This window comes from Myodes glareolus, chromosome 20 (assembly GCF_982192425.1).
Source record: "Myodes glareolus chromosome 20, mMyoGla1.1, whole genome shotgun sequence".
In the NCBI taxonomy this organism is placed as follows: Eukaryota; Metazoa; Chordata; class Mammalia; order Rodentia; family Cricetidae; genus Myodes; species Myodes glareolus.
The window spans coordinates 54,271,116-54,559,473 of record NC_142045.1 but is presented as its reverse complement, the minus strand read 5'-3'; the positions used below and the strand labels follow the sequence as shown (position 1 = coordinate 54,559,473).

General features: G+C 43.1%; 7 protein-coding genes and 3 pseudogenes across 17 annotated transcripts; 8 read left to right on the top strand and 2 right to left on the bottom strand.

Annotated features, from left to right (window-relative positions):
- The first annotated feature begins 10,209 nt into the window (after positions 1-10,209).
- LOC125412104 (solute carrier family 2, facilitated glucose transporter member 2) lies at positions 10,210-38,701 on the top strand. The gene is made up of 11 exons (XM_087899621.1): positions 10,210-10,370; positions 15,116-15,208; positions 17,696-17,955; positions 23,221-23,345; positions 28,372-28,487; positions 29,660-29,822; positions 30,433-30,620; positions 32,114-32,218; positions 36,238-36,339; positions 37,314-37,517; positions 37,607-38,701. The coding sequence occupies exons 1-11, from the start codon at positions 10,356-10,358 to the stop codon at positions 37,805-37,807; spliced, it is 1,572 nt and encodes a 523-aa protein (XP_087755747.1). The 5' UTR covers positions 10,210-10,355; the 3' UTR covers positions 37,808-38,701.
- Positions 38,702-43,358: 4,657 nt separating this feature from the next.
- Positions 43,359-44,109, top strand: LOC148118864 (E3 ubiquitin-protein ligase RNF4 pseudogene; annotated as a pseudogene).
- Positions 44,110-119,275: 75,166 nt separating this feature from the next.
- Positions 119,276-206,355, top strand: LOC148118858 (uncharacterized). Of its 6 annotated transcripts, XM_087899617.1 has the most exons (12): positions 178,859-178,948; positions 189,786-189,991; positions 192,045-192,139; positions 193,828-193,888; positions 195,796-195,915; positions 196,078-196,168; positions 197,547-197,618; positions 198,220-198,384; positions 200,379-202,414; positions 202,961-203,008; positions 203,470-203,670; positions 206,035-206,355. In XM_087899617.1, exons 8-11 carry the CDS (start codon positions 198,382-198,384, stop codon positions 203,657-203,659), a joined length of 2,277 nt encoding a protein of 758 aa, XP_087755743.1. In that variant the 5' UTR covers positions 178,859-178,948; positions 189,786-189,991; positions 192,045-192,139; positions 193,828-193,888; positions 195,796-195,915; positions 196,078-196,168; positions 197,547-197,618; positions 198,220-198,381; the 3' UTR covers positions 203,660-203,670; positions 206,035-206,355. The 6 variants fall into 6 exon arrangements, with proteins under 6 accessions (XP_087755740.1, XP_087755743.1, XP_087755742.1 ...); XM_087899616.1 differs by lacking the exon at positions 197,547-197,618; XM_087899614.1 differs by lacking the exons at positions 178,859-178,948; positions 197,547-197,618; positions 198,220-198,384 and adding an exon at positions 119,276-119,390.
- On the top strand, positions 122,449-138,590 carry LOC148118863 (uncharacterized). Of its 3 annotated transcripts, XM_087899619.1 has the most exons (8): positions 122,449-122,493; positions 124,922-125,015; positions 128,668-128,787; positions 128,950-129,040; positions 133,261-134,648; positions 135,197-135,244; positions 135,705-135,905; positions 138,270-138,590. In XM_087899619.1, the coding sequence occupies exons 4-7, from the start codon at positions 129,011-129,013 to the stop codon at positions 135,892-135,894; spliced, it is 1,656 nt and encodes a 551-aa protein (XP_087755745.1). In that variant the 5' UTR covers positions 122,449-122,493; positions 124,922-125,015; positions 128,668-128,787; positions 128,950-129,010; the 3' UTR covers positions 135,895-135,905; positions 138,270-138,590. The 3 variants fall into 3 exon arrangements, with proteins under 3 accessions (XP_087755745.1, XP_087755746.1, XP_087755744.1); XM_087899620.1 differs by lacking the exons at positions 122,449-122,493; positions 124,922-125,015; positions 128,668-128,787 and adding an exon at positions 131,099-131,280; XM_087899618.1 differs by lacking the exons at positions 122,449-122,493; positions 124,922-125,015; positions 128,668-128,787; positions 128,950-129,040 and adding an exon at positions 132,938-133,096.
- LOC148118862 (solute carrier family 2, facilitated glucose transporter member 2-like) lies at positions 138,732-148,597 on the top strand. The gene is made up of 5 exons (XM_087899622.1): positions 138,732-142,098; positions 142,222-142,326; positions 146,125-146,226; positions 147,215-147,418; positions 147,509-148,597. The coding sequence occupies exons 3-5, from the start codon at positions 146,173-146,175 to the stop codon at positions 147,629-147,631; spliced, it is 381 nt and encodes a 126-aa protein (XP_087755748.1). The 5' UTR covers positions 138,732-142,098; positions 142,222-142,326; positions 146,125-146,172; the 3' UTR covers positions 147,632-148,597.
- Positions 153,151-153,851, top strand: LOC148118861 (E3 ubiquitin-protein ligase RNF4-like; annotated as a pseudogene).
- LOC148118860 (uncharacterized) lies at positions 167,382-178,527 on the bottom strand. The gene is made up of 4 exons (XM_087899623.1): positions 178,401-178,527; positions 172,866-173,110; positions 172,434-172,573; positions 167,382-171,617 (listed from the first exon to the last, which is right to left on the bottom strand). The coding sequence occupies exons 2-4, from the start codon at positions 172,955-172,957 to the stop codon at positions 171,493-171,495; spliced, it is 357 nt and encodes a 118-aa protein (XP_087755749.1). The 5' UTR covers positions 172,958-173,110; positions 178,401-178,527; the 3' UTR covers positions 167,382-171,492.
- On the top strand, positions 185,622-187,472 carry LOC148118859 (phosphatidylinositol N-acetylglucosaminyltransferase subunit P pseudogene; annotated as a pseudogene).
- Positions 206,356-207,148: 793 nt separating the features above from the next.
- LOC146890038 (uncharacterized) lies at positions 207,149-211,539 on the bottom strand. Of its 2 annotated transcripts, XM_087899625.1 has the most exons (5): positions 211,136-211,539; positions 208,623-208,716; positions 208,303-208,425; positions 207,998-208,041; positions 207,149-207,658 (listed from the first exon to the last, which is right to left on the bottom strand). In XM_087899625.1, the coding sequence occupies exons 2-5, from the start codon at positions 208,626-208,628 to the stop codon at positions 207,487-207,489; spliced, it is 345 nt and encodes a 114-aa protein (XP_087755751.1). In that variant the 5' UTR covers positions 208,629-208,716; positions 211,136-211,539; the 3' UTR covers positions 207,149-207,486. The 2 variants fall into 2 exon arrangements, with proteins under 2 accessions (XP_087755751.1, XP_087755750.1); XM_087899624.1 differs by having other exon boundaries at positions 208,623-211,539.
- A 171-nt stretch (positions 211,540-211,710) lies between these two features.
- Sec62 (SEC62 preprotein translocation factor) lies at positions 211,711-237,059 on the top strand. 3 transcript variants are annotated; one of them, XM_085682372.2, is made up of 10 exons: positions 211,806-211,849; positions 213,374-213,424; positions 214,282-214,365; positions 217,845-217,953; positions 218,799-218,904; positions 226,565-226,769; positions 227,197-227,289; positions 228,953-229,013; positions 231,281-231,400; positions 235,506-237,059. In XM_085682372.2, the coding sequence occupies exons 4-10, from the start codon at positions 217,923-217,925 to the stop codon at positions 235,970-235,972; spliced, it is 1,083 nt and encodes a 360-aa protein (XP_085538498.1). In that variant the 5' UTR covers positions 211,806-211,849; positions 213,374-213,424; positions 214,282-214,365; positions 217,845-217,922; the 3' UTR covers positions 235,973-237,059. The 3 variants fall into 3 exon arrangements, with proteins under 3 accessions (XP_048308628.1, XP_085538497.1, XP_085538498.1); XM_085682371.2 differs by lacking the exon at positions 214,282-214,365 and having other exon boundaries at positions 211,782-211,849; XM_048452671.3 differs by lacking the exons at positions 213,374-213,424; positions 214,282-214,365 and having other exon boundaries at positions 211,711-211,849.
- The last annotated feature ends 51,299 nt before the right edge of the window (positions 237,060-288,358 follow it).

The following is a 288,358-nucleotide window of genomic DNA, read 5'->3' as shown; positions in this document are numbered from 1 at the left end:
CAAAATAGTAATAATAATAATGATGATGAAGATAATGATAATAATAATAATAATACAGACATATACAGTTGGTCACTACTTTGGAGTGCTCAACTTTAAATGAGACATCAGTATCATACCCCATCCCCCTGAAGCTCAGGGATCATTTCCAAAGAAGGAGAAGAAAGTTGTAAGAGTCGGGGGTGGATGGCTGTGGAGAAAGAGTACCTGCTGGACATGCCAGCACTGTAGAACATATGGACCCATAACATTTGAAGCTGTGACTGTATGCACAAGACATAAAACAGATCAAGCCATGTTTGTATTTTTCTGTCCTGCCCAGTCCCCCCAGCGGTTTAGCCCCAAAGAAAAATCACACAAAGATATCTATAAGTTATAAAGCTGATTGGCTCATTAGGTCATTGTACTTATTTGCTCTCATAACTTATTTTAATCCATTATTCTGATCTATTTTAGCCATGTGGCTCAGTACCATTTTCAGTGGGGCAGATCACATCCTGCTGCTTTGGTGATCTGGGCAGGAGTGAGAGGAATCAACTTCCTCCTCCCCAGAATTCTCCTGCTCTCCTTGCATCATTTCCACTTCCTGTCTGGCTTTCCCGCCTACACCTCCTGCCTGGCCAATCAGCATTTTATTTAAAACATGATTGACAGAATACAGACAATTCTCCCGTACCACTTCCCCCTCTTAAAAAAAAAAAAAAAAGGAAAATATCCATAGTCCATATTTTGGGAATGTGGGCGTAGTATTCCAGGCTACTTCCAGCTGTTTGGAGGTGCTGATAATCGTATGGGGACCTAAAGAAAATTTAGAGTTATGATCAAGTCCTGACTGAAGCATCCTGTGAGTCTTGATCATCTCAGGAAGCAGTCTTGAACCTGTTCTGGATAAAGAACTCTGATTTCTGGGGATCTGTTCCTACCAGAGATTTTTCTGGAGGCCTTCCTTGATCAAAGCTGATTTTCCTTAACTCTGAATAAATCCACAGCCTCTCATTTTCTGTAGAAACAAAAGCAAAATCTCTTCTCCAAAGTAACATACCTTTTGACTTCAATTTTGAAGCCAAGGTATTTTCAGAATACCTATCTTGGATTAATTCAGCAGCATTTATAACCAAATATATTTTAGCAGCTGTTGCTCCTTCCTCAGCATTCAAACAATTTAAAGAGAACATAATAGCATACAGTATCAAGATTCTCTGTGTATTTTCCATCTTTATGTGGCTTTATTTTAACCTCTATTTCTTTTATTTTTACTTTTAACTTTTGGCTTTTTGAGACAGGTTCTCTGCATATCTTTGTCCTGGAACTCCCTCTGTAGACCAGGCTATCCTTGAACTCCCAGAGATCTGCCTGTCTCTGCCTCCCCAGTGCTGGGATTAAAGGTGTGTACCACCACACCCTGAATTTACAGAGGTCTGTCTGCCTCTGTATCCCAAGCCTTGGGATTAAATGTGTGTACCACCACACCCAACTACTCTCTTTCTTTCTTTTTTTTTATTTCTAAGGACTTTAAACCATTTAGAGGTTTTTTTTTCTCTGAATCTCTCTTTACTCTATATCTCTCTTTCTGACCATGTGGGTCTTTACTTTGCTAAGGAATATGGAGAAGACAACACTCAAAAGCTCCTATGGCATTTCAAGGTCCTTTCCAGGAAGCAAGCTGCAACATTGCATACATCGGGACCACCTGCTTGAAAGAGTCGGAGTTTTCCCTGGCAGGACAGCCCAGAAAGCCGGCATTTTAAAACAGTGCAGCTTTTTTCCTGCTATGGCTGAAAACTGAAATGCTTTACTCTAGTCTTTACTAAGCTTTCTCAGTTTTTTGTGGATGCAGTTATCTACGTGGGTGCCATTCTGTAGGTGGCCTGCTTGTTTGTTGGGGTTTTCTGTCCCACCCAGCCCCACAGCTATTTAGTCCCAGAGGAAAATCACACACAGATCTCTGTAAGTTATAAAGTTTATTGGCCCATTAGGTCAGGCTTCTTACTGGCTAACTTTCCCATCTTGATTAACCCATTTTTCTGATCTATGTTAGCCATGTGGCTCAGTACCTTTTCCAGTGGGGCAGATCACATCCTGCTGCTTCGGTGGTCTGAGCAGGAGTGGGAGAAATCAACTTCCTCCTCCCCAGAATTCTCCTGCTCTCCTTGCATCATTTCCACTTCCTGTCTGGCTTTCCCGCCTACACCTCCTGCCTGGCCAATCAGCATTTTATTTAAAACATGATTGACAGAATACAGACAATTCTCCCGCACCAAAGCCAGTCAAAATTTCTTTGTGGATCGGGAAAGTGTTCATAAAGTCTCACCCATAGCTGGGGGTTTTGCTGGCAGAGAAAGTCAAGTCTGTTCAGAGATGTGGACCCTAAGAGGCTACCCATTCTCCTGTAATGGTCCTACAAATTAATTAATTAACTAATTAATTAATTAATGCCATTTGGGACTAGAGAAGTGGCTCACAGCTAAGAGTAAGGGCTACTTTTGTACAGGACTCAGTCTCAGTTCCCAATACCCACACAGCAGTAAATTTAGTTCAAGTGCATCTGATGTCCCTTTCTTGCCTCCACAAATACCCAGTCAACACTGAGTGCACATACATACATGCCATCAAAACACTCATATCCGTGCAAATAAAATATATCTTTTAAACGTGTATGAAGCTGGGAGAGAAAATGGTGGCTGTGGAGATAGGGGAGGAATTGGTGGGGAAGAAATGAGGGATGGGGATTTGATTAAACAATATCATAGGCATATATGAAATTCTCAAGATCAACAATAACAAAAAAGAGACCTGAAATCTCTGCCAGGATGGTGCAAGAGAAAGCCAATGGGAGGTCAGTGTGCTTAGCTGCAGTGTAACAAGGCTCCAACCGACACACTGTCACCTGCAGTAACAAGGCACCCCTCCCCAACTACCGGAGGAGTTGTCAGAGGATGTGTGGTGGAGAGTTAAGATTTCATCATTTGTCCACCATTAATAATGGCTGTCTCTGCCACGGTGCCCTAAATATCATGCCAGGAGCTGGAAATCGCACGCTTACCCAACTTTAATGAGAAACCTCCTCTACCATGGTTTCAGTAGGAGCAGAATCAGTAACTTGGGCTTCAGTCCTCACCTGGCAATAGGGAGCAAGCCCAGTTATGACTGTGAACTTCGACATCCCCGTCTCAGCTGGTACAGCAGCTCCACTGAAGCCTAATGATGCTATCACTTCATAAGCTCTAGTGAACGCGTGGGTATCAAAACGAAAACCCCAGTATGACAGCAGGATAGAGACAGGAAACACAAGTGACACAGGGAGGGGGGCTTCTCCGTCTTCCAATCTGCTCGAAGCCCCTCACCAGCTGAGCCAAAAATTTCTGCACAGGTAACATTTGCTGTGAGGGTTGTCTACGTGGAAACAATATCCATTCTAGATAGAAACACTCTGAATTAAGAACATTAAAATCGCAGTGAGCCACGCTTCAGGCCTAAGCATGTACGACCTTTGAGTGTGGCTTTTCCCTTTTCCAGACGTAAACCTGCACCAGGAATGCCACAATAAGATGATAAACTTCATTTTCAGTAGAAGGCTTGTCTCAATCCTCTTGTGCGACCTTGTGTCCCAGGGTTCAACCTTCTCAGGTTGTATTTCTATCCAATGCAGCCCAGGAAACACTGAAAAACCAAATCCCACAGGAGCGATCTTTTCAGATTCAATTTCAGAAGACACCCAATTAGACACACGCTGATGATCAGGTACTCGTGCCCAGCACTCTCTAGAGAAGCACGCTCACCCACACCTACTATGTATTCCCCCTTCCCTGCTCTCTTTCCATTCGTGCCCATTATTAAAGCTGTCTGAAATCTCTTAATAAACACTAACGTTGCTTCATCGTGACAGTTCTGAAATTTCTGTCTGCCACGAGTCAAGAGTCCAGCTTCACCTGAGTACGGTGGTCTAGGAAGATCTCCAACCGTCACAGCGTCTGCCTGCAGTGGTGGCTGGCTCCCACTCCCGCTGCTGTGACCAGGATGCCCTCTGCTGTTACCAAGGAAAATAGAGCTGCTTTTAAGTCTAACAAAATGCACACAAGGCTTGGTCTGCCAAAAATGGAAAAGGCTAATCAAAGAAATCAGAACCGCTTACCTAAAGTGTGTTTATGGGTTGGAAGACTCAGTTTAGGAAAGCTGTCAGTCAGTTTTTGCTGTTACTACACAGGCTTAATTCAGTTCCCATCAAAATCCTTGGGCAGATATAGACAAGTTTGTTCTAAAAGTTTTGCAAAAAAGCAAAAAAACTAAACATTTTCAGGAAGAAAAACAGATCAAAAATAATAAGCCTCCAATGTCAAGATTATATATATATGAAATGAGACCTGGTGGTATTGGTGAAGAAACAGACATAGACCAATGTTATAGAACAAAAAACTCACAAATAAACCCACAAACAGAAGTCCAACTCACTTGTACAAAGCTTTGGGTTTGAACCCAGTACAAGAAAAAAAAGAAAGAAAAGAAAAATTACAAAACCTGACAAGTCGAGATGGAGCAGGAGGTGAAGGTGCCTGAGTTCCAATTTCAGGACTCCGGTGGTAGAAGGAGAGGACAGACTCCTGTAAGCCGTCCGCCGCCATGCACAGCATGTGTGCCAAAGCATGCGCCACCACCGCACAGCAAACAAATGAACGAATAAATAAATAAATAGAAAAACAGGAGCAAACAGCAACGTTTGAACACTGTAGGAGCAACTCAGGGAGGAAGCAGTGGTGCTGGGCAGTGGACAGTCACGGGGCAAGGAGTCTCAACCAAAGTTTTATATTTTATTAAAAGCAAAAGACTCAATAAATTACAGACATGAAAATAAATGTGAACCATTTAGGGGATGTGGGTTATACAGGGGGAAAAATGAGATGAAAACAAGAGCTAAAATTCTCAGATGCCATGTCCTAAAAAGAAATATTAGTAAGTTAGATTTCATCAAAATCAAAACATTTTGTTTGGAAAACTCCCATTAAGACGATGAAAGCTAAAAAGTAGAAGAAAACATTTGTCAAATATATATTCAGTAGAAGTCTGGTATGTAAAGGTGTTAACAAGCTGTCAGATCGCAAAAGAAACATATAACAAACAACAACAAAGATCCAATTAGAAAATGGAAAGAACGGGGCAAGGGATGTGGCTCAGTGGAAAAGGGTATGCAACACGCACTAAGGAAACAAATAAATGTGTTTTTAAAAACAGAAGATGACCAAAGAAAATATGCAGGTGTCAAGTAAAGGGAAAGATATCCAGCACCACTGGCCTTGGAAAATTCTCATTAGGGGCTGGAGAAATGGCTAGTGGTCAAGAGCACTGGCTTCTCTTTCAGAAGACCCGGGTTCAGTTCCTAGAACCCACATGGTGGCTCAATACTGTCTGTAACTCCAGTTCCATAGGACTAATACCATCTCTGGCCTCCCTCAAAAGTCGCCAGTCATGCACTGGGTACACAGAAATATACTGCAGGCAAAACATCTGTACCTACAAACTAATATTAAAATTAAAAAATTAAAATTTAATTAAAAGTTAAAACCAAAATGAAATATCACTATGCATACTTCAGAAAGGCTGAATTTTTCAGGAAGGCTAAAGTCAATATCAAATTTTAGTGAAGTTGTAAGAGAAAATGAAGACACACATTCATTTTTGCTGGGAAACAATCCCAAAATGTCTTAAAAAATAAAGATGTAAATATTTAACCAGTGAATAATTTACAACAGCATTTTTCTGGAGAAAATAAAAAGATGCATGTTCACACAAAGGGTATTTTCAAGTGAAGTACATAGTCGCTTCATTCTTAGCTGCCAAATACTGGGAACTTTCAGATCGACGTCAATGTCACGCCAGCTGCAGGATAGCTATACCGTGGCACACTGTGCAGGGAAAACTGCTGACACCCACGAGTGGGGTAACTCGAGGGAATTCTCCAGAGTGGAAAAAGGAAACACAACATATAATAATGATTAATTTGATATGACAACTTTCCTAGGTCATGGACATCCAGGTTTTCAGTCAGACATGTCGGGGAGGTGCCTGTGACGGCACCTTTAGGTGGGATTTGCATCTCCACTGGTCCATTCTGAGTAAAGATGAATGTTCTCTCATGTTTTAAATCACAATCAAAATGGTAGGCTCATACACCTGGAGAACAGGCGACTGCCCAGATTTAAAGTCCGGAAGTGGAAGAGGAAATGGGTCACGGTTTCAGAAGACAGGTGGGGATCCTTGTCGCCAGCGGTGAACTGTGAACTGGACCTTGGCTACTCAGATTAATAACCTGGTCATGATATACAGTCATGGCCTTACATGATCTTGTAAGGGGAACCAGGACAAAGCACACTTGGGCCCTCTGTGTTACGTCTCAGAACTGCAGGCAGACTGGTGAATGCCTCAGAATGTTTCATCTTTTACAAAGTGCAGCAAAGTATATCTGCTTCATTTTTATGGGGTCCCCGAGGGCATTCTAGGTCACTACTCAGATGATTAAACCTCTAACACCTCTAATTGTAAATGTGTCTGTCACCCCAGGGGAGCAAGAAGTCAACTGTAAATAGTGCCCATTACCCCAGGTGAGCAAGACGGCAGCTGCAAATGGGACCTGTTACCCCAGGTTAGCAAGATGGCAGCTGCAAATGGGGCCTGTTGCCCCAGGTTAGCAAGCAAGAAAGCGACCCATCACACCATCCCCAATTCTCCTAAAGTCAGTTATATACAAATACCACTCTCCTTATACAGCAAATGTTCCCTGAGGTTTGTTACTTCTCCTTCTCCCCTACCATTCATTCTGGCAGCCAGAAGCAAGCGTGAATGGGCACAGTGCTCTTGTAATTGGCGTCTCCTTCTTGTTGATGCTCCCATCCAATCCACCCTTCACACAACAGCAGGGATTATCTTTTTGGTTTGTTGTTGTTGTTGTTGTTGTTGTTGTTGTTGTTGTTGTTTTTGAGACAGGGCTTCATGTACCCTAAGTAGCTGAGACTCCCCAAGTAGCTGAGGATGACTTTGAACTCCTGATCCTCCTGCTTCTGCTCCCAGGCACAGAGATACAAGCATATGCCACCACAGCCAGAGTTTCTGAGGTGCTGGGGATCATATCCAGCCAAAGCTCTGTGCACGCCAGGCAAGCACTCCCCAGCCATCAGATGTACTCTTAAAACAAACAGTGGACCGTAGTACTCCCATGCCTCTTCTCGCGGGTGATTTCCCATTGACAATCATGTGAACTCTAGCCCTCTCCCGGGGTCTACATGGTCCTGGGCATCCATGACTGCAATGTGTCTCCCTGGTACTGTGACAGACATCAGAAGTCAGAAGACTGAGTCATGAGTAGGAAAGACAGCGTCAGAGTCAGGTCTATGTCCAGAGGAAGAGCTTCCTGCTGTCAGGATATTTGACCTCCAGGGTCTTTCTGCTGTTTGTGATGTTGGACCTTGGGAACTTGCAAACAGGTTTTCTGATGTGATTTAATTTTTAAAATCAATCCTGACTTCCACGTCAGGAAAGTGCAGTTGAACAAGAGAACCAAGGAGACCAGGAGGGGGACCTGACCTTCAGGACTGAGCTCTTCCCGTGAGCCCTTGCTCTCTTGGTTTGGTCAAGTTTGCACGCATGCCTTTTGCCATTACCTGCACCTGACTCCATCAGAGAGGAATGCAGCTTCTCCCCTCTCGTTTACAGAGAAAACAAAAACTAACTCCTCTCACTCTACTGAAAGGAAAGATAATGAAGGGGGGGAGAGGCAGGTGAGGTCATTAATTACAAATCTTGGCATTTCCTCTCTTAATTAATGATGAAACAAGAATGTGACCCAAAGAGTTTAAAAGTATAAAGCCAGGTCTGGGGAGACCGCCTAGTGGGTAAGAGCATTTTCTCTGCAAACGTAAAGACCTGAACACAATCCCTAGTACCCAGTACTGGTTGCGCCTGCCAGAAATCTCTGCACGGGCGCACAGAGACAGATGGAAACCTAGCAAGACTTCCTTGGCAGGGCAGCAGGGAGTCTCGGAATGATTATGGGCACTCGGTGCATAGACGTCATTCCGGGGCAAAGTGCAAAAAGTCATGGCTTGCTCTCCAGACTTTATCCCACAGAAGCCCGCAGTTCCTCTGTGCTTCCTGAAGCTAACTATATTCGCCGTTCACCACAAGGCCCGTCTGCGGTCTGAACTAACCCACAAAAATCAACCTGTGCAGCATGCCTCTTCCATCCTCAACCTGCAGGTAGTTTTAACCCACCCCTAGAAGCTGAGCAGTCGAGATGAGTGGCATCTTCAGTGAGGGAGGAGCAGTGTCTCTGGGCACCCGGCTGGACTCCCAGCAGCTGCTACAAGGAAGACAAACGCCTTCACTTCAAAGCAGACTTCAAAAGAAAAAAGTAGAAAAGCCTATCAGGACAGCTCTCCTTCCTGATATCAGCACGGGAGTGGTGTGTGCAGGGCCAAGTCAGTGGACAACGGTTGCCAAGGCATCTCCTCTCCGGGACAACAATGGTGCTGAGGACAGGACGCATAAGGGCCAGCACATCAAGGGGCGACGTAAGGCCTGGTGCCAAAGGGGAGCACTCTGTGAAGACTAGACCACCCAAGCCCTGGAAGGTGCTATGCAGGAACTGGCCTGGGAAGGAACAAGACTAAGGCCTTGCTATCAGCACTCGTGAGCCTTCCTTCAGAGACAATGCAGGCTGTGACCCCACTTCTGTGTGTATCCTGCCACGAGGAGGCTGCCTCCCTTCTGTGGTGTGTTAGAGAACACAACCATGCTGAGATCCACTGACATTCGGGCTTTGAATTGAATTATGTGCTTTCTAAAACCAGGTGCTTCACGTGTTTTTACCTCTCAGACATGAGGGCCTGAAGAGATGGCTCAGTGGGTAAGAACACTCGTGAAAAGAAGAGGGCCTGGGTTCAAGTCTCCAGCACACATCCAGGCAGTGTCTGTAACCCCTGTGCTGGAGGAGATCTGGGGGGATGCATGGGGCTCACTGACCAGTCAGCCTCTCCCAGACTCGGAGCGTTCAGGTTCTCTGAGCTCCGGTCTCAAATAATAAGATAGAGGGTAATAGAGGAAGACACTCAACATCAATCCCTGGCCTCTGCCCAGAGGAGTAGACACACATATAACACACACACACACACACACACACACACACACACACACACACACACACGAGGTTGGGGAGGAAGGCAAGGAGAGAGAGAGAGATGGAAATGAGAAGTGAGGAGAGGTGGGGGAAATGGCAGACAAATTAAATGCAGCTTCCTCCACACTTGGCATTCCCGCCCCTTTGCTGTTGCTTCTTCCATTCCCTCTGCTGTGCACTGGCTCCGACAGGACCTCTGTGGAACCCAGCAACCATAGCTGCCAGTCACAAGGAGAGCTAAACTAACTTTGCTCCCTCCTCCATTATGTTTGGATCAGATGTCATGGGGGATTCCTAGAAAGAAACAGACTGAAGCCATATAATCAGAGTTCATTGAGAACCCAAGGCTATCCCACTAAGTGCATTCCTTCCCCCAATATGTAGCCAAGGCTAGCCGGCAACTCCCATGTAATCCAGTGAGCCTCCAGCTCACAGCCCTCTTGTGGTGGCAGTGCTAGCATTACAGATGTGTGCCACATCTGGTTCTGCAATCATGTATTGAAATACACTGATGAATAACAACAACAGAAAGCGTGTCATCACCATCTACGGTGAACCTAGTTTGTGACAAACACATGTCGTGTTATCTCTTTTAAGCCCCTCAAAAAACAAAATGTGTGTGCTTTTATCTCTTTATCAGGTCAAAAAACAAGCAACAATACAAACCCAAGACTCAGAAAAGTCACAGTGACTCCCTTGCTTAAGGTGACCCTCAGTAAGATACTGTGATTCCAAGTCCAGCCCACACCTCTCCAAACCTCATTCGGGTGACTGATGTCTCCAGTCCTTAGCCACAGAGCCCGTCTCTACAGCACAAGCCCACAGCCCCGGTCCTCTGCAGAGCAAACTACAGTACACCCTCCACACTCCTGCCGTCATCTTCACCACAACACAGCACACCTCGACTTCTCCGAAACACCCCACGGGCTGCTCATTTGCCACACTTACCAGCCCTTAGCACGTGCCTGCCTCTGGTTTGTAAGTTCCACCTACCCTCATTTCTTTCCCGGGGAACAGGTCACCGAGGTAAAGGGCACATTGATTGGAGTAGCCTCAGTTTTCTAGCCTCACCTCGGCTTGCTCCTCCTCCTACAATGTATAACCAGGCAGAGCCGAGGACTCTGGCTGGTCAGCAACTCATCCACATTCAGTCCAGGACCTGGAATTAAGAGGACAACTTCCCACACACACAATGTCAGAAGACAAGGTAAAGCAAGCTTGGGTTCGTTTGATTTAGTGCTGAGGAGATTGGGACTCTGTTCAAGTCAGCGAGCATATAAAACTGTTGGTGACACTGGGTGCAGTGACCACAGATGCAAGCTACCTCTTAACTTGGTCAATTACTAATCCATTTGGCTGCTAAGCAAATCCGGGTTCTTATTCAGTAATCAGAGTTTTAAGGATATTAGCTGGTTTTTAATTAATCTGTATAACTTGCCCAAGTGCCACTGTATAGCCTGACACTGGAGAAGTGTGCTACTGCCCCCAAAGTGTGGGCAGGTTCACAGGACTCTAACCTTGAAGAGATCTGGAATGTTCAAAAATGCCCATGTACGAAGGCGAAAAGGGAAATCTGTTCTAAATTAAGAGGCTGAGAACGAACGGCATTGTGGCTGGTTACCTCAGACCGTGGGAAGCAGAAGGATAGATAGATAGATAGATAGTGATAGAGTGCACGCTGGAGAAGGTGGCTCTGGGCAGACCCTCAGTGACATTAGTAGTGCACTCGGTGTTGTGTTCCTGGGTCTGGCAATATCGCAATCGAACAGGAAGATGTCTTTGTCCCTAAGGAAAGTGCCTGTCCCTGTCAAGCCGTCAGAAATGAGGAGACACAAATAATCCGCAGTTTATTTTTAAATGGTTCAGTCTAAACAAGAAACTAATGTGGAGAATGTGAGACAATCACCGGTACGCAAAGGGAAGGCCATGGGGTTTTCATGTCTCTGGGATATCAACCTCTCGGAAGATAGAACCCTTTTCCAAATAAAACCTTCAAAAGGGAATGCCATTCTTGTGTGTTTTCAAGCTTCCCTATATGGCAATAGAAGCTGATGAATCTGTACCCCTGAGAAGAGTGGGACCCTTACATGCTGACCTGAGCATTTCTTCATGAATGACACCATATCCCAGCCTTGGGTGTGGATCTCATACTATGAGTGTCGCTGACACTCAGATTAAATCAACTGAGCCTCGTATTTTTTTTTATTATGGTCAAATGATGGCTCTTAGATTCTGATAGGGACTATCTCAGTTTTATTTTAGCAGTCTATGAATGAAGTAATCTCTTTCGAGTTTGAGAGTAAGTAAAGGTAACATTAGAAAGGCTTAGAGGGCAAACGTTTAAATGTCAGTTATGTATTTGCACATTGCACATTTAAAGAATGACCCTGGAATCTGGATATTGTAAGTTCTATAGCTCAGGATAAAGCTATAATAGGGAGAACTGTAAAAATGATTCGTAGATGGGCATCAAATTAGTAATTAATTAGTAACTGCAGGGATGGTATGCAGATTTAGTAACTGCGATAAGACAGCATCCCTATAACTAATGTCTAGAAGACATAGTCAAAAGCACCGTCTCAGAGCCAACCTTCAGGCTCTGGCAAATCCCCCGGTGCTCTAAATACCCAACTGACAGAACTGTCTTCAAGAACCAGGGGACTGCCTAATATCAGAATCCAGAAGATGTAAGGATTGACTGACAGGAAGAACAGAGCTTTGCAGGCTTGGGAATCTGCTGGAATTTAAAGGGATAATGAGGGGATGATGGCTCAGGGAAGTTAATGTCAGACTGAACAATCCCGCAATGTGCAGAAAATTCAGACAAGGGGCATGGTCTGTGAGCCCTCCATTTCTTCTGTTGATCAGTGAAGGTATCTGACACACATCTGTCTCTTTTTAAATTCTTTTCCGTCTGAAAGTTCTATGGTATGAAAAGTGTCTGGCCTTTCCCAAAACCGGGTGCAAAGTCCCCTTTGGCTTGGCTTTTGGCAGCGCATAGAGGCAAATCAAACATTTCCCCCTTCCTAATCAATCAGCCGGCGCTAGAAAGTCTGCTCTTTTGTTTAGCAGTGAAGTTTAAATGCTTCATACTAGGATATCTACCCAGACTAGTGAGGGTCAAGAGCGCTTAAGCCTCTCATGCCCCTCCCCACCCTGAGCATGGCTTCCCCAGTCAAGAGCGGAGATCGCCCTACCTGCTTTCCATGTTGTTTTGGATATTATTCATGATATATGAAAAGTTGATAGAAGGTTGCTTCATAGGAGCAATCTGTGAGATGATGGTGAACCAGGTAGAAAGGGATTTGCTCTGTGCCCTCTACTTAAGGAGACCACATTTCTTACCTCCATTTTTACAATAATCCGGAACTCAGCCAAGACATGCCGGTCTCACAAGCCCACCCATCACCCATTGGAGCTGAGGTACAGGGATGCTAGAGGCCATCTAGACCCCCTTTCCGTGTTTCCCGACTTTCCCACCTGCTTCTCTGTGTCAACGAATGGCATATGACTTCTTAGCCACAAAACGAATATCACATTTTGTTTCATGCGAAACTTCAACTACTTCCATATTACATTTAAAACTTTTCTTCATTTTGGCGTGTGTGTGTGTGTGTGTGTGCAAGCAAGCGTGTGTGTGTGTGTGTGTGTGTGCACGCGCGCGCACATGTGCATGCTCCTGTCTCAGCATACACGAGGTCACAGAAGACAACTTTCAGGAGTCCCAGGTATGTAACTTACAAGCTAGGCAGCACCTGCCTGTAGCTACTGAGCCATCTCACTGGCCTAGTCTATTCTTCCATGCTTATCTACAATATATTATAAATTGGACATGGGAACTAATTTCTCTAACCAAAATGTATTAAACCCCAAGTAAAAACTGACCTTGCAAACACTCCCAGCTTAGCAATCCCAGCCCATGTAGTTTCCAGGAAGGACTGGAGGATTTACCTTCGTTTGTCTTCTGTCCAAGTTCCTTCCATTTCTACCTTTCCCCAAGTGGGAATGGGGACAGTCTGCAGCATCTTTGAGAGAATAGGCCAACCCTTTAGGAACCCAAGTAGACTGAGTGAGATTCCTCTGGGTCCTCAAACTTGTCTTAGCTCTGTCTAGCTGCTCACGCCGATCCCTTCGCCAGTATCATAGGTGGTGAAGGCAGGTGGGGTTTTCTGTGCTTAGTTCTCACGAAATTTCCCTGTCGTGAGCAGAACTTCTCCAGCCTAAATATACGGCCGCACCACCTAGATGAGTTGCGGAGAATGGTATCTGCTAAAGGCCTTGGGTGGAGAGGTAGTCTTGGCTTACACAGAGGTGTCAAATCTGACATCATGAATTCCTGAAAGTGAAAGACTTGTCAGGATCTGAGAGATGCAACGTGACAAGGACATGATCTGTCACTGTGGACTGTAAAGATGCAGGAAGGGCACTTAGCCAGGGAGCACACTAGCCTCTGCGACTGAGCAGCCTCCAATTGCAGCCAGCAGGAAAGCTCAGGGTCCTACCACCGTGAGGAACTAGATTCTACCATCAACACAGTCTAAGGGGACACAGCCTGCTAGCATATTGATTATAGTCCACAGACTCTCAGAGGAGACTTTAATCCGAAAACCTACAGGATAAACTAGGTTGAATTGCTTAATAGCCACTGAGTTGGTAGGAATTTTTTATAGCATCAATAGAAAATTAATGCTAGGAATAAGTGAGATAATCCACGGAAAACAGCGACTAGGCTCGCAGGAAGCATCCTCAGCTGTGGGTTCTGAAGCTGTGTTTATGCACCATCTGAGAGGCTACATGATAGTATGGAGAGCGTGTCAGTGTCCTGGCCCCTCGCTGCTGCTTTTAATTATTTTCTTTAAACAAAAAGGAATCCTGACCCTGCCTCTAAACAAAAACAAACAACAAAAGCCAATATATTTGGTCACATTATCCTAGCGTTGCTGCCTAGCGTGTTGGATGTGTCTGGTGTGTATCATGATGTGACTGAACCTATTTGGTCATCCGTGTTGAGTGACAGCTCTTTCTGCGGCTGCTGCTCTGCGTACCCTGGGAGTCTGCACGCACGATTCCTGTCAGCTGACTGAATGAGTAGTTAATTATGAGTTAATGCTCTGAGATCTTGGGGTAGCGTCCCCACCTTGGTGAGAAAGCAGTGTAGCTTAACTCACAGCTCCACGCTCAGCCGCCTGTAAATCCTGAGAAGTAGTCTTGCCTGGATGCTGGTGCAGATGGTGACAAACAGGATGGCTCTGAGGTGAGCGCTGGGGGTTTCTGTGGAGTGGAAATGTCTGGAAAGGTCCCATCTCTTCTGGCGCTACCACGGGACTGTTCTGCACGGGAAGTTCTTTTTCCCTTCAGAACCATTCTGATGCTCAGTTCTGACTTTGAATCTTGAAAAAATATTCATGTGGGACTTAAACTCAGTTGGTGAAGCATTTGCCTACCATGACTGTGGGCTTGCCCCAGCAGCCCATAAGCAAGGTACGGTAGTGTGTGCCTGTAATTCTAGCTCTCTGGAGGTGAGGTCTCGGAGAGCAAGCATTCCACAGCAGCCTCAGCTCCAAAACAGGGAGTTCAAAATCTGCCTGGCCTTTGGTTTCTACCTCTCCTTGCTTCCCTGCTCCCCTTCCCTGTCGTGTGTGTGTGTGTGTGTGTGTGTGTGTGTGTGTGTGTGTGTGAATGCATGTGTGTGTAAGACACAAGGGGAATGTTAAATGTGAACCCTGGAAAAAGCTGTCCTGCTGTGTTTTTTCCATTCTCTTTCAGCGTTAGCAATATAAAATGGTGGACAGCTTCCACATTCTCTAAGAATAAGAGAGTCCCTGCTGAGCATGGGGGCTACCGTGAACAGTTGTAGGAGGGATAGAATGGAGCCTTCTGGAGTCCACGAAGCAGAGACGGGAGGTCAGGTGGTAGACACTGCCGCTTCCCAGCTTTGTTTCTCATCCTCAGATCACGGGAACCTTGGCTTTCGCTGTCTTCACTGCTGTGCTGGGTTCCTTCCAGTTTGGCTATGACATCGGCGTGATCAACGCACCTCAAGAGGCAAGTGAAACACACGCAGTTCTCTGGGGGCCAGTCCTGTCATTTCGTCCTGCCCAGCGTATCATATGTTCCTCACACTCTAAGATAAACTGTCCACGTGAGAGACAAGGGGTGAACCTGACCAGCCAAGTACAATGTGCATCGATTCACAGCTGATAATTTGGCCTTGACTCCGGGGTTAACAACCCTCTGAGTCAAAAAGAGCAGCGCATAACTTTTTTATCTCTGACACCGCTGTTCTCTGAGCTCAGAGAAAATGCTGACTCAGTAGCTCCTGCTCAGGAGGCGTAGGGGCGAGACTTCCTTGCAGCATTCACAGCTGTTCCCCCAGGCATAAGTGAAAAAAACGCCAGGAACAGGGGTAATAGCAGAAGGACAGTTCAGCGCAATCATAAACACCTATCTCTCTGTAGGAGGCTTTCCACAACCAGAACACCCCAACCTTTGACTCATTTCTAGGGCAGATTAGAAACTTTAGGAGTCAAACACTAAAATGATAGCTGTCTGCCCCTCTACTTGTCTCCCATAGACCTTCAGCACAAAGTAAACATGAACTCAGTAGTCAAGAGGGAGTTGGATTTTCTCTGTTGTGATGGAGAATGCACACGACACTTTTTAAGGAAACATATCAGACCATTCCCACCATTTCTGAGTGTATTCTGCGTATCTGGGCTCTGTTACGCAGGGCATCCTCAGAGAGACATCTCACTCTTTCCAGCTGCCGTGGCCCCTTAGTTAGGGGACCAGGACCCATGTGCTCCAACTCAGACTTGGGGAGACTATTCCTTGGGAAGAGGCACAATAAAAGTCTGGTGTGGGGGGGTGCTATAAATACACCTATCAGATTCCATCATTTTGTCTGCTTTTCTTACAGTTCTAAGAAAAAAGTAAGGTGCCCCAGGGTGCGAATACTGGAATGTGTGCAGCCCACAGTCCGGCAAGGACCCTTCCTCCACTCTGAGGGCTGAAAGTTGGCTTTTTATTAAGTGCACATCATCCGTAGCGTGTCAAGCCTCTCGTTCTGGCTTCCGGGGAACAATGCTGGGATGGGGGACAGGAGACCAGAGTCAGATGTTTCTCTATGAACGATGACAAAGCGCTGATTTGTTAAGCCTCCTAAGACCCAGGCCAATCTAGAAATCTTTTCCTTCTGGAAGTCCTCTTCACAACCCGACTCAATTCATCCTCTAGTGTTATCAGAGAGATTTAGACTGAGGTGGCCCCTCCTTCAAGCTAAGCCCAAGTCAGAACTGAAAACACAGACCCTGGAAGGTAAAAAATGCTAGTAGGCATTTTCTACCGATTGAAGAACATTTGAAGGTATTTTTAAATCATAACTTTTCATGAGCAAAAAAATTACACTTGCCCACTTCAGAAAACAGAAGATAAAATCACCTGCAATTAGTTCTATTCCATATAGTAAACTGCTAAGGACATTTTGCGTAATTCCTTTCCACCTTCCTCTATGCATACTATCTCTCTATAAGGCTAGACCTTGCGTAGAGGATGCCAAATCTCCTGTGGCTCAGCTTGTTTTAAAAATATGACTGTATTCATAACCAGGAAGAGCTAGCAGCTCTGGGCCAGGTCCTTGTTGGAGAGGAACTCCCCAACATCCTGGGACTGAACAGTGGCCAGTTGATGCTGAGAACGGTGTGGCAGAGGAAGGGCTGCAGGATGTGCTATCTTCATGGCACAGAAGCATCATATAAAATGTGGCTGGAAAGCTAGCGCTGAGGACTCTTCCTTCTGGGATACACTGACCTCTCTGTGGACCCACGGAAGAAGGCTTTATACCTTCCCAGTTCTAGCTAAGCTGTCTTTATCTTGAAAATTCATTGAGTCTAGACTTGACCACTTGGATCCATTTGCATTAACTGGGAGCCTGTGGCTAAATTTACAGCTCACTTGTATCAACGATATAATGCCAGATGCTAAAATTGTATGTAGTTCTAACTTTAGGTTTTACTCTGAGCTTTGCCAATAGATTTCTCCTTTTATGCTACTGTTAAATCCTTTGTGCAAGACAAACACTCATATAAAAATCTATCTTCTCTACCTGAAGAATATCTTCAGTGTAAGTAGTTGTCAACCTTTAAAACCTGGAAAGCTTTTCCTAAAAGCCAGGCTCTCTGGCAGGTATTTTAAAAACAAAGACTACCCATCGATGAGCCTTTTCTTCGCAGCCTACTCGCTCCGCTGGGCAGATGCTGCCATGCCACAAAGCCAAGCACCTGCCGTCATCGACCTACTGGCAGAAAGCGCACTTCGGGGTGCTGATCCCAGGCTCTTCACACTTCCTTCAGGCGTCTCTTCCCGCCTTGCTTCCGCTGCCTGTGGCCAGCTGTCAAGCAGTCTACCCACATCTGTCCTGTACAGCGCTCACAATTACGCTGCCCTGTTCAAACGCCTAACAAACATCTACAGGGAAATCAAAAGCTGCACGTGCAATGTGGAAGTCATGGATGTCTTTCTCTGTTCCCTCAGGTAATAATATCCCATTATCACCGGGTTTTGGGTGTTGCAGTGGATGATCGAAGAGCTGCCAGTATCCACGATGTCAACAGCACAGACACCCCACTCGTGGTCACGCCAGAATACACCACACCAGCCCCCTGGGCAGAAGAGAAGGCTGAAGGCTCTGCTCATATCATCACAATACTCTGGTCTCTGTCTGTGTCCAGCTTCGCAGTGGGTGGAATGGTCGCCTCATTCTTTGGTGGGTGGCTAGGTGACAAGCTTGGAAGGTGAGTTTTATAAATAAATATAAACACAAAAAGCTTTAATATTTAGTTACTGCTCTGATAGAGCGATACTATCTTCCCATTTGTGGGGTAGTGTTAGACCGGCTTTTCAGCTTAGAATCTGTGAGCGAGGTCACCGTTAGGTCAAATCAATAGAAAATGTTGCTGCAATCACCTGGTAAATTCTGACCCCTGTGGAAATGTTTGCAGAAAAAGTGAATTCCGTGTGTACTTTTAGAGACTTTGATCCTCTGGCTTTGTAAGTTTTAAAACCTGGGAGGGAAGTGCCAGCAAATTCTACCAGCTATCAAACATTCTTTTCATTATTAAATTAAAATGTGACACTTGTATTAGTCAAATCCTATGGGTCACCTGCATGCCCTGGCAAGTCACCACACCCTGGGCACAGGGTGTCCACTTTCTGCTGCCGCTCCGGCTATGATCTCAGAGCCCCGACCAGAAATGACTCTAATCAAGGCTTCCCAACTCCAGTTCTCGTTCCCTGGTCAGGACTAAAAACATCAGTGTCATGAGGCGGGGACTCGCTCAGCGGCTAAGAGGCAATACTGTATTTGCCGTGGACCTGGACTTGGTTCCCAGCACCCTCCACCTGTACCTCTCGTTACGGGTGACCCAGTTCACATTCAGGGCCTCCGAGAGCACCTACACTCACACTTGCACACACCCACACTGAGACACATATACACATACTCAAAACCTAAAACAAATTAAAAGGTATATCAATGGAGTCAGCTCCTTCATACACTTGATAATGGGTGTCCCAAAGTTAGGCCTTCTGATAAGTTAGAACTGCAAGTTACTTTTACAAGAATTTCCTGCTAATTGAATCCACTTATTGGGTGTTAGTTACCTTTTATTTTCACAATAGAATTAACACATGCGAAACATGGAAAACTTAGGGGAAAATGAAAGGGGAAAAGGTGGTTTGGTAATGAGTTTAATAATGCTGGACTTGATTCACTTCATCTTTCCATTTCCTAATATAAATTGTAGCTTTGGATGCATTGATTATTAAAATTCTGATACTTTCTTCTGCTAAAATTGTATAAAACACAGGAAACAGTAAAAATGTAGAAAATGACTATTCATGAAGGAAACTTCTTTTCAAGAATACAATAAAGTCCAGGTTACTGTAATCTCCTTAGTTAAGAAACCTCCTCGTTTTGTATGTGATCTCACGAGGTCTGCCTGCCTTCGACTCCCTACTCAGGAATTACTGGAATTGAAGAAATGTACTACTAAATAATTTTAAATTATTTATGTTTTAAAACATATATTAATTATACACATGAGTGAGTTTCATTATAACATTTTCATACATGTATATTATGTATTTTATCATGTTTATACCCCAATACCCTTGGTCCCATTCCTTTACACCCTCAAATCCCCTCCCTCTTACCAACCAGTGCCCCTTATGCTTTCATCTTTTTCCTTTCCTTTTTTCTCTGTTTCTTTCTTTTTCTTTCTTTGTGAACCAATGAGTTTAATTGATAACTTATACCAGCATGGAAGAGGGTGGTCTTCAGGAGCATGAGCAACTGCACAGCTGTCAGACCGCTGGGGAAAAAGTGGTCTCCTCCTTCCTGCAGGAGTTTGTCATCTATAGTCATTTACAGGTTCTTAGGGAGGGGTGAGGCCTCGTGAAGGGAGGGATGGACACTTGCTCCACCGGGACGGACTGCTGACTACCCGATCTCCTATTCTTGTCTTCTCCTTGCCTGTTAGGATACACTCTCTTGGCTCGTAACAACTGCTTAGGGTAAACTATTAGCTTTGTTCATCCTCGTTCCTCCCAAATAGAAAAAGCATTCCCTCACAGTCTGAGCAGAGGTGCCCTTTAAAGGGATCTCTGCACACAGCTCCAGGGCTAACCAGCGCTACAACACTGCCTACTCTAAGGCAGTCAGTCCATGACCTCCTTACACCCTCTCCCCACTGTGATGAATTATCCCGAGCCTAGTGACCCAAACAACACAAATTCATTTCCTTTTAGTTTTGGAGGTCAGAACTCCAGCGTTCATTATACCTGACTAATGCCAAGGAATTAGCAGGACTGATTCCGTCTGGAAGCTCTGAGAAGCGAACGCCTGCCTTGTCCTCTCCAGTTATTACTGGTGCCCTATTGCTCATGGCCGATCTTTAAAAGTCCCATAACGTTTACAAATTCAAACACATTAAAAATTCACACTTAAAATGTCAGTCCCTTTAAAAATTCAAAATCTTTTTTTAAAGTTTGAAATCAGCTCCTGTAAAAAGAAAAATTGAAATTAAGATAAATACTTCCTTACTTCAAGGGGGAAGAACCAGGGCAGAGTCACAGTCTAAGCATAACAAAGGTAAACCCCAGCTACATACATAACTCCATGTCCAGTATCTGGGACTCACTCACCATCTTCTGGGCTCCGCCAAACAATGGCTGGTTGACTTCTCTATCTCCACCCTCTGCAGTACACACAGCATACTTCTAAGCTCAGGCAGGCTCAGCTCCACTGCTGCTACTGTTCTTGGTAGTCATCCCTTGGTACTGGGATCTACAAAATGCTGGAGATTTCTACTGCAACTGGACTACACTCTCGCCAACAGCCTCTCATAGGTTCTCTTTGTACTGCCAAGCCTCCACTTTTCTGCCTGGGTGACTCTTACACTACCAAGTTCAACTGTCAGCATGAGTTACAACATTGGCCACTGCCTTAGTTAGGATTCATTTTGCTGTGAAGAGACACCATGACCACGGCAACTCTTATAAAGGAAAACATTTCATTGTGGTGGCTCACTTACAGTCCAGCGGTTCAGTCCATTATCATCATTGTGGGACATGACAGCATGCAGGCAGACATGGTACTGGAGAGGTAGCTGAGTGTCCTATATCTTGGTTTGCAAACAACAGGAAGTGGTCTATTTTGGCTTGCAGACAACAGGAAGTGGTCTGAGACACTGGGCTTGGCTTGAACATTATATGAAATCTCAAAACCTGCCTCCACAGAGACACACTTCCTCCAACAAGACCGCACCTCCTAATAATGCCACTTCCTTTGGGGGCCATTTTCCTTCAAACCACCACAGTCACCTCTGGAAGACAGTTTCTGTGTGCTCTCAGGGAACACTTCCCAGAAGACTTCACTTCAACAATGCTGGTCTCTTTTTAATCACCACCAATTTCTCAGCTTCAGCTGGCCAGCATTGAGTATCCCAACAGTTCTAGTATCTTGTTAGTCACAACTGATTCTTCAGCCCCAGCTAACCAGAATCACATAACCTTAATTCAAAATAACAAACGGCCCCAACAGAGTCTTTATCGTCCCTCTGAAACTGTACAAGCCAGCCTCCATCTTCTGGACTGTCCGCATGATTTTTATCTTTCAAGCTCCTAAGAACAGCTCACTGAATTCTCAACCTCAATGACTTTTCCAGCCTGAAGTTCCAAAGTCCTTCCACAATCCTCCCCCAAACATGGCCAGATCTGTAACAGCAGACTGGCGCCAACTTCTGTCTTTGTTAGGGTTACTATTGCTGTGAAGAAACACCATGACCAAAGAAAGTTGGGGAAGCAAGGGTTTGTTCAGCTCACACTTCCACAGTACCACCCCTCATCACAGGAAGTCAGGAAAGAAACTCAAACAGGGTAGGAACCTGGAACTGAAGCAGAGGCCATGGAGGGGTGCTGCTTACTGGCTTGTTCCTCATGGCTTGCTCAGCCTGCTTTCTTGTAGAATCTGGAAGCACCAGCCCAGGAATGGCACCACTCACAATGGGCTAGCGTTAAAAATGTCTTTACAGGCTTCCCCACAGCCTGATCTTAGGGAGGCGTTTTGTTAATTGAGGTTCCCTCCTCTCCGATGACTTTAGCTTGTGTCAACATTAAACTACGCAATACACCATTTTAGAAGGGTCTCACTCCATTGCCCACTTCTGGAAACTTCTCCTTCTCTTCTGCCCTGCTCTTATAAGGACACCTGTGATTTCACTGAGTTTATCTGAATATTCCAAGACACTCCTCCTGCCCAGGATTGCTATTGTCATTATATCCACAAAACACCTTTTGCTGGATAAGGTGACGGTTACAGAGCTTGAGATTAGGACTTGGACTCTCGGGGGACACCATTCAGCCTACACATGGCTGTCAGGCAATTGTTGCAGTGTAGACACCTAGTTTTATTCTCGAAGGAAAAAGTGTGTTTCATCTTGAAGATATTTGCTTAGAAAAAGCCCTCTTGTCACCAGAGTCCGAAACACTGTTCGGCAAAGCGACAACACAGACACAGCAAGGGGTGCACGCATCACCGTGGCACAAACACTGCCAAGCCTGTCTGCTCAGGTTCTTGTATTCGCTTTATTATTATTATGTTTTCCTTAACTTTCAAGGAAGTTGTGATTTCCACGTGGTCACTTTTATTAATAATGTTTTTATCGCTATTGCCAGTTTTTAAAAATATGCTTTAGAGTAAATGGATACGGTGGGTCACGCCTACACTTCTACTGCTCCGGAGGCTGAGACACAGGAAATGTCACAGTTTAAAGCCAGGCTAGGCCACAGAGTAAATTCTGCACCAGCCTAGACTCTGGAATGAGATCCTGTCTCAAAAATAATGTAAATCTTTAAATTTGGTTAATATTAATTCATCGATTTTACTTTGTGTGAAAAAAAGAATAATTATAATTATGACAAACTTTGGAAAAATGTTTTAATCTCCTTCCAAAAAATACCCACAAAAAGAAAGTTGACTTCAAAGCAGCAACTACAAATCTTTGCTATCAACAAAGACTAGAGACAAACCATGGGTGGCAACCACAAAATCAGTTTCCCGTCACTAAAACGCTGCCCTTTAAATCAAACAAGCTGCAGAAAAATCAAATAACTGAGTATCAGAAGTGTTGTCTTCAATCAAACGACTGAGTCAGGCATGGTGGCTAAGACTGCTTAGCACTCTGCAGCCCAGGCAAGGATAGCCGAGGCTACAGAGTGAGGTCCAGTTACCCAGGGTTAGAGAGTGAGACCCACATCTCCAAAACACAAAGCCAAATCAAAACAAGAGAATTGTCTCGATGAAAGTAAGAGACAGGTAGATTAAAATGAACAAATAGTACTCAGAGCTTATCGATGAGGAAGTAGCAGGCATGCTTCAAGAATCTTGACCTAGCTTTCCAGTAAAACTAAGAATAATGACAAAAGTCTCCCTATGGTCTGAAAATGAGTCATTTCTTCACATTTTGGTGCTGAATTGGAAACTGCTTTTACATTTTCAGGATCAAAGCCATGCTGGCAGCCAACAGTCTCTCACTGACCGGAGCTCTCTTGATGGGGTGCTCCAAACTCGGACCGTCACACATCCTCGTCATCGCCGGCAGAAGCATATCAGGACTGTACTGCGGTGAGTGAGATACACTCTAAGATTTGTAGACCAGCATGGCGTCCCGGAAGGAAGGCAATGGGGGAAGTAAGAGTGAGCTGTGCTGCTATGTGCATCCCTGGCCACTCCAGTGACGTCACCGCTACTTGTTTGAGCCCAGACAAATTATATAGCTGGTTCTCTCTTTCCTAATCTATGAAGTGATGGTGACAGTAACAGCTGCCTCTAATGCAACCGCTCTCAACCCTTTGGGGTCACCGAAGACCATCGGAAAACAGAGATATTTACATTGTGATTTTAACAGTAGGAAAGTTACAGCTATGAAGTAGCAATGATAATAGTTTTATGGTTTGGGGGTCGCCACAACATGAGGAACGGCATTAAGGGTCACAGCCCTGGGAAGGTTGGAACTGGTGAATATGTGTGAAGTTCCAACACAGCACCAGGAAGACAGTAAGTGAAGAAAATCATCAGCTGCTGCTACTCCTGTGCTAATCCAACAGCTGGAGACGCTCTCCTCAGACCCTAACCCTGTGTTCCTGCATGTGCTATGGTGTCTTTCATGGGCGGGCACGACCCCCTAGACTGATCTCTTAGACCATATTCCCTTACCCTCTTGATTCCAGACACAGCTGCTCAGAGCACTGAGACAGTGGTGTCCGCAGGGAGAGGTTATTGGACAAAGCATCTCGTGGACCCCTCCTCCCCTCAACTTCATGTCTAAGCAGCGGCACTAGGTTTTGGAGACAGGGTTTCAAACCCTCAGAGGCAGGGGCCTAAAAACCGATAGGAAAATTCAATTGCAAACAAATGGATAGATACCATACTGCTCAGTGCAATTAACCTTTCATTCTGATGGCTCTGAGCTGGCATTTTAACCAGTGTTTGTAAATTGAAATTGACCTCAAAGGCACAGACATCCATGAGGGATAGGAAAAATTGGTGAGGGTAAAACATTTCTCTATGATTATTTCTAATTTTTACCTAAAGGAAAGATTATAATTCCATGTGTCTTCAATGATCAGTTGAAGCAAAAAATATAATTTAAATATTTCTTCTCATTTTTTTTTTTCGAGACAGGGCTTCTCTGTAGCTTTGGAGCCTGTCCTGAAACTAGCTTTTGTAAACCAGGCTGGCCTTGAACTAACAGAGATCACACCTGCCTCTGCCTCCCAAGTGCTGAGATTAAAGGCATGCACCACCACAGCCTGGCTTCTTCTCATTATTTTCACTGTTAATACAAACAACTAAAAATGAGAGTCAGGTAGATATGGAACACACCATGGAGTCAGAGGGAATCAGTTGTGGCACCATCTCTATACAGATTAGTTAAGGCTCAACCTCAGCTTCTTTTATAAAAGATGAATAACAACACTGTGAAATAGGTCCTAATAATCTCTTTTGTTCCCCCCTCTGTCTCTGTCTCTGTCTCTGTCTCTCTCTCTCTCTCTCTCTCTCTCTCTCTCTCTCACACACACACACACACACACACACACACACTTTTTAACACAGTGTGGAAAACATTACTCTTTTTACAAAATTGAAAATAAATGCTATAAACATGTCATGTGACAACATAGAGCTGGCCCTCCTGAGTGACTTGTACTGTCCACGGTCATTAAAGTCATGTTTCATTGCATTCTGAGTATTAAAATTTGCCAGAAATAGAATTTAAATTCAAGTTCCTGTGACCTCAGACCTGGGAGCTTATTTCTGTCATTCTTTCCTGAAATATAGAGCAAGGGACAACTTGGTGACTTTCTCTTAGTCTAGTTACACAGGCTACAGGTAAGAGTCCCATTGAGTTTTGCAGAGGTGCAAACCCCACACTACCCATGTAATATGTGTTTACAACATCTATATAATGTGGAATATTAAATTATATATTAAAATAATTGACAAAAGTAGCTTTTGTCAAAAGACCATCTATTTCCATTTAGAAGCCCATAGTAAATCTTATTTTTTTTTTTTTTTTGGTTTTTTGAGACAGGGTTTCTCTGTAGCTTTGGTGCCTGTCCTGGAACTAGCTGTACACCAGGCTGGCCTCGAACTCACAAAGATCCGCCCGCCTCTGCCTCCCGAGTGCTGGGATTAAAGGCGTGCGCCACCACCGCCCGGCTATAAATCTTATTTTTAAATTGTTAAGAAAACACCAAACTCTGCAATTAGTGAATGTCTGGATATGCCACTGTTTACACCATACCTGATTACCTGCGTGTTTAAGAAAGCTACAGAAGGTCTAGAGTGACTGATGCTCAGTGGTTAAAACACTGACTGCTCTTTCAGAGGACCCGGATTCAACTCCTAGCACCCACAGAGCAGCTCACAAACCTTCTGCAAACTCCAGCTCCAGGGGATCTGATGTTGTCCTACGACCTCCATGGGCAATAGGCACACATGACATAAATGCAGGTTAAATACTCATACACATAAAATAAAATTAAATATACCTTAAAAAATAAAAATATAGAAAAAAAAAGCCAGAGAGATGGCACAGCAAGTAAAAGCACCTGCCATGGAGTTTAACAACCTGAGTTCAATTGAGGAGCACCACATGGAAAGTGAGAACAGACTCCCACAGCTTCCTCTCTGGCTTTTACAGGGACAGATGGACACGTGTGTGTGTGTGTGTGTGTGTGTGTGTGTGTGTGTATGTGTGTGTGTGTGTGTGCACGTGCATACACACACACACACACACACACATCCCAAATGACTAAATAAATAAATGTAATAAAAAATAAAGATATAGAAAACATAATGGCTCAGTACTTTTCAAAACATTTGTGTTTAAGTCTTTTTTTCAAATGAAATTTGTAGTCTGCTTTTTGGTAAGGTGGTCATTTTCAATTTCTCAGAAAATTAGGAAAAAACCTTCCTAAAGACCCAGCAATACCACTTTTGGGTATATACCCAAAGGATGCTCAATCGTACCACAAGGACATGTGCTCAACTGTAGTAGGAGGCTGCTTGTTTGTTCCCAGGTCCCTAGAACCGAAATAATCACACAGAAACTATATTGTTTAAAACACTGCTTGGTCAATGACTCTGGCATATTCCTAGCAAGCTCTTACATATTAAATTAACCCATTTCTATTATTTTATATTTTACCACAAGGATTGTGGCCTACTGGAAAGGTTTCAGCTGCTGGCTTGTGTCTTTCTCCTGTGGTGGCTTCATGGTGTCTCCCTCTCTGGCAGGGCTACATGGCTTCTCCTGATTTTGCCTTCTTTCTCCCAGCATTCAGTTTAGTTTTCTCTGTCTACCTTTATTCTGCACTGTGCAGCCTAAGACAGTTTCTTTATTAACCAATGGTATTTACAGCATACAGAGGGGAATGCCACATGACTCAACTACGTTAATAGCAGCATTGTTTGTCATAGCCAGAACCTGGAAACAACCTAAATGTCCCTCGACTGGAGAATGGATAAGGAAAAGGTGGTATATTTTCACAATGTAATACTACACAGCAGAAAAAAATAACAACATCTTAAAATTTGCAGACAAATGAATGGCTCTAGAAAACATCTTATTGAGTAGGTAACCCAGACCCAGAAAGACAATTATCATATGTGCTCACTCATAAGTGGTTTTTAGACATAAAGCAATGAAAACCAGCCTACAATTCACAATCCCAGAGAAACTCATTGTTCCTCATTGCTGTCTAGGTTCTCTGAGATTGTGATTTGTGGGCTGGTTTTCTTTGCTTTATGTTTAAAAACTACTTATGAGTGAGTACATATGATAATTGTCTTTCTGGGTCTGGGTTACTTCACTCAAAATGATGGTTTCTAGCTCCATTCATTTGCCTGCAAAATTCAAGATGTCATTATTTTGTTCTGCTCTGTATTACTCCATTGTGTAAATGTACCACATTTTTCTTATCCATGCAAGCTGGTACAGCCCCTTTGAATGTCAGTGTGGTGATTTCTCAGAAAATTAGGAAACAACCTTCCTCAAGACACAGCAATACTACTTTTGGGTGTATATCCAAAGGATGCTCAATCGCGCCACAAGAATATGTGTTCAACTATGAACCTAAGATTTTTGAAGCAAAGATGAAGCTAGGTTTTCCTTATTGGGACAGCTGGGCAAGATCCCTTGAGTTGCATATCCTCTTCCCTCTTCTGTGCCTCACTACCACCCAATGCAGTTAATGAGGTACCCCCATGTGATGTGGACTCAGCTAGGCATGGAACCTACACATGGCGCTCTACTCCCCTGATTCTGGGCGAGTCACTTCTCACCTCTCTTAGGAGGTGGGCTTTTCTTTGACATTCTGACTTCCTTTTTTAAAGATTTATTTATTTTATGTGCTTTGGTGTTTTACCTGCATGTATGTCTGTGTGAGGCTTCAGATCCTCTGGAACTGGAGTTACAGACAGTTGTGAGTTGCCACGTGATGTTGGAAGTCAAATCCAGGTTGCTTAAAAGAGCAACCACTGCTTTTAACCACTGAACCATCTTTCCAGCCCTGACTTTCTCTAATCCTTTAAGTCTGGATGAATACAAAAACATTTCTAAGCTATTTTCTCAAGACAACCTTAACCACTATGAAATGAGCCAGACATTAAGACCAAAGAAACTGACAAATACATAATTAAGCATTTTTCCATTAATATTTCCAACTACACCTTCATTTAATATAATGTCAACCAAGGATGACATTATTTCTGCATAAATTAATACCAACCAAAGTTTTTTGTAGCTGGGCAGTGGTGGCATATGCCTTTAATCCCAAAACTTGGTAAGCAGAGGCAGGTGGATCTCTGTGAGTTCAAGGCCTGCCTGATCTATGAAGTGAGTTCCAGAACAGTCAGAGCTGTCACACAAATAAACCCTTTTTTGAAAAACCAAAGCAAACAAAAAAGGAGGTGGAGTAGGAAGAAAAATTTGCTGTATGACCTGGGCCCATGGTTGGGGACAATGGCTCCTCCAAAATACCTGGAGAGTGACTTCCAGTAAGGATACTAACTAACTGAGTTACATACTTGTTACTGAGGTTTTCCAGGTTTCATTTTAACATGTCCATGTTTGTGTCTCACACAGGGCTAATTTCAGGACTGGTCCCTATGTACATTGGTGAAATCGCTCCAACCACTCTCCGAGGCGCCCTGGGCACTCTGCACCAACTGGCCATTGTCACAGGCATTCTTATTAGTCAGGTAAGATCTCCTCGTCCCTTACTGTAACCACCTTCCTCTCCCTGCTCATTGCAGACTACCCACCAGGGAAGGGGAGGTGCAAGGGTGGGAAAGGAGGTGGTGTGAAAAGCAGGCTTTTCAGCGCCAAGGTGAACTAGTCCCATTCCTTCCATCCTACTTGGAGCCATTGGTGGGATTGCAATACAAGTGAAAGCCCCAATGCTGTCCTAGAATTAACATTTGAATTTCATGGAAAAGCTAACTCCATATTTTTGACTGTCTGAGTTTCTTGGTTTTGAGTCAGTTATCTGGAAATTTAAATTCAATTATTACAAAGGCTCTTCTTCAGTTGGCTCTCTCTCTTTCCCTCTTACCCTCTGACCTCAGAAGGATCTTTGGAATCCCTAAGTTAAGGAAGTCTGTAAACCAGGGAAACAGGTATCATAAGCCTGATTGTCACATGTAATTGTTGTCATAAAGTGGTTGTCATTATGTAATTGTTCTATCTATGAAATGTTTAAGCTCTGCATGACCTAAGAAGGGATTTTGAAGCAAAGCTGCAGTCATGCATCTCTCTGTCTCTCTGCCTCCTTCTGTGTGTGCATGTTTGCATGTGTGTGTGTGTGTGTGCGTGTGTGTGTGTGACATACATGTCCATGTGCATTTACAATATGAGTGTGTGTAGAGGTCAGAGGTTGATGTCAGGTACCCTCCTCTGTCATTCTCCACCTTGGTTCTGACTCTCTGATAGGAAGCTCGCTGTTTGGGTAGACTGGCTGGCTGGCGAGCTCCGGGGGTTTGCTTGTTTTATGGCTGTATTCTTCCAGGGCCTTTGTTACAGACACACATCACCACACCTAGCAGCAATTCTGACAATATAATCCCATCTGATTGCTTCCAAGCACACTATGTGTTTTGCTTTTGTTATCAAATGTGTCTTTAAGAGTCGAGTTGATCTCCAGCATAAACATTCACTTGGAGAGGAGAAAGGCAAGCTCAGCTGGGTTCCTTCCTAGCAAATTGTTCCTGATTGGGTTAAGATGGGACTCGCTAATTACAGCCTCCCCTCTGTGTCAACATAAACCAACAGTCGAGGATCACTGTTAAAGAGTCAATGCATTTTCTCATGAGTTGCCAAAGAAGCCAGGCCCAAAGTCGTGTGCGTCTGACATGCTCCTTCCTTGTCTTTTCAGATAGCTGGCCTCAGCTTTATTCTGGGCAATCAGGATCGTTGGCACATCCTGCTTGGCCTGTCTGCTGTACCAGCTCTCCTTCAGTGTCTCCTGCTCTTCTTCTGTCCAGAAAGCCCCCGATACCTTTATATAAAGCTGGAAGAGGAAGTCAGGGCGAAGAAAAGTAAGTGTGTAGGGAGCTGCCTGCTTCTATCATTGAGGGATTGTCAGCTAACACAAGGTAGTATGCGTGAATGGCTGCTCATAAAATCAACACGAGGACCTTGTAGATGAAGCTGATGACTGCGCACAAGAACACACTGAACTTAGACATGGCTGCTGTGTTGTGCTTTACTTACATGTGCCTGGCATGTTGTGCATTAGCTCACATCAGGAGCTCACATGTAGCTCACTGGGCTTACCAGAGGCTCCCAGTCCACCCTTCTCAGAACTGTGCTTTAGTGATGAGGAGCATAATGTTCTCTCTCTCTCTCTCTCTCTCTCTCTCTCTCTCTCTCTCTCTTTCTCTCTCTCTCTGTCCCTCTCTTCTCTTCCCTCCTCTCTTTCTCTCTCTCTCTTTCTCTTTCTCCTACAGATGAAGTCAGATGTTCTGTTTTTCTTTCTTTAACCAAAGAACAGAATTTAATTTAAACCAAAAATAGTAAGAAGAATTGCCAGTATCTGTGCTGCCAGGTCAAAGAAAGGGGCATGCAGATATGCAGCGCCTTTGAAACCAGAAACAAAGTGTTTATTTTTGTTTAATCTGGGCTGTTTCAACCTGTTTTGGGGATCAGGCTTGAAGAGACTGAGAGGAACTGAGGATGTCACCAAAGATATTAATGAGATGAGAAAAGAAAAGGAAGAGGCAGCTACTGAGCAGAAAGTCTCTGTGATCCAGCTCTTCACGGACTCCAGCTACCGACAGCCCATCATTGTGTCTCTAATGCTACACATGGCCCAGCAGTTTTCTGGAATCAATGGGGTATGTTTAAGACCTCCTAACATTAAGAGAGCAAAGGGAGCTGAGACAGAAAGAAGCTTAGGCTTAAGTCACTAGAAGACATTTAAAAACTGACATCAAATATTAAAGTATATACTCAGTAGCAATTTATTTCCCTTGATTTGCTTCAATGGTTTTCAGAAGTTAGCTTAATATTTTAAAATGTCAGCATTCAAGAGAACTTTGGGTCTATTAAGAAGAAGGCAACAGGTCTGGCAGTTCACTGAGTTCAGAGCCCCAGCATGCATATAAAGTATAGAGATAGATGTATAGATAGATAGATGATAGACAGACAGACAGATAGATAGATTCAAGATATATATTGATAGATGATAGATAGATTGATTGATTGATAGTTAGATAGATGATAGATAGATAGATAGATAGATAGATAGATAGATAGATAGATAGATAGATAGATGTAGACAGATGATAGCTAGCTACATGATATGATAGATAGATACATAGATAGATATATAGATAGACAGACAGACAGATAGATAGTTTAGTTGCAATGGCAACTAGAACTGTTCTACACACTGGTGAAAATATAAAATTTTTATTTCTTTTTGGTAACTATTAGGCAGCATCTATGCCAAAGCTGAGTTTATAACAGACACTTAATCCAGTGATTCAAATTATGGGCATAAATATTCACATACTCCACCAAAATAATCGCTAGAGAGTATGCCTGCCAGGAGTGAAAGCACACGCCTTTATCCCAGCACTTGGGAGGCAGAGGCAGGCAGATCTTCATAAGTTTGAGGCCAGCCTGGTCTATACAGTGAGTTCTAGGTCAGCCAGGGCTACATAGAGAGATGTTGTCTCTAAAAAACAAAAACTATTCATAAATACCCTAAAAAATCAGTAGAAGAAGTAACTGAAGTATAGTAATGCAGGTATATCAGAATGCCACACAGTAGTGACAATGAAGTGTCCAAATGCACAAAGGATTCTCGTGGAGACAACGTTTAGGAAAAGAAGCCGGAACAAGAGAGTATGCATTGATACAGTAGCATCAAGTACAGGGCTTGGCAAATTCAGCTATCATTTCAGATGTTAGGTGAGCAGCTCTGGGAGGACGATGGATACAGGGATAGAGGGGCTCTGCAGAGCCGGAAACGAGTTAGTCCTCAACCCGGGCTCTCTTTACACGGTTGTAATCAGTTTTTAACACACAGGAGCTATTCACTTGGTGTACCTGTTATAAGGTTATATATTAACAAAAAGTTTAGAAATTAAACAAATAAAGGGAATGAAACAATGGAGTGAGTTCTCAGCGAAAGCCAAGAACTCTTAAGCAACCGGGAACATTAAATGCTGAAGGAAGACTTGTCTGAGGAGAGGGCTAGGTGAACCTTACGGGATTCTAGAGACCATGGGTCCACAAAAACGAAAAATAAACAGCTATATATCTTGGTTTCGGGGCCTCACGGGGAGACTCCCCTTAAGGCTGGCCTGTTCTGATTTTGCAGATATTTTACTACTCAACCAGCATTTTCCAGACAGCTGGGATCAGCCAGCCTGTGTACGCCACCATTGGCGTTGGTGCCATCAACCTGATCTTCACTGCTGTCTCTGTAAGTCACTACCCAGAGGGAGCACTCTGCCCGCTCCTTGGCTTGGCCCGGGAGTGCAGGTGGGATGGTGGCCTATGATTAAAAGCATCCACAGCTTCGTCCACGTGCCCTGTGTGTGCACAGATAAGTGAGTGGTGGGGAAAGTCCTGTGCACACACCGGTTACTGCTCTAAGATGAGGCAGGCTGAGCTGGTGAGTCACCAGCCCTTCCACTCTGGGCGGTGCCGGTAATTCTTTCATTTGGTGAATTAATAACTCACTAACAAGACTTTCCTTCTCTATGAGACTGTATTCTGTTCTTCTCTATTTAAACACCTCAGGGTCGGCTGATAGCTTGTCATTGCAACAACACTGGGCACATTCCCTAGCTTCTCCTTGCCTGGTGGAGGTGTTTCATCCTGGTATCCTGGGGAAAACACTGAACGAGCTAATAGATAACTAAGCTTGCAAACAGAATTGAACAAACTTGGCAGATTCCTGTGATGTTAGGTCACTGGGCAGAACACAAATAAATGGCTCCTGGTGATGCTTCCGATATGTGTAATGGGGGTCGGGGGAGAAATGACATAAACTATGGAATTTCATTGTGTTATCAACTCCAAAAGAGAAGTTATTTACTTTCTTAAAGCCAAGGACTAGTTTAATATTGTGACCTAGTAAGTAGTAGTACAAAGGCTTCTCAACTAATGAAATCTGCTCAAAACGAGACAAACTCCACTGATTCTTACCTTTGAATACGACATGTTCAAATGCTTTTAAGTTTTAATGTTGGTCATAATACTATACTCAGCTTATTTTGTTCACTTGTTTTTTTCTCTGTACATGGACTTTAACTATTATCTTGGGGTGGTCAATAAATTACATCCTGAATGCCCAGACCTCATTACCCAGTGCTAGATCATGGAGAGCCAAAAGAGTGTGAACTACACAGAATGCCCTGTCTATAGACTCCACTTCAGAGACAGCCCCGTGCAAGCCAAATGCTGCTTCAGTCCCTAACGGCCATTCCTGGGCCTCAGTCCAAGGGCACTCTTAGTCCTTTTGTCTCCTGCATAGTACTTTTTACAAAATGGACATATTATTAAAATACATTACTTAAAAGAGCATTTGTTATATTAAGCATCAAGTTGTTTAACCCAAATCCTGAGGAAAAAAATAACAAAAACTGTGCAGAATTTTATTTCTTCCCTCATACCCACACTCATTTGAATGGAGGAGCAGTTTAATTGATAATTATTGTAAATTATAAATATAACATGCACCTTAATTGTTTTGAATATGGAGCATTTTGAGTTCGTTCTTTTTTTTTTTTACAAAAGTCTTAAAATAGATGACTGACACAAAGGAAATCAGTTCTAATCACTTCATCAGAACGCCACAATTAAAGGAAGCATTGCAGTTTTTATGTAGGTTTCCCAAATACTAGCGGCGGTAGACATCTGTGATCCTAGCATTCAGCAGGAAAAGGAAGGTGGATCTCAAGTCCAAGTACAGCAGGGCTCCACAGCGAGACACTGCAGCAAACCAAACCATATCAAAACACAGCAAAGGACACTGGTTTTGTGTCCCTGAACTTGAAAACAATGTCCATACTGGTGCGTGCAGAAAGAATGAGCACTCGCGGCTTTGTTTCCCAGGAGCAACATAGATCATCTAACCCATTTTTCCTGAGTACTTGAGAAACAGAGACGCTCCCAATAGTACTCTGAATGATGTCCAGGCTCTATGGCTATGGCTTTCATCCATAGTGATGAGCTGATGGAGGGGTGCTTATGATCTTGAGAAAAGAACAAAACAGGAAGAAAAAATGGGGAGGTTGAGGCAGGATGGCTCTTGGAGCAAAGCAGTGGCTGCCTAGCTCCAGGAGACAGCTGGACCTGAGGGATGTACAGACTGGGGCAGAGACGAGGACGGTGATCCAGCAGATGTCCCAGTGGTTGGCCATGGTTCTCCGCTGGTCATGTGCATTGGAGTGTCATAGCTTCCAGGAGAGAATGTAACTCAATATCCAGCACACATGTTTTTAGTTTTTATTATCCAGTTAGCACTTTTCATTGACAGAAGGTGCAGATAATCCTGTGGGAATATTCCTGTTCTCTCAGACCCTGATAATGCTAGGTTAACATCATGTGTCATTCCTCCTGTTTTGAAAGAATCAAATGTATAAGAGAAGAGATGACTCAGTGGTTAAAGCACAGACTGCTTTTCCAGAGGGCCTGAGTTCAATTCCCAGCACCCACATGGCAGCTCACAATCACCTCTAACTCCAGTTCCCAGGGACATGATGCCCCCCACACCTGCAAGCACTGTAGGAATGTGGTACACAGACATAAAAGCACATATAAAGCACCACACATGTAAAATAAAATAATTTTTAAGAAACACATAGGAACGTTTTTCTTGCTTTCTTCTTAGTAATTAGATGTAGGCTCTTGGCTTGTCACCATTTCTAGAGTGATCTGAAACACTGATCTGAGGGCCTCTGAGATGAAAAGGGTTTTACTGCAGCAGAGACAAGTGCTCCACAGATGTCTGCGGGCCCAGAGCGCTGCACGCTACTGGTGCTGGTTTGCTGTTTGCTTACTCAGTCTGATGAGCACAGCCGGTTTACTCACCAAGATGGGAAACTACGGGGTGTGTGTGTGTGTATGTGTGTGTGTGTGTGTGTGTGTGTGTCCAGTGTTGACAAGATCCCATGGGCCAGACTCGTGTGTGTGTGTGTGTGTATGTGTGTCCAGTGTTGACAAGGCCCCATGGGCCAGACTCGTGTGTGTGTGTGTGTGTGTGTGTGTGTGTGTGTGTGTGTCCAGTGTTGACAAGATCCCATGGGCCAGACTCGTGTGTGTGTGTGTGTGTGTGTGTGTGTATGTGTGTCCAGTGTTGACAAGGCCCCATGGGCCAGACTCGTGTGTGTGTGTGTGTGTGTATGTTTGTCCAGTGTTGACAAGATCCCATGGGCCAGACTTGTGTGTGTGTGTGTGTGTGTCCAGTGTTGACAAGATCTCATGGGTCACATTTTAGTGTGTGTGTGTATGTGTGTGTGTACGTGTGTGTGTGTATGCAGTGTTGAGAAGATCCCATGGGTCACACTCTAGTGTGTGTGTGTGTGTGTGTGTGTGTGTGTGTGTGTGTGTGTGTCCAGTGTTGACAAGATCCCATGGGTCAGTCTCTAGTCAGAAAATGATGATCTTGATTCAAATGTCCATAGCTCAAAGACTGTTGGCAGGTCTCCTCGGTCAGGATGAAGAAGCACTCTAACATCTTGTTGTGACATCACCTCTTTCCAAATACACAGTTCACCCCCACAAAAGGTACATAAAAGCACACCCTGGATATCAGAGCTCACTGATTTGGTGCACTGACCAAATTCTCTGTACAGTGATCAAATGCACTTAGCAGCAGGTAAACCATCATAACTTGACTTAACCAAGCCCTGAGAAGTAAACCCTTGGGTAAGAATGGCCGACACCTGAACAGCTGTGCTGTCTCAGGTGTCTGAGGCACAGGGACTCTTGCAATGATTACGTCAGCAGGTGAGAGACTGGGGTCACCTTTTTCTCTGTAGCACAGCAGGATCTTCTCCTTTCTTTTGTGATGTTTGGGGTTGAATCCAGGGCCTGTGCATATGAGGAAAGTAATCTACTACTGAGCTACCACCCCAGCCCTGGTAAATGGAGATCTTTCACAGTTTCATGGCAGAGATATTCTCTTAGGAGGCACCAGGATGTACAGCCTCTCACTACTGTATTCAGAGGGATGGCCCTAGAGTGTTGGGAACACTCTGGTCTATACCAAGACTGAACTTCTCAAATCCATATGGCCAAATGAAGCCAATGTTTAATTCCCACTGTCACCCGAGACTAGCAGTGCCAGGGCACACAACTGTCATTTGTTGCATGTCTGTAAAAGGGGGCCACAGTACTGCCTTCACCCCGCTACATACATTCCAAACTCCCTAGTGGGCAAGTTGGCAAGCATGAAGACAACAGAACACTGAGCTGATGTGTAAACTCCCACAGGTACTGCTTGTGGAGAAGGCCGGGCGGCGGTCCCTGTTTCTAGCTGGAATGATTGGGATGTTTTTCTGTGCCATCTTCATGTCTGTGGGACTTGTGCTGCTGGTAAGTTTGGTACCTGGGCTGGTAGTTTTTTACCACAGGAAAACATCTCTGACTCCCAAGTTAAAGAGTTCTGCCCACAGCAAGTGCATGAGACTGACTTCCTAACTAAGGGAGAGGGGAAATGTAAAGCAAAGGGAACTATGTTCTTGGAGTGAGAGATGTAAGTACCAGGATGGCACCTGCGATTTGGGGCAGCTGCATGGGTGGCTGCCTGCTTGTGTAACCACGGGCCGTACCTGACCCCACCCCCTTCCTACCTACATGCTCATCTTGCACCTAGGGAGTCAAACCTTGTCTGGCCATCTTGGTAGGAAGACTTATGCATTCTGAATCTTCTTGCTTGTCACAGGGAAAGATTAACTATAAAACAAAACCCCAAAGCCCTAATGCAAGGGATTGGCTGGGCAGGGACTCCAAATTCAGAAGCAAGATTTGGTTGGGTTGGATCAACTTGTTTCAAACCAGAGTAACTTGAATTTGATGAAAAACAAACACACAAGGAAGAGAGTTGTGTGATGTGGAGATGCCCTTCTGTATATGTGCTGCTCTTATTGGTTAATGAATAAAGCTATTTCAGGCCAATGGCTTAGCAGAATAAAGCCAGGTGGGAAATCCAAACAGAGAGAGAAGGAGAGAGAGAGAGTAGGCAGAGTCAAAGAAACACCATGTAGCTGCCTAAGAAAAACCTTACCGGTAAGCCACTACATCGTGGCAATACACAGATTAATAAAAATGGCTTAATTTAAGATGTAAGAGCTAGCTAGAAATATGCATGAACCATTGGCCAGTGTTGGAAGTAATATAGTTTCTGTGTGATTATTCGGGTTCGGGCAGCCGGGAAATGAAGGAGGGGTCTCGGTTCACAGCTGTGCTCGCCTCTGATCTCAGCCTGAGAGAACTCAGAAGCTGCTAGACTCAAGGAGGCTACAGCCAGCAGTCACCTGCCCCACTTACGACTTTCTCTTTGTCTTCAGGATAAGTTCTCCTGGATGAGTTATGTGAGCATGACAGCCATTTTCCTCTTCGTCAGTTTCTTTGAGATTGGACCAGGTCCAATCCCTTGGTTCATGGTTGCTGAATTTTTCAGCCAAGGACCCCGCCCCACTGCTCTGGCCCTGGCTGCCTTCAGCAACTGGGTCTGCAATTTCCTTATTGCTCTCTGCTTCCAGTACATCGCGGTAAGTGCCCACACGGTGCAAGCCCCCCTCCCCCCCAGGACTGGGCAGACTGTCCAGCTGCTAACCACCGCTGTTGGCTCTCCTTGCAGGACTTCTGCGGGCCTTACGTGTTCTTCCTCTTCGCTGGGATCGTCCTGGCCTTCACCCTGTTTACATTTTTTAAAGTTCCAGAAACCAAAGGAAAGTCTTTTGAGGAAATCTCTGCAGAATTCCGGAAGAAGAGTGGTTCGGCCCCACCCGCCAAAGCGGCTGTACAAATGGAATTCCTGGGGGCTTCAGAGACCGCCTGAGGATGACGTGCAAGCCCAGGAACAGACAAGAAGGGAACCATGTGTTCCCTGTTAACCGATTCCTTCACGAGTGTACATCTACACCCAAGAGTTTTGTTTTATACCTTTTGAAGAATTTGTACAGACTCTGATCGGAAATGTCAACAAATATTACCAAAGAAAGTATTTTTTTTTTTAAACTCAGAGAATCTATTTTTTTTGACGCTAAAACTCCTAAATAAGTAAACCAAAGGGGCTGCTATTTTGATGCTCTACGGGGAAGATGGGTTTCTACCCAGCTCTGTTGGTTTTTTAAACCTGAAACGGAAGTGCTTTTGACATATCACTGCATTCTAAAGCGTGCGACTAAGAAACCTGAAGCTACTGCTGATATCAACAGAGTTAAATAAACATGGTTGAATTGGAATCCCTTAGTCACAGCGCTGCAACTAGAGGGTGGATGGCTGGAGTCTGCAAGGCTCCTGTTCAAACTGACATTTTTGTTACGGTTCCTCAGCTTCTCTCACTGCATTAGAGTTTGTGTTTTACTTAAAATTATTTTTCTGTATTTTTATATAGAATAGCTGAGTATGTTAAACTATATTTGTGCTGAAAAACTATTTTTATAGCTACCAAAATCTTCCTGTATTAAGAGAAAACAGTGTAGTTCCTTTGTTTGATGTATTTTGCAGTTAAGCACTCAAGGTTTTCCTTGCTGCAGAGCCTAGCTTAGCCACTAATATTAGCATCTAAACCATGTTATTTCCTTCTGCTTCAGTCCTTTGTGTTATGCTTTTTTAAAATTGCTGACTAGCATTTTTGTCTGAGGGGTTATAAGACACACATAATGGGTTATGAGTCAGGTGTTATGTATATCGGCTCCAAACTCTAATAAATATCAGTCTCACAGGGAAATTTGGAGTAGCATGTTGCTCTATTTGTTAATTTTTTTTAATTATGATGTCTCAAAAGGAGTTGACTTTCAGACCTAATAAAAACCCCTCTTTAATTTTTCTGGAAACACCAACTGGGCTCCCTGGCTTGCAACAGCCGTTCCCTTTCACCTTTCTCTGTCTTTACCATGCATAGGTCCTATATAAACTACTCTGTTGTTGGCACTAACATCTGCTGTGTGTAACCAGTGTGGCCAGGACATTCTAAGGGCCCTCACCTGTGTGGACAGATTGAAAATACTGTCCCTAATTACAGTTAGGGACACACAGGTCACTAAACTGTCTCTAAGCTGTTTTCCCAACAAAGTAATGCAGGAGACCAATCGTTCATGGGTGGATAGATGATGGATGGATGGATGGATGGATGAATGGATGGATGGATGGATGGGTGGACGTGTGGATGGAGGGATGTGTGTAGGTTGACAAAAAGTGCTTAATGCTTTCATTTGGGGAAGGGTCCAGTCAAGGTCTCACGCAGTCTAGGATGGCTCTTGAACTCCTGCTCCTAATCCCCAAGTGCCATGATTGCAGACATGCTACCAAACACACGCAGTGAAAAGATGCTTCTGACATGTGAAAAATATCACTAACCACATTTCTTTTCTTCATTCTGTCTCTCTCTTACTCCTTCCCTCTCCCTGCCCACATTTCTCTGTTTAAGTAAGGGTTTGTGTAGTATTCTGTGATATGGAACTCCTAGGTAGACCAGGCTACCCTCCAGCATGTGGCAATCCTCCTGCCTCTGCCTCCAGGCTATGGGATTACAGGTGAGTAGCACTATGCTTGATCCTTTCTGGTGTTCTGTTTGTTTTCTCTTGGTCAGACTTGTTCACATACAACATGCAGTCCAAACCAACAGGAAACTCTTTCTATATTTTTTCCCTCTCCTTTGGGGACAATTTGGGTGATTTCTTTTTCAACTTGAAATGTCAAGAGGCAGTCAAATGGAAGCTTCAGAAGCTCAGATTTTTGTGCTAGGCTGTGAATTCGGAACAAAAATGAAGATCTCTGTGCTGGGGCGGGGGCTCTTATGTTCTACCTCGTTCAGACGCTGGCAGCCTCTGGAGAGTTCACAGTTCCAGTAAGTGATACAGGAGCTTAATATTCTTAAATAGATGAGTGTGCTTTCTAGCAAACCGTGGTCCCTGGACCCATTCTCTGGGGGAATAAAGTAGTAAAGATTTTCAAAGAAATCCCAAAGATCACTTGTAAGTTATAACTAGTTATTTTTAAATGACCCCCAAATACTAGATATTCCAATCTTGAAGTTTTCTGTCTCATAGAATTGTAAGTGCCCTACGTTGTGCCCTGGCTAAGATGGCCATTACCTATTCACCATTGCACATGCTCAGATCCAAAGATGCTGAAGGCCTTAGATAAAGTGGAGCAACCTCCACAGATCCTAAATTACGTTTAGAGAATAATGCTGAGAAAAACATTCGAGAATGCCATTGCCAATGCAATTTAACACTATGTGAGGATGCAGAGCCATCAGTATCAATGATCGGCCTTATGCATGTGCTGAAGAAATGTTAAAGGGAAATAGAAAGTTAATAAAGCTTTATACATTGATGACCAATATACTAGTTAACATAATTTTTAAAAAATCTATTGGTCTTCAATGGTAAATCACAAAGCGGGCACCACTTACATTAATTTCCAGGAAAATTAGATGTGATTTTTGAATCTCCAGTCTCCAGGTATCATTTTTACAGTGGTGTTTTTATGCTCTGCAATCTTCACAAGTGTGATTTTCTCTCACCTTATGTGCGGTACGGCCAGACTTCGTGGTCTGGCCACGTAACTGTTGCACCTGGTTACCGTCTGCTGTCTAGGCGCGCAGGAAAGGGTTTGGTCTAAATTTCTATTCCCAGGCTTCCTGGGCACGGTCCACTTTGTCATACATTCCTAGCTGTAGTGAGACCTTGTTCACACACTGTAGGGAGCTTATGTCCAATGGCAAGTTAAGACAGACAGTGCACGACCCGTGCTCGCATGCCTTTCACGTCCCCGTCCACTGAAGGCAGGCACGACAGCAGTTCCTACCTCAGCAAAGGGTCCTGGGGATCAAGAACAAAACGACAGGACCTAGCATAGAGGGGTGACCGCACTGGTACTCAGAACTGGTGTCCACAGATTGCTGTCGAGATAAAGATTGCGGCATAGAAGGCAGCTCCAGGTGCTCTTTCAAATAAATGGAGTTCACAAATTCAAGATAATATTTATTTTCTTACATCAAGAAAAAAAATACCACAAAACAAGTCAATGATAAAATACCATGGACTTTAATTCCTAAATCTAAGTATAATACTTACAAATTAGCCTGTAAGAGTTTTTATTTTGTTTTTAAAATATATTTTTTTGTCTAAGTTATGTTAGAGGGTCTATGTGCAACATTATTTCTTTGGGTAATAGTAAATAAAAAGCAAAATATTACATATTGTGTTTAAATGTAATATATGTATATATGGATTACAGTCACTGCATAAAATCAAACCTTGTTGATAATTCCTAAAAATTATAAAATGCATCAACTAGTTCTTTACCAGCTTGTTGCACATGTAGACAATGAGAGATACATGTGCTTATGATTTTCACTAAAGCTCCACATTAGGAACATGAGGAGGAAAGAGAGCCACTCCATCTCTCTAACAGTGTGTTGATTTCTAACTTGTTGTACATTTTAAAAATTATCATAAGATGAAATTGGTCTCAAGTGAGAAATTTACATATAACTACTATTTTTGGCCACAACTACGTTTCTGAATGGTTGGTGCTGCTCTCGTTTATATGGAAAATACCCACACTAATAAAAAAGTAAAAATTATGTTGACTTACTCTGTAATTTTTTTCTCAAAATATTTTCCTTATTCTTATTTTAGGGATAAAAGTCCCAGTTTTGCTTCCACTTGGTAGTTTTTTGGTCACCAGTCAGAACAAAACTTGGCTTAAAGGCTACGAGTGGTAGAAGAGAAATGAGTTACTCCTTTTGGTGACATACACTTAATTCAGTAACTTTTTATCTGAACACGCATCATGAGCAGGGGGCCTTTTAGAGTCGTGTGAACTGTGCAGAGCCTGGAGGACCCGGCTGCTATGTGAACTGTGCAGAGTCTGGAGGACAGGGCTGCTATGTGCCGTCTGCTGCACTCTCACAATGGGACTGAAATTCCAACCAGAAGACTTCAAGGTTGTAAATAAGAACAGCCAGTGGAACCGACAGAGCTGTAAGACAGAACTTTCCGGCTTCTAGTGGATTTTACAATCCCTCAGTTTATGTTTACAGGAGCAACAGGATGCAGCTTCTCCGCATGTGTTATAGATTGCCATTCAAATCACTGTGCTCAGGGCTGACAAGACACCTCAAGAATAGAATTGCCAGCTGGGCAGTGGTGGCACACGCCTTTAATCCCAGCACTTGGAAGGCAGAGGCAGGCGGATCTCTGTGAGTTCAAGGCAAGCCTGGTCTACACGAGCTAGTTCCAGGACAGGCTCCAAAGCTACAGAGAAATGCTGTCTCGAAAAAACAAAAACAGGGCTGGAGAGATGGCTCAGCGGTTAAGAGCATTGCCTACTCTTCCAAAGGTCCTGAGTTCAATTCCCAGCAACCACATGGTGGCTCACAACCATCTGAAATGAGATCTGATGCCCTCTTCTGGCCTGCAGGCAGACACACAGACTATTGTATACATAATAAATAAATAAATTTAAAAAAAAAAAGAAAAAACAAAAACAAACAAAAAAAATAGAATTGCCCCGCGAGCTGAATATCTGAATATTTGAATTCTATTGCCAGAAGTCAGGTAAAGGTGAAAAGGGAGAACCAGCTAACAAAGTTGTGGTATGATTCCCCCCGGCATGTGCACACACATGGTTTATGTGCACAATAATTATATATAAAAGTAAGTACTGTACCCTATTCAATGGAATTCTGACATTAGCAATATTACCATCAGTGACTGAAAAACAAGTTAGAAATGCATGCACATAAACCAGCTTCTCTTCTTTGCCATCATTGTAAACTTTATTGGATTTTATCACCACTTCCATTCCACTTCCCCAAGCACCTTTTGTCTCAAAAGAATAAATTTTTAAAAATATTTTGCCTATTATTATGAATAACTGCAACAAAAATACCTATAATTTTAACTTGAAAAACCTATTGGGTCTACAAAGACAAAAGTGTTAAGCCATTTTTTTCTGGATTGTATTAATATGTATGGTTATTGCTAAATACAGCTGATGTGAAACCTAAATTCTTGACGAAATTAAATTTATCAAATCTTCAGGTGTTTTACAAATTTATCTCAGTAAGGAGGATGGGAAGTTAGGGGTGTGACCCAGTTGTTTAGTACAAGTCTGGCATACACAAGGCAAATATTACAGAAAAGAAATATGAGGGAAAGTAATGGGATTGTGTATTTTTGTGATTAACCTGCCTATTAATAGATGTATAGTTCTTGTTGCTAAAATGAAATAATATTCAGGAAGTGCGGGCCGGCCGAGCGGAAGTGGGTCTCTGTGAGGTGGTGGAGTCCTGCTTGAGTGGGTCTCCTTAGCGGCTGGTGGAGGGGGTACGTCCTTGCTCAAGCACATCCACTGTGGCGTCTGCCTGATCACACCAACTCTGAAACGTGGAAATATTGGACAGCTAATGGACTCCAAGCCACGGGATGAGCACTCAGTGGGCATGAGAGATTGAGAACATCCCACCTCCCCATAAACCTTGGTGTAGATCACTTCCTTTTCTGTGGATTGAGGACAGAGAGCACAATGAATACAATGCCCTTAGAGGAATCCTCAAAGAATGTGGCCTGGTGTAACAGTAAGTTCTAGACAAACCCAGAAGCGAACTCGGGGAACAACTTCAACCCCTGAGATTTCCTTGGAACCAGAACCCACAGAACTCGTGAATGCTGGTGCTGAAATCGTGGACCTCACCTGTGAGTCCCTGGAGCCTCTGGTTGTGGACCTCAGTCACAATGACGCTGTTGTGATTGTTGAAGAAAGGAGAAGGCCAGGAAGAAATGGGAGGAGGTTATGCCAAGACCATGCTGACAGCTGCGTGGTGAGCAGTGATGATGAGGAACTGTCTAGGACAAAGACGTGTGTGTGACTACCCACACTCCTCTAAGCGCCAAGGATGAAGGAGCTACAGGACTCAGGCCCTCGGTACTGTCAGTTGTCCAATCTGCATGGATGGATACTGAGGTTGTGCAGAATGGGCGCCTCATTGTTTCTACAGGATGTGGTCACGGCTTCTGTAGCCAGTGTCTCCGTGATTCCCTTAAGAATGCTAACACTTGCCCAACTTGTAGGAAAGAGATCAACCATAAGTGGTACCACCCCATTTATATATGAAATGTTCAGAACTGCTCAGGACAGACCAAAGGACAGACAGCCAAGCTGGGCTTTCTGTGTGGTATCTGCCTCCAGTTTCCTGAGCTCCAAAAGACTTTAAAAAATCAGTGTCTGATGTAAACTGCTCTTTTGTTTTTCAACCCCCTAGATCCTTTTGTTTTCTCTAGTTTGATGTTATGTAACAGGATCCAGGGATCCTCCCAGGTCAGCTTAGCATCTCTGCTCCTGGGTATTCTGAACCAGGAGTAGGAGAAAAGGAGTCAGGCACATTAGAGTTTGAGTATTGTGACTCCAGGCTCTTTACAGAGCTTACATGTTGGCCAAGAAGTTTCCCTGTTGGGAAAGTTTGCCCCAACCTCTTCTGGGTACAGAACCTTCCCAAGGTACCTGCCAGTTAGCTATTCTGCCTGCCACACAGTGACCTGGCCAGACACAGTCCATCCAAGGATCCCCGTACAGAAGCCGCCCCTGAAAAACCCTGCTGGTGGACTTTATTTTTCTTTGGAGAGCAGAGGTGATCTGTGATTCTAGCTGTACCTTATCATTGATGTGCAGTGTTTTCTGCAAATCCAGAGACCCTCTGCAGGGCAACCATGTTAGGCCTGTTCTTCATCTGCTCCTCAGCAATCCGGAAGACGTGGCACTGCTGGTGTCCTCAGCCCAGTGTTGCCTCCCATGGGGAGCAGTGCCCGTCGCACCCCATCTCTGTTCACCAGCTGTTCTCAGGATCCCTACCCATGCTCCAAAGGTCTTTGCCTGGCACAGAACATTCAAGGTCAGGAGGACAAGCAAGTTTTTGAGTGTCCTCTCTTTTCTGCTGTGTCCTGTGTTGTCCACAGTGCTCTCCAACCCTCAGTTTTTCAGTTCCCACCCCGATGTCTGCCCAAGCATAGATACCAGGAGGTGGTAGCAGTAACAGTGGCCTTAGCAGCTGTTCACTTCCAGGCTTTTACCCAAGCCACTGTTGCCCGTGTTTCAGAGGAGTCGCCTACTAAGCCTCCACTATCCTGGCTTTCCCACAGCCCTTGAGTAGATCGATGTTTCCAAAGCTGTTCTGCTGGCTGACTGGGCTTTGATCCTCTGGACTTTTGACTGCTTTGTAGGTTTTGATCAGCAAAGCATGGTGCCTCTTCCTCCCCATGGGACCACAGAACAATCTCTGCCCCACTCCATATGTGTGGGGTGCTCTGGTGATCTCTCGGAGGCAGTGTAGTGGTAAATTGCCCCTGGGGACACAAGGCACAGGGTGGCTCATAGGGGATAGGCCTTCAGTGCCAGCCTGCCTCCACCGCCACACTATTTCCTCAGAGGGCTTCAAGCCAAACCAATAGCCTTTTTGTGTTAAACATCTTTGAAGTAGGAAAGGGACCACTGGAGCTTTACTAACAATAAATGACTTTCAGTTTATTATTCTGATGGAGCAGGGACTCAGCACAGAACTCAATTTAAATGGAGCAGAGGGAGTGTCCTTCCTCTATGTGAAAAGAAAATAGTTTTATTCTTTACTCTGACTTTTTAAACTGTTTGACTTCCAGTTAGTTTAAATGAGAGTAGTAATTTTTTTATGTGGACTCAGAGGGTAGGAGCATTAGCTCTCATCGTTGTGATGTGTGAAGTGTGCCCTCCCCTTGGATGCCACAGCCGTTGAGTTCCCTGTGGGCCTCATGGACTTGCTCTTGTTAGTTCTAATGATAGCCAAACTTAAAGGAGCCAAAGTGACCATGCAGCCAGTTCACCAGTAAATATGGTGACACCTATTTTCTCCTTAATTCATTTTCTCCTTAAAGACAGTTTATGAAATTGATCATAAAAGTTCTATTACTTTATCCTAAGTTAAACTGAGAAAAAGGTGTCTAGTTCTAATAGAAACTGAATTAATAGGAAAAGGTTGCTATAGAATAAAATCCCTTTCCTTTTCCCTTAATGTATACAGTTTAACTCTTTCTTTGTTACATTTAAATTATGCTCATGGTTATCAACCTGTCTTGGAATGTTTTTTGAAGTTATGTTAAAATTATCTTCTCAGGTCTTGTAAGACATGCTTCACATTTTCTACTGGTAGTCATTGATTAAAAGCATAAGTCAAAATAGATCAATTAAGCCTTGTGTACTTTATTAAATATGGGTTATTAGTGGCAGGAGAAAAATATGCCAGCTGCCAAGATGCTGAGATGGAGTTGGTGAAGTCAGCTCAGCAGTAAAGTGATTGCGACCCAAGGCTGGTGAACCGAGTTTGATCCCTGGAGCCACGGAAAGGTGGAAGGGGAGAACGCGCTCCACAAAGTTGTTCTCTGACCTCTACATACACGAATTACAACTATATGTTGTAAAATTCCGGGTGATTGAGGATGGAAGATGAAGCCCCAGGACCATCCCCCAGCCCCTACCTCCCCAACACACTGATCTCCAGATACTGCACAACCATGGGCAGCCGGGTTGCTGAGCTGTCCATACGGTCAGCGCTGACTGTACAGAGAACATCTGACAACCAGTCCAGTTCAGACTTGTTCCCGAGTGACACCAGTCATTATTTTTATCTCATAATGTTATAGTTTAACTAATTCACTAATGATTAAGACAGTTTTAAAGACTGAGCAAGCCCCAGTAGCTAAGTGGCGAGTGCTCTTTAGTTAACATGCAAAGGATGTCTGCTCCCTGCTGTTAGCTGATAACACAATCTAATTAATAGCACGTGGAGAAAGTGTCCTGTCAGCGGGAGCCCAGAGGTTGTTTTCATAATATGCTGAGACGATCTCCATCGGCCCTCCTCTGTTTCATCAAATAAGTAACTGGGGCTATCCGTCTTCTGATTCCTTAATTCTAAAAGTAATTTAGTTCCTGATTCAAAGCAAGCACTTGCAGCACCTTTCTCACCAGCGCTTTCCTGAACTGGCATGTGCCATGCCACTTCAAGCACACAGCCCCATCTTATTTACTCACCTCCAGTTCTGTCCTGAAAAGCATATCCACCTCACACAAGGCCTTCTGCAAGCAGAGGCCTGGGAGAAGTCAGGGCGATGCTTCATCTCCTCCTCCTCCACTATTCATGTGCGTGTGTTCAGACATAAGCAGTGTGTGCCACATAATATACTATGTATATTTTGACATGATATATACACTTTTTCTGTATTGTCTCATTACTCCAAATTGGCAAAGAGCTGGTTTCACACTCAGGGAGACCAGCCTGGGATATCTGAAGCAATCAGCTACGGCATCGCCCAGCACCGCTGTGCTGGATGGGCTATGAAACTGGCGGTGAGGATTTCTGAGACAAGAGAGGCTCAGTGAAGCAGTAGCAATACCTGCCTGTGCCTGCTGATGGCTCTCTTCTCCCATTTGTTTGCTGATGCAGAGAAATTTTGGAAGCTGGTGCCCACTGTCAAACTTCCCTCCCATCTCTGCCACCCCCACCCCACTGACCACGATCCAGGGAAAGAGGTAATGGAACACCTGCCCTCGCTCTCAGCTTCCGAAAGGGAGAAGATATCCAAACGAGGCGAATATGGAATGACCTAGGTGGAAGGGGAGCAGCCACACATATTGTGAAGCCAGAGCTGCAGCCCAACAATTTTGCAGCTGTATAAAACTTCTGTTCTAATCGAGTCTAAACTGGATGCAAAGACGCCTCTACTAGCTGTGGCCCTGGTGGCGAGACTGCTGAATACCTGAATACTCAGTTCTTGGCCACCAGTCAGGTCCTTCGTGTGTCCTGATTCTTGGGAAAGGGGTGAGCTCTATGGATTCTGTGTATAATTTATGGAAGGGTTGAAATCTCCAGCTATAAAATGTGTTTGCTTTACATAACCTGGGGCCACTGTTGCACACAGTCCTCCCCAACCTTTTCACCTTTCTGGACTCAGCTATTATCACCATTCTAAAAACTAATTTTATTTTTCAGTGTGTGTGTCAGACAGAGTGTTTCAGTGTCCACTCAGGCTGTAAGAGGAGCTCAGACCCCTGGTGCTTGTGAACAGCCTGATGGGAGCGCTAATGTTGGGTCTTTTGGGAGAGCAATCTGCGCTCTTTGCCTCTTAACTGTCTCTCCAGGTCCTGTCATTGCTGTTTTACTATGAGGGCCCCAAGGCACTGGAAATTTAAGCAAATTGAACAAACTCGCCCAACTGGTACATAGTCAAGCAGGATTCAAACTGAAGCCCTTTGACTCTCGGGTCCCAGAACTTCCTCTGCAATCTGCTGCAGCTGGTCTTAAAAGTTTTAAGAGCAAATAAGCAAATAAAATTACTTTATTTGTTCTTGATGAGGTAGCATAAGCCAACTTCTAAGCATGTGCAAACCGTCTCTCTACCTTCTTCCTCACACTATCTTCACTCAGCGCCTCACACTCCCCTCAAGAAGCAGTGTTGATGACATTATATGTGTATTTTTGCACTTGCAGCTTTCAGGGGATGAGAAGTAGAGAAAAGCTGTTAGTCTGGGCCTGGTGAGATGGCTCAGTGGTTAAGTACTGGCTGCTCTTCCAGAAGATCAGACTTTAACCCAGCAACCACATGGTAGCTGATCAACCTTCTGAAACTCCAGTTCCAGGAGATCTGATGCCCTCTTCTGGTCTCTGTGGGCATTGCATGCACATGATGCACATCCAATCAGGCAAAACACCCAGAAGCATAAAATAAAAATATTAAGAAGCAGGTCTCAGCCTAGCAGGAGAGGCTCTGTGATGCTGTCCCTCCAATCTCTCACTTGTTTAGCTTTGCTCTTAGGGGATGCTGGTGTGACTAGTGCTGAGCTCTGCCTTGGCACCCCATCCCTTGAAAGACCTGGAGGTAGGGCGAGCGATTAAAGCCAACACACAGCTTAGCCGGATGTAGCAAGGACAGAACTCCTCATAGGAGTTAGAAAGGGCAATGCGCTGTGTCGTGTAAGATGACTCCGTGACAGCTCTCAGAGTCCACACTGAGGACCGCTCACCGCCTACGTCTCCATCCAAGGTAAACACAAATCGTAGCTTTGAGAAATGAAAACCTGCGTTCAGAACAGAGTGGAACTGTTCTGCTATGGGCCCTGGTTTCTCCCTCTGAAGTCTGGGTCTTTAGACTAGAGCAAACTTAGGCTCCAATGTAGGTCAGCTAAAATGGCCACAATGGGGAGACAGCGTACTGCTCTCTGGCCTCCACGTGCAAGGCCCATGCTCTGGGGCTGTGGAAGAGGAGCTCCCAGGACTTTCTATAGCATCTAACCTCGGCCTGCGGGCTCAGAACTCCCTACGAAGTCCCCGATCTGCCTGGCTCAGGGATCCAGTGTATAGAGATAAGAACAGGGGTCAGGAGTCATGACCTCAGTCTGCTTGAGCTCGGTACTGCTTGCAAGTGACTTAACCACTCTCTCTCCATTTCCGCCTTCGGGGACCGCTCTGAGTTACCTGAGCTAATACTTGAGGATTGCTAATTTCTGACACACGGCACTGTGTGACGTAAGAGGCGAGTCCTACTTCCTAAACAGTACATTGCTTTGTGATGGAGAAAGAAACGGTGCCGAAGTGTAGACTCGGGGTGCCCTGAGCCAGGAAAAGGCCGTCCGCATGATTCTAGAAGACGGAGTGCCAGCGCTGAGACTCAGTTATCTGCGTACATCAGGCTCTGTGACCATTTCAGACGACATTTCTCCTGCAGACTTCTGACTGCATTCATTCGGTGATCTCTGTAGACATCTGGCCCGTGTGGCACTTTTCCCCACTGGTCTATTGTAGCAGCTGTCGTAATCACACAATCCCTGACAACATCCATTATAACCACACCTACCCTCAATTCCTCTCACAACATGTCTACAAACACTGCTACACACCAGAAACAAAACAAAACTGGGCGAGTTATACACAGACTCTCAGGGTTTTTTTTTAAATTTCATTGAATTTTTGCTTTTATTCTTTGACAGTTTCATTCATATATAATGAATTTCAGTCATTTTCCCCCCTCATTCCACTCTCTGATGATCTGTCCCTCTGACCTCTTGTTTCTGCAGGTCCCCTCTTGGTTTCATGTTGTGTGTGTGTGTGTGTGTGTGTGTGTGTGAGAGAGAGAGAGAGAGAGAGAGAGAGAGAGAGAGAAAGAGAGAGAGAGAGAGAGAAACCAAGTTTCAACTTTCATCGAGCTCCTTGGAAATTTCCTTGTCTGACACATACACGCACACACCAATTCTCTAGTCTTCTGTTCAACCTCAGGGCTGTTCCAGGGCTCCTTTTCCTCCCTTTTCTTGAAAACAGGCTCAAGCCTCTCCTTTCTGGGGTGTGCCCCGAACAAAGCACCTGATCTCTCCTGGTAGTCTCACCATTATCTGCACGAAGCCTCAGAATATCACATGAGAATGTCCTCAGCCGCATCCTACACTAGTGCGAGCTGTACCTCGTCGTGAATAACGCTGCTTTGCTAGAAGGTGTCCAGTGTTTTGCAGACATGATTATTCAGTAGAGTGAGCACAGTGCTTATACCAATTAGGTTCTCAGACTTTGGGAAATCATAAGTTCTATAATGGTAAGGGTGGAGGTACCGCCTGAGGGACAGTCACTAAGGTCCATTCTACTTCAGGGCACCATGGTTCTGAGACCCAAGTTTGAGTTTGACTGGCTGATGTCAACAATGCTGACATTCATTGAGAAGTGAGGAAGATAATAAAGTTATGTCCTGGTCAAAGTTAGCCAAACTACCTGGCCCAGAATATTTATTGAAAAAAAAAAACCACAATGTACTGTAACGGTAATCTATCCTGCACTATACTCCATAGTACACAATGTACTGTAACGATAATCTATCCTGCACTGCATTCCATAGTATACAATGTACTGTAACGGTAATCTATCCTGCACCATACTCCATAGTATACAATGTACTGTAACGGTAATCTATCCTGCACTGCATTCCATAGTATATAATGGAGCACTTACTACTCTGTGTTCCATGGTATCCTATACTACACTACTTCCAATTTTCCAATGTAGAGTTCCACATAGGTCCTAGGCATTACATTAGTTTGGCTGATTTAATTTAAGCAATATTCCCTAGGAATAAGTAAACTACAGTTATATAACACAAGTTACATCTTGGATGTGAAAATAACATGCAAGAAAGAGACCTGTCCCGAGGCCAGCCCTCCCGTTACCAAACGGCTGTTCACCAATAGTGCTAAACGTCTAACTGATCCATCCCGTGCCTTGATACACTATTGACTTCTAGCAATCATTCCTGCCTCTTTTGCCAAGTTGCCTCACAAGCCAGGCATTGTTTTCTGGCATCTAAGGGCTTCATGGATTGTAAATCCATTCAAAACTCATCAAAATATATCCGCTTCCACTTAAAAATCTATTCCAACACGTGGTGCTTTTCCATTAGTCCAAAATGTCAGTAGAAAACCCACAGTGACAATCTGGTTTGGTAGCAAGCGCATTTATTTCATTTTAGCCTTGGAAATGAGCTTAACATAATGTCACGTGGTTCCTTCTGTCTTCTTGTCAATGTATCTTCAGTGCAGAAACATATTTTGAAGAATGTGTAATAAGAGGCTATTTGGGAGGTTTACACATGTGTGGAGGCCAGAGCATCTCCTCCTCCTCTCTCCACCTTATTTTTGACACTTAGTCTCTCACAAGCCCTAGTGACTACCACTTCAACTGGGCTCACTGGTCAGCAAGTCCTGACATTCACAGTTCTCTCTACCCCTGCTCAGCTTTACTGCTGGGCTGCAGATGTGCACCCACGGCACCAAGGTTTCCACACGAGGGCTGGGAAGCCTAACTCAGTTCCTCAGACTCCCACAGAAGCTGCTCTGCAGGCTTGCTGTCTCCCCACCCCAGATGGCTGGCTCTGATTATAAAGATCATAGTCTAAATCAACTCTCTCTGGGAGGTGCATGAGTGGCCGGGGTGGGTAGGCTCCAGTTTCCTACTGGGGAGCAGAGTTTAACCCGAGAATTACAGGGATGTTCACTTCCCTGTAGGGTTTAGCACAAGTTAGCATGCATGTGTCTCCATGCCAATCTGAGATCTGAAGTTTGGCTTGCTGCCACTCTCAGCAAAGTCGAGTGTACTGTTCATGTGCTTTCTTGGTGTGTTTCAGAGTTCACCTGCTGCCCAGATAACACCTGAAATCGCTCACTGTGGATTTTGCCCGGGCGATTCTGCCACTCAGTGTCTGTTATTTTGTCTTGTGAAATCATTGGATCTCACAAAGACTTTTCGGACAGTGAAACTAACGACTGTGTACCATACTCTGGGGTAGATCCACATCATTGCAGTTGTCTAAAACGTCACAACACCAAGAGCAAACCCCAACACCATCCATGGTCTTTGGGTGATGAGGGTCTGCCTATAAATTAGTTTATTGCAGCAAGCACACTGGGGAACACTGGGAATGTGGGAGGCATCCTCTCAAGTTTGCTCTGAAACTAAAATTAAATGAATAAGTAATTAATTGAAGAATAAAATCTATGGGCTGGAAGGAAGGTTCAGTAGTTAAAAGAAATTACTACTTTTGCAGAGGGCTCAAGCTTGGTTCCTAGCACCAGTATGGCAGCTAACAATCACCTGCAATTCCAGAAGAAAAAAAAAACTTCTTTAAAAGTTTATTTTTATAAAAAAATACCCCTCCATCCCTCACAAAAGGTGTTCACTTCCTTTAGATAGAGCTCCTTCTTTGGGGCACCATTTTGTGATTATCTGATTTTAATATCAATTTCTTCTTAAAGCCTGTCTATAATGGATAGCTCCTCTCTTGACTACCCAACACCCACCTGCATTCCTCCTAATGGCAAGTCCCAGCTTCAGACCAAGCCCATGGGCCTCCAGTAGCCAGCTATTACATTCTCTTAGCTACTTCCTTGTCAACTTGTTGCTCGTAAGCACATAAAGTTGCTCGCTGTGCTTTTCTGCTGCCCTTTTCCTCGGAAAGTAGACTTCCTGGCATGTAGCACACTAAGGGGGTTGCCCCTCCTGTGTCCTGTCAACTCCTAGGTAATCGCGAGCCTCCTGCTGCAGTTTGCCACCACTTCCATTTCATCCCCACAGCGTCTGAGTCTGGCATGAAATGTGCAATGGTGCACATAGCCCACTGGTTGGGGAACACAGGCTTTGCTCTATTATCCGCTGCTTCCCGTTCCAACCTCCGCTCACATATACTCTTATTTCCCGTAGCATGGACCACTTAGTCTCAATGGGACAAGGGTCAGCACCCTACCTACTCACCCTGCCTCTGGATCCACCACATGCAGCAGCTTCAATGATTTAAATTGGAGCTCCCTTATCTGGAAACATAATTCCAGATTCTCGAAATTTGACCGGTTTCTCTGAATGTGGCTGGCCCGAAGTCTTTCTGAAAAGCCATTGACTATGACACTGGGACTTGTTTCCTCTGCATATACTGGATTTTGGGGATCCAGTCTGTTTGGATACTCACCTTCCTGGACCTGGAGGGAGGGGGGAGGAACTTGAACTTCCCACAGGGCAGGAAACCCTGACTGCCCTAAGGGATGAAGAGGGAGGAGGAGAGGGAGTGGGGGGAATGGGAGGGTGTTGGGAAGAGGGGCGGAAATGGAAACTTTTATAATTTAATAAAATTACTTTCAAAAAAAATTTGAAATCCAAAGGACTTAAAACTTTCAAACTGTTTGAATGATAACATTAAGACACACATAGAAAAACATACATTTGATTTAATATGATGGGTTATAGTTAATATGTAGAAATGTTTTTAGAAAATTCATATAAGTTATTAGAAATATATGTGTGTATGATATAAAAATGAATAATAAAATATATATGAACTTGGCCTCTTCAAAAAAACAAAAAAAAAAAACAAAAAAAAAGAAAATGAACATAATTTGTATTGACTGTAGTGTAGCAATGGCTTCAAAGAGGGCACGTACGGAAGGGGCAGGAATTTGAGGACCATTCATTTGTACAGAAGATTAAAAACATTGCTTTAATAACGGGAAAAAATGGTCTAATAGACCATAATTGGAAGAAGCAACTGGTTGGGATAATGGTTCAGCAATGAATCCCTCTTTTGTTAGTAGAAAACAACATGAACTGACATTCGCAGTTTACCCAGGAAAGAAGGGGTTTACATCTCCACCATTAGAGACAATAGTCTAAGAGATTACAGTGCAACTTGACATGCACTTAATTTACTCTGCACACAAGCAAACCATATTCGAACGTTTGCCTGTCCAACACAGTTCTTAGGCTCCTAAGTGAGAGAGCACTTCATATTAGAGACCTAGAAAGACTGGGCAGAATAAAGTCACATCATAAGTCTATGATGAAATAAATTCACTTGCTGCACACACAGAGAGAGAGAGAGAAACACACACACGTTCTATCAGTTCTCTTCTCTAGAGAACCCTGACTAATGCACAGCCCAAGAGAGAGAGAGTTGTGCTGCAGCCAGCAAAGCTAAAGGGGTGGAGCCATCTAAGTCAGCCCTTTGACCGGAGACATGGAGCTATGGGATTTGGAGTTTGGGGGTTTTGGTCTTGCTTTGGTCCAGTATTTTCTCACTGTCCTCTATTTTACCATGTGTTCTGGAATGGTAATGTATAACTGTGCAATTGTATATCAGAAGTATATACACTGCCATGGTGGGCTTTGTGTACCTGTTATGTACTAGTGATAACAGAAAGAGGAACTGGTACAGTTTCCTCACTGACCTCTCTCAGTTACCTCAGTCCAGACATGGTACGTGGGACAGCTCTAAACATACTTGATAGTTTTAGATAACTGATAATGGAATAATTCTTAATGTGTGATAATAAAAGTAAAAGTAGCTTGGTACATTTCTTGAAAGTTAAACCCATGTGACCAGTACAAACAGCCTGTGACTGGAAGCCGTCAAGGTGATTGGAAATCTTAATTTTTTAACGACTAACATCAAGGCTCCACTCAGTTTTGGCTAACAAGGAATTATGCAGGCTGCTGCATTGCCATCTAACCTGAGGTTTACGTTTTCTTCTCCTGAGTTCAGAGGTGACAGGTGCACACCACTCTGCTTTCCATGTATTATCAAGTGTCACATGCCCAGTGTGTGACATTTACCTGACAGTCACTGTACAAAGACACACGTTCCGTTTCCAACACCGCGTACGGAATGTTATTAGAAGCGTTTTCTCTCAGGACACACAGCACATGAAAGGAAGTCTATGCTTACTCAGACCTTGCTTATGAGCACATGGGTCCCTGCAATTAGATCACATTTTCAGAGCCATTAGGGTTAGAAGCATAAAACCCTGGATTGTGAAGAAATGGACATAATGTGTATTTTGTCATTTAAAAATGGCATTTGAGATGAGATGTTGATTTCTTTCGAGTGTGCTAGTTTCCTCTGCTCAAAATCTGCTCAAAACTCAGTGTGTCAAACGTCAGACAAGGCTCCAGGTAGGGGACAGGCTAGGAACTAGGAACAAAGTTGGAACTAAATATACTTTTACAGTTGAAATTATTTTGAGTAATTTCTGTGATTTTTATTTTCCGCATAACACTTACTCTATGTCCGTAAGGAATTTCTTTGAGATATACCAGGCAGTGTGCTGATGTCTGAATGATATGATGAATGGCTTGGTGTCCCTGACCAAAAGTGTGAAGAGAAGGAAGTAACTGCATTGCAGAGGTAATGCTTCACTAATGGCGGGAACAACATTAACACAATAATAGAAGTCATGTTTGCTTAGACACATTAGATTTTATAGCACAGAATCATTTACTAAATATATTGACTGGGAACAAATGGTTTCAATTGTTCACAAACACAGAAGAGGTTTTGAAAAGAGAAGTATGATTTGGAAACTCACAGTGGCCCACGCTTATAATCTCATCATGTGTATATACATTGTATATTCATTAATTAAATTTCTGACTTTGGGAAGATAGTCTAAGCAATAGTTATAGGACATATTCCACTGTTCATTTGATTCTCAGAAAATCATGAATAAGATACAGATTATTACTCTGTTCCCTTTCTTCAAATTTATAATTTTATGAGTGAAATTTATTGTATAAAATAACTTATCTCTGTGTAAAGTCTTTTAGAACAACTACCCCAACCAAATGTCTATCTTTAAAAAACTTTTCTGGATATTGTACAAAATTTAGCAAAACTCTGAACTCAATCATATGACATCATCAAATTTAGCTGTTTGCATCGCCCTGAGTATTCTATGACTGCCTGGTTCCTGCAACTCAGAACCACCAGATATCTCCAGAAAGGTAAGGAGACAAATATTCTTTTATTTGCTAGGTTGAAATTTTATTTCAGATTCAATTTATGAAAATACAAATAATGATAATAAAAATTTCATTTTTCACTTCTTTTTTCTGAGGTTTGCCAATAAAGCTTTATTTTTTATTTTATTACTTAAAAAATACCAATCCAAATTCCCACTACCTCCCCTCCTCTCACTGTCTTCCCACTCCCTCTACATACCCTCCTCCCAACCCCTCCAATCCTAAGAAAGGGCAAGGCACCCTGCCCTGTGGAAAATCCAAGTCCCTCCCTACTATATCTAGGTTGAGCAAGGTATATATTCAAAGAGAATCGGATTCCCAAAAGCCAGTACATGCAGTCGAGACAAATCCCAGTGCCATTGTCATTGGCTCCTCAGTCTGCCCCAACTGTCAACCACATTCAGAGGGACTAATTTGATCCCATGCTCATTCACACCCAGTTCAGTTGGAGTTGGTGAGCTCCCATTAGCTCAGGCAAACTGTCTCAGTGGGTGAACCCCTCATGGTCTTGACCTTGCTCATACTCTCACTCCTTCCACTCTTCAACTGGACCTTGGGAGCTCAGTCCAGTGCTCCAATGTGGGTCTCTGCCTCTGTTTCTATCTGTTGTTGAAGTAAGGTTCTATGGTTATATTTAAGAAAATCATCAGTTTGACTACAGGGCAAGGCTGTTCAGGCACCCTCTCCTCTATTGCTTAGGGTCTTAGCTGGGGTCATCCTAGTGGATTCCTGGGAATTTTTCAAGAGCCGTGCTTCATGCTAACCCCAAAATGGCTCCCTCAAGCAATTTTGCTCTCATCTCTGTCCTTCCTCCATCTCGACTATCCCATTCCCTCAAGTTCTTCCCATATAAACCTTTCTTTACTTCTTACTCCCTGGCTTGCTGTGTAGCTGGGTGGCTGACTCCTAGAGTTCTCTTCCCTTACTTGTTCCTAAATATTGTTCCTCCCATATTTCTCCTTCTATTTATTTTCTCTGACTTTCAGTCTCCCATCCCTTCTCCTTCCTCACTGTTAGACGTTCAGCTCTTTAGTAGACCAATCAGGTGTTTTAAACAGGCGCAGTAACACAGCCTCACAGTTTAAAAACGCAATATAAGGGAATGCAACACATCTTTGCATTACCAAACAAATATTCCATAACCCAAACAAATGTAACACATTATAAAATAATAATCTACAACATCTGACTCAGAACATCATTTTCTCATATTGTATAGCATCAATGAATGAAAGAGAAAGTTAGGGTCCAAACCACCTGTCATTGCAGACCCACAATTATTCAATATCAGCCAAATAGGCCTTCCTTCAAATATCTTCCATTGTAATAAACCTGTTAGCATTGCATCTGCACTGAACAAACAAGAGACCCATGAAAGCTGCCCTTTATTTTTAGACACCCAACCGAACGTTCAACACATGGTGCCCTCATTCAAGGGTAGTCTTCCTCCTTCCTGTGCCTTTCTGTAAGCGTCCTTACAAACATGCTCAGCCACATCTGTCACAAGTGGAAGGATTTGAGACAAGTTAACAATGTATACTACCCATCACAGGGGGAACACTGGAAATCATCCCCATATGGTATTGCACTGTGATGGTCACATTTTAACATATGGTCATAAAGTATTTTCATTTTTCTAACAGAAAACTCCCCTCTATTTTATAGAAGGTGACTTTTTCTCAGAATTTTGAAATACAAACTTTTAGCCTCAAGGCTAAAACGAGAATTACAACCATGCAAAAGGTCAGAGATCTCTGTGTTTGCCTCTTTTGTCACAGATTTCTCTGGTCAGTTTCCTAACTGAGAATTATCCAAAAATATTTGGAGAAGGCAATCCAGTTCATCTCGAGAGCCCATCGGTTTGCTCTGATGGGGAGAACACTTACGATGCCTTTGACACACAAACTGACAAATTGTGATGGAAGAAAATGAGTGTGAAGGAGACCCTGCCCCAGTAGCAGCACGGGCCCCACAGGCAATGATGTAGAGCCCAGAAGTCCAACTGCTCCTCGTCACAATGAAGACATATAGGTAAGTATAGATGTTCTATTATCACAACTTAAAAGACTCATTTACACCTGAAAATATCCTTTATAACAAGCAGTGATTGGGAGTTTACTAAAACCACTATAAAGTAAAATATTACCCGTACATTACAGGCATTTTCCTGTTGGTAGAAACTGCCTATAAATTTTCAAGAGAAATTTGACAGTGGGTCTTCCAAAAGTTCAACAAGAAAGCTAAGAATGGGAAGAGACACACTATGACATTTGAGAATAATGGAACACTTCTTTATCTGAACACCAGAAGTGTGACTATGAATAAGGATGTGACCACTGAAGCATCTGACAGCAACATAACAGAGGTGCTTGTTCAACGAGGCATCAAGAATCTCATGGTGTAATGTGTGGTCAGACAGCATTGAGTTGTGAGATTTCCCACTAGAGGGCACTCAGTTCAGGTCTCTAAGATTAACAACAGCGTAGAATATAGGGAAGAAGAACACACACAATGACAGAATGAGCAGCCAATTTTAGAATGTGGCGCAGTATATATTACAAATGATTATTACTTTGATTGCATGCATTACAGAGGAACATTATGCATTTGGAAATCAGTAACAAAGGCTGCATAAATTAAGGTACCCCATATAATGATATCTGCATTCTCTTTAGATACAGAGGAGCCAAGAGCTAAGAAAAGACGGCCTTTCATATCTCGGTTGTTCCACAGGGGCTCTGTGCTTCACCAGGACCAATTGTGCACAGCTTTCCAGTTGCTAAGACAGGAAAACTCTTCGGAAATGATCTGCCATTTGTGAGGATGGAAATCTGCCCACAGCAGTTCTGGTAGGTCTCACATGGCCCTTCTCTGGTTGTCCGAAGGACAAAATCCTGCTTCTCCTAAATACCCCCACTCAATTCTATCCTCAAGTGGAGAAACAAGTGTGCATCAGATCATTGGCTTAAGATTAGGAAGGTAAGAGGGTGCTATTCACCAGGAGCTGTGTATTGGAGAACTTGCAGAAATCACTTCTCCGTTGTGGGAAATCTGATGGAAGTAAATAAGTAATGCCTTAACATTAAGGTGGGTTGGATACCACAGGTGATAGAAGTAAATAAGTAATGCCTTAACATTAAGGTGGGTTGGGCACCACAGATGATATAAGTAAATAAGTAATGCCTTAACATTAAGGTGGGTTGGGCACCACAGATGATGGAAGCACCAAATCCAGTTCAATGTCCTCTTCGTCCATGCCAGTTTGTGCATTGCACCTATGCACACCATTGGCCTGGTTCTCAAGGAAAAGGAAACCATGCTCTGTGCTGCGGATAGAGTGACAGGTGCTTCTCTTTCTTCCTCTCAGGACATCCTAGCCTTTATTAGTGAAAAAGGGCCAGTCACCGAAGGCATCTTCAGAACATCAGGTGATATAAGAGCATTCCGAGCCCTTAAAGAAAGACTGGATTCTGGAACAGAAGTGAACTTCAACAACGAAAGCGTCCCTGTTGTGGCATCTATCTTAAAGGTAAGGAGTGTCCTCGCGTCTGCTGCGCTCAGGAATCCTCTGAATCTGTGTGAGTAGTTGCCTTCATTGTGTTTAGTCTTGAAGGATGATAGAGTGAAAGGGTCAGGAAAAACGTGGAATGATAATAACCGATCATGACATTGCAGTCCTGTGCCGCTTCGAACCACCCACCCTGATCTCTCCTCAGGTTGAAAAGTATCCTGAGATGTTCGTCCTGGAGGACCAAAAGGAGTCCACCCCAGAGGACAGGAAGGAGTCCATCCCCAAAGACATGAAGGAGTCCACCATGGAGGACAAGGAATCAGCCCCGGAGGACAAGAAGGATGCCACCCCAGAGGACAAAAAGGAGTCTGCCATGGAGGACCAGGAGTCTGCCCCCAAGTACATGAAGGTACTCAGCTTCCAAACTTTGACTTCCATGTAGAATAGGAATTGCGAGTCTCTCATTGCCTTCCTTAGCACATACCCTAGAATCTTAAACTTTGGAGATCTGGAAAAGGTGATCGAAGACCTGATCACTTCCCTTCAGAAAAGTTGATTAAAGACTTGATCACTTCCCTTCACAATGGGGACCGCGAGTACTTGATGGCCTTCTTGAGCGCCTACCCTGCTCATACCACCATCGAGCAGGTGCTGGATGTGCTATTCAGGCGGTGAGTGCCCACTTCCTGGCTCAGAGGCCTCACATCCTCTTGTCCTTTATGGGGAGCCTCTGCCTTTCTCTGGGCCTACTTAGTTGCTAGAGTCTTGTCAGAAGCCAGCAGCATGTAGTCAGACATTACTACCTCCAGGTTGGGCCCTAGGGACTGCTGTGTCCACAGCTGAGACCCTAATGAGTGTGGGTGTCCTCTGCACCTTCAGGAAGCTCTCTATCCTTGGTCAGTTTTTCTGAAGCATGGTCAAAGCGCTTCTCCCATTGGAAAGGGGGTTCTAGAATTCCTATTGGAGCACCCGATAGAGATGGGTCTTGAGTGGAGACCCGTGGAGGATAATCCGAGGGAAGCTGTGTCCACTGAGATGTCCGGGTAGACATACTGCACAGACATATTTGAAGCACCTACAGAATGCAGGTGAACTAGTAACCTGAGAGCAGAGAGAACTTCTAGGCTCTGGACTTTGATTCTGCTCCAGGAGTCAGCAGGCCCCCCAGATGTCTTTTAGGTAGGGAACTGGGACTCCGCAGGTAACATCCTTCCTGATCTCCTCCAGGTATGCATGCTTCCGCCCCGGCTGCCAGGAGGATGAGCAAATAAAAGCGTAAGTGAGCTTTACAATCTGAGAAAGGCAGGCCTTGGCTCTGCAGGGTGGGCTCCCTGGGGTACCAAGGGTGAGGGGTGGCCAATGCTTGGAGCTCACGCTCCACGTTTCTACTACCATACAGAGGTCTAAGCATTGACTGGAGGGTGAAAAGAATTGCATGAGCACGCCCCTTGCAAGTGGGGATATGGGGAAAGCCTGTGGCCTCCGGTGGCCCTCTGAGACCCTACCCTCATCTCAGTCCATGGCATGAAGGCTCGCTCAGCTGTGCTCCATTAGAGCCTGAGCATGGGGCGCATGGAGCTCCCTGCTCCCATGGCCCTCTCAGTCCTGCTCATTGTCCTCGTATGGCTACGGGTTGGATATCCCCTCCTTTGCAGTCTCACATGCACGGAGTCTTGGGCGGGATGGCAAAGGAAAGTCCAGGCCACTAAGTGTCCTGTCTGTCCCTTTCCACCAGGGCCATCTGCACCCTCCTGGACACGTGGACGAGCCTCTTTCCCGGGGACTTTCAAACAACAAGAGGCATGTCCGCCCTGGAAAGTGTCAAGAGGTACCTAATCATCAACTCGCCCTACTCCGATGCCCTTATAAAGGTGCATGAACTCATTATGAGACTCTTGTCGGAAACATCAGAAGAGGGCGATTAAGACCAAGCCAGGTAGGTGCTTGACACTGTGAAGAGGTCTCAGGACCTGGTCTCGGGTCTCAGGAATGATTGGGGGATTGCCACACCAACTCCAGTGTCGTCTGTGTGACATGACATACGTCACTATGCCGGACGGGAGCTGCGTATCCTATGGGACTAGGCTTCTTGGAAGTCAATGGCCCGGTATAGGCCGCCCGTTGAGGCACAGACAGGTTTCTCCATTAGCTGGCTATGTAGGATATGGGCTTTGCACCATCTCTTTTATAATGACGATATTCTTTATATCTACAAGACAAGGATTATCTCTTCAGGAACAGCTCTGGGATAGGGAAGCACAGTGTGGGAATGTATAAGACTACAGCAGAACCTTTGCCATACACGGGGGTGTATGATCATGGGGCGCATGGAGCTCCCTGCTCCCATGGCCCTCTCAGACCTGCTCATTGTCCTCGTATGGCTAAGGGCTGGACATCCCCTCCTTTGCAGTCTCACATGCATGGAGTCTTGGGGGTGGGAGTGGGGGCAAAAGATAGTCTAGGTCACTAAGTGTCCTGTCTGTCCCTTTCCGGACACATGGATTGATAAGTTCCCTAAAGACTTTTCCAAGACATCAGACATGTCCATTCTGAAGAAGGTGAAGACCTATTTGATTCTTAACATGCCCTACTCAGATGTCCTTGTCTGTGTCCATGAGCTCCATACCAACTTGCAGGCAGAAATGGCAAATGATTCAGAGGATAGCGACTGAGAAAGTGCCAGGTAGGTGCTTGGCACTGCGAGGCGGTCTCAGGACCTGGTCTTGCGTCTCAGGAATGACTGGGGGATCCTTTAGAGGCTCCTCTTTGCAGGAGCAGTCACCGGACCCTAGCCTGGGCATGTGATCTTTTGGAGGATAGGATCTGGGAATCCAGGCAGACATGGTCTCTCCTATGTTTGGAAAGACTGAGAAAGAGGTCTCATCCTGGGCATGTTGTCTCCTGTCCCTCCACTGTCACTTCCCCTTCTAGAGATGCTTGCATCAGCAGCACATCTGTCTCTATCCTTAGATCCAGAGAGCTGAGGCAGAACTGCACATCCAAATCTAGAGTTCCAAGCAATGAACAATCCAGAATTAGCAAGAACCAGAGCAGCCTGAGATCAGAAAATCCAAGGTCCTGTGTCATATGTACAGCTGGAGTAGCAGTCGGGGTCACATTCCCACCTGCAGTCAAGGATACTCCAGATACTCAACCTCTTACTATGTCAGCAGACACAGTGCAACTTCATCTGGGGGTGTCCAGAGACTGGCCGGGTCTCCTTGCTTCTTTAGGCGTCCCTCATCTCTCTGCTCGGCGGATAGCACCAGCTCTATTGTTCCCCACAGAATCACCCCCTTATTTCAACCCAGCAGCATTCCCAGACCCACAGCCAGCTTCCCCTCCCCTGAGTAACAGCCTTTGTATTCTTCGGGCTATTTTCAATGCTGTGTTAAATTAAATAATGCTTTTAACTAATCGTTGTTTGTTTTTCATTGTGTAAACTGCGGTTACAGTGTTCGCTCAGCATGCTTGTACACGGCCTAGCAGGATCCCCAAGCATATCACACTAGTTCTGGGAGAGGCTCCATGGAGACAGACCATCCTGGAGAAAAGGAGGCAAAAGCCACTACTTTGACGGGGACCAGGTGAATGTCTAAGAGCTAGACATTGTGTCTCGCTGCTGTCTGCTGGGGAACTAAAGGCCAGGGTCAGGTGCTAGAGCTCAGGGTGACCAGGAGTCCTTCCGAGGGCTTTCTGCTCTAGGTGCAGCCTCCTGTGTCTGGGTAGCAGTACTCTTTGTGAAGCAGATGAGGACTAATTGTGATCTCGTGAGATCCCTGCTTCCCATGAGCACAAGGCCAGGCCCACACTCACCGTCGCCCTTTGTAAGTACACAGTTTGAAGAGACGAGTGGCCACAGTTTCCAGGAAGTTTCTTTCATGCTGTTGACAATGTTTAAACCATGCTGATCTTCTTGAAGTAATTCTCGGCTTTGCTTCAATGTTCGGGACCATCTATGAGTAACAGTGTCAAGTTATAAATAATAATATTAAAAATAATAATTATAAAGAAACATTCCTCCAGTGTTCAGGGATACAGCTTGTAGCCACCCAACTGCCACTCACCCTGCTTTTGTGGCCCCCTCCCCCATAAAATTCCATTGATGATTCTATCACCAACTGTCACACATAACTGACCTTGGGCAGCTAAGGTGCTTGTGTCCCCAGAGAGACCAACTGAGTGTGCAGGACTTAAAGGGGTCACAGATCTGTTCATTATAGCTGCCTGGGGATAAAGGGAACTCACCCACCAGTTTCAGTTCCATGCATCAGAGAGTCCACATCATAGCACAGGGGTTGAGCTTCAGTAATGTATTTATCCATAGGGTGAGGGGCATCAATTGTGCAGGACGTCTTCTGGGAGGCCCCCATCTTGACAGGGCCAGAATCAGGCTTCCTGGTGAAAGACAGCATCAGAGTGGGCCAGGCCAGCACAGCAGGAGCGGGAAACTGACTGAAGTCATGTAGTGAGTTCCAGGACAGGCTCCAAAGCTGCAGAGAAACCCTGAAGAGTTGATGTTGTCATTTCAAATCCTGGATCTGCCCCACACCCTGTGGCACTGCTTTTAGCCTCCCTCAGGCCTGGAGGAGCCCAGGTTGTAACATGAAGGAGCCTGCTTGTTGGGGTTTGTATCCTGCCCAGTTCCCCTCAGCCAGCAAGCCCCAAAGAAAATCACACAGAGGACTCCAGAAAATTATAAACTGATTAGCCATTAGGTCAGGTTTCCTATTAGCCCTTGTAATTTATATTAACTCATTGTTCTTATCTATGCTAGCCACACGGCTCAGTACCTTTCACAGCTGGGTAGGTTACATCTTGCTTCTCGGTGGTCTGGACAGGAATGGAGGAATGGGCTTCCTCCTTCCTAGCCTTCCCCTTTTCTCTTTGCTCCATCTCTATATCCTGTCTGGTTTTTCTGCCTATACTTCCTGCCTGGCCAATCAGCATTTATTTAAAGCATGATTGACAGAATACAATCATCCCACACCACTAGGTGGTGGGTCGGGCCTGGAAGCCGGGCAAGTCAGCATTCGGCATGGGCAGGACTGCTCTTTTAGCATTTTATCAGACTTACTAAACAAACCAGTTCTACACACAAACTTGCACAACGTTAAAACACTATCCCTTACTCCATGAACAACAACTGCATCTCCCTCAGAGGGGACCCGAGACCCTAGTCTTTTCATTCACAGGATTGTTCATTTTCACGTCAAACCTAAAAGTGGGTATAAGCGTTCTTCCAGAATACAAATGAAGAAACTGAGTCAAATATCTTAATAATTCTCTTGACATCAAATGCTGTTCTTTGCTAATTGTACTATCCAGAGGGTTTACATACATTGCAGTTACACTGGGAAAAATATGGTTAAGATAATGTAGTTGTTTCTCCATGCAGCATTGGAGGAGGTTTCCAAGTAATATTTTATAGTTGAAAATATGTACGTAGTATTTAATTCATTATGAAATCAAGTTGGGTCTATAAAAATTGGATCCGCGTTGTTCTTTTAAAAAAAATGATTCATTTAACTTATTTTATGTGCATTGGTGTGAAGGTATCATATCAGATCCCCTGGAACTGGAGTTATCAGCAGTTGTAAGCCGCCATGTGGGTGCTGGAAATTTAACCCATGTCTCTGGAAGAACAGCCAGTGCTCTTAACCACTGAGCCATCTTTCCAGCCCTAGCACTGGTTCTTTTATATCTAACTCTTACTAATTTTTCTCCTTTGATAGATGCATGTATAATGGCTACTCAGCCCATTCCCCCATCTCCCTCCTAACTCTGTCAACTCCCCCATCACCTCTTTACTCTTTACAAGTCTCTTTCTCAGATTTACCTCTTTGTGTTTTGTTTGTGACTCACTGAGTTTAGGAAGGGCTGTTTGTGAATATTCGATTTGAAGTAGTTCTGGGAGCCTTTTGAACTAGTCACCACGTCCTCCTGTGAATATCAAAGGGGAGACAAAGCCTGCTTTCTCCTCAGAATCTACTAGTGGCCAGTATGTCATCGGGATGGGATACCGTCTCACCAATTTTGTCCAGGCTTGGCTGATGACAGGCCCTACCTTGTGCAGGCCCAGTCAACGGAGGCAGGCGTAACCGCTGAGAGATTGACTGCATAGCTGTGTCATGCCTAGAACACGGCATTTCCCAGCCCCTTTCTCTGTCTTCTAGCTCTTACATTCGTCTGCCTTCTCTTTGAGCGCGTTTCCTGAACCTCAGACAGGACAGTACAGTATAGGTACTGTCTGTAGGAACGAGCATTCAATTTTCACGTTTTCTCAGCACCTTGGGCAGCCATGAGTCTCTGCATTCCCTACTATTTATTGCAAGCGGAAGCTTCTTTGGGTACGACTAGGACTAGCATCTGTCTATTGGGTATAATCAAAAATTATTTACAAGATGTAAAGCTCGTATTGTTGCAACAGTTCTGCAGCTGTCATATGCCACCAGATGGCAGCATCAGACATTCTTTTCAAGTTGCTCTGCCTGGTCTAACATTGCCAGGCAATGTAATACACAACCTAGTTAACAACGAAGCAACTAATACATGATGCAACACTTCACAACCCATCCTTACTGCATAGCTGTCTAGTTGCTCCCAGGAAATGAGGGCAGGCTGTCTTTTAAGGTTTCTGTGATCTCTACTGGTTCACTCTAAACCCAGACACAGGACGAATGCATTTAGTTTCAGTTTCACAAAGACAGAGAAAAGCAGAAAGCCTTTCCCTACCTGTTACAGGATTAATCATTAGGAACCCATCATTTTCAGACAGAATCAGAAACAAAATACAGCTTCTGCTAAGTCTTCCTCGGTGCCACAGGCTGGGTGGGGTTGGCAAGGAAAGTTCCCCAGCTTTCACTGAGCTGTCTGTGGTTCCTCAGCAGAGGCAGGAAGGGGTTGGAGAACTGGAAATATAGAAGTTGGTCCGCCACAAAATTTGTGAACTTGAAAGGAGAGGCAGAAAATGGTTGTTTTCATGAACTACAGAAACAGTTGACCCCTACCCCCTGCCCCATGGAGGATCCAGTGGTGGTGGTAATGCTGTTGGCACTAACAGGGGTTTTGTAGATTCTTGAAAAGCTCATGTGTCTTTTCAGGTCATCCCACCCAGACCAAGAAGGGTAGACATGGAATAGCTTCATAATACTGATGAAGCTCAACCTCAAAGCCTCATGCAGGGGTTAGGCCATAGAGGAGGATGCCAATGAACTCAAAGGCAGAAGACATATATCATAGACCTTACTGGCTATTAGGTGGACTTGGTCCCACAGACATACACCTTATGACAATGTTATGACACACACCCACTTTGGAGCTCCTTGTTCAGGGGCCACACATTCTGGAGGATCTTGGTGGCTAACAAGATCACAACTGTCATTGCTGGAGCCATGAGCTTGGCTGGTTATATTTTCATGCATGGAACCAGCAAGGACTCATACTCGTGAGTCCTTGGGCATCCACACAAATTCAGGAGCTTATTACTTATACAACATGGAACAGATAAGTTGTCAGCTCCTTAGGCCTCCAATCTACAGGAAGAAAATGACTAACAACACGAGCCAATGGCTCATTCTGCTAAGGTAGAGACAAGCTACGAAGAAAGTCTAAGATGCAGTGTCTCAGGCCAGCTTCAAAACTAACCCTGCTGGGCCCGGCGAGGCTGTTGGAGTCATGTGACTGGTATGAATCTGACTTTAGTGTGAAATGCTAAAAGATATGCTTAGATCAAAAATAGTTATTAATAGAAATCACAAACTGTGTGTACTGCAGTGGCCCCTGATTGGTCAACAGCTGCAGGAACACAGGGATAACAAGATAACAGCAGTCACCCAGGAAAGCCCATATTCCGTCTGAATTTCAGCACAGTGTGCAGTGCTGGGAGGCCTGGAAGCTGCTCTGAGGTGAGTAATGAGGCACTATAAAGAACCACGACTGATCTGCAGCAAGAAAAGACACTGCTTCGTGAGAATTCTATATCCAAATGAACTGCTGGCTCCACGCACAGGCCGCAACCAGCTGAGGGAGAGAATAGCCAGGTGCACTCTGAGCTGGCGGCGGGTAGTAGAGCGGGGGATGGAGGGAGGTTCTAAAACCAAATGTTCGTTGGGTGCCAGATGAAGGCGTGAGTCACAAAACAGTCCCACACCAGTTTGGAATTATGATTAATAAAAGGGTTATTTATTTACAGGAAAACTTACAAATCACTGTCCTAGACAACAACCCTCTGAGCAAACAGAAACAGAGTCTAGCAGCAGGAAGCAGGAGCCGGAAGCAAGAGAGCTAAGCAGGGTTATTGCTACTCTTTAAGGCAAAAAAGACCATGCCCAAGTGGGCTGGTATCTTAAAGGCTATTGGCTGAAGGAGTGGAAGGAGCTCCCGCAGCATGGGGGTATTCACGGTGACCTTTTGGGAGGTTTTGGTCCATTAAACCACATTAGTCTGGAATTAATCCACAGGTTCTCATCTTCTGTGGAAACGAAAGAAGAGCCTCTTTTCCAAAGCAATATATCCTTAGACTCATATTTTGAAGTCAAGACAACTTTAAGATATATATGTTGGTTTAGTTTAGTAGCCTGTACAATAAAATGTCTCTCTGTATTTAGCTCCTTCATAGTTAAAAAAATTTTTAAAAAACCACAATAATATACACAATCCAGACTATCTGTGTATATATAGTGTATATTTCATCTTTATGTGGCTTATTTTACTTACTCTATTACTTTTGCTACAAGTTTAATATTTATTTTATTATCTTTACTTCTTTCACCTGTGACTGTCTGTACTTTCTTATATTACAACTATCTATATTCATTTTCCTCTCTCTCTCTCTCAAACTTATGTACAAAGGGTCAAGACCATGATGGAGATACCCACTTAAACAGCTTACCTGAGCTAATGGGAGCTTACCAACTCCGGCCTGACAGTGGGGGAACCAAACTAGGCCCTCACAATGTGTGTGATAGTTGCATAGCTGGGGCAGTCTGTGGGACCACTGGTAGTGAGACCAAGATTTATCCCTACTGTCTTTTGGAGCCCATTCTTTTTGAAGGGATAGTTGCTCAGCCTAGATATAGTGGGGAGGGCCTTGGTCAAAGCAATATGCTAGATTTTGTTGACTCCTAATGGGAAGCCTTACCCTCTCTGAGAAGTGGATGGGGTGGGGGCAGTGGAGGTAGTAGAAACTGAAATTTTATGTAAAATAAGAAAAGACAGTTTTTAAATAAATAAATATTTTAAAAGAGCCCTTTTCTTTCTCTCTTTTTACTGGGAAGAGGCTTTTTCTTTCTTTTATTTTTCTTTTAATGTACCTTTTGATTTGTAGTCTTTGATTAAATTTTTCCCCATTTTTACCAGGATTTTTTTTCTTAGTTAAATATTTCCCCCCTTTACTTTAAGAAATTTTCTTTTATTTTCTTTCCTTCTCTCTTCTGTATTGGGAAGATTTCCTTTTTTACTTCCATTCCTTTTTCTCTACTTGGAAGTTTCCTTTTCTTTTAAATTTTGTTTTAGGAGCTCTTTGAAATGTTAACTTTTAGTTAACTTTTAGCCTTTTAATTTCTAAATCTGTTTCATCTGATGAAGCAGGACAGTCATCTCCAGTGTCCTGGCTTTCCTGACTCTCCCTGTCCTCTGAAACAGCGTTCCTCTCGACCTGTGAAGGAACACTTTCTTCCAGTGACTGACAGTTTCCAGCGTGTCTTCCCTTTTGCTTTCCTGCTCTACTTTAGATCCAGCTTTAAGTGACTCCTCACTCTGTAACAGCTTCAGGGCATTTGATATCAAATTAAAACAAGCCTACTGTTTCTGATAGTGTGGCTCTCCACTCTGATGAGCTGTCTCCTCAAGCTCTCTTAACTCGCTTCTGTGCCATTAGTTTCCGTTGAGCATGAGGAGTTGTCTGAAACCAATGGCAATGCTGTTGCATTAACTCAAAAAGCTCTGCAAAGCCATCTTCCCTTCAGTTTCAGTCCATTGTCTTCTCACAGGCATTTAATAACTGCATATGCTGTTGCTCCTGAGATGGGAAGTTTCCTATGGCCCTGTTGGTCCTGGAGTCCCTTTACCCTGAGGGTGTTTCCTTAAAGCTCTAGAGATGCCCGACTTCTCTGTCCTTTTTAAGTGGATCCTTTGTTCTTCTTTAAACCCCATGTTGGGCACCGAATGTCACAAACCTTGTGGCACAGATGTTGGGTTCAGGCAGGTCGGGGGAGAAGAATCAGAGACACCTTAAGCATGAATTTAGTCTTTCATGGCTGCAGAGGAATGTAGCCTGGAAGAACTGGATCACTTTCCTTCACCCATGGCATTGTTATTGTTCTTCATTTACATGTAAGCAAGCTGATTTCTGTGTGCTCAAAACAGCCTGACTAAGCATCCAAAGGGACAATGCCAAGTGCAAATTGGAGGGGGAGTAACCGTGGTTTCCATTCCCTACCAAGTTTTACATAGGCTTTGTATCCTTGGGAATCTCTCACATAAGACTCATGTAGGGTGACAATATAAACAGAAGGGGATCAGCTAAACAAAGATAGAAGAGGGCTAGGAGCTAGCACTCTGGAGCCAGGCCAGGTGTAGCCCAGCGGGGATGCTGCCACAGTATGGGGTTTTCCTCAAGGCCTATCCTTTCCAGTCTCAGTCTCTTGGCCACCTGAGCAGTGTCAGACATGAGTTCCCTCTCATAAAGTGGGCTTTAAAACCCAATCAGATAGTGGTAGGCTACTTCCTCAGTTTCTGTACCACTATTGCGCCAGCACATCTTGCAGACAGGACACCATTGTAGACTAAAGAGTTTGTAGCTGAGTTGGTGGCTGCCTTTCTCTTCTAGTAGCATGCAAAGTACCTTGCAGTACCATGAACTTTAATCAGTAGGGATGAAGTCTGGAGTTCAGCATCAGCTCAAGTTCTCTGTGTTCAGTAAAATAGTTAAGTGTTGTATTCGGCAATAGGGCCTTCCCATCAGTTTATGGAGAGCAACCAATACCTCAGGCAATGGCCTAAGCTGATTTCATTCTTGAGAAGAAAGGGGCAAAAGAAAGGCAAGGAGACTCCAAAGAGAGGGTCCCTCCTGCCAACCTCAGTTTCTCTTGTTCCATCTTGTTCCATGGGATGTGATGAACAGGATGAAATACATGTGTTTGACTGTAACTCTACTGTCAGGCTCTCCCAACTGTCTGAAGGAAAGTTCAGGAAGTTCTGAAGGAAAATGGTTCTGATGCGACTGAGCTTGGGCTGATTTCTTGCAACTGAGGACTACAGGGAGAGAGGCAAACCTCACGTCTTACCATTTCTTCCAGCCCACAAGTATGGCAGCTGGTTTAAACAGATACTGTCCTCATTGCTTTCTTGGTAACCCAGTTATGTAGGGAGGCTTTGGGAGCACTTCCTGGAAATAAAACTTAGAAGACATTTATTTCTCTATAAGCTATTAGTTTTAATGTCTACATTATCCCACTATACCCTTGATATGTCTTCTTTCTACTTAGTCTAGCCAGAGTGCTTCGTGGTCTCTGCTGAAGAACTTTACCTGTTACCCTGCTGCCCTATTGTAGCAGGCTTCCTTTTGGACCACCAACCAGCTCCTAAATCATGACATGGAAACTTCTTATTAATTATGAATGCTCAACCTTATTTTAACTCTTGTTTTAATCTGTTTCTCTTCATCTATATTATGCCTCGGTTTTTTTTTTCTTTTCTTTCCTTATCTGTGTCCTAATCTGTGTAAGAATGACTCACAGCTGTCTGGCTTCTGGCCCTGGGCATCTTCTTCTCTTTCTCCATTGCTCTCTCTTCTCTCTCATTCTTTCCTCTCTTCTTCCCCAGCCTATATTCCTCTTCCTACTTATTCTCTCTGTCCACTAGCCCTGCCTATCCCTCTCCTGCTATTGGCCATTCAGCTTTTTATCAGACAAATCAGGTACTTTAGGTAGGCAAGGTAAAACAGCAACACATCTTTACATAATCAAATAAATCCAGCATAAATAAATGAAATACACTTTTGCTGTGGGACAATGGTCTTTTATCCTGCCACTTGTATTATTTTTAATAAAATGCTGATTGGCTAGTAGCCAGACAGGAAGTATAGGCGGGGTTATGGCAACCAGGCAGGAAGTAGGGGCGTGGCAATAAGAATTATGGGAAGAGCAAAGTTTCTGTCATCAGTCATGACCCAGCCACAGAGGAAGCAAGATAGCAAGATGTGACTGCCTCGCCAAAAAAGGTACAAAGTCATGTGGCTAACACAGATAAAAATAATCAGTTAATGTAAGATGTAAGTATTAATAAGCTGAACTAATAGGTCAATCAGTTTATAATTAATGTATTAGTGTATTTATTTGGGACTAAACGGCTGCAGGACCAGGCAGGACAGAAAGCCCAGTCAAAACATCTTTACATAGTTAAAGTGATATTCTACAACATAAATAAATGTAACACATTTTTGCCTAGTTAAAATGATATCCACAATACCCTATAATGCCCGGTGGTCACAGTTGTTGGAGGAGTTAGAAGACCCATAAAGGTTCACTCCCTGATGGATAGCTCTTCCACTTCCTCTTGTCAAGCCTTCTGCTTCACATTTACCACACGCCTCCACTCCTCAGGACCTTAGCCTGGAATATTCATTTTTTAATTGATTTTTTTATTGAGCTCTACATTTTCTCTGCTCCCCTCCCTGTCTCTCCCCTCCCCCTTCAACCCTCTCCCACGGTCTCCATGCTTCCAATTTACTTAGGAGATCTTGTCTTTTTCTAATTCCCTTGAGGATTAGATCTATGTATGTCTCTCTTAGGGTCCCCATTGTTGTCTTGGTTCTCTGAGATTGTGGTTTGTAGGCTGGCTTTCTTTGCTTTATGTTTAAAAACCACTTATGAGTGAGTACATATGATAAATGTCTTTCTGGGTCTGGGTTACTTCACTCAAAATGATGATTTTTAGCTCTATCCATTTGCCTGCAAATTTTAAGATGTCATTATTTTTTTCTGCTGTGTAGGACTCCATTGTGTAAATGTGCCACATTTTCCTTATCCATTCTTTGGTTGACGGACATTTTTTTTCCAGGTTCTGGCTATGACAAACAATGCTGCTATGAACATAGCTGAGCACATGTCCTTGTGATATAACTGAGTATATTTCCAAAAGTGATATTTCTAGATCTTGAGGAAGGTTGTTTCCTGGAATCTTCTTTAATGATAACACTTCTGTGTTCACTGTCCTGCCAGATGAATGTCTGCACAGCAAAGCCTTTGATGGAGAGACGAATCCTCAGTCTCTAACCATGCTTTGCCCAAGGTCAGCATCTTAACGAACAGAGTGAGAATAAACACAGTGCACCTTCTTGCTCTAATCACATTGCCTCTAACTCAACACCCACAGCCACAACTACTGCCACGAGGAGAGATAGTTTGGAGAATTGATCACTGGTTTCTTAAGTGCTTCTGCCTGGCAATGATATACATCACTTCTGTGAACACTTCATTGATCAAAGCAGGTCATAAGGTCAAGTAAATTCATAAGGAAATGGATAGCTATAGGCACTGGTATACAGTAAAAGTTAGGATTGCAGCCTCCTACCCAGGAAGCTGACCTAAGTTGTAAGGTAAGACTAGGGAGAAGTCCTGATAATTGTACAATTGCTGGCTTGAGTTCCCACCTCCTGACAAAGCACATGGATTTCTTGCTCTGCTGCTGTCTACTGGCATATTTATCTTGGCAATTCTAAGTACTGGGTTTTACTGGATATATTTCTATGAGCATGAGCTTTGGGGTTAAAACAATCTGCTTACCCAAGCCGGCTGGGCATCTATTCATTGCTTTCACGTGAATGGATGTCATTCCTTTGTCACACATAAAACATGTTTGTGTCAATGCTCCTGTTCATTTGCCTTGGAATAAAGTTCTCAGAGTCAGAGCATAATGTGCAACAACAACTAGTCATGATAAAGTGAACATATGTGTGTGATGGCTCTTCTTGGTTGTCAGCTTGACTGCATTTGGAATTAACTAAAACTCAAGTGACTGGATACATCTGTAAAACGTTTTTTTTTTATTAATTAGATCATTTGAAGTGGGAAGACCCACTTCTAATCTGGATCTTTAAGGTTGGAAGATACATCTTTAATCCAGATATTTTGAGGTGGGAAGATATTTGAGGTGGGACCACACCTGTTGCTGGCAGTCTATCTAACAGTCATGGAATAAGGAAGTCTACTTTCTCTGCCTGCTTGCTCTTGCTCTCACCAACGAGTCCATTCCTTTACTGGCATTGGAACCTACTTCATCAGGATTCTGGTATATATTGAAGACCTGCTGATACAGCTAGCCTCACGGGCTGAACAACGACTGGGTTCTTGGACCTTCTATTGGTAGACAGCCATTGTTGCACTAGCCAGACCATAGCCTATGAGCCATTCTAATAAGTACCTTTCATAGATAAGTAGATAGATAGATAGATAGATAGATAGATAGATAGATAGATAGATAGATAGAGATAGAGAGATAGATAGGTGGGTGGGTGGGTGGATGGGTGGATGGGTGGGCAGGTAGATGAATGGACAGACAGATAATTCATGGATCTTGCCATCAAGGAAGTATCTTACAGCTGAGAAAGCAAGTTGTAAATCTTCTAAGACTGCCTATATTCATGGCTCCATGAATTTTAATTATAGTATCAGTAGTCAGGAAACAAAAGAATTTTGGAAGCAAAATTATCATGCATTGACAGTATGTGTGGTGGTTTGTAAGAAAATGGTCTCCAATGGCCATGGCACTATTGGGAGGTGTGGCTTTGTTGAAGTACGTGTGGCCTTATTGGCAAAAGTGTGTCACTGTGGGGCAGACTTCAAGGTCTCTTTTGCTCAAGCTTCACTCAGTGTGATCCTCAGTTCACTTCCTGTTCCTGCTGCCTCAGCTCCAGTACTGTGTCTTACTGCATGCCTCCATGTCCCACCATGATGATAATGGACTGAACCTCTGAAACTGCCACCTCAATGAAATGCTTTCCTCTATAAGAGTTGTAGCTATGGTGTCTCTGCACCGTAATAGAAACCCTAACTGAGACACTTTGTATATATGAAATGGAATTTTATTCAGCCACAAAGAAAAATGAAATCATGGTGTTTTTAGGAAAATACATGGAACTGTAAATTAAGCAAAATAAGCCATATGCAGAAAGATAAATGAACAGGGCAATGGATCTCCCGGGACTGGAATTTCACTTGGTTGTGGCTGGCTGTCTTGTGGGAATGGAATCCAAGTCCTCTGGAAGAGTAGCCAATGCTCTTAACCACCAAGTCATCTCTCTATGATGCTTTAAACTTCCATTGTGGTTCAAACTGACCAACATAGATGTACAAAGAAGATCTGCTACTGATGATGGAGCCAAGTCTTTGAGGGTTTGAGAATTATTTTCTCAACCAATTTCTCACACAAATCCTTCCTTTGACATCTCAAGTCATAGACCTTCATTCGTTCTTTTCAGTGTGTACAGCGTGGGGGTAGTGGCCGTGTGTGGAGGTCAGAGGGCAACTGGCAGGAGTGGGCTCTCTCCTTTCACCATGGGAGTCCTGGGGACTGAGCCCAGGTCCCCAGGCTTGGTGGCAAGCGCCTTGACTTCCTGACCCATCTTGCTGGCTCCATTTGTTTATTCTTCTGCCTCATTTACCAAATAAAGGGAAGAATTACCTTCTCTTGGTGATTTTCTCTTTTAATTTACTTTTTTAAAGGTCAAACTTGTCAAATTTCAAATGTCTCCTTCTCAGAGAGAGGCTGCATTCTGTTTCTGTACCTGTGAAGCCAGACACATGTGTCCTCAGAAAACATTTCAGGCCTGCTTACTAGATGGCTTGATGTTTATAGAGTCTGGGAGAGGTCCAGGGCATTTCAGGCATCTCAGCTGACTCTTGGCAGGAAACCTGGCTATGAGCTCCAGGCTCCAGAGGAGGCCAGCAGCCTGGTCCTTTTTATGGCAACTGGCTTCTCACCAGGCAAAGGGGGCCGAGATTTTTTTCTGCTGAATAGCTGAGAGAGCTGGCCCTAGTGTCCGCAGAAGAGACTGCTATTTTCAATGCATCATTTAATCTTAACCTCATAACTTAAATTTTCTGTTTGGGGGTAGTACAGAAAGTGCATAAAATATTAAATTGCAGGGTAGATTTGTGACTTATACATAGGTAAACATTGTAAAAACAGTCATTCTTTAATATGATACTCATGTGAAATGTGTGTGCATATTCTACAGCACTGGAAATTGAACTCAGAGCCTCTCACAAGCTACACAGCATGCTGTCACTGAACTGTACCCCCAGTCCAAAGAGAAAAGGGTTTTCTTTTAGTAATTTTTGATTAAAAATTTTGTATACTACTGGTCTATGAACTGACTGTCTAGAAAGAATTTGTATGTACTTCTCCAAAAAATAACTATAGAAAGCTTCTTTAGGAAAACCCAATTTGAAACAACTTCAAACAGCCATAGATTTGAGTTTTGGTACTAATTAAGCTATATCAGATAAAATGTATAAGTATATACTGAAATTTTGAACATAAATCAGTTAGTCATCTTTGAAGAATGTTAGTGAACCAACTAATTGAAAGTTGGGCTTTTCTCTATGTTGGAGAGGATATTTGCGTAGCTCACATCTCCTGACATTCCTTACTAGAAACATCATCAACAGCTTATATGCCAATGGCCCTGGAAGATAGGGCTTCCAAGAAGTAACTGGGATGTGATAAGGTCTTAAGAAGCAGAAACCTGAGCACATACAGCCCTCACTTTGACTATGTGATGGCACCTGCTGTCAGTGATATAACCAGCTCCTAAATATCACACCATCTGGGCTTAGAACTACTGATGGCATAGGAGAAGTTTGAAGTAGTAAAAAATGATAAGTATTTTTTTTGCTAATAAACTTCTTCGCTGATGCAAATAATCCCAATGAGACCAAATCAAACTAAATTAAAAGATATCCAGGTTCAATCATATGTCTGTGCTCTCAGGTGGTCCCAGGAAGACATGGGGAGTAGGGCTTTCACGACCACTGGAGAAGAAAAGGGGAGACCATGCAAAATGCAGAGACCACGTGTTCATTCTCTGGGGGACAGTTTAAACTCCTGGGGGAGTGGCCTTGGCCCTTCCTGGAAAGGGGTCACCATTTAGTGAGCTTTCCTGACCCTCCCTGGGGAGGGGGGGTCACCATTTGACGGGCTTTCTCGGATCTGGAGTTTGGACTGCAGCAACGCCCGGGGAGAGAGCGTATGCCAGGAGCTTGGGTAAAGCCCCCAGGCAAACAATACAGACTTTTGTATAAAGGGGTGTTAGGGAGCTGAGGTGTTGCATCCAACCAAACAAATAATAGAATTTCTATCCCCCAAAATAAGTTTCTCTGCCAATGCAGTAGACCAGAACAAGCAGAACTGAAAAAGTGTAATAATAGGTTTACTTGAGCAAAGCAACTCCTGGGCGAGTCCTTCAGCCCCAGAGATCGGGGTCAGAAAAACAGCACCCACAAACAAAAGCAGGGAGACTTTATAGGTTGTAGGTGAGGGGTGATGACATGTCTGCCACAAGCTGGATTTCTGCCAAAGTATGGTCAAAAGCTGAGTGCTTAGGCGGGGACTAAGGCGGCTGGCAACTTCGGGGGAGAAAGCTTCAGTAGCCACCAAGAATGTGGAACTAGGCTTTTTGGTTCTTTTCCTGTTTTTGTTTTTGTTTTTAAATTTTGAAAAGAGGCAGAATTTGGAGGGGGTGCTGTGGGACAAGGGTCTGTTCCCTGTCACTTGTATTTTAAAGAAATGCTGATTGGCCGGCAGCCAGGTAGGAAGTAGAGGCAGGGCAATCAGAATTCTGGGAAGAGGGAAGTTTCAGTCTACAGTTATCACCCAGACACAGAGGAAGTCAGACACAGAACAAGAAAGATATGACTGTCTCACTGAAAAAAGTACCAAGCCACGTGGCTAACACAGACAAGAATTATGGGCTAATATAAGTTAAGTGTTAATAAGAAGCCTGAGCTAATAGGTCAATCAGTTTATAATTAATGTAGGCCTCTATGTGTTTATTTGGGACTGAATGACTGCAGGACTGGGTGGGACAAACATCTCAGTCAATGGGGGTAAGAGGATTGGGGGGGGAGGAATGGGGCTTCTCAGACAGTGCAGGGATTAGCTAGAAGTTCCATTCAAACTGTAAAGTTGATGCTATGAAGGATTTACTAATAAATTCCCTTAGAAAATATTAAGTTACATAACATAGAATTTAGTTGAAGAAGCACTGCCTCTGTATGACTGTAACCTAAGTAGTGTACTGGCCAGGCTTTAAAAACTGTTAAGACAGACAATTCTGTACCATCATTGAATGTTGACAGAGGTTTCACGATGACAATCATGATTCCCCTGTGTCTGTGTGACCACTGCAGACTGAATCTTTCCTCTTCCCAGAATTCTCCTGTTCTCATTGCCCCACCTCTACTTCTTGCCTGGTTGCCCCACCTATACTTTCCTGCCTGTCTACTGGCCAATTAGCATTTTATTAAACAAGTCCAAGAAACACATCTTTACAGGGTAAAACCATTGACCCACAGCAATTCAAGTTTAGGCTTACTGAGAAAGTTCCAGTTAATGTTTATGTACCTAGGTGGACCTCCAATCAGACTCCATTCCCAAAACAAAAAGAGACAACCCTGACTTACAACCAGCCATCAGGCCCACTCCCATTTGGAAGACTACACCTCAAAGGGGCAGCTCAAGGGGCAGCGCAGGGTGACAACCACCATTAAGTCCTGGTGTGCCATTAAATCCCCTGTGCTCTCATCAGGAGACATGTACGTCTGCCAGGTGGGAAAGCTGTCCCTGGGAACAACTATTAGAAAAGAGCAACCCTGGTGTTCTTAATTACACTGGCAACATCTTAGCTGTGTAATTCTCCCATCTGCCCAAGTGGCCAGACTTGCTGTCTCCTGTCTTGGTTTAAATTGTTCCAAGTGTAGCCTGGGGCCCAGACTCGAAAGAGATTTGGGGATGACAGTGTATGTGGACTATGCAAGCTTGAAGTGTATATAGGTGAGTGAAATCTACTCAAACCCAGACCCTCTTTGTGCGTTAGCCAGAGCTGGACAGGTGCTATATTAAGAAGATTTTCCTTTACTAACCTTAAAGTGTGCTGAGCGATTTCTCCCTGGGAAGGCTTATCGTGGGAGAATTGTCTGTATTCTGTCAATCATATTTTAATAAAACGCTGATTGGCCAGGCAGGAAGTATAGGCGGGAAAACCAGACAGGAAGTAGAGGTGATGCAATGAGAACAGGAGAATTCTGGGAAGCAGGAAGGTTCCTCTGCCACTCCTGCGCAGACCACGGAAGAGGCAGCATGTAACTTGCCCAGCTGAGAAAGGTACAGAGCCATGTGGCTAATGTAGATAAGGATAATGGGTAACATAAGTTATAAGAGCTAATAAGAAGCCTGACCTAATGGGCCAATCAGTTTATAACCTTATGGAGTCTTGTGTGTGATTTTCCTTGGGGTATGCTGGCTGTGGGGTACTGGGTGGGATGGAAACCCCAACAAGTCAGCCCTCATGTTACAGCTTATTAGTTCTAGAAGGTAAGGAATGGATCACTTTTCTTTATACATCATCCAGCCTAGAAAGATTTGTCACAGCAGCAGGAAGGGGTGAGGACAGAGATCAATCCTCATTGGACTCTACAAAGGGGAACCCACAGCGGTTCCTCTTTCCCCACACACGGGTACTGAAGACTAAACCATCAATGTCAGGCAGATCCCAAATGAAGTAAGACTTCAAACATCCCAACCCAGATCAGATCAAGCACTAAATCTGCTGACCAGGCTTGGGGAGAGGTAGAGGCCTGTAGAATGTGTTCAGCACACCCAGGGAAAATCAGACCGCAGCAGACTCAAGGAGAAAGGTGGTTTGTTTTTTTAGCTGTGTTCCAAGGAAAACGAGAAGGAGAACCAAGAGTGTAAAAGAATCACAGGAAATATAAACCAAGTGACCAGATGCAAATTACAGACTTTTTTGGATTTTCATCTAAACCAACCAACTTTATTTAAAAAGGAAAGACAGGTGGCCGGAGAGATGGCGCAGTGGTTAAGAGCACTTGCTGCTCTTGCAGAGGACCCAAGTTCAGTTCCTAGGACCCACACTGGGTAGCTCATAACCAACTGTAACCCCAACTCTAAGGATACAGAACCCTTATCTGGCCTCTACAGGCACCCCAATTTCCCACATACATAGCATACATTCATAGTCATGTACACATACATATAAAAACAAATAAAATAGTCATTTAAAATTAAAACAAATAAAAATTGTGAAACAGGATGATTTAAACACTGACTGGACACTGAGAGAGAGATTTAAGTTGGGCATGGGTTATGGTAATGTGGGGCTTTTTGTAGGTGTGTATCACACTTTTTTGGTTTGGTGGTTTGTTTTTATTCTTTTGAAATAGGAGTTTCTCTGTGTAGCCCTGGCCACCCTGAAAGGCACTATTCCAAATCTGGGGAGGTGTTCCCATCAATGCTAAGAAGGAAGCACATGGAGTCAGGAGTGGCAGCAGCTAACAGCCCTCCCTGAGGATCCCCACAGCTCTCTCCGGCCTGCCCGAGGTCTCCTTCATCTTTCTCTTCCTTCTTGGAGACCACCACTGCACACAGGCCTTTGCTCTGCACTTCACTTATCAAGTTCTTTTTCTTTTTTCTTTTTGTTTGTTTGTTTATTGAGACAGGATTTTTCTGTTGCTTTGAAGCCTGTCCTGGAACTCATGCTGTAGACCACACTGGCCTCGAATTCACAGAGATCCACCTGCCTCTGATTCCTAAGTGCTCGAATTAAAAGTGTGTGCCACGACTGCCAGACTAGTGTATCACACTTTCAAGAGACTTGGTCTGAAGTATCTGCATGAAATATTATCTTGGCTGGCATTTACGTCTGTATGATACAATGGGGTTGCAGACAGTCAGATTTATAAATGAGACAAGAGCATGCCAGAGTTTCTGGCTGATGTGGCAATGTGATTTTATAAAATCACATAGATTATCATATATTGTATTATATAGCATACATATCAGATATCATTTATACTTAATCACAATAATATATTATTATATGATATAAATTACATATTATGTTACTATAAAGATATTGTTAAATATATATTTACAAATATATATACAAATTATATATTTTATATATTATATATGTAAAAGGAGTTGACTGGCTTCTTTAGTAAGTGTGGCGGGGTGTATGTGCAGAGGTGCACTAACGTGCTCCTGTGAAGATCAGAGATTGTCTTTACAACTCTTCTGTGACTTTCGACCTTATTTTTAAGACATAACTTCTCACTGAAGCTGGAATCCCCATTTGGGCTAGATTGGCAGGTTGTTGAGTCCCTGAGATCAGCCTATCTCTGCCCCCACAGTGCTGGGGTTACAGGGGCCACCACTGTACCTGGCTTTTCCAGAGGTGCTGGGGATCCATACTCAGGTCCTCATGACTGCACAGCATCCCTTCACCCCCGAGAAGTTCTCTACTGAGGACACACACCCCAGCTTCATGTAGGAGACACAAGGTCCTTGTACCCACAGATGCTCTAGGGAAACCAGGAATGGTAAACATGCAGGGTGTCTCTCCTAATCATCATCGTTAGGATTTCTGCCGTTGCTGTGGGGAGACACCATGATGACAGTAACTCCTACAAAGGAAAACTTTTAATTGGTGCTTGCTTACAGGTTCAAAGGTTTAGTCCATCGTCACCATGGCGTGAAACAGGGCATCATATAGGCACACATGGTGCTGGAGAAGGAACCAAGTTCTACATCTGGATCAGCAGGCAGGAAGAAGAGAGACAGACCCTGGGACCGACTTGAACGTTTGAAACCTCAAAGCCCACCCCCCAGTGACACACTTCCTTCAATAAGGTCACAGCGCCTGATAGTGTCACTCCCTGGTGACCAAGCATTCAAACACATGAGTCTATGGGAACCATTCCGATTCAAGCCACCTCACGGGTTTTCCTCCCAGAAGGCTGGCAGTGAGTGTGGTTAGTAGCTGTGACCTCTGAGCTCTCTGGCTCCCCTAGACTCATGTTTATCTCAGTCACCATCTTCCCCAGGCTCTTTCCTTGAGCATTAGTTCTCAGTCAGTCTGTGGAATCCATCTTTGTGGAAGAGGTCACATGTACTTTACAAAGGGTTTCAGTGTAATCATTTTTATACATCATCTTTATTTGTAATCCTAAAATTTACTGGACATATGGTAGGTGCTTGTGCTTGCTGAATGAATATTTGTGCATACACTGTCCTAGGATTTGGTGGGGAAGGATATTCCAGTCAGAACATAGATCAGACACTGATTATCACCTTGTCATGGTTATGGGAGCTATTATTCCTTTGGTATCTTAATATTGCCGATTAAGCTTTCCAGTACCTTATGCTCTGAGGGCTTTGGCTACTACAGCAAAGCACCGTGAACCAGTGACATAAACGGAAGCTTGTTGTATCTGTCCTAGGAGCTTGCAGTCAGGTTCAAGGCTGTATCAGGGTTATTTTCTTCTGTGGCCTGCATAGTGCTACAATGTACCCTGTGAGACTGCAGCTGTAGAGGTTGCCAGCAGTCTGCAGTGTCCGTGGTGGACAGGCATGTCCTTTCTTCATAGCCAGGGGGCGCTCTCTGCTGTCCGCATGTCTGTTTCCAAATTTCCTTTGGATAGACACCAGTCATTACAGCCCACTCTAAGAAACTTTCTGTCTTAGTTTAATTTCTTTTTTTTTTTCTGTTTCTTTTATTCTTTTTTTTTCTTTTTGGTTTTTTCAAGACAGGGTTTCTCTGTGTAATAGTCCTTGCTGTCCTGGAACTCCCTTTGTAGACCAGGCTGGCCTCAGACTCACAGAGATCTGTCTCCAGAGTGCTGAGATTAAATGCATGTGCCACCACCATCCAGCTGCACCACCACCACCCAGCTCCTAGTTTAATTTCTATTGCTATGATAAACTACTCTGACAAAAGGCGACTTAGGGGAGAAAGGGTTGTATTTGTCTCATAATCCCAGGTTACAATCCATCACTGAGGACATCAAGGCAGCAGGAACCTGAAGCATTTGGACACATCACATCATACCCACAGCCAGGAGCAAACAGAATGTGTGCAGACGTGCCTGCTTATGTTCAGGTCAAGTTCTCTCGCTTTATGTAGTTCAGATCCTCTGTCTGGGCAATGGTGCTCAAGTGGGTCATGACCCCTTTGGGGGATTGAACAGCTCTTTCACAGGGCCACCTAAGACCACCAGAAAACACAGATATTTGCATTATAGTTTGTAAGAGTAGCAAGATTACAGTTACGAAGTCGCAGCGAAAATAAGTTTATGGTTGGGGTCAGCACAATACAAGGAAGTATATTAAAGGGTTCCAGCATTAGGACTGATCTAGGGAATGGTGCTCCCTACTGTGGGCTGAGTTGTCCCACATCAATTGACTTTAATTAAGACAATCCCCCCAGGCATGCTCCCAGGTCAACCCAATGTAGACAACGCCTCACTGAGACTCTCTTGCCAGTTAAGCTGAGACTGTTCCAAGTTGACAGAGCTAAACATCACAATATTCTTAACTACATCAATTCTATCAGCAGGCTATCTTCTAGAAAAGCCAAAAGGCCAAGATACTGGGTATTAGTATTTCAACACACAATTGGGGGAGGGGCACAATTCAGACACAACCCTGACTTCCTGAGCTTTAGAGCAGTAACATTCGCTTGGAATTCCTGCTTTTCAAACAAGTTCCTGGGTTACAAAGGTTTCAAATCTCCTCCTTTGCCAGTGACCTCCAAAATAATCCATCCCTCCTGCTCCTGGGCCTTTCTCAGCACTGCTGGGATTAATGTCACCTGTTCTGGCTTTAGGTGGCCTAGTTTGTGGCTGGGAAGACGGCTCTCAACTCTTTCTTCTCTCGAAGCCTACTCCTAACAGTTGACGGCGCTCTTCCTCAAGCGTATCCAGCCTTTACTGTGCCAGTCTTCCAGGCCATTGTGTTCTGTGGTGCTCACCCCTCCCGGGAACACTAAATATGGTTCCAGAACCTAGAGAGATGACACGGTGATGAGGATTTAGCCTGCATTGACCTCAACCTCCTCTCTAGCCCCAGTTCAGTTTCTCTTCTCTCCTTCAAGGCACAGCATAATTCTTATTCCAAAGTAAACCACCCTCTAACTGGTCCTATGTTTATCACGTTTTTCTCTGAGATTCTTTGAGATTTGAAGAACTGTAATTATTAAAGTTTATTGTCCTGTTTTTCTGAGGAGCTGAGGGGGCTCCCATTCAAATGAGCATGTTGATAGCCTCAATAGTAGTCAGTATTTCTCACAGTTTATCTGTAAAACAGTTGCTCACTGACCCTCAGAATGTGAGAATTATGCTCACACTATCCGCATCCATATTGTTTTGGAGTCTGAGACTGGCCAAGAAAAGAGCTAGTTGTATTCTTCCAGATATGTAAAGTAGACTTCTGACGAGTTTGGGGTAAATTAGACAAAGCATCCAATAAACATGAACTATAATTGCTACTATTATTATATTAAATCCAGGTGGCCCACTCTCTGGCAAAGGAACAAGGATAACTCCTTTGACCTTAGCGGTCTTTGTTCATGAACAAAGAATTTCCTCTTTCTAAACTCAGATTCACATGTTTAAGTCAATATCAGCATATGGAAAACTTGCGGATGCTTCTTCCGAGGGCTAGAACAGGTTTGCACAGTTTCTTCATCATGGAAGACGAAGGCGGATCATTCAGTGGCTGCATTTCTTAGTCTCCCTGTCTTGAAGCTTCAACGGTTCAACACAATATAACCAGCTCATCAATTTCAACAAACACAGCTAAGCATCTCTTTGGAACTATCTCTTAGAAACGTGACTGGAAGGACAGAAGGCTTCTTCTCTGATGGACAGCCATGTCTTGGGCAGCCATGTCCTCAGGTAGCAGCAAGGTCAGAGCTCTAGCTCCATGGTAGAAAGCCTGTTGCCATGGTTTCAGTGACAGGAAATGATGGTTGATCTTTATTGTCAACATGATCGAATTTAGAATCACCATGACAACACATCTTTGGGTGTGTCTACAAGGTTTAATTGAAGAGGGAATGTGGGGTCCCTATATGCACCATAACTGGCAGCAAAATACTTCACAGAGAGGCAAGAAGAAAAGCTCAGTTCAGCTCAACTTAGCCAGACTGGATCAAACTTCTGGACTCTGACATCAGACAGTTTATTTTAGACATATTTAAGCTAATGTAATTTTGGAAAAACATTTCCTGGTAACAACTATTGCAATCCCACGTGAGCAACAAACTTTAAGCCGTAGCTGCAGCTCATCTGTTTTGCAAAGTACATATGACTTCTTCCATGGATATGGGATCAATAGCTTAAGGGCCTGGGATCTGGTGTGGTCTCTGACAGAGACAGCATAGCAGTCAGCAATCTATAAAGTACATGTGACACCTCCCCTAAGGATGGGATCTATTGACTGAGAAACAATTCTGGGGGATTTGGGTCCGGTCTGGCTGTACAGACAGCAAAGGACTTCAGGTCCTTAACCACATGCACTCCCCGCCTTCCGGGTGAAAGCAGGTGTTTCCTCCATTGCGGAGACAACCTACATAATTAACATCTCTGGTTTCTCCAAGGAATGTTTGCTTATCTGTGAGCCCCGGTGCCTTTACTAGGGAAGACCTGCCTTAAATGCAGGTGACCCCAGTTCATGAGTTTGGGTCTTGGGCAGCTCACAAAGGAAAAAGCAAGCCGAGCACCGCATTTCTCTCCCTCTGGCTCCTGACTGTGGATGGAATCATATCGCACTCTGCTGCCACGACCTCCCTACCTTGATGAACTACATTACCTAAGACCATGGTCAAAGTAAACCTCTCCTTCCTGAAGATGCTTCTGGCAAGGGTTTTGTCACAGCAATGAGATAAGTAAGTGACCAATATCCAGGAGTAGAGGCAACAATGGGAAACATAAGACGTCCCCCATGGCTCTTTGAAAGGGCAACAAGAGGTAACCAAGAGATGGAGAAGCTAACGATATGAAAAGCACAAAGCTCTCATTTTTCAAAAGAGAAATTATTTATTTTTCCACCGTGCGTAAGGAACACCTAGTTCTCACAGAACATCAGCAGACACACTGGTCACTGTGTGTTTCTGATTTCGGTTACCGAGGAGCCTCCTAGGGCTTTGAGGACTGAGGGAAGTCCCACGCCCAGTTCATCACTGCAGTGACAGCTCAGGCTTGCCTTCCCCTCTGAGGAGCACGGGTTTGTGGCACCGAGGGTAGCGCAAAGCACATGACCCTGGTCAGCGTTTGTTCCCACTGATCAAGGGACGTCCTGTTTAGCTCAAAGCTGGGAATACTTTATGTCTTTCCTAATCCTAGCTGCAATTTTTTTGTTCTGAAAAGGGGAAGGAATACCCAGAAAAGATGTGTATGGAAGGTGGCTGAGATGTTTGTTCTAGGCTGGTGGAGCAGGATGCAGGAAGCGGATGCTGAACCTGCCAAGTGCCAGGCTGCTGTTCTAAAGCGCTTCCCAGGTCCTGTTTCCAAGATTTGATCTCCATCATTTCCTGAGTTTTGACTCAAAACCACAAAGAAGCAGCTCTAAAGTCTCCAGTCTAAAAAAAAAAATCCATTTTCTTTTTCGGAAAACTGCATCACATTTTAGTGTGTGCATGCATGTGTACATGTGTGTCCATGCATTTGTACATGTATGTGCATGCCTCTGTGTGTGTGTTTATTTGTGAACAATGGCTGGGAGTCAGTTCTCTCCTTCCACCCTGTGTTTCTCAGGGGTCAAATGCGGGTGGTCAGACTTGGCAGCAAGTTCCTTTAACCACTAAGTCATCTTCCCAGGCTCTGAACATAATTCTGATATGAAGTGCAATAGGTAACACAGGAGACAGCATATGGCTCCTCTCCCCAGATTCGTAACTTCAGTTCCTGGAACTAAATTTAAAAACATAATTTCTTTGGTCATCCAAATATCTTTATGAGTATCTTTAAAACTGCCTGTGTAAGACACGTGTAAGCCAAACTCCGCTTTCTTTCCCAGACAGTATTATTGTACATTTATCTCAGCAACCATTTTGTCACTGCAGTCTGAATAAATATGGCCACCACAGGCCCATAGGGAGTGGCCCTATTAGGAGGTGTGGCCTTGTTAGAGGAAATATATCACTGAGAGTGAGCTTTGAGCTTTCAGAAGTCCAAGCCAGGCCCAGTGGCTCACTCTCTTTCCTGTTGCTTAAGCATCCAGTTGTGGAACCTAAGCCATCTCTCTAGCACCATGTCTGTCTGCCTGCTGCGTGCTTCCACCAAGATGATAATGGACTAAACCTCTGAACTGTAAGCCAGCTGCAGTTAAATATTTTCTTTATAAGAGTTTCTGTGGTCATGGTGTCTATTCACAATGAAACCATAATTAAGACAGTCACTGTGGTGCTGTGTGACTTTAAGTTGTCTGGTACCCTGGGCAACTACTTGGAGATTCAAGAGAACATAGGCCCTGTTCTTCTGGGCACAAATGTACTTCAGGCAGGAAGATTATCTTCAACAACAAAACTATCATAGTGAAACAAGGCGAAGAGCGTGGTGGCTTCAGTTCAGGCTTGGTCCCACAGCGACAGCCCTTGCTGAGGTGCGAGCCCAAACTCCGGTTCTCGTTACAACTTCCAGTACCTGTCTGGCTTTCTGAAGAGAAATTTGGGGTAAAAAAAAAAAAATGTGATCTATGTACATACTTCCAAAAAACCATAGGCCTAGAAGGGCATCACAGCTGCTTTCTGTGACTGTATGGTGCCAGGTACTTCATCACCCATTGTCCAAACCTGCCACTTGTGCACAAGAGTGGCCATCATGTGAACCTTGGATTTGTGGAGACTGCTATGGGAAAGTAAGTTCATTGCTGCACTGGTAGCCAGGGTACCACTCTGGTGGGGATGCTGGTAGCAGGGATGCTTATAGGGTGGTGGGCAGAAGTACACGGGAGATTTCTTTCCCTTCTTATTTTGTCTATGAACCTAAAACAATAGCTTCTTAATATTAATTCCTCATTTGAGATTCAAATAACAAATCTAACAGCAGGCCATTTATTAACACAAAACTTCAAACATACCGTTCATAGCACCATACAATGTGTTCTTGAACCAAGTTCAAGAAAAATCACAGCTAATTTTCACTCACAGCCTATCCACAAGGTTCACCAAATGTTCCCAGTGTGGACAATAAACAGACAGTGGCCCAACATGGAATCCTTCAGGGTCTTGTACCCCAGAGTCACTCTAGGGTTTCTGGATTACTCCTTTGGGTGTTTGTAAACACTGAGAGTTGGGAAGCACTAGAAAATGAGGCCGTGGGCCGAGCTCTGTGTACAATCATTCACCGCCTTAAGCCAGCCCACGGCCAGTACTTAAACTTTCCCATCAACTCTACTTGGTGCACTACATTCAGACTATAAATGGACAACTCCTTTAGACTCATCCCTCATAACTCCCCTCAGAATTCTATCATTTGGACAGAAAATCTCCTGATGGGCTCAAAGGGGACCAACAACCTTCCAAAGCAGGCAGAGTTCTGTCACAGATTTAGATACTGGTACCTGTGGGGGCCATACTTGATATGTCTGAAAGACCAGTGACTGCCTCCTCTGTACCCCTAGGTTGCTGGTGAGAAGATTCTTCTGTGTCCAGTGTTATATCTGCCTTCATCTCGGGCAGAGCAGCATCTCTCTGGGATGAACTGTTTCCAGCCTGGAGGCATGTCAGGAGCAGGCAGGTCCTCTGGGTCAACTTGTCCAGGACTGTGAATCCACGTAGGTCATCTGTAGAGGTCAATTGACCCTGTCACACAGGTCTCCAGTGATAGTCAAAGTGTCCCTCTGTCGTCCAGCTTCTTCCAGATCTACTGACACCTCAAGCAACACACTTTGCAGCAGGAAACTGGAAGTTGCTTTCTATCTGATATATTTCTTTTGTTAAATGGAGACACGATTACAGAAGGAAAGGATAAAATATGTATCTAGTAGAATATAATGTTCATACTAAGTACTCAACTTACTAACTTACGATTTTTGAATTTTGATTGATTACTTTTCAGTTAAAACTTTACATCCCTGATCGTGCAATTATACATAAATATAAAGAACTATAAAATGACAAAAGGGTCAACATACTTCCCTCATACCTAACTTCCCTTTTTTTCCCTTTTTACTGTTATCATGGTGGGGGGGCTGTTTCTTTATGAGTCTTTTATACACAAAGCTCCTTTCCTTTGTGAAGGAAGAAACAAACCTGACTTCCTCTTTTTATTTTCTGGAGCTTGCTGCAGCTCATGGTTGTGAGAGACAACAAAGACGACCAGAGTTTTCAGGTTCTGCGTCTTCATTTTCTTCCTCGGTGAAACTGTTCAGCCCAGACCCACAGTCTAAATATCATCATGACTTTAAAATGCCACGATCTGTGTGAAAAGATACTTCAAGCTCTCACAAATCACACAGGAAAAAAGTAAATATTCACACACAAAAATACAGCTGGGCCCTTTATTTCAACCATATAGAATTAGCTCAAAATGAATCATGGCTATAAATAGGAACTAAAACTATGAAATTACTAGAAGACATAGAGGAAATGGTTTAAGACATTAGATTTGGAAATGATATTTTATGTAACTTCAAAAGCAAGACAAAAATAATAAGATTAAATAAATTGGGCTACATTAAAAATTAAACCTTTAATATAGCAAAGGACACAATCAGCAGAGTAAGAATGCTTCCCATGGGATGACAGAAAATATTTGAAAATTGTATCTCTGACAGGATATTGTTAATCCAGCTTCCAATTCAACGACCACAACCAGGCAAGACAGTTGGAAGATATATTTCACAGAGAAACTGTGAAACTCAACAAGTCAATGACTTGTTGTTTGACAGCAGTAATCACGAGGGCAATGTAAACCCGCGGCGCCGTGAGATGCCTCTCACAGGCAGGACAGACCAGGAACCACTGTTGTTGAAGAAAAGCTTAGGCTCTGGCAGGAATGCAGAGGAACTGGAGCTGTAGGCCTCGTTGTAGGAGATAAAAAGAGGCTACAGCTGCTGTGGAAAGTATGGCAGGTCCTCAAGAATTAAAAATAGAATTCTCATACGATCCAGCAATTCCACCCCTGAGTGGTCTGAAAAGCAAGGAGTCACAAAACATTCGTGCCTCCATGTCTCTGTTATCTCAACATGCACTTAGAGAAAAAGAAAGGATATTTAAGATAGTCCTCAGTCTGACTACAGGGCAAGGCCAGTTTGGGCACCCTTTCCTGTACTGCTTAGGGTCTTAGCTGGGGTCATCCTTGTGGATTCCTGAGAAATTCTCTAGAGCCAGGTTTCTGCTAACCCTATAATGGCTCCCTCAGTCAAGATATCTCTTTCCTTGCTCTCATCTCTGTCCATCCTCCATCTCGACTATCCTATTCTCTCAAGTTCTCCTTAACCCTCCCCCTTCTCCCCTCCTCTTCCATCCTCCCTTCTCCCCTCACTCCTATGTTCCCAATTTTGTCAGGTGATCTTGTCTATTTCCCCTTTCCAGGTGGATCTATGTGTGTTTTTCTTAAAGTTCACCTTGTTACTTAGCTTCTCTAGGATCATGAACTATAGGCTCAATATCCTTTGTTTATGGCTAGTCATATGTACTTATGAGTGAGTACATACCATATTCATCTTTTGGGTCTGAATGGCCTCACTCAGGATGGTGCTTTCATAGAACCTTCATCCAGCAACTGATGGAAACAGAGGCAGAGACCCACATCGGAGCACTGGATTGAGCTCCCAAAGTCCAGTTGAAGAGTGGGAGGAGTAAGAATATGAGCAAAAAGGTCAAGACCATGATGGGTCCACCCACTAAAACAGTTTACCTGAGCTAATGGGAGCTCACCAAAACCAGCTGAACTGGGAAGGAACAAGCATAGGAACAAACTAGTCCCTCTGAATGTGGCTGACAGTTGCATGGTTGGGCAGACTGTGGGGCCACTGGCAGTGGCACCAGGATTTATCCCTACAGCTTGTTCTGGTTTTTTGAGAACCTGTTCTCTTTCGATGGATACCTTGCTCAGCCTAGATATAGTAGAAAGGGCTTTGGACCTTCCACAAAGCAATGTGCCTTACCCTCTCTGAAGAGTGGATGGGGGTAGGGTAGGGGTGTGTGTGTGGAAGGAATGGGAGGAGGGGAGGGAGTGGGAACTTGGATTGGTATGTAAAATGAAAAAAGACAGTTTTCTTTTTTAAAAAAAAAAATTTAAACATCCAAGTTCTGAGAAAAAAGAAAAAAGAAAGGAAGCGAGGGAGAAAGGAAGGGTGAATTAGAAAATGTGGTGTACGTACATATGGAACTCAGCCTTTAAAAGGAAGCAAATCTGATGTGTGCTCAAGTGTGGATGAACCTTGAGGACCCTGGCCTGAAAGCCCTGCACAGTCACAAGAGCAAAGACACTGCAAGCTTCTGCGTCTCTGCACTATCCAGATCAGTCCGAGTCCCAGAGACAGAAAGGGAAACAGCAGTTGCCTGAGGCAGGAAAGGGGTTCATGGATGTGGGGTTTCAGTTTGCAAGATTAAAAACAGTGCCAACTATCTACTGCAATGTAAATTAATGTGCTTTCTACTGAGCTACACACTTAAAAATGGGAAAGACACCAAATTTCAAGATATTTCATTGTAATAAAACAAAACAAATTGAGTCCATGCCCTGTGGCATTCACCAGTGTCCCGTCATGTACACACAATGCTGGCATCTGAGGTTGACCTGAAACAGGACACAGGGCCAGCTGGGAGTCAGAGGGCTCACAGCAGGAGTGACGATCCTGGGGCCCCTGAGGCCTCTTCAGTGACCCACCATGCCAGAAATACAATCCCTGCCTGCACCATTTAGGACTCGGGTCAGGAGTTCTCACTGTTTCTTTCATAAAGGCTGCTGGGGCTGTGTGTGCAAACGGGGTAAGGTCCACAAACTGCAGACTCCCGTTAACAACGAGAAGATTTTAAGTAAAAAAAAAAAAAAAATACTGTCTTCCATATCATTAAGCCATTTCTGTAAGTATAGTCTGACCACTGAAAAGAAATTGACCTATTTAGCTGGACTAAATATCTGTTGATGATAGGTCCTTTGTCACAGTGCATACTAATCAGTGTCCAGAAACCAATCTTTAACAGCTTGCTTTGTACAACCACTGAAGCTGGTCATCCCATAGCTTTATTTTGGGCGTTGGGTCCTGGAACTTTTGCTAATAGCAGGCACCTAAGGTAATTCCAGCTTAACTTGGCCAGTGTTCTAATGGTGGTAAAAATATGTATCACATCAGTCACAATGACACTGAGAACGAAGCTTGCTCTGCAGAGCCACAAAGCCCTGGCAGCCACAGTCCTCTTTTCCCCACTCATTCTTTGCTGGAAATCATTTTTGTTATTTAGAAAAGTGAAAGGATTTTTTCTTTTGGAAACAAATTCTGTTACAGTTAATATCCATACAATAGAATATGTTTGTTCAACCCCAGAAGTCAAGATTATGGATCTAGAAATCATATTGAGTGAGGTAACCCAAACCCGAAAGACAAATATCATATATACTCACTCATAAGTGGCTTTTAGATATAAAGTTAAAAAAAAAAGAGCCCACAATTCACAATTCCAGAGAACCTAGACAACAATGAGGACCTTAAGAGAGACATACATGGATCTAATGTGCATGGGAAGTAGAAAAAGACAAGCTCTCCTGAGCAAATTGGGAGCCATGGGGACCATGGGAGAGGGTAGAAGGAGAGGGGAGAGGAAGGCAGGGGGGCAGAGAAAAAATGTAGAGCTCAATAAATAAATAAATAAAGGCTCTTTGTTTCCACGTACAGGAAAAAAATTCAAATTTGCTAAAAAGGTATTTTATATTATGATTTTGTTTAACCAATAAATCAACTGAAATGCATATTATTTTGTATTTATGGATTCACCAATAAACCACCTTAAATGCATATTATTTTGTATTTATGGAGTGCCTCTTCAAGAATCTTCAGTATTTTACAGACCTTCTACCTCACAGATCTCTGCAGTAGCCCTGTGAAGTTCACTGAAGAACCAGGGTCTTAAACTTTCACCACTGAACTCCCAGTCAGACACCTCATAAAAAGGAGTTGATGAAAATTACCTTTAAAGATACTGTCAGATTGGCAGTGGTAATCTCAGCACTTGAAACAGAAGCAGGCGGATCTCGGTGATTTCGAGGCCAATCTGTTCTACAGAGCAAGTGTCAGGACAGTTAGGGTTGCTGCACAGAGAAACCCTGTCTAGAAAAAAAAAGAAGGAAAGAAAGAGAGAGAGAGAGAAGGAACGGAAAGAAAAAGAGAGAGAGGGGGGAGGGGGAGAGAGAGAGAGAGAAAGAGAGAGAGACCGCCAAAAGACCTGCTGGTAAATTTCAGTGGTTGAATGCCAATTTAGCATGTTTTGTGAGATCCTGCGTTGAATCCCCAGCACCATACCGTTTTTTGTTTTTGTTTTTGTTTTTTGATATAGTGCTGACACGTTAAACCCAGTAGCTACCAACATAAAGAAACTGAGCTGGAACTTCTCTGGCTAGATTCCACAATTCCATAATGTGCTGTCCAGGCTGCCGGGGGAGAAACGGGACAGTGCCAACTGGCCAGGCAAGGTACGCCCTCTGGTACAGTAGTAGCAGGAAGACGAGGGGCAGCACACCACTCTATGGCAGGGCTTGGGGCCTACACCACTGCAGGGAATTCATACCTGGCACTGTAAGCCTGAGCAAAAGTCCCCAGCTGGGAGGCCTGGGTCGCAGCAGGATCTACTATTGTTTTGCTAAATGAACTGTAACATGAGAGGGCTGGGCCACTTGTTTGTGTTTTCCGTCCTGTCCGGGGGAGGGGGGGGGCCCAGCTGTTTAGCCCCAGAGAAAAATCACACTGAGATCTCTATAAGTTATAAAGCTGATTGGCCCGTTAGGTCAGGCTTCTAATTAGCTAACTCTCACATCTTGATTAACCGATTTTTCTGATCTATGTTAGCCATGTGGCTCGCTACCTTTTTCAGTGGGGCATCTCACATCCTGCTGCTTGGGTGATCTGGGCAGGAGTGGCGGAGGGAGCTTCCTCCTCCCTAGCCTTCTCCTATTCTCATTGCTCCGCCTTTACTTCCTGTCTGGTTGACCCGCCTATACTTCCTGCTTGGCCAATCAGCGTTTTATTAAAATACATGATTGACAGAATACAGACAATTCTCCCACACCAATGAACAGTGTCATTCTACCTCCTGAATAGTTGTTGATACCCACAGATAAGTGCTGCTCTCAGCCTAGGTCAGCACTTGTGTTCTATAATGGATTATGGGTAATTTAGAGACCCGTAGTTGGTCAACACGTTGAGATTAGGTAACCCTTGAGTGCCCAACCCTAAACAGGACTTCTGTGACATTCTCTCCAAGGCTCAAGGAACATTTCAAAACAGGAGGGAAGAAAGGACATCGAGACAATATGAGAATATGCTGAAGGTAAGGGCGCTGTGAAATGTGACTTCAGGACACGACATGACATGGCTGTCAGAGCTCACAACAGCAGTGGCCACCCGTAACCATCACTCAACATCCCAGTGCATGCGGGAGACATTAATGAGGCCATGGGCCTGCTTGAGTTGAAGCCAACCTGGGCCATAGTGGTGAAACTGCCTTTAAAAAAAAAAAAAGCATTATTTAAAATTAAGTGATATTTTAAAGCACATTACTATGTAAAAACTATTTTTGTACTTTTATTACTACAAGCCCATGACTTTCTCTGTGATTTTTTTAGTGGGGGCTATTAAGAAAAGTAAGACAATTTAAAATTAAGGGGGTTAAAGACGAGATAATGAAGACCTCTTGTGTTTATTGTCTTTCTTACCTTACCATTTCCAAGTTGCTCATTCTGTAGGAGCGAGGGATAAAATAAGGTCTGGAGATGTAGCTCAGTAGTAGACTGCTTGTCTAGCACACGTGATGCTTTGAGATTGGTCCCTAGAACACACATGTGCACACATACATGCACATATGTGCAAGCTCAGCATAAATATATGAACACTACACACACGCACGTGTACACACAGGAACAAAATCAGTGGAGCTGCCATTATAACCATAATGATTAGTCATGTGCATAAGCTAAGGCGTGCTCACTGTTTCTGCCTCAGTCATCTCCGTGAGCAAGCGCTCTATAAGTGCTCCAGTCCACACAAGGCTATGCCAAATGTGGCCGTATACTTATAGCTAGAATCATGGTAAAATAACAATAACAGCTTTATGACTACTTATTGCTACAATATTTTTAAAAACCATAATCTCGCTGGGCGGTGGTGGCGCACACCTTTAATCCCAGCACTTACAAGACAGAGGCAAGCAGATCTCTGTGAATTCGAGGTCAACCTGGTCTACAAGAGAGAGTTCCAGAATAGGCTCCAAAGCTACAGAGAAACCCTGTCTCGAAAAACAAATCATAATCTCATTGAGCTGAAGGTTTTAACCATTGAAGGTTTTATTTATTTGCCACTGCAGTTCACAGGAGAGTGGGGTCTAAAATGAGGGAGACTAAAGTCTCCTGTAATTACCAACCTTTCTCAGAGCACCACACAGTTTCTTCTCTGAGGTAAGAAGAATCACGTGATTAAGGTGTTCAATCACAAGGACTAGCCCATGTGACAAAACCATGTTTTTCCACAGAGGCTCATGAATAACAACATCTAAAGTAAACTCACTCCTGTCCACTACACCTGGGAGGAGCACAAAACACATCCCAAGAGCAACGCTGTGTTTGAAGAAACTGAGGTCACAAGACTCTTGCCTTGCTTTCTCACAGGCACTCAGAATTCTTGCACCCCAAGAATGGAGTCCAAGACTGTGTCCCAACAATTCAGGGTTTAAGTGTATTTCCTGGTTTTCTTAGATCATGAAATAATCACCATCTGCATTTCATCAAAGAAGGAAAAACACAGATGAAAAAAGAGAACTCAATGGTGTTAATGAAAATCAACTTCAAACGCATGTGGGCATCAGAGGTGACAATACCAATGGCTCCCTAAGACCCTCAGAGTCTGAAGTTTTCAGCACGTCTACAGGAGGACACTGATGCAAAAATTTTAATTGTAATCAATATTGAAAGCCAACTGTATTTTTATATGGCAATGGTATTAGTGAAATAGCAGCCTTTCCTTCTGGGGTTTGAAGGTTACTATTCCATAAAGACAGGGTAACAACTCCAGTCGTTGAAAAAGGCTAGGGGTAGGGGAAAGACTGACTTTGAACTTATGTTTCTTTTTCTCAGTTACTTAGCTGAGACATTTGTCATTAAGCCTAGACTTGCTGGAGAGACACTGAGTAACTTAGCTCCAGATATCCCTTGGTTAACAAGTCAGGGCCACCACTACAGAATCCCAAAGTTGCACTTACTCCTGAACGAGGCTAAAGGAAGGTGCCTGGCAGCCAAGGGTGTTCTGAAGTACTAGGTGGGCAGGGGAGAGTTTCCTTAACGAAACAGGACATACTTTACAATGTTATGCCCTCTTCCTATAGAGTGCCAACTCTCTCACCTAGAGCGTGAAGGGTTTTTCTGACTGCACATGACAACAGAAATAGTTGTTGGATCTAAGAAGTTCATCCTTTAGAGGCTTAAAATGAAATCATATGGCTCTATAGAAAATAGTTTCTTTTCCCACTTGAAAGAGAAATTTTCCCACTCGAAGCCTGTTGGGAATACAAAAGAGAAACCATTGTGTTATGCATCCTTAGACATTTTCCATTCTATAAAACTGAACAGTGGTATAGGATGAATGCCCACAAAGCATCTTAAGGGCTAAGGAAGGATTATGCTAAAGGCTAAACCCTGAGACAGGTTTATGTTCCCTGCATTGCACTTTCCTTGGACTTAACATCTTTTAGCCTATCTGCAGAGGATGTCAGAGTGCTGAGTTGCTGTTGGGAAACAGAATTAAGCAACTTAGCTGAGTTTGTATTTAAGGCAAGGTCTTCTTCCAGTAAGACATTTCAGAAGGGGCTCTCAGTCAGGGCAGCCACTGACCACCTGAGAAGCTGCTGCAGCAGAGGGGCAGAGGCCCTGGTGGTCCTCACACGGGCGGCGCCAAAACCAATCTGTAGAGAGGACGTAAGTACACAAATCTTGCGGGTCTAGCTACTGAGTCATTCAACCTGGCTATGCTTAGCAAAATATTGCCCACAAAAAGGACATTTTATCACAGAGATTGGTTAACTTTATAAATTTCATTGGGAATGTACTAGCAGTATGACAGCTCATAATCAATGATTTAACTGAAGTTGCCCAAAAGTAAAGGCTCTATTCCATTTCTGCCAGATAAACACTGCCTGGCTTTGTTTGGTTGACCGAAAGCATATGTGGAAGGGCGTGTTTTCATAGATCAGTTCAAAACTGACTTTGAAGTGTAAGCATTTTGTCATCTCCAAATAGATAATCTCTTTACGTTGCTGCTATGCATTTTCTATCCATTTCTGTTTTGTTAGCATCTAGCGTGTGCAATAGCGAGTTGCATCAACATTTCCACACATGGAATGTACTCTGAGCGCATTCACCCCGGCACCCTTGCTCCTTCTCCTCCCACTCCTTTGAACCCTCCTTCCCAAACAATGCCCATTCTACTTCTGTGTCTTGGGTGTGTGACACAGGACTTAATTAGTGTGTTTACAGGCACATGGAGGAGGGGTTATCTGTGAGTGTGGGTAACTTACCAGAGGCTGTACTGCTGAAGAAAATGCCTTTTCCTCTGCCACTGTCACTGATTGTAGATACTTGGGGAGATGTTTTGTGTCATTGAGACAATGTTGTACTATGTGTTCTAGGATAGTCTTGAACTCATGACCTTCCTGCCTCTGTCCCCTGTCAGGGATTTCAAGTATGCACCACCACACCCAGCTTTATATTGCTTTAATGGCCTCCATTACTATAACTAATTACACTTTAAAAGTAATGTTGTGTGAAGCATAAACTATCAGATTAGAAATTTTCAAATTGGAAAAATCAATGATAACCATGAAAAAAATCTATGTCACTATTTCTTTAATCATTCTCTAACTAAAATATCTAATATTCAAGTCAATTGTATTAGTACTTCTCCAATTTCACGTTAGCATACATACGAGCTCACATATGCTGGACTTTGCTTCACAACACCTAAATTGTGTTGACGCCAAGCAGAAAATATATAATTTCTACTTGCTTAGTGAGGATAAAGTTTTATCTTTTTATTTTAATAATCATGAGTGTTTATTTCACTTGACATTTCAAGAAGACAAGGACGTTCCCAATGTCAACGAGCTTTCTTGAACAAAAGGAAGCCAAAGAGAAGGGTAGCATGCGTGTAGCCGTCGATCCTCAGCAACACTTCCCAGGGTGTACGAGGTGAGATGCAGTCAGGAAAACACTAAGGCACACGCTCAGCACAGGGGAAATCCACTGAAGAGTCGTGCTGAGCGTTTCAGACAGACTGTCGTTGTGGGGGGGGTTGCTCGTTATTATCATTAGTTTTTCCTTATTCTGTGCTAGGACATCAAAGAAAAGATTTATTGTTTTTAAAACAAAAATAAATCACACTTAAGTCTAGTTGCTTTTTAAAGTAAACTGTTAGTGATATAATTCAAACGAGCTGGAAATAACTTTCTAGGGGCTTGAGAGATGGCCATCAGTGATGTAATGCTGCTGAAGCTGGAGGACCTCAGTTTAGACCCCTGGGACTCATGTATGACACCGTGAACTGGTACATGCCTGTAATTCCAGCACTAGCAGTACACGCCTGTAATCCCACACTAATAGCAAAGACATAAGGATCCCTGAAGCTCACTGATAGCCATGTTGGCTTCAGTGAAATACCTTGTCTCAAAAAATAAACTGAAGAGCAACCTAGAAAGGCAACATCCAACATCTGCTCTGACATTGCAAATGAGACTTTGGGGGATTGCCCAAGAAGCCAGTTGTCTCTGTCATCTACTGCACATTTTAGAAGCTGCTTGATTACACTTCCTGACTACTCAGTTAATATTGTGTCCCTTCTCAGGCCCTCAAAAGGGTTAAAGATTAGATAGTCATAGTTACTTTCCTCTCATGACTTAGCCAAGCTATTTCTAATATGAGAATAAGACTTCTTAGAATAGAATAATTATTGAAACATTTAGCATATGTTTCTTGTTTAATATTGTTTATGCTGGTTGTAATTATAATTTTTATACTTGATATCTGTTCTTATTGTATATAGTATTGCATTGGGTTTGGAACTCTCTTATTTAGACCAAAGGGGGAGGGGATGGGTAACCTCCTTTAGCCCATGGCCTTTGAGAGACTGAACCAGGTTGGGAGTGGGTTTGGGTATCAAAAGCCCATGGGTCTGCCCATTCTCTCCCTTCCTGCTCGCCACCCCTGGATGCTGGTTTCTATTCCTGTTCCCCGTTGTGATCTGTGAGTTCCCCTTTAATAAAGAACCCCTTATACCCTGTTTGAAGCTAGTGTGGGATTCCTTTATTCGCATTTCCCTCCTTCTGACTCGTTCCCCGTCAATGGTGTCTCTTCACAGCAATAAAAACCTAACTGAAATCCTGTGGGAGCCAACTAAAGATCAAAGCAGAAGGAAGAATGGAGTATTAATTTCTTCATCTCACTCTTCATGCTTCAAAAAGCTCACAGCTCCAGCCCAGGGGTCTCTCCTGTACTGACAGCTACACTTTCCCCAAGTCCTGGAATCTTGGAAATCAGTTCCGCCCCACATCCTTTCAGACCGAGGTCTGAGAAGGCTACCATCTTGACTGTTTTTCGTGACCCTCCCAACACCCGTGCAAGTGTGTGCCACTTGGATAGTGCTGGAACCTGCCTCAGACTACAGGTAGAAAGTCAAACTCAGGTGTAGATAACAAATAGTTTATTGAGTCATGGAACTGGAAGATGCCGACATCTAGCTTCAAATAGCTCAAGTCCTCAAAGCTCTCAGAACTAAAGGAGACTGACAGTCAGACTGTCACTTTCATTATAGGATCATAAGTCTGTGTGCCCCTAGTTTCAGCACAGACAGAAGAGGCAGCAAGAGGCTGATGGTAGACAGCAAACCACAGGCGACTTCAATGGCACTGAGGACCTGAAACATGGAAACACCAACTTCCTGCTTCATGTGGGACCTGATGAAGACAAGAAAAAAATGGTGTGAAGGACAGACGGTCTTGCCGGCTAGAGAGGGGAGAAATGAGGAAGAGAATGGACAGGACCAGCCTGGGAGGAGAGCTGCAGCAGTAGGAGGGGAAGGAGCAGAAAATTAAGTAAAGATCTTTCTTGTGACTAGCGCTGCAGGCCTCGTGGCTAACTGGAAGGAACAGGACCACGGCCCTGACAATAGGTGCTGATACTCATTTCTTGTCCAAGAGGTCACAGATCTGGCAAGACAGGTAACTAAAGGTGGTAACAATCTCTCTCACACACATTCTGGTCACTGCCCAACTAGGGCTTCATGAAGCCACAGTTTTAGACCAGAGGCCACCAAAGTGACAAGAACACCGAAGCACTATACAACAGGTGTTTTGGCCTGTCAGTGATACTGTAGTCAAATACCTGAGTCTGGGTGACTGATAGGTAGTGGAATTTATCTCTCACAATTGGAAAGTTGGGAAGCCTGAAACAAAGGTTCCCATGGCTTTAAGATCTCACACGGTTCTTTCTTTGCTTCTAACCACTGCAGTGTAAACATGGTGGAGGGTCCTGCCACTGAATCCACCGCCACAGTGTAACCTTGGTTCAGGGTCCTGCCACTGAATCCACCACCACAGTGTAACCGTGGTTCAGGGTCCTGCCTCTGAATCCACCACCACAGTGTAACCGTGGTTCAGGGTCCTGCCACTGAATACACCACCACAGTGTAACCGTGGTTCAGGGTCCTGCTACTGAAGCCACCACCACAGTGTAACCTTGGTTCAGAAGCCACCGCCACAGTGTAACAAATGGAACTTTTTTGCGGTGTCCTTACAAGGATGGGCAGAGAGTAAAAGGGGCTAAACTCTTTCCCAGAGACCTTCTGAGGGCATAAAGCCCATCTGTGATGACAGAGCTCTCATGGCCAGGTTGTGAGGGTGACAATCAACATACCTTCACTTTTCTCATTTGTGAAATAAAAGCCTGTAACACCTCTAGCCATTAATATTCGATGCTATATTTACTCACGTACAAACTTGTATAAGTGCATTTGTGTATTTATGTATGAAAAAGAGGCAGGGGCATGAGTCTTGGTGCTACTGTGACATAGTCTGACATAGTTTGCATGTGCTAAACCATGCACATCTTACAGGGAACCCAGCCCGTGGCTTTCAGCCTACAAACACTTCCTGCATTGTTTAGAAAATTAAAAGCCAAAAACTCAACAAAGAACAGCAGAAAAATATAACAAACACTTCTCTGTGTCTATGGCTGTTATTGCTTCTAAGTCCAATTCTCAGATTATGATTCTCAAAAGACAACAAGACTCATAGGAACTCACAGAGACTGGAGCAGGCCCAAGACCTGCCAGGTTCAAGCCAAGCGGGGTACCAGCATGAGAAGGGGAAATAGACTCAGGCTCCCACTCATAACCAAGAAACTATCTGCAATTGATACCTGTTGGCAAAAAGAAAGTCAGTTTCCTCAAATGAAGCCTCACTGGGTATATGAGCCACAATCTAGGGCAGGACCCATGGCCAAGAGTCAACACAACACAAACTCAGTGGTATTGGGGGAAGGGGACTTCTTGTTTCATTTTGCTTTTTTTGTTTTCTTTTTTGTGTTTTTTATAATGAGTTTTATTTTCTTTTTTGTGTTTCTTGGTTTGTTTGGTTTTTGTCTCTTTTTAAAAAAGAGAAAGAGAGAAAGAAAGAAAGAACATGAGTTAGGTTGATATGGAGGCAGGGAGAATCTGGAAGGAATTGGGGGAAGGAGAACTATGATAAAAATATTGCATAAAAAGTTTTTTTCAATTAAGGATTTTGATAACTGGAGGGGGCACAACCAACCAGCAGCTACTTGGTCCATGTGGGCTTAAACTGTCAGAGGACACAGCTGCTCCTCCTCCCTCAGACTTGTTGGTTTGGGTGGGCACAATCAACCAGAAACCTGCCCAGTGACTCTGGCGCGTGGTGGACAGACCACATCATACCAAGGGCCACCCGAGGTTTCTAGGCCCAGACACGGGAGAGAGGAAAGGTAACAACTCTGTGCCCATGCCTTAAGACTTGAGCAATCAGGACTCAACCAAGCACCTCCTGTGACCCACCCAAGAGCACTGCCGCCAGGCTGTTGAGTACCATTGTGGTGCAAGAGTAAAGAATGAGAAGGCAAGAGAGGGAGAGGCAGAATGGCTCGAGGTGAGGTTGGTGAGGAACGGGCTGTTGTGAATGACATGCAGGTCTTCTGAGTCCAGGGGATGTCCGGTCCTGGGGTATGGCCAAGGGCCAGGTCTTGGTCCAGTGGCTTGGAGCAGCCGATGGGGCCCTGTGTTGATATCTGTGGCTCCTGTAACTACTGGGGCCTATGGTCTGAGCCGCCACCTAGGCCCTGCTAGGGTCACACTGCCCTGGTAGCCATGCCAATATGGGTAGCCTGCAGAGTCACCTGGGACCATGGTGACATCCTGGCCCAGGCTGCTGCCAAAAATCATGTCTAGGTCCATGATCCAGCTGTGGCCAGGGCCCGTACTGATGTCCTTAGCCCATGTTGCCTCCAAGAGTCACAAAATGCCTGGGATCTGGGCTGCAGCCTGTTACCATGCTGGTGTCTGAAGAATGTGCCGCTGCTGAGGCCAGGCCTATTGGAGTGACCAGTGCTGTCAGCTGGGGCCATGGTATTATCCAGATCAGGACTGTGGCCAACAGTCATGTCTGGGTCCCTGACCCTGCCCCAGTCAAAGTCTGTGTGAATGTCTATAACCCCTGAGACCATTAAATACCAAACCAATGCTGGGGGTCTGGGCTGCCACCTGGGGCCACAAGTCTGGGTCCATGATTCTGCTGCAGAACCATGTGATGATGTCCCTTGCCTGTGTCAGAACAAGGCCTCATGGGAGCAATGCTGCACTAAGGCATCCCTGCCCTTCCCTGGTCCTGGGGTAGCTGGCCCCACACCTGTCTGGATAATACAGCAGGAGAAGAGGCCCTACCCACTCAGGAGAGACCTGGCCCCTGTGCTCAGAAAGATGACCCCATCTCTCACCTCATGTGTGGACCTCACCTCGACAGCACAGTAGAGCTGACCCTGTTATGAGGGGCACAGTTGAGCCAGCTCTGACGCTATGACCCCACCCCCACCACCTCATATGTCCCCTGCAGCTGTTGGGAGAGAGGACCCTGCCCCTTGCCTGGACATAGCAGTAGAGCTGGCCCTGGCGATGTGAGTGTGGGTGAACCTGGTCTGAGGATCTGAGAGCAGGAGAACTGGCCCCCTCCTTGCTGCAGGCTGTGCTGGGTGAGCAGAGGCAGTGTTGGGGAGCTCACCTGGGTGAGAACCATGAGGAAAAGCTGGGGGACAAACCAATCCAACTACTACCACCCATGCCCAGAACCAGGGCTATGAACTGGCCCACCCCAACATCCACCGAATCTATGTACTGTTGGAGAATGTGAAGGGGCCAAACCTACAGATCCAAAACTTCAGGATCTCCATGTCATAGGACAACAACAGGATGTCCAGGAGGAGCCCCAGTGAGAGCCCAGTATTGGTGGTGTAGCAGAAGCCAGAGGCCTTGAGCCAGACCAATGCACACTTACAGGTAAAGACGAATGGACTGAAAGGTAAACTGTGTGACTCCAGGGACCACACTGCAGCTTCCATGACAAGGTTCTACTACTTTTATTTTGTAACATGGGGGGGGCTGTTTGTTATTTGGGTTTTCTGTTCCTCCCCGTCCCCCACCAATTTAGTCCCAGAGAAAATAACTCAGAGGACTACGTAAGGTATAAAGCTGATTGGCCCGTGAGGTCAGGCTACTTATTAGCTAACTCTTACATCTTGATTAACCCATTTTTCTGATCTATTTTAGCCATGTGGCTCAGTACCTTTTTCAGTGGGGCAGCTCACATCCTGCTGCTTCGGTGATCTGGGCAGGAGTGGGAGGAATCAGCTTCCTCCTTCCCAGAATTCTCCTGCTCTCCTTGCATCATTTCCACTTCCTGTCTGGTTTCCCACCTACACCTCCTGCCTGGCCAATCAGCGTTTCTTCAAAACATGATTGACAGAATACAGACAATTCTCCCGCACCATTATTTCATTTTATTGTTTGTTTATTTTTGTTTGGTTTGGGTTTTTGGTTTTTCTCTTAAGTTAGGTTTTGATGGGGGGTGCTGCAAGGGCAGAGGATGGATTCAAGGGAACAGGGAGAGAAGTAGGATCATGATGTGAAATCCACAGCGTCAATAAAGTGAAAAATAAGGAATTAATTTAAAAACAACAAAAATAAACTAATATTTCCAGCATATGTGCCCCCAGGGAGGGCAGGCTGAGTGAGCTAAAGGGGACCCAAGGAGTCAAGATAAGTGAGTCTTTTCCCCAGGAGGCTGGTCCACTTAATTCATGCTCACCTCTGGAGCGCTGATTTCCCAGATGACCAATACGGATGGGTTTATCTGTTCCTATTGAGAGTGGCCTGCTCCATTTTAACTCATTTCTCCAGCTTGGAACATTTTGACCCAGGGTTAGGACACCACAGTGCCAGGCCTGGCAGGAAGCCTTGTCCTCCATTCCGGAGGTTGAGTCTGGGCTGCCGGCTCATATGGACGTGTGCTCAACACCTGAGACCTGCAGTCCCCATGGTGAGCACACCTTGGCTGACAGAGGAGTCTTCTGATCGTCAGTGACACTGACTGCTGATCTGCACATAAAGTTTTAGCCAAAAAAATATCAGGACATATAGTCATGAGGCTCAGAAAATACACACACAGTCAAAATCTGTACTCCATCCTTGCCCTGCCGAGCCTTCTGGACAAAAGTGACATGCATTCTTTCTTAAGCTTCCGGCCTCTCTGCTGCAATGCCTGACACAAGGCACTTGTGAGAGTTATTTCATCTCCTTTTTGGTCATTCAGAGTACAAGATAGGGGCATGAGAGTCACTGACTTGCCCTCTGATGGGAATGAAGGCGTGTGTGGTTGGGGGAGCCACTGACTTGTCCTCTGATGGGAATGAAGGAGTTTGTGGTTGGGGGAAGGGAGAAGTAGCATGCATCAGGATGAACAGTCAAGTCTCAAAAGGGAGGGGAGTATAGGCGAACTTTTCTGTCCCACTAGCCAGTTCCCAATAACCACACAGAGACTTCTCATTTATTATAAGTGCTCAGTTTATAGCTTAGGCTTGCTACTAATTTGCTCTTACATCTTAAATTAAGTCATATTTTTATCTACGTCCTACCACTTGGTGGTACCTCTCTTCAGCATAGCATATTCATTTTGCTTCTCCCAGCGCCTCCTGTGACCCCTCCCTTCTTCCTCCCAGCATTCTCTCTGTCTGGCTCTCCCACCTAACCTCTTTTTACCTAGCTATTGGTCAGTCAACTTTTTATTAAATCAAATGAGAGAAAAACATCTTCACAGTGTACAAAAGGATTATTCCATAGCAAGGGAGGAGAAAGACAAGGAGAGAGACAGAAAGCACAGGAGAGAGACAGAGAGACATGGATCTCATGATACCCTTGAGGAGCATGACTCCATGACCTAAGGACTTCCCATTAGCTCCATGTCTTCAGGTCCACAGTATCTTCTCATGCTATTGCCCTAGAGAACAAGCCTTTAACATGTGGACCCATGGAGGAAATTCAACCTCCAAACCACAGCATTCTTTATTATGATTATGGTAATTATTAATAGGGTCTCACTAATTAGCTCTGGCTACAACTTACTATGTAAACCAGGCTGGGCATCAGATATCTTCCTTCCTCTGCCTCCTACATCCTGGGATCAAGGTACAAACCACCACACCAGACTGGCAGCATGTTTCAGTAAATGAGAAATGATTTGGTGGGTAGACATGCTTGTAGTGCAAGTATAGGACCTGAATCTAAATCCCAAGAACCCACATAAAACCAGGTTGTGTCGTGAAGCTTCTGCAATCCCAGCATCCCTTTAGAAGGATGAGAAGCAGAGGCAGCAGGCCAGCCTGCTTAGCGCATGCAGCAGAAAGCTGCAAGAAGACTCTCTGTCTCAAACACGGGCAGAGCACAGGCTGTGACACCCTAGATGACTGTCTTCTGACCTCCGCACATTTGCCGTGGTGTCTATGCTCCGGCAATCACACACGAAGAAGTATACACGTGTTATAAATACATATTGTACATACACAAATATAAAAATTTAATAAAATTTGAAAGGAAATATGCTCTTACTACGAATGAATATTAATGTCTTTTTCTTCTTCAGAACTTTTTCTTTCCCATTATTCTATCTGTGCTAATAAGTAGCTCAGTTGGGGTCGGTCTGCTTATTAATTGTTGTTGTATACATACATACATACATACATATATACACACACATATATATATTTCAAAATGCCCAATACCACCTGCTCAGTCTCTATAATGTTACGTGTATGCATGTCTTCAGGGCTGAGATTTGGTGTTGGACAATAGCTGCTGTGCTCTTCCCCGAGGAAGGTTATTTCTCCAGCTCTCAGCAGTTCTTAGCTGCCTACAGTTCTCTGTTGGATTAGGGCATGAAGGGCTTTCCCCTGTCCACATTTCCGTATCTATTGCTGTCCTGGCTCAGCTCATGTTTGGGCAGCCATGTTGGTGAGGTTATATGGGTGTTGCTTCTGGCATTCCTGGGGGAAGTCTCACAGCAAACTCCTCCAGCTCTTGCCATATTTCCCCCTTTCCTAATGATCCCTGAGCTCTAGGTTTGGGATTTGTACTGCAGATCTCTCCTTGGGGACTGGGCTCTATTTTGTTGGTTGTGGTTTTCTGTAATGGTCCCCATCTGTTGCAAAGAGAGTTCCTTGATGAAGGATGAGGATGACACTTGTTGTGGGTCTAAGGACAAACATTTAGAATGTAGTTGTGGACTCTGCTGGTTTAGTAAAGAGATAGTTGTAGATTCTTCTCCAAGATTCACGACTTCACTAGCCCTGGACAGGTGGCTAGGTTTCCAGTGCCAGTCATGATTTCCCTCTTGTTGAGTGAGTCTTAAGTCCAGTTAGAGAGCCGCTGGTTACAGTCAAGACATGTGTGCTGATATTGCACTGTTAGGGTTATTGTGCAGTGCTGGTCATGGTGGTTCACAAGCATCATAGCTGAGTAGGACTGATGGTTGCTTCTCTCCTTTGGAAGTTTACACTTAAATTAGACAAGCAATCATTTCTTTTGATGAATTCATTGATTAATATGTTAAATTATATGGAATTTTAAAAAGCATATTCTGAACTCTCAGTGTTTATTTTATTACTAAAAAACCAAAAGTCAAGGTAACAAGTATATATAAAGGCACTTTAGCAATTCCTGATCTGTTCTGGTAGCAATGTGAATAGATCCCTGCTTGTGACTACCGTATCCTGAGTACACCATTCTTCAAACTGTTAATTCCGAGGAAGAAGCTATACAGGTGAGAAACTCTGTCATTTACCCAGTGCAAGAATCAAGATCCCAAGTCCCTTTCCTTAAGACGTGCAAGAAACTATTGGGCTAGAAAAATGGGTCAGCAGTAAAGAACACTTTGTGCTCTTGCGGAGGATTTGAGTTTTGATTCTCAATACCACTGCATGGCTCATAATTGTCTATAACTCCAGATCCAGGGAACCTGATACCCCTTGGAGCCTCCAAGGAACCTGCATTCACTCCCATACACAAATACATAATTAGAAGAAAAATCGTCAAAGACTTAGATGATAGAAACTACTATTTCACGTCTCTGTTTTCCCTGAGGTATAACATTTCAAATGTAATGAGTTTTAATTTGCCAGGGGAGGTGGAAAATACACACAACTAATACGCAGTTAATGTATGGGCCAACTATAAAAACAGATGTACCAACCTTACATGCATTCAAGAATATAAGACTCAGAGCTGGAGAGATGTTCTTCAAGAGGACTCATGTTCAATTTCCAGCATCCACATGGTGGCCCACAACCATCTGTAACTCCAGGTTCAGAGACTCCAAAGCCCTCTTCTGGCCTTCACAGGTTCCAGGTACACTCATGGTACAAAGACATGCATGCAGGCAAAACGCCCATACACATAAAAATAAAGTCTTAAAAAAAGAATAAAAAACATTGTGTACTTTAGCAGTTTCCTAGATAGACCCTGGAGGGAAATACATGAATAACTAAAAACTTAATTGGAGGGTAGATTACTAATTGGTAACTATAATAGCCTACAGCAAATTATTTAGGTAACTAGACAAAACCCACCCCCTGTTTTCTGCCTTCTTCCTCTTTACTCCTGATTGAACATCAGCAATAGGGCAGAAGTCACAAAATCACGTAAGGACAATGGACATGTGAAGACCTGACTTTACAAACTCCATTTTAAAGAAGGGGTTCGTCTTAAGCCATATAATGAGTGGGGGCCGATCTCAACTCCAGAAATGTGCTTCCATAGCAGAATTTGAACAGATACCCTGAAAATAGCCAGTTAAGGAACTAGGGAGCAGGGCCACAAAATTTAATGAGGTCCAGATGTACCTAGGTGGCATCTGTCCTTGAAGATACCTTGTCAGTTATTAAAAGTCCTTTGTTAAGTTTTTGCGACCCAAAACTGACCAATGGTTTCAGAAATTACCTCACCCTATGCCCTCCTTACCCAATCCCAAGACACAGGACATGAACTCCCCTGATTATGGCCTTTTCTCTTTAAAAGCCCCTCCCAGGCTCAGAACTGCACTTTCTCACCCACTGTGCTGGCATGCTGGAGGTATGGTCCAAACTCGAGCTTGAATATTAAAAACCCATCTGGTTCCATGGAGTTGGTCTTTGGGGGGATGTTGGGAATAACAGAAGGTGACAGTGTTACTTGCCACATGGTGTTCAGGTCTAGATGTCCTGTTTTTCTTGGTTCCCACAACTCCTAAGGACTCTGTTCCAGTTGGTCATCTCCCATCCGCCTCCTCTTACTACTGTAGGTGTTTGGTTTGCTTAGAAAACAAGGTCTACAATCTACTAACCTATGAGGATCAGTTGGTCTTTCTTTTCAAAGAAGGTTTTGTGATTTAGGACTTCCAAAACTTGCCTCTCCTCTTAAGTTTCTGGGTAGGAAGCAGGCTGAGTTGGGGCAGGGGTGGGGGGCTCCACAGATCTCTGTCCTCAGGTAAGTTTGCTCTTTGGGAAGTCAAGCAAAATCAACTGGTTTCTAGACCAGTTGTAAAACCAGGGATTTTACACAGTGAAATGTTTTGTTTTGTTTTGTTCTCAAACCTGGGGGAACCTCTTTAAAAAGTTCTCTCTAATTTCCATAAAGAGTTACACAGACTGCAGAGCCTTGGGCAATAGTGAAAGAATTATTTCTGTCTTCTAAGAAAAACACTGACTAAAGTGCCAGAGGACATTTTCATTTCTCATTCTCCCACCAACACTCATTTAGCTGAGCCAGATGGCAAGTAGGAAGTGGAAAGAAGTATCAGAAATGCATGGTCATGAACGTGTATATGACAAGAGGATGCAAGTGTGCTCTAAGATGCCAGTGATTCCTAGGAGAGAAGAAAGGTAGATGGGAATGATCACTCTAAGAGAGAAATTGTGACATTGGGAATAGAGGAACGGACACATGGCAGAAGGGGGAAAGCCTCACTTAATTTTGCAGGCTGCCTTTAAACTTCCAGATCTGATTAGATGCACTGGAGACGTCAGGAGAATATCCACACTATGAGGAGGATATCTACTGACCACTGCTGGCTAACAAGGTCACAGGGCCTGAGTATTTCTCTGCCTGGGGTCAATTTTCTTATCTTTGTGGGCTAAAGAGCAACCTCAAAAGTGTGAGAAGCAAATTTCCAATCTGGGCTTCCTGGTAGCTGGATCACAGCTTCTTGGGAAGTTTCCTGAAGCCAGCATTGCTGTCTTGAACTCACTCACTCCCCTGTCTGTGTTCTTCCCATATCATCTGGCAGTCATCTAAGCAGGCCCAGGCTATTCCTCCAACCTCTACTCAGTTTTGAAAGCATCCAGTTCCTTTAATTTCATCTCTTTCATGTTAAATGCCTGTGCAGGTTACTCTTTTTTTACTAACCTTGACTAACATAGAATAAAAACATAAAAATCAATAGAATCCTATACATAAATGAAAATATCATCAAATTTTTAAAGATATTAAAATCAACAAAACAAAACAAAGATTTGATTCTTCAAAAAAATCGACAACCTAGACAAGCCCTTATCCAAACTAACCAAAGCACAGAGAAAGACTATCCAAATTAACAAAGTCAGAAACGAAAAGGAAGACAAAACAACAGACTGTAGGGAAATTCAGAGAATCATTAGGTTGACTTCAAAAACTTATACTCCATGAAATTAAAAAATCAATAAGAAATGGACAACTCTCTTGACAGGTACCACATACCAAAATTAAATCAATGATACAAACAAATCTAAAGATTAAAGAAATAGATACCTTTAAAGAAATAGATACAGTCATTAAAAGTCTCCCCCACAAAAAAGCCCAGGGCCAGATGGTTTCAGCACAAAAGTCTATCAGAACTTCAAAGAAGAGCTAATATCAATACTCATCAGATTGTTCTGTACAATAAAAATGAATGTAATATTGCCAAATTCTTTTTATGAGGCCACAGTTACCCTGATATCCAAACCAAACAAAGAAGCAACAAGGAAAGAGAATTACAGACCAATCTCCCTCACAAACATTGATGAAAAATACTCAATAAAATACTGGCAAATTGAATCTAAGAACACATGAAAAAAATTCATCCACCATGATCAAGTAGGCTTCATTCCAGAGATGCAGGGATAATTCAACGTATGAAAATCTGTCAATATAATCCACCATATAAACAAACTGAAAGAAAAAAACCGCATGATCATTTCATTAGATGCCTAAAAAGCCTTCAAAAAAAAAACCAACACCCTTCCTGATAAAGGTCATGTAAAGATCAGAGATACAAGGAACATACCTAAACATAATAAAGACAATATACACCAAGACAAGAGTCAACATCAAAATAAATGAAGAGAAACTCAACATGATTCTACTAAAATCAGGAACAAGACAAAGCTGTCCACTCTCTCCATATCTATTCAATATAGTACTTAAACTTCTATTTAGAGCAATAAGACAACAGAAGATCAATGGGGATACAAATTGAAAAGAAGTCAAACTCTCACTATTTGTTGATGATATGATAGTATACATAAGCGACCCCAAAAATTCTACCAAAGAACTCCTACAGCTGATAAACACTTTCAGTAATGTGTCAGAATACAAGACTATCTAAAACAAAATTAGTATCCCTCCCTTATACAAATGTTAAATGAACTGAGAAAAAATAAGAGATATATTTCCCTTTATAATAGCCACAAACAATATAAAATATCTTATGGTAACTCTAATCAAACAAGTGAAAGACCTATCTAACAAGAACTTTAAGTCTTTGGAGAATGAAACTGAAGAAGATATCAGAAAATGGAAAGATCTCACATGTTCATGGATAGGTAGGATCAACATAGTAAAAGTAGCAGTCTTACCAAAAGCAATTTACAGATGCAATGCAATCCCAATCAAAATCCAAACATAATTCTTTATAAACTCGAGAAAACAACATTCAACTTCATATGAAACACCAAAAAATCCAGGATTGCAAAAATAATCCTATATAATAAAGGAACTCCTTGAGGTATCACCATCCCTGACTTCAAGCTCTACTCTAGAGTTACAGTAATGAAAATAGGTAGGCACTGGCAGAAAAACAGACACATGACCAATGGAATCAAACTGAAGACCTTGACATTAATCCACAGACATATGAACACCTGATTTTTGACAAAGAAGCCAAAATTGTACAATGGAAAAAAGAAAGCATCTTCAACAGATGGTGCTGGCATAACTGGATATCAACATGTAGAAGAATGCAGATACATCCATATCTATCGCCCTGCACAAAAGTCAGGTCCAAGTGGACCAACGACCTCAACATAAATCCAGTTACACTGAACCTGATAGAAGAGAAAGTGAGAAGTAGCCCTGAACCAGTAGCACAGACACTGAGGGTGACAATAAATGGGACCTCCTGAAATTGAGAAACTTCTGAAAGACAAAGGACACAGTCACTAAGACAAAATAGCAGCCTGCAGAATGGGAAAAGATCTTCACCAACTCCACATCTGACAGAGGACTAATCTCCAAAATGTATATAAAAAAGGCTCAAGAAATGAGACTTCAAAATACCAAATAATCCCATAATTAAAAAATGGGGTACATAACTAAAAAGAATCTTTAACAGAAAAATCTCAAATGGTCGAAAGACATTTAAGGAATTTCTCAACATCCTTAGTCGTCAGGGAAATGCAAATGAAAATGGCTTTGAGATACCATCTTACACCAGTCAGAATAGTTAAGATCAAAAACATTGATGACAGCTTAAGTCATCAGGAGTGGATGTGGAGTAGGGGAACATACCTCCACTGCTGGTGGGAGTGCAAATGTATACAGCCACTTTGGAAATCAGTATGGTGATTTATCAGAAAATTGGAAATCAATCTACTTCAACACGTAGCGTTACCACTCTTGGGCATATACCCAAAGGATGCTCAATCATACCACAAGGACACTTGCTCAACTGTGTTCATAGCAGATAATAGCCAGAACCTGGAAACAACCTAGATGCCCCTCAACTGAAGAATGGATAAAGAAAATGTGCTACATTTACACAATGGAGTACTACTCAGCACCCCTCAGCAGCTCCAGGATCCTGAATCTAGACCTAGTCCTTGGTCATAGACCAGACCCAGCAACCTTGCTGAAGTTGGGTAGCTAGTTGGCATTTCACATCAGCCCATTCCTTCCAACCCTCATCTTTCTGGATCTGCCATTGGGGATCTTCCAAGCCCCCAAACCATTTGGACTCTCTCTTCCACCTCCTCACCTGTACCTTTTCCACAATGGTGCCCAACCACCCAGCACCAGGGCTCTTGGTTGGGGCACAGATGGCACATGGTTGAATAGTGTGCAACCCAGTCATAAGGGATGGCATGGAGCTGTTTCTTTTCTTTTCTTTTCTTTTCTTTTCTTTTCTTTTCTTTTCTTTTCTTTTCTTTTCTTCTGTGCCCAGGCCTTGGTACATGGTACAAAAGTCTGGGGGAACCATCTGTGTTCATTGCTGATTCAGGCTTCAATGGGGCCAATGGCATCTGGTTGATTGTGGTTTCTACAGACCCAAAATTGACTGGGGGGGGGAGTCTGTGTCCACCAACAATTCAGCAAGCATTAAATTTTTAATCGACTTCCTTTATCCAATTTCCCTCAATTAGCTTTTACAGCTCCTTCATACAAATCCTGTGCATCTTCAGACACTTTTCCTTGGGTGTTTGTGTATCTTGTGCTGTTAAAGATTATGCCTTCCCCAGAGAAGCTGGGTAACAGGAAGAACCCTAAGAGGGATGCATGGATTGCCCTGGGAAAGGGAAATAGATAAGAGTTCCTGGGTAAACTGGGGACTGGGGGGAGGCAGAGAGGAGGGGATGGGGATAAGAACATGAGGGAACTGGATGGTCAAGTTGGAGGAGGATGGAGGGGACAATGAAAGAGATAACTTGATAGAGGGAGCCATTATGGGGTTAGGGAGAAACTTGGTGCTAGGAGAATTCCCAGGAATCCACAAGGATGACCCCAGCTAAGGCTTCTAGCAATAGTGAAAAGGGTTCCTGAACCAGACTTCTGTAATCAGAGTGGTGACCACCCTCATTGTTACCATAGAACCTTCGTACAGTAACTGATAGAAGCAGAATGCAGAGATTCACAGTCAGCACTAGGCTCAGCTCCTGGAGTCCAGTCAAGGAGAGGGAGGAGGGAATAGATGAACAAGGAGTCAAGATCATGGTGGGGAAATCCACAGAGATCTGAGCTAGTGGGAGCTCACGGACCTATACAGACAGCTGGGGAGCCTGCATGGGACCAAACTAGGCCCTCTGAGTGTGGATGACAGCTGTGTGGCTTGTTCTGTTTGTGGAGCCCCTGGCAGTGTGACCAGGATTCATCCCTGGTGTATGAACTGGCTTTTGGAGCCCATTCCCTGTGGTGGGATAACTTGCTCAGCCATTATGCAGAGAGGGACTTGGTCTTGCCTCAACTTGATATGCCAAGTTTAGTTGGCTCCCTATGGAGAGGCCTTACCTTCTCTGGGGAGTAGGTGGAGGGGGGTGGGAGGACAGGAGGGAGGGGAAACTATAATTGGTATGTAAAATGAATAAAAATATTTTAAATCAAAACAATAAAACAATTACTATTTCACTGAAGAGAAAAAAAATTTGTGTATTTCTGAATCTTTGCAAAAATGTGTTTATTACAGTTTTTCAATGGCCCATTTTATCGTGTTTTTGTTTTCTTTTTTTTTTTTTGGTTTTTATGTGACAGAGTTTCTGTGTAGCCTTGGCTGTCCTAGACCTCATTATGTAGACTAGGCTGACTTTGAACTCAGAGAACTGCCTGTCTCTGCGTCCTGATAGCTGGGACTATAGGTATGTACCTTTATTTTTGTTAAGAATTCAAAGAATCAAATTAAATTTTTAGACAAAATTAGGCTTATGATAATTTATATTAAATTTGTTTTGACAGCAGTACTAATGCACTAATTTTTGAGCAACATATTTCAAATTTTTTGTTTGGTTTGCTTCTCTGTTGTTTTTATGAACCATTCTGACCAACAGCAAGATGGGGAGAAAAGGGCTTATTTGGCTTACAAGTTACAGTCCCTCATGAAGGAAAACCATGGCAGGACTCAAGGAAACACACATAGGCAGGAACTGAAGCAGAGAAAGACTTTGACTTACTGACTTGCTCAGGTTGCTTACTCACTTGCTTGCCACGCGTGCATGTGTGTGTGTGTGTGTGTGTGTGTGAGAGAGAGAGAGAGAGAGAGAGAGAGAGAGAGAGAGAGAGAGATAGGTGGGGGGGCGGAGAAAGGAGAGGGAGAGGGAGGACCGTGCCACCCCCTCCAACTGCAAACAGCTCTTTCATACATCCACATCTGTCAAGGCATTTAAGAAACTTCACGACTTGCTTCATGTATTTATCTGTTCTCCCTAAAAGATAAGTTCCACGAGGGCAGGGATAGCCAACCCTGCGTCACCATTATATCCCTCATTGCCTAGGAAAACACTGGCCACAATCCCTTAACAAAAACTGAATGAATCTTTTTCTTTTTAGTATTGTTTTCATTGAGCTATACATTTTTTCCTACTCCCTTTCTCCCCTATCTCCTTCTACCCTTCCCCTGCCCCCACACTCAGGAGAGCTTCTCCTTTTCCCCTTCCTAAGTGAATCCTTGTATGTCTCTCTTAGGGTCCTCTTTGTTGTCTGACACATCTCTTTTTCTTAAAAAAATGTCTCAGAAAAGTCTCTTATATTGTTGCTTTAGGAAAAAATATATAAGAAAGTCAGTGCTACTCATCTGGAAGAGAAATAGCAGTTGGACAAGAAATGGCTCTGACGAAGTCTGCACTACCATCATTGATGACGTAACAGATACTGAGCCAGTGTATGTGAGTCATAAGTAGAAGAGGGGACCCAGAACTGCAACTCTTAGGTTATATGAACAAATATTGGCCATTATACAATGTTCTGTGCAAAATACACAGCAATGGGGGTAGTCAACAAGAGTGGAAAAGACAGTATGGTGCACAGAAGGTAGTGAAGGACAACTGGGAGGCTGTCACAGTAATTGTTCACTGAGTAACCAAGACCTGATGAAGACAGTGATGGGAAGGGAAGAATTCCAAACATCTCAGTCGTACAATCACAAGACCAGTGAATGACTAACAGTAGGGCCTGGCTGGCATACTTTCAAGGTTTCTAGCATGACTGAGTGGATGATGTAGTGACCAAAATTACAGTTATATAATGAAGGGGAAAGGTGCTGCTGGGGCATGAAGATTTCTAGTTCAACACCCAGTGCAGATAGACATCTGGAAGAAACCTGGAAATACATATCCAGGCAGGATTTCAACATTGAGCTGAGAGTGTAGCTGAAATTCCCCAGAACATGCAAACAGGAGAATCAAAAATGATTAAGGAGGAGGAAATTTCTACAAGTTGAATATTCTTTATCCCAAATCCTCATCATCATAATTGTATCAAATTTCAGATTTTTATGGGGAAACCGAAGCTTTGTATATACATGAGCTGTATTGGTTTCAAATACATGTGATAGATATAACTAGAAATTAATGTTACACACTATTTCTAGTGGCCTGCAACTCATTTAAGTCAGACATGCTCTTTCCTACTTGTAGCATCATTTCAATATTCAGAATGTTTAAGGTTTTGAAGCATATTGGATGTTTGAACTAAGAATGACCAGTTGAAACTGCAGGGTCATCTTGGCACACAAAACCCAGTGTATCTGCCTTGTAGGACTAGGAAGCAGGAAGGGCAGAAAGGTCTGGGACAAGGACCTTTGTGTCATTTCCCTACCCCTTGTCATCTCACGAGATATCTGCCTAACGTGGAGAAATTTTAAAACCAAACAACTTAGGTGTTTCATAAGGGCAGACAGGTAAGAGGTAGGTAGGCGAGAAGCCCTTTCTTCAGACTACTACTGAAAAATGAGTATTCAGTGTTCAAACTTTTGTTTTCTGATTTTGCCCTATCATCATATTCTTGTATTCTTCCTTATCTCGTGTAAATTGATCCTTTTAATGCTTTTTAAAAAGCTGACTACCAGTCGGAAGTTAGTGGTGCACAACTTCAATCCCACCATCAGGAGTAAGAGGGAGGTGGATCTTGTGAGTTTGAGGCCAGCCTGGTCTACAGGAGCTAGTTCCAGGACAGGCTTCAAAACTAGAGAAACATTGTCTTGGGAGAAGGGGTTACTGGCTACCACTGCAACGGAAACACAAGTATCACTTTTGAGAGAGTACACTGTTGCTTGCAAATGTCTATGTACAGAGATTTGGTTAGGAAAAAAGGGAGAAGGGCAAGTTAAAGACGTATCATAAAGGTCAAGATGGAGAATATGTGAACAACCAATATTGTCAAATACCAAATAAATGCTAGCTGAAAGAAGACATTGGACTTGAGAAATGAAATATTCTGGATGGGAGAGAGAAAGAAAAAACCAACTGTGGTCTAGTGTGCATAACAAGGAGAACATGAGGCTAATAAATTAAATCTCTTCTGAAGGTAATAGAACCATAGTTTGAGAAGGAGCTCATAATGGTTAGTTTGGGGATTGTACTTGGCTGAATCTAGAGTCAACTGAAAGGCAAGCCACTGGACACATCTATAAGGGATTTTCTTCATCGGGATATCTGAAAAGGGAAGAACTACCCTAAATGTTAGTGGTAGATATTTGTGGCAACCTCAAGAAAGGAGGTAGAAAGAAGCTTTTGCTTTTGCCTGCTTTCCTTCACTACCACTGGGAAGCTCATCTGCCCTGCTGCTGCTGCTTCCTGCTGCTTCCTGCTGCTGCTGCTGCTGCTGCTGCTGCTGCTGCTGCTGCTGCTGCTGCTGCAGCTGCTGCTTCCTGCTGCTGAATTCCTTCACTGTTACTAGGGTGCAAATGCCTCCAGATCCTAACATGTCCCAAACACCAAGACAGCTCTAGGAACCCTCCAGGTTTTCAGCACTAGACCGGGGTGCTCAGCTACCCAGCTTCATGGGCTGAGCCACTACCCGGGCTCTCATCTTCTCCAGAGTGAGACATTCACTGTTGGACAACCAAAACAGTATTGTGTAACCTGATGGAACAAATTCCCTTTTAATATATATTTTATATATTGAATTAAATATAACATATAACATATATATATATATATATATATATATAGAGAGAGAGAGAGAGAGAGAGAGAGAGAGAGAGAGAGATCCCTGATCAACACAAGCATAACCTAACCCTTTACATTTGGAAAGAAGTCAATCTCTACTAAATGAAATAGTGTTTTCATGTACAGATCAACTGACCTATAGAAACAATCCAGTGCCTTCCAAATAAAACAGCACAGAACAGAATCATCATTGGGTAGGAAGGACTAGACAAATCAAAAATACATTTTATGTTCTATGTTGTGGGCTAATTAGTGAGAAGTCATTAATTTTCCTGCTCCCTGACAGCACAGATCCAAATTACAGATCTCAGTGGGAAGGAAAAGAAATGACTGCCTTCAGAGTAGAATCGAACTGTTAAAAAATAAAATAAGAGACCTTTAACAATCTTACTTTACAAAAGGATCAGGCACCAGTTGCTGCAATTCACCTTAATTACATATCAATCATTATATTAGACATATGAAATAGAGACGTCGAGAATTTTGAAATAATGTGTTTACAGTGTAAAAGTGAAAAAGCAGACCACCATATTGTATGATGCTTGGGGCCAGAGAAAATGGGTAAAGTCAAAATACACGCATCAGGTGTACACATAAAGTGGGAACAAAGGACTACAGAAAATTAAAATGGTTAACAGACCTGAGTGGTAGAATTCAACTTTATTGTCTTTATCTCGTCTGTATTCCCCCAACTTTCTACAGCTACAGCGGTCTGAAATTCCCACAGTGTCATGGGAACTTGTATCTAAGAGCTTATCAATTTGAGCACTTCTCTCTGGTCTAGAAGGCTCTAAAATAACAAGGCACCTAGTAAATAAACGGCGGACTTGAAGTGGCCTGCAGTCTCCTTCATCCCAACTCAGCCTTGCTCTTTCCATCTTAACTGCCCTGGACTCTTCCTGCCTTCTGGATTCTGAAGAAGACTTCTGAGCAGGCCCCTGGGGGAGGGGAACACACCCCAAGTTTTGGGAGGTCAGTGGTGGAACCAACCCCTCACACTGAGAAAGCACTGGGGACTGAGGGCCCCAACCACGCTTCTGTAAAAGCACTTCTAGCTGACTCCGCCTTCGTCGTTCATCTTCTCCGTGGAACCTCCGGAGACTGAGAGAGGCGCGAAGGGGCTCGCTGGGACAGGAAGCGCCTACCACAGGGGACTCCGTGCGACCCCGAGGTCCAGTGTCCTCCGGAACCGCCTCGCCCCGGCGCCGGGGACTCCGAGGGCGGGGGCCCGGGACCCTGCCAGGCGACTCGGACGCCCAGGCGGGGCTGAGAGCCCAGGCTCGTCGCAGCCTGCCGTCCCCGGACCCACTCCGCCACTGCCTCCGCCGCCTCGGGCGAGCACGGAGCCCGCAGCCGCCGGAGCCTCCCGCAGCCCGGAGCCCGCGGCGGACTACGTACCGGGCCGCGAGCCGCCGCGCTCTCGCGAGCTTTACGCCGCCTCCTTGCTGTCCAGGCTCCGGGTCAGAAGGAACCAGGCGGGAGCGGCCGAGAATACAAGCGGCAGGAGAAGCGGATCCAGGTAGCTCGGCGGAGCCGTGAATCGGGGACCTGGGCGCCCCGGGAGGCGGAGGGAGCGGGGAAGACTTCCGAGCGGGCGGGCGGCAGCAGGATGTCTCGGCGGGGTTGCGGCGCGGGGACGGGCCTGCGGCGGGGCAGTGCTGGCGGCCGCTCGGCCGCGGGGTCTGCGGAGCGGCGGGGAAGGAAGGGAGGGAGGAGGAGCGAAGCTCGGAACACCGCGCCCGGCCCCGCGTTCCTGCGGCGGCAGCTGCGGTCCCTTGCCTCCCGTCCCTTCCCCGTTTTTCCTGGTGCTGCCGAAATGAAGGCCACGGTGGCTGGGGTGGGAGGCGGCGGAGGCGGACCCGAGGGCCGAGCCGCTGCTTTGCGCTCCCGGTCCCCTGCCCCCGGCCCGGCCTGCGGGCTCCCGGTGCAGACGTTAGGTGGCGTTGGCCCTCCCCTGCCTCTCAGGAGTTCTTTTAACCGCACAGCCTACTTGAGGCTAGAAGGCTTTCCTCCAGGCGATGCGGTGTAAACAAACCCAGCCCGGTCGGTGCTGCGATGAGCTGGTGGCACCTTTCCTGTGCCAGCTCTGCAACCTCCTCCCTGCACACCATCCCCCTCAGCCTGTAGGGATGGACGTCATCTGTGCATCTCTTCCCCGCACTTCCCTCCCAGTTGTGTGTTCTTTGTTGGTAAGGGGTAAATATCGATGTGACCAGCTCCTCACGAGCTCACCCAGAAACCCAAAGGCATAATAAGTTGATGGCATGTGCTAAATTGTTAATAAACCAGTCCCAAGTTGCCTCACTCTGTCTTTCTGTTCCTAGCTCAAGATGGCTTTTTCTTTTTTCATTTTATATCTACTTGGAAAGTTTTACTGATTAATTAACCCACGGGTCTTTTGAACTATATAAGTTAAAGTTTAAACCTTTTAAAAATACTCTGGGAGAGATACTAACACTCAGCAAGTTTCGAATTTGGCTGGCGTAACAGTAATTTTGAACAGGGTACAGAAGGGAATTAGAGACATATTCCAACTTCACATAGGTCTTTACACCATAGTGTCAAGACAACAGCAGTTTCTAATTATGCTATTCCTAGGCTTTTGAAATTTATTATTACGGTTTAAGGTGGATAGTTACTGTATTACAGTTTGTATTGAAGTTGTTGTGGTTGTACCTCCTTGTCCTGCCTATATTTGCCCCTGGCAGTACAAATTTGTGCTTTTTTGCTCCTTAATACACATTATTAAGAAAAGAACAAAGTCATAAATTGCTCTGACAATGGCGACGGTGAATTTTCCACCATTTTTACTATTTAATCCTACTGATCCATGAGCATGGGTGAACTTTCTATCTTCTGATATCTTTTTTAGAGTCTTAAATTTTTTTTATCATATAAGTCTTTCATTTGTTTGGTTCGAATTACCCCAAGATACTTTGTATTATTTATGACTATTGGGAAAGGTGTTGTTTTCCCCACCTTCTTTCTCAGTCCATTTATTATTTGTATATAAGAGGGCTACTGGTTTTTATGAATTAATTTGTATCTGGCTGCTTTGCTGAAAGTGCTTATCAGCTATAGGATCCTTTGACTTTTTCCTTTCCTGTTTTCATCCCCCTTGGTCTCCTCCAGTTGTTGTATTTCTTTAGCTGAAACTTAAGTACTATGTCGAGTAAGTGTTGAGAGAATGCATAGCCTTGTCTTGGTCCTGATTTTAGTGGCATTGCTCTTAGTTTCTCTCCATTTGAGCAAATGTTGGCCGGGGGCTTGCTGGGAAGTGCCTTTATTAGGCAGTGGTTACATGCTTGGCTTTGCTGTGTGTGGGCAGCCATGCTGGACGAGCAGCAGAAGCAGCAGCCCTGCTAGGTCTGTGCCCTTCTGCAACTTCTTATTGAGGATTTTTTTTGGTAGGTGAGTGAGAAAGTTTTTTTCCACAGAGTAAATTGAAATCTAAAGACACAAACTAATGATATAGAGACAATTCTAAATTGCTATAATATTACTTTATAGTTAATCACATTACTATTTTGAGCAGAAGTTTTAATATGTGGGCATCTATAATCTAATAAAATTTTGGTGTTCCCATAAAAATTATATATTTCCCATTAAATATTGAGTGGCTATATAAGCAAAATAGAATATATCTTCAATAATAATTTTTCAAGACATTCTGAAGTAAAAGAACATTCTTCTCCTTACTTGAGTAACTCCTTAACCTGCTGCTTTTAAATTCCCCTTGGTATTTACAGGTAGTAATCATTAAAGATTCATTTCAAATTCTTGTTTATTTATACATTACCAAACAGATATAAATAACATTGGGGGGGCAGTTGGAGCAGTTTCACAATTGCATTCAAGTATCTGCTTCTGAACAAGACTAGGCCAAATGAGGAGATCTTGACATTTGCTGTGTAGGATGCCCATGAGCTAGAATTAATTGGGTATCACAAGGAAACCCAATCAAGCAAGAGAGAGTGTAGGTGCCCCAGAAGTCGGGAACACAGTTTCCCTTGTTGACATTTCTTCAATAAACTATGTTCCCTTTGACTCTTGTGTTAGAGGCATAACATTGAGAATGAGTCGTAATTACTGTCACTGAGACTTCATAGAGACTCTGCGGGTAAGTCTCAAAGCAGTAACGTCACTTGTGTTAGTTCAAATGACAGTTTTGACTGCTTTTCAGAGAATGATTGGCATTTTTTCTTTTGTGGAATTCCTCATACTCTTTTGTATGCTTGTCCTACTTGATTGTATTTTTTTCCATAGTCTTACTGATGATAATTTCATTTATGAGTTGCCAGTTCATATCTTCCTTGCTCATTTTATTTGGGTCTTGATATAGTTGCTTTTTTAAAAAGTTTGTGTCTTTGTAATTCATGGGAGTTGTAATTCTAGAACTGTCACTTTTCCCACAGACTTTTAAAGAAACAGTTTTTTCATCGGGCTCTGAAAGTAATGGAAATGAAGTGTGATAAAGACATAAAAAAAGAAAAAGAAGAAGGAAAATTTCTGAAAGTGGGAAAGAAGAAGATAAAAAGAACAAGAAAGAAAATTCAAAAGAAGAAAGGGCAACAAAGGAAAAAGAGAAAAAGAAAGATGGTGAAAAGGAAGAGTCCAAAAAGGTAAGCTTCCTGAAGTTAAATTAAAACTTTAAAAGTCACTGTGGGGGCTGGAGGGATGGCGCACTGTTGTTCAGGGGACCCACAGTCAGTTTCCAACACCCACGTGGAGGCTCATAACCTCTGTTAACTCCAGTTCCGGGGATGTCTCTCTCTCTCTTTTTAATTTTTTATTTTATTTTATTGATATTTATTGAGCTCTTTATTTTTCTCTGATCCCCTCCCTGGCTCTCCCCTCCTCCTTCAATCCTCCCCAAGGTCCCTACCCTCCCAATTTACTCAGGAGATCTTGTCTTTTTATACTTTCTACTTTGCATGTAGATCTATTTAAGTCTCTCTTAGTGTCCGCATTGTTGTCTAAGTTCTCTGGGATTGTGGTTTGTATGCTGGCTTTCTTTTCTTTATGTTTACAAACCACCTATGAGTGAGTACATGTGATAATTGTCTTTCTGTGTCTGAGTTTCCTCACTCAAAACAATGTTTTGTAGATCCATCCATTTTCCTGCAAAATTCAAGATGTTATTTTTTTCTGCCGTATAGTACTCCATTGTGTAAATGTACCACATTTTCCTTATCCATTCTTTGATCGAGGGATATTTAGGTTGTTTCCAGGTTCTGGCTATGACAAATTAAACTGCTATGAACGTAGTTGAGCACATGTCCTTGTGGCACGATTGAGCATCTTTTGGTTATACACCCAAAAGTGGTATTGCTGGGTCTTGAGGAAGGTTGTTTCCCAATTTTCTGAGAAATCGCCACACTGACATCCAAAGGGGTTGTACCAGCTTGCGTTCCCACCAGCAATGCAGAAGTGTTCCCTTTCCCCACAACCTCTCCAGCATAAGTTGTCATCAGTGTTTTTGATCTTGGCCATTCTTAGAGGTGTAAGATGTAATCTCAGAGTTGTTTTGATTTGCATTTCTCTGATGACTAAGGATGTTGAACATTTCCTTAAGTGTCTTTCAGCCATTTAAGATTCCTCTGTTGGGAGATCTCTGGTTTAGGTCTGTACTCCGTTTATTTATTGGATTATGTGATCTTTTGGTGTCTAATTTCTTGAGTTCTTTGTATATAAGACCTCTGTCTGATGTGGGCTTAGTGAAGATCTTTTTTTCATTCTGTAAGCTGTTGTTTTGTCTTGTTGGCCGTGTCCTTTGCTTTACAGAAGCTTTTCAGTTTCAGGAGGTCCCGTTTATTGTTTCTCTCAGTGTCTCTGCTGTAACATGAGGGGGCTGGCTTGTTGGGGTTTCTGTCCCGCCTGGTACCCCACAACCGGCAAATCCCAAAGAGAAATCACACACAGGACTCCTTAACATTATAAACTGATTGGCCCATTAGGTCAGGCTTCTTATTAGTTCTTATGACTTATCTTAACCCATTATTCTAATCTATTTTAGCCATACAGCTCCGTACCTTTCTCAGCTGGGCAAGTTACATGTTGCCTCTTCAGTGGTCTGTGCAGGAGTGGCTGAGAGAGAGCTTCTGCTTCCAGAATACTCCCAGTCTCTTTGCTCCACCCCTACTTCCTGTCTGGCTTTCCCGCCTATACTGCCTGCCTGGCGTATCAGCATTTTATTAAAATATGATTGACAGAATACAGATAATTCTCCCGCACCACTCTGCTGCTGGGATTCTAAATGGAAGTCGTTCCCTGTGCCTGTGCATCCAATTGTACTTCCCACTTTCTCTTCTATAAGGTTCAGTGTGTCTGGCTTTATGTTGAGGTCTTTAATCCATTTGGACTTGAGTTTTGTGCATGGTGATAGATAGGGGTCTATTTTCATTCTTCCACATGTTGATATCCCGTTATAGCAGCACTACATGTTAAATATGCTTTTTTCCCATTTGATATTTTTTACTTCTTTCTCAAATATCAGATGTTCAAAGATGTGTGGATTGATATCCAGGTCCTCTGTTCAGTTCCATTGGTCCTCCTTTCTGTTCTTATGCCAATACCAGGCTGTGTTCAATACTGTAACTCTGTAGCAGAGTATAAAGTCAGGGATTGTGATGCCTCCAGAAGTTCTTTTATTCTGCAGGATTGTTTTGGCTCTCCTGGGATTTTTGCTTTTCCAAATGAGGTTGAGTACCGTTCTTTCGAGGTCTTTGAAGAATTTTGCTGGGATTTTGCTGAGCATTGCGATGAATCTGTTTCTGGCTCTCTTAAAAGCTCTGCATGCACGTGTTTTAGACAAAATGCAGGGAAAACATCCACACACAAATTAAAAAAGTAAAAATCATTTGTACATGTGATCTTTAATTGTCCTATGATCATAAAGCTTTTACAGCCACATGAAGTAACTGTTGGGCTATCTGTAAATACTGATCTCAAGGATTTTTATTAGTGTTGCAATCATCAGATTTCTCCCTTCATTAATGTTGCATTGTTTGCTGTCTGAAGCATTTATTCTATTCACCTGTCTGTTCATAGGAGGAAACTTCAGGAACTCCAAAAAAAGAAGGAAACTAAGAAAAAAGTCAAACTTGAGCCACATGATGATCAAGTTTTTCTGGATGGAGATGAGGTGAGATTAGAATATTGGATTTGAGTATGATAGAATTCCAGTTTTTCCTAGAAAAATCTTAGAAATATATTTGATACCATCACTACGAAAAGAAATAATTTAGAAAAATCTAATACTTAATTTAAGTACATGAAAGTCACTTTCAAAAAATTCACTTTTCTAAGCTAGTTTTATAAGATGTTAGAGTCAGATTTGACTGGATATGAGTGATGTGAAACCCGAAATTACGATCGCTTAGTATAGAACACATGCTGGACTCTTTCTCATTAGTGTAGTCTAGGGGTGAGCAGCACAGGCATGGAGCTCCATGGCGGGCCTGAGATCCTCCTTTCTTTTTCCCTGTGTTAGAATCTTCTGGCCAGGGTGCCTCGTGATCCATAAAGACCATCAACCCTAAAACTACATCCACAGAGAAAAGGAAGGAGAGGCATGTTTATTCCTTTCCAGGAAACCTTCTTATGAATGCACACTTGGATTTACTGATCACCTGAAATAAGGTCTTCAAAATGCACTTTTTATACTGAGGGTTTAATTTGCCCAGTCAGAACACAGAATTTCTGTTATCATAAAGAGAAGCAGGAGAATGGTTCATGGGAATCACCTACTGGTTTCTGGCTCTTCAGCAGTGTTTCATCAGACACAGCTCTTGGAGCCCTGAAATTTTCAACATTGCTAATGCTTTGTTCAAGGGCATAGTTCCATTCTATCTTTTGTAGTGAGATTTATGCGATGATGGCCTTGCATGGAGGCTGTTATGGTAGTCACTTAACTACTACAAAAATAATAACTATGTCTTAGCCACCAAACTGATGTGAATTTCAAGACATATTCTTTCTTAATTCACTGATACCAATTATCAAATATGTAAAAAGCAGTGGTTCCTAGGGCTCTCTGTTTAAATTCTGCATTGGGAAGAGCTTAGATATCTTGAGTTAAGCGTTGAGTACATCCGTGTGTTCCAGATGCTTCACAGACACTGGGATTGGTATAGTAAAATATAGTGCAATTCTCTGTAAAGAATTTTAGAGTTCCCTAAAGACATAGGCACCTACACATCTTTCTGTATTCTGTATAATGTAGTAAGCATTGTCGGTTACCAGTTAGGTAGGAGACGGTAGACACCTGCCATAAGTCTTCAGAACCAACTGGCAGATTGCCCATTGTACCAGGAAGGAATTGTAGGTCTGTCCAGGAGGAAGCAGGCTGAACAAAAGCTGAACCCTTGTCATCTTGAAAAGGTTAGTTTGTGTGCACACATACCCCCACACTCAAGAAACACCATGTCTCTGAACTTTTAAAATTGGAAAATGTCTCTTTTTAAAATATAGGGTTTTATTTAGTGATGAGTAGCCAAACTAATGTTTGTGAATCTAATTCCCAGGGAATATGGAAACAGTGTAATAAGGGTTGAGTTGAAATCCCAAGTGTTAGAAATATAAACAGATCAGAATAAAAGCCATAAAAAGTTTTTTCAAAATAGAACTCGGAAATGGAAGAATGCTGTACTTTACAGAAACTGAGAGCTCAAACTGAGAGCCTTTTAATGATTGAGTGTAGTTCTGATCTTGAAAGGAAAAAGTTCTTCTGGTGTTAGGTGTTGGGGTGCCTTCGAGGAGCTGCAGTGTGGAGTACACTTGACTGCAGTGTGACCGCAGAACTTTTAAGCACTGAGGTTTCTTGATTCTTCTAGGTTTATGTGTGGATCTATGACCCAGTTCACATGAAAACATTTGTCATAGGATTAATTCTTGGTAAGTAGGCATATATAAGTAGCTTTTCAGTGTAATCTAGAGTTTAGAGGGCAAAGTGTAGCACCCCAAAGGTAAATATTTCTAAATTTAATACAGAGTAAGAACTGTTTAAGAAGATACTTTACAGAAAATTAGAATATAAGTAATAAACTAAAACTGTTAGCAACAACTAAAACAAATATTTTTTAGAGATTAACATTGTAGAGCAGCCTGGTTAAATAGAGACAGGTCTAGCCACACCTAAGAGGAAACACAGGACCAGTCTTTGTGAGTAAGACTTCATTTTAACAGTGAAGTAGCGAGGACTGAGGTTACAGTTACTGTAATAAGGGACTGAGTGATGGAGCGCATGAGCCTGTGGGCACATTTCATGTTGGTACCACAACACCCTTCATGAAACTATGAAGTTCAGACTCCGCACTGGGAACTCTTTTTCAAAATCTTTGACAGGGGAAATTACATTTTAAAAAGTAACTTAATCCCTTCTGGACAAGCTTGCCTACCCAATTTCTAAGCATTTATTCCTCTGTTAGTAAAGAATAACATGAGACAGGCATGAAGTGTGCAGACGATGATTCTATACTCCTGCATAGGGATCCATCCCCTCCTTAGCCCTATTGGCAGCTACGTTATGGAAGTCAGAAGTTTAAACAGGGTCAGTAGAGCTGCCTTCCTTCTCGAGGCTCTAGGAGAGAAGTCATTCCCACACCTGTTTCATTTTCTAGAAGTTGTCTACATTCTTCTTGGTTTGTGGCCCATACCCCATCTTCTGACACAACTTTCACATCTCCTTGTCTGCTTCTGGTCACCCTCTCATGGTGGTATTTGTTAGTTACTCTCTAGAAGATCCAGGGCAACTTCCTCGCTGCTAGTCCTTAACTTAATCCTATTGATAAAGACTCTTTTGCAGCAGAACTCAGCATAGTTGCAGGCTGTAGCAACTGCAAAGTCTTTAAAGAATCATTATCATTGGGCTGGAGAGATGGCTCAGAGGTTAAGAGCACTGACTGCTCTTCCAGAGGTCCTGAGTTCAATTCCCAGCAACCATCTGTAATGAGATCTGGTTCCCTCTTCTGGCCTGCAAGTATACATGCAAGCAGAACACTGTATATGTAATAAATAAATCTTTAAAAAAAAAAAAAGAATCATTATCATAGCGAGTCAGAGCCAGCAGGAATCTCTGTGGGTTTGAGGCCAGCCTGGTCTACAGAGTGCATTCCAGGACAGCCAGAGCTACACAGAGAAACTCTGTCTTGAGAACAAACCCAAAAACCCATCAGCACACCCATTTAACATTTCCCAGTGACGTTGCAAAGTTGCCAGTTTTTTCCAAGCAATATGTAAATTTAGGGCAGCATTAGTCAAAATACCAGGTCAATTCATTAAAAAGGTAAAAATTTGAGTTTAAATGAACAGAAAACTAAAGCTCCTCTTATATAATTAGATCAGCTCTGGGAAAGATGCCCAAATGAGTGCAATATTTAGAATAGTTGAAGATTTTTGCAATAAACACTAGGATGGGATTAGCCAGTGAGAGAGCACTTCATATCAGAGACCTAGAAAAATTGGGTATATCATAAATCTATGATGAAATAAATTCACTTGCTACGCACACAGAAACACACACACGTTCTATCAGTTCTGTTCTCTAGAGAACCCTGACTAATGCACAGCCCAAGAGAGAGAGTTGTGCTGCAGCCAGCAAAGCTAAAGGGGTGGAGCCTTCTAAGTCAGCCCTTTGACAGTAGACACAGGGCTATGGGATTTGAAATTTGGGGGTTTTGGTCCAATATTTCCTCACTGTCCTCTTTTATTTTACCATGTGTTCTGGAATGGTAATGTATAACTGTGCAATTGTATATCAGAAGTATGTAGTTGATTTTTTTGTTATTATTTTACAGGGGGATTACAGTTAAGAGAGTCCTGTGAGATTGTTCAGACTGAAAGACTAGGGGGACTGTTGGAGTTGGACAAAATGCATTTTTCATTCTGATATGTTGGCCAGAAGCCAACAGGAACAGGTATGGAATATGTATCTGAATGAGAATGACTCTCATAGGCACAAATATTTGAATAGTTGACCCTCCCTCCAGTTCATAGAACTATGTGGGAAGGATTGGGAGGTGTGGCATTGTTGGAAGAGGCGTGACTGTTAGCTCTCTTTCTGCCTCATGTGTTTCAAGATGTGAGCTCTCAACTGTTGCTCCCGCATCATGCCTGTTTCCTGCTGCCGTGCTCCCTGCCATGACGATCATGGACTCATCCTCTGAAACTGTAAGTCCCGTTTAGAGCTTTCTTCTGGAAGTTGTCTTGGGCATAGTGTCTCCTCACAGCCATAGAAAAGTAAAAAAGATGGGATAACAATAAGATGCAGTCTCGTTCTTTTTTTTGATACAGTGTTTCTCTGTATCTTTGGGTCCTGTCCTGGACTCGCTTCCTAGACCAGGCTGGCCTTGAACTCACAGAGATCCCCACCTGTCTCTGCTATCCCAGTGCTGGGATTAAAGACATGCACCACCACAGCCCGGCTGCAATCTTATTCTTATGTACACCATAAAACCAAATAAGCTATCTAAAAAGTGTCAAATACTATTACGGTAACAAGATGACATGCATTGATTCTTTCAAAAAGTTTTATGGACTTTTGTATCTGTTACTCTAAACTTTCTATGTGCTTAAAAGAAAAATGAGTATTAGATTTAAAAAATATACAGTGTCGGGGCTGGAGAAATGGCTCAGCAGTTAGGAGCATTTACTGCTCTTCCAAAGGTCCTGAGTTCAATTCCCAGCAACCACATGGTGGCTCACAGCCATTTGTAATGAGGTCTGGTGCCCTCTTCTGGCCTGTAGGCATACATGCAGACAGAATATTGTATACATAATAAATAAATAAACAGTTAAAAAAAAAGAATGCCAGATTATAAATACACACATACACACAATGTCACAAAATTCAAATGTTACAAAATTCAGAGAACTTATTTCTTCAATAACGAAAATATACTTTGAATATGACTTGAATTTTGAATAATGTGTTCTCTGCATTAACCAGCAGGCAATTTAAACTGTCCAAAAAATCTATATCTTGCTCGATTTGTTTTATTTCATCATAATTTGTTGTAAGAAGCTGGTCGGCGCTAGCTTGGAGGCTTGGTCCCTCTGTTTCCAAAGACAGCCCCAAGCTACTCTTCCACAATGTTGCTCAGAACCTCCTAAGAAAATGGCTTCTTGAATCTAGCTCTCTGAGACACTTAGATTAGCTTTGAATGAAATGAAATTCCTCCTCCCAAAAGCACATTCTTGATTGCTTCTAGATACCACAGGAAGGAAGGGGTTTTAAACTCACATAGTCTCCTTGAGTGGGATGCGAGCTGCTCACGTGTCTGAGTCGGTGTAGAGTTTGGTGAACGTGAGTGTAAATGCTTGGCTCCCCAGTCAGGGCCAAGGAGTCAGAAGACAGGAATAAATAAAGGTTCATGAATGTTTCTAAGGAAAAGATCACATCAGATTTTCACCACAGAAACGTTCCTTTAAGTTCTGAACTAGCACCTGAGCATACGGGTAAAACTGATGCAGCCACACCGTGGGGCTGGGTGCGGGAGCAGAAGCGTCCAGAAAGCATGAGGAACTGAAGAAAAAGAGGCCTTCCTTTCCCACAGTAACCACTGCGGTCAAACCCACAGACTGAAGCAGACTCTTCAGGCCCAATTCTGCGTGCCAACACTTCCTCGGTGAGCTTAGAGAGTTTGCTTGCTGGACAAGATTTTTAAGACAGGACAAAGGCTACAAATCCATCACAATTTCAAGCCCCTTTGCCCCTCTTAACAGCTGGAGCAGTGAGGGACTCCCATGGTCACAGGAGTGGTGTGCAGTGTCTTGTACTGGATCTGCAGACGCTTTGACGCCTCTGTTCTCTTTCTGGGAACTTCACACAGTGACTGTGTGAAGATTCCTGGGCTACCCTGATCCAGAAAACTCTAGATGGGATGGCCTGCCTCTTTCTGAGACCCAACACAATGAGTGCCTGGGAGTTCACCAGGTAAACATAGTCTCATGAGTGACTCCCGTGAGCGTGGCCTAAGGAACCCTCAGTGGAGCCAGGCTGAAAGTGATGCCTCGTGGAAGTGTGAACAGTAATCTGACAGTAACAGTAACAATAATTTCCTTAGTCACTCCACTGTTGAGTGGTTTGTTATGCGGAATTGACAACCAGTCCACTAACATCCCCGAGCCTCCCTGTTCTCACCTGTAAAACGAGGAAGAGAACTGCTTCCTCTGAGACATGGTCAGTTCGGTTCTGAAGTCAGCAAGGTTCTTCTGACCTCCCTGCAGTGCACAGCAAGGTCCTGGTGCTCAGCTCTGCTGCACACAAGCAGAGCAGGGTCTGAACCATGGGCAAGTGAGGCCCATGGGCAAGTGAGGCCCGGTGCCTGACGCTGGGGGCAAAGTGAGGAGCACCCCGCAGCATGAATTAGACAGCATGGTCACAGGAATGGCATTCAGGGAGAGGGATGGTAAGTTTGCCACAGGGGGTTGCCTTCAATTCCAGGCGGGGATGGGGCCTGTCAGCATCCCTGTGTGAGGATGTTGATGAGGCAACATCGTCCAACAATGTGGGGCGGCCTGGGAATACTCTTGAGCCTTGCAAGGAGCCACAGGGCTGCACCAGCTGAAGCCCCACTGCCCCCTCCTCTAGGGATGTGCCGCTGCCTCGTCAGTAAAGGAGAGCTGCCCCGTGCTCTGCCTGCTAAGCACCAATGATTACTTTGAGCCCTTGTAATTTAAGTACAGAAATAAATGTTCATGTAAATTGTCCAATGTTGAACACAAATAGACTACAAATTCATATGATACTGCTGTTTTGTATAAATTCGTGTATATATTTGAGATATTAACAGTGATGGCACTTCTTTTTTAGCATTTTTTTAAGTTTAAGGTTTATTTAGTTTTACATGTTTTTTAAAGATTTATTTACCTATTATGGATATGTATTCAGCCTGCATGTATGTCTGCATGCCGGACCAGAAGAGGGCATCAGATCTCATTCCGGACGGGTGTGAGGAACCATGGGGTTGGTGGGAACTGAACTCACGACCTATGGAAGGGCAGCCAGTGCACTTAACCGCTGAGAAATCTCGCCTACCCACACCTCAGACTTGTACTTAAAAACATCCCACTGCACTTTCCACTGGCATTCTCGCCGGCTGTGTCCCTTTCCTCCACACGGGGGCAGCAGTGAAGCTCAGCAGTCACTGGGGAAGATGGGAAGTGGGGAGGAGCTGCTGAAGGCGCCAGGCCTCCTGGCTGGATCTTTCCCCAGTGTCTTTCCCTGTACCGCTTCCCTTGCTGGCAAACTTTCACAATAAAAGAGGAGACATCGGCGATGCCTAGGTGCAGAGACCTGAAGGAGTCTGTAACATAAATCAAAAAAAAAAAAAAAATTTTTTTTTTTCAAAAAAGGACACGCTTATAATTAACTATACAAGTACCTCACTCATGACCCTGGTTGTGGTGCATGCTTTCATTCCCAGTACTCAGGAAACAGAAACAGGTGGATCTCTGAGATTTCCAGGCCAGCCTGGTCTACAAAGTGAGTTCCAGGACAGCCATGGCTATCCAAAGAAATCCTGTCTCAAAACAAAACAATACAATACAAAGCAAAAGAGAATGATTTTTTTTTTAAAAAAAAATCTTGCTAAAAAACTAAAGTCCCACTCGAGATCCTCATTAAAAACCCAACACGCAGGTGATGTGTGCTCATATTTCACAGAGAACACACACAAAGTAGCCTAGAAGCAAGGCAACATGGCGAGGGTTTAAGGTGTGCTAGGGCAATTAGGATTGGGTTTAGAATTTCAGATGCAGGTCAACAATAGGAGGTCAGATTGGAAAGCCGAGGTGCTGCCTGTACCCAGACATCCCTAGGAGCAGTGGAATGGGAAGCACCTTTGTATCTTTCTGTGTCAAGTAGTGCACGTGGGAGGAGGGAGGGGGCCTAAGAGGCTTTTGGGGAAGGCCTGTGTGAGGAGAGGACTCGGGCATGAGGACCCCAGGAGTGACCTCACTTCCTTAACTGTGACATAACAATGCAGAAACCTGCAACCAGGCAGCCAGCTGATTAGAGACAGCCGAGAAGGCTCACTTGTCTTTAGACAAGCTTGACTAGTAGTCATGCCTTCGTGCTTCCTGTGGTGTTGTTATTGTGGGAGTCGTGGGAACTCCGACGATGACACCAATGGGAGGAGGAGGAGAGCTAGAGGCCCTAGAGGTTCCTGGAGATCGTGGCTCCAGCGCCTCTGGCCATTCGGCAGCCATGAAAGGAGAAGACAGGTGAGGCAGGGCAGCCAGAGCCAGGTAACCACTCTGAAATCTCAGTTTTCTCAAACTTGGTGTTTGGCAGAGTGAAAGGGTCAGGAAAACGTGGAATGATAATAACTAATCATGACATTGTAGTCCTGTGCCAGTTTGAACCACCCACCCTGATCTCTCCTCAGGTTGCAGAGGAGCAGGAGGAGTCAGCCCCCAGGGGCCTTACTGAGTCCGCCCCCAGGGACCAGAAGGAGTCCATCGCCTGGGACCTGATGGGCTCCTCCCTGGAGGCTCAGCTGGAGTCGCTCCCCGGCGTCCCTATGGGCGACTCCCCGAAGGACCAGCCAGTGCCAGTCCCTGGGGACCCGATGGGCTCCTCCACAGACGACCAGCAGGAGTCTGTTCCCAGGGACGTGATGGGTACCTCCCCGGAGGCCCAGAGGGAGTTATTCCCCGGACACCCGATGGGCTCCACTCCCCAGGACCAGGACCGGGACCCGATGGGCTCCACTCCCGAGGACCAGGACCGGGACCCGATGGGCTCCACTCCCGAGGACCAGGACCGGGACCCGATGGCCTCCACTCCCGAGGACCAGGACCGGGACCAGATGGGCTCCACTCCCGAGGACCAGGACCGGGATCCGATGGGCTCCACTCCCGAGGACCAGCACCGGGACCCGATGGGCTCCACTCCCGAGGACCAGGACCGGGACCCAATGGCCGCCGCCTCAGAGGACCAGCCCGGGTCCTTGCTTGAGGACCCCATGGGCTCCAGCCCCGAAGACCCGGAGGCCCTGAGGGAGACCGTCCCCGGGGACCTGATTGGCTCCTCCCTGGAGGCCAGTCAGGAGTCCATCCCCGGGGACCCAATGGGCTCCACTCCCGAGGACCAGGACCGGGATCCGATGGGCTCCACTCCCGAGGACCAGCACCGGGACCCGATGGGCTCCACTCCCGAGGACCAGGACCGGGATCCGATGGGCTCCACTCCCGAGGACCAGCACCGGGACCCGATGGGCTCCACTCCCGAGGACCAGGACCGGGATCCGATGGGCTCCACTCCCGAGGACCAGGACCGGGACCCAATGGCCGCCGCCTCAGAGGACCAGCCCTGGTCCTTGCTTGAGGACCCCATGGGCTCCAGCCCGGAAGACCCGGAGGCCCTGAGGGAGACCGTCCCCGGGGACCTGATTGGCTCCTCCCTGGAGGCCAGTCAGGAGTCCATCCCCGGGGACCTGACAGGCTCTGCCTCTGAGGACCTGGAGGACCAGGGGGAGGTCATTCCCGGGCACCCGCACCCCATGGACTGCACCCTGGAGGTCCAGCCGGAGTCAGTACCCGGGGACCTGACTGAGTCCTTCCCTGGGGACCCAGTGGACTCCGTCCCGCAGGACCAGCTGGAGGACCAGAGGGACTCAGTCCCAATGTCCTTAAACTTCGGGGATTTGGGGAAGGCAATAGAACAGCTCATCGCCTCCCTTCGCCGTGGGGACCGGGAGTGCCTGATGGCCTTCTTGAGCGCCTACCCTGCTCATACCACCATGGAGCAGGTGCTGGATGTGCTCTTCAGGCGGTGAGTGCCCACTTCCCGGCTCAGAGGCCTCACATCCTCTTGTCCTTTATGGGAAGCCTCTGCCTTTCTCTGGGCCTACTTAGTTGCTAGAGTCTTGTCAGAAGCCAGCAGCATGTAGTCAGACATTACTACCTCCAGGTTGGGCCCTAGGGACTGCTGTGTCCACAGCTGAGACCCTAATGAGTGTGGGTGTCCTTCAGGAAGCTCTCTATCCTTGGCCAGTTTTCCTGAAGCATGGTCAAAGCGCTTCTCCCATTGGAAAGGGGGTTCTAGAATTCATATTGGGGCACCCGATAGAGATGGGTCTTGAGTGGAGACCCGTGGAGGATAATCCGAGGGAAGCTGTGTCCACTGAGATGTCCGGGTAGACATGCCGTACAGACATATTTGAAGCACCTACAGAATGCAGGTGAACTAGTAACCTGAGAGCAGAGAGAACTTCTAGGCTCTGGACTTTGATTCTGCTCCAGGAGTCAGCAGGCCCCCCAGATGTCTTCTAGGTAGGGAACTGGGACTCCACAGGTAACATCCTTCCTGATCTCCTCCAGGTATGCATGCTTCCACCCCGGCTGCCAGGAGGATGAGCAAATAAAGGCGTAAGTGAGCTTTACAATCTAAGAAAGGCGGGCCTTGGCTCTGCAGGGTGGGCTCCCTGGGGTACCAAGGGTGAGGGGTGGCCAATGCTTGGAGCTCACGCTCCACGTTTCTACTACCATACTGAGGTCTAAGCATTGACTGGGGGGTGAAAAGAATTGCATGAGCACGGCCCTTGCAAGTGGGGATATGGGGAAAGCCTGTGGCCTCCGGTGGCCCTCTGAGACCCTACCCTCATCTCAGTCCATGGCATGAAGGCTCGCTCAGCTGTGCTCCATTAGAGCCTGAGCATGGGGCGCATGGAGCTCCCTGCTCCCATGGCCCTCTCAGTCCTGCTCATTGTCCTCGTATGGCTACGGGTTGGATATCCCCTCCTTTGCAGTCTCACATGCACGGAGTCTTGGGCGGGATGGCAAAGGAAAGTCCAGGCCACTAAGTGTCCTGTCTGTCCCTTTCCACCAGGGCCATCTGCACCCTCCTGGACACGTGGACGAGCCTCTTTCCCGGGGACTTTCAAACACCAAGAGGCCTGTCCGCCCTGGAAAGTGTCAAGAGGTACCTAATTATCAACTCGCCCTACTCCGATGCCCTTATAAAGGTGCATGAACTCATTATGAGACTCTTGTCGGAAACATCAGAAGAGGGCGATTAAGACCAAGCCAGGTAGGTGCTTGACACTGTGAAGAGGTCTCAGGACCTGGTCTCGGGTCTCAGGAATGATTGGGGGATTGCCACACCAACTCCAGTGTCGTCTGTGTGACATGACATACGTCACTATGACGGACGGGAGCTGCGTATCCTATGGGACTAGGCTTCTTGGAGGTCAATGGCAGACGGCCCGGTATAGGCCACCCGTTGAGGCATAGACGGGTTTCTCCATTAGCTGGCTATGTAGGATATGGGCTTTGCACCATCTCTTTTATAATGACGAAATTCTTTATATCTACAAGACAAGGATTATCTCTTCAGGAACAGCTCTGGGATAGGGAAGCACAGTGTGGGAATGTATAAGACTACAGCAGAACCCTTGCCATACACTGGGGTGTATGATGAGCAAGGGAATAGATGGGTTAATGTTGATGAACAAAGAGTGGTATAATATACTTTGAACTTTATGGATACGCTTGCTAGATCCCGACCCCGCATGGTGTCTGCTGCATAAGAAGGTACAAGAAAGTATATTTGGCAGGTGCAGAGAGCCGTCAGGCATATTTGGTCACTAGATGAGATAAAGAAAGGGTGAGAAAGAGGAGCTTGGGGAAGGCCATGAAAGCGATAATGAAACAGAAACTTTCTATTCTTAGATAAGATGAGACCACTTGTCTGAGGTTTACGTTCCCAGGGACAAAGGATGTGTTATGTCAAACACCTGTTCCTGATAATATGCTTTTCTTAGAAATCGCTCATGTAACTAAAAGAAGCTTTCATACTTGCCGCGCCAGCACGGCAACTGTAGTTGTTCTGAGCGAGGGACGTCGGGATTAACGCACAGCACTACTTCAGGTTCTGCACACAAGCCTTTATTCCACTTTTTCACACGGCATATATAGCCCTCAGCAGGGGAGGCGGAGCCAGCAAAAGCAGGAAGCTCATCATCCCAACTCACATATCTTAGGGGCAAACAGCCTTAGAAACATTGCTGAAAACGACAGATTGTTCCTGTCCTTGTTCCTGTTTCCAACCAACCAACCACAAGAGTACAAAACAGATCCAGTGGGGGTGCGAAGGCCTGTCCTCAAGGGACCCAGCAATTCCCCCCTTTTTACTTTAAAAGCATGAGAGCCCCTGTCTTAGGACTCCCCCAGATAGGTACTCTAACCTCTCTATGGGAGGTCTTAACCCCTGTCTTAGGCGAGCTTTCTATACCAGGACAGTTGCCCATCATAGGGATCCCTCATGACTTCTGCAGCCAGACTTGGGGCGCTTCCTGATTACCCGAAGACAACCCGAGCAACACTTGTTGAGTGACAGTGTACTGTACGTGGGATTGCCACATAAAGCGGCAGAGAATCCAAAAACAGATAACCCCAATATCAGCAATATCAGCGCAGTGAGAGCATTGCAGACAATTGCTGGACCCAGCCCCCAAACTGGACTATGGCATTCCACTGACTGGATCCAGACACAGCAGGAACCCGTGTGCTATTCATATTAACAATATGATGAGCTGTCTGCAGGGTAAAATTCAAAAAGGAGGAATTCCAAGGGCCATCCAAACACGCATTCAACTGTTCAAACATATCAGAAGCATTTACAACATTAGCAGGTGTAACGTACAAGACACTTGTTGCAGGAGCCAAAGGGAATCTACCTGTTCTTGCAAAAGCGCAGTTTGTTGATTTAAATTTAAAAGTCCAAGTCCCATATGAGAGTCCAGAGCACTCCGTGCCTGCAGGGACTCGCTAACCCTTCCAGACAGCTGATCCACAGTCTCTGCGGTCACAGCTGTCTGGGAAACGGCAACCCCAGCAAGCATAGCCGCAGTGGCAGCGACAGCAACAGCAGCAACAATTGCAGCTGTTATCCAAAGTCTTGCCGCTGTCCATGAAGGATGATCTCCTGACCGTTCTTGAGACACCAGCCCCGGCAGAGGAATCACAGCAGGCACTCAAATGATCAAGGCTCCATCAGAACCATCCCAGCAGTTACTCAGCTTGCAGATCCTGGAAGAACAATTAAGACTATCGCCCTCCAAAGTGCCATTCCACAATACAAAGAAAAACGGGGCAAAAACACAAGCAGAGGATCAAACAGTCATATTGCGTCCAGCAGTATAACAAATCAGGCTTTTGAGTGATACATTCTCCCCACATAACTGTGGGGTAGAGATTAAAATCTCTATCAGCATCCCAACACCGAGGAGCAGGCTTGGGACCATAGGTCTATGTTATATTTGTTTTCAAATCCTCTTTCAGGATGGGATGCGGTATGAGTATGATTATTAGTTATGCAATACTAACTGGCGTTAAAATGTGGGGGGTTTTTCACCAGACTCCCCATCACCTATGATTCTGTTGTTGTTACCAGAGTCATCACCCGAAACCGAAGGAGCGTTCCCATCTTCGTCCTGACCGCAATTGGTTTGTCACCTCTTAGAGGAGCACCACATACAGCCGCCCTCACCTTTGCCAACAAGGGGGCTGGTTCCATTCATCTTTGTGTTTAAGCATCCTTACAACAACCCATCCTAGGCTCTGATCCCTATCTTGTGTATGGGTCTCTGATGGGGAAGTGAAGTGGCTGCTCCTTGCTCTCTCTTGCTCCCAGCTGCGTGTGTGTGCTCCCTGGATCTCGGTTGTGTGAGTTTTCTGTGTTTGTGAAATTATTAAATATATTATTTATCTGTGAGCTGGTCTGGTTAATTCTAACTGCCGATTGACCACGCCCTTCACTTGGTGCCCAACGTGGGACTTTTTAGAGCTCTTTAAGACTCTGGCCAGTGGGGGCCAGGCTGCATTCATTTGGGCACAGACCCAGCTGCTATGCACGGGTCCCGTGCGCCGAACTCAGGAATCCAAAGGCCAGTGCCATCTGCCCTCCCTCAGCACTTGCCACTGGAGACTAGCGGCAAGCGGCAAGCGATAATGACACAGAGACTTTCTATTCTTAGATAAGATGAGACCACTTTCTGCTAGTAAGAAACACACAGGATTGTGAGCTGATGAGGAAATAAACCTCTTCTCTGTCACCAGAAAACTCTCTCTCTCTCTCTCTCTCTCTCTCTCTCTCTCTCTCTCTCTCTCTTTGTTTCTCTCTCCTTCTCTCTTTGTTTCCCTCTCTCTCTCTCTCTCTCACACACACACACATACACACACACACCCATGCATACACGCGCGCGCGCACACATACATACATACACAGGCGCACACACATATTCACGCACGCACACACCCCCACACATTTGCACAAACGCACCTGCGTCCCACTCCACCCCACGCCCGGCCAGGACACCTCCCCAACCTCCTATTTCTTCACCATTCTTCATCTTGCTGCATTGGAAATTTGGTTCACAGGGCTGCATTTTCAGTACTCCAAGATGCACTATAATTGTAGCTTTTCCTAATACCACCGTCAAATGCCAGGTTTCAAAAGAGCATCAATGTTAGATAAGCTTTGTCAACGCACACAGGATTCTGAGGGAAGGGAATGTTTATTTGTCATTAATCTTCCTGATATGACCGTCATAATGTTGTAGGTCTGATAAAGCACTGAGCCTGATTGACAGCATTTCCAGGAGTTCACAATTTCACGGCTAAGGTTCCGATCGAGGTAATACAGTTATTAACTTAATATAAAAGAAGCTTTAAAAAGATTATAAAAAGCTATCTGCCCTTGCTACAGACAGTATTACTAACTCAGACTTAGACACACACAGGAGTGAAGGCCAGCACTAATGTCAACAGGGAGATCAGGAGGGCGTGCCACTATTGTCATTAGCAATACTAATGACATATTTGGTCATTAGCGTACTAGCATGAGTAAGGCAGCTTGTCAGGCACAGGAAGGCAAGCATGGCTGCAGTCGCTGAGGGAAGCTGATGGAGGCAGCAGGGTCACCGTGCGCTCTAGGCTCCCTCCCTCAGTCGTCCTCTCCTCCACAGGGCAGCAGCAGAGTTTTCTTATAGTCTCCAGATGTGTCGCCCTGGAACCAGACACAGCTCACTGACTCACAAACGCCACAGGAAATAAGAGATCAGGAGCTATCTGGGCACGGATTGTGTTGCTATGACTTTTCTCCCAACCGGGAACTTCTCATGACTCCCACAACAGGAATGCTACGCAGGGAATTTTCTATCAACGTTGCTTACTTTAACTTTCTAATTTGACCCCTCAAGAGCTGTTCTCTTGATGACTGTGAAGTATGTTCTTCCATCTAGAAAGAGAGGGCAAGGAAACTTTTCCAAGTATATGAAGCTCATCATGCTTTCCAAACAGACTCCCAGTTTCTCTCAGGCTAACAAAGACGAAGGTACAGGCCCACCTGGGTGCTAGAGCTTTGCCTCAGACACAAGCACACAACATGCTTTCCTCAAGCTGGCCTCAGCCCCAAGTATGTGTGAAATACTAGTGTCTTAAGTGTGCGAACTCTCTAGAGCCCTTCAGTCCAAGCACGCACGCACACATACGCACACGCACACACACACACACACACACACACACACACACACCACATACATTAAAGACAAAGCTTTGCTAAACCGAGACCCTGCTCTTCACATGGGCCACAGGAACTTTAATGCCGCCACAGGGAAGCCTGTCAAAAGACCTGTGGCCAAACTCCAAGGTCAGACTTGCTTCCCTTTTACAGTGATGGCTGTGTTGCCTTAGTCCCTTGCTGCAGATATGACCTGACACCAGAGAAAAGGTGAGGAGAGAGAAGTGTTGACAGAGACAGTGGATACCGATGAACACAGAAGGACATGTTGTAGCCATGGGCAAAGCCTTGGCTCTGTTGGACCATGGTCAGGCCTGACATCCAACTCTCCCTTTGTCCTCTCTCAGAACCCCTAGCTCTAACCCTATAAGCACAGGAAATGGAGGGTATGTGAGGTAAAGTGAGCTGAGAAAGAAAGAAATTTAGGCTTAAGTCACCAGAAGACATTTGTAAAAACTGACATCAAATATTCAAATATATACTCGGTAGTAATTTATTTCCCTTGATTTGCTTCAATGATTTTTAGAAGTTAGCTTAATATTTTAAAATGTCAGCATTCAAGAGAACTTTGGGTCTACTAAGAAGAAGGAAATAGGTCTGGCAGATCATTGAGTTCAGAGACCCAGCATGCATATAAAGAATAGAGATAGATGTATAGATAGATGATAGACAGACAGACAGACAGACAGATAGATTCAAGTTATATATTGATAGATAGATGATAGATAGATTATAGATAGATGATAGATAGATAGATAGATAGATAAAAGATAGATAGATGGATAGATGATAGACAGACAGACAGACAGACAGACAGACAGATAGTAGTTTAGTTGCAATGACAACTAGAACTGTTCTACACACTGATGAAAATATAAAACTTTTATTTCTTTTTGGTAACTGTTAGGCAGCATCTATGCCAAAGCGGAATTTATAACAGACACTTGATCCAGTGATTCAAATTCTGGGCATAAATATTCACATACTCCACCAAAATAATCGCTAGAGAGTATGCCTGCCAGGAGTGGTGGCGCACACCTTTATTCCAGCACCTGGGAGGCAGAGGCAGACAGATCTTCGTAAGTTTGAGGCTAGCTGGTCTATACAGTGAGTTCTAGGTCAGCCAGGGCTACATAGAGAGATGTTGTCTCAAAAAAAAACAAAAACAAAAAGTATATACCCAGCAACACCATTCATAAATATTCTAAAAATCAGTAGAAGTAACTGAAGTATAGTAATGCAGGTATATCAGAATGCCACACAGTAGTGACAATGAAGTGTCCAAATGCACAGGGCAACAAGGATTCTCGTGGAGACAACGTTTAGGAAAAGAAGCCGGAACAAGAGAATATGCATGATACAGTAACATCAAGTACAGGGCTTGGCAAATTCAGCTATCATATCAGATGTTAGGTGAGCAGCTCTGGGAGGACGATGCATACAGGGATAGAGGGGTTCTGCAGAGCCGGAAACGAGTTAGTCCTTAACCCGGGCTCTCTTTACACGGTTGTAATCAGTTTTTAACACACAGGAGCTATTCACTTGGTGTACCTGTTATAAGGTTATATATTAACAAAAAGTTTAGAAAATAAACAAATAAAGGGAATGAAGCAATGGAGTGAGTTCTCAGCGAAAGCCAAGAACTCTTAAGCAACCGGGAACTTTAAATGCTGAAGGAAGACTTGTCTGAGGAGAGGGCTAGGTAAACCTTACGGGATTCTAGGGACCATGGATCCACAAAAACTAAAAATAAACAGCTATATATTTTGGTTCTGGGGCCTCATGGGGAATCTCCCCTTACGGCTGGCCTGTTCTGATCTTGCAGATATTTTATTACTCAACCAGCATTTTCCAGACAGCTGGGATCAGCCAGCCTGTGTACGCCACCATTGGCATTGGTGCCATCAACCTGATCTTCACTGCTGTCTCTGTAAGTCACTACCCAGAGGAGCACTCTGCCCGCTCCTTGGCCCGGGAGTGCAGGTGGGATGGTGGCCTATGATTAAAAGCATCCGCAGCTTCGTCCACGTGCCCTGTGTGTGCACAGATAAGTGAGTGGTGGAGAAAGTCCTGTGCACACACCGGCTACTGCTCTAAGATGAGGCGGGCTGAGCTGGTGAGTCACCGGCCCTTCCACTCTGGGCGGTGCCGGTAATTCTTTCATTTGGTGAATTAATAACTCACTGGCAAGACTTTCCTTCTCTACGAGACTGCATTCTGTTCTTCTCTATTTAAACACCTCAGGGTCGGCTGATAGCTTGTCATTGCAGCAACACTGGGCACATTCCCCAGCTTCTCCTTGCCTGGTGGAGGTGTTTCATCCTGGTATCCTAGGGAAAACACTGAACGAGCTAATAGATAGCTAAGCTTGCAAACAGAATTGAACAAACTTGGCAGATTCCTGTGATGTTAGGTCCCTGGGCAGAACACAAATAAACGGCTCCTGGTGATGCTTCCGATATGTGTAATGGGAGTCTGGGTAGAAATGACATAAAATATGGAATTTCATTGTGTTATCAACTCCAAAAGAGAAGTTATTTACTTTCTTAAAGCCAAGGACTAGTTTAATATTGTGACCTAGTAAGTAGTAGTACAAAGGCTTCTCAACTAATGAAATCTGCTCAAAACGAGACAAACTCCACTGATTCTTACCTTTGAATACGACATGTTCAAATGCTTTTAAGTTTTAATGCTGGTCATAATACTATACTCAGCTTATTTTGTTCACTTGTTTTTTCCTCTGTACATGGACTTTAACTATTATCTTGGGGTGGTCAATAAATTACATCCTGAATCCCCAGACCTCATTACCCAGTGCTAGATCATGGAGAGGCAAAAGAGTGTGAACTACACAGAATGCCCTGTCTACAGACTCCACTTCAGAGACAGCCCCGTGCAAGCCAAAGGCTGCTTCAGTCCCTAACGGCCATTCCTGGGCCTCAATCCAAGGCACTCTTAGTCCTTCTGTCTCCTGAAAATGGTACTTTTTACAAAATGGACATATTATTAAAATTCATTACTTAAAAGAGCATTTGCCATATTAAGCATCAAGTTGTTTAACCCAAATCCTGAGGAAAAAAATAACAAAAACTGTGCAGAATTTTATTTCTTCCCTCATACCCAAACTAATTTGAATGGAGGAGCAGTTTAATTGATAATTATTGTAAATTATAAATATAACTTGCACCTTAATTGTTTTGAATATGGAGCGTTTTGAGTTTGTTCTTTTTTTTAACAAAAGTCTTAAAATAGATGACTGACACAAAGGAAATCAGTTCTAATCACTTCATCAGAACGCCACAATTAAAGAAAGCATTGCAGTTTTTATGTAGGTCTCCCAAATACTAACGGTGGCAGACATCTGTGATCCTAGCATTCAGCAGGAAAAGGAAGGTGGATCTCAAGTCCAAGTACAGCAAGGCTCCACAGCGAGACACTGCAGCAAACCAAACCATATCAAAACACAGCAAAGGACACTGGTTTTGTGTCCCTGAACTTGAAAACAATGTCCATACTGATGCGTGCAGAAAGAATGAGCACTCGTGGCTTTGTTTCCCAGGAACAACATAGATCATCTAACCCATTTTTCCTGAGTACTTGAGAAACAGAGACGCTCCCAATAGTACTCTGAATGATGTCCAGGCTCTATGGCTATGGCTTTCATCCATAGTGATAAGCTGATGGAGGGGTGCTTATGAGCTTGAGAAAAGAACAAAACAGGAAGAAAAAATGGGGAGGTTGAGGCAGGATGGCTCTTGGAGCAAAGCAGTGGCTGCCTAGCTCCAGCAAGACAGACGGGCCTGAGGGATGTACAGACTGGGGCAGAGACGAGGACGGTGATCCAGCAGATGTCCCAGTGGTTGGCCATGGTTCTCCGCTGGTCATGTGCATTGGAGTGCCATAGCTTCCGGGGGAGAATGTAACTCAATATCCAGCACACATGTTTTTAGTTTTTATTATCCAGTTAGCACTTTTCATTGGCAGAAGGTGCGGATAATCCTGTGGGAATGTTCCTGTTCTCTCAGACCCTGATAATGCTAGGTTAGCATCATGTATCATTCCTCCTGCTTTGAAAGAATCAAATGTATAAGAGAAGAGATGGCTCAGTGGTTAAAGCACAGACTGCTTTTCCAGAGGGCCTGAGTTCAATTCCCAGCACCCACATGGCAGCTCACAATCACCTCTAACTCCAGTTCCCAGGGATATGATGCCCCCCACACCTGTAAGCACTGTAGGAATGTGGTACACAGACATAAAAGCACATATAAAGCACCACACATGTAAAATAAAACAATTTTTAAGAAACACATAGGAACATTTTTCTTGCTTTCTTCTTAGTAATTAGATGTAGGCTCTTGGCTTGTCACCATTTCTAGAGTGATCTAAAACACTGATCTGAGGGCCTCTGAGATGAAAAGGGCTTTTACTGCAGGCAGAGACAAGTGCTCCACAGATGTCTGCGGGCCCAGAGCGCTGCATGCTACTGGTGCTGGTTTGCTGTTGGCTTACTCAGCTGGATGAGCACAGCCGGTTTACTCACCAAGATGGGAAACTGTGTGTGTGTGTGTGTGTGTGTGTGTGTGTATGTATGTGTCCAGTGTTGACAAGATCCCATGGACCAGAATCGTGTGTATGTGTATGTGTGTCTGTGTGTGTGTCTGTGTGTGTGTGTGTGTGTGTGTGTGTGCAGTGTTGACAAGATCCCATGGGTTATACTCTAGTGTATGTGTATGTGTATGTGTGTATGCAGTGTTGACAAGATCCCAAGGGTCACACTCGTGTGTGTGTGTAGTGTTGACAAGATCCTATGGGTCAGACTCGTGTGTGTGTGTGTGTGTGTGTGTGTGTGTGTATGTGTGCAGTGTTGACAAGATCCCATGGGTCAGACTAGTCAGAAAATGATGATCCATATGAGGTCCATAGCTCAAAGACTGTTGGCAGGTCTCCTCGGTCAGGATGAAGAAGCACTCTAACGTCTTGCTGTGACGTCACCTCTTTCCAAATACACAGTTCACCCCCACAAAAGGTACATACAAGCACACCCTGGATATACAGAGCTCACTGATTTGGTGCACTGACCAAATTCTCTGTACAGTGATCAAATGCACTTAGCAGCAGGTAAACTGTCATAACTTGACTTAACCAAGCCCTGAGAGGTTGGGTAAGAATGGCCGACACCTGAGACAGCTGTGCTGTCTCAGGTGTCTGAGGCACAGGGACTCTTGCAATGATTATGTCAGCAGGTGAGAGACTGGGTCACCTTTTTCTCTGTAGCACAGCAGGATCTTCTCCTTTCTTTTGTGATGTTTGGGGTTGAGTCCAGGGCCTGTGCATATGAGGAAAGTAATCTACTACTGAGCTACCACCCCAGCCCTGGTAAATGGAGATCTTTCACAGTTTCATGGCAGAGATATTCTCTTAGGAGGCACCGGGATGTACAGCCTCTCACTACTGTATTCAGAGGGATGGCCCTAGAGTGTTGGGAACACTCTGGTCTATACCAAGACTGAACTTCTCAAATCCATATGGCCAAATGAAACCAATGTTTAATTCCCACTGTCACCCGAGACTAGCAGTGCCAGGGCACACAACTGTCATCTGTTGCATGTCTGTAAAAGGGGGCCACAGTACTGCCTTCACCCCACTACATACATTCCAAACTCCCTAGTGGGCAAGTGGGCAAGCATGAAGACAGCAGAACACTGAGCCGATGTGTAAACTCCCACAGGTACTGCTTGTAGAGAAGGCCGGGCAGCGGTCCCTGTTTCTAGCTGGAATGATTGGGATGTTTTTCTGTGCCATCTTCATGTCTGTGGGACTTGTGCTGCTGGTAAGTGTGGTACCTGGGCTGGTAGTTTTTTTTGTTGTTTTTTTTTTTTTTTACCACAGGAAAACATCTCTGGCTCCCAAGTTAAAGAGTTCCGCCCACAGCAAGTGCATGAGACTGACTTCCTAACTAAGGGAGAGGGGAAATGTAAAGCAAAGGGAACTATGTTCTTGGAGTGAGAGATGTAAGTACCAGGATGGCACCTGCGATTTGGGGCAGCTGCATGGGTGGCTGCCTGCTTGTGTAACCACAGGCCGTACCTGACCCCACCCCCTTCCTACCTACATGCTCATCTTGCACCTAGGGAGCCAAACCTTGTCTGGCCATCTTGGTAGGAAGACTTAAGCATTCTGGGTCTTCTTGCTTGTCACAGGGAAAGATTAACTATAAAACAAAACCCCAAAAGCCCTAATGCAAGGGATTGGCTGGGCAGGGACTCCAAATTCAGAAGCAAGATTTGGTTAGGTTGGATCAACTTGTTTCAAACCAGAGTAACTTGAATTTGAGGAAAAACAAACACACAAGGAAGAGAGTTGTGTGATGTGGAGATGCCCTTCCGTATATGTGCTGCTCTTATTGGTTAATGAACAAAGCTATTTCAGGCCAATGGCTTAGCAGAATAAAGCCAGGTGGGAAATCCAAACAGAGATAGAGGGAGAGAGAGAGAGAGTAGGCAGAGTCAAAGAAACACCATGTAGCTGCCTAAGAAAAACCTTACCGGTAGTTAAGCAATGCACAGATTAATAAAAATGGCTTAATTTAAGATGTAAGAGCTAGCTAGAAATATGCATGAACCATTGGCCAGTGTTGGAAGTAATATAGTTTCTGTGTGATTATTCGGGTTCGGGCAGCCGGGAAATGAAGGAGGGGTCTCGGTTCACAGCTGTGCTCGCCTCTGATCTCAGCCTGAGAGAACTCAGAAGCTGCTAGACTCAAGGAGGCTACAGCCAGCAGTCACCTGCCCCACTTACGACTTTCTCTTTGTCTTCAGGATAAGTTCTCCTGGATGAGTTATATGAGCATGACAGCCATTTTCCTCTTCGTCAGTTTCTTTGAGATTGGACCAGGTCCAATCCCTTGGTTCATGGTTGCTGAATTTTTCAGCCAAGGACCCCGCCCCACTGCTCTGGCCCTGGCTGCCTTCAGCAACTGGGTCTGCAATTTCCTCATTGCTCTCTGCTTCCAGTACATCGCGGTAAGTGCCCACACGGTGCAAGCCTTTCCCCCACCCCAGGACCGGGCAGACTGTCCAGCAGCTAACCACCACTGTTTGCTCTCCTTGCAGGACTTCTGCGGGCCTTATGTGTTCTTCCTCTTCGCTGGGATCGTCCTGGCCTTCACCTTGTTTACATTTTTTAAAGTTCCAGAAACCAAAGGAAATCTCTGCAGAATTCCGGAAGAAGAGTAGTTCGGCCCCACCCGCCAAAGCGGCTGTACAAATGGAATTCCTGGGGGCTTCAGAGACCGCCTGAGGATGACGTGCAAGCCCAGGAACAGACAAGAAGGGAACCATGTGTTCCCTGTTAACCGATTCCTTCACGAGTGTACATCTACACCCAAGAGTTTTGTTTTATACCTTTTGAAGAATTTGTACAGACTCTGATCGGAAATGTCAACAAATATTACCAAAGAAAGTATTTTTTTAAACTCAGAGAATCTATTTTTTTTTTTTGACGCTAAAACTCCTAAATAAGTAAACCAAAGGGGCTGCTATTTTGATGCTCTACGGGGAAGACGGGTTTCTACCCAGCTCTGTTGGTTTTTTAAACCTGAAACGGAAGTGCTTTTGACATATCACTGCATTCTAAAGCGCGTGACTAAGAAACCTGAAGCTACAGCTGATATCAACAGAGTTAAATAAACATGGTTAAATTGGAATTTCCTTAGTCACACCGCTGCAGCTAGAGGGTGGATGGCTGGAGTCCTGCAAGGCTCCTGTTCAAACTGACATTTTTGTTACAGTTCCTCAGCTTCTCTCACTGCATTAGAGTTTGTGTTTTACTTAAAATTATTTTTCTGTATTTTTATATAGAATAGTTGAGTATGTTAAACTATATTTGTGCTGAAAAACTATTTTTATAGCTACCAAAATCTTCCTGTATTAAGAGAAAACAGTGTAGTTCCTTTGTTTGATGTATTTTGCAGTTAAGCACTCAAGGGTTTCCTTGCTGCAGAGCCTAGCTTAGCCACTAATACTAGCATCTAAACCATGTTGTTTCTCTCTGCTTCAGTCCTTTGTGCTATGCTTTTTTTTTTTAATTGCTGACTAGCATCTTTGTCTGAGGGGTTATAAGACACACATAATGGGTTATGAGTCAGGTGTTATGTATATCGGCTCCAAACTCTAATAAATAATATCAGTCTCACAGGGAAATTTGGAGTAGCATGTTGCTCTATTTGTTAATTTATTTTTAAATTATGATGTCTCAAAAGGAATTGACTTTCAGACCTAATAAAAACCCCTCTTTAATTTTTCTGGAAACACCAACTGGGCTCCCTGGCTTGTAACAGCCATTCCCTTTCACCTTTCTCTGTCTTTACCATGAATAGGTCCTATATAAACTACTCTGTTGTTGGCACTAACATCTGCTGTGTGTAACCAGTGTGGCCAAGACATTCTAAGGACCCTCACCTGTGTGGGCAGATTGAAAATACTGTCCCTAATTAGAGTTAGGGACACACAGGTCACTAAACTGTCTCTGAGCTGTTTTCCCAACAAAGTAATGCAGGAGACCAATCGTTCATGGATGGATGATGGATGGATGGATGGATGAATGGATGGACGGACGGACGGACAGGTGGATGGAGCGATGTGTGTATGTTGACAAAAAGCACTTAATGCTTTCATTTGGGGAAGGGTCCAGTCAAGGTCTCATGCAATCTAAGATGGCTCTTGAACTCCTGCTCCTAATCCCTAAGTGCCATGATTGCAGACATGCTACCAAACGCACGCAGTGAAAAGAAGCTTCTGACATGTGAGAAAGATCACTGACCACATTTCTTTTCTTCATTCTCTCCCTCTCTTACTCCTTCCCTCTCCCTGCCCACATTTCTCTGTTTAAGTAAAGGTCTGTGTAGTATTCTGCGATATGGAACTCCTATGTAGACCAGGCTATTCTCCAGCTTGTGGCAATCCTCCTGCCTCTGCCTCCAGGCTATGGGATTACAGGTGAGTAGCACTATGCTTAATCCTTTCTGGTGTTCTGTTTGTTTTCTCTTGGTCAGACTTATTCATGTATAACATGCAGTCCAAACCAACAGGAAACTCTTTCTATATTTTTTTCCCTCTCCTTTGGGGACAATTTGGGTGATTTCTTTTTCAACTTGAAATGTCAAGAGGCAGTCAAAAGGAAGCTTCAGAAGCTCAGATTTTTGTGCTAGGCTGTGAATTCAGAACAAAAATGAAGATCTCTGTGCTGAGGCGGGGGCTCTTATTTTCTACCTCGTTCAGACGCTGGCAGCCTCTGGAGAGTTCACAGTTCCAGTAAGTGATACAGGAGCTTAATATTCTTAAATAGATGAGTGTGCTTTCTAGCAAACCGTGGTCCCTGGACCCATTCTCTGGGGGAATAAAGTAGTAAAGATTTTCAAAGAAATCCCAAAGATCACTTGTAAGTTATAACTAGTTATTTTTAAATAACCCCAAATTCTAGATATTCCAATATTGAAGTTTTCTTTCTCATTGAATTGTAAGTGCCCTACGTTGTGCCCTAGCTAAGATGGGCATTACCCATTCACCATTGCACATGATCAGATCAAAAGATGCTGAAGGCCTTAGATAAAGTGGAGCATCCGCCACAGACCCTAAATTATGTTTAGAGAATAACGCTGAGAAAAACATTCGAGAATGCTCATTGCCAATGCAATTTAATACTATGTGAGGGTGCAGAATCATCAGTATCAATGATCATTCTTAAGCATGTGCTGAAGAAATGTTAAAGGGAAATAGAAAGTTAATAAAGCGTTATACATTGATGACCAATATACTAGTTAACATAATTTTTTTTAAAAAAATCAATCGGTTTTCAATGGTAAATCACAAAGCGGGCACCACTTACATTAATTTCCAGGAAAATTAGATGTGATTTTGAACCTCCAGTCTCCAGGTATCATTTTTACAGTGGTGTTTTCATGCTCTGCAATCTTCACAAATGTGATTTTCTCTCACCTTATGTGCGGTACGGCCAGACTTCGTGGTCTGGCCACGTAACTGTTGCACCTGGTTACTGTCTGCTGTCTAGGCGCGCAGGAAAGGGTTTGGTCTAAATTTCTATTCCCAGGCTTCCTGGGCACGGTCCACTCTGTCATACATTCCTAGCTGTAGTGAGACCTTGTTCACACACTGTAGGGAGCTTATGTCCAATGGCAAGTTAAGACAGACAGTGCACGACCCGTGCTCGCATGCCTTTCACGTCCCCGTCCACTGAAGGCAGGCACGACAGCAGTTCCTACCTCAGCAAAGGGTCCTGGGGATCAAGAACAAAACGACAGGACCTAGCATAGAGGGTGACCGCACTGGTACTCAGAACTGGTGTCCACAGATTGCTGTCGAGATAAAGATTGCGGCATAGAAGGCAGCTCCAGGTGCTCTTTCAAATAAATGGAGTTCACAAGTTCAAGATAATATTTATTTTCTTACATCAAGGAAAAAAATACCACAAAACAAGTCAACAATAAAATACCATGGACTTTAATTCCTAAATCTAAGTATAATACTTCCAAGTTAGCCTGTAAGAGTTTTTATTTTGTTTTTAAAATATATTTTTTGTCTAAGTTATGTTAGAGGGTCTATGTGCAACATTATTTCTTTGGGTAATAGTAAATACAAAGTAAAATACTACATATTGTGTTTAAATGTCATATATATATACATATATATATATATATGGATTGCAGTCACTGCATAAAATCAAACCTTGTTGATAATTCCTAAAAATTATAAAATGCATCAACTATTTCTTTGCCAGCTTGTTGCACATGTAGACAATGTGAGATCCATGTGCTTATGATTTTCACTAAAGCTCTGCAATGAGAATATGAGGAGGAAAGAGAGCCACTCCATCTCTCTAACAGTGTGTTGATTTCTAACTTGTTGTACATTTTTAAAATTATCATAAGATGAAATTGGTCTTTAGTGAGAAATTTACAGATAACTACTATTTTTGGCCACAACTACGTTTCTGAATGGTTGGTGCTGCTCTCGTTTATATGGAAAATACCCACACTAATAAAAAAGTAAAAATTATATTGGTTTACTCTGTATTTTTTTCTCAAAATATTTTCCTTATTCTTATTTTAGGGATAAAAGCCCCAGTTTTGCTTCCACCTGGTAGTTCTTTAGTCATCAGTCAGAACAAAACTTGTCTTAAAGGCTACGAGTGGTGGAGGAGAAATGAGTGACTCCTTTTGTTGACATACACTTAATTCAGTAACTTTTTCTCTGAACACGCATCATGAGCAGGGTGCCTTTTAGAGTCGTGTGAACTGTGCAGAGCCTGGAGGACCCGGCTGCTAGTGAACTGTGCAGAGTCTGGAGGACAGGGCTGCTATGTGCCGTCAGCTGCACTCTCACAATGGGACTGAAATTCCAACCAGAAGACTTCAAGGTTGTAAATAAGAACAGCCAGTGGAACCGACAGAGCTGTAAGACAGAACTTTCCGGCTTCTAGTGGATTTTACAATCCCTCAGTTTATGTATACAGGAGCAACAGGATGCAGCTTCTCAGCACATGTTATAGATTGCCATTCAAATCACTGTGCTCAGGGCTGACAAGACACCTCAAGAATAGAATTGCCAGCTGGGCGGTGGTGGCGCACACCTTTGATCCCAGCACTTGGGAGGCAGAGGCAGGCGGATCTCTGTGAGTTCAAGGCCAGCCTGGTCTAGAAGAGCTAGTTCCAGGACAGGTTCCAAAGCCTCAGAGAAATGCTGTCTCGAAAAAAAAAACAAAAAAAACAAACATACAAACAAAAAATAATAGAATTGCCCCATGAACCAAATATCTGAATATCTGAATTCTATTGTCAGAGGTCAGTTGAAGGTGAAAAGGGAGAGCCAGCTAACAAAGTTGTGGTATGATTCCCCCCCATGTGCACATGGTTTATGTGCACAATAATTATATATAAAAGTAAGTACTGTATCCTATTCAATGGAATTCTGACATTAGCAATATAACCATCAGTGACTGAAAAACAAACGAGAAATGCATGCACATAAATCAGCTTTACTTCTGATCTGTTTCTGTATATTTGCTGTCATTGTAAACTTTATTGAATTTTATCACCACCTTCATTCCATTTCCCCAAGCATCTTTTGTCTCAAAAGAGTAAATTTTTAAAACTATTTTGCATATTATTATGAATAACTGCAACAAAAATACCTATAATTTTAACTTAAAAAAACCTATTGTGTCTACAAAGACAAAAGTGTTAAGCCATTTTTTTCTGGATTGTGTTAGTATGTATGGTTATTGCAAAATACAGCTGATATGAAACCTAAATTCTTGACAAAATTAAATTTATCAAATCTTCAGCTGTTTTACAAATTTATCTCAATATGGGGAATTAGGGGTGTGACCCAGTTGTTTAGTACAAGTCTGGCATACACAAGGCATGAACAAGGCAAGTATTACAGAAAAGAAATATGAGGGAAAGGAATGAGATTGTGTATTCTTGTGATTAACCTGCCTATTAATAGATGTATAGTTCTTATTGCTAAAATGAAATAGTATTCGGGAAGTGCGGGCCAGGGCCGGCAGAGCGGAAGTGGGTCTCTGTGAGGTGGTGGAGTCCTGCTTGAGTGGGTCTCCTTAGCGGCTGGTGGAGGGGGTACATCCTTGCTCAAGCGCATCCACTGTGGCGTCTGCCTGATCACACCAACTCCGAAACGTGGAAATATTGGACAGCTAATTGACTCCAAGCCACGGGATGAGCACTCAGTGGGCATGAGAGATTGAGAACATCCCACCTCCCCATAAACCTTGGTGTAGATCACTTCCTTTTCTGTGGATTGAAGCCAGAGAGCACAATGAATACAATGGCCTTAGAGGAATCCTCAAAGAAAGTGGCCTGGTGGAACAGTAAGTTCTACACAAACCCAGAAGCGAACTCGGGGAACAACTTCAACCCCTGAGATTTCCTGGAACCAGAACCCACAGAACTCGTGAATGCTGGTGATGAAATCGTGGACCTCACCTGTGAGTCCCTGGAGCCTCTGGTTGTGGACCTCAGTCACAATGACGCTGTTGTGATTGTTGAAGAAAGGAGAAGGCCAGGAAGAAATGGGAGGAGGTTATGCCAAGACCATGCTGACAGCTGCGTGGTGAGCAGTGATGATGAGGAACTGTCTAGGACAAAGACGTGTGTGTGACTACCCACACTCCTCTAAGCGCCAAGGATGAAGGAGCTACAGGACTCAGGCCCTCGGTACTGTCAGTTGTCCAATCTGCATTGATGGATACTGAGGTTGTGCAGAATGGGCGCCTCATTGTTTCTACAGGATGTGGCCACGGCTTCTGTAGCCAGTGCCTCCGTGATTCCCTTAAGAATGCTAACACTTGCCCAACTTGTAGGAAAGAGATCAACCATAAGTGGTACCACCCCATTTATATATGAAATGTTCAGAACTGCTCAGGACAGACCAAAGGACAGACAGCCAAGCTGGGCTTTCTGTGTGGTATCTGCCTCCAGTTTCCTGAGCTCAAAAAGACTTTAAAAAATCAGTGTCTGATGTAAACTGCTCTTTTGTTTTTCAACCCCTTAGGCCCTTTTGTTTTCTCCAGTTTGATGTTATGTAACAGGATCCAGGGATCCTCCCAGGTCAGCTTAGCATCTCTGCTCCTGGGTATTCTGAACCAGGAGTAGGAGAAAAGGAGTCAGGCACATTGGAGTTTGAGTATTGTGGCTCCAGCCTCTTCACAGAGCTTAGATGTTGGCCAAGAAGTTTCCCTGTTGGGAAAGTTTGCCCCAACCTCTTGTGGGTACAGAGCCTTCCCAAGGTACCTGCCAGTTAGCTATTCTGCCTGCCACACAGTGGCCTGGCCAGACACAGTCCATCCAAGGATCCCAGTACAGAAGCCGCCCCTGAAAAGCCCTGCTGGTGGACTTTATTTTTCTTTGGAGAGCAGAGGTGATCTGTGATTCTAGCTGTACCTTATCATTGCTGTGCAGTGTTTTCTGCAAATCCAGAGACCCTCTGCAGGGCAGCCATGTTAGGCCCGTTCTTCACCTGCTCCTTAGCAATCCGGAAGACGTGGCACTGCTGGTGTCCTCAGCCCAGTGTTGCCTCCCATGGGGAGCAGTGCCCATTGCACCCCATCTTTGTTCACCAGCTGTTCCCAGGATCCCTACCCATGCTCCAAAGGTCTTTGCCTGGCACAGAACATTCAAGGCCAGGAGGACAAGCAGGTTTTTGAGTGTCCTCTCTTTTCTGCTGTGTCCTGTGTTGTCCACAGTGCTCTCCAACCCTCAGTTTTTCAGTTCCCACCCCTGATGTCTGCCCAAGCATAGATACCAGGAGGTGGTAGCAGTAACAGTGGCCTTAGCAGCTGTTCACTTCCAGGCTTTTACCCAAGTCACTGTTGCCCGTGTTTCAGAGGAGTCGCCTACTAAGCCTCCACTACCCTGGCTTTCCCACAGTCCTTGAGTAGATCGATATTTCCAAAGCTGTTCTTCTGGCTGACTGGGCTTTGATCCTCTGGACTTTTGACTGCTTTGTAGGTTTTGATCAGCAAAGCATGGTGCCTCTTCCTCCCCATGGGACCACAGAACAATCTCTGCCCCACTCCATATGTGTGGGGTGCTCTGGTGATCTCTCGGAGGCAGTGTAGTGGTAAATTGCCCCTGGGGATACAAGGCACAGGGTGGCTTGTAGAGGATAGGCCTTCAGTGTCAGCCTGCCTCCACCGCCACACTATTTCCTCAGAGGGCTTCAAGCCAAACCAATAGCCTTTTTTGTGTTAAACATCTTTGAAGTAGGAAAGGGACCACTGGAGCTTTACTAACAATAAATGACTTTCAGTTTATTATTCTGATGGAGCAGGGACTCAGCACAGAACTCACTTTAAATGGAGCAGAGGGTGTGTCCTTCCTCTATGTGAAAAGAAAATAGTTTTATTCTTTACTCTGACTTTTTAAACTGTTTGACTTCCAGTTAGTTTGAATGAGAGTAGTAATTTTTTTATGTGGACTCAGAGGGTAGGAGCATTAGCTCTCATCATTGTGATGTGTGGAGTGTGCCCTCCCCTTGGATGCCACAGCCACTGAGTTCCCTGTGGGCCTCATGGACTTGCTCTTGTTAGTTCTAATGATAGCCAGACTTAAAGGAGCCAAGTTGACCATGCAGCCAGTTCACCAGTAAATATGGTGACACCTATTTTCTCCTTAATTCATTTTCCCCTTAAAGACAGTTTATGAAGTTGATAATAAAAGTTCTATTACTTCATTCTAAATTAAACTGAGAAAAAGGTGTTTAGTTCTAACAGAAACTGAATTAATAGGAAATGGTTGCTATAGAATAAAATCCCTTTCCTTTTCTCTTAATGTATATAGTTTAACTCTTTCTTTGTTACATTTAAATTATGCTCATGGTTATCAGCCTGTTTGGAATGTTTTTTGAAGTTATGATATAATTATCTTCTCAGGTCTTGTAAGACATGCTTCACATTTTCTACTGGTAGTCATTGATTAAAAGCATAAGTCAAAATAGATCAATTAAGCCTTGTGTGTGTACTTTATTAAATATGGGTTATTAGTGGCAGGAGAAAAATATGCCAGCTGCCAAGATGCTGAGATGGAGTTGGTGAAGTCAGCTCAGCGGTAAAGTGATTGCTACCCAAGGCTGGTGAACCGAGTTTGATCCCTGGAGCCACGGAAAGGTGGAAGGGGAGAACGCGCTCCACAAAGTTGTTCTCTGACCTCTACATACACGAATTACAACTATATGTTGTAAAATTCCGGGTGATTGAGGATGGAAGATGAAGCCCCGGGACCATCCCCCTAACCCCTACCTCCCCAACACACTGATCTCCAGATACTGCACAACCACGGGCAGCCGGGTTGCTGAGCTGTCCGCACGGTCAGCGCTGACTGTACAGAGAACATCTGACAACCAGTCCAGTTCAGACTTGTTCCCGAGTGACACCAGTCATCATTTTTATCTCATAATGTTATAGTTTAACTAATTCACTAATGATTAAGACAGTTTTAAAGACTGAGCAAGCCCCAGTAGCTAAATGGCGAGTGCTCTTTAGTTAACATGCAAAGGATGTCTGCTCCCTGCTGTTAGCTGATAACATGATCTAATTAATAGCACATGGAGAAAGTGTCCTGTCAGCGGGAGCCCAGAGGTTGTTTTCCTAATACGCTGAGACAAGCTCCATCGGCCCTCCTCTGTTTCATCAAATAAGTAACTGGGGCTATCCATCTTCCGATTCCTTAATTCTAAAGGTAATTTAGTTCCTAATTCAAAGCAAGCACTTGCAGCACCTTTCTCACCAGCGCTTTCCTGAACTGGCATGTGCCATGCCACTTCAAGCACACAGCCCCATCTTATTTGCTCACCTCCAGTTCTGTCCTGAAAAGCATATCCACCTTACACAAGACCTTCGGCAAGCAGAGGCCTGGGAGAAGTCAGGGCGATGCTTCGTCTTCTCCTCCACTATTCATGTGCATGTGTTCAGACATATGCAGTGCGTGCCACACAATATACGATGTATATTTTGACATGATATATAAATTTTTTCTGTATTGTCTCGTTACTCCAAATTGGCAAAGAGCTGGTTTCACACCCAGGGAGACCAGCCTGGGATATCTGAAGCAATCAGCTACGGCATCGCCCAGCACCGCTGGGCTGGATGGGCTATGAAACTGGCAGTGAGGATTTCTGAGACAAGAGAGGCTCAGTGAAGCAGCAGCAATACCTGCCTGTGCCTGCTGACGGCTCTCTTCTCCCATTTGTTTGCTGATGCAGAGAAATTTTGGAAGCTGGTGCCCACTGTCAAACTTCCCTCCCATCTCTGCCACCTCCACCCCACTGACCACGATCCAGGGAAAGAGGTAATGGAGCACCTGCCCTCGCTCTCAGCTTCCTAAAGGGAGAAGATATCCAAACGAGGCGAATATGGAATGATCTAGGTGGAAGGGGAGCAGCTGCACATATTGTGAAGCCAAAGCTGCAGCCCAACAATTCTGCAGCTGTATAAAACTTCTGTTCTAATCGAGTCTAAACTGGATGCAAAGACGCCTCTACTAGCTGTGGCCCTGGTGGCGAGACTGCTGAATACCTGAATACTCAGTTCTTGGCCACCAGTCAGGTCCTTCGTGTGTCCTGATTCTTGGGAAAGGGGTGAGCTCTATGGGTTCTATGTATAATTTATGGAAGGGTTGAAATCTCCAGCTATAAAATGTGTTTGCTTTACATAAGCCGGGGCCACTGTTGCACACGGTCCTCCCCAACCTTTTCACCTTTCTGGACTCAGCTATTATCACCATTCTAAAAACTAATTTTATTTTTCAGTGTGTGTGTCAGAGAGAGTGTTTCAGTGTCCACACAGGCTGTAAGAGGAGCTCAGACCCCTGGTGCTTGTGAACAGCCTGATGGGAGCGCTAATGTTGGGTCTTTTGGGAGAGCAACCTGCGCTCTTTGCCTCTTAACTGTCTCTCCAGGTTCTGTCATCGCTGTTTTACTATGAGGGCCCCAAGGCACTGGAAACTTAAGCAAATTGAATAAACTCGCCCAACTGGTACATAGTCGAGCAGGATTCAAACTGAAGCCCTTCGACTCTCGGGTCCCCGAGCTTCCCCTGCAATCTGCTGCAGCTGGTCTTAAAAGTTTTAAGAGCAAATAAGCAAATAAAATTACTTTATTTGTTCTTGATGAGGTAGCATAAGCCAACTTCTAAGCATGTGCAAACCGTCTCTCTCCCTTCTTCCCCACACTATCTTCACTCAGCGCCTCACACTCCCCTCAGGAAGCAGCGTTGATGACATTATATGTGTATTTTTGCACTTGCAGCTTTCAGTGGATGAGAAGTAGAGAGAAGCTGTTAGTCTGGTCCTGGTGAGATGGCTCAGTGATTAAGTACTGGCTGCTCTTCCAGATCAGACTTTAACCCAGCAGCCACATGGTAGCTCATCAACCTTCCTAAACTCCAGTTCCAGGAGATCTGACGCCCTCTTCTGGCCTCTGTGGGCACTGCATGTACATGATGCACACACAATCAGGCAAAACACCCAGACGCATAAAATAAAAATAGTAAGAAGCAGGTCTCAGCCTAGCAGGAGAGGCTCTGTGATGCTGTCCCTCCAATCTCTCACTTGTTTAGCTTTGCTCTTAGGGGATGCTGGTGTGACTAGTGCTGAGCTCTGCCTTGGCACCCCATCCCTTGAAAGACCTGGAGGTAGGGAGAGCGATTAAAGTCAACACACAGCTTAGCCGGATGTAGCAAGGACAGAACTCCTCATAGGAGTTAGAAAGGGCAATGCGCTGTGTCGTGTAAGATGACTCCGTGACAGCTCTCAAAGTCCGTACTGAGGACTGCTCACCGCCTACGTCTCCATCCAAGGTAAACACAAATCGTAGCTTTGAGAAATGAAAACCTGCGTTCAGAACAGAGTAGAGCTGTTCTGCTATGGGCCCTGGTTTCTCCCTCTGAAGTCTGGGTCTTTAGACTAGGGCAAACTTGGGCTCCAATGTAGGTCAGCTAAAATGGCCACAATGGGGAGACAGCGTACCACTCTCTGGCCTCCACGTGCAAGGCCCATGCTCTTGAGGTGTGGAAGAGGAGCTCCCAGGACTTTCTATAGCATCTAACCTCGGCCTGCGGGCTCAGAACTCCCTACGAAGTCCCCGATCTGCCTGGCTCAGGGATCCAGTGTGTAGAGATAAGAACAGGGGTCAGGAGTCATGACCTCAGTCTGCTTGAGCTCGGTACTGCTTGCAAGTGACTTAACCACTCTCTCTCCATTTCCGCCTTCGGGGACCGCTCTGAGTTACCTGAGCTAATACTTGAGGATTGCTAATTTCTGACACACGGCACTGTGTGACGTAAGAGGCGAGTCCTACTTCCTAAACAGTACATTGCTTTGTGATAGAGAAAGAAACGGTGCCGAAGTGTAGACTCGGGGTGCCCTGAGCCAGGAAAAGGCCGTCCGCATGATTCTAGAAGACGGAGTGCCAGCGCTGAGACTCAGTTTTCTGCGTACATCAGGCTCTGTGACCATTTCAGACGACATTTCTCCTGCAGACTTCTGACTGCATTCATTCGGTGATCTCTGTAGACATCTGGCCCGTGTGGCACTTTTCCCCGCTGGTCTATTGTAGCAGCTGTCGTAATCACACAATCCCTGACAACATCCATTATAACCACACCTACCCTCAATTCCTCTCACAACATGTCTACAAACACTGCTACACACCAGAAACAAAACAAAACTGGGCGAGTTATACACAGACTCTCAGGGTTTTTTTTTTTAATTTCATTGAATATTTGCTTTTATTCTTTGACAGTTTCATTCATATATAATGAATTTCAGTCATTTTCCCCCCTCATTCCACTCTCTGATGACCTGTCCCTTTGACCTCTTGTTTCTGCAGGTCCCCTCTTGGTTTAATGGTGTGTGTGTGTGTGTGTGTGTGTGAGAGAGAGAGAGAGAGAGAGAGAGAGAGAGAGAGAGAGAGAGAGAGAGAGAGAGAGAAAGAAAGAAAGAAAGAGAGAGAGAGAGAGAAACTCATAAAGCTTCAACTTCCATCGAGCTCCTTGGAAATTTCCTTGTCTGACACATACACGCACACACCAATTCTCTAGTCTTCTGTTCAACCTCAGGGCTGTTCCAGGGCTCCTTTTCCTCCCTTTTCTTGAAAATGGGTTCCAGCCTCTCCTTTCTGGGGTGTGCCCCGAACAAAGCACCTGATCTCTCCTGGTAGTCTCACCATTATCTGCACGAAGCCTCAGAATATCACATGAGAATGTCCTCAGCCGCGTCCTACACTAGTGCGAGCTGTACCTCGTCGTGAATAACGCTGCTTTGCTAGAAGGTGTCCAGTGTTTTCCAGACATGATTATTCAGTAGAGTGAGCACAGTGCTTGTACCAGTTAGGTTCTCAGACTTTGGGAAATCGTGAGTTCTATAATGGTAAGGGTGGAGGCACCGCCTGAGGGACAGTCGCTAAGGTCCATTCTACTTCAGGGCACCATGGTTCTGAGACCCAGGTTTGAGTTTGACTGGCTGATGTCAACAATGCTGACTTTCATTGAGAAGTGAGGAAGATAATAAAGTTATGTCCTGGTCAAAGTTAGTCAAACTACCTGGCCCAAAATATTTATTGAAAAAAAAAAACACAATGTACTGTAACGGTAATCTATCCTGCACTATACTCCATAGTACACAATGTACTGTAACGGTAATCTATCCTGCACTATACTCCATAGTATACAATGTACTGTAACGGTAATCTATCCTGCACTATACTCCATAGTATACAATGTACTGTAACGGTAATCTATCCTGCACTATACTCCATAGTATACAATGTACTGTAATGCTAATCTATCCTGCACTATACTCCATAGTACACAATGTACTGTAACGGTAATCTATCCTGCACTATACTCCATAGTATACAATGTACTGTAACGGTAATCTATCCTGCACTATACTCCATAGTATACAATGTACTGTAACGGTAATCTATCCTGCACTATACTCCATAGTATACAATGTACTGTAACGGTAATCTATCCTGCACTATACTCCATAGTATACAATGTACTGTAACGGTAATCTATCCTGCACTATACTCCATAGTATACAATGTACTGTAACGGTAATCTATCCTGCACTGTATTCCATAGTATATAATGGAGAACTTACTACTCTGTGTTCCATGGTATCCTATACTACACTACTTCCAACTTTCCAACGCAGATTTCCACATAGGTCCTAGACATTACATTAGTTTGGCTGATTTAATTTAAGCAATATTCCCTACAGTTATATAACACAGGTTACATCTTGGATGTGAAAATAACACGCAAGAAAGAGACCTGTCCCGAGGCCAGCCCTCCCGTTACCAAACGGCTGTTCACCAATAGCGCTAAGTGTCTAACTGATCCATCCCTTGCCTTGATACACTATTGACTTCTAGCAATCATTCCTGCCTCTTCCGCCAAGTTGCCTCACAAGCAGGCATTGTTTTCTGGCATCTAAGGGCTTCATGGATTGTAAATCCATTCAAAACTCATCAAAACATATCCGCTTCCACTTAAAAATCTATTCCAACGTGTGGTGCTTTTCCATTAGTCCAAAATGTCAGTAGAAAACCCACAGTGACAATCTTGCTTGGTAGCAAGCACATTTATTTCATTTTAGCCTCGGACAGTGAAACTAACAACTGAGTACCATACTCTGGGGTAGATCCACATCATTGCAGTTGTCTAAAACGTCACAACACCAAGAGCGAACCCCAACACCATCCACGGTCTTTGGGTGATGAGGGTCTGTCTATAAATTAGTTTATTGCAGCAAGCACACTGGGGAACACTGGGAATGTGGGAGGCATCCTCTCAAGTTTGCTCTGAAACTAAAATTAAATGAATAAGTAATTAATTGAAGAATAAAATCTATGGGCTGGAGGGAAGGTTCAGTAGTTAAAAGAAATTACTACTTTTGCAGAGGGCTCAAGCTTGGTTTCTAGCACCAGTATGGCAGCTAACAATCACCTGCAACTCCAGAAAAAGAAAAAAACTTCTTTAAAAGTTTATTTTTATAAAAAAATACCCCTCCATCCCTCACAAAAGGTGTTCACTTCCTTTAGATAGAGCTTCTTCTTTGGGGCACCATTTTGTGATTATCTGATTTTAATATCAGTTTCTTCTTAAAGCCTGTCTATAATGGATAGCTCCTCTCTTGACTACCCAACACCCACCTGCATTCCTCCTAATGGCAAGTCCCAGCTTCAGACCGAGCCCATGGGCCTCCAGTAGCCAGCTATTACATTCTCTTAGCTACTTCCTTGTCAACTTGTTACTCGTAAGCACATAAAGTTGCTCGCTGTGCTTTTCTGCTGCCCTTTTCCTCGGAAAGTAGACTTCCTGGCCTGTAGCACACTAAGGCGGCTGCCCCAGCCATGTCCTGCCAACTCCTAGGTAATCGTGAGGCTCCTGCTGCAGTTTGTCACCACTTCTGTTTCATCCCCACAGCGTCTGAGTCTGGCATGAAATGTGCAATGGTGCACATAGCCCACTGGTTAGGGAACACAGACTTTGCTCTATCATCCGCTGCTTCCCGTTCCAACCTCCGCTCACATATACTCTTATTTCCCATAGCATGGACCGCTTAGTCTCGATGGGAGTAGGGTCAGCATCCTACCTACTCACCCTGCCTCTGGATCCACCACACGCAACACCTTCAATGATTTAAATCGAAGCCCCCTTATCTGAAAACATAATTCTTGAAAATGGACATAATTTGTATTGACTGTAGTGTAGCAATGGCTTCAAAGAGGGCACGTATGGAAGGGGCAGGGATTTCAGGACCATTCATTTGTACAGAAGATTAAAAACATTGCTTTAATAATGGAAAAAAAGGTCTAATAGACCATAATTGGAAGAAGCGACTGGTTGGGATAATGGTTCAGCAATGAATCCCTCTTTTGTTAGTAGAAAACAACATGAACTGACATTCGCAGTTTACCCAGGAAAGAAGGGGTTTACATCTCCATCATTAGAGACAATAGTCTAAGAGATTACAGTGCAACTTGACATGCACTTAATTTATTCTACACACAAGCAAACCGTATTTGAACGTTTGCCTGTCCAACACAGTTCTTAGGCTCCTAAGTGAGAGAGCACTTCATATCAGAAACCTAGAAAGACTGGGCAGAATAAAGTCACATCATAAATCTATGATGAAATAAATTCACTTGCTGCACACACACACACACGCACACACACAGAAACACACACATGTTCTATCAATTCTCTTCTCTAGAGAACCCTGACTAATGCACAGCCCAAGAGAGAGAGAGTTGTGCTGCAGCCAACAAAGCTAAAGGGGTGGGGCCGTCTAAGTCAGCCCTTTGACAGTAGACACAGAGCTATGGGATTTGGAGTTTGGGGGTTTTGGTCCAATATTTCCTCACTGTCCTCTATTATTTTACCATGTGTTCTGGAATGGTAATGTATAACTGTGCAATTGTATATCAGAAGTATATACACTGCCATGGTGGGCTTTGTGTACCTGTTATGTACTAGTGATAACAGAAAGGGTAACTGGTACAGTTTCCTCACTGACCTCTCTCAGTTACCTCAGTCCAGACATGGTACGTGGGACAGCTCTAGAAATACTTGATAGTTTTAGATAACTGATAATGGAATAATTCTTAATGTGTGATAATAAAAGTAAAAGTAGCTTGGTACATTTTGTGAAAGTTAAATCCATGTGACCAGTACAAACAGCCTGTGACTAGAAGTTGTCAAGGTGATAGGAAATCTTAATTTTTTAACGACTAACATCAAGGCTCCACTCAGTTTCGGCTAACAAGGAATTATGCAGGCTGCTGCATTGCCGTCTAACCTGAGGTTTACGTTTTCTTCTCCTGAGTTCAGAGATGACAGGCGCACACCTCTGTGCTCTCCATGTATTATCAAGTGCCACATGCCCAGTGTGTGACATTTACCTGACAGTCACTATACAAAGACACACGTTCCGTTTCCACCACCACATGCAGGGTGTTATTAGAAGCGTTTTCTCTCAGGACACACAGCACGTGAAAGGAAGTCTATGCTTAATCAGACCTTGCTTATGAGCACATGGGTCCCTGCAATTAGATCACGTTTTCAGAGCCATTAGGGTTAGAAGCATAAAACCCTGGATTGAGAAGAAATGGACATACTGTGTATTTTGTCATTTAAAAATGGTGTTTGAGATGAGATGTTGATTTCTTTCGAGTGTGCTAGTTTCCTCTGCTCAAAATCTGCTCAAAACTCAGTGTGTCAAACGTCAGACAAGGCTTCAGCTAGGGGACAGGCTGGGAACAAGGAACTAAGTTGGAACTAAATATACTTTTACAGTTGAAAGTATTTTGAGTAATTTCTGTGATTTTTATTTTCCGCATAACACTTACTCTATGTCCGTAAGGAATTTCTTTGAGATATACCAGGCAGTGTGCTGACATCTGGACGATATGATGAATGGCTTGGTGTCCCTGACTACGAGTGTGAAGAGAAGGAAGTAGCTGCAGTGCAGAGGTAATGCTTCACTAATGGCGGGAACAACATTTAACACAATAATAGAAGTCATGTTTGCTTAGACACACTAGATTTTATAGCACAGAATCATTTACTAAATATATTGACTGGGAACAAATGGTTTCAATTGTTCACAAACACAGAAGACATTTTGAAAAGAGAAGTATGATTTGGGGACTCACAGTGGCCCATGCTTATAATCTCATCATGTGTATGTACATTGTATATTCATTAATTAAATTTCTCCATTTATTTCTGACTTTGGGGAGATATTCTAAGCAATATTTATAGAACATATTCTGCTTTTAATTTGATTCTCAGAAAATCATGAATAAGATACAGAGTATTACTCTGTTCCCTTTCTTCATATTTATAATTTTATGAGTGAAATTTATTGTTTTAAAATAACTTATCTCTGTGTGCAGTCTTTCACTACCCCAACCAAATGTCTATCTTTAAATAAACTTTTCTGGATATTGTACAAAATTGAGCAAAACTCTGAACTCAACCATATGACATCATCAAATTTAGCTGTTTGCATCACCCTGAGTATTCTACACCTGCCTGGTTCCTGCAACTCAGAACTGCCAGATGTCTCCAGAAAGGTAAGGAGACAAAGATTTTTTTATTTGCTAGGTAGAAATTTTATTTCAAATTCAATTTAGGAAAATACAAATATTGATAATAAAAATTTCATTTTTCACTTCTTTTTTCTGAGGTTTGCCAATAAAGCTTTATTTTTTATTTTATTATTTAAAAAAATACCAATCCAAATTCCCACTACCTCCCCTCCTTCCACTACCCTCCCACTCCTTCCACACATCCTCCTCTCAACCACTCCAATCCTAAGAGAGGGCAAGACACCCTGTCCTGTGGAAAGTCCAAGTCCCTCCCTACAACATCTAGGCTGAGCAAGGTATACATCCAAAGAGAATAGGATCCCAAAAAGCCAGTAGATGCAGTAGAGACAAAACCCAGTGCCATTGTCATTGACTCCTCAGTCTGCCCCAACTTTCACCCACATTCAGAGGGACTAGTTTGATCCCATGCTCATTCACACCCAGTTCAGTTGAAATTGGTGAGCTCCCATTAGCTCAGGCAAATTGTCTCAGTGGGTGAACCCCTCATGGTCTTGACATCCTTGCTCATACTCTCCCTCCTTCCACTCTTCAACTAAACCTTGGGAGATCAGTCCAGTGCTCCGATGTGGGTCTCTGCCTCTGTTTCTATCTGTTGTTGGACTAAGGTTCTGTGGTGATATTTAAGATAATCATCAGTCTGACTACAGGGCAAGGCTGTTCAGGCACCCTCTCCTCTATTGCTTAGGGTCTCAGCTGGGGTCATCCTAGTGGATTCCTGGGATTTTTTTTTAGAGCAAGGTTTCTTGCTAACCCCCAAATGGCTCCCTCAAGCAAGATATTTCTTTCATTGTTCTCATATCTGTCCTTCCTCCATCTCGACTATCCCATTCCCTCAAGTTCTCCCCATATAAACCTTTCTTTACATCTTACTCCCTGGCTTGCTGTGTAGCTGGGTGGCTGACTCCTAGAGTTCTCTTCCCTTACTTGTTCCTAGATATTGCTCCTCCTATATTTCTCCTTCTATTTATTTTCTCTGACTTCCAGTCTCCCATCCCTTCTCCTTCCTCACTGTTGGACGTTCAGCTCTTTAGTAGACCAATCAGGTGTTTTAAACAGGCGCATAACACAGCCTCACAGTTTAAAAACGCAATATAAAGGAACGAAACACATCTTTGCATTACCAAACAGATGTTCTATAACCTAAACAAATGTAACACATTATAAAATAATAATCTACAACATCTGACTCAGAACATCATTTCCTCATATTGTATAGCATCAATGGATGGAAGATAAAGTTAGGGTCCAAACAACCTGTCATTGCAGACCCAAAATTATTCAATATCAGCCAAATAGGCCTTCCTTCAAATATCTCCCATTGTAATAAACCTGTTAGCATTGCATCTGCACTGAACAAACAAGAGACCCATGAAAGTTGTCCTTTATTTTTAGACACCCAATCTTAACACATGGTGCCCTCATTCAAGGGTAGTCTTCCTCCTTCCTGTGCCTTTCTGTAAGCGTCCTTACAAACATGCTCAGCCACATCTGTCACAAGTGGAAGGATTTGAGACAAGTTAACAATATATACTACCCATCACAGGGGGGAACACTGGAAATCATCCCCATATGGTATTGCACTGTGATGGTCACATTTTAACATACGGTCATAAAGTATTTTCATTTTTCTAACAGAAAACTCCCCTCTATTTTATAGAAGGTGACTTTTTCTCAGAATTTTGAAGTACAAACTTTTAGCCTCAAGGCTAAAATGAGAATTACAACCATGCAAAAGGTCAGAGATCTCTGTGTTTGCCTCTTATGTCACAGATTTCTCTGGTCAGTTTCCTAACTGAGAATTATCCAAAAATATTTGGAGAAGGCCATCCAGTTCATCTCGAGAGCCCATCGGTTTGCTCTGATGGGGAGAACACTTACGATGCGTTTGACACACAAACTGACAAATTGTGATGGAAGAAAATGAGTGTGAAGGAGACCCCACCCCAGTGGCAGCACGGGCCCCACAGGCAATGATGTAGAGCCCAGAAGTCCAACTGCTCCTCGTCACAATGAAGAAATATAGGTAAGTATAGATGTTCTATTATCACAACTTAAAAGATTCATTTACACCTGAAAATATCCTTTACAACAAGCAGTGATTGGGAGTTTACTAAAACCACTATAAAGTAAAATATTACCCGTACATTACAGGCATTTTCCTGCTGGTAGAAACTGCCTATAAATTTTCAAGAGAAATTTGACAGTGGGTCTTCCAAAAGTTCAACAAGAAAGCTAAGAATGGAAAGAGACACACTATGACATTTGAGAATAATGGAACACTTCTTTATCTGAACACCAGAAGTGTGACTATGAATAAGGATGTGACCACTGAAGCATCTGACAGCAACATAACAGAGGTGCTTGTTCAACGAGGCATCAAGAATCTCATGGTGTAATGTGTGGTCAGACAGCATTGAGTTGTGAGATTTCCCACTAGAGGGCACTCAGTTCAAGTCTCTAAGATTAACAACAGCGTAGAATATAGGGAAGAAGAACATACACAATGACAGAATGAGCAGCCAATTTTAGAATGTGGCGCAATATATATTACAAATGATTATTACTTTGATTGCATGCATTACACAGGAACATTATGCATTTGGAAATCTGTAACAAAGGCTGCATAAGTTAAAGTACCCCATATAATTATATCTGCATTCTCTTTAGATGCAGAGGAGCCAAGAGCTAAGAAAAGACGGCCTTTCATATCTCTGTTGTTCCACAGGGGCTCTGTGCTTCACCAGGACCAATTGTGCGCAGCTTTCCAGTTGCTAAGACAGGAAAATTCTTGGGAAATGATCTGCCATTTGTGAGGATGGAAATCTGCCCACAGCAGTTCTGGTAGGTCTCACATGGCCCTTCTCTGGTTGTCCGAAGGACAAAATCCTGCTTCTCCTAAATACCCCCACTCAATTCTATCCTCAAGTGGAGAAACAAGTGTGCATCAAATCATTGGCTTAAGATTAGGAAGGTAAGAGGGTGCTATTCACCAGGAGCTGTGTATTGGAGAACTTGCAGAAATCACTTATCCGTTGTGGAAAATCTGATGGAAGTAAATAAGTAATGCCTTAACATTAAGGTGGGTTGGGTACCACAGGGTGATGTAAGTAAATAAGTAATGCCTTAACATTAAGGTGGGTTGGGCACCACAGGTGATGTAAGTAAATAAGTAATGCCTTAACATTAAGGTGGGTTGGGCACCACAGGTGATGGAAGCACCAAATCCAGTTCAATGTCCTCTTCGTCCATGACAGTTTGTGCACTGCACCTATGCACACCATTGGTCTGGTTCTCAAGAAGAAGGAAACCATGCTCTGTGCTGTGGATAGAGTGACAGGTGCTTCCCTTTCTTCCTCTCAGGACATCCTAGCCTTTATTAGTGAAAAAGGGCCAGTCACCGAAGGCATCTTCAGAGCATCAGGTGATATAAGAGCATTCCAAGCCCTTAAAGAAAGACTGGATTCTGGAACAGAAGTGAACTTCAACAACGAAAGCGTCCCTGTTGTGGCATCTATCTTAAAGGTAAGGAGTGTCCTCGCGTCTGCTACGCTCAGGAATCCTCTGAATCTGTGTGAGTAGTTGCCTTCATTGTGTTTAGTCTTGAAGGATGATAGAGTGAAAGGGTCAGGAAAACTTGGAATGATAATAACCAATTATGACATTGCAGTCCTGTGCCGGTTCGAACCACCCACCCTGATCTCTCCTCAGGTTGAAAAGTATCCTGAGATGTTCGTCCTGGAGGACCAAAAGGAGTCCACCCCAGAGGACAGGAAGGAGTCCATCCCCAAAGACATGAAGGAGTCCACCATGGAGGACAAGGAATCAGCCCCGGAGGACAAGAAGGATGCCACCCCGGAGGACAAAAAGGAGTCTGCCATGGAGGACCAGGAGTCTGCCCCGAGTACATGAATGTATTCAGCTTCAAAACTTTGACTTCCATGTAGAATGGGAATTGCGAGTCTCTCATTGCCTTCCTTAGCACATACCCTAGAATCTTAAACTTTGGAGATCTGGAAAAGGTGATCGAAGACCTGATCACTTCCCTTCAGAAAAGTTGATTAAAGACCTGATCACTTCCCTTCACAATGGGGACCGCGAGTGCCTGATGGCCTTCTTGAGCGCCTACCCTGCTCATACCACCATGGAGCAGGTGCTGGATGTGCTCTTCAGGCGGTGAGTGCCCACTTCCCGGCTCAGAGGCCTCACATCCTCCTGTCCTTTATGGGAAGCCTCTGCCTTTCTCTGGGCCTACTTCGTTGCTAGAGTCTTGTCAGGAGCCAGCAGCATGTAGCAGACATTACTACCTCTAGGTTGGGCCCTAGGGACTGCTGTGTCCACAGCTGAGACCCTAATGAGTGTGGGTGTCCTTCAGGAAGCTCTCTATCCTTGGCCAGTTTTCCTGAAGCATGGTCAAAGCGCTTCTCCCATTGGAAAGGGGGTTCTAGAATTCATATTGGAGCACCCGATAGAGATGGGTCTTGAGTGGAGACCCGTGGAGGATAATCCGAGGGAAGCTGTGTCCACTGAGATGTCTGGGTAGACATGCCTCACAGACATATTTGAAGCACCTACAGAATGCAGGTGAACTAGTAACCTGAGAGCAGAGAGAACTTCTAGGCTCTGGACTTTGATTCTGCTCCAGGAGTCAGCAGGCCCCCCAGATGTCTTCTAGGTAGGGAACTGGGACTCCACAGGTAACATCCTTCCTGATCTCCTCCAGGTATGCATGCTTCCACCCCGGCTGCCAGGAGGATGAGCAAATAAAGGCGTAAGTGAGCTTTACAATCTGAGAAAGGCGGGCCTTGGCTCTGCAGGGTGGGCTCCCTGGGGTACCAAGGGTGAGGGGTGGCCAATGCTTGGAGCTCACGTTCCACGTTTCTACTACCATACTGAGGTCTAAGCATTGACCGGAGGGTGAAAAGAATTGCATGAGCACGGTCCTTGCAATTGGGGATATGGGGAAAGCCTGTGGCCTCCGGTGGCCCTCTGAGACCCTACCCTCATCTCAGTCCATGGCATGAAGGCTCGCTCAGCTGTGCTCCATTAGAGCCTGAGCATGGGGCGCATGGAGCTCCCTGCTCCCATGGCCCTCTCAGTCCTGCTCATTGTCCTCGTATGGCTACGGGTTGGATATCCCCTCCTTTGCAGTCTCACATGCACGGAGTCTTGGGCGGGATGGCAAAGGAAAGTCCAGGCCACTAAGTGTCCTGTCTGTCCCTTTCCACCAGGGCCATCTGCACCCTCCTGGACACGTGGACGAGCGTCTTCCCCGGAAACTTTGCTACACCAAAAGGCATGTCAGTCCTGAAAAGGGTAAAGAGGTACCTCATCATTCACTGTCCCTACTCCGATACCCTGATACATGTATATGAGCTCCTTGTGAGACTGGTGTCGGAAACTTCAGAAGAGGGCGATTAAGAACAAGCCAGGTAGGTGCTTGACACTGTGAAGAGGTCTCAGGACCTGGTCTCGGGTTTCAGGAATGATTGTGGGATTGCCACACCAACTCCAGTGTCGTCTGTGTGACATGACATATGTCACTATGCCGGATGGGAGCTGCGTATCCTATGGGACTAGGCTTCTTGGAGATCAATGGCAGATGGCCCGGTATAGGCCGCCCGTTGAGGCATACACGGGTTTCTCCATTAGTTGGCTATGTAGGATATGAGCTTTGCACCATCTCTTTTATAATAATGACATTCTTTATATCTGCAAGACAAGGATTATCTCTTCAGGAACAGCTCTGGGATAGGGAAGCACAGTGTGGGAATGTATAAGACTACAGCAGAACCCTTGCCATACACGGGGGTGTATGATCATGGGGCGCATGGAGCTCCCTGCTCCCATGGCCCTCTCAGTCCTGCTCATTGTCCTCGTATGGCTACGGGTTGGATATCCCCTCCTTTGCAGTCTCACATGCACGGAGTCTTGGGGGTGGGGGTGGGGGCAAAAGAAAGTCTAGGTCACTAAGTGTCCTGTCTGTCCCTTTCCGGACACATGGATTGATAAGTTCCCTAAAGACTTTTCCAAGGCATCAGACATGTCCATTCTGAAGAGGTTGAAGACCTATTTGATTCTTAACATGCCCTACTCAGATGTCCTTGTCTGTGTCCATGAGCTCCATACCAACTTGCAGGCAGAACTGGCAAGTGATTCAGAGGATAGCGACTGAGAAAGTGCCAGGTAGATGCTGGGCACTGTGAGGCGGTCTCAGGACCTGGTCTTGCGTCTCAGGAATGACTGGGGGATCCTTTAGAGGCTCCTCTTTGCAGGAGCAGTCACCGGACCCTAGCCTGGGCATGTGATCTTTTGGAGGATAGGATCTGGGAATCCAGGCAGACATGGTCTCTCCTATGTTTGGAAAGACTGAGAAAGAGGTCTCATCCTGGGCATGTTGTCTCCTGTCCCTCCACTGTCACTTCCCCTTCTAGAGATGCTTGCATCAGCAGCACATCTGTCTCCATCCTTAGATCCAGAGAGCTGAGGCAGAACTGCACATCCAAATCTAGAGTTCCAAGCAATGAACAATCCAGAATTAGCAAGAACCAGAGCAGCCTGAGGTCAGAAAATCCAACGTAAGGTCCTGTGTCACATGTACAGCTGGAGTAGCAGTCGGGGTCACATTCCCACCTGCAGTCAAGGATACTCCAGATACTCAACCTCTTACTATGTCAGCAGACACAGTGCAACTTCACCTGGGGGGGTCCAGAGATTGGCCGGGCCTACTTGCTTCTTTAGGCGTCCCTCATCTCTCTGCTCGGCAGACAGCACCAGCTCTATTGTTCCCCACAGAATCACCCCCTTATTTCAACCCAGCAGCATTCCAAGACCCACAGCCAGCTTCCCCTCTCCTGAGTAACAGCCTTTGTATTCTTCGAGCTATTTTCAATGCTGTGTTAAATTAAATATTGCTTTTAACTAATCGTTGTTTGTTTTTCATTGTGTAAACTGCGGTTACAGTGTTCGCTCAGCATGCTTGTACACGGCCTAGCAGGATCCCCAAGCATATCACACTAGTTCTGGGAGAGGCTCCATGGAGACAGACCATCTTGGAGAAAGGGAGGCAAAAGCCACTGCTTTGACGGGGACCAGGTGAATATCTGAGAGCTAGACATTGTGTCTCGCTGCTGTCTGCTGGGGAACTAAAGGCCAGGGTCAGGTGCTAGATCTCAGGCTGAGCAAGAGTCCTTCCGAGGGCTTTCTGCTCTAGGTGCAGCCTCCTGTGTCTGGGTAGCAGTAATCTTTGTGAAGCAGATGAGGACTAATTGTGATCTCGTGAGATCCTTGCTTCCCATGAGCACAAGGCCAGGCCCACACTCACCGTCGCCCATAGTAAGTACACAGTTTGAAGAGACGAGTGGCCACAGTTTCCAGGAAGGTTCTTTCATGCTGTTGACGATGTTTAAACCATGCTGATATTCTTGAAGTAATACTCGGCTTTTCTTCAGTGTTCGGGACCATCTATGAGTAACAATGTCAAGTTATAAATAATAGTATTAATAATAATAATTATAAAGAAACATTCCTCCAGTGTTCAGGGATACAGCTTGTAGCCACCCAACTGCCACTCACCCTGCTTTTGTGGCCCCCTCTCCCATAAAATTCCATTGATGATTCTATCACCAACTGTCACACATAACTGACCTTGGGCAGCTAAGGTGCTTGTGTCCCCAGAGAGACCAACTGAGTGCGCAGGACTTAAAGGGGTCACAGATCTGTTCATTATAGCTGCCTGGGGATAAAGGGAACTCACCCACCAGTCTCAGTTCCATGCATCAGAGAGTCCACATCATTGCACAGGGATTGAGCTTCAGTAATGTATTTATCCATAGGGTGAGGGGGCATCAATTGTGCAGGACGTCTTCTGGGAGGCCCCCATCTTGACAGGGCCAGAATCAGGATTCCAGGTAAAAGACAGCATCAGAGTGGGCCAGTCCAGCACAGCAGGAGGGGAAACTGACTGAAGTCATGTAGTGAGTTCCAGGACAGGCTCCAAAGCTGCAGAGAAACCCTGAAGAGTTGATGTTGTCATTTCAAATCCTGGATCTGCCCCACACCCTGTTCCACTGCTTTTAGCCTCCCTCAGGCCTGGAGGAGCCCAGGTTGTAACATGAAGGAGCCTGCTTGTTGGGGTTTGTATCCTGCCCAGTTCCCCTCAGCCAGCAAGCCCCAAAGAAAATCACACAGAGGACTCCAGAAGATTATAAACTGATTGGCCCATTAGGTCAGGCTTCCTAGTAGCCCTTGTAATTTATATTAACTCATTGTTCTTATCTATGCTAGCCACACGGCTCAGTACCTTTCACAGCTGGGCAGGTTATATCTTGCTTCTTGGTGGTCTGGACAGGAATGGAGGAATGGGCTTCCTCCTTCCTAGCCTTCCCCTTTTCTCTTTGCTCCATTTCTACATCCTGTCTGGTTTTCCCGCCTATACTTCCTGCCTGGCCAATCAGCATTTATTTAAAACATGATTGACAGAATACAGACAATTATCTCACACCACTAGGTGGTGGGTCCGGCCTGGAAGCCGGGCAAGTCAGCATTCAGCAAGGGCAGGACTGCTCTTTTAGCATTTTCTCAGACTTACTAAACAAACCAGTTCTACACACAAACTTGCACAACGTTAAAACACTATCCCTTACTCCATGAACAACAACTGCATCTCCCTCAGAGGGGACCCGAGACCCTAGTCTTTTCATTCACAGGGTCGTTCATTTTCACGTCAACCCTAAAAGTGGGTATAAGCATTCTTTCAGAATACAAATGAAGAAACTGAGTCAAATATCTTAATAATTCTCTTGACATCAAATGCTATCCTTTGCTAATTGTACCATCCAGAGGATTTACATACATTGCAGTTACACTGGCAAAAATGTGGTTAAGATAATGTAATTGTTGCTCCATGCAGCATTGGAGGAGGTTTCCAAGTAATATTTTATAGTTGAAAATATGTACATAGTATTTAATTCATTATGAAATCAAGTTGGGTCCATAAAAATTGGATCCACGTTGTTTCTTTTTTAAAAAATGATTCATTTAACTTATTTTATGTGCATTGGTGTGAAGGTATCATATCAGATCCCCTGGAACTGGAGTTATCAGCAGTTGTAAGCCGCCATGTGGGTGCTGGAAATTTAACCCATGTCTCTGGAAGAACAGCCAGTGCTCTTAACCACTGAGCCATCTTTCCAGCCCTAGCACTGGTTCTTTTATATCTAACTCTTACTAATTTTTCTCCTTTGATAGATGCATATGTAATGGCTACTCAGTCCATTTCCCCATCTCCCTCCTAACTCTGTCAACTCCCCCATCACCTCTTTACTCTTTACAAGTCTCTTTCTCAGATTTACCTCTTTGTGTTTTGTTTGTGACCCACTGAGTTTAGGAAGGGCTGTTTGTGAATATTCGATTTGAAGTAGTTCTGGGAGCCTTTTGAACTAGTCACCACATCCTCCTGTGAATATCAAAGGGGAGACAAAGCCTGCTTTCTCCTCAGAATCTACTAGTGGCCAGTATGTCATCGGGATGGGATACCGTCTCACCAATTTTGTCCAGGCTTGGCTGATGACAGGCCCTACCTTGTGCAGGCCCAGTCAACGGAGGCAGGCGTAACCGCTGAGAGATTGACTGCATAGCTGTGTCATGCCTAGAACATGGCATTTCCCAGCCCCTTTCTCTGTCTTCTAGCTCTCACATTCGTCTGCCTTCTCTTTGAGCGCGTTTCCTGAACCTCAGACAGGACAGTATAGTAGAGGTACTGTCTGTAGGAACGAGCATTCAATTTTCACGTTTTCTCAGCACCTTGAGCAGCCATGAGTCTCTGCATTCACTACTATTTATTGCAAGCGGAAGCTTCTTTGGGTACGACTAGGACTAGCATCTGTCTATTGCGTATAATCAAACATTATTTACAAGATGTAAAGCTCGTATTGTTGCAACAGTTCTGCAGCTGTCATATGCCACCAGATGGCAGCATCAGACATTCTTTTCAAGTTGCTCTGCCTGGTCTAACATTGCCAGGCAATGTGATACACAACCTAGTTAACAACGAAGCAACTAATACATGATGCAACACTTCACAACCCATTCTTACTGCACAGCTGTCTAGTTGCTCCCAGGAAATGAGGGCAGGCTGTCTTTTAAGGTTTCTGTGATCTCTACTGTCTCACTCTCAACCCAGATACAGGACGAATACATTTAGTTTCAATTTCACAAAGATAGAGAAAAGCAGAAAGCCTTTCCCTAGCTGTTACAGGATTAATCATTAGGAACCCATCATTTTCAGACAGAATCAGAAACAAAATATACCTTCTGCTAAGTCTTCCTCAGTGCCACAGGCTGGGTGGGGTTGGCAAGGAAAGTTCCCCAGCTTTCACTGAGAAGTCTGTGGTTCCTCAGCAGAGGCAGAAAGGGGTTGGAGAACTGGAAATATAGAAGTTGGTCGGCCACAAAATTTGTGAACTTGAAAGGAGAGGCAGAAAATGGTTGCTTTCATGAACTACAGTAACAGTTGACCCCTACCCCCTGCCCCATGGAGGATCCAGTGGTGGTGGTGATGCTGTTGGCACTAACATGGGTTTTGTAGATTCTTGAAAATCTCATGTGTCTTTTCAGGTCACCCCACCCAGACCAAGAAGGGTGGACATGGAATAGCTTCATAATACTGATGAAGCTCAACCTCAAAGCCTCATGCAGGGGTTAGGCCATAGAGGAGGATGCCAATGAACTCAAAGGCAGAAGACATATATCATAGACCTTACTGGCTGTTAGGAGGACTTGGTCCCACAGACATACACCTTATGACAACCTTATGACACAAACCCACTTTGGAGCTCCTTGTTCAGGGGCCACACATTCTGGAGGACCTTGGTGGCTAACAAGATCACAACTGTCATTGCTGGAGCCATGAGTTTGGCTGGTTATATTTTCATGCATGGAACCAGCAAGGACTCAATGAGCCCATACTCGTGAGTCCTTGGGCATCCACCCAAATTCAGGAGCTTATTACTTATCCAACACGGAACAGATAAGTTGTCAGCTCCTTAGGCCTCCAGTCCACAGGAAGAAAATGACTAACAGCACACACCATGGCTCATTCTGCTAGGGTAGAGACAAGCTACGAAGGAACTCTATGATGCAGTGTCTCGGGCCACCTTCAAAACTAACCCTGCTGGGCCCGGCGAGGCTGTTGGAGTCATGTGACTGGTATGAATCTGACTTTAGTGTGAAATGCTAAAAGATACGCTTAGATCAAAAATAGTTATTAATAGAAATCACAAACTGTGTGTACTGCAGTGACCCCTGATTGGTCAACAGCCGCAGCAGCACAGGGATAACAAGATGACAGCAGTCACCCAGGAAAGCCCATACTCCGTCTGAATTTCCGCACAGTGTGCAGTGGTGGGAGGCCTGGAAGCTGCTCTGAGGTGAGTAATGAGACAATATAAAGAACCGTGACCGATCTGCAGCAAGAAAAGACACTGCTTCGTGAGAATTCTATATCCAAATGACCTGCTGGCTCAACGCACAGGTATCAACCAGCTGCGGGAGAGAATAGCCAGGTGCACTCTGAGCTGGCGGCGGGTAGTACAGCGGGGGGGGGGGGGGGGGGTGATGGAGGAGGTTCTAAAACCAAACATTCATTGGGTGCCAGATGAAGGCGTGAGTCACTGGAGACATCAGGAGACTATCCACACTATGAGGAGGCTATCTACCGACCACTGCTGGCTAACAAAGTCATAGGGCCTGAGTATTTCTCTGCCTGGGGCCCATTTTCTTATCTTTGTGGGCTAAAGAGCAACCTCAAAAGTGTGAGAAGCAAATTTCCAATCTGGGCTTCCTGGTAGCTGGATCACAGCTTCTTGGGGAGTTTCCTGAAGCCAGCATTGCTGTCTTGAACTCACTCACTCCCCTGTCTGTGTTCTTCCCATAGCATCTGGCAGTCATCTAAGCAGGCCCAGGCTATTCCTCCAACCTCTACTCAGTTTGGAAAGCATCCAGTTCCTTTAATTTCATCTCTTTCATGTCAAATACCTCTGCAGGTTACTCTTTTTTTTTTTACTAACCTTGACTAACATAGAATAAAAACCTAAAAATCAATAGAATCCTATACATAAATGAAAATATCATCAAATTTTTAAAGATATTAAAATCAACAAAACAAAACGATTTGATTCTTCAAAAAATCAACAACCTAGACAAGCCCTTATCCAAAGTAACCAAAGAACAGAGAAAGTCATTAATTTTGACTTAAAATTAAAGTTCTCTTATTTTAAAGTCATTAAAGTTCTCTTATTTTATTTTTTTAACCCTTCGATTCTACTCGGAAGGCAGTCATTTCTTTTCCTTCCCACTGAGATCTGTAATTTGGATTTGTGCTGTCAGGGAGCAGGAAAATTAATGACTTCTCACTAATTAGCCCACAACTTAGAACATAAAATGTGTTTTTGATTTGTCTAGTCCTTCCTACCCAATGTTGATTCTGTTCTGTGCTGTTTTATTTGGAAAGCACTGGATTGTTTCTATAGGTCAGTTGATCTGTACATGAAAACACTATTTCATTTAGTAGAGATTGACTTCTTTCCAAATGTAAAGGGTTAGGTTATGCTTGTGTTGATCAGGGATCTCTAGATAAATATATATATATATATATATATATATATATATATATATATATATGTGTGTGTGTGTGTGTGTGTGTGTGTGTGTGTGTGTGTGTGTTATATGTTATATTTAATTCAATATATAAAATATATATTAAAAGGGAATTTATTCCATCAGGTGGCATAATACTATTTGGGTTGTCCAACAATAACTGTCTCACTCTGGAGAAGATGAGAGCCCGGGTAGTGGCTCAGCCCATGAAGCTGGGTAGCTGAGCACCCCGGTCTAGTGCTGAAAACCTGGAGGATTCCTAGAGCTGTCTTGGTGTTTGGTACATGTTAGGATCTGGAGGCATTTGCACCCTAGTGACAAGGAATTCAGCAGCAGGAAGGAGCAGCAGCAGCAGGAAGCAGCAGGAAGCAGCAGCAGCAGGGCAGATGAGCTTCCCAGTGGTAGTGAAGGAAAGCAGGCAAAAGCAAAAGCTTCTTTCTACCTCCTTTCTTGAGGTTGCCACAAATATCTACCACTAACATTTAGGGTGGGTCTTCCCTTTTTAGATATCCCGATGAAGAAAATCCCTTATAGATGTGTCCAGTGGCTTGCCTTTCAGTTGACTCCAGATTCAGCCAAGTACAATCCCCAAACTAACCATTATGAGCTCCTTCTCAAACTATGGTTCTATTACCTTCAGAAGAGATTTAATTTATTAGCCTCATGTTCTCCTTGTTATGCACACTAGACCACAGTTGGTTTTTTCTTTCTCTCTCCCATCCAGAATATTTCATTTCTCAAGTCCAATGTCTTCTTTCAGCTAGCATTTATTTGGTATTTGACAATACCTCCGAGTCACCTAGGAGGGTCCCGGGCCCCCGCCCTCGGAGTCCCCGCCGCCGGTCCAGACCGTACCGGAGGACACTGGACCGCGGGGTCGCATGGAGTCCCCTGTGGCAGGCGACTCGGACGCCCAGGCGGGGCTGAGAGCCCAGGCTCGTCGCAGCCTGCCGTCCCCGGACCCACTCCGCCACTGCCTCCGCAGCCCCGGGCGAGCACGGAGCCCGCAGCCGTCGGAGCCTCCCGCAGCCCGGAGCCCGCGGCGGGCTACGAACCGGGCCGCGAGCCGCCGCGCTCTCGCGAGCTTTACGCCGCCTCCTCGCCGTCCAGGCTCCAGGTCAGAAGGAACCGGGCGGAGCGGCCGACGTGGCGGGACGCAGGCGACACGAGAAGCGGATCCAGGTAGCTCGGAGGAGCCATGAATCGGGGACACGTGCTCCCTGGGAGGCGGAGGGAGCGGGGAAGACTTCCGAGCTGGCGGGCGGCGGCAGGATGTCTCGGCGGGGTCGCGGCGCCGGGACGGGTCTGCGGCGGGGCGGTGCTGGGGGCCGCTCGGCCGTGGTGTCTGCGGAGCGGCGGGGAAGGAAGGGAGGGAGGAGGAGCGAAGCTCGGAACCCCGCTCCCGGTCCCGCGTTCCTGCGGCGGCAGCGGCGGTCCCTTGCCTCCCGTCCCTTCCCCGTTCATCCTGGCGCTGCCGAAATGAAGGCCACGGTGGCTGGGGTGGGAGGCGGCGGAGGCGGACCCGAGGGCCGAGCCGCTGCTTTGCGCTCCTGGTCCCCGGTCCCTGCCCGGCCTGCGGGCTCCCGGTGCAGACGTTAGGTGGCGTCGGCCCTCCCCTGCCTGTCAGGAGTTCTTTTAACGGCACAGCCTACTTGAGGCTCGCCGGCTTTCCTCCAGGGGACGCGGTATAAACAAACCCAGCCCGGTCGGTGCTGTTGGCCCCTTTCCTGTGCCAGCTGGGCAGCCTCCTCCCTACACATCGTCCCCCTCAGCCCGTAGGGATGGACGTCATCTGTGCATCTCTTCCCCGCACTTCCCTCCCAGTTGTGAGTTCTTTGTTGAACATCCATATGGGGTAAATAAAGGCGTAATAAGTTGATGGCATGTGCTAAATTGTTAATAAACCAGTCCCAAGTTGCCTCACTATTGTCTTTCTGTTCCTCACTCAAGATAGCTTTTTTCTTTTTTCATTTTATATCTACTTGAAAAGTTTTATTGATTAATTAACCCACGGGTCTTGGGTATGTTATGTACTATGTAAGTTAAACTACTATGTAAGTTAAAGTTTAAACCTTTTAAAAATACTGTGGGAAAGATACTAACACTCAGCAAGTTTCGAATTTGGCTGGCGTAACAGTAATTTTGAACAGGGTACAGAAGGGAATTAGAGACATATTCCAACTTCACATAGGTCTTTACACCAAAGTGTCAAGACAACAGCAGTTTCTAATTATGCTATTCCTAGGCTTTTGAAATTTATTATTACGGTTTAACGTGGATAGTTACTGTATTACAGTTTGTATTGAAGTTGTTGTGGTTGTACCTCCTTGTACTGCCTATATTTACCCCTGGCAGTACAAATTTATACTTTTTTGCTCCTTAATACACATTATTTTACAGTTTTATCTGCTCTTCAATATTGTCATAAAGGTAATAATGTACTTTTTAAATGGCTGCTCATATTTCAGTTATGAACTTTTAGGTTAAACAGGAAAGTAGGTGAAGAAACTTTATAGCCCTCTATGGTGGGGGCCACTCAGACATCAAATGCTTGTTTGTACGCCAGCTCTACTAGTTAGCAAGGGCTTGGAAGTTTTGCTTTTTTTTTTTTTAACTTCAACTTCTGCTTTTGCAGGGATTGCTTATCTTAAGAAAACTCTTTGTAGAGTTGATATGAAAATATTAAGTAAATGAATGACTTATTAAAAGTTATTTAAAATGCTTGGTATGTAACCTCTTTCTTGCCCTCCTTCACCAGAATAAAGAAATTGGGTTAGGTTATATTGATTTTTGTTTATCACTCCTTAATAAACTTAAAAATAATTAACAACCACCTATTTGGTAAATTAACCATTAGGCTGTAAATTATATGAAATATGGCTACTTAGTTTGTTTGAGACTCTAGTTATTAAAAGTCAGCTTGGTATTATGAAATTAAAATTTTTTCCTATTCTCTACATTAATTTCTATATGGCAGTATAGAATGTTTGTGGAAGATCTTACAGTACTATCGTTATACAACCCAATAATTTTTTAATGCTTGTCTTTTGGTTATGTGTGGTCATGTGCGCAAGGGTCCAGGTACCAGTGGAGGCCAGAGAGGGGTGTCAGCTCCTGTGGAGCTAGAGTTACAGGCTTCCTGACAGCGGGTGCTAGCACCCAAGTTGATGTCTTCTGGAAAAGCAGTGCGTGCTTAACCACTGAGGCGTTTCTTTAGCCTCTTCCAAGTGTCCAAGGAGGGCATTCCTCAGTTCTTTTATTCTTGTCAAGAATCAAAACCTCTCATATTGGCATTACTTGAGATTAAAAGATCGAGTGTAATGACCAAATTCAGAGTTTGTTACAGGAAAAAGCATTTACACACTAACTGTGGAGTTTCCTGTTGTTACTTGATGGTTTTGTTTAGAAATGATTTTTAAATAGATTTATTGATCTTGAATTACAATGACTTCGTTGGGAGGGGAGGGATGTTTGATACAAACACTTAGGTTGAGAGTTTTGTTTTGTTTTATTTTTGTAGCCAATTCATTTTCTTTTTTCATGACAGAACAACTTTAAAATCTGGTGCCCCATCAGAGTTGGAAGCACGGGAACTGTATTCACATTTCTTTCTTGGACTCAGATCAGGTTGCTTAAACTGTGAAGTGAGCTTGTGTGTTAATTGACGTTGTGTTGTGGAATTTGAACAACTGAGATTCTCTAATGAAAGTGATGTCAAGCCAAACTAATGAAATATTTAAAAACAAAACGGAAAGTAATTATTTTTAGGAAATACAGTGACTTTATAGATGAACAAGGCACTAGAAGCATTGATTTAGATTTCTGGTATCATGAGGTTTAAAAATGGAAAAGGATCTGATAGAACTTATTCAGAATTCTCTGTCCTCAATTTAGTCTCAGGAGATGAGATGGCTCGGGGGCAAAGGTATGTACCTGATGGCTTGAGTTTGATCCCACAAGGTAGCAAGAGAAAACTGATCTCTAGAATTGTCCTGACTTCTACTAGGGATGGATGACAACAGTTATGATGGAGCAGCGATGGGGGATACTCTCAGCCTTCCCGAAGCCGATACCAGTCAACCATAGATTGGCAGTGTTTCCTCGGTTTTTTACAACCAATAAGACTCTGGGGCTTCCCTACCTTCCTAGAGATGATTTATAAGCTTAGCCGAAGGATTCCAGTCCTGGATTGTGTCCTTCATCTCCTACTTCAAAGAATGTGTGGGGGTGGGAATGTTTGGAGCAGCCCTATGCTGTGGAATAGTGTTTCTCCTCTGAATGGTCTGCGGACTCAAATCCCAAAGCCATAGGGACAAAGTGGTTATTGCACAAGCGCTGGCTGCCCTGGAACAGGGGCCTCTACTGATGTGTGGTTATCTATGTTAAAGCAGTAAGGTTTATGCCAACCAGCTCCTGCACCCCTAGGACAGTGGTCCATTGCACAGGGTGGAGTGCTTGGCTTAGCTAGCCCTGAAGGTTGTCGAGCTGAAGAGCATCGCACAGAGAATGGCCCTCTCTGAGAGATATGTCGCCCTGCATAAGGGTTTCCTGCCGTATATTCCCTTTCCCAGAAAAATGGCAGAGGGCAGGCCGGATAAGTTCCAGGTGTCATGAACCTAGGGGCAGATTCCGTACAAGCCCATTATAATGTTTCAACTTTGGGAAGTGCGACCTCTATCTTTGCCTTCTGAGGAAGTTGCCTTTCTGCAAAGAAGCAAAAAAGGGGGAGATGTGGAGGACCGCAACCACATACTCCATTACAAGATGGTGCTGGCATCTAGTTTCACCATCAGGTGAACAAGATAACGCACATGTGCTTGGTAACTTCCCACTGCTGTTCCTGCCTACTCCCGAGGCATCATCTGGGATAATGGGCAGCGGACCAATCCAAGAGTGACATGTCCGAAGCGAGGACTGTTTCCTATATAAGGGATGGGTTCCCTCATTCTGGGTCTCCGCTTTGGAAGCTTATGCTCTCTCTCTTTCAAGACGCATTAAAGCTTTTCTGCAGAAGGATCCTAAGTGTCCCACGTCGTTCTTGCGGGCGAGATGATAGCGCGGGACAACTCTGGAAAAAGTCAAGCTTGCTTGCTGTTTTCAGTGATTGCTAATATCATATTCCTTTTAAAAATCATACAGCTGCACTGTCTTCGCAGGCTCTTCTTGAAGATTCAGGATGAAGTACGCACCCCTTGGTGACACACACATTTTTCGTTTAGTTATTTTTCTTTGTAAAGAAACTTGTGGTAAAGAATTTATATCTCCAAAAGCAAACCAAATTACCTTCCTCTTTCTGTTTAATATTTAAAGAGTATACTTACTAATCTGTATTAGCTAAATTTTGGTTATGGTACCAAAGTTTAACATCTGAGTATTTGAGATTTTAGATTATATGTTTGCATGGGAGGTACATACAACACTTAATGATGACAATGCTTAATAACCCTTAAGTGTCCACCATCTACCAGGTGTAGTGGTGCATGCTTATAATCCCCTATTGGAGAGCTGGGGACAGAAATACCAAGAATTCAAGGATATTCTTGCCTACAAAGTGAGTTGGAGGCCAACCTGGACTACTTGAGATTCATTCTTATAGAAAAAAAAAGGGGGGAAAGAATGATAATATTATTTACATGAGGGCCTGCTTGTTGGGGTTTCTGTCCTGCCCAGTTCCCACAGCTGTTTAACCTTCCAAAAAATGACACAGAGAGTCTGCATTAGTTATTAACGGATTGGCCCATTCGCTCCAGGCTTCTTATTATCTCTTATAACTTACATTAGCCCATTATTCTGGTATATGTTAGCCACATGGCTCGGTACCTTTTTCAGTGTGGCAGGTCACATTTTCCTTCTTCCATGCCTGGGCAGGACTGGGAAGGAATGGGCTTCCTCCTTCCCAGAATTTTCCTGTTCTCATTGACCCGCCTGCACTTCTTGTCTGGTTATCCTGCCTAAACTTCCTGCCAGGCTACTGGCCAATCAGCGTTTATTTAAAAATATAATTGACAGAATATAGACAATTGTCCCACACCAATTTTTCATCTAAGAACCCTCTTTAAAAACTGTTAAAGTTAATGATTATCAAATACTTCTTAAATTTCTTAGTTACTGAATGACTGGAGATGAGTAATGAACATTTCAGAAACAAGTTTTATTTGGGAAGTAGGACTGAACTAACAGTGATGCAGTTTATATTTACTGTCTTGTGCAGTGATTTGTCTGATGAGAATTTCAAAATACAAACTTCCCGCTCTGCTTCCAGTTGTGTGTATGTGTATCCACATGCACGGGTGTGCATGAGTAGTATGAAAAGTTAAGAGCTAAAGGAACTGGCACATAGCAAAGTGAAAAGCCTATCTGAGGTCAGAAAACAGCAGTACAGAGTAAAGCTCGAAATGGAGCGCTCAGGTCCCTTACTCTCCATCCTTGCAGCGTATCTCCTCCAGCAAGTTCATGATGCATGTACTGGAGCAGAAGTTAATGTGTGTCACCTGCCAATATTACTACTAAGGATATTAACTCTGTGAGCCTAAATATCTCATCAGGAGAGCAGCTAGTATTAATTCACATACTGTGGTCATTTAGGAACATTTACATTTACATTGTTATATGAAAAGTTCTAAAAGATCCTGAGGCTGAAGAGATGGCTTTGGTTACCTTGCTGCTCTTGCACAGGAGCCCAGTTTGTTTCCCAGCACCCACGTGACAGATTATGATCCTCTGCCACTCCAGTTCCAGAGGATCTGGTACCCTTTTCTGACCTGTGAGGACACCAAGTGTACCCATACAGTACACTTACATAGTGCAGGACACTCGACATACACATAAGAAAAAAAACCCTTAAAAAAAAGAGAGAGAGAGATCTGGAATTTGGAAGAATGACCTAGAGACAAACTCACTTTGAATTGCTCGTTATTCCTATTCATGTCCAGTTGTTTGTGTTCTTTCTGCACTAAAATAAAGGGCTGGACCTAAGATGGTGTCAGCCACTTCTGATATAACCGTAAAGTCCTCATTATGACCAGTTCTCATGGGTTCCTGTTCAGCTGTAGAGGAAACCACAGTAAAACTTGTCCAGTTTCATTTCTAAAGCAACTAAGTAAAGTCTGAGGGGAAATACCGGATCGAGAAATTCTATGCTAGCATTTTAGGTATTTTGTCTTATTTTACATGTATGGGTGTTTGTATTCTGTGTGTACCTGGTACCTGTGGAAGTGAGAAAAGGATATCAGATTCCTCGGGGACTAGAGTTACAGGTGGTTATCAGCTGACATGTGGTTGCTGGGAACTTAACCCTAGTCCTCCACAAGAGAAGCAAGGACTCTAAACTGCTGTGTCGTCTCTCCTGTCCCTATGGCGTATTGTTTTAATATATATTTTATGCATAAACTCTTTCATTTCTGTGAAACGTTGTATCACCAACCCACAATCTAGTATCTTAATATTTTCTTTACTCTTAAACCCATGGAGCAGCATAGTCAGTAAAATGTCAATAAACAACAATTGTACTTACCATATAATACCAATACAAAACAAAAGATAACTACGTAATCGGGTTTATGATTCTATCGATGCAAAACCTCAAATACAGATTGTAGCATTAAGACAAGCTTTCATCTTATAACTGAGAAGATGTAAAGGATTTTTAAATTACTTTAAATTTCCCTTATTCTGGCTATAATTATTTCATAATAAAGAAAATTTCCTCTAGAAAAAAAAACCAGTGATACCAGATTTGATAAATAACTAGTATTGATGGGCAGGCTCTTGGGCAATAAAAACTTTTACTTTAGCCCACTATGCTTGCACTAACCGACAGGACTCCTCTGATCCCCAGCTTTTTCCTAGTGGTTTTTAATTTTTTATTTTTTCTTCCACCCCCCACTGCGGCTCTCTGGGCGTTGCCTGCGCAGAGGACTGAGTGCAGAGGAGCTGAGAGATTGTCTAAAGCCATAGGGAAAATGGTGGAAAATTCACCGTCGCCATTGCCAGAGCGATTTATGGCTTTGTTCTTTTCTTAAGCTCTCAGTTTGGCTTCCTACTTTACCTTGTATGGGCTTTCATTCCTGAATCTTGGTTAAACTCCTTAGACTTAACTTACTGGCCTCAAAAATACTGGGTCGTCGCACTGCCTGTCTACCTCCTCATTGCTGTTGTGATTGGTTATGTCCTCTTATTTGGTATTAACGTGATGAGTACCTCTCCACTCAACTCCATTCATACCATCACAGATAACTATGCCAAAAACCAACAGTGGAAGAACTACCAAGAAGATGCCATCCCAGCATTAAGAGATGTTCCCATTAGTGAAGTAAACACAATGTTCTTCCTTGAAGCTCGAGAACTTAACACCCACAACTGAGCTGTGTGTAAACATCCTAATGCCAGATATTTACAAGTTTGGGGGCGAATAATTTTGGGCATAATTATATTGACTGTCCTTTTAATACCCAATGTTGGCATGTAAAAACATGAAAGTTGATTTCTTAGCTTGAGTTCAATTGATGTAAATATTTCCAATTGCATTATTAATTGACAGAATAAATAAAATGCCACTTATACTACAGAAAAAACTATTACTTTAGAAAGAGTAGAAGGATCACAGTGTTCTTTTATTCTTATTTTACTTTTGGTAAATATGAGTTTTAGATTTCAGGCCATAGAAATATTAAAGTACAATATAAACCTTTGCGCAGGTAAACTGTTAAATAATTTGACCAATTACCTAATTCAAATTAGGTAATTTGAATCTGATTGGAATTCCCAGACACTTCTTTCTAGCTGACTCCAATGTACTTTTCTAAATTAGTCTCCAGTCATACACATTTTAATGGATATTAATTTAGTATTTCACTTTCCAGTGGCCTGAACATAACATGTTATGGTAGAAATGATCTTTATAGCTATGCATTTCTGAAGGGATCTTTGCATATTATACGCACCCTTTCATTAGCTGTTAATAAAATGCTACCATTCAAAAAAAATAATTCTCTTTGCTTTTATTTGTTTGCCACATTTCCTCTCTGATCTGGTCTTTGTGTGGTGCTGACTTGCCTCTTTCCCTGCTTGATTCTCTTTTCGCTCAGGTCCCCTACCCCACATTAACCTTTGTTATCTGTGGTTCTCTGGCTCCAAACTCACAAGAGATCCTCCTGCTTCTGCCTCCCAAGTGCTGGGATTAAAGGCCTGAGCCACCATCCCCCGGTGATTTCAGTGTTTTTTCATGGCTGAGTAACATTCCATTGTGTAAATGTACCACATTTTCTTTTTCCATTCATTCATTACTGAGCATCAAGATTATTTACAATTTCTGGTTGTAGAGCAGCAATAAACATGATTGAGCAAGTGTCTCTGTAGTAGAATGAAACCTCCTTTAGGTTTATGTCCAAGAGTGGTGTAGCTGAATCTTGAGGCAGATTGATTCCCATCTTCCTGAAGAATTGCCACACTGATTTATTTCCTTAGTGGCTGTGCAAGTCTGCACTCGTACCAACAATGAAACTGTGTCCCTTGCTCTACACCCTTGCCAGCATGAACTGTCAATTGTGTTATTAATCTTGGCCATTGTGTTTGGTGTAAGATGAAATTTCCAAGTAGTTTTGATTTGCATTTCCCTGATGCCTAAGGATGTTGAACTTTTCCTTAAGTGCTTTTTAGCCATTTGGGTTTCTTGTTTTGAGAAATCTGTTTAGATCTGTACCCCATTTTTAACTGGGTTGTTTGATTTCTTGATGTTTACTTTTTTGAGTTCTTTATATATTTTGATTATTAGCCCTCTGTGGGATGTGTAGTTGCTGAAAAGACTTTTCTCCATTCTGAAGCTTGCTGCTTTGTCCAGATGACATTATCTTTTGTTGTGCAGAAGCTTCTCAGGTTCATGAGGTCCCGTTATTGATTTTAGTGCCAGTGCTGTGTTCTGTTGAGAAAATAGTCTCCTGAGCCAGCGAGTTCAAGGCTATTCCCACTTTCTCTGATTCAGTATATCTGACCTTATGTTGAGGTCTTTGATCCATTTGGAGTTGAGTTTTATGTAGGGTGATAAGTATGGGTCTGTTTGGGTCCTTGTACATGCTAACATTCAATTTGACCAGAACCATCTATTCAAGATGCTTTCTTTTTTCCAGTGTGTACTTCTGACTTCTATATCAAACGTTAGGTGTCCGTCGATATATGGATTTACGTCTGGGTCTTCAATTTGAGTGTATTAACAGATATGTCTGTTTTTATACCAATGCCATGCTGTTTTCATTCCAATAGGATTATTTTGCCTATCCTGTTTTGTGTGTGTGTGTGTTTCCATATGAAGCTGAAAATTTTCCTTTCAATATCTGTGAAGAATTGTGTTGGAGCTTTGATGGGGATTGTATTGGATCTGTAGAATACTTTGGTAGGATGGCCATTTTTACTATTTAATCCTACTGATCCATGAGCATGGGTGAACTTTCTATCTTCTGATATCTTTTTTAGTGTCTTAAATTTTTTTTATCATATAAGTCTTTCATTTGTTTGGTTCGAATTACCCCAAGATACTTTGTATTATTTATGACTATTGGGAAAGGTGTTGTTTTCCCCACCTTCTTTCTCAGTCCATTTGTTATTTGTATATAAGAGGGCTACTGGTTTTTATGAATTAATTTGTATCTGGCTGCTTTGCTGAAAGTGCTTATCAGCTGTAGGAGTTCCCTGGTGGACTTTTAAGGGTCACTTACTTACACTGTTATATCATCTGCAAATAAGGATCCTTTGACTTTTTCCTTTCCTGTTTTCATCCCCCTTGGTCTCCTCCAGTTGTTGTATTTCTTTAGCTGAAACTTAAGTACTATGTCGAGTAAGTGTTGAGAGAGTGCATAGCCTTGTCTTGGTCCTGATTTTAGTGGCATTGCTCTTAGTCTCTCTCCATTTGAGCAAATGTTGGCCGGGGGCTTGCTGGGAAGTGCCTTTATTAGGCAGTGGTTACATGCTTGGCTTTGCTGTGTGTGGGCAGCCATGCTGGACGAGCAGCAGAAGCAGCAGCCCTGCTAGGTCTGTGCCCTTCTGCAACTTCTTATTGAGGATTTTTTTTTTTTGGTGTGACTGAGAAAGTTTTTTCCACAGAGTAAATTGAAATCTAAAGACACAAACTGATGACGTAGAGACAATTCTAAATTGCTGTAATATTACTTTATAGTTAATCACATTACTATTTTGAGCAGAAGTTTTAATATGTGGGCATCTATAATCTAATAAAATTTTGATGTTCCCATAAAAATTATATATTTCCCATTAAATGTTGATTGGTAATATAAGGAAAATTAGAATATATCTTCTATTATAATTTTTTAAGACATTCTGAAGTAAAAGAACATTCTTTTCCTTACTCAAGTAACTCACTAACCTGCTGCTTTTAATTCCCCCTTGCATTTAGAAGTAGTAATCATTAAAGATTCATTTCAAATTCTTGTTTATTTGTACATTACCAAACAGATATAAATAACATTTATGGGAGGCCAAATGAGGAGATCTTGACATTTGCTGTGTAGGATGCCCATGAGCTAGAATTAATTGGGTATCACAAGGAAACCCAGTCAAACAAGAGAGAGTGTAGGTGCCCCAGAAGTCGGGAACACAGTTTCCCATGTTGACATTTCTTCAATAAACTATGTTCCCTTTGACTCTTGTGTTAGAGACATAACATTGAGAATGAGTCGTAATTACTGTCACTGAGACTTCATAGAGACTCTGCGGGTAAGTCTCAAAGCAGTAACGTCACTTGTGTTAGTTCAAATGACAGTTTTGACTGCTTTTCAGAGAATGATTGGCTTTTTTTCTTTTGTGGAATTCCTCATACTCTTTTGTATGCTTGTCCTACTTGACTGTATTTTTTCCATAGTCTTACTGTTGATAATTTCATTTATGAGTTGCCAGTTCATATCTTCCTTTGCTCATTTTATTTGGGTCTTGATATATTTGCTTTTTTAAAAAGTTTGTGTCTTTGTAGTTCATGGGAGTTGTAATTCTAGATCTGTCACTATTCCCGCAGACTATTAAAGAAACAGTTTTTCATTGGGCCCCGAAAGTAATGGAAATGAAGTATGATAAAGACATAAAAAAAGAAAAAGAAGAAGGAAAATTTCTGAAAGTGGGAAAGAAGAAGATAAAAAGAGCAAGAAAGAAAATTTAAAAGAAGAAAGGGCAACAAAGGAAAAAGAGAAAAAGAAAGATGGTGAAAAGGAAGAGTCCAAAAAGGTAAGCTTCCTGAAGTTAAATTAAAACTTTAAAAGTCACTGTGGGGGCTGGAGGGATGGCACAGAGGCCTTTCTTCAGGGGACCTACAGTCAGTTTCCAACACCCATGTGGAGGCTCATAACCTCTGTTAACTCCAGTTCCGGGGATGTCTCTGGCTCTCTTTTTCATTTTATTTTTTTATTTTATTTTATTGATATTTATTGAGCTCTTTATTTTTCTCTGATCCCCTCCTTGTCTCTCGCCTCCTCCTTCAATCCTCCCCCAAGGTCCCCATTCTCCCAATTTACTCAGGAGATCTTGTCTTTTTCTACTTTCTACTTTGCATGTAGATCTATTTAAGTCTCTCTTAGTGTCCGCATTGTTGTCTAAGTTCCCTGGGATTGTGGTTTGTAGGCTGGCTTTCTTTTCTTTATGTTTACAAACCACCTATGAGTGAGTACATGTGATAATTGACTTTCTGTGTCTGGGTTTCCTCACTCAAAACAATGTTTTGTAGCTCCATCCATTTTCCTGCACAATTCTAGCTGTCGTTATTTTTTTCTGCTCTGCAGTACTCCATTGTGTAAATGTACCACATTTTCCTTATCCATTCTTCAATCGAGGGATATTTAGGTTTTTTCCAGGTTCTGGCTATGACAAACAAAGCTGCTATGAACATAGTTGAGCACATGTCCTTGTGGCACGATTGAGTATCCTTTGGATATATACCCAAAAGTGGTATTGCTGGGTCTTGAGGAAGGTTGCTTCCCAATTTTCTGAGAAATTGCCACACTGGCATTCAAAGGGGTTGTACCAGCTTGCATTCCCACCAGCAATGCAGAAGTGTTCCCTTTCCCCACAATCTCTCCAGCATAAGTTGTCATCAGTGTTTTTGATAGTGGTCATTCTTAGAGGTGTAAGATGTAATCTCAGAGTTGTTTTGATTTGCATTTCTCTGATGACTAAGGATGTTGAACATTTCCTTAAGTGTCTTTTAGCCATTTTAGATTCCTCTGTTGGGAGATCTCTGGTTTAGGTCTGTACTCCATTTTTTTATTGGATTATGTGAATCTTGGGTGTCTAATTTGTTGAGTTCTTTGTATATATTTTGGAGATCAGACCTCTTATCTCTGTGGGCTTAGTGAAGATCTTTTTCCATTGTGAGGGCTGTCGTTTTGTCTTGTTGGCCATGTCCTTTGCTTTACAGAAGCTTTTCAGTTTCAGGTGATCCCGTTTATTAATTGTTTCTCTCAGTGTCTGTGCTGCTGGGGTTCTATTTAGGAAGTCGTTCCCTATGCCAGTGCGTCCAATTGTACTTCCCACTTTCTCTTCTGTAAGGTTCAGTGTGTCTGGCTTTATGTTGAGGTCTTTAATCCATTTGGACTTGAGTTTTGTGCATGGTGAGAGGTATGGGTCTATTTTCATTCGTCTACATGTTGATATCCAGTTATGCCAGCACTACTTGTTAAATATGCTTTTTATTCCATTTGATAATTTTTTGCTTCTTTATCAAAGATCGGGTGTTCAAAGATGTGTGGATTGATGTCTGGGTCCTCTGTTCGGTTCCATTGGTCCTCCTTTCTGTTCTTATGCCAATACCAGGCTGTGTTCAGTACTGTAACTCTGTAGCAGAGTTTAAAGTCAGGGATTGTGATGCCTCCAGAAGTTCTTTTATTCTGCAGGATTGTTTTGGCTATCCTGGGATTTTTGCTTTTCCAAATGAGGTTGAGTACCGTTCTTTCGAGGTCTTTGAAGAATTTTGCTGGGATTTTGCTGGGCATTGCGTTGAATCTGTTTCTGGCTCTCTTAAAAGCTCTGCATGCACATGTTTTAGACAAAATGCAGGGAAAACATCAACACACAAATTAAAAAAGTAAAAATCATTTGTTCTTGTGATCCTTAATTGGCCTATGATCATAAAGCTTTTACAGCCACATGAGGTAAGTGTTGGGCTATCTGTAAATACTGATCTCAAGGATTTTTATTAGTGTTGAAATCATCAGATTTCTCCCTTTATTAATGTTACAGTGTTTGCTGTCTGAAGCATTTATTCTATTTACCTGTCTGTTCATAGGAGGAAACTTCAGGAACTCCAAAAAAAAGAAGGAAACTAAGAAAAAATTCAAACTTGAGCCACATGATGATCAAGTTTTTCTGGATGGAGATGAGGTGAGATTAGAATATTGGATTTGAGTATGATAGAATTCCAGTTTTTCCTAGTAAAATCTTAGAAATATATTTGATACCATCATTATGAAAAGAAATAATTTAGAAAAATCTAATATTTAATTTAAGTACATGAAAGTCATTTTCAAAAAAATCACTATTCTAAGCTAGTTTTATAAGATGTTAGAATCAGATTTGACTGGATATGAGTGATGTGAAACTCAAAATTACGATCGCTTAGTATAGAACACATGCTGGACTCTTTCTCATTAGTGTAGTCTAGGGGTGAGCAGCACAGGCATGGAGCTCCATGGCGGGCCTGAGATCCTCCTTTTTCCCTGTGTTAGAATCTTCTGGCCAAGGTGCCTCGTTATCCATAAAGACCATCAACCCTAAAACTACATCCACAGAGAAAAAGAAGGAGAAGCACGTTTATTCCTTTCCAGGAAACCATCTTATGAATGCACACTTGGATTTACTGATCACCTGAAATAAGGTCTTCAAAATGCACTTTTTATACTGAGGGTTTAATTTGCCCAGTCAGAACGCAGAATTTCTGTTATCATAGAGAGAAGCAGGAGAATGATTCATGGGAATCGCCTACTGGTTTCTGGCTCTTCAGCAGTGTTTCATCAGACACAGCTCTTGGAGCCCTGAAATTTTCAACATTGCTAATGCTTTGTTCAAGGGCATAGTTCCATTCTATCTTTTGTAGTGAGATTTATGCGATGATGTCCTTGCTTGGAGGCTGTTAAGGTAGTCACTTAACTACTACAAAAATAATAACTATGTCTTAGCCGCCAAACTGATGTGAATTTCAAGACATATTCTTTCTTAATTCACTGATACCAATTATCAAATATGTAAAAAGCAGTGTTTCCTAGGGCTCTCTGTTTAAATTCTGCATTGGGAAGAGCTTAGATATCTTGAGTTAAGCGTTGAGTACATCCGTGTGTGCCAGATGCTTCACAGACACTGGAATTGGTATAGTAAAATATAGTGCAATTCTCTGTAAAGAATTTCAGAGTCCGATAAAAACATAGGCACCTACACATCTTTCTGTATTCTGTATAATGTAGTAAGCATTGCCAGTTACCAGTTAGGTAGGAGACGGTAGACACCTGCCGTAAGTCTTCAGAACCAACTGGCAGATTGCCCATTGTACCAGGAAGGAATTGTAGGTCTGTCCGGGAGGAAGCAGGCTGAACAAAAGCTGAACCCTTGTCATCTTGAAAAGGTTAGTTTGTGTGCACACATACCCACACACTCATGAAACACCATGTCTCTGGATTTTTTTAAAATTGGAAAATGTCTCTTTTTAACATATAGAGTTTTATTTAGTGGTGAGTAGCCAAATTAATGTTTGTGAATCTAATTCCCAGGGAATATGGAAACAGTGTAATAAGGGTTGAGTTGAAATCCCAAGTGTTAGTAATATAAATGGATCCAAATACAAGCAATAAAAAGATTTTTCAAAATAGAACTCGGAAATGGAAGAATGCTGTACTTTACAGAAACTGAGAGCTCAAACTGAGAGCCTTTTAATGATTGAGTGTAGTTCTGATCTTGAAAGGAAAACGTTCTTCGGGTGTTAGGTGTTGGGGTGCCTTCGAGGAGCTGCAGTGTGGAGTACACTTGACTACAGTGTGACCGCAGAACTTTTAAGCACTGAGGTTTCTTGACTCTTCTAGGTTTATGTGTGGATCTATGACCCAGTTCACATGAAAACATTTGTCATAGGATTAATTCTTGGTAAGTAGGCAGATATAAGTAGCTTTTCAGTGTAATCTAGAGTTTAGAGGGCAAAGTGTAGCACCCCAAAGGTAAATATTTCTAAATTTAATACAGAGTAAGAACTGTTTAAGAAGATACTTTACAGAAAATTAGAATATAAGTAATAAACTAAAATTGTTAGCAACAACTAAAACAAATATTTTTAAGAGATTAACATTGTAGAGCAGCCTGGTTAAAAAGAGACAGGTCTAGCCACACCTAAGAGGAAACACAGGACCAGTCTTTGTGAGTAAGACTTCATTTTAACAGTGAAGTAGCGAGGACTGAGGTTACAGTTACTGTAATAGGGGACTGAGTGATGGAGCGCATGAGCCTGTGGGCACATTTCATGTTGGTACCACAACACCCTTCATGAAACTATGAAGTTCAGACTCCGCACTGGGAACTCTTTTTCAAAATCTTTGACAGGGGAAATTACATTTTAAAAAGTAACTTAATCCCTTCTGGACAAGCTTGCCTACCCAATTTCTAAACATTTATTCCTCTGTTAGTAAAGAATAACATGAGACAGGCATGAGGTGTGCAGACGATTATTCTATACTCCTGCATAGGGATCCATCCCCTCCTTAGCCCTATTGGCAGCTAAGTTATGGAAGTCAGAAGTTTAAACAGGGTCAGTAGAGCTGCCTTCCTTCTCGAGGCTCTAGGAGAGAAGTCATTCCTACACCTGTTTCATTTTCTAGAAGTTGTCTACATTCTTCTTGGTTTGTGGCCCATACCCCATCTTCTGACACAACTTTCACATCTCCTTGTCTGCTTCTGGTCACCCTCTCATGGTGGTATTTGTTAGTTACTCTCTAGAAGATCCAGGGCAACTTCCTCGCTGCTAGTCCTTAACTTAATCCTATTGATAAAGACTCTTTTGCAGCAGAACTCAGCATAGTTGCAGGCTGTAGCAACTGCAAAGTCTTTAAAGAATCATTATCATTGGGCTGGAGAGATGGCTCAGAGGTTAAGAGCACTGACTGCTCTTCCAGAGGTCCTGAGTTCAGTTCCCAGCAACCATCTGTAATGAGATCTGGTTCCCTCTTCTGGCCTGCAAGTATACATGCAAGCAGAACACTGTATATGTAATAAATAAATCTTAAAAAAAAAAAAAAAAGAATCATTATCATAGCGAGTCAGAGCCAGGAGGAATCTCTGTGGGTTTGAGGCCAGCCTGGTCTACAGAGTGCATTCCAGGACAGCCAGAGCTACACAGAGAAACTCTGTCTTGAGAACAAAACCAAAAACCCATCAGCACACCCATTTAACATTTCCCAGTGATGTTGCAAAGTTGCCAGTTTTTTCCAAGCAATATGTAAATTTAGGGAAGCATTAGTCAAAATACCAGGTCAATTCGTTAAAAAGGTAAAACTTTTAGTTTAAATGAACAGAAAACTAAAGCTCCTCTTATATAATTAGATCAGCTCTGGGAAAGATGCCCAAATGAGTGCAATATTTAGAATAGTTGAAGATTTTTTGCAATAAACACTAGGATGGGATTAGCCAGTGAGAGAGTACGTTATATCAGAGACCTAGAAAAATTGGGTATATCATAAATCTATGATGAAATAAATTCACTTGCTACGCACAGAGAAACACACACACGTTCTATCAGTTCTGTTCTCTAGAGAACCCTGACTAATGCACAGCCCAAGAGAGAGAGAGTTGTGCTGCAGCCAGCAAAGCTAAAGGGGTGGAGCCTTCTAAGTCAGCCCTTTGACAGTAGACACAGAGCTATGGGATTTGGAGTTTGGGGGTTTTGGTCCAATATTTCCTCACTGTCCTCTATTATTTTACCATGTGTTCTGGAATGGTAATGTATAACTGTGCAATTGTATATCAGAAGTATGTAGTTGATTTTATTTATTATTATTTTACAGGGGGATTACAGTTAAGAGAGTCCTGTGAGATTGTTCAGACTGAAAGACTCGGGGGACTGTTGGAGTTGGACAAAATGCATTTTTCATTCTGATATGTTGGCCAGAAGCCAACAGGAACAGGTATGGAATATGTATCTGAATGAGAATGACTCTCATAGGCACAAATATTTGAATAGTTGACCCTCCCTCCAGTTCGTAGAACTATGTGGGAAGGATTGGGAGGTGTGGCATTGTTGGAAGAGGCGTGACTGTTAGCTCTCTTTCTGCCTCATGTGTTTCAAGATGTGAGCTCTCAACTGTTGCTCCCGCATCATGCCTGTTTCCTGCTGCCGTGCTCCCTGCCATGACGATCATGGACTCATCCTCTGAAACTGTAAGTCCCGTTTAGAGCTTTCTTCTGGAAGTTGTCTTGGGCATAGTGTCTCCTCACAGCCATAGAAAAGTAAAAAAGATGGGATAACAATAAGATGCAGTCTCGTTCTTTTTTTTGACACAGTGTTTCTCTGTATCTTTGGGTCCTGTCCTGGACTCGCTTCCTAGACCAGGCTGGCCTTGAACTCACAGAGATCCCCACCTGTCTCTGCTATCCCAGTGCTGGGATTAAAGACATGCGCCACCACAGCCTGGCTGCAATCCTATTCTTATGTACACCATAAAACCAAATAAGCTATCTAAAAAGTGTCAAATACTATTATGGTAACAAGATGACATGCATTGATTCTTTCAAAAAGTTTTATAGACTTTTGTATCTGTTACTCTAAACTTTCTATGTGCTTAAAAGAAAAATGAGTATTAGATTTAAAAAATATACAGTGTCGGGCTGGAGAAATGGCTCAGCAGTTAGGAGCATTTACTGCTCTTCCAAAGGTCCTGAGTTCAATTCCCAGCAACCACATGGTGGCTCACAGCCATTTGTAATGAGGTCTGGTGCCCTCTTCTGGCCTGTAGGCATACATGCAGAAAGAATATTGTATACATAATAAATAAATAGTTAAAAAAAGAATGCCAGATTATAAATACACACACACACACACACACACAATGTCTCTAGTTACAAAATTCAGACAACTTATTTCTTCAATAATGAAAATATACTTTGAATATGACTTGAATTTTGAATAATGTGTTCTCTGCATTAACCAGCAGGCAATTTAAACTGTCCAAAAAAATCTATGTCTTGCTCGATTTGTTTTATTTCATCATAATTTGTTGTAAGAAGCTGGTCGGCGCTAGCTTGGAGGCTTGGTCCCTCTGTTTCCAAAGACAGCCCCAAGCTACTCTTCCACAATGTTGCTCAGAACCTCCTAAGAAAATGGCTTCTTGAATCTAGCTCTCTGAGACACTTAGATTAGCTTTGAATGAAATGAAATTCCTCCTCCCAAAAGCACATTCTTGATTGCTTCTAGATACCACAGGAAGGAAGGGGTTTTAAACTCACATAGTGTCCTTGAGTGGGATGCGAGCTGCTCACGTGTCTGAGTCGGTGTAGAGTTTGGTGAACGTGAGTGTAAATGCTTGGCTCCCCAGTCAGGGCCAAGGAGTCAGAAGACAGGAATAAATAAAGGTTCATGAATGTTTCTAAGGAAAAGATCACATCAGATTTTCACCACAGAAACGTTCCTTTAAGTTCTGAACTAGCACCTGAGCATACGGGTAAAACTGATGCAGTCACACCGTGGGGCTGGGTGCGGGAGCAGAAGCGTCCAGAAAGCATGAGGAACTGAAGAAAAAGAGGCCTTCCTTTCCCACAGTAACCACTGCGGTCAAACCCACAGACTGAAGCAGACTCTTCAGGCCCAATTCTGCGTGCCAACACTTCCTCGGTGAGCTTAGAGAGTTTGCTTGCTGGACAAGATTTTTAAGACAGGACAAAGGCTACAAATCCATCACAGTTTCAAGCCCCTTTGCCCCTCTTAACAGCTGGAGCAGTGAGGGACTCCCATGGTCACAGGAGTGGTGTGCAGTGTCCTGTACTGGATCTGCAGACGCTTTGACGCCTCTGTTCTCTTTCTGGGAACTTCACACAGTGACTGTGTGAAGATTCCTGGGCTACCCTGATCCAGAAAACTCTAGACGGGATGGCCTGCCTCTTTCTGAGACCCAACACAATGAGTGCCTGGGAGTTCACCAGGTAAACATAGTCTCATGAGTGACTCCCGTGAGCGTGGCCTAAGGAACCCTCAGTGGAGCCAGGCTGAAAGTGATGCCTCGTGGAAGTGTGAACAGTAATCTGACAGTAACAGTAACAATAATTTCCTTAGTCACTCCACTGTTGAGTGGTTTGTTATGCGGAATTGACAACCAGTTCACTAACATCCCCGAGCCTCCCTGTTCTCACCTGTAAAACGAGGAAGAGAACTGCTTCCTCTGAGACATGGTCAGTTCGGTTCTGAAGTCAACGAGGTTCTTCTGCCCTCCCTGCAGTGCACAGCAAGGTCCTGGTGCTCAGCTCTGCTGCACGCAAGCAGAGCAGGGTCTGAACCATGGGCAAGTGAGGCCCGGTGCCTGACGCTGGGGGCAAAGTGAGGAGCACCCCGCAGCATGAATTAGACAGCATGGTCACAGGAACGGCTTTCAGGGAGAGGGATGGTAAGTTTGCCACAGGGGGTTGCCTTCAATTCCAGACGGGGATGGGGTCTGTCAGCATCCCTGTGTGAGGATGTTGATGGGGCAACATCATCCAACAATGTGGGGCGGCCTGGGAATACTCTTGAGCCTTGCAAGGAGCCACAGGGCTGCACCAGCTGAAGCCCCACTGCCCCCTCCTCTAGGGATGTGCCGCTGCCTCGTCAGTAAAGGAGAGCTGCCCCGTGCTCTGCGAGCTGCCCCGTGCTCTGCCTGCTAAGCATGAATGATTACTTTGAGCCCTTGTAATTTAAGTACAGAAATAAATGTTCATGTAAATTGTCCAATATTGAACACAAATAGACTACAAATTCATATGATACTGCTGGTTTGTATAAATTCGTGTATATATTTGAGATATTAACAGTGATGGCACTTCTTTTTAGCATTTTTTTGAAGTTTAAGGTTTATTTAGTTTTACATGTTTTTTAAAGATTTATTTACCTATTATGGATATGTATTCAGCCTGCATGTATGTCTGCATGCCGGACCAGAAGAGGGCATCAGATCTCATTCCGGACGGGTGTGAGGAACCATGGGGTTGGTGGGAACTGAACTCACGACCTATGGAAGGGCAGCCAGTGCACTTAACCGCTGAGAAATCTCGCCTACCCACACCTCAGACTTGTACTTAAAAACATCCCACTGCACTTTCCACTGGCATTCTCGCCGGCTGTGTCCCTTTCCTCCACACGGGGGCAGCAGTGAAGCTCAGCAGTCACTGGGGAAGATGGGAAGTGGGGAGGAGCTGCTGAAGGCTCCAGGCCTCCTGGCTGGATCTTTTCCCAGTGTCTTTCCCTGTACCGCTTCCCTTGCTGGCAAACTTTCACAATAAAAGAGGAGACATCGGCGATGCCTAGGTGCAGAGACCTGAAGGAGTCTGTAACATAAATCAAAAAAAAAATTTTTTTTTTTCAAAAAAGGACACGCTTATAATTAACTATACAAGTGCCTCACTCATGACCCTGGTTGTGGTGCATGCTTTCATTCCCAGTACTCAGGAAACAGAAACAGGTGGATCTCTGTGATTTCCAGGCCAGCCTGGTCTACAAAGTGAGTTCCAGGACAGCCATGGCTATCCAAAGAAATCCTGTCTCAAAACAAAACAATACAATACAAAGCAAAAGAGAATGATTTTTTTTAAAAAAAAAAAATCTTGCTAAAAAACTAAAGTCCCACTCGAGATCCTCATTAAAAACCCAACACGCAGGTGATGTGTGCTCATATTTCACAGAGAACACACACAAAGTAGCCTAGAAGCAAGGCAACATGGCGAGGGTTTAAGGTGTGCTAGGGCAATTAGGATTGGGTTTAGAATTTCAGATGCAGGTCAACAATAGGAGGTCAGATTGGAAAGCCGAGGTGCTGCCTGTACCCAGACATCCCTAGGAGCAGTGGAATGGGAAGCACCTTTGTATCTTTCTGTGTCAAGTAGTGCACGTGGGAGGAGGGAGGGGGCCTAAGAGGCTTTTGGGGAAGGCCTGTGTGAGGAGAGGACTCGGGCATGAGGACCCCAGGAGTGACCTCACTTCCTTAACTGTGACATAACAATGCAGAAACCTGCAACCAGGCAGCCAGCTGATTAGAGACAGCCGAGAAGGCTCACTTGTCTTTAGACAAGCTTGACTAGTAGTCATGCCTTCGTGCTTCCTGTGGTGTTGTTATTGTGGGAGTCGTGGGAACTCCGACGATGACACCAATGGGAGGAGGAGGAGAGCTAGAGGCCCTAGAGGTTCCTGGAGATCGTGGCTCCAGCGCCTCTGGCCATTCGGCAGCCATGAAAGGAGAAGACAGGTGAGGCAGGGCAGCCAGAGCCAGGTAACCACTCTGAAATCTCAGTTTTCTCAAACTTGGTGTTTGGCAGAGTGAAAGGGTCAGGAAAACGTGGAATGATAATAACTAATCATGACATTGTAGTCCTGTGCCAGTTTGAACCACCCACCCTGATCTCTCCTCAGGTTGCAGAGGAGCAGGAGGAGTCAGCCCCCAGGGGCCTTACTGAGTCCGCCCCCAGGGACCAGAAGGAGTCCATCGCCTGGGACCTGATGGGCTCCTCCCTGGAGGCTCAGCTGGAGTCGCTCCCCGGCGTCCCTATGGGCGACTCCCCGAAGGACCAGCCAGTGCCAGTCCCTGGGGACCCGATGGGCTCCTCCACAGACGACCAGCAGGAGTCTGTTCCCAGGGACGTGATGGGTACCTCCCCGGAGGCCCAGAGGGAGTTATTCCCCGGACACCCGATGGGCTCCACTCCCCAGGACCAGGACCGGGACCCGATGGGCTCCACTCCCGAGGACCAGGACCGGGACCCGATGGGCTCCACTCCCGAGGACCAGGACCGGGACCCGATGGCCTCCACTCCCGAGGACCAGGACCGGGACCAGATGGGCTCCACTCCCGAGGACCAGGACCGGGATCCGATGGGCTCCACTCCCGAGGACCAGCACCGGGACCCGATGGGCTCCACTCCCGAGGACCAGGACCGGGACCCAATGGCCGCCGCCTCAGAGGACCAGCCCGGGTCCTTGCTTGAGGACCCCATGGGCTCCAGCCCCGAAGACCCGGAGGCCCTGAGGGAGACCGTCCCCGGGGACCTGATTGGCTCCTCCCTGGAGGCCAGTCAGGAGTCCATCCCCGGGGACCCAATGGGCTCCACTCCCGAGGACCAGGACCGGGATCCGATGGGCTCCACTCCCGAGGACCAGCACCGGGACCCGATGGGCTCCACTCCCGAGGACCAGGACCGGGATCCGATGGGCTCCACTCCCGAGGACCAGCACCGGGACCCGATGGGCTCCACTCCCGAGGACCAGGACCGGGATCCGATGGGCTCCACTCCCGAGGACCAGGACCGGGACCCGATGGGCTCCACTCCCGAGGACCAGCACCGGGACCCGATGGACTCCACTCCCGAGGACCAGGACCGGGATCCGATGGGCTCCACTGCCGAGGACCAGCACCGGGACCCGATGGGCTCCACTCCCGAGGACCAGCACCGGGACACGATGGGCTCCACTCCCGAGGACCAGGACCGGGATCCGATGGGCTCCACTCCCGAGGACCAGCACCGGGACCCGATGGGCTCCACTCCCGAGGACCAGCACCGGGACCCGATGGACTCCACTCCCGAGGACCAGGACCGGGATCCGATGGGCTCCACTGCCGAGGACCAGCACCGGGACCCGATGGGCTCCACTCCCGAGGACCAGGACCGGGACCCGATGGGCTCCACTCCCGAGGACCAGGACCGGGACCCGATGGGCTCCACTCCCGAGGACCAGCACCGGGACCCGATGGGCTCCACTCCCGAGGACCAGGACCGGGATCCGATGGGCTCCACTCCCGAGGACCAGCACCGGGACCCGATGGGCTCCACTCCCGAGGACCAGGACCGGGATCCGATGGGCTCCACTCCCGAGGACCAGCACCGGGACCCGATGGGCTCCACTCCCGAGGACCAGCACCGGGACCCGATGGGCTCCACTCCCGAGGACCAGGACCGGGACCCAATGGCCGCCGCCTCAGAGGACCAGCCCGGGTCCTTGCTTGAGGACCCCATGGGCTCCAGCCCCGAAGACCCGGAGGCCCTGAGGGAGACCGTCCCCGGGGACCTGATTGGCTCCTCCCTGGAGGCCAGTCAGGAGTCCATCCCCGGGGACCTGACAGGCTCTGCCTCTGAGGACCTGGAGGACCAGGGGGAGGTCATTCCCGGGCACCCGCACCCCATGGACTGCACCCTGGAGGTCCAGCCGGAGTCAGTACCCGGGGACCTGACTGAGTCCTTCCCTGGGGACCCAGTGGACTCCGTCCCGCAGGACCAGCTGGAGGACCAGAGGGACTCAGTCCCAATGTCCTTAAACTTCGGGGATTTGGGGAAGGCAATAGAACAGCTCATCGCCTCCCTTCGCCGTGGGGACCGGGAGTGCCTGATGGCCTTCTTGAGCGCCTACCCTGCTCATACCACCATGGAGCAGGTGCTGGATGTGCTCTTCAGGCGGTGAGTGCCCACTTCCCGGCTCAGAGGCCTCACATCCTCTTGTCCTTTATGGGAAGCCTCTGCCTTTCTCTGGGCCTACTTAGTTGCTAGAGTCTTGTCAGAAGCCAGCAGCATGTAGTCAGACATTACTACTTCCAGGTTGGGCCCTAGGGACTGCTGTGTCCACAGCTGAGACCCTAATGAGTGTGGGTGTCCTTCAGGAAGCTCTATCCTTGGCCAGTTTTCCTGAAGCATGGTCAAAGCGCTTCTCCCATTGGAAAGGGGGTTCTAGAATTCATATTGGAGCACCCGATAGAGATGGGTCTTGAGTGGAGACCCGTGGAGGATAATCCGAGGGAAGCTGTGTCCACTGAGATGTCCGGGTAGACATACTGCACAGACATATTTGAAGCACCTACAGAATGCAGGTGAACTAGTAACCTGAGAGCAGAGAGAACTTCTAGGCTCTGGACTTTGATTCTGCTCCAGCAGTCAGCAGGCCCCCCAGATGTCTTTTAGGTAGGGAACTGGGACTCCACAGGTAACATCCTTCCTGATCTCCTCCAGGTATGCATGCTTCCACCCCGGCTGCCAGGAGGATGAGCAAATAAAGGCGTAAGTGAGCTTTACAATCTGAGAAAGGCGGGCCTTGGCTCTGCAGGGTGGGCTCCCTGGGGTACCAAGGGTGAGGGGTGGCCAATGCTTGGAGCTCACGCTCCACATTTCTACTACCATACTGAGGTCTAAGCATTGACTGGGGGGTGAAAAGAATTGCATGAGCACGGCCCTTGCAATTGGGGATATGGGGAAAGCCTGTGGCCTCCGGTGGCCCTCTGAGACCCTACCCTCATCTCAGTCCATGGCATGAAGGCTCGCTCAGCTGTGCTCCATTAGAGCCTGAGCATGGGGGCGCATGGAGCTCCCTGCTCCCATGGCCCTCTCAGTCCTGCTCATTGTCCTCGTATGTCTACGGGTTGGATATCCCCTCCTTTGCAGTCTCACATGCACGGAGTCTTGGGCGGGATGGCAAAGGAAAGTCCAGGCCACTAAGTGTCCTGTCTGTCCCTTTCCACCAGGGCCATCTGCACCCTCCTGGACACGTGGACGAGCCTCTTTCCCGGGGACTTTCAAACAACAAGAGGCATGTCCGCCCTGGAAAGTGTCAAAAGATACCTAATCATCAACTCGCCCTACTCCGATGCCCTTATAAAGGTGCATGAACTCATTATGAGACTCTTGTCGGAAACATCAGAAGAGGGCGATTAAGACCAAGCCAGGTAGGTGCTTGACACTGTGAAGAGGTCTCAGGACCTGGTCTCGGGTCTCAGGAATGATTGGGGGATTGCCACACCAACTCCAGTGTCGTCTGTGTGACATGACATACGTCACTATGCCGGACGGGAGCTGCGTATCCTATGGGACTAGGCTTCTTGGAGGTCAATGGCAGAAGGCCCGGTATAGGCCACCCGTTGAGGCATAGACGGGTTTCTCCATTAGCTGGCTATGTAGGATATGGGCTTTGCACCATCTCTTTTATAATGACGATATTCTTTATATCTACAAGACAAGGATTATCTCTTCAGGAACAGCTCTGGGATAGGGAAGCACAGTGTGGGAATGTATAAGACTACAGCAGAACCCTTGCCATACACTGGGGTGTATGATGAGCAAGGGAATAGATGGGTTAATGTTGATGAACATAGAGTGGTATAATATACTTTGAACTTTATGGATAGGCTTGCTAGATCCCGACCCCGCATGGTGTCTGCTGCATAAGAAGGTACAAGAAAGTATATTTGGCAGGCGCAGAGAGCCGTCAGGCATATTTGGTCACTAGATGAGATAAAGAAAGGGTTAGAAAGAGGAGCTTGGGGAAGGCCATGAAAGCGATAATGAAACAGAAACTTTCTATTCTTAGATAAGATGAGACCACTTGTCTGAGGTTTACGTTCCCAGGGACAAAGGATGTGTTATGTCAAACACCTGTTCCTGATAATATGCTTTTCTTAGAAATCGCTCATGTAACTAAAAGAAGCTTTCATACTTGCCGCGCCAGCACGGCAACTGTAGTTGTTCTGAGCGAGGGACGTCGGGATTAACGCACAGCACTACTTCAGGTTCTGCACACAAGCCTTTATTCCACTTTTTCACACGGCATATATAGCCCTCAGCAGGGGAGGCGGAGCCAGCAAAAGCAGGAAGCTCATCATCCCAACTCACATATCTTAGGGGCAAACAGCCTTAGAAACATTGCTGAAAACGACAGATTGTTCCTGTCCTTGTTCCTGTTTCCAACCAACCAACCACAAGAGTACAAAACAGATCCAGTGGGGGTGCGAAGGCCTGTCCTCAAGGGACCCAGCAATTCCCCCCTTTTTACTTTAAAAGCATGAGAGCCCCTGTCTTAGGACTCCCCCAGATAGGTACTCTAACCTCTCTATGGGAGGTCTTAACCCCTGTCTTAGGCGAGCTTTCTATACCAGGACAGTTGCCCATCATAGGGATCCCTCATGACTTCTGCAGCCAGACTTGGGGCGCTTCCTGATTACCCGAAGACAACCCGAGCAACACTTGTTGAGTGACAGTGTACTGTACGTGGGATTGCCACATAAAGCGGCAGAGAATCCAAAAACAGATAACCCCAATATCAGCAATATCAGCGCAGTGAGAGCATTGCAGACAATTGCTGGACCCAGCCCCCAAACTGGACTATGGCATTCCACTGACTGGATCCAGACACAGCAGGAACCCGTGTGCTATTCATATTAACAATATGATGAGCTGTCTGCAGGGTAAAATTCAAAAAGGAGGAATTCCAAGGGCCATCCAAACACGCATTCAACTGTTCAAACATATCAGAAGCATTTACAACATTAGCAGGTGTAACGTACAAGACACTTGTTGCAGGAGCCAAAGGGAATCTACCTGTTCTTGCAAAAGCGCAGTTTGTTGATTTAAATTTAAAAGTCCAAGTCCCATATGAGAGTCCAGAGCACTCCGTGCCTGCAGGGACTCGCTAACCCTTCCAGACAGCTGATCCACAGTCTCTGCGGTCACAGCTGTCTGGGAAACGGCAACCCCAGCAAGCATAGCCGCAGTGGCAGCGACAGCAATAGCAGCAACAATTGCAGCTGTTATCCAAAGTCTTGCCGCTGTCTATAAAGGATGATCTCCTGACCGTTCTTGAGACACCAGCCCTGGCAGAGGAATCACAGCAGGCACTCAAATGATCAAGGCTCCATCAGAACCATCCCAGCAGTTACTCAGCTTGCAGATCCTGGAAGAACAATTAAGACTATCGCCCTCCAAAGTGCCATTCCACAATACAAAGAAAAACGGGGCAAAAACACAAGCAGAGGATCAAACAGTCATATTGCGTCCAGCAGTATAACAAATCAGGCTCTTGAGTGATACATTCTCCCCACATAACTGTGGGGTAGAGATTAAAACCTCTATCAGCATCCCAACACCGAGGAGCAGGATTGGGACCATAGGTCTATGTTATATTTGTTTTCAAATCCTCTTTCAGGATGGGATGCGGTATGAGTATGATTATTAGTTATGCAATACTAACTGGCGTTAAAATGTGGGGGGTTTTTCACCAGACTCCCCATCACCTATGATTCTGTTGTTGTTACCAGAGTCATCACCCGAAACCGAAGGAGCGTTCCCATCTTCGTCCTGACCGCAATTGGTTTGTCACCTCTTAGAGGAGCACCACATACAGCCGCCCTCACCTTTGCCAACAAGGGGGCTGGTTCCATTCATCTTGGTGTTTAAGCATCCTTACAAGAACCCATCCTAGGCTCTGATCCCTAATTTGTGTATGGGTCTCTGATGGGGAAGCGAAGTGGCTGCTCCTTGCTCTCTCTTGCTCCCAGCTGCGTGTGTGTGCTCCCTGGATCTCGGTTGTGTGAGTTTTCTGTGTTTGTGAAATTATTAAATATATTATTTATCTGTGAGCTGGTCTGGTTAATTCTAAGTGCCGATTGACCAACGTGGGACTTTTTAGAGCTCTTTAAGACTCTGGCCAGTGGGGGCCAGGCTGCATTCATTTGGGCACAGACCCAGCTGCTATGCACGGCCAGCTGCTACGTGCCCCGTGCACCGAACTCAGGAATCCAAAGGCCAGTGCCATCTGCCCTCCCTCAGCACTTGCCACTGGAGACTAGCGGCAAGCGGCAAGTGATAATGACACAGAGACTTTCTATTCTTAGATAAGATGAGACCACTTTCTGCTAGTAAGAAACACACAGGATTGTGAGCTGATGAGGAAATAAACCTCTTCTCTCTTTGTCACCAGAAAACTCTCTCTCTCTCTCTCTCTCTCTCTCTCTCTCTTTCTCTCTCCTTCTCTGTTTCCCTCTCTCTCTCTCTCACACACACACACACATACACACACACACCCATGCATACACGCGCGCGCGCACACACACACACACCCCACACACGCATATGCATGCGCACACATACATACATACACAGGCACACACACATATTCACGCACGCACACACCCCCACACATTTGCACAAACGCACCTGCGTCCCACTCCACCCCACGCCCGGCCAGGACACCTCCCCAACCTCCTATTTCTTCACCATTCTTCATCTTGCTGCATTGGAAATTTGGTTCACAGGGCTGCATTTTCAGTACTCCAAGATGCACTATAATTGTAGCTTTTCCTAATACCACCGTCAAATGCCAGGTTTCAAAAGAGCATCAATGTTAGATAAGCTTTGTCAACGCACACAGAATTCTGAGGGAAGGGAATGTTTATTTGTCATTAATCTTCCTGATATGACCGTCATAATGTTGTAGGTCTGATAAAGCACTGAGCCTGATTGACAGCATTTCCAGGAGTTCACAATTTCACGGCTAAGGTTCCGATCGAGGTAATACAGTTATTAACTTAATATAAAAGAAGCTTTAAAAAGATTATAAAAAGCTATCTGCCCTTGCTACAGACAGTATTACTAACTCAGACTTAGACACACACAGGAGTGAAGGCCAGCACTAATGTCAACAGGGAGATCAGGAGGGCGTGCCACTATTGTCATTAGCAATACTAATGACACATTTGGTCATTAGCGTACTAGCATGAGTAAGGCAGCTTGTCAGGCACAGGAAGGCAAGCATGGCTGCAGTCGCTGAGGGAAGCTGATGGAGGCAGCAGGGTCACCGTGCGCTCTAGGCTCCCTCCCTCAGTCGTCCTCTCCTCCACAGGGCAGCAGCAGAGTTTTCTTATAGTCTCCAGATGTGTCGCCCTGGAACCAGACACAGCTCACTGACTCACAAACGCCACAGGAAATAAGAGATCAGGAGCTATCTGGGCACGGATTGTGTTGCTATGACTTTTCTCCCAACCGGGAACTTCTCATGACTCCCACAACAGGAATGCTACGCAGGGCATTTCCTATCAACATTGCTTACTTTAGCTTTCTAATTTGACCCCTCAAGAGCTGTTCTCTTGATGACTGTGAAGTATGTTCTTCCATTTAGAAAGAGAGGGCAAGGAAACTTTTCCAAGTATATGAAGCTCATCATGCTTTCCAAACAGACTCCCAGTTTCTCTCAGGCTAACAAAGGTGAAGGTACAGGCCTACCTGGGTGCTAGGGCTTTGCCTTGGTCCCTTGCTGCAGATATGACCTGACACCAGAGAAAAGGTGAGGAGAGAGAAGTGTTGACAGAGACAGTGGATACCGATGAACACAGAAGGACATGTTGTAGCCGGGCAAAGCCTTGGCTCTGTTGGACCATGGTCAGGCCTGACATCCAACTCTCCCTTTGTCCTCTCTCAGAACCCCTAGCTCTAACCCTATAAGCACAGGAACTGGAGGGTTCTTTCCCCCGTTTCCTGCATGCCGCCCACTGTCTGGCTCTGAGTTTCTAATGTGACACGAAGCTCACCTTGATCATAGAATACAGAGAAGCGGCGAAGCTCTTCCTAAACTCCTTCCTGATGTTTAACGGATCAATCTCGCTCCTCGACACCACGACTCTGATGAGGGTGTGACCGTCTGTCCCAGCACCCTTTAGAGGAGAAAGAACACAGGCATTGAGTCTTCACATACAGCATCAAATGCCCCTGGTCTGAGTCACTTCAGTCTAGCGGTTTAGTAGGGAGAGGCAACCCGTTTGAAGATGTGAATTCCCAGGTTGTTGTCTAAGGCATAATCAGACAGAGAAAGGCACATTGGTTAGACAGATGGTTCACGGGGTCCACTCACCTTCATCGCATAGTAGAGGGTCTCTGCAAGGTAGGCTGGTGTGCTCCGAATAGACTTCACCAGGACAACACATAATACGGCTGTCAGATGCTATCTGCCATGAGAAGACTGATGTAATCACGGTGCCAACACTGTCTCCTGTGCTCTCTCAGCCCTGTCTCCAAGTGTAGAGTGAGATGTGCTGCAGAGGAGCTCATCGGCAAGCTGCTAGGGTTCCCTCACCAAATACTTTTTTAGGCACTGGTCTGGTTTTCCACAGAGGTCTATGTGGGCACAGAAAAACACTGGACCAGAGGCTCAAGTCTTTTCTGGGCCCCTTTGTTAACATGCCACAGCCTTCGACACTGATATGTTATGTAAGTAATTGGAAGTTTCTGTTCCAGATGTTCAATCAAATGGTCCAAGACTACTATCACCTCTGGAAGCACTGTGTCCTCTCCTAATCCTCCAAACTAAAACTCACAATTCACATAAGCAGCCTGCATGAATCCATTACAGTCCAGATGCCGGGCCAGACTGTCAGGGAAGCATCCTCCTCCCTCGCAGCACATACAGCGGATGCAGTTAAGGCTGTGGAGACCACAGTCTCAGCAAAGGACACATGGCATATAGAAGCTTTAGCGGATAAAAATCCAACAATCCTTCAGCTCTGAGGTTTCTTAATTCTTCCTTTTCAAAGATTAAGGAAAATAGCTTTTGAGGGATACTGAGAAGGAGATGGGACAGTGGTTGTTTGGGGGTCACATAACTTAGGGTTGTCAAGTGCTCAAATAATATGACTTCCGTGTGTGTCTTCATCATGAAAGAGCCAAGTGTTCAACTTATTGGCGGTGTGTTCATGTAAAAGGTGACTTTTAAGAGGGGGCTTTGCATAATGTTTGCTCATTTTCCACAAAACAAAAAGCCAGAATGAGCTCCACGTCAGATGCTTAGGACACGCAGACAAATGACAGACAGGCCGCCTTCAGACCATGTGAAACCAGGACCTGAACCCTCAGGATTTGGGGAATGGATAAAAACCCACAGTCACCTACAAACTCACTCTCCTAGTAATTCTGAGCACTTAATGAAAGATCCAAATGATTTAACCTGAAAACAACCACCACCCCATCTCCACCACCCCATCACGTCGAAGGTACACATTATTTTTCTAGCCAGATGGTAATTTCTCAGTCTGCATGCAAAGCTGTGAGGACAGTATTCAAAGGAAGTCTAAAACTACACAGGAATCAAAGGCAAGCCATACTAGCAAGCTCTTTGGTAACATTCCCAGCATCAGAGGGCCATCGTACTATTTTCCAGAGACAAATAATGTCCATATTCCCAAATATTGTTTATAAATGTCCTTTATATCTAAAAGAGGCTATGATATAGATATGAATAATTTTCATTGGTATAAATTTTGCTCTGCTGCTGAATTCCTTGTTACTAGGGTGCAAATGCCTGCAGATCCTAACATGTCCCAAACACCAAGACAGCTCTAGGAACCCTCCAGGTTTTCAGCACTAGACCGGGGTGCTCAGCTACCCAGCCTCATGGACTGAGCCACTACCCGGGCTCTCATCTTCTCCAGAGTGAGACAGTCATTGTTGGACAACCCAAACAGTATTGTGTAACCTGATGTAACAAATTTCCTTTTAATGTATATTTTATCTATTAAATCAAATACATATATGTGTGTATGTATATATATATATGTGTGTACACACACACACACACATATATATTTCTCTAGAGATCCCTGACCAACACAAGCCCAAAAGGAGTTTCCGTTCCTTGCAATATATAGTACTAACCTAACCCTTTGCATTTGGTAAGCACTCAGTCTCTATTAAATGAAATAGTGCTTTCATGTACAGATCAACTGACCTATAGAAACAATCCAGTGCCTTCCAAATAAAACAGCACAGAACAGAATCATCACTGGAAAAAAAGGACTATGCAAATCAAAACATATTTTATGTTCTAAGTTGTGGGTTAATTGGTGAGAAGTCATTAAATTTTCTTGTCCCTGACAGCACATACCCAAATTACTCATCACAGTGGGAAGGAAAAGAAATGACTGCCTTCAGAGTAGAATCGAAGGGTTAAAAAATAAGAGACCTTTAACTATCTTACTTTACAAAAGGATCAGGCACCAAGCTGCCGCAATTCACCTTAATTACATATCAATCATTATATTAGACATATGAAATCGAGACTTCAAAGATTTTCAAATAATGTGTTTACAGTGTATGTTATTGTATGATGCTTGGGGTCAGAGAAAATTGGTAAAGTCAACATACACGCATCAGGTGTACACATAAAGTGGGAATAAACGACTACAGAAAATTAAAATGGTTAACAGACCTGAGTGGTAGAATTCAACTTTATTTTCTTTATCTCGTCTGTATTCCCCCAACTTTCTACAGCTACAGCGGTCTGAAATTCCCATGTCATGGGAACCTGTATCTAAGCGCTTATCAATTTGAGCACTTCTCTCTGGTCTAGAAGGCTCTAAAATAACAAGGTACCTAGTAAATAAACGGCGGACTTGAAGTGGCCTGCAGTCTCCTTCATCCCAACTCAGCCTTGCTCTTTCCATCTTAACTGCCCTGGGCTCTTCCTGCCTTCTGGATTCTGAAGAAGAATTCTGAGCAGGCCCCTGAGGGAGGGGAACACACCCCAAGTTTTGGGAGGGCAGTGGTGGAATCAACCCCTCACACTGAGAAAGCGCTGGGGACTGAGGGCCCCAACCAGGCATCGCTAAATGCGCTTCTAGCTGACTCCGCCTTCGTCGTTCATCTTCTCCGTGGAACCTCAGGGAACTGATAGAGGCCCGAGGCTCGCTCCGGCAGGAAGCGCCTGCCACAGGGGACTCCGTGCGACCCCGCGGTCCAGTGTCCTCCGGAACGGCCTCGCCCCGGCGCCGGGAACTCCAAGGGCGGGCGCCCGGGAACCTGCTAGGTGACTCGGACGCCCAGGCAGGGCTGAGATCCGAGGCTCGTCGCAGCCTGCCGTCCCCGGACCTACTCCGCCACTGCCTCCGCCGCCCAAGCGAGAACCGAGCCGGCAGCCGGCGGAGCCTCCCGCAGCCCGGAGCCCAAGGCGGTTGACGTAACGGGCCGCAAGCCGCCGCGCTCTCGCGAGATTTACGCTGCCTCCTCCCCGTCCTGGATCCACGTCAGAAGGAATCGGGCGGAGCGGCCAACATGGCGGAACGCAGGCGACACAAGAAGCGAATCCAGGTAGCTCGTCGGAGCCGTTAATTGGGGACCTGGGCGCCCCGGGAGGTGGAGAGAGCGGGAAAGACGTCCGAGCCGTCTGGCCGCTGCAGGATGTTTCGGCAGGGTCGCGGCGCCGTGACGGGCCTGCGGCGGGGCGGTGCTGGCGGCCGCGGGGTCTGCGGAGCGGCGGGGAAGGAAGGGAGGGAGGAGGAACGGCGCTCGGAACCCCGCGCCCCGCCCCGCGTTCATGCGGCGGCAACGGCGGGCCCGGCCTGTGAGGCGAGGCCGGCCTTCTCAGGATAGCAGACGCGGGGCTCAGGGGTGCGGGGCCTCCCGTCCCTTCTCCGTTCTTCCCGGCGCTGCCGAAATGAAGGCCACGGTGGCTCGGGTGGGAGGCGGCGGAGGCGGACCCGAAGGCCGAGCCGCTGCTTTGTGCTCCCGGTCCCCTGCACCCTGCCTGGTCTGCGGGCTCCCGGTGCAGACGTTAGGTGGCGTCGGCCCTCCCCTCCCTCTCAGGAGTTCTTTTAACCGCACAGCCTACTTGACGCTCGCTGGCCGGCTTTCCTCCAGGCGACGCGGTGTAAACAAACCCAGCCCGGTCGGTGCTGTGATGAGCTGGTGGCACCTTTCCTGTGCCAGCTCGGCAGCCTCCTCCCTGCACACCATCCCCCTCAGCCCATAGGGATGGACGTCATCTGTGCATCTCTTCCCCGCACTTCTCTCCCAGTTGTGCGTTCTTTGTTGAACATCCATATGGGTTAAATATCGATGTAACGAGCGCCTCACGAGCTCACCCAAAAACCCAAAGGCGTAATAAGTTGATGGCATGTGCTAAATTGTTAATAAACCAGTCCCAAGTTGCCTCACTCTTGTCTTTCTGTTCCTCGCTCAAGATGGCTTTTTCTTTTTTCATTTTATATCTATTTGGAAAGTTTTATTGATTAATTAACCCACGAGTCTTTTGAACTATGTAAGTTAAAGTTTAAACCTTTTAAAAATACTGTGGGAAAGACATTAACACTCAGCAAGTTTGGAATTTGGCTGGCGTAACAGTAATTTTGAACAGGGTACAGAAGGGAATTAGAGACATATTCCAACTTCACATAGGTCTTTACACCAAAGTGTCTAGACAACAGCAGTTTCTAATTATGTTATTCCTAGGCTTTTGAAATTTAGTATTAGGGTTTAAGGTGGATAGTTACTGTATTACAGTTTGTATTGAAGTTGTGGTTGTACCTCCTTGTACTGCCTATATTTACCCCTGGCAATACAAATTTGTACTTTTTTGCTCCTTAATACACATTATTTTACAGTTTTATCTGCTCTTCAATATTGTCATAAAGGTAATAATGTACTTTTTAAATGGCTTCTCGTATTTCAGTTATGAACTTTTAGGTTAAACAGGAAAGTAGGTGAAGAAACTTTATAGCCTTCTAATGTAGGGGCCACTCAGGCACCATATGCTTGTTTGTAAGCCAGCTCCACTAGTTAGCAAGGGCTTGAAAGTTTTGCTTTTTTTTTTAACTTCAACTTCTGCTTTTGCAGGGATTGCTTATCTTAAGAAAACTCTTTGTAGAGTTGATATGAAAACATTAAGTAAGTGAATGACTTATTAAAAGTTATTAAAAATGCTTGGCACATAACCTCTTTCTTGCCCCCCTTCACCAGAGTAAAGAAATTGGGTTAGGTTATATTTATTTTTGTTTATCACTCCTTAATAAACTTAAAAATAATATACAGCCACCTATTTGATAAATTAACCATTAGGCTGTAAATTATATGAAATATGGCTATTTAGTTTGTTTGAGATTCTAGTTATTAAAAGTCAGCTTGGTATTGTGAAATTATTTTTTTTTCCTATCCTCTACATTAATTTCTATCTGGCAGTATAGAATGTTTGTGGAAGATCTTACAGTACTATTATTATACAGCCCAATAATTTTTTTTAATGCTTATCGTTTGATTATGTGTCGTTATGTGCACAATGGTCCAGGTGCCAGTGGAGGCCAGAGAGGGGTGTCAGCTACTGTGAAGCTAGAGTTACAGGCTTCCTGACAGCAGGTACTAGCATCCAAGCTGATGTCTTCTGGAAAAGCTGTGCGTGCTTAACCACTGAGGCGTTTCTTCAGCCTCTTCCAACTGCCCAAGGAGGGCATTCCTCAGTTCTTTTATTCTTGTCAAGAATCAAAATCTCTCATATTGGCATTACTTGAGATTAAAAGATCGAGTGTAATGACTAAATTCAGAGTTGTTACAGCAAAAAGCATTTACACACTAACTGTTGATTTTCCTGTTGTTACTTGATGGTTTTGTTTAGAAATGATTTTTGAATAGATTTATTGATCTTGAATTACAGTGACTTCGTTGGGAGGGGAGGGATGTTTGTTACAAACACTTAGGTTGAGAGTTTTGTTTTGTTTTATTTTTGTAGCCAATTTATTTTCTTTTTTCAGGACAGAACAACTTTAAAATCTGGTGCCCCATCAGAGTTGGAAGCACGGGAACTGTATTCACATTTCTTTCTTGACTCAGATCAGGTCACTTAAACTGTGAAGTGAGCTTATGTGTTAATTGACGTTGTGTTGTAGAATTTGAACAACTGAGATTCTCTAATGAAAGTGATGTCAAGCCACACTAATGAAATATTTAAAAACAAAAGTAATTTCCATTAAAAAACGGAAAGTAATTATTTTTAGGAAATACAGTGACGTTATAGATAAGAAGGTAGTAGAAGCATTGATTTAGAATACTTGTATCTTGAGGTTTAAAAATGGAAAAGGATCTGATAGAACTTATTCGGAATTCTCTGTCCTCAATTTAGTCTCAGGAGATGAGTTGGTTCAGGGGCAGAGGCATGTGCCTGATGGCTTGAGTTTGATCCCACAAGGTGGCAAGAGAAAACTGATCTCTAGAATTGTCCTGACTTCTACTTGCTCATGCGCTCTCGCGCTCTCTCTCTCTCTCTTTCTTTCTCTCTCTTTCTCTCTTTCTATTTCATGCTTTCATGTGAGCTTACTGATCTCACCCTCATATTACTGACAAACTGATGTCCAGTGAGGTTGTTTGACTTTAACTAGGATTGCCTTTTAAGTTAGTAAAATTAGATTTAGACTAATCATCTAATTCCCATCTTATCATTGACTAAATAAGTTTTGAAATACCTTAATCCCAAATTATTTTACATACACATGCTCAATTTTGTGTATACCTGTATATCTTACTGGAGATTATGTGCACCTTTTTGCACCTGAGGACAGTAAAGGGCATCAGATCTGGAACTGGAGTTACAGGCTGTGGTGGCCACCCAGGACAAGTGCTTTGAAGAATGCTAGTGTGTGTCTTAACCACGGGGCTATCTCTCCAGTCCCCCAAATTCTAAATATAAAATATTTTGTCAAAGATTTAGTGTCACTTATTCCTGCTCAGAGAATCATTCCATCTAGTATTCCGCTTGTATACAGAAACTAGCTCAACTTTTAAATCTTCAGATGACTTCTGTATCTTAGAACTTGTATAACCTCCGTAAATTATTTTTGTTCTGCCCATCTGTTTCCCTGGCATTAAAATCCTGACTTACCATGGATTTATAGGCCTCGTTTCAGGAAAGAGAAGAAAAATGTTTGGAACTATTCAGCCTGACTCCTGGTCTGACTTCTTAGGACCTTCTGAAGGAAAAGAAAGAACCTATGAATCCAATCCTCATTCTGCAACTTCATCCTCTCCCCAACTCCAACATACAGGGTTAATAAAGAATTTTTGCAGAATATAGCAATCCTGTTGCCACAGGAACTATAAAAGAAACAAATTGGAGAGGGTACTGCTATTGTTAGCTCCCAGAGCTCTATGACTTTAAGCAAATAATTTATTTAAGATTCCCTCTAGTTTTCAGAATATCTTCTATTAACCTGTTTGCATTTTCATAATAGAAATTGCTGATGCCACTCTCTTATAGCAGTCTTTCTGATACTAAGCCCCCAGCAGGTGCTCCAAATAATACATTTTCATGAAGAGCTGTCTGCAGTAACGAGTATGAGTTACTGATACTTTAGGAGAGTACTAGTAGGCAATTGAATTCTGTGTGCACTTGAAAAAGTTCTTCTGATTCTTTTTCTGATTACTTTTCCTGATTCTTTCTGTCCATTGTTGTTGAGTAGTGCCTTTACCAAGGAAAACACAGAGTTGTGGGGAAAGTTGATTAACTTCATTGTTAAAGTGAGATTTAAAGACTTTTGCAGATACTTAACAGTGTCTGACTTTCTATTTCATAGTCAGCTTTACTGGGTTTTTATGTCTTGATATTTAACCAGTCAGGAAAATAATACATTAATCTGTGCTAATGGTTTAATTGAAGGTTTGTATACCATGCCCAAAGTCCTGATTGGTCTCTAGAATCACCTTTTTAATGCATTTCCTGTTATTGAAAAATTAAAAAAAATACTTTGAGCATATTCACTAAGTCCTCCCAGATCCCTTCCTACATCCCTATCCACCCAACTTTGTGTTTCTGTTTTACTGATCAACATAGAAATCTGATATTTAGTATCTACTTATTTTATTTACTCTTCACCATTAATCCTATGCACTCTACATTTGAAATATTTCAAATAAGTATATTTCCTTCTGATTCTTAGACTAGTATCACGTCACATTATTTGCCTGTTACCATAGTCTCCTAACTACTTTTCATGTTTCTCTCCTATTCATTTTGCCTGCAATCATAAAAAACCTTATTTGTTACTTTCCTATTTGTGTTCTGTTGAAAAACATAGTGACCTTCTGCTCCATATGGAATAAAGTTAAAATTTCTCAGCTTGCCTTAAGGACTCCGTTTTCTTTCTATACAAATTTTACTTTCTAGTACATTATCACTGTTCTCATTCAAGTCTTTGCTCATTTTCAGCTTCATTGTTTATGCTGTTTATTCAATTTACTCAGGGCTTGTCTTTCAAAATCAAGTTCTCTGTAAGACCCTGTGCACTGATAATTTCACTTCTACTTTATATATTTTCAAAACATTTTTATTATCATTCCTTTGGGAATACAGCAAGTGGTGTTCGGGGCATTTATGTAACAAAGCACAGATATCCTGCTGTCCTAATATATAGTGTAGCATCCAAAGATTATAGGCTAAACACTCGGGAAGTACGTATTTGATTGAATGAATGCCTTGCATTCACTGAGACCTAGTTATTTAATTGGGCTTCCTTCCTTTGATTTCAAATCAAGTACATCTTGATAACAAGTTACCAGTTAAGTGGATAAACTTTTAAGTTAGCAGCAGGTGCAATGAATGAGGAAAAATGTTTTATAGATGTTGGTGGTGTTATAAATTGTATTGGTTGAACTTTTAATTTTTATTACCACGAATAATTATATGGTGGTAGCTGAGTTAGCATAGAAAATTTGGGAATAGATACAGAATATAGTTATAGGAAAATATACATTAGTTTTTCCAAAACTGTTCTGTGTTACTGCACTACCGTTAGTAGGAATATCCCTTTCTATATTTCTCTTTTTGCCTGTCTTACAGGTGAAGAGAAAGTCCCAGACATCATCTGTGTCCTGGGGGAAAGGAAGGGACTCAGTGCCAGTCATCAGCACTGCAGTTCTTCTGGTCGCTGCCTTGAGAATTTTCACAAACTCACCCATTGATCAAGACACATAGCTTTGACTGTGTTATGACATTATTTATGGCACCTGTTTCTACTTACTGTGCCATGTAGGCTGTAATTATCCTATCTGCATCTTATCTTTTACATGATTGCTTTGTGAGTATTAGAAGAAGCCATCCAAAATGGAAGAAAACTATATAAAATAGTTACTATACTGGAAAAACAGCCTAATGATCTGTAATTGAGGCAAACATGGGACGGTTTGTATTTAGAAAATGTTGTGAAGAGTGTTCAGTTTTGCTTTTGAATGTTACCAGATCTGCTTCACAGATGTGTAAATTACTCTGTAGAGCTTGAATTTCTCACGTACATAAGTGCACTAAATTAATATTCCTATGTTGCAGGAAGTTGGTGAGCCGTCAAAAGAAGAGAAGGCCGTAGCCAAGTATCTTCGATTCAATTGTCCAACAAAGTCCACCAATATGATGGGTCATCGAGTTGATTATTTTATTGGTAGGATTACATCTCTAAAGTCTCACTATTATACAAATGCTATGAAGTTCCCTGAACTAGGCTATGTAAAGTTATGAAAGAGCTTGCATGTATGATTATTAAAGCTGGGCGATGGGCATATGGCTTTTGATAATCTTCGTTTTTCCTTTATGATTGAAAAGAAAAATGATAAAGTGCTTTATAATTAGTTTTGTTGGAAATTTTAAAAATAAGATTTATTTTCAGTGTTTGTGTGAAGTACCACCTTTTGTTCAGATAGTATGATTACATGGAACTAGCTAATGCATTGTTCATATATATCCATTCAACCTCATAAGCTAATATCATCTATAATATCGCCCAATCTTATAAATAGTGATTGTATTTTTCTGGTTTCTCAGTTACACTTGTATTTTTTTCTTTTTCTTTTTTTTTCTTTTTTTTTATGTTTTTGAGGCAGGGTTTCTCTGTAGCTTTGAAATCTGTCCTGAAACTAACTCTGTAACCCAGGCTAGCCTCAAACTCACAGAGATCCGCCTGCCTCTGTCTCCGGAGTGATGGGATTAAAGGCATGCACCACCACCACCTGTCTTTAATTTCTTTATACAGAAAGAATTCCTTCTTTGTTACAAACCAATCCCCATTAATTTGTCTTCCTTTGAATAATCTTATTTGCCAACATTGCTGTGGAGATGCTTATTAATATATTTCATGGGTTGGCCTTATAAAAAACACTAATGGTAGTAGTCATTAGACTTAATATTCTATTCTGTTTTGTTTTTCTTTTCAGAATGTTGCGTTTGTAAAACGATTTTATTAGACATATTTATGTATACTGAATTTTAAATATCAAATTTCTTCTGTAGCTTCAAAAGCAGTGGATTGCCTCTTGGATTCAAAGTGGGCAAAGGCCAAGAAAGGAGAGGAAGCTTTATTTACAACCAGGGAGTCTGTGGTTGACTACTGCAACAGGTAATGTTTCTTGATAAAGCATGACAGTTAATGATGTCAGCTATTTCCATAGTGCTGAAGCCTCTTAACTCCCGTTGTTACTCACTGTAATGAGCTTTAAATGTGACCGGGATTTTATCGGTGGAAATATAGTTGTTCTTAGACTGACAATATTTTAAAATGTATGTAATTTATAGTTATGTTCTTTTACTGTTGCATATTTGCCAGGGCTTCTAGATGAAAAAAAATCAAGAAAAAAAGGTTAAACATGTCTAGATTCAACAAGTTCTGTGTAGAAAATGGTCAGAGAGGGTTTTTCCTGGATCTTTTCCAGGGTTGGCCATTAACTCTGTCATCCTTAGCTTTTAGTGGCTTTACTCTTGAATAAGCCAAGCTTGTTCGCTGTTTTCAGTGGTTGCTAATATCATATTCCTTTTAAAAACCATACAGCTGCACTGTCCTCGCAGGATAAAGTACGCACCCCTTGGTGACGCACACATTTTTTGTTTAGTTACTTTTCTTTGTAAAGAAACTTGTAGTAAAAAATTTATATCTCCAAAAGCAAATCAAATTGCCTTCCTCTTTCTGTTTAATATTTAAAGAGTATACTTACTAATGTGTATTAGCTCAATTTTGGTTTATGGTACCAAAGTTTAACATCTGAGTATTTGAGATTTTAGATTATATGTTTGCATGGGAGGTACACACAGCACTTAATGATAACAGTGCTTAATAACCCTTAAGTGTCGGGCTGGAGAGATGGCTCAGAGGTTAAGAGCACTGCCTGCTCTTCCAAAGGTCCTGAGTTCAATTCCCAGCAACCACATGGTGGCTCACAACCATCTGTAATGAGGTCTGGTGCCCTCTTCTGGCCTTCAGGCATACATGCAGACAGAATATTGTATACATAATAAATAAATATTAAAAAAAATAACCCTTAAGTGTCCACCATCTACCAGGTGTAGTGGTGCATGCTTATAATCCCCCATTGGAGAGCTGGGGGCAGAAATATCCAGAATTAAAGGTTATTTTTGCTTACAAAGTGAGTTGGAGGCCAAGCTGGACTACTTGAGATTCTATCTTTTTTTTTTTAAAAAAAAAAAAAAGGAAAGAAAGATAATGTTATTCATCTGAAAACTCTCTTTTAAAAACTGTTAAAGTTAATAAGTATCAAATACTTCTTAAATTTCTTAGTTACTGAATGACTGGAGATGAGTAATGAGCATTTCAGAAACAAGTTTTATTTGGGAAGTAGGACTCAACTAACAGTGATGCGGTTTATATTTCCTGTCTTGTGCAGTGATTTGTCTGATGAGAATTTCAAAATACAAACTTCCTGCTCTGCTTCCAGTTGTGTGTATGTGTATCCGCATGCACGGGTGTGCATGAGTAGTATGAAAAGTTAAGAGCTGCAGGAACTGGCACATAGCAGAGTGAAAAGCCTATCTGAGGTCAGAAAACAGCAGTACAGAGTAAAGCTCGAAATGGAGCGCTCAGGTCCCTTACTCTCCATCCTTGCAGCGTATCTCCTCCAGCAAGTTCATGATGCATGTACTGGAGCAGAAGTTAATGTGTGTCACCTGCCAATATTACTACTAAGGATATTAACTCTGTGAGCCTAAATATCTCATCAGGAGAGCAGCTAGTATTAATTCACATACTGTGGTCATTTAGGAACATTTACATTTACATTGTTATATGAAAAGTTCTAAAAGATCCTGAGGCTGAAGAGATGGCTTTGGTTACCTTGCTGCTCTTGCACAGGAGCCCAGTTTGTTTCCCAGCACCCACGTGACAGATTATGATCCTCTGCCACTCCAGTTCCAGAGGATCTGGTACCCTTTTCTGACCTGTGAGGACACCAAGTGTACCCATACAGTACACTTACATAGTGCAGGACACTCGACATACACATGAAAAAAAATCCTTATAAAGGAGAGAGAGAGAGATCTGGAACTTGGGAGAACGACCCAGAGACAAACTCACTTTGAATTGCTCGTTATTCCTATTCATGTCCAGTTGTTTGTGTTCTTTCTGCACTAAAATAAAGGGCTGGACCTAAGATGGTAACAGCCACTTCTGATATAACCGTAAAGTCCTCATTATGACCAGTTCTCATGGGTTCCTGTTCAGCTGTAGAGGAAACCACAGTAAAACTTGTCCAGTTTCATTTCTAAAGCAACTAAGTAAAGTCTGAGGGGAAATAATAGATCGAGAAATTCTATGCTAGCATTTTAGATATGTTGTCTTATTTTACATGTATGGGTGTTTGTGTTCTGTGTGTACCTGCTACCTGTGGAAGTTAGAAAAGGATATCAGATTCCTCTGGGACTAGAGTTATAGGTGGTTATCAGCTGACATGTGGTTGCTGGGAACTTAACCCTAGTCCTCCACAAGAGTAGCAAGGACTCTAAACTGTTGTGTCATCTCTCCTGTCCCTATGGCGTATTTTTTTTTGTATATGTTTTATACATAATCTCTTTAGCCTAATTTCAGTGAGACATTGTATCACCAACACACAATCTAGTATCTTAATATTTTTTTTTACTCTTAAACCCATGGAGTAGCAAAGTCAGTAAAATGCCAATAAACAACAATTGTGCTTACCATATAATACCAATACAAAACAAAAGATGACTATGAAATTGTATTTATGATTCTATCAATGCAAAACCTCAAATACAGAATGTAGCATTAAGACAACCTTTCATCTTATAACTGAGAAGATGTAAAGAATTTTTAAATTTCTTTAAATTCCCTTATTCTTGTTATAATTCCTTCACAATTAAGAAAACTTCCTCTAGAAAAGAAAAAATGATACCAGATTTGATAAATAAATAGTATTAATAAACAGGCTCTTGAGCAATAAAAACTATCACATAAGAAAGAGTAGAAGGGTCACAGGGTTCTTTTATTCCTTTTTTACTTTTGCTAAATATGAGTTTTAGATTTCAGGCCATAGAAATATTAAAGTACAATATAAACCTTTGCGCAGGTAAACTGTTAAATAATTTGACCAGTGTCTAGGTAATTCGAATCTGATTGGAATTTCCAGATGTTTCTTTCTAGCTGACTCCAATGTACTTTTCTAAATTAAGTCTCCAGTCATACACATTTTAATGGATATTAATTTAGTATTTCACTTTCCAGTGGCCTGAACATACTGTTATGATAGAAATAATCTTTATAGTACTGGGTTTCTGAAGGGATGTTTACATATTATACACTCCCTTTCTTCATTAGCTGTTAATAGAATGCTACCATTCAAAAAAAATATTCTCTTTGCTCCTATTTGTTTTCCACATTTCCTCTCTGATCTGGTCTTTGTGTGGTGCTGACTTGCCTCTTTCCCTGCTTGATTCTCTTTTCGCTCAGGTCTCCTAACCCACATTAACCTTTGTTATCTGTGGTTCTCTGACTCCAGACTCACAAGAGATCCTCCTGCTTCTGCCTCCCAAGTGCTGGGGGATTAAAGGCCTGAGCCACCATCCCCTGGTGATTTTAGTGTTTTTTCATGGCTGAGTAACATTCCATTGTGTAAATGTACCACATTTTCTTTTTCCATTCATTCATTACTGAACATCAAGATTATTTACAATTTCTGGTTTTAGAGCAGCAATAAACATGATTGAACAAGTGTTTCTGTAATAGAATGAAACCTCCTTTAAGTTTACTTCCAAGAGTGGTGTAGCTGAATCTTGCGAATTGCCACACTGATTTATTTCCTTAGTGGCTGTGCAAGTCTGCACTCGTACCAACAATGAAACTGTGTCCCTTGCTCTACACCCTTGCCATCATGAACTGTCAATTGTGTTATTAATCTTGGCCATTGTGTTTGGTGTAAGATGAAATCTCCAAATTGTTTTGATTTGCATTTCCCTGATGACTAAGGATTTTGAACTTTTCTTTAAGTGCTTCTTAGCCATTTGGGTTTCTTGTTTTGAGAAATCTGTTTAGATCTGTACCCCATTTTTAACTGGGTTGTTTGATTTCTTGATGTTTAGTTTTTTGAGTTCTTTATATATTTTGGTTATTAGCCCTCTGTGGGATGTGTAGTTGCTGAAAAGTCTTTTCTCCATTCTGAAGCTTGCTGCTTTGTCCAGATGACGTTATCTTTTGTTGTGCAGAAGCTTCTCAGGTTCATGAGGTCCCATTATTGATTTTAGTGCCAGTGCTGTGTTCTGTTGTGAAAATAGTCTCCTGAGCCAGCGAGTTCAAGGCTATTCCCACTTTCTCTGATTCAGTGTATCTGACCTTATGTTGAGGTCTTTGATCCATTTGGAGTTGAGTTTTATGTAGGGTGATAAGTATGGGTCTGTTTGGGTCCTTGTACATGCTACCGTCCAATTTGACCAGAACCATCTATTCAAGATGCTTTCTTTTTCCCAATGTGTTTTTCTGACTTATATATTAAAAATTAGATGTCCATAGCTATATGGATTCATGTCTGGGTCTTCAATTTGGGTTTATTAACAGACATGTCTGTTTTTATGCCAATGCCATGCTGTTTTCATTCCCGTAGTTTACAGTACAATCTGTGGTCAGGGAAGATGAGACCTCCAGAAGTTCTATTACTAGTCAGGATCGTTTTGCCTATCCTGTTTTTTTTTTGTTTGTTTGTTTCCATATGATGCTGAAATTTTTCTTTTCAAGATGTGTGAAAAATTGTGTTAGAGTTTTGATGGGGATTGCATTGAATCTGTAGATTGCTTTTGTAGGATGGCCATTTTTACTATTTAGTCCTACTGAGCCATGAGCATGGGTGATCTTTCTATCTTCTGATATCTTTTTAAGCTTCTTAAATTTTTTTTATCTCATAAATCTTTTGTTTGTTTGGTTCGAGTTACCCCAAGATACTTTGTATTATTTATGACTATTGTGAAAGATGTTGTTTCCCAACTTCTTTCTCAGTCCATTTGTTATTTGTGTATAAGAGGGCTGCTGATTTTTATGAGTTAATTTTATATTCGACTACTTTCCTAAATGTGCTTATCAGCTGTAGGAGTTCCCTGGTGGTCTTTTTAGGGTCACTTACTTACACTGTTATATCATCTGCAAACAAGGATTTTTTGACTTTTTCCTTTCCTGTTTTCATCCGCCTTGGTCTCCTCCAGTTGTTGTATTTCTTTAGCTGAAACTTAAGTACTATGTCGAGTAAGTGTTGAGAGAGTGCATAGCCTTGTCTTGGTCCTGATTTTAGTGGCATTGCTCTTAGTCTCTCTCCATTTGAGCAAATGTTGGCCGAGGGCTTGCTGGGAAGTGCCTTTATTAGGCAGTGGTTACATGCTTGGCTTTGCTGTGTGTGGGCAGCCATGCTGGACGAGCAGCAGAAGCAGCAGCCCTGCTAGGTCTGTGCCCTTCTGCAACTTCTTATTGAGGATTTTTTTTTTTGGTAAGTGACTGAGAAAGTTTTTTCCACAGAGTAAATTGAAATCTAAAGACACAAACTAATGATGTAGAGACAATTCTAAATTGCTGTAATATTACTTTATAGTTAATCAAATTACTATTTTGAGCAGAAGTTTTAATATGTGGGTATCTATAATAAAATTTTGGTTTTCCCATTAAAATTATATATTTCCAATTAAATATTGAGTGGTAATATAAACTAAATTAGAATATATCTTCTATACTAATTTTTCAAAACATTCTGAAGTAAAAGAACATTCTTCTTTATATTCAATTAACTCACTAGACTACTGCTTTTAAATTCCCCTTTGTATTTACAAGTAGTAATCATTAAAGATTCATTTCAAATTCTTGTTTATTTATACATTACCAAGCAGATATAACTAACATTTATGGGAGGCAGTTGGAACAGTTTCACAATTGCATTCAAGTATCTGCTTCTGAACAAGACTAGGCCAAATGAGGAGATCTTGACATTTGCTGTGTAGGATGCCCAGGAGTTAGATTTAATTGGGTAGCTCATAAAAACCCAACCAAGCAAGAAAGAGTATAGATACCCCAGACGTCACAACCTAATGACCAGAACAAAGTAGTCACCTGGACAGAAAGGGCACTATACTAAACAAGGGATATTGAACATGCTGGGTTGTACACCAGGGAAGCATAAGTTGCAGGATGAATAGTCACCATTAGGGATGGAGGACTAGTGATATAGCTTCTAGATTGTACTGTGGCCATTGTATACCATATTTCCAAGGCAAGAATGAAGAATAATATCAGGAACTATGAAATCAGAGCATGAACTTTAAAAAGATGATGTATAACTAACAATGGAAAGAACCACATGGTTTCTTGGGTAGGATAATAATGTTAGGAAGAACAAAAAAAGATTGGCTTAGTATGGGATCAGCTAAGCTTCTGAAATTGTTAGATAAATTCATGGTTTAAGTCTAGGGAAGGAGCAAACTTATAAATAATCCAGTAAGTTAGTAGATAAGTGCTATTGACAAGATAGCAGGGAGTGAAAGGTATAACACGAATTATAATTGGTCTTAATGATAAAAACTCAGACTCAGCTAAGGGGGAAAGCTGTAGGATCTCTAAGCAGAGAGGCCAGCCACTAGAGTTACTTCTACCAGTGCTCAGATAGAATGGGCTATCCATCCTGTCTGTGTGAATCCTCTAACTGCAAGCTCAGACTGAATCCTCAGACTGCATCTGAGCTCCTGTCTCCCACCTAATATTTCTCTCTCAGCCCAGCCATTATCACTCCTGTCTCTACCTCCCTAGTGCTGGAATTAAAGGATCACCTTTGTGTGAGCTCTGTTTCTCTTTCAGACAGATTAAATCTCGTGTAGACGAGGCTGGCCTTAAACTCACAGAAATCCATCTGCCTCTGTCTCCTGAGTGCTGAGATTAAAGGTGTGTGCCACCACTCATTGGCCTCTGTGGCTAACTAGTGGCTTAGCTCTGTACTCTGATATTTAGGCAAGCTTTATTTACAAACAAAATACCACTACAGAAAGGGAATAAAATGGGCATATGTATTTTAAGTCAGTTAGGTTGTAATTCAGAGGAACCTTGAAAGGAGTCCAAGTGAAACCAGAGCTCATGCCTTTTGGAGGAAGGATATTTCACATGATGGGAACAGTCTTTGAAACGGCTGACCTGGGAATGCAGTGTTTGCCTCATACACTGCACAGTGTTTAGATTCTTCGTGTGAGAATCCTTGTCAACGTGCAGGACTGTCATCTTAGTAAATGTAATTAGATACTTTATCACAGCATTAGCTTTAGTGATGAAGTACATGTCGAGAAACAGCCTTCCATAAGACAGCTGGAAAGACTTGAGCAGTACGAAGCAGTCGTGAACACAGTTTCCTGTGTTGACATTTCTTCAATAAACTATTTTCCCTTTGACTCTTGTGTTAGAGACATAAATTGAGAATGAGTCGTAATTGCTGTCACTGAGACTGTCATAGAGACTGTGCAGGTAAGTCTCAAAGCAGTAACGTCCCTTATATTAGTTCAAGTGACAGTTTTGACTGCTTTTCAGAGTCTGATTGACTTTTTTCCTTTGTGGAATTCCTCATACTCTTTTGTATGCTTGTTCTACTTCACTGTATTTTTTCGTAGTAATTTCTTTTATGAGTTGTCAGTTCTTATCTTCCTTTGCTCCTTTTATTTGGGTCTTGATATTTTTGTTTTTTTAATAAGTTTATGTTTTGTAATTCATGGGAATTGTAATTCTAGAACTGTCACTTTTCCCACAGACTTTTAAAGAAACAGTTTTTTCATCGGGCCCTGAAAGTAATGAAAATGAAGTATGATAAAGACATAAAAAAAGAAAAAGATAAAGGAAAATCTGAAAGTGGGAAAGAAGAAGATAAAAAGAGCAAAAAAGAAAATATAAAAGAAGAAAAGACAAAAAAGGAAAAAGAGAAAAAGAAAGATGGTGAAAAGGAAGAGTCTAAAAAGGTAACTTTTCTGAGTCAAATTAAAACTTTAAAAGTCACTGTGGGGACTGGAGGGATGGGACAGAGGCCGTTTTTCTGGGGACCCACAGTCAGTTTCCAACACCCACGTGGAGGCTCATAACCTCTGTTAACTCCAGTTTCGAGGATGTCTTCTGGCTCTCTTAAAAGCTCTGCATGCACATGTTTTAGACAAAATGCAGGAAAAGCATCCATACACAAATTTAAAAAGTAAAAATCATTTGTACATGTGAACTTTAATTGGCCTATGATCATAAAGCTTTTACAGCCACATGCGGTAACTGTTGGGCTATCTGTAAATACTGATCTCAAGGATTTTTATTAATGTTAAAATCGTCAGATTTCTCCCTTCATTAATGTTACAGTGTTGCTGTCTGAAGCATTTATTCTATTCACCTGTCTGTTCATAGGAAGAAACTCCAGGAACTCCAAAAAAGAAGGAAACTAAGAAAAAATTCAAACTTGAGCCACATGATGATCAAATTTTTATGGATGGAAATGAGGTGAGATTAGAATATTGGATTTGAGTATGATAGAATTCCAGTTTTTCCTAGAAAAATCTTAGAAATATATTTGATACCGTCACTATGAAAAGAAATAATTTGGAAAAATCTAATACTTAATTTAAGTACATGAAAGTCACTTTCTAAGCTAGTTTCTAAGCTAGTTTTGTAAGATGTTAGAGTCAGATTTGACTGGGTATGAGTGATGTGAAACCCGAAATTACGATCGCTTAGTATAGAACACATGCTGGACTCTTTCTCGTTAGTGTAGTCTAGGGGTGAGCAGCACAGGCATGGAGCTCCATGGCGGGCCTGAGATCCTCCTTTCTTTTTCCCTGTGTTAGAATCTTCTGGCCAAGGTGCCGCATGATGCATGAAGACCATCAACCCTCAAACTACATCCACAGAGAAAAGGAAGGAAAGGCACGTTTATTCCTTTCCAGGAAACCATCTTATGAATGCACACTTGGATTTACTGATCACCTGAAATAAAGTCTTCAAAATGCACTTTTTATACTGAGGGTTTAATTTGCCCAGTCAGAACACAGAATTTCTGTTATCATAGAAGCGGGAGAATGGTTCATGGGAATCACCTACTGGTTTCTGGCTCTTCAACAGTGAGACACAGCTCTTGAGAGACCTGAAATTTTCAACATTGCTAATGCTTTGTTCAAGGGCATAGTTCCATTCTATCTTTTGTAGTGAGATTTATGCGGTGATGGCCTTGCATGAAAGCTGTTATGGTAGTCACTTAACTACTACAAAAATAGTAACTATGTCTTAGCAGCTGAACTGATAAGAATTTCATATTTCAAAGGACATATTCTTTCTTAATTCGCTAATGCCGATTATCAAATATGTAAAAAGTAGTGGCTCCTAGGGCTCTCTGTTTAAATTCTGCATTGGGAAGAGCTTAGATATCCTGAGTTAAGCATTGAGTACATCAGTGTGTGCCGGATGCTTCACAGATGCTGGAAATGGTATAGTAAAATATAGTGCAATTCTCCGTAAAGAATTTTAGAGTCCGCTAAAGACATAGGCACCTACACATCTTTCTGTATTCTGTATAATGTAGTAAGCATTGCCGGTTACCAGTTAGGTAGGAGACGGTAGACACCTGCCGTAAGTCTTCAGAACCAACTGGCAGATTGCCCATTGTACCAGGAAGGAATTGTAGGTCTGTCCGGGAGGAAGCAGGCTGAACAAAAGCTGAACCCTTGTCATCTTGAAAAGGTTAGTTTGTGTGCACACATACCCACACACTAAAATTCGATAATGTCTCTTTTTAAAATATAGCAGTTTAGGGTTTTATTTAGTTTTGAGTAACAAAACTAATGTTTGTGAATCTAATTCCCAGAGAATATGTAAACAGTGTAATAAAGGTTGAGTTGAAATCTCGAGTGTTAGAAATATAAATAAATCAGAAGAAAAAACAATAAAAAGTTTTTTCAAAATAGAACTCGGAAATGGAAGAATGCTGTACTTTACTAACTAAGTGCTCAAACTAAGAGCCTTTTAATGATTGAGTATAGTTCTGATCTGAAAGAAAAAAGGTTTTCGGGTGTTCCGAGGTTGGGGTGCCTTCAAGGAGCTAGTGTGGAGTACACTTGACTACAATGTGACCGTAGAACTTTTAAGCACTGAGGTTTCTTGATTCTTCTAGGTTTATGTGTGGATCTATGACCCAGTTCACATTAAAACATTTGTCATGGGATTAATTCTTGGTAAGTAGGCGGATATAAGTAGCTTTTCAGTGTAATCTAGAGTTTAGAGGGCAAAATGTAGCACCTCAAAGGTAAATAATTCTAAATTTAATACAGAGTAAGAACTGTTTAAGAAGATACTTTACAGAAAATTAGAATATAAGTAATAAACTAAAACTGTTAGCAACAACTAAAACAAATATTTTTTAGAGATTTACATTGTAGAGCAGCCTGGTTAAATAGAGACAGGTGTAGCCACACCTAAGAGGAAACACAGGACCAGTCTTTGTGAGTAAGACTTCATTTTAACAGTGAAGTAGCTAGGACTGAGGTTACAAAAGGTATCAGTGAAAGTGCGAGGGGAGGGAGGACACACTCCAACAGTTCGACAAATATTTTAAATTGTAGGTGTAAATACCTTGACCCTGTAAGTCTTGCATTTTGTGCCTTTGTTTACTATTTTTATCTACATACTTTAGACTACATTTAAAGAAAACAGTCTAGCAGTTAACATTCAAATTTTAAATGTCTGTGTCTTTTGGTCTACCAATTACATTGAAAGAAATTCACTGTGGTGCTTTTTGGTGGTGTTGGGTTTTGTTTTTGTTGCAGTGCCTGGGATCTAACCCAGGGCTTTTTATACATGCTAGGCCAGCACTTCGCCACTGAGCTACATTCCCCAGCCTAGAACTCATTCTGTTATGTAACTCTATTCATGCAATATACATGTGCAAGTATATTTGCAGTATTGTCTCTCTTACCATGTAAAACTGAGAGTAGTTCAAGGTTCTCAGTAGAAGAACGAAATGATGGCATTGTAATAGAATTTCATGAAGCTTTTAAAGATTGAAAAGAGAAAACCCCCAAAGAGAGAATTACCTAAATTCATTTATTTATAAAAGTTTATTTGTAACTAATTTTTATTGTACGTAAGCAGTCTCTGGAAATAGAAAATAAGCTTACTAGTGTTTACTGCTGGAAGGTGGGACAAAAACTGAATGATTTAATCTTTACTATAGCCTTTTACTCATTTTTTATATGGGTGTTAAACTTGTACATGTATTTTTTTAAAGTTTAGGGGCAAGATGGGGTTGAAAAAAAATAAATAGCAAAAACAGATACTAGTTAAAATATGATTGGACAATAGAATGCTATAGGATCCCATTTAGAGGAACTTACTGTAAGAACTGAAACTTAATTAAACTCCAAAAAATAGTCTGTTTAGTGCTTGCAATGTGGTAGTCACTTTGTCATTAATTCCTCTGATGTCTCATTCTAATAAGAACAGATACATTTTTTTAAATATTATGTGTGAAATATTCTGTCTGCGTGTATGCCTGAAGGCCAGAGGAGGACACCAGACTCATTACAGATGGTTGTGAGCCATCATGTGGTTGCTGGGAATTAAACTCAGGACCTTTGGAAGAGCAGGCAATGCTCTTAACCTCTGAGCCATCTCTCCAGCCCCATAAGAACAGATATTTATCAAATACAAGGTAAAATAGCTTTGAGAGGGTTACCTAGCTTACACATGATAGAGCAGGAATTGGAATTCTCTTCTTAATGGTAAAGACCTAGTAACCAGGCTACTCATTTCCTAACAGTTTTCCCTTGGGTACTACTATAATTCCAAAAAATAAATAAATAAATAAAACTAGAGGTTCTTGTATATAGTTTCTCTACCCACTCTGCCCCCCCCACACACACACTTTTTTTTTTTTTTTTTTTTTTGAGAGTCTGAATCTGATTCCCCTGGGAAGGAATCTTCAGAATTTTGAGAGTCGGGTATTGTTTTGTTGTTGTTGGGTTTTTGTTTTGTTTTTCAAGACGGGGTCTCTACATAGCCCTGGCTGTCCTGGAACTCGCTGTGTAGGCCAGGCTGACCTCGAATTCACAGACATCTGCCTGCATCTGCCACCTGAGGACTGAGATTAAAGGTTTGCACCACCACCCCACCATCTAGCTGTTTGTTTTGTTTTTTTTTAGCTTCCTTTCTCGTAATATTAAAAAAAACTTCAAAGTGACAATAGTTTTAATTTATATGCAATAATTTTTATAATTAATGTAATATGGACTTTGTTCCGTATGTTAACCTAGTTTAAGAACAATATAAAGTGAAATTGCTGATAGTTCATTTTTATGCAAATGGTACTTTTTTGCTTCAAGTATTCATCAGTTTTCCCCCCAAGAAAAGAATGTTTTCACTGTTATTTGTAACCAAGCCATTAAGATATTTGTTTTAAAACTTTTAACTTTTTTGTATGTAACTTTGTCATTTCTTATTTCAGTTATTGCAGTAATAGCAGCCACCCTCTTCCCTCTCTGGCCAGCAGAAATGAGAGTAGGTGTCTATTACCTCAGTGTAGGTGCAGGCTGTTTTGTGGCCAGCATTCTTCTCCTTGCTATTGGTAAGTGTTTAATAATGCTGATCTGGGTATAGGTAGGTGTTGAGCACTTAGACTTTAACCTGGAGTGGAGCTCCAATGAAGTTTAATAGCAAAATTAGTACTGGTTAAGTCCAGAAGTGTGACCCTCCTTTCTAGGTCAGATCTCAGAGCTCAAACATGATTACATTACCTCTGATCTGGGATTTGCTCTATCTTTTCAAAATTTAATCTTTTATTAATACTGCATTTGATTAATGAACACAATTCTATAAAGTCTAAAGTACAATTTACATATTTATATGTGTGTGTATGGATTTAGGGAATGATTAAATCAAGTTAAAATAGCCATTGTCTTGTTTAGCTATCGTTTTTTATGGTGAGACATTTGAAATTTACTCTTATTTATTTTGAAATATATATTACTATAGTTTAATCTGCATGTAGTTATGTCTTAAAATTTGCTATAATGAAGATTTATTTTTGCAGTGATGAATCAGTAGATATTTGAGGTAAGGTAAATGGAGTTTATATTACATATTTAAGTTCAATTCATGTATTCAGTTAAGTGGTTCTAAACAATTTGTTTGCCACTTTAAGGGCAATTACAACTTTTCACATGGGTACCAAAATTAATTCTAGATAAATTAAGGTACTGAATTACTAAAAACCAAATAGGAAATAAAAGTGAATGTTTTTTTAAAATTCACAATTATTGAGATCTTTTATGCCTTTTTTAAAAGACAGAATCTCATTATGTAGCCCTGGCTGGCCTAAACTCACTATATAGACCAGGCCAGCCTCAAACTCACAGAAATTTACCTGTCTCTGCCTTTCCAAGTGCTAGAATTAAAAGCATGTGCCACCTCTCCCAGCCAAGAGTAGTCTTCTTTTATAGAAAAATAAATCACTGACAGTATTGATCTAGTTCCTCCTGTTGAAAAGATAAAACACTAACCTAGATGCATAGTTAATTTCATTTCTGTGTAGCATGATTACTATAGCCCTAAACAGTTTTCTCTGTTCACACTTTCCCTGTCACCAGGGTATCCTGAGTTGGTGAGATCACCCACATGAACCCAGGATTTCATCTACTAATTTTTAGTCTACCGTGGTGACAGGACCCTCTCCCCCCAACACACACACACATTTCATCTATGTTCCCTGACTGAGTCCCTTTCCACCTAACTTTCATTTTTTTTCCTTCTTCTAGCTTAGTCACCTTGAGAAAAATCGCTTGCTGCTTCTGCAGAAAGCTCAGCACAATTGTAGGCCACGAAATAATAATCAGTCGTATTAAACAGGTAACTAGTGTCAGTGTGATGCCTATATCAAGGAGAAAAGCCACAGACTTTGAACTCACATTTAGATACAGTAAATCAATCTTACAATTTGACCTGACTGTCAAACCAGTGAAATTACAGAAATTCCTTGCAGTTTTTGAGCAAAGGGTTAACTCTACTGACTAGATTTATTCTAGTTGCAATATTTTAATTAAGCCATAGTCACTATAATTTATGTTAGCTTGTTTTGACCTTTAAAATGTTTCTTGAATTTGGAAAATATTTTTCCAAGTTCCTGTATATATAAATATGTAGTTTACATCAGATAGTCTTGCAAGTTAAAGTTAGAAACAAACCGTTATACATGTAAATACAAATGTTAAGACAAGGTCTTGTATCTTGAGGCCAAGCTATCATCAGAATTGCTCTATAGCAGAGAGTGACCTTGAATTTATCACCCCCTGTTTCTGCGTCCCAGATGCTGCCATTATGGGCATTCATCACCATACCTGGTTTTATGTGGTACTAGGAATTAAACCCAGGGGCTCGTCCTGCGTGCTAGGCCAGCATTCCATCAACTGAGCTAATTCCACCCTCTGAATTTTTCTTTGAAATAGTTTTAGTCTATGGCCCACTTACAAATCCAGTGGTATAGAATTGTTCAAAAGTCTTTTGGTGTTTTTCAATTTCCATGGTTAAATCACCACTTAAGTAAGACTGACATTTTTCTAAAATGTAGAGCTTTTACTACAAGAAATGGTAGGATGGTATATGTCGTACTTTTTCTGTGGTTCATTTATTTATTGCCATATAAAACTGGAATGTTAGAATTCTTCTGTGTGTAGTTTACATGTCATAAGAAGTTCAGTTTTATAATCTTTCTATAATGCTATTTCTTGCATTTGATAAAATATTTTACCTGTCTTACAACTCTGTTAATGAACTAAAACATCGCAGTTGTATTTGAAGGAAAGAATGTGTTGCCTCTTTAAAAGTTGCACGTTATGTTTTTGTTTGTTTGTTTTTGTTTTTCGAGACAGGGTTTCTCAGTGGAGCTGTGGAGCCTGTCCTAGCATAGCACTGGCTCTGTAGACCAGGCTGGTCTCAAATTCACGGAGATCTGCCTGCCCTCCCAAGTAGTGGGACTAAAGGCATGCATCACCATCATTATAGCCTCACATGTACTTGCCTTCTTTGTGTCATAAGTAATTCTTATCTGCAGTATTATTTGATTCATTTTTATTCTCATGAAATAAAAATACTACTTTATAAGAAAAATTATTTATAAATACTGCCCTATAAATTAAGGCATATATAAAAACCATTCTTTTGATTTATCCAAAGCACAATTATGAAAAAAACATGGATCAACTATTTTGTTAGCTTTCTTTGAAATAGTTATTTTTAATTTTAAAGAGAATGAAACAAAACTTTTTACCCTAGTACATTTGTATAATCCTTGTGACCTTTTAAAAAAAGAAAGAAGCCAAGTGTGGTCCTCACATTCAAGACAAGAGGCAGGCGGGTCTGAGTTTGAGGCCAGCTTGATCTACAGAGCAAGTTCCGGGAAAGCCAGGCTACAGAGAGAAAACCTGTTTTGGGTAATAAAAGAGAAAAAAGAAAAATCACTAATCTGTACATCATTGGTAAATAATAGAAAACCATTTGAAATATTGAGGTGTCTGATAATAATACACCTGATAATCTCAGCCAAGCATGATTACAAAACACTGTGATCTGAGCTACTTGGAAGACTGAGACAGAAGATCGGGGCCATCTTGAATTACATAGCAAATCACAGGCTCTGGACAATGTAACCTATCTCAGAATTTAAAAGGGTTGAAGGTATAGTTTTATGTTGCTTCACTGATAAACATTTTACACTGCCCGGGATTCAAGCTCAAGTACCAACCAAAACGACAAAAAAAGTTTCTTCATACACCATGCGTTTGAGCAGTCTTGCTATGTTAGCATTATGGTTTCCTGGGGTTTCTTTGGTTGTTTGTTTCTTGTAGTTTTGAGATAGAATCATGATATGTATCCCAGACCTGGTCTCCAAATGCTAGGATTACAGGCCTGCACCCTATTCCTAGCTTATATTTTAGGTATGTAAAATTCTTCTTAGTATTGAGGGAGTTGACACTTAAACATAATTGGCCTAATTAATATAACAAGAATTCAGTGATAGAAATTTTCTAATACCTGAATTCTTCTTCCAAGGCTAAACTATCTTGTAGACAAGTTAGCACATGCTTTAGCTTCACAACATATGTAAAGGCCCACTGACTTGCTCACACATATTTTAAAATCAGAAATAATAATATTTATGTATATGGACTTGTTCAGCATTATATTTGCTTTTCTAACATATTGTATGTTGAATGTAGTTTTAGTATTTTTTTAATCAAGATAAGTACATAAGCACCAGGAAGTAAGGCATTTTCTTTTTACCAGTTGGTTTTTGACAGATTTTTTCATGACTTACTCTTTTGTTTGCACTCGCTATGATCTCATGAGTGCTTCAACTTCCAACTGACTACTGTTGTTTCCTGAAGTAGATCACAAAATGCATGAATCATAAGTGTGTGTCCCTGAAACAGCATCCATATTTGAAAAAAAATAAAATTTTTTAGTGTGTCATTACATTTGTGCCCTAAGTTGAGAGCAGAATACTCTGTTCTTACAATATTCTCATCTGCTAAGCTATTCTGATTTTAAATTTTCATCTCTCTGTGGTGCATAAATGTGCAAATAAAGCTAATTATTGTCCCAGTTTCTTTTTCACAAATTTTTATTGCCGTTGATTCAGTGCTTAATTTATTCAGGCGAAACTTTTCTCCCCACAGCTCGCTGTATTCTGTTCCTCATCATTTGGCTGTTGACTGGAGGAAGGCACCACTTTTGGTTCTTGCCAAACCTAACTGCTGATGTGGGCTTCATTGACTCCTTCAGGCCTCTGTACACACATGAATACAAAGGACCAAAAGCAGACTTAAAGAAAGAGGAGAGATCAGAAACCAAAAAGCAACAGAAGTCCGACAGTGAGGAAAAGTCAGACAGTGAGAAAAAGGAAGATGAAGATGGGAAGGTAGCACCAGGGAATCATGGAACAGAAGGCTCGGGCGGAGAGCGGCACTCAGACACGGACAGTGACAGGAGGGAAGATGACCGGTCCCAGCACAGTAGTGGGAACGGGAATGATTTTGAGATGATCACGAAAGAGGAACTGGAACAGCAGACAGATGGAGATTGTGATGAAGAAGATGATGACAAAGATGGAGAAATGCACAAATCTGCACATGAAAAATTATAATCTGACGAATTTGAGGACTGAATAAGTGCAGCAAGTTGGGTTTTCTACCTTGGGTGATCATAATGTACACATGGCATTTGCAGCATTCTTTAAATCCATTTTCTGAAATGTATTTGACATTCAGTTAGAGTCAGCCTTTTGTTCTGTAGAGCATTGGTACTATTGGCACAGTCTACAGCCATTACTAATGTATCCATCTGATAATTTTACAGGAAGTAGGCCTCATTTTGATAGTCATCAAAGAGATATTGTCCACAGTGACATTTAGATTAAGGGCATTTTTGATAGTTGTATGGCTTTTTACTGTTAGACTAATGGAAATCACTAAAGAAACTGCAGCATTTCAAATTATGCATAAGTATATAGCCATTTTGCAGTTTCTTTACAATGAAATGCATAAACTCATTGTTCTTGGTAACTATGCTTTTGTTTTTCTTCATAAATTATACCAGAAAATTCCTTTTTAAGATTTTGAGTTAACAGGGATCAAGAACATTTTGTGGAAACAAACCAGCTAGTAACAGTGTAGCCAGCGATACTTTTAATTTAGCTACAAATTCTCCTTTTCCAACTTAGGAAATCCAAACTGAATTGTGCATTCAATCCAGAGAAAGGTGGTCATCTCCAACACAGTGAAGAGCACTGATTAGAAGATGAGGGCTCTTCCTTCCTCCCATCTCCTTGTCATAAAATGTATTCTGTACATAATTTACAAATAAAACATTTTATTTTAATTGTTACTTATTATTTAGACATTTCTCAACACTTAAATTTGTAAAACAACAACCATGTAAGGGTATGTTTTTAGAGTTTCAGTAACCCACAGAACATCTGATCTTTCTACAGCAGCTTCAGTCGTGTGCCAACATTCCATGTATTTTAGTAGGAGTAAAAATGATCCTTATTTTAAATAAGAACAGATTTAAAGTAGCTGTTTGTACGCCTTAATGTTCATTTTGATTTATTTTAAATCTTTACATTTAGAAATGGGGACTATGTTATCAGACCAGGAGGCACTGCTGTGAAAGACAATTTGCTGTTCTAAAATACCAATTAAAAATAAAGAATATAAAGAAAACATAGAAAACCATTGGACTCTAATTGCTTCAAAGTAGTTCTGCCATTTCATTTTTTTTTTTTTACACACTTTAGTTACAGACCTTTTAAAACACTTGTTTACTTTCAAGCATTCATTCCTTGGAGCTACAATCTCACACACTGATAGTGAACACTAATTAAGTCCTTTCCTTCAATCACGGTGACTTTGTTACAGTTAGTAAGTGGTGGATTATGTAAGGTCTTCATCTTTAGGCTGTTTTCCCTGAGTGTTTGACTAAAGGTGACCTTTAATTGTGAGAAAGTGTACTCTGTACTCTGAAATCTTAGGAACTATGACTTGATCATTTCCTTAGTCTTCCCTATGTGTGGATGGAAGTGTGGCTGCAGTCCTTCAAGAGGTTCCTCAAAGCACTGCAGTTGTTGTAGTGCCTGGGTATTTTTCATCCATGTTTGCAGAGCCCTTCTGCTTCACTTCTACAATAAAGAAAAGGGTAGCCACAGCTTATGGGCCTACTAGTTTCAGTAGATTGGTACTTTTGGGGGACTATGAAAATGGAGCTAGAATGTTTTACAACAATAAAACTGCTTTGTTAACCTCTACTCCTATGGTACTCAGGCACTCAATATTTATGTGCGAGTTCGTTATAACATTTGTTTTGTGTCTAGTCTAAAAAGTGAGGAATGCTATAGCTTAAAGTCCACCCATTGATGTGTGTGAGTTTCTACAGGACTTATAAACATTTGATGACCTTTGGGGAGGATAGTCTTATTGTAGTTAAATATGAGCTAGAAACTTCAGCTTATTGTATGCCTCAAGGTTGAACAATTTAAACAAATATAAAAATCAAAATGCTTCCTCTGTTGTCTTCAGAAGTCTTGGTTGGCTAACTAATTATCCTTGTGTCCAAGCATGGAGAATTGTTTACAATAGCCAATGGAGTGGTGGTTTTTAACAGTGATTTCATATGCTGTTGTAAGTAGAAGCACAAAGCTTTTGAGTAATGTGGGATTTATTGTGGAGTGTGTACACTGGCCTAAGCAGGACTGGACCAGCAAGGGCCTGCGTCCAGATGGAAGAATGGTGCATTGTGAATATTCTCAAAATTAAGGTATTATTATCTAGGGTGCTTTACCTTTCCCTCCTATTGAATTCTTTAATTTTTAAGTTATAAGGCCTTCTAGAGAATGTTAATAATCTCAATGAATACTACTCAGAAAGTAATAAATTTTAATATATTACATTGAAATATGCAGTAGTGGTGGATTTTGGTGTTTTTTCCCTCTTTCTGGTTTTTTATTGTACCAATTGCTTCTGGCTAGAAAAAAATATCATTTATAAGTTTTCTTTTTAAGACTGAGGAATTAGAAAACCATGTGTACAGTTGTTTTTCTTTATGGTTATATTTTGTGAAGTCTGGAATTCAGGATTAGCAAATCCTGGACCCTATGTGTAAGGGAAGTATGGGGTTTCTACAGGCCTCTGTTAATACCGTCTCATCAACAGGAAACTTGTTTTAGCTGTCTCTGTTTAGAAGACATGTTAATACATGTTAGTGACTCCTAAACATTGAATTCCTGACCAATAGAATATTAACTTCTGCCCAAACATATTTTCTCCATAACTCACATCGTTGTATTTTTGCCCTTCAGGAACATGAGATGACATTTTAACACTACCTTTGGTGATCATTTTAAACAAAATCACCAACAAAAAGCACAAAAGTGAAAAACATTAAATTGCAAAAAAAGTAGTGCAAGATCTAGAAAAAGGCAGCCCTGTCCAGTTGCCTCTTCCCTCTGAAATAGGATTTATTGATGAATCATGCTCCAACACTGAGTAATGTTTTAAATATTTACTCTGCCTGGAAGTAGTTTCTAATTATATCATCAGTAAACTGCTTCTCTATTTCAGCAGTGTTTCAGGTCTATTCACTGATCAGTAATACTGAGCTTTCACATGTCAGAATCTGCTAAGGCACACCCATGAATGAAAGCCCAATTCTGCCAGCATGGAGCTCTACGCAGTGCTGGGCAAAGATTTGCTAGATATGCTGGGTGTCTCTTACCTGCCCAGATCCTCTTTGGTTCTGCCCACTGAGGGAGACCTGAATGGAGGAGCAGTCAACTCTTGTTTCTTCTGGCCAAAATCAATATGGGGAGGAAAGGGTTCGTTGCACCTTACATTATAAGTCCATCACTGAGGGAAGCCAGATTAGGAACCGATGGAGACATAGAGGAGTACTGCTTAATGGCATCTCTCTGTGACTTGCTCAGTCTGCTGCTTGCTGTATTGTTTGTTGTTTTGGGTTTGTTTTTTTTTTTCTGGGGGATTTTTGTTTTATTGTTTTTGGTTTTTGAGACAGGGTTTCTCTGTGTAATAGCCTTGACTATCCTTTAACTTGGCTTTATAGATCAGGCTGGCCTCGAACTCACAGAAATCCGCCTGCCTCTGCCTCCCCAGTACTGGGATTAAAGGTGTAGGCTACCACCACCTGGCTTTGGTCTGCTTTTTTTAAAAATTGTTTTGAGATTATAATTACAGTTTAAATCATGTTTTGAGACTATAATTACATAATTTCCCCTTCCCTTTATGCCAAACCCTCCTCTATATTCCTCCTTATTCTTTTTCCAAATTTCTGACTTCTATTTTTATTAATTTTTGTTTTATAAATACATTCCCAAATATATAAGTAAAACCTGCTGAGTCTGTATAACGTTACCTGTATGTATGTTTTCAGGGCTGACCATCACTTGGTATTGAATAACCGATTGATGTGTACTTAGAGAAGACCATTTCTCCTGTCTGAGCATACCTGTAGTTCTTTGTGTAGGGTTGAGGCCTCATGGAATTTCTCTGTTCCATGTTAGCATGTCTGCTGTCCTTATTCAACTCATGTTTAGGCAGTCGTGTTGGTGGCTTAATGGGTGCAGTTTCTGACCTTAATAGGAGACACAGCAAACTTTGAGATCCGCTGGCCCTTACTGTACATGAATAAAACAGACAGATACTGAAATTCATCCTGAAGATCAGAAAAGCAAAGCAACTCAGCCACTAGAGAGCTCTTATCTCTATGAAATCTTCAGACTGAAAGAGAGTTCCTGTCTCATCCCTCTAGTGCTGGGATTAAAGGTGTGCACTACCACGGTCTGGCCTCTATGGCTGACTAGTGTGCTGTTTTGTGTTTTGCTCTTCAGGCAAGCTTTATTAAAATAAAAATGAAATACCAATTTTGTCTAAAAAAAAGGCTATAATAGAAAAAATCGTGCAATAAGAACAATAACTATATATAATATGTACAGGCAATAAATACATTAACAATGTCTGTTGTGGGACAATGGTCTGTACCCTGTCACTTCTATTTTAATAAAATGCTGATTGGCCACTAGCCAGACAGGAAGTATAGGACGAGGTGGCGAGAACAGGAGAATTCTGGGAAGAGGGAAGTCATAGTCTACAGTTGTCACCTAGATGCAGAGGAAGCAAGATGAGAACACCTCACTGATAAAGGTACCAAGCCACATGGCAAACACAGACAAGAATTATGGGCTCATTTAAGAATTAATAAGAAGCCTAAGCTAATAGACCAACCAGTTTATAATTAATGTAGACCTCTGTGTGTTTCTTTGAGACTGAATGGCTGTGGGACCAGGCAGGACAAAAAACTCTATAAACAAATGTCTAGTCCATTTGCATTTGACAAATTCAGAGAAAATTTATCTGTCCTGTCTTGGTGAGTCCAAAGTCTTGTACCTAATTTACTTTCTATCATTAATAGCTTTCTGCATCTGGTAAACAAGGAAAACTATAACTATCTAGTCTTCAACTCCCTCAGAGACCCAAGAAGTCAATAATAGTAATTGAGTAAGCAGAAAGTGCAAGTAAGTGACTTCAAACAAATGTGAGAAATGACAGAAACAGCTGTCTACCTGGGCAGTCACCCAAAATTTCTCTGCAATGTTGGGGCATCCAATCTTTGGCCTACAGGCCTAGCATATCTGACAGATTTTTCCATGAAGCAGGATATACTGAGGGGCTATTCCTCCTGTCTTGACAATGTTTGACAATCACTTTCTTTTGTGTCCTGCTTGTCCAGTTAAGCTAGTATACTGTCAGCAGTCAAGGCAAGGGGATTTTCTTGCCCAGTGGCTTACTTTTACAACAAAGAAAGTAAACTCCATATGGAGTTTCTTCCATATCCATTATCATCTCTGAAGTAGATTGGTGCTGCCAGGAGGAGACATGTCTCATTGTCATAAAAAAAAAACCCATGTTATTAAAAAACCTTAAATGACATATTCTATAGATCACTGAAATGTTTGAAGATGACCTATCTAAAATATCTTTGATTGACCTTGAAAATATTCATAATGACTAAGTTTGATTATAATAGGTGATTTAACTACTAACCTACATTTTCTTATTATCCTAAACAGTTGGAAATAATAATTTTCAAAGACTAGAAATTTGCATTACATTGTTAAATAAGTTATATAGGTACAATAACTTGAACAAGAGTAGAAATGTATGTACATTATGTTCTAACATAATTTCAAATTTATATCAATATAAAAATTTGTATACAATATACAAAAGTCCAATCCAGAGTAAAACATTTAAAACTAGTAGTTGCTTTTAAAAAGTTGATTTAATAATCTATATTTTTATCCTATCTGTATTTCCTTTTTCAAAACAAGAACTCTGAATCTAATCTCCCTTATTCAACTTTCTTCCTGACCATAAAAATAACAACTTGTAACCAATCCCTGTAAACAATGACAAATATTCATAACTGAATGAGAGACCCAAAACCACCCACCCTACCTCTTGGAAGCTGTGTTTTAAATTTATTTCCTGCTATCTGGGGGCAATGACGTTTTTAAGGGATCCTGAAAATAAAAACTCTTCTACCCAAAAAAAATAAAAAAAAATAACCAGAGTCAACAACCACTGGTCATTAATATCACTTAATATCAATGGACTCAATTCACCTATAAAAAGGCACAGACTTAGAGATTGGATACAAAAACAGGATCCAACATTCTGCTGTTTACAAGAAACACACCTCAACCACAAAGACAGGTACCTACTCAGGGTAAAGGTTGGGAAAAGGTTTTCCAAGCAAATGGACCTAAGAAACAAGTGGGTGTGGCCATTCTAATATCTAACAAAATCGACTTCAAACTAAAATCAATCAGAAGAGATGGAAATGGACATTTCATACTCATAACAGGAACAATCCATCAGGAAGAAGTCTCAATCCTGAATATCTATGCCCCTAATATAAAGGCACCCACTTATGTAAAAGAAACACTTCTAGAACTCAAGGCAGTCATCAAACCACACACACTAATAGTAGGAGACTTCAACACACCTCTCTCAGCAATGGACAGGTCAATCAGACAGAAACCTAACAGAGAAAATAAGAGAATTATTGGAGGTATTGAATCAAATGGACTTAACAGACATCTATAGAACATTCCACCCAAATAGGAAAGAATATACCTTCTTCTCTGCAGCCCATGGAACCTTCTCGAAAATTGACCACATACTCGGTAACAAAGCAAACTTCCACAGATACAAAAAAAATATTAGTAACCACCTGTGTCTTGTCAGACCACCATGGATTAAAGTTAGAATTCAACAACAATGTTACCCCCCAGGAAGCCAACAAACTCATGGAAGTTGAACAGTCAACTACTAAATCACCCCTGGGTCAAAGAAGAAATAAAGAAAGAAATTAAAGTCTTCCTTGAATTTAATGAAAATAAAGACACAACATACTCAAACCTATGGGACACAATGAAAGCAGTGCTAAGAGGAACGTTTATAGCACTAAGTGCCCAATTAAAACGGAGAAAGCACACATTGGAAACTTAACAGCACACTTGAAAGCTCTAGAAAAAAAAACTGATTCACCCAGGAGGAGTAGAAGACTGGAAATAATCAAACTGAGGGCTGAAATCAACAAAATAGAAACACAGAAAACAATCCAAAGAATCAATGAAGCAAAAAGCTAGTTCTTGGAGAAAACAAGATTGACAAACCCCTCTCCAAACTAATCAAACGGCAGAGAGAGAACACGCAAATTAATAAGATCAGAAATGAAAAGGGGGACATAACCACAGACACAGAGGAAATTTAGAGAATCATTAGATCTTACTACAAAAGCTTGTATGCCACAAAATTGGAAAATGTAAAAGAAATGGACTTTTTTTAGATAAGTACCATATACCAAAATTGAACCAAGACCAGGTGAACAATCTAAATAGACCTGTCAGTTGTGAAGAATTAGAAGCTGTTATCAAAAAATCTCCCTACCAAAAAAAGCCCCGGACCAGATGGTTTCAATGCAGAATTCTACCAGAACTTCCAGGAAGAGCTAATACCTACACTCCTTAATGTATTTCACAATATAGAAACAGAAGAATCATTGCCAAACTCTTTTTATGAAGCTACAGTTACCCTGATACCAAAACCACACAAAGACACAACCAAGAAAGAGAATTACAGGCCAAACTCACTCATGAACATTGACGCAAAAATTCTCAATAAAATACTTGCAATCCGAATCCAAGAACACATTAGAAAAATTATCCATTATGATCAAGTGGGCTTCATCCCAGAGATGCAGGGCTGGTTCAACATACGCAAATCTATCAATGTAATCCATCATATAAATAAACTGAAAAAAAACCATATGATCATTTCACTGGATGCTGAAAAAGCATTTGACAAAATTCAACACCCCTTTATGATAAAGGTGTTGGAGAAATTGGGTATACGAGGATCATACCTAAATATAATAAAAGCAATATATAGCAAACCGACAGCTAACATCAAATTGAATGGAGAGAAACTCAAAGCCTTTCCACTAAAATCAGGAACACGACAAGGCTGTCCACTCTCTACATACCTCTTCAATATAGTGCTTGAAGTTCTAGCAATAGCAATAAGACAACATAAGGGGATCAAGGGGATTCGAATTGGAAAGGATGAAGTTAAACTTTCGTTATTTGCAGACTATATGATAGTGTACATAAGCGACCCCAAAAACTCTACCAAAGAACTGCTACAGCTGAAAAACACCTTTAGTAATGTGGCAGGATACAAGATCAACTCCAAAAAATCGGTTGCCCTCCTATACACAAAGGATAAAGAAGCAGAGAGGGAAATCAGAGAAACATCACCTTTCACGATAGCCACAAATAGCATAAAATATCTTGGGGTAACTCTAACCAAGGAAGTGAAAGACCTATTTGACAAGAACTTTAAGTCTTTGAAGAAAGAAACTGAGGTGGTTACCAGAAAATGGAAAGACCTCCCCTGCCCTTGGATTGGGAGAATCAACATAGTAAAAATGGCAATTCTACCAAAAGCAATCTATAGATTCAATGCAATCCCCATCAAAATCCCATCATACTTCTTCACAGACCTTGAGAGAACAATAATCAAGTTTATATGGTAAAACAAAAAACCCAGGATAGCCAAAACAATCTTATACAATAAATGGACTTCTGGAGGCATTACCATCCCTGACTTCAAACTCTATTACAGAGCAACAGTATTGAAAACACCTTGGTATTGGCATAAGAACAGAGAAGTCGACCCATGGAATCGAATAGAAGACCCGGATATTAACCCATAAACCTATGAACACCTGATTTTCGACAAGGGAGCTAAAAGTATACAATGGAAGAAGGAAAGCATCTTTAAGAAATGGTGCTGGCATAACTGGATGTCAACCTGTAGAAGAATGAAAGTAGATCCATATCTATCACCATGCACAAAACTCAAGTCCAAATGGATTAAAGACATCAACATTAATCCTACCACTTTGAACCTGATAGAAGAGAAAGTGGGAAGTAGTCTACAAGATATAGGCACAGGAGACCACTTCCTCAGTAGAACCCCAGTAGCGCAGACAATAAGAGAAGCAATGAATAAATGGGACCTCCTGAAACTGAGAAGCTTCTGTAAAGCAAAGGACACTGTCAGTAAGACAAAAATGCTACCTTCCAACTAGGAGAAGATCTTCACCAACCCCTCATCAGACAAAGGTCTGATTTCCAAAATATACAAAGAACTCAAGAAACTAGACACTAAAACTCTAATTAACCCAATTAAAAAAATGGGGTACTGAACTGAACAGAGAATTCACAACAGAAGAACTTCGAATGGCCAAAAGGCACTTAAGGTCATGCTCTACCTCCTTAGCGATCAGGGAAATGCAAATCAAAACAACTTTGAGATACCATCTTAAACCTGTCAGAATAGCCAAACTCAAAAACACCAATGATAGCCTATGCTGGAGAGGATGTGGAGTGAGGGAACACTCATCCATTGTTGGTGGGAATGCAAACTTGTGCAGCCACTGTGGAAATCAGTGTGGCGGTTTCTCAGAAAACTGGGAGTCAACCTACCTCAGGACCCAGCAATTCCACTCTTGGGAATATACTCAAGAGAGGCCCTATCATACTACAAAAGCATTTGTTCAACTATGTTCATAGCAGCACTATTTGTAATAGCCAGAACATGGAAACAACCTAGGTGCCCCTCAATAGAAGAATGGTTAAAAAAGGTGTGGAACATATACACATTAGAGTTTTACTCAGCGGTTAAAAAACAATGACATCTTGAATTTTGCATGCAAATGGCTGGAAATAGAAAACGCTTTACTGAGTGAGGTAACCCAGACCCAAAAAGAGGAATATGGTATGTACTCACTCATAAGTGGATTCTAGCCATAGTTAAAGGTCTTTGAGCCTATAATTCGTGATCCTAGAAAAGCTAAATAAGAAGGTGAACCTGAAGAAAATCATATGGTTATCCTCCTGGATATTGGAAGTAGACAAGATTGCCAGGCAAACTTGGGTGCACGGGGGGAGGGGGTGGAGTGGAGGGTGGAAGTAAGGGGAGATGGTTAGAGAGAAGGGAGATGGGGAGGATTGGGGGTGGCTTGGGGAAATGGGAGGGGGTGAGGGAGGAAGGATGGATATGGGAGCAGGGAAATATATATCTCAACTAAGGGAGCCATTTTAGGGTTTGCAAGAGACTTGATTCTAGAGGGGTTCCCAGGCCCAAGGAGAGGTCCCCAGATTGTTCCCTGGGCAGCAGAGAAGAGGGTGCCTGAACTGGCCTTGGCCCATAACCATACTGATGAATATTTTGCATATCACCATAGAACCTTCATCTGGCGATGGGTGGAGACAGAGACAGAGACACATATTGGAACACTGGACTTAACTCCCTAGGTCCAAATGAGAAACAGAAGGAGGGAGAGCGTGATCAAGAAAGGCAGGACCAGAGGGAACCTTCATCTGATGATAGATGGAGATAGAGACGGAGACCCACATTGGAGCACTGGACTGAGCCCCCAAGGTCCAAATGAGGAGCAGAAGGAGGGAGACCATGGAAAAGGAAATCAGGACCGTGAGGGGTACGTTCACCCTCTGATGCAAGGGGACTGATCGAATGAGAGCTCACCAAGGCCAGCTGGACTGGGACTGAATGAGCATGTGATCAAACCGGAGTCTCTGAATGTGGCTGACATGGGGGCTGACTGAGAAGCCATTGACAATGGCACAGGGTCTTGTTTTGTCTGCATGTACTGATTTTTTGGGATCCTAGTCTGGTTGGTTGCTCACCTTCCTAGACCTGGAGGGAGATGGGAGGAACTTGAACTTCCCACAGGGCAGGAAACCCTGACTGCTCTTAGGACTGGAGAGGGAGGAGAAGAGGGAGTGGGGAGGAGGAGGAGAGGGAGTGGGGGGAATGGGAGGGTATGAGGAGGAGGGGAGGAAGTGGAAATTTTTATAAACAAATAAATAAATTTGAAAAAAATAAAATAAAAAAATAAAAATTTGGGTTACTTGTCAAGTCCTGAAAGAGATAGCTGTATCACTTGTTGTCCAGTTTCTGCATAGTGGGAAAATGTAGGGCTTATCTCAGTTCCTGGCTAGAGTAGTCTGTTAGGCTGGATTATCTCAGCTAACCACCTCGAAATTATTCTGATCAGTTTGTACTCCAAAGCTGATCTTTAGGTGTGTTTTCGGCTTAGTGGTATTATCATAGTCCTGGAGGAATTGTCATTGTGGGGCCACATTATCATTTTTAAGACTTCAAAGGTCAATGTTTGGTGTGCTCATGGTTCACTGCAGAAAACTGATAAAGATTCAAACCCAAAATCACATACAGGAAGGTAAATGAAATCTTTTTTTAAAATTAGTACTCTATATGACCGTTAATATTTAATACATACTAATATGTATATATTAAGTTTACAAATCTTGCACCTTAAGAAAAACTGTTAAAGAGTCAATATAAAACCAAAGGATTATGAGATTAGGGACAATGAAGTAGTCCTTATATTTGTTTTTCTTCTGTTCCATGTCAGGTGGCTGTTCTGACATGAGACAGAGATTTTGGATTTCACATTAATAAGCATACTTGGGTTTAGAGAAGGAGAGAGCCACACTCCAAATCCAAAGCAAGATTTAATTTTTTAATTGGACTAGGACTACAAAAAGGCCATTTGCATTATATGTCTGTAGAGAATAGCAGAAACAAACATTTAAGACAATTAAGAAATTTTATCCTGTTGGAAATGTGATTTACAAATAGGCCAATTAACTCTTTCTTGAGACTTTTTTTTTCTGGATGATTTGTTCTTTTTCTTCAGGTGTTTCATTTGTCCAGTGGTCCTCAGATTTCTTAGCTGGATACCTTTATTCTCCTGAAAAGACAGAAACAAAACCCTTCCCCAACCCTAATTTTGGGGAAGATTCTCTTTTACCAAGTTATAGCTGATAAAATGAAAAACATTCGTTAGTTTTATAGGTTAGTTTAGACTAAACGGCTATGCTATTTGATGAACTGTCTCTTGTTAAAATCACATCTTTATTAATTTTGATGATTCCATAGCTTTTCTTCTCCTGTGGAAACAAAAGCAAACCTTTCCCAATGCAACACATGTCCCAGTTTCCATCCTGAGGTCATTACATCTTAAAAGTATACCAACTGAATTAATTCCGTAGTTTTTTTCTACTATCCAGTGTCTCTCTGCAGATGCTGTTCCTTTCTCATTAACATTTAGAAAGTCCAAAGTTAATGAGTTATGCTATCTATTTCTGGGGGTATTTATCCTCTCTTTATGTTTATTTAACATATCCCTTTGAATTCGTTTTGGTCTTTCTATAACTGCCTGACCTGTAGGATTGTGTGGTATACCTGTAATATGCTTTATATTATAATAAGCAAATGTTTATTTATTCATTTTGAGAGAGGCATATGCTACAGCATTGTCTGTCTTTATTTGTACAGGTATAACCATGATGGCCTTAACTTCTAGCAAATGTTAATTACCAAATCAGCATTTTCTGAACTCAAAACAGTTGTCCATTGAAAACCTGAATAAGTGTCAATACTGTAGTGTGCATATGTTAGTTTTCTAAACTGTACAAAACAGAATACACCCATCAGCCAGATTTCATTTCTTTGAGTACCCTTTGGTTTACTTCCTGCAGGTAGTGGTGTTTAGTTGTATAAAGAACAAATAGGACATTTCCTTATAATTCCTGTGGCTTGTTGCCAAATGATGGAAAAGTCTTTTTTTAACCTTTGGTATTGACATATCTTTTATGAAATTTTGAGACCTCCAGCATATTTCTAATCAGTAATTGATAAATTTCTGCATTACCTTGTGTTAGAGGACCTGGTAGACGTGTATAGGATTGAATGTGTGTTATATATATGGGAAGATTCCTATTCCTGAATGTATCTTGTAACTGAATAAATAATAAAGTCAATTCTGTATCATCTGGCATAAATTCAGTGGTTTCTATATGCAAAACAACTCTGCATATTGAAAATCAGTAACTATGTTGACAGGTTCTTTAAAATCCCTTAGTAACATGAGAATAGCATATAATTCTGACTTTTGGACAGAATTAGAAGGGCTTTGATCACGTTACCTAAATTTTCTGATTTGTAACCTGCCTTTCCTGATTTATTTGCATCAGTGTAGAATGTAGAGACTCCGGTTATTGGTGTGTCCCATTTAATGCAAGGAATGATTCAATGAGTTCTCTTTATAAGATTAATTCTCTTGCTTTTGGAATATTTGTTGTTAATCTTCCCAAAACATTACTACAGGCTCTTTTCTATAATTTATTTCTTTCCCATAATTTGTCAATTTCATTATTATTAAGATGTACTATACTTTCTGATGGTACCTACTAATTAATTCTCAATTTTTCTTTTAGAATTAACTCAGAGACCTTTTCCATACAAGCTTTTAGTTTTTTACTCGATTTATGTGGTAAAAGGATCTGTTGTAAGATAATAACTTCCATCTGCATTTGAATTTCTATACGGGAATGTTTGGAGGGTGATATGACCAAATGCAGTTATGATTCAGATCCACACAATCTACATGTGTGTTCTGTAATTTCTCTTCTATCAAAGCCAATTCTCTCTCAGCTTCAGCTGATAATTCCCTGGGACTATTTAAATCCTTGTCACCATCTAAGGTATTGTTTAAATGAATCAGTTCATCAGGTTTTATCCCAGTAAAGCACCAGAGATGAGAAATATCTCCTAGCAATCTTTGAAAGTCATTAAAAGTCTGCCATCGATCTCTATTAATTTGTACCTTTTGAGGTACACATATTTTATAGCCTAAATAATTAATATAATCACCTCTTTGCGTTTTTTCGGGAACAATTTGTAATTCCCAACAAGTCAAAATTGTCTTTACTTCTTCAAATATCCTTTCTAAAGTATTGGCATTTGAATCAGATAGCAAAATGTCATCCATGAAATGGTAAACTATAGATTGAGGAAATTGTTTACATATCATTTTCAATGGATGACTTGTAAAATATTGGCATAGGGTGGGACTATTTACCATTCTGCATGGGAAAATCATCCATTAATATCTCTTAGCATTTTGAGAATTATGATAAGCAGGCACCATGACAGCAATTTTTTCTCTGTCTTTTTCTTGTAAAGGTATAGCGAAGAAACAATCTTTTAAATCAATAACTATAAGAGGCCATCATTTAGGCAACAGAGAAGGAAAAGGCTGTAGAGGACGCATTGGCTGAATCACCTTATTAACAACAACTCTTAGATCTGTCACCATTCTCCATTTCTCATATTTCTTTTTAACAATGAATGAAGGAGCTTATCAGCTGTATGAATTCCCTTATAGAATTTTGAGGGTCATTTATGTATACTATCATATCATCTGCAAATGGCAAAAGTTTGACTTCTTCCTTTCCAGTTTGTATCCTTTGATCTCCTTTTGTTGTCTTATTACTCTAGCTAGAAACTAAAGTACTATGTTAAATAGATAAGGAGAGGGTGAACAGGCTTGTCTTATTCCTGATTTTAGTGGAATTTCTTTGAGTTTCTCTCCATTTAAGTTGATGTTGGCTGTTGGCTTGCTGTACATTGCTTTTATTATGTTTAGGTATGTTCTTTGTATTCCTGCTCTCTCCAAGACCTTTATCATAAAGGACTGTTGGATTTTTTTTCAAATGCTTTTTCAGCATCTAATGGGATGATCATATGGATTTTTCTTTCAGGTTATTTATATGGTGGATGACATTGATAGCTTTTCATATATTGAACTATCCCTGCATCTCTGGAATGAAGCCAATTTGATCATGGTGGATGATTTTTTTGATGTGTTCTTGGATACCATTTTATTATTTTTGCATCAGTGTTCATCAAGGAGATAGGTCTAATTCTCTTACTTGCATCTTTGTATGGTTTGGGTATCAGGGTAACTGTCACCTTGTAAAAAGAGTTTGTCAATGTCTTTTCTGTTTCTATTCTGTAGAATAATTTGAGGAGTATTGGCATTAGCACTTCTTTGAAATTCTGGTAGAATTCTGCGATGAAACCATCTTGCCCTGGGCTTGCTTTGGTTGGGAGACTTTTGATGCCTGCTACTACTTTCTTAGGGGTTAGAAGGTTATTTAAATTGTTTGTCTGTTCTTGATTTAATTTTGGTATGTGGTATCTATCTAGAAAATTGTCCATATCCTTTAATTTTTCCAATTTTGTGGAGTTTAGGTTTTTGAAGCATGACCTGATGAACCTCTGGATTTTCTCTGTATCTATTAATATATCCTCCTTTTCCTTTCTGATTTTGTTAATTTGCATACTCTATCTTACTCTGCCTTTTGGTTAGTTTGGATAATAGTTTGTCTATCTCGATTTTCTCAAAGAACCAACTCTTGTCTCTTTGATTCTTTGTATTGCTTTCTCTGTTTCTATTTTATTGATTTCAGCCCTCAATGTGATTATTTCCTGGCATCTACTCCTCCTGGGTAAGTTTGCTTCTTCTTGTTCTAGAGCTTTCAAACATGCTATTAAGTCACTAGTGTGGGATTTTTCCAAGTTCTTTGTGTAGGCACTTAGTGCTATGAACTTTCCTCTTTAACTGCTTTCAAAGTGTACCATAAGTTTGGGTATGTTGTGCATTCATTTTCATTGAATTCTAGGAAGTCTTTAATTTCTTTAGTTCTTCATTGACCCAGGGATGATTCAGTTGAGCATTGTTCAATCTCCATGAATTTGTCAGATTTTTGTAGTTAGTGTTGTTGAACTTTAAGCCATGGTGATCTAATAAGATACAGGGGTTAGTCCAATTTTTTTGTATCTGTTAAGGTTTGCTTTGTGACCAAATAAGTAGTCAGTTATAGAGAATGTTCCATGAAGTGATGAGAAGAAGGTATATTCTTTTATGTTTGGGTGAAGTGTTCTGTGGATGTCTATTAAATCCATTTGAATCATTACATCTACTAGTTTTCTTGTTTCTCTGCTAAGTTTCTGACTGGCAGACCTGTCCATTGGTGAGAGTGGGGTGTTGAAGTTGCCTACTCTTAGTATGTGGGGTTTGATGTGCGATTTAAGCTTCAGTAATATTTCTTTTACACATGTGGGTGCTCTTGTATTTGGGGCATAGATGTTCAGAATTGAGACTCCATCTTGATGGATTTTTCCTGTGATGAGTACAAAGTATCCTGCTTGATTGATTTTAGTTTAAAGTCTATTTTTTTAGATTCTAGGATAGCTACACCTGCTTGTTTCTAAGGTCCACTTGATTGAAAAATCTTTTCCAACCCTTTACTCTGAGGTAATGTTTATCTTTGAGGTTGAGGTGTTTTTCTTTTATGCAGCAGAAGGATGGATCCTGTTTTCATCTGCTGTTTTCATTCTGTGTTAACCTGTGTCTTTTTATAGGTGAGTTGAGTTGAGTCCATTGATATTAAGAGATATTAATGACCAGTGATTGTTCATTCCTGTTATTTTTTGGTGGCAGTGTTTGTGTGTTTTACTTCTTTGGGGTTTGCTAGTATGAGGTGTGAGATTACTTGTTGCCTACTTTCTCATGGGTGCAACTAACTTCTTTGGGTTGAAGTTTTCCTTCTAATACCTTCTATAATGCTGGATTTGTGGATAGGTAATGTTTAAATTTGATTTGTCATGGAATGCCTTGTTTTCTCTATCTATGATGATTGAAAACTTTACTAGGTATAGTAGTCTGGCTTGCATCCGTGATCTCTTAGTGTCTGCAGCACATCTAACCAGGACCTTCTCACCTTCAGAGTTTCCATTGAGAAGTCAGGTGTAGTTCTGATGGGTCTGTCTTTATATGTTACTTGGCCTTTTTCCTTCGCAACTCTTAATATTCTTTCTTTCTTTTGTATGTTTAGTGTTTTGATTGTTATATGGCGAGGGGACTTTCTTTTCTGGACTAGTCTCTTTGGTGTTCTGTAAGCTTCTTGTACCTTCATAGGCATATCATTCTTTAGGTTGGAAAAGTTTTCTTCTATGACTTTGTTGAATATATTTTCTGTGCTTGGAGTTGGACTTCTTCTATCCCTATTATTCTTGAGTTTGGACTTTTCATGGTGTCCCAGATTTCCTGCATATTTTTGTTAAAGATTTATTGGGTTTAACATTTTCTTAGACCAATGATTCTAATTCTTCTATCGTATCTTTGACTCCTGAGATTCTCTCTTCCTTCTCTTGTAATCTCTTGGTTATGCTTGCAGCTGTAGTTCTTGTTCATTTACCCAGATTTTCCATTTCCAGAATTCCCTCAATTTGTGTTTTCTTTATTGCCTCTATTTCAATTTTCAAGTCTTGAACTGTTTGCTTCACCTGTTTTGTTGGGTTTTTTTCTTGGTTTCCTTGGGTCTCTTTAAGAGATTTTTTTTTATTTCTTCCAATTTTTTGGTTTTTTTCTCCATTCCTTTAAGGCATTTTTTTCAATTCCTCTTTAAGGGTTTCTATCGTCTTCATAAAATTATATTTAAGGTCTTTTTCTTCTGCTTTTTCTGGTTTAGGATGTCCAGGTCTTCCTGTTATAGGATCAGTAGGTTCTGGTGGTGGCATTTGATCTTTATATTGTTGGATATGTTCTTACTCTGCCATCTGCCCATCTCTTCCTCCAATGGGTGCAGGTGGGGCCTATGGTTTGGTCAGTCTTCCTCTGTGTGCAGGTGGGTCTGTGTCTCTCCTGGATGCTGATAAAGCCGCAGCTCCTGTCTGGGCACAGATGTGGCGGAGAATGGTAGCCTTGTTCCATTTTCAAACTGTCTAGCATATGGGTCTCATACAGAGACCCAAATCTCTCGTTTATAATGGTTTTTCCCAGTTTTTAATGTGGGGAGAAAACTCTGTTTTAACTAATTCCTGTCTTAAAGAATTCCCAATTGTCTTACCGAATCTGCCTCTGATGTTGATGAAGATCTGAGGCTTTTTGCTTCTGTGTAGAACAGTAAAAGCCTAACTGGATTTCAAGACAGCTGCCTAATTTGGCAGAAGCCTAAGAAGGGGATTCAGGGAGAGGCTGCCAGGAGAGGAAAAAAGAAAAACTTAGCCAGTAGGGCAATGACTCTGGCCTTTTGTAGCTCTGGCCTATGCCAGTGACTGTAAAACCACAGGCAAACGGCTTTTGTGTGAATTTGTACTCCAAACATTTGGGGCAAAATGTAGCATGAATAATAAAAACTCAAAGACAGATGTTGGGGTTCAACCTGAAGATCAGAAAAGCAAAGCAGCCAAGCCCCTAGATAGCGCTTACCTCTATGAAGTCTTCAGACTGAAAGATTCAGGCCTCTAGTGTGGCTGCTAGTGTGGCTGCTGGGATTAAATGTGTGCCACCACTGCCTGGCCTGTATGGTTGACTAGTGTGTCTGTTTTACATTCTGATCTTTAGGCAAGCTTTATTTATTAAAATACAAATGAAATGTCACTACATCTTCCCACCCCTCTTCTGCAGGGATCCTTGGGCCTTCAGCCCTAGGAGTTTTGTTGTATATATCATTTTGAAACTGAGCTCCACAATTGGTATTTTGATTGCTTATGATTTTCTGTAAAGATCTCTGTCACAAAGAGGAGTTTTCTTCTCTGTGGGTATAACAACAAATATTTAGAATGCAGTTAGGGATTGTGCTCATTTATAAAGTGGCTATTAGCATCCAGGCACACCTTGGCCCTGCCCCTTGAGGACCTGGCAGAGTGTGTCAGCCCTTCATGCATGGCAGACAGTACCCTATCCCTTTAAAGACAAAACTATGCCTACTTCTCTCTCTCTCTTTTCTCTCTCTCTCTCTCTCTCTCTGTCCCCCTCCCCTTCCCCACTCCGTTTTATCTCAATAGAACTTCCCACTTAAACTCTGTCTACACAGTGTGTGTTCCTCATCCTCCATGTGCTCTGTCCGCCCTGTGGCCCCTAAGCCCACCAAGGTCCCTCTCTTGTCGAATTATTACAGTGGCAGCTGTAGGTTCTCTCCAAAGACCCATAGTTTTTCTAGCCCTGGCTTAGTTAGCTAACTTTCTGGTACCTGACTTTATTTCCCTCTTCTTGAGGGGATCTTATGTTCAGCTAGAGAGTTGTTGGTTACCGCCAAGATATGTTCGCCACTACACCATCAGGGTTATGCCACCCATGCTGACGTTGTTACTCACAGGCACCATAGCTGGGTATGACTGTTGATTGCTTCCCTCCATTGGAAGCTTTCTGGTACTGTAAAAGATAGTACTCAGGCATTCCGGTCAGTTCCAGCTCAGGGACCTCTGGGCCCTGTGTCGGAAATACAGTGTTTTCATCACTAGGGCCTTACCTTCCACCTCTGCTGGGACAACTCAGGGTGATGGAAACAGCCTGTAATGTTTGGGAGTCTCTTGGATGGTCATGCCCAATAGCTTAAAGGAAGACTTTTCATACCTGATGTCTTTTTGTTAGATTATCTTCATCTCTTGTGAGCATTGCCAGCCCAGATGGGAAATTTTCATTTAAATTATATATGTTTATTTATACACTGACTTAAGTGTATTGTGAATATTTTTAGGTAGATAGTTAATAGCATGATTCTTTATGACTTTTTCAGAATCTTTATTGTTGTCTTTACCCTCTTTTTTCCCTGTATTTACCAGCCTGCTTTGTGACAGGTTGTGGGACCACCAGCGCAGGTATGGTACCCCTACAGGGAAATGGACCATCCCCATTAATCATCAATAAGGAAATCACCACAGGCTAGCCTAGGGGTCAGACTGTTGAGGACATTTTTCTCAGTCCCCTCCTCCCGAATGAGTATGGCTTGTGTTAAGTTGCCATAACACTAGCTAGCACAATGTACAAATTAAGAACCAGGAGGCAACAAGCCTGGTTTGCTCCTGGAACTACAAGCTGTTCAAGTTTAGCTAGACGAGTTTGTACCACAGGAAAGATGGCTGCATTGGTCCTTAGTCTGAAATGGAATATGTCTTCCCAGTGAGAAACCACTGTGCTGCACGCATGGGGTTAAAGGCAAAGCTCTTCAGTGTGTTTGTCTGGCTGGAGCTAATGCCCAAGGAAGAGCCAGCCTCAAATAGAAGAGTTTACTAGCTTACATAACCATAGGCTTATGCATTTTATACATGCTGTCATCCTTAAATCTCTGTTAGGTCCCATCCCTGTCACACTTGGAACAATTTAAACAGACAGGAGACTAGAGTCTGACCACTTGGGCAGATGGAGATTAGCACAGCAGATACTGACAGAATTGTTTCTTAAATTCATCCGTGTTTTCTTTCTTTTCAAAATGACTCAGAGTCATTTTGCCTACCTGGAAGAATTATGTTTGATAAGAGCACAGGGTACTTAATGGCAGAAGAGGACTCCATGGCTGGTTGTGAGTCAGGTCTGTCTTTGTGTCTTTGCTGTGGGAACAGAGCCTAAGAGCTGATGAGTCCTGGTGAACAAATAACTTACATTGCACAATCCTAAATCGGGCTTCTCTCTAACAGGCCTGTCTGGTTAGCAAACTCTTCTATTTGGGGTGTTTTGGAGGCAGTGCTCCTTTAAGTTCCACTTGGGTGACTTAATGTCTCCTAAGCAAATGTATTAGTAAATCCTTTATAACATGACTTTTACTACTTTGGAGAGCACACCCTCACTCTGCGGCAACTCTAACTCCGAGACTGGGTGTCCAGCCAAGCCTCTCACCTCCTTGGGCTTCTTGAGTTCCAAGGACCTGTGGACCAGAAGATGACAGGAGCAATGTTGCCTCCCCATGAATGAAGCTTACCCAGAAATAAAAGCAACACAAAGCAAGCAGAGCCAAGGAGAAGATGAGGAAGACACAATACACAGGAATGTGGCCTCCAGCTCTAACTGCCCTGAGCTACCCCTGAGCTTTTCAGTCAGCAAGCCAAAGAATGATTCGCTTTTGCATAAGCTACTTTGAGTGAAATTTCTGGCTGGAACTGAAAGATGACTTGCACACTCAGTAATAAGTACCAACAGTAAAAAAGGATTCAGTCAAATTTGCATCTTAAACCACACGTGATTATCCTGAAAATTCAGCTGCTCGGGGGCAAGAAGTTTTTGTTTTGTCCTATTTAATTTTGGTTTTAGACAAGGTTTTGCTATCTAGCTATGGCCCTTAACTAGCAACTCTGTCAGTCTCAAAATGCTAGGATTACAGGCATGAAAGGAATCTTGGAAAGAAAATTCTAATTTTAGTAATCATTAAATTCCCCCCAAAAACTTGTTTACTCTTAGTTTTACACATTCTAACTACAATATCTATTCTAGATTTTTAAATTTTTTAATATTATAACAGAAAATACTTATAAAACTAAACAGGAAACTTAGCCGCCCCCTCCACAGACAACAACTCATGTGTTTTGAAATGTCTATATGTATGGCACATGTGCCTGTGTTTTCACAAAGGTGGGATGAGATCATACCATTGGTACCTTACTCTTAGAGTACTGAGAAATTAATGATCTGGAAAATAGTATGTAGGAAACCAGAACCACCAGCTTCAAGCTTTGAATTACGTACTCAACCCTGGAATAAGTACATGCCAAACAAAGACCATTGCTGTGTTAAAATATGTGTCCTGATTGGCATAAAAGGGTAGAAAGGCATATTTTATGATTAACTCTTTAACACACATATTTTATTGTAACATGCTGCAAAGAAAACATAAAGATGTATAATAGGCATGTTCTTTTCCATCTGAAGACAAGAGCAATTGTGTAGAAAGTGATCTACATCTCTAGAGTCCAGACATCTGGTACACTTCACAACTGTAGACAGCTGTTCACTGTGGGCAAAGGCAACAGCATCTCCATTTCTACTCTCTAGTTTCAAATACTCTGCAGAGTTTACAAAATTGAAAGTATTCATTTCTAAATTGGTATTTTAGTAAGCATGCAGTACAATGACAATGATTTTCTTTACAACAGTTTCATACATATGTACTATTGTACTTGGCTCATAATCTCCCTCCCATCAACTTCCCTTTTTACTTTTGGTGTATTTGTCTAGAAGCTTGTCAAGTTGTTGTTTTATTTTTCCCTTTCAAGAAACCAACTTTGTTTATCTTATTTTTTTATATTGTTCTTTTAGTCTCTCGTTGATTTAATCTGTGCCCAGGTATTTATTGTGTCTATCTACTGCTCTTGGTTTTGGATGGTTTTTGTTTTTCTACAATCTTCAGGTACATCCTCAGGGTGTTTCGATCTGATTTGTTAATGTAAGTATAAACTTTTTTCCACGACCTGCCTTGGTTGTATTTCAAAGGTTCTAGTAAGTTGTACTTTCAGAATTTTCATTTCATTTTAGGAATTTTTTTAACTTCCTTGGTGATTTGTTCAACGATCCACTAGTCATGTGAAAGTAAATTGTTCAGTCATTAAGTATTTATGTAATTTCTGTTGAGATTGATTTCTAAATTTATCCAACTATTCTTTTATAAAGTACAAGAAATTATTTTGATTCTTTTCTATTTGTTAAAATTTGTTTTATGGTCTAGTCTAGAGACAGTTCCATGTGCGACTGAGAGAAATATGTAGCCCTATATCTGTAGAATGAGATACTCTATAGATGCCTATGAACTCCATTTGATCTGTGGTGCAGTTTGACTTTGAAGTTTCTTGTTGATCTTTAATTTGGATGACTTATATAAATATAAGAGTGAGTATTAAAACCACCTACTATTACTATATCAATCCCTATCAGCCCCTTATGTCTATTAGTATTGGTTTTTTGAAATGGGAAGATCCAACATTAGGTACATATATACTTAAATGGTTACACCTTCTTGATAGGTTATCCATTCATTAATATGTAATAGCCTTCTTTATTTATTCTAATTTTAGTTTGACATCTATTTTATCCAGACACAAGAATTGCTCTCCTAGCTGTTTCCCTTTCCTTTGCTTGATGCACTGACTTTCATTCTGTGAGCCTTGAGTTCTGTGTGTCTTTGTCAGCTGTATGTGTTTTGTGTTTCTTGGAGATAGTATAGGCATTTGGATCTTATTTTTAGTCTAGTTAGCTAGTCTGTGTTTTAATTAGACAATTAAAATTGTTTTTCTTTAAGGTTATTATTGAGAGAGTTTTGCTGATTCCTGTGATTTTGTTGGTTGTTTTTCTGGTTGATTGGATAATATCTTCTTTTTTGCTATAATTGGGTTTGCTGGTTTATTGTATTGGATACAACTGATTCTTTCTAATTCTCTATCATTTGATTTAGGAGATTTAGTCCTATTAGGAGATTCATTCTTCCCAGTGTTCTCATGACTGAGACTACCTTCTTCGTGCTTCAAGTTCCTTTGAGCGTCTTTGTGATGATGACTGCAGACCATGTCTGCTGCAATCTGTGCTTGTCTTGAAATGTCTTTATTTCTCTTCCCGTTTTAAAAGCTAGCTTCACTGGTTTTAGCATCTTGGATGGAAACTATTTACTTTTAGTATTTAAAATATATATATATATCCATGCTTTTGTGGCTTTTGGTATGTTTGCTGAGAAATTTGATGTTATTTTGCTGTTCTTGCCTTTGTGAATGCAGTGGGTCTTTCCTTAGGGCTTTCTATATTTCTTTAATGTTGCTTTACAGACTCAGCATAGTCACTATAATGGGTTCGTGTCTGTTTGAGATTCCGAATGTCTATTGTATTTGAATATCCACTTATTTCCATGATTTGGTGGAATTTTCTGCTATTGTTTCATTGATTAGACTTGCTATGCTGGTAAGTTTGCTCGTGTGTGCACATATGTATATGCACAAATACCGTTATGGGGATGTTCATGTATGGTGGTACACATGGTTGAGTATGTGTATGTGTGTATGAAAATGCATATGTGAAGGCCTCAGGTGCCACCCACTCATATTTCCTTTAAGACAGGGTCTCTTACTCGCCTAGAACTTGCCAACAGCTGGCTAGCCAAAGCTGCAAGAATCCCTGTATTTCTCCTCCAGCCGACTGCTTAGCTGTGTCTATGAAGGGTGTCTGAGAGAGGGACTGCCTAGATCAGATTAGCCTATGGACATGTCTGGGGCAGGGATCTCTTGATTGCTAGTTGATCCAGGAGGGCCAAGTCCACTGTAGACAGTCCTGTTCCTAGACAGCTCGTTCTAAACTGCGGAAGAAAACTAGCAGAGAAGCTAGAAAGATGGCTTTAGTGGTTGAGCGCTTACTGCACTTCCAGAGGACCAGAATTTGGTTCTCATCACCCATATAGCAGCTCACAACTGTCTTTAAATCTAGTTCCAGGAGATCCAGTATCCTCTTTTGGCCTCTGTGGGCACCAGACACACATGTGATACACATACCTATATTCAGGCAAACGTTCACACTCATAAAATAAAAATGAATCTTAGAAAGACTGATGCTAAAAGCTGAAGATAAGGCAACTAGCAAGTCCCAGCATCCTTCACAGCTCCTGCTATGTTCTTGGCTCTGAACTGAGCTGCTTGGTTGATGTGCAGAATAGCACATGGGTCAGTCTTGAGCCCCTGCTCTAATTCCCATCAGTGATGGACTCTGACTTCTCCTCTCCTAAGTTGCTTTTGGTAATGGTATTTGTCAGAGTTACAGAGAAGAAGCTAGAAGTTTAACACTGGGATTGCACGGGCACACTGGCATGCCCAGCCTTTTTATAAGAGTTCTAGGATCAAACTCCTACTCATGCTTACAAGGGAAGCACTTCACCACCTGAGCTATCTCCCCATCATGCACGCATGAACACTTGTGTGAGCCAGTACTACAAATGTCAGGCCACAGCTACATACATGAATAATTTCTTGATAGCAGAGAACCAGTTTCTGCCAGTTGGGAACTCACATTCCTACCCCTTTGCCAGATCATATTCTTATTCCACCTTGCACACCCTGAGAGATGTGATTGACAGGTACTAAGTCCTGCATGGCTTGGTCCTGGAAACCTGGCTGGGGTGAGATGGGAATGAAGAAACAGAAAAGCAGGATCAGCCGGGCTGTACGGCTTACTCCGATGGAGGTACTACTATGAAACCCAGAAACTCAGGCATTGATTATGTACAGCACAAGGAGAGGAGTCAACTAGTCTCAGTGGCAGGTCTCTGGAAGAGCAGTCTCAGCTTCCTCCTGAGCAGGAAGCTAGTCTGTACTATTTATACACTGGCCTGAGCTAATGACATTCATTGGTCAATAATACTTGAACCCAAGGACGGATTTGTCATTTCCATAGATCTGATGCGTTCATGTTATTGATATGGATGTGCCCTGTTAACAATACACATTCACTCAGGCTTCATCCACGCCCCACAGACAGAGATGAAGGAATGCCAGTTAGACTTCCAATACAACCCACAGGTTGGTATTTCAGGGTACAGGCACAGCTCTGCAACACCAAGGCAGAAAGCATCCCGAAAGTGATTCCAGGCCACCAGCCCTTCCTGCCTTCACTCAGCCAACACCGATTGAGCCTCTATCATGATCTGAACAATAAAGTTAGAAACACGAGCTCTTTGTAGTCTCTAAACCCAGGCAACAACCCAGGAAGGAGTAAAGAGGCAGCATCAGCCTCATGGGACAGGAAAACAGGAAGAGATTCTCTTTTGCCCTAAAAACTGTCATCAACCCCTGTTATTGTTAAGGACGTGGTAAGTGAAGTGCAGAGCAAAGGCCTGTGTGCAGTGGTGGTCTCTGAGAAGGAAGAGAAAGATGAAGGAGACCTCGGGCAGGCCGGAGAGAGCTGTGGGAATCCTCAGGGAGGGCTGTTAGCTGCTGCCACTTCTGACTCCATGTGCTTCCTTCTTAGCATTGATGGGAACACCTCCCCAAATTTGGAATAGTGCCTTCCAGGAGTTTTACAAACCCAAATGAAAGATACCTGTGATTTGTTAGAATAGAAAACAAAGGCACAAGAGAGAAACTCAAATGAGCCTCTTGGCTTCAGATCTTCCAGCATACAGTCCCAACATCTGGGACAATATCAGATAAATTATGTTTGTCTATTAAATATCTGCTGTTTTATCACCATTAAAGTTAAGCCTGTGTGAAATGAAATTATAATTTCAGAAGCGATAACTGTTTACCCTCCTCCTGCCACATTAGAAAAAAAGGGACGCTCTGTGCTGCTGAGAACTGAGAACAATCCTGTTTCCTTCCCGTTGGCTGTTTTTCTTTCCATGATACAATTCTGTAATTACAGAATTTTTTAAAGTGTCCAGCAGATGTTTACTATAGACCTCAGTGCTTCCAGTGGACAACATGAGTTTCTCCCAATAGGCAAAGAGAACCAGAAACCCACAGGGAAAAGGGCTGGCTATAATGTATACAACTCATTTTCTGTTCTATTTTGATGTTCTGGTGCTAGCACAGCTTAATTGATTAATTTATTTCTTAATTAATTTTTTAAATATTTTTATGGTTTATTTAACTTTATGTACATTGGTGTGAAGGTGTCAGATCCCCCAGAACTGAATTTTCAGACAGTTGTGAGCTGCCATGTGGGTGCTGGGAATTGAACCTGGGTCCTCTGGAAGAGCAGTTAGTGCTCTAAACCGCTGAGCCATCTCTCCAGCCCCTTCTTAATTAATTTTTAACTGACTAATATTTGTATAGTACTGGCTTTATCTTGTTAAAATTAAAAGTTAAACATTTGAAACACCATCCTGATTCTAATTTTCCACTATAATCGTTGTACTACATGACACATATACTGCCTATTTTTAATAAGCTTTTTAAAATTATTTATTTATTTGAAGAGGGGTGTGCATATGTGTATGATGGTCACAGGACAACTTCTGTTCTCTCCTACGTGGGATGCAGGGAATGAGGTTGGATCTCCAGGCTTGTCTGCAAGCACCTCTATCCACAGAACCATCTCCCTGACCCCGAATAAACTCTTAGAATAGGTTCAGCAGATTTAGAAAAACATGCACAATGAGCTTCAACGAGTTATCACAAACACATCAGTCCACTCCATGCCCCCCCCCAGTCTACTGCCTGTCCCCTCCCCACCACACCAACTTTTGAGAATATGAATTAGGTTCGCCTCGGATTGAACGCAGTGCAGCTGGGACAGCCTTTGTGCACCTTTGCTGTCATTTTGTTTGGTTTTTGTGGGGCCAGAGCCTGAGCCCAGCGGCTTGTCCACGCTGTGCTCTGAGCAGCATCCCCCTCTTTTCTCCCTCCCTCCCCCGTGAGATTGGACTGGGAACTTGGGGTGCCTGTCAAGTGCTCTACTGCTGAACTGCTCCCCCCAGCCCTTTTGCACACTTCTGACTTTCAACATTGTCAGCATGTCAGCCTTTCCTTCATTATCTCGGTACAAATGATTATCACTTCCTGGATGAGAGAGAACTGTACAGATGGGTATGAGAGTCCTCACAGCCTGGGACTCCACTTAAACCTCCATTTTCCTTATCTTCCCGCTCCATGTGAGTGCGCAGAGCCACCATTGTCTACTGAGGGTGTGTTTCTGCCTGCAAGAATACTTTCCAGAAAACTCTAACCATTGTACCTCAGCCCTGTGAGGAATGTGTCTCTGCTTGTCACTGAATTCAACCAGGCCTTGCTGAACCCTCTGTGTGCATTCTGGGCTGTGTGAGTGCTGCTAAGCAGAAGGAAGCTCAGATTAAAAGCAGCAATAAGTCCACTACACAGGTTACTCAAGGACACACTCTAATTAGAAATAATAAGAGAGCCAGGTGGTGGTGCACTCCTTTAATCCCAACACTCTGGAGGCAGAGGTAGGCGGATCTCTGTAAATTTGAGGCCAGCTTGGTCTACAGAGCTCGTTCCAGAACAGCTAGGGCTGTTACACAGAGAAACCTTGTTTTGAAAAGACCAACAGAAGAAGGAGGAGGAGGAGGAGGAGGAAGAGGAGGAGGAGAATGGTCAGAGAGATTCGAAGTAGTTTAAGAATTTTTAAAGCCAGCAGAAGCTTCACTGTTTTCTGGGATCAGAAAAACTTTGAGGGGGTGGCTATAGAGGACAAGGCAATCAACAAGATGATCTGTGGACGTAATCTAGGTTACAGTTATATCCTTATAAAACCTATAGAGTGAGGGTGTAGAGACACGTGTGTGATCCCAACATTTAAGAGACTGAGCTAAGAGGATCGTGAATTCAAGGGCAGTCTGCGCTACATCTGACCTGCTTCAAAAACAAACAAGCCTATAAATCAGGCATCTGTAGACAATGTTGAATGTATAGTTTGGCTTGATCAGAGGGAATACTGTGGCTGGGGCTGAAAGCCAAGTGGAAATCAAATAGGAGAACTCAAATGTCAAGATGAGGAAGGAAATCTGCACCCATCCTTTCAGCTGCTAAAACATGTTAGATGTCTTCCAACAGCTAAGTCCACCTACCTTGCTGCTTAGTGAAGTACCAGTTTTCATTATTCTTTTGAATAATGTTCTTTTTCTTTTTCCATTTTCAAGGGTGTGATGTGCACGTGTTTATAGGCATGTTTGTATGTCATCACCTGTGCACACAGGTGTGTATGCACATAGGTGCACATGCATGTAGAGACCTTATTCTTTGAGGTAGCGTCTCATAGTCAAACCCAAAGCTTGTGGATATGACTAATCTTGGTGGTGACTTGCTCTGGGGATCAGCTGCCTCTGCTTCTCAGAGTTGGAAGTGTAAGCAGGTCAGCATGGCTCATCTGGCACCTACATGAGCTCTAGGGATCTGAACTCTGGTCCTCATGCTTGTGTGACAGGTTAACCACTGGCCCACATCCCCACTCCTCTGTAATTTAACTATAATCTGGATTCTGAACCCGACATTCTCTCGAAAATATTCCTGTCAAGATACCGTGTACCTCACTGCACTTTGTTTCTAACAACGAAACCCATTCTGTCTAGAGGAAGAAGGGAGGGGATTCATGTAGAGAGGCACTGAATTATTCCCAAGACTGAATGGCAGTCTAGGAAAGTGAACATAGAAAATAGAACAGAAGAAAGAAGTCTCTGGTATCCTAAGATTCTGCTCCCAGATCAGACAGACCATCAGGTCTTCATGACACTGAATATGCAACAAGCTTTCTTTGTCAAACTATCTTTGGACCTCCAGCCTGCAAACAATAACCCAGAGACTTCTTACTAATTATGAGATCTTAGCCTTAGCTTAGGCTTTTTCTCCAACTAACTCTTATAACTTATTTAACCAATATTTTTTTAATCTACATTCTACCACGTGGCTTGGTTACCTCTTCTAGTGTGGCACTTGCTCCTAGGCTATCAGTGGCATCGCCCACCTACTTTCTCCTCCCAGTTTCTCTGTCTAGAAGTCCTGCCTATTCTCTCCTGCCGAGCTATTGGCCATTTCACCCTTTATTAAACCAATCAGAAGACACCTTAAGCAGAGACATATCTTTACAGGGCAAACAAATATTCTGCAACAATTGAACCCTCCCAGAGCATGTCAGCATAAGGTGACCTGGCTGCCTGAACTCTTGCAAAAGAGTCAAGATCCTCAGCGAGGGGAATCATCTGTTTGAACTTTAGTTATGATCTACCTCTCTCCCTGGAGCCAAGAGGAAGAGCAAGCAAGGGCTTCTCTTGATGATTAGATTTGATTGTTAGCTTTATACAACCTAGAATTGCCGAGAAAGAAGACGGTCTAAAGTAGGTTGGCCAGTGGGTATGTCTGTGGGAGAATTGCCCTGATTCCCATTTGTGTCGGGAGACCCGGAAAAAGCTGAATGGTCCTGTAGCACCTGTGCCACTAAAAGATGGTACGTGAGCTGGGAACTAAGCTGGAGACTTAAAAACACATAAACTTAAAAAAAACATGGACACACACACACACAGAGGGGAGGGGGCATCCTTGATACAAGAATGCCAAACCTTATTGTGCTCAGGGGCAGCTTATATAGAGATTCTTAGCCACACCCAACTCTTGGGATCTTTCAGCTGCAGACTCATCAGGCTCAGAGCAGGTGCAGGCAAGGTCTTGTGCTCAGAGCAGCTGCAGACACAGATGTTTTGCTCAGTTCACTCCAGCAGGCAAAGGGTCTAAGGCAGGCAAAGAAAATCAAGGGGTCAGGGGTCTGCAGCTCCCAGCAGAGTCCTAACTGAAAGTGGTTTGGGATCCTAGACTGTCCAAGAGTAGATGAAGCTGGTAGGGAACTGAACATGTGTACATTCATTTGTCTGTGCTCTTGACAGTGGATGTAACAAACTGCTCCAAGTTTGTGCCTTGACTTCCCAGAAATGAGGGCCTGTTTCCTGGAATTGTAAGCTAAAGAAAGCCTCTCTCTCCTAAAGTTGATTTTCATCTGTGTTTTATCACAGAAATAGAAATGCAGTTAGAACAGCCCCACGAATAGACAATATTTGGTATAATCTCTCCCATCTTCTAGGCCACGTAGTCTCTCTCTACGTCTCGGTCTCTCTACGTCGCTCTTCAGCACCGGCTACTGAACCCGTCACTTCCTCAGCTCCAGGGAGATGGCTTTTTCCTGATTCTTCTTGGCCTTTCCACTTCTCCATTCCCTTCTTAAGTATCAGGGCTCCTCAAATTCCTGTATTGGTCCATCCTCACCTCACAAACTCCTCAGGTAGCTGGATTCACTTCATCAGCCTCCAAAATGAGCTTTAATCTTCTGCCCCAGTCTTTACTCTGATCATAGGCGTAAATCACAGGGTCCCTCAGTGACAGCATGTTCCAAATAAAATTTTAATCTCAGTTCCTTAAAGCTTCTCAAATGACAACTGGCCCCGTGAGAAACACAGTAATTTTCAGCTCCCAATTACGTAGACTACCAATTTTATTCCTGCTACTTCAGAACCATTCATTCCTTTACTTAAGAGATACTTAATGTCACATGGCTCATGTTGCTTCCTAATTCGATGAATGCTTTATTGTCTAATGAGGAGGGTGACAGTGTGAAGAGTTGAGGTAGAGGGGATGCCTAAAAAGATAAAGGATGCAAAGATGGAGAGAGATGGAGACAGAATAAGAACATAATGAGGAAGAATTCCAGGTTTCTGGGCCAACCAACCAGAGAAGCCAGAGGAAAACTGGGACTTTAGAAGAACATCTGGTTCGAAAGGTGGATGAAGATTCTTCAGTTTTGAACATGCCCTATTTGAAATGGAACATCTGGATTGAAATGCCTAGTGAACTGTGTTATAATAATGACAGGGGAGGAAAAACGAGAGATTTGGAGGCCACAGTTTTGTAGTCATTCGTTCAGCTGTCTGTCAGTAGACAAGATCATGACAGTGGGTGAGACTGACAACCAGGATCAGACAGGACACAAAGACCCATGAGCCGAGGCTGATCTCCGGAACGATTATTATATCAGAATTGGCAAAGGAGGTCCCCAGTGAAAGGCTGTGAGGAGCAGCTCCTGAGGGTAGGGGCCAAACAAGGAATGTAGAAGACCAGGATAAGGTAATAAATAGTGCGGTGCAGTCAGATGCAACAGAAAGTGTGCCCGCCTTTGCTGTAATGGAGGTGTCATCTAAACAGCGCGCGAATACGTATCCGAGAGTAGCCGAGAACGGCACCAGGAATACCTGTTCCGTAGTAAACCCTGAGCATGTCCAAGGAGCTTGAGACAAGGGCGAGTTGTTAAGTAAAATGTGGAGGATTGCATAATTATAATTTGATTCAACAATCTCTCTCTACAAAGATTGACGACAAGGGTGTTGAGGCTCAGTAGCGAAAGTGTTATGCGTCAGCTGTTGGAAGGTGTCTGGTTCCATTTGAAGTCTGGTCATTTCCACAGCTGCCTGCAGCACTTGGGTACAGCGGGGTCAGGAATGGGGTGAGGTGAGTGCAGTCTTCAAACTGTCTGAAGCTGGGTCCTCAGATTTGGCTGCAGCACCAAGGCATAATCCACAAAAGACAAGTTTGGTAAGGTGGCTGTATTAGTTAGTTACTTCCCTCCTTGTGTTGCAAAACGCCTGACAAACATACAATCTTCTGTGGAGTTGTAGGAACAGCAGCGTGAGGCAGCTGGTCACATCACATCTGCAGTCAGAGAGCAGAGAACAGAATGGTGGCACTCAGCTCACTTCCCTTCGTTCCTCCAGGACCCCGGCCTGTGGGACAGTGCACGCACACAGTGACGGGGTCAGGGAACCCACACACAAGCATGCCAAGACGTTTGCATCCGAGGTTCTTTCAAGTCGACCATTGGTATTAACTATCACAGTGGGCTTCGTTCACATCAGAACTGCTCTGCAGAAAGACACTCTTAGGAATGGAAACCCAAGCCATGACCTGGGAGAAAATATTTGCCAAGTGCCATCTGATAAAGGGCTTGTTTCCAAAATAGACAAAGAACCCTCTCAACTGGACAGTACAAAAAAATAAACATCTCAGCAAACAGGACACAGAGAGCAGAATAAGCACAGCAAAGATGTCCCCGCTGCGTCACACGGGAAGCAAAAGTCAGCTCTGTTCGTTATCAGCGTTAGCTTTGTATGGCATAATGAAATGTCTACCACAGTTAACTTACAAAAGGCAAAGGGTTATTTTAATTCAGGGTTCTGGAGATCACAGTTCATAGTCAAATGACCCTGTCATTCTGAGAGGATGGCCACTTTGTGTAGGAGTGCACCACCATGCCCAGCTTTTTACATGGGTGATTGGGATCTAGAGTCAAGTCCTTGTCCTTGCGTATCAGGTACTTTGCCAACTGAGCCATCTTCCTCGACCCATTTTCAATAGTTTTGAAAAACAGTTTAGAGAATCACATGATTATAGCACCTGAGTGCTGCTATTGTAGAATGGCATATAATGGAAAGTTCTTCAATGAAGCTAACTTAAGATGAGGGTCTGGTGCTGCCCATAATCACATGGAAACAAAAGAAGCTTCAGAAATTGAGGCTGCATTGCTGGCCCTAGGAGAGCTGGCCTTGCCTCTCACTGGACACTGCAGCATGAGAGTGGCCTGGCCTGTAGTGTTGTTCTGTTTGGGATCTAACAAATAAAGCTTGACTGAAGATCAGAGTGCAGAGCTAAGCCCCTAGCTAGCCACAGAGGCCAAGGCAATGGTGGCACACACCTTTAATCCCAGGACTCAGAAGACAGCAGTAGACAGATCTCTGTGAGTTCAAGGCCACCCTGATCTGCACATGATTTAATCTGTCTGAAAGAAAAACAGAGCTCACACAAAGGTGATCCCAGCACTTGGGATCCTGCGCCTTTAATCCAAGCACTTGGGAGGTGGAGATGGAGTAATATGGCTGGGCGGAGAGAGGATTGTAAGGCGGGACGAGACAGGAGCTCAGATGCAGTCTGAGGATTCAGTCAGAGGAGCAGTCTGAGGTTTCATAGACAACATTCAGTCTGAGGATTCATAGAGACAGGATTGCCCATTTGCTCTGAGGTAGAGGTAAGAGCTAGTAGCTGACTATTCTGCTTTTCTGATCTTCAGCATTAACCCCTAGATTTGACTATGGGCTTTTATGATTAAGAACAATTAGAATTTGTGCTACACTGACCCTCACAGGAGAACTGACCTCTGCCTGGGAGAGGTGCTCCCACCCCACCACAGGCAAGGGAGAACTGACCCTGACAGCATGGATGGAGGGGAGCTGGCTCTGCCCCTTGCCTGAGTGGTGCAGCCCCAGTGGCCTGGACTGATCAGCTCAGCTACCACCTCAGTACTGAGTATGTGACTCCATTGTCCTAGGAAAAGGAAATGGACGATCTTGATACCGTGCTATTCACCCGTGGCTCCCTATTACGGATGACAGCTACGGTTGGGTCAAGGGAGCCCGGCAGCATCAATTGTCCATGGCCAGACCTAGAAGGTCAGTTTGAGTTGTCTGGGTCTGATGTCTCCATGCCATGAGGTACACAAGGACAATCGATCGCTCAGTGCCCTTCCCTGTGGCACTTCGGACATGGTCTGGGGGGACTGATATGAGGATTAGGACACATTCATGTCTAATGCCCATTTTCTTCACATTAGAAACACGGACCTGGTGGCCCTTGAGCCCTGGGAGGCACAGGCAGGACGGTTAGGCTAACATTTGGTGTTGACAGAGGTTTCTGTCCTGTCTGGTCCCGCAGCCGTTCACTCCCAAAGAAACATACAGAGGCCTACATTAATTTATAAACGGGTTGGCCTATTACCTCAGGCTTTCTTATTAACTGACTCTTACATTGTACCTTAACCCATTATTCTTGTCTGTGTTAGCCTCGTGGCTTAGTACCTTGGCGAGGCATTCTCATCTTGCTTCCTCTGTATCTTGGTGATGACTGCAGACTGAGTCTTTCCTCTTCCCAGAATTCTCCTGTTCTTGTCACTGCACCTATACTTCCTGCCTAGCTACTGGAAAATCAGCATTTTATTAAAATAATGTAAGTGACAAATCTTTACAAGGTGCAAGACCATTGTCCCACAGCAATTTGACATTTCTATCTACCGTTCTTATCATTCCTTCCATGGTATACCTTAAAAGCCAGCTCTAATAAGGCTTCTGCCTGTGGGGTCAAGGGGCTTTTCTCCAAATGCTTAAATTTAAACCTAATGTCAGGGAAGCTCTGGGAAAAGAAATGGGTCATGAGAAGCTGTTTGCCCTCTTGGGTCTCTGTATCTAAATTAGTGTATTGCAAGAGAGCCTTTGTGAGGCGGTCCAAGAATTGAAATGGATTTTCATTCTTATCTTGAATGACATCTAAGAGTTTATCACAGTTTACTGGCTTGAGGGAAGCCTTGCAGACACCCACTAGGAGGCAAGTCATAAACAAATCTCTAGCTAAAATACCACCTGGGGTCTTATAGTCCCAGTATGGATCCACTCGGGAGGCCTCCACCCCAGTAGGTGTGCTGCATTGCTCGGGTGCACTTCCTCTGCATGTACTCTGGCCTACTCCCAAACTTACCTGCACTCCTCAGGAAGTAGGTTATTAGTAAGGATCATAAAAAATATCCTGAAAGGTGAGACTGCAAGATTGGGTAGTGTATTTTATGAAAGAGGTAGAATTAGACTTGTAAAAACCCAGTTTCTCGTCTATGTGAGAGAGTTCTGAGAGCTGGAAAGGAGTGAGCACTTTAACCAGCCCATCCATACACCAGCCACCTCTCAAGCCAGTACACCAGTGAAATTACCGGGTGTGAGAACAGATCACAAGACACACAACAGAACCCACTTTAAGAGTTTAATTGGGGAGAGAAAGACATGTGTGCAGGCCTGGGGAGCCTGGTGCAGGAAGAGAGCCTGGAGTAACCTTGTCCAGCTTTTAAAGGCTTCCTAGTGCGTGTGCTCACATAGATCACGTCGGCCTTGAGGACCCTGGGTGACTAGGTAACTTGTCTGAACGCTTGATGGCACATGTGTGGCACTTGGGGCACATGTGGCACTTGGGGTGGCTAGACATTTTTCCAGAGCACTGGATGATAGAAATGATTACAATTAGGTCTACTTCAAAAACCTATCCTGTACAAAATTGGAAAATCTAAAAGAAATGGACAACTTTCTTGATAGGTACCATATACCAAATTAAATCAATACTGGATAAACAATGTAACAAACCTAAAATTCCTAAGGAAATAGATACAGTCATTAAAAGTCTCCCAACCAAAAGCAACCTGGGGCCAGATGGTTTCAGTGCCGAAGTCTACCAGAATTTCAAAGAAGAGCTAATACCAATACTCCTCAAATTGTTCTGCACAATAGAAGCAGAAAGAACATTGTCAAATTCTTTTTATGAGGCCACAGTTACCCTGATACCTGAAAAGTTTCTGCACCCCTTAAGCATCTCTGCCAATGCAGTAGTCTGAATCTGTCCAAATCGACCCAAATTAGAAAAAGCCCAGGTTTAATGGATAGAAATGCTCTCAATGACTTTCCAGCCCCCCAGAGAGGAGACAAGACCTATAAGTCTTTGAAGAAAGAAATTGGGGAAGAGATCAGAAATTGGGTTGGTAGGATTAAATACTAAAAATGACAATCCTACCAAAAGTAATCCACAATTCAGTGCAATCCCCATCAAAATTCCAACACAATTCTTGACAGACCTCAAAAGAACAATGTTCAACTTCATATGGAAAAACACAAAACCCAGAAAAGCTAAAATAATCCTGTACAATAAAGGAACAAAAAATAGAACTATGGTAGTAAAAATAGTTAGATATTGGCATAAAAACAGACACAAAGATCAATGAAATCAAATCGAAAACCCTGACATAAATCCATACGCCTGATTTTTGACAAGGAAGCCAAAAATATACAATGGAAAAAGAAAGTATCTTCAACAAATGATGCTGGCATAACTGGATGTTGACATGTAGGAGAATGCAAATGGATCCATATCTATTGCCCTGCACAAAAGTCAGGTCCAAGTGGATCAAAGATCGCAACATAAATTTAGTTACACTGAAGCTGATAGAAGAGAAAGTGGGAAGTAGCCTTGTACACATTGGCACAAGATACTACTTCCTGAATATAATACTCTTAGCACAGACACCTAGATTGACAATAAATGGAACCTCCTAAAACTGAAAAGCTTCTGTATGGCAAAGGACCCTGTCAATTAGACAAAATAACAGCCTACAGAATGGTAAAAGATCTTCACCAACCCTACATCTAACAGAGGATTGATAGCCAAAATATATAAAGAATTCAATAAATTAGACATTAAAATACCAAATAATCCCACTAAAAATGGTGTACACATGTAAACAGAGATTTCTCAACAGAAGACTCTAGAATGGTCAAGATATACTTAAAGAAGTGTTCAACATCCTTATCTATCAGGGAAATGCAAATCAAAATGATTCTGAGATATCATCTTATACTTGTCAGAATGGCCAAAATCAAAAAAGCTAATGAGAGCCTATGTTGGAGAGGATGTGGAGGAAGGGGGACACGCCTCTGCTGCTGGTGGGAGTGCAAACTTATACAGCCACTTTGGAAGTCAGTGTGGCGGTTTCTTAGAAAATTGAAAATCGATCTACCTCAAGACCCAGCAATACTACTCTTGGGCATATTCCCAAAGGATGTTCAGCCATACCACAAGGACATTTGCTCAACTATGTTCATAACAGCATTACTCATAATAGTCAGAACCTGGAAACAACCTAGATGCCCCTCACCCGAAAAATGGATAAACAAAATGTGGCACATTTGCACAATGAAGAACTACTCAGTGGTAAAAAAACAATGACATCTTGACATTTGCAGGCAAATGGATGGAACTAGAAAAAATCATCCTGAGTGAGGTAACACAACCCCAGAAAGACAAACATGGTATGTACTCCCTCGTAAGTCATTATCAGAGGGAGAGCAAAGGATAATCAGGCTACAGTCATCAGCCTCAGAGGAGTTAGGTAACATTGAGGACCCTAAGAGGGATGCATGGATCTCCCCAGGAAGAGAAAAAAGATGAAATATCCTGGGTAAAGTGGGGTGGGGGAGAGTAAGGGGGAAGGAATGGGGGAGGGGAACATGAAGGATCAGGATGGTTGAGTTTGGGGTGGGACAGAGGGGGAAATATCTTGAAGGAGATATCTTGATAGAGAGGGCCACAGCTTTATAAATAATAGAGATCTGTGTGGTTGATTTTCTCTGGGGCCTGCCGGCTGGGGGAACCAAGCAGGACAGAAAACACAAACAAGCAGGGCCCCCTCATGTTACAGAATGGCACCCACGTGGATAACTGCATCCACAGAAAGCCTGAGAAAGCTTGGGAAAGACCAGAGTAAAGCATTTTGGTTTTCAGCCATAGCAGGAAAAAAGCTGCGCTGTTTTAAAATGCCGGCTTTCTGGGCCATCCGGCCGGGGAAAACTCTGACTCTTTCAAGCAGGCCGTCCTGACTATGGAAACACTGTTGCAGCTTGCTTCCTGGCAAGGACCTTGAAACACCTTAATAGCTTTTGAGTGTTGTCTTCTCCATATTCCTTAGCAAATTAAAGACCCATGTGGTCAGAAAAAGAGAGATATACAGTAAGGAGAGATTCAAAGAATAAGAAAACCTCTAAATGGTTTACAGTGTGTTAAAAATATATGCAGGCTTGGAAAAAAAAGGTTTAAAGCCTTAAAATAAAAAATAAAGAAAGAGAGTAGTTGGGTGTGGTGGTACACACCTTTAATCCCAGCACTGGGGAGGCAGAGACAGACAGATCTCTGGGAGTTCAAGGATAGCCTGGTCTACAGAGGGAGACCCAGGACAAAGATATGCAGAGAACCTGTCTCAAAAAGCCAAAAGTTAAAAGTAAAAATAAAAGAAATAGAGGTTAAAATAAAGCCACGTAAAGATAGAAAATACACAGAGAATCCTGATACTGCATGCTAATATGCTCTCTTTGAATTGTTTAAATGCTGAGGAAGGAGCAACAGCTGCTAAAAGATATTTGCTTATAAATGCTGCAGAATTAATCCAAGATAGGTATTTTGAAAAAGGTATGCTGCTTTGGAGAAGAGATTTTGCTTTTGTTTCCACAGAAAATGAGAGACTGTGGATTTATTCAGAGTTAAGAAAAATCTTTGACCAAGGGAGACCACCTGAACAATCTCCGGTAGGAACAGATGGCCCAGATGTCTGAGTTCTTCATCCAGAACAGGTTCAAGACTGCTGCCTGAGATGATCAAGACTTGATTATAACCCTAAATTTTCTTTAGGTCCCCATAAGATTATCAGTGCCCCCAACCAGCTGGAAGTAGCCTGAAATACTACACCCACATTCCCCCAAAATGGACTATGGATATTTTCCTTTGTTTTTTTAAAAAAGAGAGGGAAGTGGTGTGGGAGAATTGTCTGTAATCTGCCAATCATGTTTTAAATAAACGCTGATTGGCCAGGCAGGAGGTGTAGGCGGGAAAACCAGACAGGAAGTGGAAATGATGCAAGGATTGCAGGAGAATTCTGGGGAGGAGGAAGTTGATTCCTCCCACTCCTGCCCAGACCACCGAAGCAGCAGGATGTAAGCTGCCCCACTGAAAAAGGTACTGAACCACATGGCTAACATAGATCAGAAAAATGGGTTAATCAAGATGAGAGAGTTAGCTAATAAGTAGCCTGACCTAAAGGGCCAATCAGCTTTATAACTTACAGAGATTCCAGTGTGATTTTTCTCTGGCACTAAATAGCTGGGGGGCCGGACGGGACAGAAAACCCCCAACAAGCAGGCCCCCTCATGTTATACCTGGTGTCAGGAAAACTCCCAGGAACCCACAAGGATGACCCCAGCTGAGACTCCTAGCAACAGTGGAGAGGGGGCCTGAGCTGACCTTTCCCTGCTATTAGATTGGTGACTCCCCTAATTGTCATCATAGAGCCTTCGGACAGTACTGATGGAAGCAGATGCAGAGATCCACAGGTAGGCACTGAGCCGAGCCTGGGAGTACAGGTGAAGAGAGGGAGGTGGGATTCCATGAGCATGGAGGGACTTGAGATCAATTACAGGCCAGAGAAAGCTGGCCTCAACTTGTGGGCACTCATCGACTCTGGACACAGAGCTAGGGAGCTGGCATGGGGCCAACGGAGGCCCTCTGCATCTGGGTGACAGCTGTGCAGCTTGGTCTTTCATTGGGCCCTAGCGGTGGGACCAGGACCTGTCCCTGATGCATGAACGGGCTCTTTGAAACCTGTTTCTTGTTCATTCTTGATGCATGGGGGCGTAGCTTGGTTTCTGCCCCAACTTGATAGGCCATGCTTTGTTGATTCCCAAGGGAGACCTTACCCCATCTGAATGGAGACAGAAGAGGAGTGGTTGGGGAGGGGGAAAGAAGAGAGGTGATGGGAGGGCATGGGAGGAGAGGAGGGAGGGGAAGATTGTGGTTGGTATGTGAAATAAAATAAAGGAGAAATTACGTTATTAAAAAAAAAAGGAAATTGAGAATGACAGAATAGGGCCAGAAAATGCAAACTGTCAAGATGAGAGCACTGGGAGGGGCTGCCGAGGCTGGGAGGGGCTGCCGAGGCTGGGAGGGGCTGCCGAGGCTGGGAGGGGCTACCAAGGCTGGGAGGGGCTGGCCCAGGGCATACATCATTTACCTGCTCATGTGAGTCAGTGCACCCAGCAAATATAACTGCCTGGCAACCCTAGGGTTTAGTTGTTTGAAGCACAGATATGACTGCAGTCTGCAGTTACATTTAATAATGATGCTACTTAAATTGTATCTAGAACTTCCGGAAACATCCAAATCCCTTGTGATATCATTATTCACAGGCACCTTGCATCCATTCTGTTTACAAAGAAAGTGCCAACTTATAGAAGGAAAGAGTGGGGATTTGGATTCAGAGAGCCCTAGATGAAAAACTCTGCCTCACCCACCTCTGTCTGGAAAGTACTTTGCCTGGGAAGGGTCGGGGTCCTTCACACACAGCAATCTAGGCTGTGATTTTTGGCTTTAGCTTGGACCACCTGACTACTCTTAAAATTATCCAAAGTCTGGGCCTGATGCTCCAGCTTTGCACGAGTCTTAGAGACATGTGTGTGTGTGTGTGTGTGTGTGTGTGTGTGTGTGTGCATGTGTGTGTATCTGTGTGGGGGGGTGTATCTCTGTGTATGCATGTGTGTGTATCTGTGGGAAAGTGTGTGTATCTGTGTGTGTGCATGTGTGTGTATCTGTGGGGGGTGTATGTATCTGTGTGTGTGTGCATGTGTGTGTATCTGTGGGGGGTGTATCTGTGTGTGTATCTGTGGGGGGTGTATCTGTGTGTGTGTGCATGTGTGTATATCTGTGGGGGTGTGTATCTATGTGTGTGCATATGTATGTATCTGTGGGAGGGTGTGTGTATCTGTGTGTGTGCATGTGTGTGTATCTGTGGGGTGTGTGTGTGTCTGTGTGTGTGCATGTGTGTGTATCTGTGGGGGTGTATCTGTGTGCATGTGTGTGTATCTGTGGGGGGTGCATCTGTGTGTGTGCATGTGTGTGTATCTGTGTGTGTGGGATGCATATTTATGTGTGTATATCTGTGGAGGTATGTGTATCTGTGTGTGCATGTGTATGTATCTGTGTGTGTGTGTGTATCTGTGGGGGTATGTGTATCTGTGTGTGCATGTGTGTGTATCTGTGGGGGGTGCATATCTATGTGTGTGTATCTGTGGGAGGGTGTGTGTGTATCTCTGTGTGTGTATCTGTATGAGTGTGTATCTGTGTGTGTGCATGTGTGTGTATCTGTGGGGGTATGTGTATCTGTGTGTGCATGTGTGTGTATCTGTGGGGGGTGCATATCTATGTGTGTGTATCTGTGGGAGGGTGTGTGTGTATCTCTGTGTGTGTATCTGTATGAGTGTGTATCTGTGTGTGTGCATGTGTGTGCATCTGTGGGGGGGTGTCTGTGTGTGTGTATCTATGGGGTGTGTGTGTATGTACCTATGTGTGTGCATGTGTGTGTATCTATGGGGTGTGTGTGTATGTATCTATGTAGTGCATGTGTTTATCTGTGGGGTGTGTGTGTATCTGTGGTGTGTGTATGTGTCTGTGGTGTGTGTATGTGTCTGTGATGTGTGTATGTGTGTGTGTATGTGTGCACGCGCTCACTGAAATGGGTGAGGCTCAAGTTTCTTCCACATCCTCTCCAATCCTTCTTGTTTCCACAGTCTTCATTACAAGCACCCCCAGTCAGGGTTGATTTCCACTCTTTGTAGCTAAGATGATCATGGATAATCTCAAAATAACTGAACCCTAAACCTTGCAGATAACACCTCCCCTCACCTTTGTTTGCAACACTTCAACTTTGGGGAAGGATTAAATTTATTCTTCGACAGTTTCATGCACACACACACACACACACACACACACACACACACACACTGCAATCTGGTCACACATGCCTCCCATTCTCTTACCCCTTAAACTAACCCTCCCTTCTCCCAACAATTTCCCCTCCATTTTTGTGACTTTTTGTTTTTGAACTCACTTCATTTTGTAGCAAGGGTAACTTACATGAATGTAGCTATGAACTATGTACTGGAGCATGGGCAGTCTCCAGAATTCTATCACTAAACACCCTGACCCCTCTCTGCAGCAGCCATCAACAGCCTCTACTTCCCCAGGAAGGAACAGGATACCAGAAGCCCTAACTTGTTTTTCTAAGTCTAGAAACTCCTTTTGGGCATGAGGATAGAACAACAAGAAGTCAATATTGTGTAACCACAGAAGGCACAAGCCTACAAACCATAGGAACTGTCCACACTGATTGTATCTGGATCCTGCCTGCAAATCTTAGCACCTGGAGTCCACACCCAAATCTAGTCACAGGCCTCAGGTTAGTAATATATCCTGGAGAGTCTGAAACCCAGACTGTCGTGAGCTGATGGGTAGGCAAATGCCCAGCTCTTCTCTGCAAGAAAAAATGTTCAAAAATAGTTTTATCTCTTCGTTAAATTGAGAAATTTCATATACCATAAAAGTTATTTCAAAGTTTTATTTCAATGTTTTAATACATACTCACACCATTATATGACTATTATCATTCTGAACAAGCCAACAACCTCTGCCATCTGCCCACAGGCCCTGCTGCTGTACTTTGGATGGGTTAGGCTATGCTAGAAATTTCACATAAGCAGAATCATGTACTGTGTGGCATCTGTGATTGACTTACTTCCCTTACTGTGATGTCTTCTGCCTCATTTATTGTATCGTGTATCAGTAATCCCTTCCTTTGTACCACTGAGTCACATTTCAAGATGTGGATAATTCATGACTTGTTTGGCCATTACCTCATGGACATTTAGAGTTTCCCACTTTTGGTAACTCTGAGTAATGTTGCCACGAACATTCATATTCAAGTTTTTGTGCGAGCACACTTCTCCAGCTCTTTCAGGTATGTATAACTAGGAGTGAGACTGCTGGGCCACAGGGTAGGTCTACGTTTAGTTTTCTGAGAGTGGGAAACTGTAACATGAACGGGGCCTGCTTGTTGGGGTTTTCTGTCCTGCCCAATTCCCACAACTGTTTAGTCCCAAAGAAAATCACACAGAGATCTCTATAAGTTAGAAAGCTGATTGGCCCATTAGCTCAGTCTTCTTATTTGCTCTTGTAGCTTATATTAACTCACTATTCTGATCTATGTTAGCCATGTGGCTCAGTACCTTTTTCAGTGGGGCAGATCACATCCTGCTGCTTCGGTGGTCTGGGCAGGAGTGAGAGGAATCAGCTTCCTCCTTCCCAGAATTCTCCTATTCTCATTGCATCACCTCAACTTCATGTCTGGCTTTCCCACCTATACTCCCTACCTGGCCAATCAGCACTTATTTAAAACATGACTGCCAGAATATAGACAATTCTCCCTCACCGCTTCCCCCTCTTTAAAAAAAAAAAAAAGGAAAATATCCATAGTCCATTTTTTGGGAATGTGGGTGTAGTATTCCAGGCTACTTCCAGCTGGTTGGGGGGCACTGATAATCTTATGGGGACCTAAAGAAAATTTAAAGTTATGATCAAGTCCTGACTGAAGTATCCTGTGAGTCTTGATCTCTCAGGCAGCAGTCTTGAACCTGTTCTGGATGAAGAACTCAGCCATCTGGGCCGTATATTCCTGCTGGAGATTTTTCAGGTGGTCTTCCTTGATCAAAGCTGATTTTTCTTAACTCTGAATAAATCCAGAGCCTCTCGTTTTCTGTGGAAAAAAAAAGCAAAATCTCTTCTGCAAAGTAATATACCTTTTGACTTCAATTTTGAAGTCAAGGTATCAAAATACCTATCTTGGATTAATTCTGCAGCATTTATAAGCAAATATCTTTTAGCAGCTGTTGCTCCTTCCTCAGCATTCAAACATTTTAAAGAGAGCATAATAGCAAACAGTATCAAGATTCTCTGTATATTTTCCATCTTTATGCAGCTTTATTTTAACCTCTAGTTCTTTTATTTTTACTTTTAACTTTTGGCTTTTTGAGACAGGTTCTCTGTACATCTTTGTCCTGGAATTCCCTCTGTAAACCAGGGTATTCTTGAACTCACAGAGATCTGACTGTCTCTGCCTCCCCAGTGCTGGGATTAAAGGTGTGTACCACCACACCCAACTACTCTCTTTCTTTCTTTTTTATTTTAAGGCATCAAGCCTGGATATATTGTTAACACACTGTAAACCATTTAGAGGTTTTTTTACTCTTTGAATCTCTCTTTACTGTATATCTCTCTTTTTCTGACCACATGGGTCTTTAATTTGCTAAGGAAAATGGAGAAGACAACACTCAAAATCTCTTAAGGCGTTTTTTAAGGTCCTTGACAGGAAGCAAGCTGCAACAGTGTTTCCATAAACAACGTTGAAAAGCTCCTATGGCCTTTCAAGGTCCTTGCCAGGAAGCAAACTGCCACAGTGTGTCCATAGTCGGACTGACTGCTTAAAAGAGTCAGAGTTTTCTCTGGCAGAACAGCCCAGAAAGCCAACATTTTAAAACAGCGCAGCTTTTTTCCTGCTACGGCTGGAAACCGAAATGCTTTACTCTAGTCTTTCCCAAGCTTTCTCAGGCTTTCTGTGGATGCAGTTATCCACGTTGGGCACCATTCTGTAACATGAGGGGCTGTGCATTTTTTTATTACTGCCAGAAATGACTAAGAGTTCAAGTTCCTCTATGTTTTCACCAACACTTAACATTATATTTTTTTCTTTTCTCTTCCTTTTTAGACAAGGTCTTCCTATGTAGTCCTGGCTGGTCTGAAACTCATTGAAATCCATCTATCTCTGCCCCATAAGTGCTGGGATTAAAACTGTGTGATATCACACCCAGAAGCACCATCTTTTTGGAAATCATTTTTTTATTATACAGTAGGTGTGAAATAATTTCTGGTTGTGGTTTTGAGTTGCACTTCTTTAAGGACGAATGATACTAAATGTGTGAGTCTTGAATGTACTGCCCATTTATATTATCTCCTTTGGAAAACAGAACAACCATGCAAATCTTCACCCACTGTTGTGTGAGGGTGCTTAGTACTGCATGCAAGCAGCTCGTTGTTTTGAGACAAGTGCACTGCTCCACCTCCGGGTTCACAAGTGGGTTACACTCAGTTTGGTCACACTGGTAGCTTGCTTGACGACATGTGTTCTTTTCATTTCATTATCTGCATTGGTTTTCTAAGACTATTGTAACAAAGCACCAGCAGTGCAGAGCCTAAACCATAAAGTTCCACAGCCTCTGTCTGAAGCCTGAGATCTGAATCAGTAGTGTGGGTCCTCCTGGGAGCTTGAGGGGCTTCTGTTTCATGCCTTTCTTTTATTCTAATTATTTTCGGGTAATGTGTGGCATTCCTTGCTCAGTAGAAGAATTAGCCCACTCTTGGCCTTCCTCTCCTCTTAGTTTTCCTCTGAATGAATATCTGAACCCTAACTTCCTTTTTCAGGATGACACAATTGCACTGAATCCTACTTCAGTATCATCTCTTCCTAATTAAATACATCTGCAATGACATTCTTTCCAAATAGGGTCTCATCTGAGGCCCTGGGGGCTGAATATCAGCATATGAGTTGGAGCGAAGGATTCTTATGAAAGCCGATAATCTCTCCTGGCCTCTTCCTGACACCATCTTGATGCTTCTGGGGTCACTGTTTGATATGCTACATGCCCTCAACTCCTTATTGTAGAGCCTGCTTATGGAGATATTAAAGTTAAAGCAAATAAAGGGGGAATGTATGGGGAAAGGGCCAAAAAAGAAACCCACCCTGGTCCTGAAACCAGAGCTAGTGAAAGAAACCCAGCCTGGATCTGAGACCTGAGCCAGGGAAAGAAACACTTTTAGCCCTGAACCCAGAACCTGAGAAACATTCCCTGACTCTGAAAAGAGGACCCAAGAAACACACTTTGTCCCTAGAATCAGAGCCAGTGAAAGAAATATGCCCTGGACCTAAAATTAGGGCCAAAAGGCTAAAAAGAACCAGTGAAAAAAACAGTTTGGCCCTGAAATCAGTTATCTTTGCCCCCTGAGCAACTAAACTAAGTAATCCCTAAGCAGAAAAACTTCTCCCTGGGAAAGATATACCTCTTCAGAGCTGTCCTATTGTGACTCTGCCCCTCCAGAGCTGTCCTATTGTGGTTCTAGGTATAGCCTGGCTTCCTGATAAGTCAGGATATCTTTATAGCTTCAGAGCTGAACACTCTCACACACAATCAACATCTCCTTCTGACAGGTTGGGAGTTTTCAGTAACCCTCATTTTAATTTAAAGTACCAGAGATTTTGACTAGAAGTTCTAAATCATGGGCCTTTCCCAAAGAATTGGTTATGATGGTAATTCCAGGAATAGAATTTCATTCAGTAAAGTTTTGCAGTTTATACTGTAACAAGATCAGAGACCTTAGCAGGCCCCAGACATTAGTACAACTGACTCCATGATGGAAGTACTATTCAGGCCATAAAACTCAACACATAGACGACACTACCAATCAAGACAAAAACAAAGATTTAATCCATCAAAATCCATAGTTCTGAGAAAGTCTCTAAATCTACTAACATTGATTTTTGGCTTCTGTAGTTCCAATTCTAATTAACTGTTCTTGGTAACTGTACGTCCAGCCAGGACATTGTTTTTGTGCATAAAAACTCACCCTGAGAAAGGCTCAGGGCTACAATGAGACTACCCAGTGTAGTCTCTGGCAAGCTGGCTTAAAGCCGTGTCTGAGCAGTCGTTTCTGGTGGATACCTCACAACTATCTAGTGAATTTTCAAGGCATAAGAATAATTACAGATGACGTAGTACTTCAGGAGGAAAAGTCTGGGGCAAACTTAAGATTGAATATGAATCCTCACCACACAAATTAGATTCTTGTATCCACAAACACACCAAACTTCCCTAGGTCTTAGCCCAGGATCTACTATCCACAGTGCTCTTGCTATCTTTCAGTTAAAATTCAGATGTGTTTTCTTCTATTAGGTTATTCCCAAGTTAGTCTAACCAATGGGAAGCCCAAGAGTGATGTGGGAGCTGTACCTCACTGGTACAGATGGCACCTCACTGGCACAGCCGTATCAGATGGCAACAATGGCAAAAGTCTTTGTTTAAAAAAAAAGATATTTATTTATTTATTATGTATACAGTATTCTGTCAGTGTATATGCCTGAAGGACAGAAGAGGGCACCAGACCCCATTACAGATGGTTGTGAGCCACCATGAGGTTGCTGGGAATTGAACTCAGGACCTTTGGAAGAGCAGGCAATGCTCCTAACTTCTGAGCCATCTCTCCAGCCCTGGCAAAAGTCTTAAAGCCAGCACAGCTGCTTGACAGAGCCTCCAACCTAGTGGGTAGCAGCCGAGCTTCATGGGAGCAGATCGGTTCTAGGAACATGGAGGCCTTGAACTGACAGGACTTGTTGACTACATACGCGGTAGAGGAAAAGGGTGCTGTCGTGAGTGCAGTCTGAGTGAGCCACTGACCGAAAACCTTGGCAGAGTCTCAAGACCTTGAATTTGTATCAATATGCAAAAATCCACACCAATGTAAAATATTTGAGACTAGTGGTTGTTTAAAAATAGACTCAACAATCCACCCTTTTATCCCACCATTCTACATTCCCCTTTTCCCCTTTAGAAAGAGATCCCTGAATCTAAATGCCTTCCTTTAGCTTTCTCCCTAACCATGACCAGTAACAATTAGTAACCAACCCCTATAAATGTATGTACAGTCTGTTCTAACAAAAATAATCTCAACTTTGTATCACTATACAAAAAATCCAAGTCAATGTGAAATATTTAAAACTAGTAGTGTCTTTTTGGGTTTAAAAGCAGATTCAATAATCTACACTTATATCCTATCATATCTATATCCACACCCCTTTTTTTCAAAACAAGAACTCTGAATCTAATCTCCTTTATTCAACTTTCTTCCTTACTGTAAACAATAACAACTTGTTATTATTGTCACCTAAACAATGACAAGCATTCATAACCCATTGAACAACCAAAAATCACCCACTCTACCTCTTGAGAATGTGGGTATAATATCCTTAAATTTATTTTCTGTCGTCTGGGTGTGGCTGCATTTTTAGGGGATCCTGAAAAGAAAATTTGGGTTAATTGTCAAGCCCTGGGAGAGATAGTTGTATCACTTGTTGTCCAGTCTCCGTGTACTGGGAAAGTGCAGGGCTTAGCTCAAGTCTGTTAGACTGGAGCATCTCAGTCAGCCACCTCGAAATTGTCCTGAGCAGCTTGTAGTCCCAAGCCTGACTTTAGGTGGTGTTTTTCAGCTTCATGGTGTTGTCATAGCCCTGGAGAAATCATCACTGTGGGTTGTCATTCTCCTTTCCGAGACTTCAGAGGTTACTGTTAGGCATAGTCTTGGTTCACTGCAGAAAACTTAACTATTTTAACTGTCACATGCAGCAGATCTTAAAGAGGTTAGAGGATCAATATTTGCTATTTACAGCCAGGTACAAAAACTTACTTCTTAGTTACCTAGTTACCCAAACCTGAAATCATGTACAGGAAGTTAGATGAAGCCTTTTTCTAGACATAGTACTCTATATGACCATTAATATCATGATAAAAACTTTAAAATAAATATATTTTAATCTTACAAATCATTAGATAATATTTATGGCTCAAGAAAAGCTTCACACACACACACACACACACACACACACACACACACAACACACACCTGCAACCATCTTCCATGCATCCAAGACCACCAGAGCCTTGGCCCAGACTGGCCCTGGACAGATAAGCATCTGGATTCCAGTTGGAGGAATCAGCTCTCTAGACCCTTGCCCTGGGAGAAACATCCTGTTGCCCCACACCCACCCACCAAGCCACAGAGACACCTAGCAGCCTCCACACCTGCTCTCATCTGCCACCACATCTGTGACCACTGGATACTTGGACCAAACTGTACCTGGACAAAGCCTTGGCCCAGACTGTCCCTGAAGAGGAGGCTAAGAGGCTTATCAGCACAGACCGACCTGCACCCAGAGGAAGAGTGACCACCTAAGCCACGGGACCCACCTTCACTGATTGAAGGAAGAGTGACCCCTGAAACACAGGCGCCACCTGCACCCCCTGGTGGAAGAGATGGGTAGATGGCAGTCTAAGAACATACCTAACAGCATAAAGATCAACATGCCACCACCAGAACCTAGTGATCCTACAATAGGAAGACCTAAACATTCTAACCCAGAAGAAGCAGAATAAAACGACATTCAGTGTAGTTTCTGGGGATGACAGAGACCCTTAAAGAGGCAATAAAAAGTTCCCTTAAAAAATGGAGGAAAAGACAAACAAAAAAGTGGAAGAAATCAATAAATCTCTTAAAGAAACCCAAGAAAAAACAATCAAACAGGTGAAGCAAACAGCTCGAACAATTCAAGACTTGAAAACTGAAATAAAGGCAATAAAGAAAACACAAATCAAGGGTATTCTGGAACTGGAAAACCTGAGTAAACAGGAACTACAGGTGCAAGCATGACCAACGGTTTACAAGAGATGGAAGGAAGAATTTCAGGAGTTAAAGATACGATAGGAGAATTAGATTAATTGGTCAAAGAAAATGTTAAATCCAAAAAATCCTTAACATAAAATACCGAGGAAATCTGGAACACCGTGGAAAGACCAAACCTAAAAATAATAGGAATAGAAGAAGAAGGGCGGGGCATTTAATCCCAGAACTTGGAAGGCAGAGGCAGGCATATCTCTGTTAGTTTGAGGCCAGCCTAGTCTACAAGAGCTAGTTCCAGGACAGGTTCAAAGCTACAGAGAAACCCTGTCTCGAAAAAAAGGAGAAATCTAGCTCAAAGGGACAAAATTATATTTAACAAAATCATAGAAGAAAATTTTTCCAACCTAAAGAAGAGTATGCCTCTGAAGGTACAAGAAACTTACAGAACACTTGTCATGTAATAAACACTAAATATACATAATAAAGAAATAATATTATTAGGAGCTGCAAAGGAAAAAGGCCAAGTAGCATATAAAGACAGACCCATCAGAATTACACCTGACTTCTCAATGGAAACTCTGAAAGTCAGAAGTTCCTTATCAGATGTGCTACAGAAACTAAGAGATCATGGATGCAAGCCCAGACTACTGTACTTAGCAAAGCTTTCAACTACCATAGACAGAGAAAATAAGGTACTCATGACAAACTAAATTTAAACATTACCTATCCACAAATCCAGCATTATAGAAGGTACTAGAAGGAAAACTCCAACCCAAAGAAGTTAGCTGCACCCATAAGAAAATAGGCAACAAGTAACCTCTCACCTTATACTAGCAAACCCCAAAGAAGGGAAACACACAAGCACTGCCACCAAAAAATAATAGGAATAAACAATCACTGGTCATTAATATCTCTTAATATCGATGGACTCAATTCACCTTTAAAAAAAAGCCACAGGTTAACACAGAATGGATGTGAAAACAGGATCTATTCTTCTGCTGCATATAAGAAACACACCTCAACCTCAAAGACAGACATTGCCTCAGTAAAGGGTTGGGAAAATATTTTCTAATCAAGTGGACCTAAGAAACAAACAGGTATAGCTATCGTAATATCTAACAAAATAGACGTCAAATTAAAGTCAACAAAAGAGATGAGGAAGGACATTTCATACTCATCACAGGAAAAATTCATCAAGACAAAGTCTCAATCCTAAACATCTATGTTCCAAATACAAGAGTGTCCACATGTGTAAAAGAAACATTACTGAAGCTTAAATCGCACATCAAACTCAACATACTAAGAGTAGGAGACTTCAACACCCCACTCTCACCAATGGACAGGTCTGAAACGCCTTTAACCAATTCTGTCCAGTCTTTATGGATAATTATTACAAACTGAACATGAGTTTAACATTTGCTTCACAGAAGGTGAATGCCTGCCATATGAGACTGTTGTTTCTGTGGATCTCCTTAAATCTAACATTGGCACAGGAGTCCAGTTATTTACAGAAGAATCTCTGCCATTTGGCAATTCCTGTAAGGTTACTGGATATATTAAGGGTGATTGTCTGAAAATTTTAGGCTGTTCCTCTCTATTCTTATAATGAAACACTTAAATTGGTTTTCCATTAATTTCCTCTGTCTGAATTTGAAGATCTTTGTGATCTGTTTTATTATATTTTTCTAAGGCCTGTATCTTAGCACTCAAATTAACCAACTTTTTTAGTGATACAACACAAATGATAATGCTGATAACACTTACAATTGACATTACATAAATCCCATCTAAATTAGTTATCTTCTCCTTTAATCAGCCCATTTTCAAACTGTCTAGCATATTATCATACAGAGACCCAAATCCCTCCATTGTAAGAGTTTTCCCCATTCTTTTAATGTGAGAAAAAAACACTCTCTCTTTTCACTACGACCTCCCTTTATGAATTCCCACTTGTCTTACCAGATCTGATGCTGATGTTGACGAAGATGTGAGGCTTATTGATTCTGCATAGAACAGTAAACCTGACTGAATTTCAAGGCAGCTACCTAGTTGTCAGCATCACAAGAAGAGGGTTCAGGGAGAGCCTGCCGGGAGGGAAAAAAGAAAAAAAATCTAGCCAGTAGGGCACTGACTAGAGCCATGTGTAGCTCTGGCCTATGCCGGAGACTATAAAGCCACAGGTAAATGACTTTTTTTGTGAAATCATAATCCAAACATTGGGCACCAAATATAACATGAATAATAAAAATCCTGAGATAGATATTGGGGTTCAAGCTGAAAATCAGAAAGGTAAAACAGTCAGTCACTGGCTCTTACCTCTACTTCAGACTGAAAATGGGTGAGATTCCATCTCCACAAATTCTGAAGTCTCCATAAGCCACACTGCACACCACACACTGCACACCCCATACTCTAGTCCCCACACTCCAGACCCCACACTCCATACCCCACACTCCACACTCCAGACCCCACACTCCACACTCCAGACCCCACACTCCATACCCCACACTCCACACCCCACACTCCACACTCCAGACCCCACACTCCATACCCCACACTCCACACTCCAGACCCCACACTCCAGACCCCACACTCCACACTCCATACCCCATACTCCACACCCCACACTGCACACCCCACACTGCACACCCCATACTCTAGTCCCCACACTCCATACCCCACACTCCACACCCCACACTCCACACCCCACACTCCACACTCCAGACCCCACACTCCATACCCCACACTCCACACTCCAGGCCCCACACTCCACACTCCACACCCCACACCCCACACTCCATACCCCACACTCCACACTCCACACCCCACACTCCACACCCCACACCACACACTCCACACCCCACACTCCATACCCCACACTCCACACCCCACACTCCATACCCCACACTCCACACCCCACACTCCACACCCCACACTCCATACCCCACAGTCCACACCCCACACTCCACACTCCATACCCCACACCCCACACCACACACTCCACACCCCACACCCCACACTCCACACCACACACTCCATACCCCACACTCCACACCCCACACTTCATACCTCACACTCCACACCCCACACCACACACCCCATACTCCATACCCCATACTCCATACCCCACACTCCATACCCCACACTCCACACCACACACTCCATACCCCACACTCCACACCCCATACCCCACACTTCATACCTCACACTCCACACCCCACACCCCACGCCCCACACTTCATACCTCACACTCC

What these genes read in the sequence shown, in the direction of transcription:
- LOC148118862 (XM_087899622.1), top strand. Translation starts at nt 146,173, where the DNA reads ATGATTGGGATGTTTTTCTGTGCCATCTTCATGTCTGTGGGACTTGTG. An exon ending in CTGTGGGACTTGTGCTGCTG is followed by an intron (nt 146,227 to 147,214) that starts GTAAGTGTGGTA and finishes CTTTGTCTTCAG; the next exon opens with GATAAGTTCTCCTGGATGAG. An exon ending in TCTGCTTCCAGTACATCGCG is followed by an intron (nt 147,419 to 147,508) that starts GTAAGTGCCCAC and finishes CTCTCCTTGCAG; the next exon opens with GACTTCTGCGGGCCTTATGT.
- LOC148118858 (XM_087899612.1), top strand. Translation starts at nt 200,056, where the DNA reads ATGCCTTCGTGCTTCCTGTGGTGTTGTTATTGTGGGAGTCGTGGGAAC. An exon ending in CTGGATGTGCTCTTCAGGCG is followed by an intron (nt 202,415 to 202,960) that starts GTGAGTGCCCAC and finishes GATCTCCTCCAG; the next exon opens with GTATGCATGCTTCCACCCCG. An exon ending in GAGGATGAGCAAATAAAGGC is followed by an intron (nt 203,009 to 203,469) that starts GTAAGTGAGCTT and finishes CCTTTCCACCAG; the next exon opens with GGCCATCTGCACCCTCCTGG.
- LOC146890038 (XM_087899624.1), bottom strand. An exon ending in CTCTGTATTCTATGATCAAG is followed by an intron (nt 208,042 to 208,302) that starts GTGAGCTTCGTG and finishes CTCTGGTGTCAG; the next exon opens with GTCATATCTGCAGCAAGGGA. An exon ending in GGCAAAGCCCTAGCACCCAG is followed by an intron (nt 207,659 to 207,997) that starts GTAGGCCTGTAC and finishes GTCTGGTTCCAG; the next exon opens with GGCGACACATCTGGAGACTA.
- LOC148118863 (XM_087899618.1), top strand. Translation starts at nt 132,938, where the DNA reads ATGCCTTCGTGCTTCCTGTGGTGTTGTTATTGTGGGAGTCGTGGGAAC. An exon ending in GCCATGAAAGGAGAAGACAG is followed by an intron (nt 133,097 to 133,260) that starts GTGAGGCAGGGC and finishes ATCTCTCCTCAG; the next exon opens with GTTGCAGAGGAGCAGGAGGA. An exon ending in GAGGATGAGCAAATAAAGGC is followed by an intron (nt 135,245 to 135,704) that starts GTAAGTGAGCTT and finishes CCTTTCCACCAG; the next exon opens with GGCCATCTGCACCCTCCTGG.
- LOC148118860 (XM_087899623.1), bottom strand. Translation starts at nt 172,957, where the DNA reads ATGCCCCCTCACCCTATGGATAAATACATTACTGAAGCTCAATCCCTG. An exon ending in CATGGAACTGAGACTGGTGG is followed by an intron (nt 172,574 to 172,865) that starts GTGAGTTCCCTT and finishes TGTTACTCATAG; the next exon opens with ATGGTCCCGAACACTGAAGA. An exon ending in TGTACTTACTATGGGCGACG is followed by an intron (nt 171,618 to 172,433) that starts GTGAGTGTGGGC and finishes TTGGAACTCTAG; the next exon opens with ATTTGGATGTGCAGTTCTGC.
- Sec62 (XM_048452671.3), top strand. Translation starts at nt 211,814, where the DNA reads ATGGCGGAACGCAGGCGACACAAGAAGCGAATCCAG. An exon ending in GACACAAGAAGCGAATCCAG is followed by an intron (nt 211,850 to 217,844) that starts GTAGCTCGTCGG and finishes CCTATGTTGCAG; the next exon opens with GAAGTTGGTGAGCCGTCAAA. An exon ending in GTGGTTGACTACTGCAACAG is followed by an intron (nt 218,905 to 226,564) that starts GTAATGTTTCTT and finishes CTTTTCCCACAG; the next exon opens with ACTTTTAAAGAAACAGTTTT.
- LOC125412104 (XM_087899621.1), top strand. An exon ending in CAGGCATTCTTATTAGTCAG is followed by an intron (nt 28,488 to 29,659) that starts GTAAGATCTCCT and finishes TTGTCTTTTCAG; the next exon opens with ATAGCTGGCCTCAGCTTTAT. An exon ending in TCTGCTTCCAGTACATCGCG is followed by an intron (nt 37,518 to 37,606) that starts GTAAGTGCCCAC and finishes CTCTCCTTGCAG; the next exon opens with GACTTCTGCGGGCCTTACGT.